Source organism: Hemitrygon akajei, chromosome 8 (genome assembly GCF_048418815.1).
Source record: "Hemitrygon akajei chromosome 8, sHemAka1.3, whole genome shotgun sequence".
NCBI lineage: Eukaryota > Metazoa > Chordata > Chondrichthyes > Myliobatiformes > Dasyatidae > Hemitrygon > Hemitrygon akajei.
Window position 1 is genome coordinate 62,462,726 of NC_133131.1, and position 288,358 is coordinate 62,751,083.

Here is a 288,358-nt window from a genome sequence, read left to right on the forward strand (position 1 = left end):
GTTTCCACATCCTTCTTGTAGTGAGGCGACCAGAACTGAGCGCAGTACTCCAAGGCCAAGAGTCTTACCATTAATACCATTCTGCCATCATATTTGACCGACCAAAATGAACCACTTCACATTTATCTGGATTGAACTCCATCTGCCACTTCTCAGCCCAGTTTTGTATCCTATCAATGTCCTGCTGTAACCTCTGACAGCCCTCCACACTATCCACAACACCTCCAACCTTTGTGTCAACAGCAAACTTACTAACTCATCCTTCCACTTCCTCATCCAGGTCATTTGTAAAAATCACAAAGTGTAGGGATGCCAGAACATATGCCCGAGGCACACCTCTGGTGACAGACCTCCATGCAGAATATGACCCTGACCTGTCTACAACCACTCTTTGCCTTCAGTGGCAAGCCAGTTTCTTAGCGTTTATATGCTCGAGCTTTTGAATCTGGTGTAAGTCATCCCTACAATCTCCAAGATCCTTTTCCAGAGTGAATACTGAAGGAAAGTACTCATTAAACCCTATCTCCTCCAGTTCCATACACACTTTTCCACTGAGGGGATCATCAGGGCCTCTTTTCATATTAGATATTAGCAGGAGCACTGCATACAAAGGGCTGTTAGCTTTGTCAGTGATCCCTCCAATCCATCCCATGATCTGCTTGACCTCCCCACTACATCACACAGGAAAATTAGGACAAGAACTGTAAGGATGGGAAAGTTTCTTCCCCCCCCCAATTGAACTCCCAGGCATCATCACAGCTGAAGCTCCAGTAGTGTTAAACTGTTTACTTTTTAACTTGTATCGTTATGATTTCTTAACTTAGTTGTGGTAATATTACTTTGTGCTGTGTGTGAGTTAAATGTACTGTGCTGTGTACCTTGGTCTGGAGCAATGTTGTCTCGTTTGACAATATATGGTATACAGCTGAATGACCATAAACTGAACTTGAATGTTGCCTGAGACTTGCTGTGCTCAGGCATGGGCTGCTTCACCTGCTGAGACAGGAATTGTACAACACTCGGTATGGAAGCAGGGACGCTGATGGAGTTGCCAAAGACAGATGGGCCCAGGACACTGCCCGAGGGAACTCCTGTACTGATGCCCTGGGAACAGGGTGAATGAGACATCTGCAAATACCATGTTTAAGACCACAAGGCACAGAAGCAACATGAGTTGGCCTCCACAGCCTACTGTGGCAATGAATTCTAGATTCACCACCCTCTGGCTAAAGAAATTCCTCAGCATCTCTCTTCTAAAGGGACGCGTTTATATTCTGAGGCTGTGCCCTTACTCCTAAACTCCCTTACTATTGGGAATGTCCTCTCTATGACCACAATCTGGGAAACTCACTTGTAGGGAAGGTTTTGCCTCCAAACAGTTGGGGTGGTTTCCCCTTGAATGCCCACAATGGAAGCGACAAACAGATCCAGCATAGAGAGGTGTGCGCACAGAATTTTACATCCACAAAGACAATTCAGACAAAACTCATAAGTTTATTAGCTTGTTACATTAATTATGATAATCAAAACCCAGTCATTATATACACAAATCCCACAGCGACAAGTTAATGTAAGTTATACAGAGTCCAATTTGATCTGCGAGTGGACACCCAATATCCCTTTACAACATGCACTCAGCCAAACAGGCAGCGGGATTTCATGACGGCAAATAAGATTCTGGACTTCTGTGAATGGGAAAGGGGATTAAAGTCAGCCTGCACTCTGGTCACGAGCTCTCACTCTAGTGATGTGAACTTTGCCCCAAATTTGCCAGGAGATCATGATGTCACTGAGATGATGGTATCCATTTCTCATGGAGGGCAAGGGAGGAGAGCAGAAGCTGATCTCTTTCGGGGAGGAAGGACAGCTGGATCAGAGGGACCCTGCTCAATCCCACTCCTCACCACCTCACCCCACAAACCAGAGTTCAATGGGCGAGCTCCACACGAGCCAACTTGCGACCCAGGATCGGCTGGGGTTCTGTCACATGACCAAGCATTGCTCACTCCCCATGGCCGCGCTCTCCGATAAGTTCGCGCTGTCCAGGTCGAAGTTCAGTCCTGGAAGCTGATTTGGAGGCAGACAGAGGAAGGTAAAGAAAGACATAAAAAACATCCTGGAAATTGGGTTCTCAAACAGAGTGAAACTCCCTCTACACTGTCCCATCACACACTCCCAGGGTTAGACACAGAGTGAAACTCCTTCTACACTGTCCATTCACACACTCCCAGAGATAGATACAGAGTGAAACTCCCTCTACACTGTCCATTCACACACTCCCAGGGTCAGACACAGAGTGAAACTCCCTCTACACTGTCCCATGTTACGTTCCCCAGTAACCGGGTAATTTTACCAGCAAAGATAGATGGGTCCGCTGAGCCTGGTGCTACTATTTTCAAACGTTTTATTTATAAAGGGGCACAAACGTATGGTTAATACAAAACATTCAGATCATATACATCATCAAAACTCAATCTAAAGCATAGGTGTAGTAATAATCAATCAAAAATGAGCTCTATCGTTGTCTAGGGGTTAAACGATTTGTCCAATTAAAATATAAAAGTCTCGCCAGTTCATGGAGGCTTTTTGCCGCTTGAGGGACCGCTGCGTGTTCACGGGTTGGAGAGAGAAAATAAACTTGCCAGCCTTCTGGACTCAAAGGGTGAGATCGAGAACGGGAGTTCCTCGTTGTCAGTCCGAACTCCTTTTCGGGGTTATTAGCCACTCGATTCCCTAGCTAGGGGATCCGAATCACACGTGGCTTCCGAGCAGCTTCCCGTTATTACGAGAGGAATGAGCGATGGTGTCCGTCTAGTGCGTCGCTGGAGTACCGCCTCCAGCAGTCTCCTTTTTATCATGGCTGGCAGATTTGTAAATGTCAATCAAGGTAGGGTGAGGCCATCCCCACACCACATTGCCCGAGGGTGTCCATGTCCCTGATAGCTGGCACGTACTATAGAGTTGCAATTCACACAGGTGCCTCTAAGAACAATGGTCAACTCTGTGGCATTGTCTCTCATTTCCTGGGTCCAAGACCCGAATTAATAGCGATCTTGCGATTCTCTTGAAGGAGGGGGCTGAGGTCATGACACCCATCACACACTCCCAGGGTCAGACACAGAGTTGAAACTCCCTCTACACTGTCCCATCACACAGTCCCAGAGATAGACACAGAGTGAAACTCCCTCTACACTGTCCCATCACACACTCCCAGGGTCAGACACAGAGTGAAGCTCCCTTTACAGTGTCCCACCACACACTCCCAGGGTCAGACACAGAGAGGAGCTGTTCTGATTGCGCTGGGAGAAATCGAGGAAAAACTGCTTTATGAAGGTCGTGATTTTCTTGGAAATTGGTTTGAAACGTCTCTTGAACATCTAAGTGAGTGGCTGGTTTAGTGTGGAAACTTCATTTGGTGTTTTACTGCCAGTTTGGACGGGATTCGTTGACGGCTGCGAACTGCGTAGCACCCAGCTGTGGCCGCTGGCAACTCGCCAGGAAGCCAGGTCGCTCCAAATACCGGAGACAAACGCCGTTGTTCCCTCACTGACATCGGGACAACCTCCTTCCATCTCTATCATCGGGATTCTCGTTCGGTGTAGGAGCCAAAACATCGTTTGAGCCGTCTCGACCTCTCACGGCCTGGAAGTTCTGCAGGACTAACGGAGCCTTTCCTGGCGTTGGAATTTCTGGCACTGAGCCAGCAAGGTACTGCCGAGTACAAACTTTTCCAGCCAGATACTCAACTCGCTCCAGGACTTTATAAGCAGCACCACCACCGTATCTTTCTCGATTCGGACACAGAAGTAACATGCCGGACCAGTCTACAGGGAGTCGCAGGCCTGCGGGGAGTTATGCCAAGGCGGCTGCCTCTCCAGCCTCGGACAACGCCCTGTTTTGGTCGGTGAAAGTTGAATGCGGGGTGCAATGTATTTTGCGAACTGGAACTACCCTGGAAAAGTGCGCGGAGGCTATGGAGGACTTGTTGGGGAAAGATGGTGTTTTGGCCACCGAGAAAGAGTTCGGGAAGGCAGTGTTTTACCTGAGGAATGATGAGTTGGTGCATCGGGCCCTCAGTAGAGGGATCACGGTGGAGAACATCTTTTTACAGATGGAGCTAGTGACAGCTCCCACACAACGCATCGTCCTCGGTCACGTAAAACCTTTCATCCCCAACGAGGACCTGCTTCCCACACTAGCACGCTTGGGGCAAGTACGGTCAGAAATAACTGCCATCAGGCACAAATTCAGGAGACGCACCCTCCGGACCGTAATCTCTTTCCGGCGACAGGTATTCATGAAGCTGGAAAGGGAGGACGAAGTTGAGGGCCGGTTTACTGTCCGGCACGAGGGGGTAGATTATCAGGTGTATTGGAGCTCTGAGCGCCCACGGTGCCATGCGTGCGGGGAGGTGGGCACTTTCGGAGGGACTGTCCGAACACCCGAAAACCCAAGGAGTCCACTTCGGGAACTAGTGCCCCAGCTACCTCTGCCCCTGATCCCATTCCTGCTCCTACACCTGTGCCAGCCCCTGCTCCTGCCCCTGACCCTGTCTCTAACCCTGTCCCTGTTCCTACGTCTGTTCCAGTCTCTGCTCCTGCCCCTGTGGTTCAGGTGGCTGTTCCTGAGGCTACGTGCAGGGAGGTTCAGGCGAGGGACGGGGTGGAGCCTGTGCGGGGAAGGAAAGTGAGGAAGAAATCGAAACACATGAAGAAGTTGGCCCCCGAGACCGCAGAGCTCACGCCCATTTGCCCTGAAGTAGAGCGGGAGGCTCGGGGAAGTGCACAGTCGGACGGGGTGATGGAAGCGGAGAGTAACGCTCCATCGGTGAATCACGCACCTGTGTGCTCCTCCGGCTTGAAGAGGAGAAGGGAATGTTCCCCTAAGAGGGCAGGGAATGTAGATGAGGGGGAATCCCAGAAAGGGGTGGGGATCCGGGTGGAAGTTGTGTCCAACCCGGAATCCCCAGATGTAGCTACCAGTCCCGTGGTGGGTGGTGTGGTTGTGCAGGAAGCTAGTGCTGGGCCTGTTTGCACAACTAAAACAGACCTGGAGCCCTCCACCCAGGACTTAGCAGTAAGCGCCTCCCTGGAGGCAAATGTATTAAACAGGACAAGCGGAGAGGAGACCAAGCTCTCTCACTGTCAGCATCAGGCAGCCGGTGAATCCATTGGACCAGAGCTGCTGGGGTCCCCTTCATGCCTGTCTCCTGGGGAGGGTGATATAACCTGCATGCCGACCCCATCAACTAATGGCCTGCAGGGAGTCCCTGGGGACTTTTCCTCCATCATCGCAACTGTGGATAAGACTGATGTGACGGTGGAGCCGGAAGGTATGGGGGAGGTACCCGCTGTGCAGTGTGGGTTACAGGGGCAGCCACCTTATGCACCACATGAGGAGGAAGATGGGGGATCTATCTGCAGTGAGGGGTTGGAGGGAGATTCTATTGATAGTGAGACAATGGACATCCTCACCCCTCCTGAAAAAACCCCATTGATATCTGTGGAGGAGATCAGAGAGTTTATTCACTCCTCCGTGGGTGCAAAGCATCGGCCAAAACTCGCCTCGCTTCGCTGGCCTAGCGTGCCGAGGCTGGTGAAGTCCCTGCGAGTCATCCTCGGACGGAAGGGGAAGGGGAAAGAGAAGGGGAGGAAGAATGCTGTGTCGGGGAATGACAGATGGCAGCTGAAATCCTTTCTGGATGACCTGGTGAGGGACATCAGGGTGGAAAGCAGCCTCGCTCCTTCGGGAGATGGTGGGTCACAGGGTAGCGATGGTAGCAGTCGGACCCGGAAAGCAAAGAATGCTCTTGGTTTTCTTCGGGATAGTGCGGCTGAGGGCGCCACCGCTCTCAGTGGGAAGGGGACTGGTGCTGAGGCCTAGTGTGCTCCCGACATGAAACTTACCATAGCTAGTCTTAATGTAAATGGTAGCAGGGGCTCTCTCCGCAGATATAACAATCTCTCAGTCCTCAGGGATGGGAGATACGCGGTGAGTTTCCTGCAGGAAACCCATACCACCCCGGGGGACGAGTCCGCTTGGCTCCTGGAGTGGCAGGGCGGGGTCTACATGAGTCACCTCAGCTCCAACTCTAGCGGGGTGGCGATCCTGTTGGCCCCAACCTACCGGCCAGAAATCGTAGGAGTCCAAGATGTTGTGCCCGGCCGTCTGCTCCACCTGGCTGTGCGCCTCGATGGAGTACCGCTGCATTTTGTCAACGTGTATGCTCCGAGGCACGGGGTGATGCAGACGCGCCTATTCTGTCAGCTGTCCACCTTGCTGAGTTCCATCGATCCTGGGGACTGCGTCATCCTCGGGGGAGACTTCAACTGTACCCTCGAGGTGGAGGACCGCTCGGGCCTCCAACGCGACCCAGCATCGGCGAAAAGGTTAAAGGAGCTAGTCGGCTCCTTTGACTTGGTGGACAGCTGGTGGAATCTTCACCCCGACTCTAGCGCCTTCTCCAGAAGATCTAGAGAGGGGGGTTCCCGGATAGACCGCCTGTATATCTCTCGGGCTTATGTCTCCCGCGTGTCGGCGTCCTCCATGCGGCCGGTGTCGTGCTCGGATCATCACCTTGTGTGGATGGAATTTACTCCTCTGCACCCTCGGATGGGATCCGGGTATTGGCACTTTAACAATCGGCTGCTGGAGGACAGCCGATTCCGGGATTCATTCCGAGCGTTCTGGGCCACCTGGAGAGAGAGACGGAGAGAGTTCAGCTCCCTACGGCTGTGGTGGGATGTGGGCCTTTACGTCGGGAGTACACTAGGGGGTCGACAAAGAGGCGGGGCTCTGAGATTGAGCAGCTTGAGAGAGCATTGCTTGACCTAGAGTCCCGTCTTGGTCCGACCGGTGGAGACCATCAAATGTGGCAGGAATACCAGGAGAAGAAAGAGGAATCTGCAGCTTCAGCAGTCCCGAGGTGCATATGTGAGGTCGCGGATCCAAATGATGCAGGATTTGGACCGCGGCTCACCCTTCTTCTACTCGTTGGAGAAGTGGCGGGGAGTTCAAAAGCAGCTGGTGGAGCTACTGGCTGCTAATGGCTCCTCCATCACGGATCCTGAGGAAATTATCAAAGAAGTCCGCACTTTCTATCGGTCCTTATTCTCACCAGATCCGTCAAATATGGGGGCGTGCAGTGAGGTCTGGGAGGATTTAGCAAAGGTCAGCCCAGAAGACGCAGCGTGTCTGGACGCTCCCCTGACTCGGGAGGAGCTGTCTCCTGCCCTTCGGCAACTCCGGAGGGGTAAATCCCCTGGCTTAGATGGTCTGAGTGTAGAGTTCTATCAGGCTTTTTGGGATGTCCTGGGGGTCGATTACAGCCTTGTTCTAGGGGAGAGCCTAGCCACCGGGGAAATGCCCCTCTCATGGCGGAGAGCTGTTGTGGTCCTGCTGCCCAAGAAGGGAGACCTCCGCCTGCTAAAGAAATGGCGCTCAGTCTCCCTCTTGTGCGCGGACTACAAGATCTTCGCCCGGGCAATGGCCAACCATCTTGGTTCAGTACTGAGACAGGTGATTCACCCTGACCAATCTTACACGGTCCCGGGCCGCTCCATCCAGGACAATGTCCACCTAGTATGGGACCTGATCCACCTGCAGCAGGAGACTGGGTCCCAGGCAGCGTTTCTTTCTCTTGACCAGGAGAAGGCGTTTCACCGGGTAGACCACAGTTTCCTAATGGGCACTCTGCAGGCCGTTGGGCTCGGACCACACTTTGTGGCCCGAGTTCGGCTCCTATACTCTGCCGCAGAGTGCCTTGTTAAGGTCAATGGATCACTGGCAGCGCCCATTCCCTTCAGGAGAGGAGTACGTCAGGGGTGCCCCATGTCCAGTCAATTGTACACGACTTGTGTCGAGCCATTCCTGAGCCTTCTTCGGCGAAGGCTGACAGGTCTGGTTCTGCGTGAACCGGACATGGAGGTCGTCCTGTCGGCCTACGCCGATGATGTACTCCTCATGATGACAGATCCCAATGACCTGCGGAGGATGCGCGAGTGCCAAGAAGTTTTCTCGGCAGCATCCTCCGCTAGGATCAACTGGGCGAAATGTTCCGGACTCTTAGTGGGTCAGTGGCAGGTGGACTCCCTGCCGGAGGAGATGAGAGCTTTTGAGTGGAGCACTAGACGTCTCCTCTATCTAGGAGTCTACCTGAGTCCTTCTGGGGAGACCTGGCTGGCGAACTGGCAGGACCTGGAAACGAAAGTCATGGCCCGGCTGGGGTGCTGGTCAGGCCTTCTCAGGGTGCTTTCCTATCGAGGCAGGGTGGTGGTCATAAACCAGCTGGTGGCCTCCATGTTGTGGTATCGGATGGTCACCTTGGCCCCTCCTGCCCCGTTTGTTGCGAGAATGCAGAGGAAGTTAGTGGACTTCTTCTGGGGCAACAGGAAACACTGGGTCTCTGCAGCGGTCTTGAGTCTCCCAGTGGGAGAGGGCGGACAGTCGCTGGTGTGCGTTCGAACGCGACTGGCGGCTCTCCGCCTCAGGACTCTGCAGAGATTCCTGGACGCCGAGCACCCTCCCAGGTGGCACGTGTGGGCGACTTTCTTCCTCCGGAGGGGCTGCTGTCTTCACGAAGACATGCGGCTACCACCGGCGGGCGTCAGCCGTACTGCTTTGCGGAGTCTGCCCGGCTTCTATCAGGACCTACTGAGAGTCTGGAACATGGTCGCCTCAGGCCGGGAATCCCCTCCTCAGGCAGAGGGCGGGGTCCTGTCTGACCCTTGCCCTACCTCAGTGGATGTCAGTGCGGCTCAGTTGTGTGGACCGACTCAGGCCGAGCTGCTTGTCGGGCCCAGACCCCGCAATCTTCTCCGGGAGCCGTGTCCACACAACTTGAGCCGTCTCTCATCGATACCCACAGTCCCATTCAGGGATGCAAGTAAGAGGTATTTGTATGGGCTGCTGCTCCACACCCTCCACTTCCTTGCCCTTGTCCACCGTCCCGACACACCATGGCGGTCGGTCTTTCCACCCGGAGGTGAGGCGGGTCCCCACTGGAAGTCCCTTTACGAGGGGGTTCTTCCCATGCACCTGGGGGATCTCGGCTGGAGGGTGCTGCATAGAGCGGTGCCCTGCAATAAGTTTTTTAGTTTGTACATGGATCTCCCACCCGCATGCCACTTCTGCGGGCTGGAGGAGACCGTGTACAACATGTACATGGAGTGTGCGAGGCTGCAGCCTCTTTTTGCGTATTTGCGTGGGCTGCTTCTCGCCTTCTGGCTGCATTTTAGCCCCACCCTATTTATATATGGTCATCCAGTAAGGAAGGGGGCATGGAGGGATGAGGATGTCCTAGTCAACTTGCTCCTGGGGCTGGCGAAATCTGCCATCCGAGGGTCTTGGAAACGGGTGGCGGGAGGATCTCCCCGGGCAGACTGCCTGGCAATGTTTAGGGGGTATGTTCGTGCCCGGGTAAATATTGAAAAAGAACACGTGCAGTCCACGGCGACCTTCGAGGAGTTTCGAGACCGTTAGGCTCCGCAGGGTGTAAATGCCATCGTGGATAGAGATGGCAACATTTTGGTGTAATGTCTATTGTCTATTTGTAGTGAAGTAACTGTGTTTGCCACTGATTTGTATATATTATATAGCACCGATATTTGTAATAAAGGATTTTGTAATTTTAAAAAAAGGGTCAGATACAGAGTGAAACTCTCTCTACACTGTCCATTCACACACTCCCAGGGGTAGACACAGAGTGAAACTCCCACTACACTGTCCCATCACACACCCCCAGAGATAGATACAGAGTGAAACTCCCTCTACACTGTCCCATCACACACTCCCAGGGTCAGACACAGAGTGAAACTCCCTCTACACTGTCCCATCACACACTCCCAGGGTCAAACAGAGTGAAACTCCCTCTACACTGTCCCATCACACACCCCCAGAGATAGATACAGAGTGAAACTCCCTCTACACTGTCCCATCACACACTCCCAGGGTCAGACACAGAGTGAAACTCCCTCTACACTGTCCATTCACACACTCCCAGAGATAGATACAGAGTGAAACTCCCTCTACACTGTCCATTCACACACTCCCAGGGTCAGACACAGAGTGAAACTCCCTCTACACTGTCCCATCACACACTCCCAGGATCAGACACAGAGTGAAACTCCCTCTACACTGTCCCATCACAAACTCCCAGGGTCAGACACAGAGTTGAAACTCCCTCTACACTGTCCCATCACACACTCCCAGAGATAAACAGAGTGAAACTCCCTCTACACTGTCCCATCACACACTCCCAGGGTCAGACACAGAGTGAAACTCCCTCTACACTGTCCCATCACACACTCCCAGGGCCAGACAGAGTGAAACTCCCTCTACACTGTCCATTCACACACTCCCAGGGTCAGACACAGAGTGAAACTCCCTCTACACTGTCCCATCACACACTCCCAGGGTCAGACACAAAGTGAAACTCCCTCTACACTGTCCCATCACACACTCCCAGGGTCAGACAGAGTGAAACTCCCTCTACACTGTCCCATCACACACTCCCAGGGTTAGACACAGAGTGAAACTCCCTCTACACTGTCCCATCACACACCCCCAGAGATAGATACAGAGTGAAACTCCCTCTACACTGTCCCATCACACACTCCCAGGGTCAGACACAGAGTTGAAACTCCCTCTACACTGTCCCATCACACACTCCCAGAGATAAACAGAGTGAAACTCCCTCTACACTGTCCCATCACACACTCCCAGGGTCAGACACAGAGTGAAACTCCCTCTACACTGTCCCATCACACACTCCCAGGGCCAGACAGAGTGAAACTCCCTCTACACTGTCCATTCACACACTCCCAGGGTCAGACACAGAGTGAAACTCCCTCTACACTGTCCCATCACACACTCCCAGGGTCAAACAGAGTGAAACTCCCTCTACACTGTCCCATCACACACCCCCAGGGTCAGACACAGAGTGAAACTCCCTCTACACTGTCCCATCACACAGTCCCAGGGTCAGACACAGAGTGAAACTCCCTCTACACTGTCCCATCACACAGTCCCAGAGATAGACACAGCGTGAAACTCCCCCTACACTGTCCATTCACACACTCCCAGGGTCAGACACAGAGTGAAACTCCCTCTACACTGTCCCACCACACACTCCCAGGGTCAGACACAGAGTGAAACTCCCTCTACACTGTCCCACCACACACTCCCAGGGTCAGACACAGAGTGAAACTCCCTCTACACTCTCCCATCACACACTCCCAGGGTCAGACACAGAGTGAAACTCCCTCTACACTGTCCCATCACACACTCCCAGGGTCAGACACAGAGTGAAACTCCCTCTACACTGTCCCATCACACAGTCCCAGGGCCAGACAGAGTGAAACTCCCTCTACACTGTCCATTCACACACTCCCAGGGTCAGACACAGAGTGAAACTCCCTCTACACTGTCCATTCACACACTCCCAGGGTCAGACACAGAGTGAAACTCCCTCTACACTGTCCCATCACACACTCCCAGGGTCAGACAGAGTGAAACTCCCTCTACACTGTCCCATCACACACTGCCAGGGTTAGACACAGAGTGAAACTCCCTCTACACTGTCCCATCACACACCCCCAGAGATAGATACAGAGTGAAACTCCCTCTACACTGTCCCATCACACACTCCCAGGGTCAGACACAGAGTGAAACTCCCTCTACACTGTCCCATCACACACTCCCAGGGTCAGACACAGAGTGAAACTCCCTCTACACTGTCCCATCACACACTCCCAGGGTCAGACAGAGTGAAACTCCCTCTACACTGTCCATTCACACACTCCCAGAGATAGATACAGAGTGAAACTCCCTCTACACTGTCCATTCACACACTCCCAGGGTCAGACACAGAGTTGAAACTCCCTCTACACTGTCCATTCACACACTCCCAGAGATAGATACAGAGTGAAACTCCCTCTACACTGTCCATTCACACACTCCCAGGGTCAGACACAGTGTGAAACTCCCTCTACACTGTCCCATCACACACTCCCATGATCAGACACAGAGTGAAACTCCCTCTACACTGTCCCATCACAAACTCCCAGGGTCAGACACAGAGTTGAAACTCCCTCTACACTGTCCCATCACACACTCCCAGAGATAAACAGAGTGAAACTCCCTCTACACTGTCCCATCACGCACTCCCAGGGCCAGACAGAGTGAAACTCCCTCTACACTGTCCATTCACACACTCCCAGGGTCAGACACAGAGTGAAACTCCCTCTACACTGTCCCATCACACACTCCCAGGGTCAGACACAAAGTGAAACTCCCTCTACACTGTCCCATCACACACTCCCAGGGTCAGACAGAGTGAAACTCCCTCTACACTGTCCCATCACACACTCCCAGGGTTAGACACAGAGTGAAACTCCCTCTACACTGTCCCATCACACACCCCCAGAGATAGATACAGAGTGAAACTCCCTCTACACTGTCCCATCACACACTCCCAGGGTCAGACACAGAGTTGAAACTCCCTCTACACTGTCCCATCACACACTCCCAGAGATAAACAGAGTGAAACTCCCTCTACACTGTCCCATCACACACTCCCAGGGTCAGACACAGAGTGAAACTCCCTCTACACTGTCCCATCACACACTCCCAGGGCCAGACAGAGTGAAACTCCCTCTACACTGTCCATTCACACACTCCCAGGGTCAGACACAGAGTGAAACTCCCTCTACACTGTCCCATCACACACTCCCAGGGTCAGACACAAAGTGAAACTCCCTCTACACTGTCCCATCACACACTCCCAGGGTCAGACAGAGTGAAACTCCCTCTACACTGTCCCATCACACACTCCCAGGGTTAGACACAGAGTGAAACTCCCTCTACACTGTCCCATCACACACCCCCAGAGATAGATACAGAGTGAAACTCCCTCTACACTGTCCCATCACACACTCCCAGGGTCAGACACAGAGTGAAACTCCCTCTACACTGTCCCATCACACACTCCCAGGGTCAGACACAGAGTGAAACTCCCTCTACACTGTCCCATCACACACTCCCAGGGTCAAACAGAGTGAAACTCCCTCTACACTGTCCCATCACACACCCCCAGAGATAGACACAGCGTGAAACTCCCTCTACACTGTCCATTCACACACTCCCAGGGTCAGACACAGAGTGAAACTCCCTCTACACTGTCCCACCACACACTCCCAGGGTCAAACAGAGTGAAACTCCCTCTACACTGTCCCATCACACACCCCCAGAGATAGATACAGAGTGAAACTCCCTCTACACTGTCCCATCACACAGTCCCAGAGATAGACACAGCGTGAAACTCCCCCTACACTGTCCATTCACACACTCCCAGGGTCAGACACAGAGTGAAACTCCCTCTACACTGTCCCACCACACACTCCCAGGGTCAGACACAGAGTGAAACTCCCTCTACACTGTCCCACCACACACTCCCAGGGTCAGACACAGAGTGAAACTCCCTCTACACTCTCCCATCACACACTCCCAGGGTCAGACACAGAGTGAAACTCCCTCTACACTGTCCCATCACACACTCCCAGGGTCAGACACAGAGTGAAACTCCCTCTACACTGTCCCATCACACAGTCCCAGGGCCAGACAGAGTGAAACTCCCTCTACACTGTCCATTCACACACTCCCAGGGTCAGACACAGAGTGAAACTCCCTCTACACTGTCCATTCACACACTCCCAGGGTCAGACACAGAGTGAAACTCCCTCTACACTGTCCCATCACACACTCCCAGGGTCAGACAGAGTGAAACTCCCTCTACACTGTCCCATCACACACTGCCAGGGTTAGACACAAAGTGAAACTCCCTCTACACTGTCCCATCACACACCCCCAGAGATAGATACAGAGTGAAACTCCCTCTACACTGTCCCATCACACACTCCCAGGGTCAGACACAGAGTGAAACTCCCTCTACACTGTCCCATCACACACTCCCAGGGTCAGACACAGAGTGAAACTCCCTCTACACTGTCCCATCACACACTCCCAGGGTCAGACACAGAGTGAAACTCCCTCTGCACTGTCCCATCACACACTCCCAGGGTCAGGCACAGAGTTGAAACTCCCTCTACACTGTCCCATCACACAGTCCCAGAGAAAGACACAGAGTGAAACTCCCCCTACACTGTCCATTCACACACTCCCAGGGTCAGACACAGAGTGAAACTCCCTCTACACTGTCCCACCACACACTCCCAGGGTCAGACAGAGTGGAACTCCCTCTACACTGTCCATTCACACACTCCCAGAGATAGACACAGAGTGAAACTCCCTCTACACTGTCCATTCACACACTCCCAGGGTCAGACACAGAGTGAAACTCCCTCTACACTGTCCCATCACACACTCCCAGGGTCAGACACAGTGTGAAACTCCCTCTACACTGTCCCAATACACACTCCCAGGGTCAGACACAGAGTGAAGCTCCCTTCACAGTGTCCCATCACACACTCCCAGTGTCAGACACAGAGTGAAACTCCCTCTACACTGTCCCATCACACACTCCCAGGGCCAGACAGAGTGAAACTCCCTCTACACTGTCCATTCACACACTCCCAGGGTCAGACACAGAGTGAAACTCCCTCTACACTGTCCATTCACACACTCCCAGGGTCAAACACAGAGTGAAACTCCCTCTACACTGTCCCATCACACACTCCCAGGGTCAGACAGAGTGAAACTCCCTCTACACTGTCCCATCACACACTGCCAGGGTTAGACACAGAGTGAAACTCCCTCTACACTGTCCCATCACACACCCCCAGAGATAGATACAGAGTGAAACTCCCTCTACACTGTCCCATCACACACTCCCAGGGTCAGACACAGAGTGAAACTCCCTCTACACTGTCCCATCACACACTCCCAGTGTCAGACACAGAGTGAAACTCCCTCTACACTGTCCCATCACACACTCCCAGGGTCAGACAGAGTGAAACTCCCTCTACACTGTCCATTCACACACTCCCAGAGATAGATACAGAGTGAAACTCCCTCTACACTGTCCATTCACACACTCCCAGGGTCAGACACAGAGTGAAACTCCCTCTACGCTGTCCCATCACACACTCCCAGGGTCAGACACAGAGTGAAACTCCCTCTACACAGTCCCATCACACACTCCCAGGGTCAGACACAGAGTGAAACTCCCTCTGCACTGTCCCATCACACACTCCCAGGGTCAGGCACAGAGTTGAAACTCCCTCTACACTGTCCCATCACACACTCCCAGAGATAAACACAGTGAAACTCCCTCTACACTGTCCCACCACACACTCCCAAGGTCAGACACAGAGTGAAACTCCCTCTACACTGTCCGATCACACACTCCCAGAGATAGATACAGAGTGAAACTCCCTCTACACTGTCCCATCACACACTCCCAGGGTCAGACACAGAGTGAAACTCCCTCTACACTGTCCCATCACACACTCCCAGGGTCAGACACAGAGTGAAACTCCCTCTACACTGTCCCATCACACACTCCCAGGGCCAGACAGAGTGAAACTCCCTCTACACTGTCCATTCACACACTCCCAGAGATAGATACAGAGTGAAACTCCCTCTACACTGTCCCACCACACACTCCCAGGATCAGACACAGAGTGAAACTCCCTCTACACTGTCCCATCACACACTCCCAGGGTCAGACACAGAGTGAAACTCCCTCTACACTGTCCCATCACACACTCCCAGGGTCAGACACAGAGTTGAAACTCCCTCTACACTGTCCCATCGCACAGTCCCAGAAATATACATAGCGTGAAATTCCCCATACACTGTCCATTCACACACTCCCAGGGTCAGACACAGAGTGAAACTCCCTCTACACTGTCCCATCACACACTCCCAGGGTCAAACAGAGTGAAACTCCCTCTACACTGTCCCATCACACACCCCCAGAGATAGACACAGCGTGAAACTCCCTCTACACTGTCCCACCACACACTCCCAGGATCAGACACAGAGTGAAACTCCCTCTACACTGTCCCATCACACACTCCCAGGGTCAGACACAGAGTGAAACTCCCTCTACACTGTCCCATCACACACTCCCAGGGTCAGACACAGAGTTGAAACTCCCTCTACACTGTCCCATCGCACAGTCCCAGAAATATACATAGCGTGAAATTCCCCATACACTGTCCATTCACACACTCCCAGGGTCAGACACAGAGTGAAACTCCCTCTACACTGTCCCATCACACACTCCCAGGGTCAAACAGAGTGAAACTCCCTCTACACTGTCCCATCACACACCCCCAGAGATAGACACAGCGTGAAACTCCCTCTACACTGTCCATTCACACACTCCCAGGGTCAGACACAGAGTGAAACTCCCTCTACACTGTCCCATCACACACTCCCAGGGTCAGACACAGAGTTGAAACTCCCTCTACACTGTCCCATCGCACAGTCCCAGAAATATACATAGCGTGAAATTCCCCATACACTGTCCATTCACACACTCCCAGGGTCAGACACAGAGTGAAACTCCCTCTACACTGTCCCATCACACACTCCCAGGGTCAAACAGAGTGAAACTCCCTCTACACTGTCCCATCACACACCCCCAGAGATAGACACAGCGTGAAACTCCCTCTACACTGTCCCATCACACACTCCCAGGGTCAAACAGAGTGAAACTCCCTCTACACTGTCCCATCACACACCCCCAGAGATAGACACAGCGTGAAACTCCCTCTACACTGTCCCACCACACACTCCCAGGATCAGACACAGAGTGAAACTCCCTCTACACTGTCCCATCACACACTCCCAGGGTCAGACACAGAGTGAAACTCCCTCTACACTGTCCCATCACACACTCCCAGGGTCAGACACAGAGTTGAAACTCCCTCTACACTGTCCCATCGCACAGTCCCAGAAATATACATAGCGTGAAATTCCCCATACACTGTCCATTCACACACTCCCAGGGTCAGACACAGAGTGAAACTCCCTCTACACTGTCCCATCACACACTCCCAGGGTCAAACAGAGTGAAACTCCCTCTACACTGTCCCATCACACACCCCCAGAGATAGACACAGCGTGAAACTCCCTCTACACTGTCCATTCACACACTCCCAGGGTCAGACACAGAGTGAAACTCCCTCTACACTGTCCCACCACACACTCCCAGGGTCAAACAGAGTGAAACTCCCTCTACACTGTCCCATCACACACCCCCAGAGATAGATACAGAGTGAAACTCCCTCTACACTGTCCCATCACACAGTCCCAGAGATAGACACAGCGTGAAACTCCCCCTACACTGTCCATTCACACACTCCCAGGGTCAGACACAGAGTGAAACTCCCTCTACACTGTCCCACCACACACTCCCAGGGTCAGACACAGAGTGAAACTCCCTCTACACTGTCCCACCACACACTCCCAGGGTCAGACACAGAGTGAAACTCCCTCTACACTCTCCCATCACACACTCCCAGGGTCAGACACAGAGTGAAACTCCCTCTACACTGTCCCATCACACACTCCCAGGGTCAGACACAGAGTGAAACTCCCTCTACACTGTCCCATCACACAGTCCCAGGGCCAGACAGAGTGAAACTCCCTCTACACTGTCCATTCACACACTCCCAGGGTCAGACACAGAGTGAAACTCCCTCTACACTGTCCATTCACACACTCCCAGGGTCAGACACAGAGTGAAACTCCCTCTACACTGTCCCATCACACACTCCCAGGGTCAGACAGAGTGAAACTCCCTCTACACTGTCCCATCACACACTGCCAGGGTTAGACACAAAGTGAAACTCCCTCTACACTGTCCCATCACACACCCCCAGAGATAGATACAGAGTGAAACTCCCTCTACACTGTCCCATCACACACTCCCAGGGTCAGACACAGAGTGAAACTCCCTCTACACTGTCCCATCACACACTCCCAGGGTCAGACACAGAGTGAAACTCCCTCTACACTGTCCCATCACACACTCCCAGGGTCAGACACAGAGTGAAACTCCCTCTGCACTGTCCCATCACACACTCCCAGGGTCAGGCACAGAGTTGAAACTCCCTCTACACTGTCCCATCACACAGTCCCAGAGAAAGACACAGAGTGAAACTCCCCCTACACTGTCCATTCACACACTCCCAGGGTCAGACACAGAGTGAAACTCCCTCTACACTGTCCCACCACACACTCCCAGGGTCAGACAGAGTGGAACTCCCTCTACACTGTCCATTCACACACTCCCAGAGATAGACACAGAGTGAAACTCCCTCTACACTGTCCATTCACACACTCCCAGGGTCAGACACAGAGTGAAACTCCCTCTACACTGTCCCATCACACACTCCCAGGGTCAGACACAGTGTGAAACTCCCTCTACACTGTCCCAATACACACTCCCAGGGTCAGACACAGAGTGAAGCTCCCTTCACAGTGTCCCATCACACACTCCCAGTGTCAGACACAGAGTGAAACTCCCTCTACACTGTCCCATCACACACTCCCAGGGCCAGACAGAGTGAAACTCCCTCTACACTGTCCATTCACACACTCCCAGGGTCAGACACAGAGTGAAACTCCCTCTACACTGTCCATTCACACACTCCCAGGGTCAAACACAGAGTGAAACTCCCTCTACACTGTCCCATCACACACTCCCAGGGTCAGACAGAGTGAAACTCCCTCTACACTGTCCCATCACACACTGCCAGGGTTAGACACAGAGTGAAACTCCCTCTACACTGTCCCATCACACACCCCCAGAGATAGATACAGAGTGAAACTCCCTCTACACTGTCCCATCACACACTCCCAGGGTCAGACACAGAGTGAAACTCCCTCTACACTGTCCCATCACACACTCCCAGTGTCAGACACAGAGTGAAACTCCCTCTACACTGTCCCATCACACACTCCCAGGGTCAGACAGAGTGAAACTCCCTCTACACTGTCCATTCACACACTCCCAGAGATAGATACAGAGTGAAACTCCCTCTACACTGTCCATTCACACACTCCCAGGGTCAGACACAGAGTGAAACTCCCTCTACGCTGTCCCATCACACACTCCCAGGGTCAGACACAGAGTGAAACTCCCTCTACACAGTCCCATCACACACTCCCAGGGTCAGACACAGAGTGAAACTCCCTCTGCACTGTCCCATCACACACTCCCAGGGTCAGGCACAGAGTTGAAACTCCCTCTACACTGTCCCATCACACACTCCCAGAGATAAACACAGTGAAACTCCCTCTACACTGTCCCACCACACACTCCCAAGGTCAGACACAGAGTGAAACTCCCTCTACACTGTCCGATCACACACTCCCAGAGATAGATACAGAGTGAAACTCCCTCTACACTGTCCCATCACACACTCCCAGGGTCAGACACAGAGTGAAACTCCCTCTACACTGTCCCATCACACACTCCCAGGGTCAGACACAGAGTGAAACTCCCTCTACACTGTCCCATCACACACTCCCAGGGCCAGACAGAGTGAAACTCCCTCTACACTGTCCATTCACACACTCCCAGAGATAGATACAGAGTGAAACTCCCTCTACACTGTCCCACCACACACTCCCAGGATCAGACACAGAGTGAAACTCCCTCTACACTGTCCCATCACACACTCCCAGGGTCAGACACAGAGTGAAACTCCCTCTACACTGTCCCATCACACACTCCCAGGGTCAGACACAGAGTTGAAACTCCCTCTACACTGTCCCATCGCACAGTCCCAGAAATATACATAGCGTGAAATTCCCCATACACTGTCCATTCACACACTCCCAGGGTCAGACACAGAGTGAAACTCCCTCTACACTGTCCCATCACACACTCCCAGGGTCAAACAGAGTGAAACTCCCTGTACACTGTCCATTCACACATTCCCAGGGTCAGACACAGAGTGAAACTCCCTCTACACTGTCCCATCACACACTCCCAGGGTCAGACAGAGTGGAACTCCCTCTACACTGTCCATTCACACACTCCCAGAGATAGACACAGAGTGAAACTCCCTCTACACTGTCCATTCACACACTCCCAGGGTCAGACACAGAGTGAAACTCCCTCTACACTGTCCCATCACACACTCCCAGGGCCAGACAGAGTGAAACTCCCTCTACACTGTCCATTCACAGACTCCCAGGGTCAGACACAGAGTGAAACTCCCTCTACACTGTCCATTCACACACTCCCAGGGTCAGACACAGAGTGAAACTCCCTCTACACTGTCCCATCACACACTCCCAGGGTCAGACAGAGTGAAACTCCCTCTACACTGTCCCATCACACACTGCCAGGGTTAGACACAGAGTGAAACTCCCTCTACACTGTCCCATCACACACCCCCAGAGATAGATACAGAGTGAAACTCCCTCTACACTGTCCCATCACACACTCCCAGGGTCAGACACAGAGTGAAACTCCCTCTACACTGTCCCATCACACACTCCCAGGGTCAGAGACAGAGTGAAACTCCCTCTACACTGTCCCATCACACACTCCCAGGGTCAGAAAGAGTGAAACTCCCTCTACACTGTCCATTCACACACTCCCAGAGATAGATACAGAGTGAAACTCCCTCTACACTGTCCATTCACACACTCCCAGGGTCAGACACAGAGTGAAACTCCCTCTACGCTGTCCCATCACACACTCCCAGGGTCAGACACAGAGTGAAACTCTCTCTACACTGTCCCATCACACACTCCCAGGGTCAGACACAGAGTGAAACTCCCTCTGCACTGTCCCATCACACACTCCCAGGGTCAGGCACAGAGTTGAAACTCCCTCTACACTGTCCCATCACACACTCCCAGAGATAAACACTGTGAAACTCCCTCTACACTGTCCCATCACACACTCCCAGGGTCAGACACAGAGTGAAACTCCCTCTACACTGTCCCATCACACAGTCCCAGAGATAGACACAGCGTGAAACTCCCCCTACACTGTCCATTCACACACTCCCAGGGTCAGACACAGAGTGAAACTCCCTCTACACTGTCCCACCACACACTCCCAAGGTCAGACACAGAGTGAAACTCCCTCTACACTGTCCGATCACACACTCCCAGAGATAGATACAGAGTGAAACTCCCTCTACACTGTCCCATCACACACTCCCAGGGTCAGACACAGAGTGAAACTCCCTCTACACTGTCCCATCACACACTCCCAGGGTCAGACACAGAGTGAAACTCCCTCTACACTGTCCCATCACACACTCCCAGGGCCAGACAGAGTGAAACTCCCTCTACACTGTCCATTCACACACTCCCAGAGATAGATACAGAGTGAAACTCCCTCTACACTGTCCATTCACACACTCCCAGAGATAGACACAGAGTGAAACTCCCTCTACACTGTCCATTCACACACTCCCAGGGTCAGACACAGAGTGAAACTCCCTCTACACTGTCCCATCACACACTCCCAGGGTCAGACACAGTGTGAAACTCCCTCTACACTGTCCCAATACACACTCCCAGGGTCAGACACAGAGTGAAGCTCCCTTCACAGTGTCCCATCACACACTCCCAGTGTCAGACACAGAGTGAAACTCCCTCTACACTGTCCCATCACACACTCCCAGGGCAAGACAGAGTGAAACTCCCTCTACACTGTCCATTCACACACTCCCAGGGTCAGACACAGAGTGAAACTCCCTCTACACTGTCCATTCACACACTCCCAGGGTCAGACACAGAGTGAAACTCCCTCTACACTGTCCCATCACACACTCCCAGGGTCAGACAGAGTGAAACTCCCTCTACACTGTCCCATCACACACTGCCAGGGTTAGACACAGAGTGAAACTCCCTCTACACTGTCCCATCACACACCCCCAGAGATAGATACAGAGTGAAACTCCCTCTACACTGTCCCATCACACACTCCCAGGGTCAGACACAGAGTGAAACTCCCTCTACACTGTCCCATCACACACTCCCAGTGTCAGACACAGAGTGAAACTCCCTCTACACTGTCCCATCACACACTCCCAGGGTCAGACAGAGTGAAACTCCCTCTTCACTGTCCATTCACACACTCCCAGAGATAGATACAGAGTGAAACTCCCTCTACACTGTCCATTCACACACTCCCAGGGTCAGACACAGAGTGAAACTCCCTCTACGCTGTCCCATCACACACTCCCAGGGTCAGACACAGAGTGAAACTCCCTCTACACAGTCCCATCACACACTCCCAGGGTCAGACACAGAGTGAAACTCCCTCTGCACTGTCCCATCACACACTCCCAGGGTCAGGCACAGAGTTGAAACTCCCTCTACACTGTCCCATCACACACTCCCAGAGATAAACACAGTGAAACTCCCTCTACACTGTCCCATCACACAGTCCCAGAGATAGACACAGCGTGAAACTCCCTCTACACTGTCCATTCACACACTCCCAGGGTCAGACACAGAGTGAAACTCCCTCTACACTGTCCCACCACACACTCCCAAGGTCAGACACAGAGTGAAACTCCCTCTACACTGTCCGATCACACACTCCCAGAGATAGATACAGAGTGAAACTCCCTCTACACTGTCCCATCACACACTCCCAGGGTCAGACACAGAGTGAAACTCCCTCTACACTGTCCCATCACACACTCCCAGGGTCAGACACAGAGTGAAACTCCCTCTACACTGTCCCATCACACACTCCCAGGGCCAGACAGAGTGAAACTCCCTCTACACTGTCCATTCACACACTCCCAGAGATAGATACAGAGTGAAACTCCCTCTACACTGTCCCATCACACACTCCCAGGATCAGACACAGAGTGAAACTCCCTCTACACTGTCCCATCACACACTCCCAGGGTCAGACACAGAGTGAAACTCCCTCTACACTGTCCCATCACACACTCCCAGGGTCAGACACAGAGTTGAAACTCCCTCTACAATGTCCCATCGCACAGTCCCAGAAATATACATAGCGTGAAATTCCCCATACACTGTCCATTCACACACTCCCAGGGTCAGACACAGAGTGAAACTCCCTCTACACTGTCCCATCACACACTCCCAGGGTCAAACAGAGTGAAACTCCCTGTACACTGTCCATTCACACATTCCCAGGGTCAGACACAGAGTGAAACTCCCTCTACACTGTCCCATCACACACTCCCAGGGTCAGACAGAGTGGAACTCCCTCTACACTGTCCATTCACACACTCCCAGAGATAGACACAGAGTGAAACTCCCTCTACACTGTCCATTCACACACTCCCAGGGTCAGACACAGAGTGAAACTCCCTCTACACTGTCCCATCACACACTCCCAGGGCCAGACAGAGTGAAACTCCCTCTACACTGTCCATTCACACACTCCCAGGGTCAGACACAGAGTGAAACTCCCTCTACACTGTCCATTCACACACTCCCAGGGTCAGACACAGAGTGAAACTCCCTCTACACTGTCCCATCACACACTCCCAGGGTCAGACAGAGTGAAACTCCCTCTACACTGTCCCATCACACACTGCCAGGGTTAGACACAGAGTGAAACTCCCTCTACACTGTCCCATCACACACTCCCAGAGATAGATACAGAGTGAAACTCCCTCTACACTGTCCCATCACACACTCCCAGGGTCAGACACAGAGTGAAACTCCCTCTACACTGTCCCATCACACACTCCCAGGGTCAGAGACAGAGTGAAACTCCCTCTACACTGTCCCATCACACACTCCCAGGGTCAGACAGAGTGAAACTCCCTCTACACTGTCCATTCACACACTCCCAGAGATAGATACAGAGTGAAACTCCCTCTACACTGTCCATTCACACACTCCCAGGGTCAGACACAGAGTGAAACTCCCTCTACGCTGTCCCATCACACACTCCCAGGGTCAGACACAGAGTGAAACTCTCTCTACACTGTCCCATCACACACTCCCAGGGTCAGACACAGAGTGAAACTCCCTCTGCACTGTCCCATCACACACTCCCAGGGTCAGGCACAGAGTTGAAACTCCCTCTACACTGTCCCATCACACACTCCCAGAGATAAACACTGTGAAACTCCCTCTACACTGTCCCATCACACACTCCCAGGGTCAGACACAGAGTGAAACTCCCTCTACACTGTCCCATCACACAGTCCCAGAGATAGACACAGCGTGAAACTCCCCCTACACTGTCCATTCACACACTCCCAGGGTCAGACACAGAGTGAAACTCCCTCTACACTGTCCCACCACACACTCCCAAGGTCAGACACAGAGTGAAACTCCCTCTACACTGTCCGATCACACACTCCCAGAGATAGATACAGAGTGAAACTCCCTCTACACTGTCCCATCACACACTCCCAGGGTCAGACACAGAGTGAAACTCCCTCTACACTGTCCCATCACACACTCCCAGGGTCAGACACAGAGTGAAACTCCCTCTACACTGTCCCATCACACACTCCCAGGGCCAGACAGAGTGAAACTCCCTCTACACTGTCCATTCACACACTCCCAGAGATAGATACAGAGTGAAACTCCCTCTACACTGTCCATTCACACATTCCCAGGGTCAGACACAGAGTGAAACTCCCTCTACACTGTCCCATCACACACTCCCAGGGTCAGACAGAGTGGAACTCCCTCTACACTGTCCATTCACACACTCCCAGAGATAGACACAGAGTGAAACTCCCTCTACACTGTCCATTCACACACTCCCAGGGTCAGACACAGAGTGAAACTCCCTCTACACTGTCCCATCACACACTCCCAGGGTCAGACACAGTGTGAAACTCCCTCTACACTGTCCCAATACACACTCCCAGGGTCAGACACAGAGTGAAGCTCCCTTCACAGTGTCCCACCACACCCTGGCGCTCCCAGGCCATGGTTTAGAAACAGAGTAGCTCCCTCTTCTGCACTGTTTCAGTCAGGGGTGACATTCTTTCAGACCACGGCAAGCCCAGTGCGACATTAGGATATGATTTTGACTTTTAAACTCACCACTTCTGCAAGCTCCTTGGGCGGTGTTCCGAGCTCTTGAAGCTGTAAACCAACAGAAGGAAGGGGTAGGAGGGTTTAGTAGGGTCGGAAAGGAAGGGAGAAACAAGAAGGGGAGAAACAGTTGCAGGGAGCAAAGGGGGACGAGGTAGGGAGAGAGAGGAATAAGGAGAGCACGGGGAGGGTAAGGATTCAGAGGGAAATGGATCGATAGGTGGGAATGGGAGTGTGATGGGTCAGGGGGTGGCAGAGAGATAGGAAACAGTTACATTCTGGTAGCTTGTCTGATGATCCTCTGTTAATCCCCTTTTCCCGGACCGAGGCTGTGTGAACCAAAGCTGTCTGACACTTCCACATCGGCCGGAGGCACGGGTGGACACTTTCATGAGGAATGTGCTCAAGGCCCAGGCAGTGGAGAGCAAGAGACATCGTGGAGATGTGAACACTGGTTGGATTAGGGAATGATGAGGCAGAAAGGGAGGTGCCAGGCTGGAGGGCTTGAAGAAATGGGGAGGGAGAATGAGGCCAGAGAGAGTTACTGAGGGACTTGAGGAGTGACAGAGATGGGGTGGTATAAGGCTGGGGGGGGGGGTGGACACAGAGATGGGTAGTGGTACAAGGCTGGAGGGGTGGACACAGAGATGGGTAGTGGTATAAGTCCGGGGGGCGGGGGGGGACACAGAAATTGGGAGTGGTATAAGTCCGGGGGGGACAAAGAGATGGGGAGTGGTGTAAGTCTGGGGGAGGGGACACAGAGATGGGGAGTGGTGTAAGTCCGGGGGAGGGGACACAGAGACGGGGAGTGGTATAAGGCTGGGGGGGGTGGGACACAGAGACGGGGAGTGGTATAGGCTGGTGGGGGTGGGACATAGAGATGGGGAGTTGTATAAGACTGGGGGTCTGGTTGAGAAAGAAGCTTCACATCACTGCTTTGGACTCATTGTTCCTTTCTGAAGTTGCCTAACCTCAGTAGTCAGTAGGACAGGCATCAGGCAAGTACTGTTCAATGCAGGGAAGAAGATAGGGGAGTGGAGTGGCATGAGGAGTGTACTTGCGATGCACAATGGTGTTGGAAGATGGAACAGGAGCTGGAGGAAAGGCACGTACATCAGTGGATGATACAAGGGGGCCAGGATTTAATGATTTCGACGAGAAAGAACATGCAGGATTGAGGGACATGTTTCGTACACGAAGTGGTTCAGATGTCCAGCCCCAACACTCCTAACCCTACCCGTTATCCACCATGCTGATCACATCCTGCCCAGAATCTTCTCAAAGCGTCCACTGTCACCCTCCCCTACCACTGAATCAAAATTTGATTTCTCTGCAGCTCAATTTCATGAATTGTAATTACGACAGACACAGCAGAGTGTGGGCTATTCTGGCATTCGAGCAGCGTCACCCACCAACTCCCAATTTAACCCGAGCCTCATCACAGGACAATTTACAATGACCAACTGACCTACGAACCAGTACGTGTCTGGACTGCGGAAGGACACCGGAGGAATGTCCAGGACGGTGGGTTTGTTGGGGGAGGGCGGGTTTGATGTGACACCTTCTTAATCCCTTTCCAGAATCAGACTGGGGTGCAATGGTAAGGTAGCAATTAGCGTGATGCTATAGGTAGCAAGAAGCTTTGAAGTTCGCACATCAATTCTGTAAGGAGTTTGTAAGTTCGCCCCTCGAACAAGTCCTGTGCCGGGGAAGGGGTGGCAGGAGAATGGGGCAGTACAGGGGTGGAAGTGTACTTGGGCGGGTTGCGGGGTGGTCAGGAGGTGGGTCACCCTCTACAGGATCCTCAGTCTCCAGTGTTGATGTGACTGGTCTGGTTGAGTTTCTGATCAGCGGTGAGGGGCAGGCGAGGGGATATGCTACTGAAGGTCTGAGCTGGGTGTCTGGTCAGATAGACGATTCCCCAGTGCCCGCTCACTTGCTGCATGAGGTCCAGGATGGTCTCAAAGCGAGCGTTCTTCCTATCCTCGGGCTCTCCATCCCGCTCTGCCTCGAACTCTGCGCAGATCCTTCCCATCAGCCTGTGCTGCTGCTGAAACCTCTGCAGCTCCTCCTCCGGCAGCAAGGGGCGGTGTGACTCCAGCCACTCCGGGTACTGGAGGGGGGGAGCAGAGAGGGGTAGGAACAATTCAGGGAAGGAGAGAGGGGTAGGGACAATTCGGGGGGAAGGAGAGGGGTGGGACAATTCGGGGGGAAGGAGGGGGGTAGGGACAATTTGTAGAAGGGGAGAGGGGTAGAGACAAATCAGAGGAGAGGGGCAGGGACAATTCATGGGTGAGGGACAGGGACAATTCAGGGGAGAGGGTAGGGACAATTCAGGGGGAAGGGGAGAGGGTCAGGTACAATTCACAGGAGAAGGGCAGTTCAATACAGGAGCATGAGAACAGCAGAAATCTGATTGGCTCCTTCCAACCTCTTCCAGTCCACTCCCTCCCCTCACCCACCCCATCTACTCCAGTCCAGTCCCTCTCCTCCTGCCTGCTCCCTCGCCCCCCAGTCCGCTCCTTGACCTCCCTTCCTCTGAATGCAGATGGGAGTGTGGACAGGCAGAAAATTGGTTTAACTCATTAGCCCATTCTAAGGCTCTACAGCTCGGCTGACAGAAGCCAGTGATGTTCTTCATGCCTCTCCACACATCCCATGTGCTACTCTGCCCAAGCTTGTTCTCCAGCTCTCTCCTGCATTTCCCTTGCGTCAGGGATCTGAATACAGAGGCAGTTCAGTCAAAGCTCAGCTGAAATATAAAGAGTTACACCAGCACCTTGTCACCCTCATTACCTGCTGGCAATAAGCCTGTGCCAGTGCTGCTCTCACCAGTTAAACCCCAGCCCACCTCCTGCCACCCACCCACCTTGTCAGCAATCTCCTTCACAGATGGGTAAAGCACCTCCTTGGACAACAGGCCCTGCACGATGCCCTGCATGATGGGGACCAGGCCGGCCTCCGAATCACCGTCACCCAGACCCAGGCCGTCCATGGCCTGAGCCAGCTCCTCTTCTGACAGCTCTGAACCCTGCAACCAGAGGGCAGACACGGACAGTAAGTCTGAAATGCAGCAGATATTTACAGAGGGCCATGGGGGGGGCGGATTTAGGGAGTGAGAGACGCGGGAGTGTCAGGGAGCGAGAGCCGCTGGGGGGTCAGGGAGCGAGAGATGCTGGGGGTGGGTCAGGGAGTGAAAGACGGGGGTCAGGGGGTGTGAGGGTGTCAGCAAGCTAGATTCATGGGGTGTCACAGGGAGAAGGAGTCACAGTGGTGTTAGAGAGAGGGACAGAATCACAGGGGCCGTGGGATCTGAGGGGGAGACTTTGGTTGAGGTCAGAGAGATCATTGAGGAGTGAGGTCCATGTGAAGATAAATTACCTGAAGGTCACTTGCATTCTTAGCCAATCCGCTGAGTGTTTGCTGTAAACAGGAAGTAAATTCTTGCTGCGAAGCCGGGTCAGTTCCTGCCATTTTAAGAAAGATCAGAAGAGGAGAACGTAAAGTAGCAGGCAGTTGTGGCCCTCTGCTCTGGGGTTGCTGGTGTGTCTCGGAGCCACAGAGCAACAGTTCAGGAGGAGGCGCTTGGTCCCTCTGTCCTGTCCTGCTGCTTGGGTGAGCCAGCTTGTGAAGTGCTGTAGAACAGGAGACTTGGTGTAGGCGTTTCTAACTCACGACAGCTGTGTGCCCGTGTGTGCCTGTTTGGTAGTACACTGTGCTTGGACAGAATAGGTATTAAATAGTGTCAATAGTGTGTGTTTGTGTTCAAATAGCAGAGAGTTTGGTCAGCTCTCGCTGGGGAGAATTATGCATTAAGACTATTTCAAACTGATCTGCTCTGTGGTTTCACGCATTGAGGCAAGGAGAAGCCAGGAGTAAAAATGAAAAGATCACACTACTTTAACACATTAGGGACTACAAAGAATTTGAAGGCATCGAAAATCATAATGAAAATGAGGATTCGGAAGATGCAATTGTCAAAAACATTGCATGAAGGCATTCTATTATTCGCATAAGGTTTTTGATCACTTAGTCAATGAATAGAAAACAGCAGTGTACGCTGGATGGAAATCTCCATCAGTAACTGTTGGGAACTAAGACAGTTTAATAGGACAGTTACTGTAATGGTAACATTAGAATATTTCCTGTATTTCATTTCAATACCTAATTTGTTACTCAGTTAAACTGTAGTTTGCTCTTTTTTTAAAATACCTTTTTAACTATTTCCAAGAAACTTTCATTCATTGGGGCAGTCACTTAATTAGGTGAAAATGTACTGTTTAATGTATCCCAATTAACCAGCGTCCACTGTACTCCAAGTGTAACCTGACCAAAGTTTTCTAGAGCTGTAACAGGACTTTACAGGTTTAGTACTCAAAATACCAACTGATAAAGCAAACACATATCTTTCACCTTGTTTGCCACTTTCAGGGATTAACGGACTTGTCCCCTACATCAGGGTCCTCGCGTTTCACCCAAGTGCAATGCCTCAGTTTATGCCTGGATTAAACCCCTTCTGCCTTTTCTCTTATTTCCAATTGTTCTTTACACTGTCCTGTCTTTTGAAAACTTTCTTCCCCACTAAACAAGTTTCAATCCTATTCCTGGCACGACATTCCCTATCTTCTCTGGCCAAGCCGATCTTGAATCCAATTTGTCAAGTCTCTGTTGGATCTGACTGTCTCATTCCAAGGTTAGACTGTTCCATTGATCGTTTCTTTGCAGCTTAACAATTAATTGTTTGCTTGTATTTTAAGTAGCTCATATATGAATTTAACAGTTTTATACTGGCGGTTACGGGAAATGTGGCGTATAGAAGACCTCCTTTCTCCGACGACGCTCGGGGGCCCAAGTCCTTCTGATCGAGGCCTAGCCTGTGGACGGTGTGAGGCCGGTAGAGGCCCCTGGCTCGTTGGAACAGAGTCTTCTCGGAGTCGGGTTGCTTGTGAATGCAGCCCAAAGCGGGTGGTAAACTCCATCTAAGGCTAAATACCGGCACGAGACCGATAGTCAACAAGTACCATAAGTTGGGGAATGGTTCATGGTTTACACATGGAGACATTGTGACATCATCCAGTGCCTTTCTCAATTTGCTTTCGGTTAGCTTCATTGCAGGGACGTGGCATGAAATTGATCGATGATTCTCCAATCGAGTTGTAGTTGTCTCAGCCAATTGCAGCCCCACAATACTGCCCCACCTGTTTTTGCCACGTTGATTGTTATATTTCACTGTAACAAATGCCAGTCGTACAGGAGTTATCTTTTCTCCAGTACAAGTTCCTAGTTGGATATCTGCAGGCTTCAGTAAGTGCCTTTGAAATGCCATTCAAACTCATTTCGCAGAACATACGAAACAGTTGAGAGTGTCCAATTCTATTTTAATTTGTCGTTCACTTCTGGCGTAAGCCATATTGCTTGTCTATTGCTAGTTTTCACGTTGCAAATCTGTCTCACTCTCAACATTATCAGATTTTTCATTAACCACATGCAGTTTAGTGCTCTTTGTAACTACAACTTGACCTTTTACCTTTTCCTCTTCCCTGAGCAGTCCATTTATATTTGTCTGTCCGACATACTCTTTGTACGTGTCCTATATTAGAAACATAGAAAACCAAAAGCACAATACAGGCCCTTCAGCCCACAATGCTGTGCCAAACATGTACTTACTTTAGAAATTACCTAGGGTTACCCATAGCCCTCTATTTTTCTAAGCTCCATGTACCTATCCAGCAGTTTCTTAAAAAACTATCGTTTCTGCCTCCACCACTGTTGCCAGCAGCCCATTCCACACAGTCACCACTCTCTGAGTAAAGAAACTTACCCCGACATCTCTTCTGTACCTACTTCCAAGCACCTTAAAACTACACCCTCTCACGCTAGACATTTCAGCCCTGGGAAAAAGCCTCTGACTATCCACACAATCAATGCCTCTCATCATCTTATACACCTCTAAGCCTCCATCACTCCAAGGAAAAAAGGCTGAGTTCACTCAACCTATTCTCATAAGGTATGCTCCCCAATCCAGGCAACATCCTTGTAAATCTTCTCGGCACCTTTCTATGGTTTCCACATCTTTCCTATAGTGTGGTGACCAGAACTGAGCACAGTACAAGTGGGGTCTAACCAGGGTCCTATATAGTTGCAACATTATCTCTCGGTTCTTAAACTCAATCCCATGGTTGATGAAGGCCAATGCACTATATGCATCCTTAACCACAGAGTCAACCTGCACAGCAGCTTTGAGTATCCTATGGACTTGGTCCCTCTGATCCTCCACACTGCCAAGAGTTTTACCATAATACTATATTCTGCCATCATATTTGACCTACCAAAATGAACCACCTCACATTTATCTGTGTTAACTCCCTCTGCCACTTCTCAGCCCAGTTTTGCAACCTATCAATGTCCCGCTGTAACCTCTGACAGCCCTCCACACTATCCACAGCACCTCCAACCATTGTATCATCAACAAATTTACTAACCTATCCCTCCATTTCTTCATCCAGGTCATTTATAAAAATCACAAAGAGTAGGGGTCCCAGAACAGATCCCTGAGGCACACCACTGGTAACCGACCTCCATGCAAAAGATGACCTGTCTACAACCACTTTTTGCCTTCTGTGGGCAAGCCAGTTCTGGATCCACAAAGCAATGTCTCCTTGGATCCCATGCCTCCTTACTTTCTCAATAAGCCTTGCATGGGGTACCTCGTCAAATGCCTTGCTGAAATTCATATACACTACATCTACTGCTCTACCTTCATCAATGTGTTTAGTCACATCCTCAAAAAATTCAATTAGGCTCACAAGGCATGACCTGCCTTTCACAAAGCCATGATGACTATTCCTAATCATATTATGCCTCTCCAAATGTTCATAAATCCTGCCCGTCAGGATCTTCTCCATCAACTTACCAACCACTGACGTAAGACCCACTGGTCTGTAATTTCCTGGGCTATCCCTACTCCCTTTCCTGAATAATGGAACAACAATCGCAATCCTCCAGAACCTCTGCCGTCCCCACTGATGATGCAAAGATCATTGCCAGAGGCTCAGCAATCTCCTCCCTCATCTCCCACAGTAGCCTGGGGTACATCTCATCCAGTCCTGGTGACTTATCCAACTTGATGCTTTCCAAAAGCTCCTGCACATCCTCTTTCTTAATATCCACATGCTCAAGCTTTTCAGTCCGCTGAAAATCATTCCCTTAATCGCTAAGATCCTTTTCCATAGTGAATACTGAAGCACTCATCAAGTACCTCTGCTAACTCCTCCGGTTCAATACACACTTACCCACTGTCATACTTGATAGGTCCTATTCTTTCACATCTTATCCTCCAATGCTATGGTAAAGTAGAATTGTGATCACTATCTCCAAAATGCTCTCCCACTGAGAGATTTGACACCTGACCAGGTTCATTTCCCAATACCAGATCAAGTACAGCCTCTTCTCTTGTAGGCTTATCTGCATATTGCATCAAAAAACCTTCTTGAACCCACCTAACAAACTCCACCTCATCTAGACCCATCGCTCTAGGGACATGCCAATCGATATTTGGGAAATTAAAATCTCCCACCGCAACAACCCTATAATTATTATATCTTTCCAGAATCTGTCCCCCTATCTGCTCCTCAATGTCTCTTTAGGTGGTCTATAAAAAACACCCAGTAGAGTTACTGACTCCTTCCTATTCCTAACTTCCACCCACAGAGACTCCGTAGACAATCCTTCCATGTCTTCCTACTTTTCTGCAGCCGTGACACCATCTCTGATCAACAGTGCCACGCCCCCACCTCTTTTGCTTCCTTCTCTGTCCTTTCTGAAACATCTAAACCCCGGCACTTGAAGTAACCATTCCTGCCCCTGAGCCATCCAAGTCTCTGTAATGGCCACCACATTATATCTCCAAGTACTGATCCATGCTCTAAGCTCATCCACTTTGTTCATAATACTCCTTGCATTGTTAAATTTTCTGAAAGTTTCGCTTTTAAATCTGCATTTGTTTGGTGTATGAGAGTCCCTGAAACAACGGTAACACACTTTGCACCACCAGGCAGGTTTCTGTATAGGCACTGCAATTTGGTTCTGTTATGTACCCCTGGGGGTTCATATTCTCTGTGGTCTCTCACTTTAAAACACCGTAAGTATTGAGACTGACTTTTGTTCTTTTTTGGATTTCTAACTGACTGCAGAATTGCTGGGTTGCTATGGTGAGCAGCTTGTGTTTATGGTTTCTCGAGACTTGTTTTGAATATACAAGGTCAGCTGGCTTTTCAGAATGATTCCTCTTACCTCTTGTGTGAGATTGGGGTAACCATGTAGAATCTACTGGTGTGTTGACCCTTGCCTGGGTGGTGGTTCCCTTTGTGACAAGCTACTGTTGGTGATAATCCATACATGGATTCTGTTTGAGTATCCTGTGACCACCACTTTGAGATGTCCCGTAGCTGAATTCGGGTGTGGTACCACTTGTGGTGAAAGGATATTCATTGAAGATCACTGTCAGTGATACTTCGTGTGTGAAGTGGAACAAATTCAGAGATAAAACCTACTGCTATTGTTATTTTGTATTGCTGTCGTGGAATTTGTGGAATATCGACATAATTGCCTTCTCACAACATATGCCTTTGCATTACAAATCTTTCTCTCTCCTCAAATCTACTCAACTCAGTATCACGAACTGAACTGACTTCGTTCCTGTACCATCGTAAGACTGTATCATTTACCACCTAAGCTTGAAGTTTGGGGTTTTATATTTACACACTTCTATATATTTGCATAAACTCTGATAACCTGTTTGATTTATCTGATTTTATATTACTATATTACATAGATACTAATAAATAGTGTTTTGTTTGTAGCAAAACCAGACTGCAGGTGTGTTCCATTTCTGCTGGTTCTTTCAACCCATTATGGAGTACGTAATAGTTCATTCACTTCAGTCCTGACTGCAACTCAATTTTATCTGCCTGTGGTTTCCATTGAAACAGATTTCAACTGCTTTTTAAAATATATGTTAGGAGCTATTTTTGAATGCTTTCTTGTAAATTCCACAAACTACATAATCTCAGTGTATTAAGAGCATTTCCAAACTAACAATGCTCAGTCACTTCAGGATTCACGCTACCAGGTTCAGGAACAGTTACTAACCCACAGGCGCTTCAAGAAAAGGGGATTACTACACTTATTCTACTTTTAGAGTTCCCACAACCGATGGTCTCACTTAAAGGACTTGTTATTTCATGCTCATTATTTATCGTTATTCATTTGCAGAATTTGTTGTCGGCATATCCTGCTTACAGTTACTCTTCGAGAGATTAACTAGGTATGCCAGCAGGAAAAATATGTTTGTATGTGGTGACATTAATGGACTCTGCCAATAAATTTCACTTTGAACTTTGAGTTTACATTAAGCAAGGTAGTCACGTATCACATTGTAGCATGATGATATACTCTGCATGGAGACCGGTGACCAGTGGTATGCCTCAGGGATCTGTTCTAGGACCCTTACTCTTTGTGATTTTCATAAATGACCTGGATGAGGAAGTGGAGGGATGGGTTAGTAAATTTGCTGATGACACAAAGGTTAGAGGTGTTGTGGATAGTGTGGAGGGCTTTCAGAGGTTACAGCAGGACACTGATAGGAAGCAAAACTGGGCTGAGAAGTGGCAGATGCAGTTCAACCCAGATAAGTGTGAGGTGGTTCATTTTGGTAGGTTAAATATGATGGCAAAATATAGTATTAATGGTAAGACTCTTGGCAATGTGGAGGATCAGAGGGATCTTGAAGTCCGAGTCCATAGGACACTCAAAGCTGCTACACAGGTTGACTCTGTGGTGCATTGGCCTTCATCAATCATGGGATTGAATTTAGGAGCCGAGAGGTAATGTTGCAGCTATATATGACCCTGATCAGACCCTACTTGGGAGTACTGTGCTCAATTCTGGTCGCCTCACTATAAGAAGGACGTGGAAACCATAGAAAGGTGCAGAGAAGATTTACAAGGATGTTGCCTGGATTGGGGAGCATGCCTCATGAGAAAAGGCTGAGTGAACTTGGCCTTTTTTCCTTGGAGTGATGGAGGATGAGAGGTGACCTGATAGAGGTGTACAAGATAATGAGAGACAGTGATTGTGTAGATAGTCAGAGGCTTTTTCCCAGGGCTGAAATGGCAGCACAAGAGGGCATAGTTTTAAGGTGTTTGGAAGTAGGTACAGAGGAGATGTCAGGGGTACTTTTTTTTTTTATTAACGCAGAGAGTAGTGAGTGCGTGGAATGGACTGCTGGCGGCAGTGGAGGTGGAAATGATAGGGTCTTTTAAGAGACTCCTGAATGGCTACATGGAGCTTAGAAAAATAGAAAGCTATGGGTAAGCCTAGGTAGTTCTTCAGCTTTGAGGACTGAAGGGCCTGTATTGTGCTGTATGTTTTCTATGTTTCTATGCTATCCATTTTATCCCTGATGAGATCGCTCTGCTAGAGAGGAAGACTGCCTTTTGATCACTGGTGAGATTGTTCTGCTACGGACAGGGGAGACTGCTTTTTATCCCTGGTGGGATCGCTCTGCTACAGAGAGGGGAGACTGCCTTTTTATCCCTGGTGGGATTGCTCTGCTACAGAGAGGGAGATCCCAGTGTCCATCAACTGTGCAAGGTTGCAAAACTGTTCGTTTTGAAGTACAAATGCCACCATTTGAGCCAAGTTTGAAATCAGTTTGGATTTAATTTTTTTCCTGTACGGAAAATTTGAAATCATTAAACTATCTAACTATTACAGTATTTTCAGCTAGAAAATCACGATATTTTAGACATAAGGCATTAACGTTCATTGCCAAAGATGAAGTCACAATCTGCAATTGTGGAGAAATCAAAAGCTGACCATTCTTGTACCTCATCTTCAGGAAACCTTTCTTCTAAATGAACACAAAGACTATTTATAAAAGTCAACAGCGAACTTGTATCTACTGTGACGTTTTCTTCACATTGTTAGCTTAGCAAAACTTAAAATAAATTTGAAGTTCTTTTGCGCTTCACGCCCTTTGCTTCTTTTGAATTTGACATAGTGAATCAATATTTTTTTCAATAAAAACTTAGTAAGCTATCTACAGGATTTGAAACAGATCTTTGTAAACTTTACAAAGATGGCTGCCGGCGTGATGCAGCTGTACAAACCGGAACAGGAAAGGTGAGGTTAGTGACATGCATTGTGGTATTTGAAAAACCAACTAACTAGTTAATAGAAACATTTAGCTAAAAGATTATTTTCAATAAATATAATTATTACATTATTTTAGGCAATTAACCTTTAGTGCGCACATCAATTTCCTTTGTGCACTGGTTGAAAAACGTGTGCGCATGCACACACACACAGCTTAGAGGGAACATAGTTGGGGACTATAATAACAGGTTAAAATTAAGTGCCAACTTATGTGTGCTCTGTTCTGGATAGTGTACAAATTTCTGTTTGTCTTTCATTGAGGAATCTGCCTGCAGCTTGTTTAGATTAATGACTCACAGATCTCTCCTGAAGACTGTCCTGGGGGTTGGGTTCTCATGGGTTGCACACCTCCTGACTTATGGTTTCGCATGAATTGAGCTAAGTTCCCTCTTTGCTTAGGGAAGGGGAGGACTCACTGGTAAGGACAGGAATGAACATCTGCCTGTAATTAAGTCAGAGCCTAGCAAAGGGAATAATTAATAAGGGCTGGACAATACATTCATCTGTAATTAAAATCTTGATTCAGTGGATGCTCTTATCTAAGTAATTAAGTTTTGCTCCAACAGACTTGTTGGGAATGCTAGTTGAACTAAGTGCTCTTTGTCTCGCTAGTTCTATAAATTGTAACGTTTCTGCATGTTAGACAGAGGTTTGACACGAGCCCCCAGAGGGAGACGAACTCTGTCTCTCTGTTGTGTGTGGCTCCAAACTTCTCGCCAGTTGAGTCCAAACAAATAAACTGGTGAAAAGGATAAAGAACTGTTTGTGGTGTGGTTATTGGTCTGGCGAATTTAAGTTTTCAGAGGGAGACTGCCTTTTTATCCCTGGTGAGTTCGCTTTGCTATGGAGAGGGAGACTGCCTTTTTATCACTGGTGAGATCGCTTTGCTACAGAGAGGGAGACTGCCTTTTTATCCCTGGTGGGATCGCTCTGCTATGGAGAACGGAAAATTATGTAGAAAAATACACACGTATATATATAAACATACATATATATACACATCTACACACATACACACCTGGATAGTCAAGAGACTTTTTCCCAGGGCTGAAATGGCTAACATGGGAGGGCACAGTTTTAAGGTGCTTGGAAGTAGGTACAGAGATGTCAGGGGTAAGTTGCTTCTTTTTTTTTAAAACGCAGAGAGTGGTGAGTGTGTGGAATGGGCTGCTGGCGGCAGTGGTGGAGGTGGAAACAATAGGGTCTTTTAAGAGGCTCCTGGATGGATACATGGAGCTTAGAAAAGCAGAGGGCTATGGGTAAGCCTAGGTAGTTCTAAGATAAGGACATGTTCGGCACACATTGTGCTGTAGCATAGAAATCTATGTTTCTATTTCTACACACATATACAGTGCCTTTAAAAAGTATTCACTCTCTTTTGGAAGTTTTCATGTTTTATTGTTTTCAAGATTGAAGCACAGTCCATTTAATTAGGCTTTTTGACACTGATCAACAAAAATAGACTTCTGTGTCAAAGTGAAAACATCTCCTCAAAGTGATCTAAAATAATTATAAATGTAATATAAATATAAAACACAGGAGCAGAATTAGGCCATTCAGCCCATTGAGTCTGCTCCACCATTCCATCATGGCCGATCCCAGATCCCACTCAACTCCACGCACGCCTTCTCGCAATATCCTTTGATGCCTTGACCGATCAGGAAACTATCATCTTCTGCCTTAAATATACCCATGGATGGCCTCCACCACAGTCTGCGGTAAAGCATTCCACAGACTCACTACTGACTAAAAAAATTCTTTCTTAGCTTAGTTCTAAAAGGTCACTCCTCAATTTTGAGGCTATACCCTCTAGTTCTGGATACCCCCACCATAGGAAACATCCTCTCCACATCCACCCTATCTAGTCCTTTCAACATTCCGAAGGTTTCAATGAGATCCTCCCACATTCTTCTAAATTCCAGTGAGTACAGGCCCAAAGCTGCCAAATGTTCCTATGTTAACCCCTTCTGTTGACACAAAATAACTGACTGCATAAGTATTCACCCTCTTTCATATGACACACCAAGTCATCACTGAGTCAACCAGTTGGTTTTAGATGCCATAAAATTAGTTAAATGGAGATCACTGAGCAGAGTCAAAGGGTTTCCAATGTTTGTCGTAGAAATACACCTGTATCTGGAAGGTCCAACTGCTGATAAGTCAGCATCCTGGCAAAAACTACACCAGGAAGACAAAGAACACTTCAAGCAACTCTGAGGAAAGGTTACTGAAAAGTCAGGAGATGGATACAAGAAAATTTCCATGTCATTGAATATCCCTTGGAGTACGGTTAAATCAATTATCAAGAAATGGACAGAATATGGTACAACTGTAAATCTTCCCAGAGCAAGCTGTCCTCAAAAACTGAGTGACCGTGCAAGAAGGAGGCTCTTGAGGGAGGCCAACAAGATACCAATGCAACTCTGGAGGAGTTACAAGCTTCAGTGGCTGAGATGGAAGAGACTGCTCATACAACTGTTGGTCAGATGCTTCACCAGTTGCAGCTTTATGGGAAAGTGGCAAAGAGAAAGCCACTCACAATGAAAAAAACTCAGATGAAATCTCAGCTAGAGTTTGCCTGAAGGCATGTGGGGTCTCTGAAATCAGCTGAAAGGCTCTTTTTGTCCACTCTATGGTCATGCCACACATCATCAAAAACACACCATACCTACCGTGAAGCACAGTGGTGACTGCATCGTGTTGTGGGGATGCTTTACTGAAGCAGGCCCTGGAAATCTTGTGAAGGTAGAGGGTAAAATGAATGAAGCAAAATATAGGGAAATCCTGGAGGAAAACCTGATGCAGTCTGCAAGAGAACTGCGACTTGGGAGATTTGTTTTCCATCAAGACAATGACCCCAAGCATAAACATAAAACTTCACAGGACTAGCTTAAAAACAAAGTTAATGTTCTGGAGTGGCCAAGACAGAGTCCAGAATATCTCTTGGAGTACAATTGAAAATTTGTGGCTGGACTTGAAAAGGGCTTTTCACTCACAATCCCCGTGAAATCTGACAGAGCTTTAGCAGTTTTGTAAAGAAGAATGGGGAAAAATTAGTGTCCAGATGTGCAAAGCTGATGGAGACCTATCCACACAGACTCCAGGCTGTAACTGCGGCCAAAGCTGCATCTACTTGACGGGGATGAGTAATTATGCAATAATTTATTTTGTGTTTAATAACTGTAATAAATGTAGACCAATTTATAGAGATGTTTTCACTTTAACATGAAAATCATTTCTGTTGATGTGTCAAAAAAAGCCAAATTTAATCCAATACCATAGATACTGCCTGCCAAGTTCCTGCACCATTTTTCATGTGTTGCACTGGATTTCCAGCAACTGTAGAATCCCTTGTGATTATTTTCTCCTTTGTTTCTAATGCTTTTCTTAAACAAAGGAAGAATACTGGATAATCTTGAGTACGTTGAGACATAACCTTTGGCAGAAGGTCCCAATAATCTCCTCTCTTGAAAACCTGGGATAGATCTCTTTACTTCAGCCCTCCCCCTCCTACTGCTTTCACCTGTCACCTTATTGTTCTCCCTCCCCTCCCCCCACCTTCCCAATCTGACTCATCTTTTGTCTCCAGTCCTGAAATGTCAACTGTACTGTTTTCCATGGACGCTACCTGGCCTGCTGAGTTCCTCCAGCATTTTGTGTGTATTGCTCGGATTTTCAGCATCTGCAGATTTTCTCTTGCTTGTGATAGATCCAAAATGCAAGTTTATAACTTACTCAATGGCAACTTCATGAGGTACACCTGCTCAATATTTCAAATATCTAATCAGCCAATCATGTGGCAGCAACTCAATGCACAAAAGCATGCAGACATGGTCACGAGGTTCACTTGTTGGTCAGACCAAACATCAGATTGGGAGAAGAAATGTGATCTAAGTGACTGACTTTGGAATGTTTGTTGGTGCCAGATAGGACAGTTTGAGTATCTTAGAAATTGCTGATGTCCTGGGCTTTTAATGCATACAGCCTATAATTTACAAAGAGTGGGGTGAGAAACAAAATTCATCAGGAAGCGGTAGTTCTGTGGGCGAAAAATGCCTTGTTAACGAGAAAGGTCAATGGAGATGAGCCAGACTGGTTCATGCTGAGAGAAAAGCAATAGTAACTCAAACAACCACAGTGGTGAGCAGTGGAGCATCTCTGAATGTACAACATGTTGAACGTTGAAGTGGATGGGCTACAGCAGCAGGAGACCACATTAGGTTTAACTACAATGGCCACTTTATTACATCTCATGAAATCCCTGACTGCACACTCTCCATGTCCCTGATGAAAAATGAATCTTTCTCAGTAATAAGCAACACCTACAGACATCCCTCCTGAGAATGCATAGCCTACCACCATTAGTGCAAGATACCACAGCCACTGTATTCAGTCTACTAGTCTACTGCTCTATTCTATACCTCTTTTCACTGACTGGCTAGTCTTGTGCCACTGCAGTGAGGGGGTTGTGTTCAGAGAGGAGGGGATGATCTGAGTCAATGCTCCCTTTTCCAAGGCCCACATACAAAAGATTCAGTGTAAAATGACCAAGACTCCCAGTGAGGTTTGAACTTGGGGTGAACAAAACTCACCAACCCTGCCCACGATCTCAGACAGCTTATGGAACTGTTCAACGAGCTGTGGCTCCTGTCCTGCCAACTCCTTCATAGCATTGTCAAACTCTGCTGAAGCCTGAGCCGCCAGTTCCGAGTCAAAGAGCTCCTGGAAAAAGCGGTCCTGTGCCGAGAACAGAGGCTCCTGGGGAGACAGGAAGACAAAAAGGCATCACACACTCCCAGGGTCAGACACAGAGTGAAACTCCCTCTACACTGTCCCATCACACACTCCCAGAGGTGAGACACAGAGTGAAACTCCCTCTACACTGTCCCATCACACACTCCCAGGGTTAGTCAGAGTGAAACTCCCTCTACACTGTCCCATCACACACTCCCAGGGTCAGACACAGAGTGAAACTCCCTCTACACTGTCCCATCACACACTCCCAGAGGTGAGACACAGAGTGAAACTCCCTCTACACTGTCCCATCACACACTCCCAGGGTCAGACACAGAGTGAAACTCCCTCTACACTGTCCCATCACACACTCCCAGAGGTGAGACACAGAGTGAAACTCCCTCTACACTGTCCCATCACACACTCCCAGGGTCAGACACAGAGTGAAACTCCCTCTACACTGTCCCATCACACACTCCCAGAGGTGAGACACAGAGTGGAGCTGTTCTGAATGAGCTGGGAGAAATCGAGGAAAAACTGCTGTATAAAGTTCGTGAGATACTTTGGAGGTGGCTCGTAATGTCTCTTGGACATGTGAGTGAGTGGCTGTTTTAGTGTGGAAGCTTCGTTTGGAGTTTTTCTGCCAGTTTGTACTGTGTTTGTTGACGGCTGCTAACCGTGTAGCTCCCAGCTGCGGCAGCTGGCAACTCGCCAGGAAGCCGTTCCACTCCAAAAACCGGAGGCAAACGCCATTGCTCCCCCACTAACATCGGGTCAACGTTCCTCCTCCTTCATCGTCGTGTTCCTCGTTCGGTTAAGAGCCGGAGCATCTGTTGAGACATTTCGACCTCTCACAGCCTGGGAATTCTTCAGGACCGACAGAGCCTTTCCTGGCGTTAGAATTTCTGGTGCCGAACCAGCAAGGTACTGTCGAGTACAAACTTTTCTGGTCAGTTACTCAACTCGCTCCAGGACTTATAATCGGCGCCGCCGTATATATCTCGATTCGGACATAGTGCTAGCATGACGGACCGGTCTCCAGGGAGTCACAGGCCTTCAGGGGGTTATGCAAAGGCGACTGCCTCTCCAGCCTCGGACAATGTCCTGCTTCGGTTGGTGGAAGAGGAACGCAGGGTGCAATGTATTTTGCATCCTGGAATTACTCTGGAAAAGTGTGCAGAGGCCATGGAGAACTTGGTTGGGAAAGGTGGTATTTTGGCCACCGAGAAAGAGTTTGGGAAGGCAGTGTTTTATCTGGAGAATGATGAGTTAGTGCACCGTCCTCTTAGCAGGGGGATCACGGTGGAAAACATCTTTTTACAGATGGAGCTGGTGACAGCTCCCATGCAACGAATTGTCCTCTGTCACGTTAAGCCTTTCATCCCCAACGAGGATCTGCTTCCCCCACTAGCCCGCCTGGGACAAGTAAGGTCAGAGATAACTGCCATCAGACACAAATTTAAGAGATGCACCCTCTGCAACATAATCTTTTTCTGGCTTCAGGTGTTCATGCAGCTGGAACGGGAGGATGATGTTGAGGGCTGGTTTACTGTCCGGCACAAGGGGGTAGGCCATCAGGTGTATTGGAGCTCTGAGCACCCACAGTGCCATGCGTGCAGGGAGGTGGGGCACTTTCAGAGGAACTGTCCTAACACCCGAAACCCTAGGGAGTCCACATCGGGCACCAGTGCCCCAGATACCTCTGTCCCTGATCCTAATCCTGCACCTGCCCCTGCCCCTACTCCTACATCATCCTACGTCTCCTGGATGACCTGGTAAGGAACATCAGGATGAGAAGCAGCCTCACTCCTTTGGGAGACAGTGGGTTACAGGGTGGCGTTGGCACCACTCAGGCCCGGAAAGCAGAAAGTATTATTGCTTTTTTTCTGGATAGTGTGGTTGAGGGCGTCTCCGCTCTCACTGGGAAGGGTACTGGTGCTGAAGCCTAGTGTGCTCCCGACATGAAACTTACCACCGCTAGTCTAAATGTAAACGGTAGCAGGGGTCCTCTCCGCAGATCTCTCAGTCCTCAGGGATGGGATATATGCAGTGAGTTTCCTGCAGGAAAACCATACTTCTACTTATTGGAGAAGTGGCGGGGAGTTCAAAAGCAGCTGGTGGAGTTACTGGCGGCTGATGAAATTATCAAAGTCCGCTCATTCTATCGGTCCTTATTCTCACCAGATCTGACAAATGCAGAGGCGTGCAATGAGGTCTGGAAAGATTTGCCTAAGGTCAGCCCAGAGGACGCAGTGCATCTGGACACTCCCCTGACTTGGCAGCTCTGGAGGGGCAAGTCCCCAGCTTAGATGGTCTGAGTGTAGAGAGTTTTACCAGGCTTTTTGGGATGTCCTGGGGAGAGCCTAGCCACCGGCGAAATGCCCCTCTCATGGTGGAGAGCTGATGTGATCCTACTGCCCAAGAAAGGAGACCTCCGCCTGCTAAAGAACTGGGGCCTGGTCTCTCTCTTGTGCGCAGACTACAAGATCTTCGCCCGGGCAATGGCCAACCGTCTTGGTTCGGTAATGAGACAGGTGATCCATCCTGACCAATCTTACACAGTCCCGGTCTGCTCCATCCAAGACAATGTCCACCTTGTATGGGACCTGATCCACCTGCTCCAGGAGACTGGGCCCCCGGCAGCATTTTTTACTCTTAAACAGGAGAAGGCGATTGACTGGGTAGACCAGCTTCCTGGTGGGCACTCTGAAGGCTTTTGGGCTCAGACCACACTTTGTGGCCCGAGTTCGGCTCCTATACTCTGCCGCAGAGTGCCTTATTAAGATCAACGGATTACTGACAGCGCTCATTCCCTTCAGAAGAGGAGTACGTCAGGGTGCTCCATGTCCAGTCAATTATTTGCAGTCTGCGTCGAGCCATTCCTGAGCCTTTTTTGGCAAAGGCTGACGGGTCTGGATTGGCGTGAACCAGACATGGAGGTCGTCCCCTTGGCCTGCGCCGACGATGTACTCCTCGTGGTGACAGATCCCAGTGACCTGCGGAGGATGCGTGAGTGCCAAGAAGTTTTCTCGGTGGCATCCTCCGTCAGAATCAACTGGTCAGTGGCAGGTGGACTCCCTGCCGGAGGAGATGAGAGCTTTTGAGTGGAGCACCAGACGTCTTCTCTATCTGGCAGGACCTGGAGACGAAAGTCACGGCCCAGCTGGGGCGCTGGTCAGACCTTCTCAGGGTGCTTTCCTATCGAGGCAGGGTGGTGGTCATAAAGCAGCTGGTGGCCTCCATGTTGTGGTACTGGATGGTCACCTTGGCACCTCCTGCCTCTTTTGTCACGAGATTGCAGAGGAAGTTAGTGGACTTCTTCTGGGGTAACAGGAAACACTGGGTCTCTGCAGCAGTCTTGAGTCTCCCAGTGGGAGAAGGCGGACAGTCGCTGGTGTGCGTACGTACGCGACTGGCGGCTCTCTGACTCAGGACTCTGCAGAGATTCCTGTACACTGAGTACCCTCCCAGGTGGCACGTGTTGGTGACATTCATCCTCCGGAGGGGCTGCTGTCTTCACGAAGACATGCGGCTACCACCGGCGGGTGTCAACCGTGCTGCTTTGAGGAGTCTGCCTGGCTTCTATCAGGACCTACTGAGAGTCTGGAACATGGTTGCCTCAGGCTGGGAATCCCCTCCTCTGGCAGAGGGCGGAGTCCTGGCCGACCCTTGCCCGACCTCAGTGGATGTTGATGAGGCTCAGGTGTGTGGACTGACTCAGGCTGAGCTACTTGTCGGGCCCAGACCTTGCAATCTTCTCCAGGAGCTGTGTCCACACAACTTGAGCCGTCTCTTCTCCACACCCACAATCCCATTCAGGGATGCAAATAGGAGGTATCTGCAAGGGCTGCTGTTCCACACCCTCCACTTCCTTGCCCTTGTCCACCAACCCGACAAGCCATGGCGGTCAGTTTTTCTTTCCACCTAGAGGTGAGGCAGGTTCCCAATGAAAGTCCCTTTATTCCCATGCACCTGGGGGATCTGGAGTGGAGGCTGCTGCATAGAGCAGTGCCTTGTAATAAATTATTTAGTTTGTAGGTGGATCTCCCAGCCACATGTCACTTTTGCGGGCTGGAGGAGACCATGTTCCAGATGTACATGGAGCGTGTGAGGCTGCAGCCCCTTTTTTGCATATTTGCATGGGCTGCTTCTCACCTTCTGGCTGCATTTTAGCCCCACCCTATTTATATATGGTCATCCAGTAAGGAGGGGGGGAATGGAGGGATGAGGATGTCCTTGTCAACTTGCTCCTGGGACAAGCAAAATCAGCCACCCGTGGGTCTTGGAAACGGGTGGTGGGAGGACCTGCCCGGGTAGACTGCCTCGCAATATTTAGGGGGTACAGTATGTTCATGCCTGGGTAAATATTGAAAAGGAACTTGTGCAGTCCATGGCAAGCTTAGAGGCATTCCAGAACCGTTGTGCTCCACGGGGTGTAATTGCCATCATTGATAGAGATGGAAGCAATTTGGTTACATGTGTATTTTTCTATTTGTAGTGAAGTAATTGTGTTAGTATATATTGTACAGCACCAATATTTGTAATAAAGGAATTTTGTACAAAAAAGGGTCAGAGAGAGAATGAAACTCCCACCACACAGTCCCAGGGCCAGACACAGAGTGAAACTCCCTTTACACTGTCCCACCACGCACTCCCAGGGTCAGACACAGAGTGAAACTATCTCCCATCCTCAGGATGGATTAGACACAGATTGACGCTCTCAATCTCTGCTGTTGTTTGATGGTAGTCTTCCAACCGAGTATGAATCTGAAACTTACAGTTGTGGCCGTTGCTGGGGGCTTCTGAGCTGCCGCTGGGTTGGGGTGAGCAGGCTGCGAGGCTGGACTGGTACTGTCAAAATCACTGAGAGCGCCTTGAAAAAGTGAGAGCACCTCAGTCAGGATGATGTCAAAGAGAATGTCCCCAATCCAGCCTTGCATTCGGCCTCCTGCCCCCACTAGCTCCACCGAACCCACTGCCCTCCCCCTTCTCTGTTCCTCCCCACCCACCGTACTCCCTCCCCACCCCTCTGTCCCTCCCCAACCTTCCCTCTTACTTTCCCTCCCTACTCCTTCCTCTCCTCCACCCAACTCCCTCCCTCCCCAACTCAGCCAACCTTACTCCATTCCTCTCCCCTTCATTCTCCCCACCCCCAGCATTCCCCCATACTCCTTACACCCACTGTCCATTGCTCTCCTCCCGTCACTCTCTTGGCTCTTTAATGGAGCCCCTACTCCCATGGTGATCTCTGTCCTATCACCGACAGGATATCCCATGGTACCTTCTGACCCTTTCTACCACAGCATTATTTCCTACTCGGACACTAATACTTCTTTGCTCGCCTGACCAGCAGGCCCTGACCTTCCGGCACTTACTCTCCAGAATCTCCTGCAGCTCCGGGTCCTCCTCTCCGCCCTCCGCCATCTTGCTCTCTCCACCTTACGACATGACGTCTTAGGGCAACCTGCCACCGCCACTTTAGTGACGTCAGTACGTTCATCGTACTGCCGGTATCCGCGCCGTTCGTGGAAGGACGATTTGCCACGCAGGTGACGTCACCAGCATGGGGGGGGGGCGGCGCCTGCGCATTATTTCTGAGTGCGTGAAGAGTTGCTCAGGGCTGCGGGTGAGGCCGTTCGGCCCGTCAAGCTCATACCCCATATGATATAGGAGCAGAATTAGACCCTTTGGCCCATCGAGTTCTGCTCCACTGCTCCAGTCATCATTGCTGATTTACATCACGGCTCCTCGGTAGAGATCGTTAAGATCACCAAATTTCTTGGTGTTCACCTGGCGGAGAATCTCACCTGGTACCTCAACACCAGCTCCATAGCAAAGAAAGCCCAGCAGCATCTCTACTTTCTGCGAAGGCTGAGGAAAGTGCATCTCCCCCCATCCTCATCACATTCTACAGGGGTTGTATTGAGAGCATCCTGAGCAGCTGCATCACTGCCTGTTTCGGAAATTGCACCATCTCGGATCGCAAGACCCTGCAGAGGATAGTGAGGTCAAATGAAAAGATAATCGGGGTCTCTCTTCCGTGATAGCAGGAAGAGAGACCCCGATTATCTTTTCATTTGACCTCACTATCCTCTGCAGGGTCTTGCGATCCGAGATGGTACAAACTCCGTCTGGGAGTTTCCCTCCTGCCGTCTGGGAAAATGCTCCGAAGCATTCGGGCTCTCACGACCAGACTATGTAACAATTTCTTCCCCCAAGACTCCTCGATACCCAGAGCCTGGACTGACACCAATTTACTGCCCTCTACTGTGCCTATTGTCTTGTTTATTATTTATCATAATGCCTGCACTGTTCTGTGCACTTTATGCAGTCCTGGGTAGGTCTGTAGTCGAGTGTAGTTGTTTTTCTGTGTTTTTTACGTAGTTCAGTCTAGTTTTTGTACTGTTTCATATAGCACAATGGTCCTGAAGAACGTTGTCTCGTTTTTACTGTGCACTGTACCAGCAGTTATGGTTGAAATGACAATAAAAAGTGAATTGACTTGATTTATTATCCCTCTCAACCCCATTCTCCTAACTTATCCCCATAACCATAAAACCATAAGACAGGAGCTGAATTAGGCCATTCAGCACATCGAGTCTGTTCCACCATTTCATCATGGCTGATTCATTTTCCTCTCAGGCCCAATCTCCTACCTTCATGTCATGTCCACACAAGAATCAATTAACCTCTGCCATAAACATACAGAAAGACTTGGCCTCCACAGCTGCCTATGGCAAAGAATTTCACAGATTCACCACTCTCTGGCCAAAGAAATTCTACCTCATCTCCGTTCTGAAAGCATGCCCCTCTATTCTCACACTGTGTTCTCTGGTCTTACACTCTCCCATCACAGGAAACATCCTCTCCACATCCACTCTATTGAGGCCTTTCACCACTCAATAGGTTTCAAATATGTTACCCCTCATTCTTCTGAATTCCAGGGATTAAAGGCCCAGAGCCATCAAACACTTTTCATATGACAAGCCATTCAACCCTGGAATGATTTTTGTGAATCTCCTTTGACCCCTCTCCAGTTTCAGCACATCCTTTCTCGGATAAGGGGCCTTAAACTGTTCACAGTGCTCCAAATGAGGCCTCACCAGTGCTTTATAAAGTCTCAACATTATATCCTTGCTTTTATATTCTAGTCCTCTTGAAATGAAAGCTACTGTTACATTTACCTTCCTCACTGTAGACTCAACCTGCAAATTAACCTTCAGGGAATTCTGCACAAGGTCTCTGAAGTCCTTTTGCACCTCAGTTTTTTTGTATTTTCTCTCCATTTAGAAAATAGTCAACACTCATTTCTTCTACCAAAGTGCATGACCATACACTTTCCAAAACAGTATTCCATCTCCCACTTCTTTGCCCATTCTCCTAACCTGTCCTAGTCCTTCCCTTGCCCATCGACTTCCTCAAAGTTACCTGCCCCGCCACCTATCTTCATATTGTATGCAAACTTTGCAACAGCCATCAATTCCAACATCCAAATCATTGACACATAACATAAAGAATTGGTCCCAACACAGACACTGTGGAACACTTCTTGTCACCAGCAGCCAACCAGAAAAGGCTTCCTTTATTCCCACTCTTAGCCTCCTGCCAATTAGCCACTGCTTTATCCATGCTAGAATCTTTCCTGTAATACCATGAGCTCATAGCCTGTTAAGCAGCCTCATATGTGACACCTTGTCAAAGGCCTTTTGAAAATCCAAGTAACAGCATTAACCAATCCTCCTTTGTGTATCCTGCTTGTTATTTCTTCAATGAATTCCAACAGAATTGTCAGGCAAGATTTTCCCTTGAGGAAACCATGCTGACTATGGCCTATTTTATCATGTACCTCCAAGTACTGCAAAACCACATCCTTAACAATTGACTCCATCATCTTTCCAACTACTGAAATCAGACTTACTGGCCGAGTTTCCTTTCCTTGAAAGATCAGTACTAATGCCTCCTCAATCTCTACAGCCATCTCTTTCAGAACCCTAGAGTGTACACCATCTGGTCCAGGTGACTTATCTACCTTCAGACCTTTCAGTTTCCCAAGAACCTTCTCTCTAGTTATGGTAACTTCACACACCTCACAACCCCTGACACCTGGAACTTCCACCATACTGCTAGTGTCTTCCACAGTTAAGTCTGATGCAAAATGCTTATTCAGTTCATCCGCCAATTCCTTCTCCCCATGACTCCCTCCCCAGCATCATTTTCCAGTGGTTTGATGTCAACTCTCACCACTTTATGTATCTGAAGAAACTTTTCGTATACTCCTTAATAGTACTGGTTAGCTTACATTTGTATTCCATTTTTACCTTAATTACTTTTTAGTTGCCTTCTGTTAATTTTTAAAAGCTTCCCAATCCTCTAACTTCCCACTAATTTTTGCTCTATTATATGTACTCTCTTTGGCTTTTATGTTGGCTTTCACTTCCCTTGTTAGCCATGGTTGTGTCATCTTGCCTTTAGAATACTTCCTCTTTGGTATGTATATATCCTGTGCCCTCTGAATTGCTTCCAGAATTTCCAGTCATCCCTGCCAGTGTTCTTTTCCAATAAATTCTGGCCATTTCCTCTCTCATGTCTCTGTAATGCCCTTTACTCCACTGTAATACTGATACATCTGACTTTAGCTTCTCTTCCTCAAATTTCAGGGTGAATTCCATCATATTATGATCACTTGCCCCAAGGGTTCTTTTACCTTAAGCTCTCTAATCAATTCTGGTTCATAGCATAACACTCAATCCAGAATAGCTGATCCTCTAGTGGGCTCAACCATGAGCTGCTCTAAAAAGCCATCTCATAGGCACTCTAGAAATTCCCCCTCCTGTAATCCAACACTATCCTGGTTTTCCCAATCTACCTGCAAATTGAAATCCCATAACCATTGTAACATTGCCCTCTGGCATGCATTTTCTATCTCCCAGTGTAATTTGTAGACCACATCCTTGCTACTGTTTGGAGTCTGTACACAATTCCCATTAGGGTCTTTTCACCCTTGCACTTCCTTAGCTCTATCCACAATGATTCAACACCTTCCAACCCTGTGTCACCTCTTTCTAATGATTTGATTCTATTTTTTAGCAACAGAGCAGTGCAGCCCCCTCTACTTTCCTGCCTGTCCTTTCAATACAAAGTGTATCCTTGGTAATTAGTTCCCAGCTATAATCTTCTTTCATTCCTGATTCAGTGATGCCTACATCATCGTACCTGCCAATCAGCAACTGTGCTACAAGTTCATCTAACTTATTCTGTATACTACGTGCATTCAGATTTAATACCTTTAGTCCTGTATTTACGATTTTGTCTGCTTTTTACATTGTTTGACAACAATTTTGCCCTATCAACAGCCTCTCCTCAATACACATTGCCTCTGTTTGTAAACCACCTACCTCATCTTCAGCACTGTCATCTGCCTTTCCTGCGATACTTCTTGCATTGAAATATAGGCAGCTCAGGACACTGGTCGCTCTATGCTAAACCTTTTGATTTCTAACTTTGTCTGAGGTCTTACCAACATCCATCTCCACATCTTCTACACTACCTGTTCTGGCACTCTGTTCCCATCCCCCTGCAGCTCTAGTTTAAACCCCACTGTACCCATAAAGGTCCACTGGAACCTCCTCGTACTTGTGGCTCTGATACTAACCAGGAAACTCATTTCTATTAGCGCATTCCGCAATCTTGAAACAAACACCCCACATCTCATTTTCACACTCCCTTGAGTGCTCTGTCCTCAGTTTGTCTGGCATTTCCCCAGGTTTGCGCACCTTGTGTAATCTGTCTCAGTATTAAACTTCGTCTGCCATCTGCCTGCATTCATCTCCACAAACCCCTCAGCTAGTCAGGCTGTCCTAGCTGCTCATTGAAGATGGCATGATGGAAGCCACCTTTCTGGGGCATATTTGACCACAAGCCCCTATGAGAGACTGCAAGCACTGCTAAGAAGATAGTTTGGTCTCTTCCACCCATTTGAGGTATTTATCGGAAGCATCAACCATCAGGAAGGAGGTACAGGAGCCTCAGGACTCACACCTCGCAGAGGGAATAGTTTCACTTAACTTCACTTGCCCCATCACTGACCTGGAATAATTCTCACGAACTCTTTACTTCATCTTCTCCACATTTATTGCTCATTTATTTATTATCATTAATTTTCTCTTCCTTTTGTATTTTGCACAGTTGGCTGTTTTTTGTTTGCACATTGACTACCCTGTTGGGTGCAGTCTTCTATTAATTCTATTGTGCTTGTATTTACTGTGATTGTCCGTAAGAAAAGCCATTTCAGGGTTGTATTTGGTGCCATATATGTAGTTCAACAATAAATTTACTATATACTTTTAAAGACATACCTTGCTACGTGTCGATAATAAGCCAACTCCAGTCAGAGGACCAACAAGCGAGAGGAAGCACAATGGCTACTTGAGCAGCACTCGTGTTGTTGACCAAGGAGAGAGACAGACAGACAGACAGACATAGCCCCTCCTGAGAATGCATCACCCCCAGAGTCTGATACCAAAACTCCAGCAGTCAAACCATAACCAAAGGAGGCTCGAGTAAGAAAAGAATAGGCATTGATTTAAAAACCATTGCTTGGAGATCAATTGTTATCTTTATTTCCACTATTAAGACATCAGAACACAGTCTCTCATGATATGCTGTGAACCTCAGGACTGGCAATCTGCCCAGCATACTCTGTGAAACTTTGAAGAGCAAAGTTTGATCGCTTCTCACTGAATATCTCCAATGATCCCTGTCATCCATTATCCCATGTGTGAGAGGGCAACCCACAGTGCCCTTCCATGGCTGGTGGGAGTAGTGACCCCGTTTTCATCTGCACCCTCTCTGGGGCAGCAGCCGTTAAGTGGGGTGGTCCCAATGTTGATGCCCTGTTTGATTTCTGCATTCCTCAGGGGGTGGGGGGGGGGCTACCATTCTGAGCAGGGCATTCCTCAGGTTGGGGCCCCTTTTGATTTCTGCATTCCTTAAGTGGGGTGGCTACCATTCTGAGCTCGCCAATCCTCAGGATGGATTCCTTTTGATTTGTGTGTGCTCGGAGGGGTGGGGGGGCAACATCTTGCAACAGTGAGCAATGCTCTCAACCTGGAGCTGCTAGATGCCAAATTTTGTCCCATCCCTGCCTCCACCAATCTCCAGGAAGACATAACATACCGAACACAGCTATAGTAATATTTTCTTAAGTCACCAATCTTCCCCCTATTGCCATCCCCATCTTCCCGCCAATAATAAAGTCAATTCTCACCCCTCACTCACTTTCTCACCATTACAATGACTCCCTCCCTCACTCTCTTCATCATTCTCTCCCTCTCTGCACGCACACACACCCACGCTCTCCCTCATACACCCACCCACCCCCCACCATTACAACAACTCCCTCCTCACTCTCTTCACCATTCTGCCTGTTCCCCTCCCTGCCCTCGATCAGTAGGTGACCGAGCTCTGCTCCCGGGGTCCAGAGAAGAGCACATTGGACTTGGCATTGAGGAAGTAGATGAGCACCATTGAGACGAGGAGCACAGCAATGCCGGTCACCAGCGTGATGATCTGCAGGAAAGGGAAAGAGGTTCAGCAACGATGCTTAACACTGTCTCCATCGCGCTCAGGACTGCGGGTCGGCCATTTGGCCCCTCTCGACTGTACGGGAGCCTCCTCTCACATTGAGTAAGGCAACAGCAGATCTTGTACTTCAATGAGACTGTCTCAGACATTATACTGTCACCCCACAGGCCCTCCACCTCAACCCAGAGATCATCAAAATTAATTTCCATAAATGCCTCGAAAGAAACAAATCTCATGGACTTTGATAAGAAATTCAGTTTCAATTTTGAACACCAGAGCTTCAAGCAACTGTGGTGCCCTGAAGCGCAGGTACCCCGGCCACCTTTGTATGGCATGGTGACTGAGCGGTTAGTACACTGATAAAGATTGGCATCAGGAGCCTGGCTCAAGGTGATAAAGATTGGCATCAGGAGCCTGGCTCAGGGTGATAAAGATTGGCATCAGGAGCCTGGCTCAGGGTGATAAAAGATTGGCATCAGGAGCTTGGCTCAGGGTGATAAAGATTGGCATCGGGAACCTGGTTCAGGGTGATAAAGATTGGCACCATGCGTCCAGCACCAACATCGCACGCCAACAACTCACTAACCGAACTTGTACATCTCCAGAATGTGCGAGGAAACTGCAGCATCCAGACGGAACCCACACAGTCACAGGGAGACTGTCGACTCCATACAGACTGCAGTGGCAATTGAACTGCAATCGTGTTATGCCAACCACTACATCACCGTGCAGCACAGCCCCGTCAGAATCACGCAGCAGGCCGCAGCCTGCTCCTCAATGCTTGTCCCGGGATAGAGCAAACCAGTGGAGCAGGGGGGTTGTTGGGAAAGGGAAAGGGGGGGACCCACCTCCAGCTCCCGGCTGGCCACCAGGAAGATGCGGGCACCAATCTTCTGCCAGCGGCTCTCTGTCCAGGTGGAGTACTCAGTGGAAGCCCAGTCACGCAGCTCAAAGGCCGGCGAGCGGGCTTGTGCCAGCCAGACGTGGTTGCGCACACAGCGCGGGGTGGGCTCACTCGCGTTCTCAGCTCGCCAACCCTGCACCCAGACGTAATTGAAGAACTGCGGGCAGGAAACAGAGAGGGTGAGGCCAGGTAGACGGACGCGGGGAGCAGCAGACAGCAGGACAGAGAGCACGGAGGGGACGCGATGCACAGAAGATGGACAGGTACTCACTTCGGTGCTGGGATCAGTCCTCTTGTCGGCGTGCCGGCACTGCTCCTCGGTGAGATTGGTGAGGTATCCAGTCAGGTTGGTGAGAACGATTTGCACCAGTCCCGTCGAGAAAGTGGGCTCATTCACCGAGACGTAGTAGGAGATGTGGTCCTGCTCTGTGGGGGGAGAAAGGGATGAGGGAGGGTGTGGGAGTTGGTGGGTGAGGGAGGGAGGGGGTGGGAGAGGTGAAGTAAAGAGGGTGGAATGGAAGAGTGGGTGGGAAAGTGGGTAGAGGAAAGGTATGGGGGTTGAGGGGGGGATGAGAGGTCGATGAAGAGAATGTGGTAGTGCGTGGGGATTAGGAGAGCATGAGGGGTTGTGGATGTAGTGGGTGAGGATAGGAGGAGAGTGAATGGGCAGAGGGAGGGGACAGTGAGGATTAACTTGGAGCTATAGTATTTTAGGTAGAGGTGAGAGCTGTGGGGTGAGGGGGTTACAGCGAGTGTCGGAGTTACTGTAGACGGGCAGAGCCCAGTCTCTGAGCTAGCTGCTGCTGAGTGCAGGCACAGATTTCACTGAACCACCGACACACACACGTGCACACAACCCACACTGAACATACATGTGCACACAACTCAATGAACACACGTGCACACAACCCACACCAACACACAGGCACACAATCCACACTGAACACATATATGCACACAACCCACACCGACACACAAATATACACACAACCCACACCGAACACACACAGGCACAACTCACACTGAACACAAACACCAGGCGCACAACTCACACTGAACACAAACACCAGGCACACAACCCACACTGAAAACATACGCGTGCACACAACCCACACTGAACACATACGCGTGCACATAACCCACACTGAACCCACGTGCACACAACCCTCACCAACGCACACATGTGCACACAACCCACACTGAACACACAACACACACGTGGGTGTGCTGGGAGTTATTCGCCAACGTGCCCCAGGGTGATGAAGCAACGTCTTTCCTCAGGAACATTCACGCCCACGGCACCCAGTCCCCAGGGAGACGGGTGCCACAATGCTTACTTTTAAAAACGTCTTTCTTGTCCTGGCTGACGATCGATTGGAACCAGGAATTATTCCAATTGATTATAAATCCATATAACATCCGGGTCACCTGGCAGAAAGAGAGAGGATGCACATGTGGGGTCAATGTCAATCCCTCCACCCATGCCCTTGAATATCCCACTCTCTTCACACCCTTTAATTACACTTTGCACAAGACATAGGAACATTATGCCATTCTGCCCATTGGGTCTGCTCTGCCATTCCATCATGGCTGATTTTTTATCCCTCTCAACCCCATTCTCCTGCCTTCTCCCGTAACATCTGATGCCCTGACTAATCAAGAACTTATCAACCTCTGCTTTAAATATACCCAATAACTTGGCCTTCACAGCATCTGTGGCACTGAATTCCACAGATTCACCACCCTCTGTCGAAAGAAATTCCTCCTCATCTCTGTTCTAAAGGAACATCTCTCAATTCAGAGGCTGTTCCCTCTGTTCCTAGACTCTCCCACTATAGGAAACATCCTCTCCACATCCACTCTATCTGTGTCCTCTGATCCTAGACTCCTCCAGTATAGAAAACATCCTCTCCACATCCACTCTGTCTGTGTCCTCTGATCCTAGACTCCTCCAGTATAGGAAACATCCTCTCCACATCCACTCTGTCTGTGTCCTCTGATCCTAGACTCCTCCAGTATAGGAAACATCTTCTCCACATCCACTCTGTCTGTGTCCTCTGATCCTAGACTCCTCCAGTATAGGAAACATCCTCTCCACGTCTACTTTATCTAAGCCTTTCAATATTTGATAGGTTTCCATGTGATCCCCCTCCCTCCCATTCTTCTAAACTCCAGCAAGTACAGGCCCAGAGCCATCAAACACTCCTCATATGTTAACCCTTTCATTCCAAGGATAATTCTTGTCAATCACTACTGAACCCTCTCCATCGCCAGCATATCCTTTCTTAGATAAGGCAAAACTGCTCTCAATATGGTCTGACCAAAGCCTTATAAAGCCTCAGCGTCACATGCTTGTAATAGCGACACAGTAGTGTGGCGCAGTGTGAAGTGCTTTAGTGATCAACGATTGAGGTTCAATTCTGGCTGTAAGGAGTTTGCATGTTCTCCCCATGACCTAGTCCCTCCCACATCTCAAAAACGTACAAGTTAGTGTTCATAAGTTGTGGGCACGTTATGTGAGTGTCAGGAGTGTGCCCAGCACAATTCTCGCTGACTTGATTTGATGCAAACACTGTCTGAGACAAGGTACACGTAACAAGTAAAGGTTTTCCTTATGCTTTTATATTGCGGTCCTTTCAAAATGAATGCTAACATTAGCCTTTCTCACCACTGACTCAACTGCAAATTAACCTTTTGGGAATCCTGCACCTCTGATTTCTGAAAGTTCCTTGCTGACTATCGAGAGTGGATGATATAATATTCCCTACTTCCCGTATGAGTGGGTTACAGAGTCAGGGGCTACAACAGAAACCCGAGAACTAACCTATAGGAAATTCTCATGAGGCTCCCAAGCCCCTTCGCACCTGCAGCTGCATTCAATGCGGTGCACCTCTCGCTCCCACCTGCCTCTCAACTCATCCGATCACTGTTTCAGCCTCTGTGCTCTCATCCTCCTACATCTACACGGAGTGCTGTCACAGGAAAGCAGCATCCGTCATCGAGGCCATGTGCTCTTTACTCTGCTGGGGTACAGGAGCCTCACAACCCACACCACCAGGTTCATGAACAGTTATTACCCCTCAACCATCAGGAAGGAGGTACAGGAACCTCAGGACCCACACGTTGGCTATTTGTCTGTCTTGGCATGTCAGCTTTTTCAGTGATCCCCTGCCCATCCATTTCTGTGTACCTGCCAAAATCTCCGGCTTCCACAATGTCCACAATGTCAATTACATTTCTTTCTTTCTCTATGTCTCTCCCTTCCAGGCCAGCCAGCAACCACCGATTTAACCTCAGCCTAATCACAGGACAATTCACAATGACCATTAACCTGACTGGCAAGGGAGGAGAGCAGGGCACCCGGAGGGGGGAGAGAGAGAGAGATAGAGAGAGAGAGAGACACACACACCGGAAGAATGTACAGACTTTCTAACAGAGGATGTGGGAATTGAAGTCCAATGCCCTGGGCTGGAAGAACACTATGCTAAATGCCAGACACCTCTTGCCATCCTCTGGGCCTACCTGTATGGAGGCTGCTGATTCCAATTACTGTCCAAAAAAATCAGTTCAGTAAATCCCCTCCCCAAGACCCCCAGAGCGATATGGACTAGCCACCTGGCCTGTCGAGTCTGCTCTGCCATTCCATCATGGCTGATTTATTATCCATCTCAACCCAATTCTCCTGCCCTAACTTTTGATGCCCTGACTAATCAGGTACCTATCATCCACATATCTGTGTCCTCTGATCCTAGACTCCCCCACTATAGGAAACATCCTCTCCACATCCACTCTATATAGGCATTTCAGCTTTCAATACCTTTCAATGAGATGCCCCCTCATTCTTCTAAACTTCAGCAAGTACAGGCCCAGAGCCACCAAACTCTCCTCATACGTTAACCTTTTCATTCCTGGAACCTCCTCTTCAATGACAGCACATCTTTTCTTAGATAAGGGGGCCAAAACTGCTCACAATACTCCATGTGGTCTGACCAACGTTTTATAAAGCCTCAACATTACATCCTTGCTCTTATATTCCAGACGTTTTGAAATTAATAGTAACATTGATTGCATTTGCCTTCCCCAGCACCTTCAAGTTAACCTTTAGGGAATCCTGCATAGGACTCCCAAGTCCCTTTGTACCTCTGAGTTTTGAATTTTCTCTCCATTTAGAAAATAATTTACATTTTTATTCCGTCTACCAAAGTGCATGACCATACATTTCCTGACACTGTATTCCATCTGCTGCTTCTTTGGCCATTCTCCCAATCAGTCCAAATCCTTCTGTAGACTCCCTGCTTCCTCAACACTACCTGCCCCTCTACCTATCTCTGTATTGTCCGCAAACTTGCAACAAAGCTATCAATTCTGTCATCCAAATCACTGACATATAACGTGAAAAGAATTACTTTTAAAAACAGCAACCCCTGTGAAACACCACTAGTCAGCAGCAGCCAAACCTGAGAAGGCCCCCTTTATCCCCACCCTTTGTTATTGTTGTTCCCTGTGGCACTCTGGGCAGCAACTTTGACAATTTTGTCTGTTTCGTATGAGGCCGAGTTGCTAGCTCGATGCTCAACCTGGCGCGAATGGGAAGTGTGCAAGAAGCTGGCCGGATTTGAACCCAGGACCACTCGCCACTACACCACCAGCCGGCATACCCACTCTTTGCCTCCTGCCAATCAGCCAATCTTCAATCCGTGCTAGTATCTTTCATGTAATACCATGGGCTCTTAGCTTTTTAAGTAACTTTAAGTGCGGGACCTTGCCAAAAGCCTTCTGAAAATTGAAGCTCTCCAGTATCTGAAGAATCCTGTGTTTACGAAAGAATCTTACTGTTTGTGGGTTGGCTGTGATGTTCTCCAGGCTGCCATTGCCTCCCGCCTGTAGATACAATGTTCTCACCACCAGGGTCGCCACGTCGGCCAGGGACTGCGAGAGAAAAGAACCACCACGAGTTTGATCACAGAAAGAACAGAGCACAGAGTCACCAGGAGTGGTTTCATATTTACATGGAGGTTCCTGAAAGAACAATAATATCCCAGGGGATCCCTGGGAGGGAGACAGTATTCCCAGGTGACCCCCGGGAGGGAGACAGTATTCCCAGGGGCCCCCCTAAAGGGGAATATTATTCCTGGGGGGGGGGGGGGGGAAGTGAGGGTTCTGCAGGTGGGGTATATTATTTCTGGGCAGTCTCCCGGAGGGGGATATTTTTTTCTCAGGGGGTCTCCGGGAGGGAGATAATATTGTTGGGGGGTCCTTGAAAGTGGGATAAGGTTTAATGTTCCCAGTGTTCCCGGGGAGGGGGTAACGTTCCAAGGGGTTCCCGGGGAAGGGGAATAATATTCCCAGGGGTCCCGGGAAGAGGGATAATAATTCCATATTTCCGTGGGGAGGGGTGGGAATCTGGGATTGGGTTAATGGTTCACAGGAATGTCCTGGGATGGTTTAATGTTTGCAGGCGTTGCTGGTCTCTCCTACCTTTGCCGTGTCTGTGATGTGGTTCAGTGCTTCCTCAGGAGTGAGACCATCTGGGTAATGCAATCCAATGTTTTCGGCCAAGTCATAAACACTCTGGTAGTACCTGGGAAAATCGGAACTTAAACGGTTATCGTTATCACGGAAGCAAGCTCAGTCCCTTCCGTCCAGTCTTCCTTTGCCTACATTCCCAAGTGCCCATTTTATACAACAAAGAACATGAGAGCACAGTTCAGCCCCTGTTGTGCCAACCTTAGAACTGAAGTTCAAGTTTAATTTTGTTCAAGTTCAATAATGGCCAAATAAAACAAAGTTCCTCTGGGGCCAAGGTGTAAGACACATTACCAACAGCACACAACACACAGCACATTTGATTACGATTTCAGAAATACATAATCAAAGACCCTGAGACTATAGAATGTCCTGGACCAACTTACCCTTCCACTGAGAAGACACCGGAGAGCAGCACTGAGCGAGCACCCGAGAGCAGCACTTACTCCAAGATTAATCTAACCCTTCCCTCTCTCATAGTCCTCCATTTTTTCTAACATCCATGTGCCTATCTAAGAATCTCTTAAATGCCCCCTAATTTATTTGCCTCTACTACCTCTTGGCAAAACGTTCCACAGACCCGCCACTTTTGTGTATAAAACTTACCTCTGACTTTACCCCTATATATTGTCTTCGATCACCTCAAAATTATGCCCCCTCTCATTAGCCATTTCCATCCTGGGAAAAAGTCTCTGGCTGTCCACTCTATTTAGGCCTCTTATCATCTTGTCCACATCTATCAAGTCATCTCTCATCACACGAAAGAAAAAGCCCTTGCTTGCTCAATCTTTCTTCATAAGACATGCTCTCCAATCCAGGCAGCATTCTGGTAAACGTCCTCTGCACTGACTCTGGAAGTTCCACATATTCTCAGTGTGGTCTAAGCACGGTTTTATAGAGGGGCAACATTACTTCATGGCTCTTGAATTCAATCTGACTAACGAAGGCCACATACCAGACATCTTTTTAACTACCCTATCATTTCGCGCAGCAAGTTGAGAGATTGATGGACATGGTCCTGAGTGGCAGACAATGAGATCCTGAAGCCACATAAAGACATGGTCTGAGGGGAGGTATTGGCGGATTGATGTTATTATGATCAGCGAACTTTTGCTTGACATCTGTCACCATCCACCCCCACTTTCCCTGCTAGCTACCACCTCCCTCTCTTGACCACCGCTTCAATGTTTCTACTGAACTAGTGCAATACTGTGGTTCCCAAAGGGGCTGAGGGGCTGGATACCCTGTGGTCAATGACAAGAATGGGAGCAGGAGTGGGCCTGCTCCGTCACCGGGCACCGCCCAGCGGTTCACAACCAACCAATTAACCCAGTAACCGGAGCGCCAGAGAAAACGCGCCCGCACATGGGAAGGAATGTACAAGCTTGCTTACTGAGCACGTTGGAATCAACTCCGATGCTCTGAGCTGTAATAACACAGTGCTATTTGCTACTCTGCTGTGGTGACCATACTGTGTTCTATGTGTGGACTCAGCTCCACATACCCATCTTTTCCCCAGAACCATAATTCCCGTTCTGCAAAAATCTGTCTGTGTCTTAAATATATTTCGCAAGGAAGCCTCTACTGGGTGGAGAGTTCCACAGATTCACTTCTCTCTGGGAGAAGCAGTTCCTCATCTCCATCCCAAATCTACTCCCCAGGATCCTGATAGTCCTAAAAGACCTGCTTTGTCGTGGTTTGCAGGCTTGTGTGCCTCATTGACCTGGAGGGCGACGTTGGCTGGAGTCAGGGTCACCCATGTCAAACAGGTGGCATGAGTGTGGACTGATGCGGGTGGATTGAGAGGTCCACCGGTCATCCAGGGTCAGAGGTAACAACCCTGACTGGTAAAACAGAAGTGTTACGGAAAGAGCAATGAAGAACCCTTCTACATCCGAGTGCAATGGAATTCCTGCGTCTCCATCCAGTACTTGCATGACTGACAGGAGCGAAAACTGAGTGGAAGCTTCTGACAGGATGAAGGAAGTCCAAGACTGGTTTCTGGAAGGATAGCCAAGGACAGACAGAGATGGAGGACATTCATTGCTGTCCTAAATTACAGTTTAGGAAGCCGGACTGTGACTCTCCTCGGTTGACCCTAAGGCCATTCCCCCCATCTGCAAGGCCCTCAGTTGCCTGGGTGATTGCAACTACAATAACTCCCGGGAAGCTTGACACTGTCTCTGGACAAAACTCTTACTCCTGTTTGGCTCCGTGACCTCTACCACCAAGGTCAAGGTTCACGAGAATGTTTCGAGGAATGTGTGAGGAACTTTTGATGGCTCTGGCCTGTACTCATTGAGGTTTGGAAGGGTGAAGGGGAGGGGTCTCACTGAAATCTATCGATTATTTGAAGGGAGACAGAGTGGATGTGGAGAGGATGTTTCCTATAGTGGGTGAGTCTAGGACTAGAGAAAACAGAGTGGATGTGGAGAGGATGCTTCCTATAGTGGGTGAGTCTAGGACTAGAGAAAACAGAGTGGATGTGGAGAGGATGTTTCCTATAGTGGGTGAGTCTAGGACTAGAGAAAACAGAGTGGATGTGGAGAGGATGTTTCCTACAGTGGGAGAGTTCAGGCCCAGAGGGCACAGATAAGAGTGGAAGTGGAGAGGATGTTTCCTATAGTGGGAGAGTTCAGGACCAGAGGGCACAGTCTAAGAAGAGGGATGCCCTTGAAAAACAGAGATGAGGAGGAATTTATTTTTTAGCTAAAGGGTGGATGGTGTATCTGGAAGGAAATGGCAAAGCGGAGTTGATGGGATGAATGGCCATATTCTGTTCCTATGTCTGATGGTCTTACGGTCTAAACTAGTGGTCGCCAACCTGTCGATCGTGATCGACTGGTCGATCTTTGAGGCTTTCCCAGTAGATCCCGAAAAAAAAAAGAAAAAGAAATACACAAATACCGTTGAGAGATTGTTTCTGGGTTGCGGGGTTTTAGTTCCGTTCTTTCTGCCCAGTGCGCCACGCACTACACAGTGAATTTCAGTGGTCCCCAACCACCGGGCCATGAGGAAATGATATGAGTCAGCTGCACCTTTCCTCATTCCCTGTCACACCCACTGCTGAACTTGAATACACACGGGGTTATTACCCACACACATCAGGGATCACTGATTGGCCTTGGGTAACTGGCTGACCCGTGCGGCCGGCAATAAATGCCACTGCTACTGGCCTGGAGCGCGGACAGATGGGTGCTGCCTCTAAACCTGTTCACCACACCGAATGTTAATGGAGAACCCAGTGCTAAAATATTCGCAGATGACCTAATTCGGGCTCAGGGATTTGTAAGTAGCAGAGCAGCTACCTTGCTGAAATCTATTGAAACAAACTTTTGTCGGCTGATAGATCCTACGGGGGGGGGGGGGGGGGGCGCCCTGTCACACTCCTCGGTTGGTCAGTTGCTCTCTGCGACCGCCACGGCCCTGGTATGGGAACAGCCGCAGTTGGCCAAGGCGTCTGGCGGGCGGGAGGGAGGCTGTCTAATGAGGCAATGAAGCCCTCAAAACTGCTTCGGTACCAAGTCCAAGCACCCTGCACTTAAAGACAAACTCGTTGAGTTTTTTCCCAGCAGAAAAAACATGAGCAAGCAAGACAGAAGCTAAGTGCCAAGAGCCACATAAACTAAATTGCAGAACAGACTGGACATAAGAAACCTGCTTCCAGTATCGCTGTATTCTGGTCGTGTTTAACACCCCCCCCCACCCCCGTCAGCCGGTTCGCAAGAATACTGTCAGTATTAAACCGGTCCGCAAAAAGGGTGACCCCTGGTGCTCATACATTATTTCTACTTCTGGGTTGCGGGGTTTTACTTCTGGTCTTTTCTGCCCCGGTGCGCATGCATGCGTGTAATTATTTGATTTGGAGTCGATCTTGCCTTTCACTAAGGCAAGGTAGGGGATCTTGGGCTTCAAAAGGTTGGTGACCACTAGTCTAAACCAACATCTCAGGTTCCCCTGAATGGAAGAGAGATCACTGGTGCCTCATTGTCAGTGAGTCTCAGTACTGAACTTGCCCAACAACTGCAGTGGGATGGCACGAATGCGAAGCTGGGTCAGATGTGCGGATCACACATTTACTCTCACCCAACTCTGAGCCATCGGCTGCACCTTCCTGTCACAGTCATCAGAAAACAGGTGCCGAGGACGGAGACCAGTAATGCTCATGGTCAACACCGAGGACAAGGCCTGCTGACCTCTCCATCAGGTCAGCAATCCCCAGATCCACAGGTCATGGATTATGGTTGTGGTCCAGGTCTGTTGAAGGGAACATGAGGGGGAACTTCACTCAGTGAGAGGGGGAACGAGCTGCAGTGGAAGTGGTGAATGCGAGTTTGATTTTGATAGCTACAGGGATGGGAGGCAGATGTAGGGCTATGGCCTGGGTGCAGGTCGATGGGATGAGGCAGATTAGTAGTTTGGCATGGAGTGGATGGGCTGAGGAGCCTGTTTCTACGCTGAAGTGGTCGAATGACACTGTGGGCTCAGCACGTTGGCACCGGAGGTGTAGCTACACTTGTGGGCTGTCTGCAGCACACCCACAGACTGTGTTGGTTGTTAAACAAGGCATTCACTGAATGTTTGGATGTAAATGTGACGAATACAGGTAATCATTGGTGGAGGGTCATTTTCTATATCCATCTGCTCCAGCACGTCAGACCCTGAAGGAGGAAAATGGGAATGTCAAGAAACTCCCAGCTGAACCCAACAATGGGCCTGCCGAAACCCAGCATGCACAGCAGCACAGAAAGTGGCCTATCCTTGAGGTTGCAGCGGGAGGATGACGTGTGGCTTCCTGCTGCATACCTGTTGGTGAAGCTGCCCTGGTGGTCAGTGAGCACGGCCCCAGGGATGCTCCTGGCGCGCAGAAACCTCTGGAAGGATGACGGAGGTAGCGGCTGGCTCTGGTTTGGCTGCTGGATGCTGATGTTCAGTCCCATCTTGCTTCCCGAGAGGGATCTCAGCAGCTCCTGAACCTGCAGCCAGGAGAAATTAAAAACAAGTCATTGTAGCACAGAAGACCACTCAGCCCATCCACGAGTTCTGTATGGTGACTTGGGCAAATCTGAATCCATCATGTGTCCATGCATCACCCAGTTGTGATGAAACAGCAGCAGGCAACGCGGCAGCTTTATAAACCTTACGCAGAGCATTGCAGACAGCTCTGGTCTCCCCCATTACATGAGTGATGTCAAGGCAAGTTTTTCAGCACAGAGAGTGAGAGTACTAGGTAATGGTGGTGGTAGCGACAGACACATCAGGGACATTTCAGACTTTTTTTAGACAGCCACTTGAATGGGAGGGAAATAGAAGGATATGGATATTGGGAAGGCCAAAGGAATTAGCTTAGTTGGCATTGGATTGCTAATTTACTTGGTTCAGCTCCACATTGAGAGCCAAAGGGCCTGGGCCTGTTCCTGTGCTGTACTCTTCCATGTTCTAATGTGACAATAATGATGAATGTCACAAAGTTCCCCACAAACCACATCTGACACACTCCCTGAACTGACCCTCCTCGGGACCTGTGTCAGGAGAACCAGAGGAGTTCACTCTCCCTGAACTGACCCCCTCTCCTCGTGACCTGTGTCAGGAGAACCAGAGGAGTTCACTCTCCCTGAACTGACCCCCTCTCCTCGTGACCTGTGTCAGGAGAACCAGAGGAGTTCACTCTCCCTGAACTGACCCCCTCTCCTCGTGACCTGTGTCAGGAGAACCAGAGGAGTTCACTCTCCCTGAACTGACCCCCTCTCCTCGTGACCTGTATCAGGAGAACCAGAGGGGTTCACTCTCACTGAACTGACCCTCCTCGTGACTAACACTAAGAGAACCAGAGGTATTCACTCTCCCTGAACTGACCCACCTCGTGACTAGTACTGAGAGAACCAGAGGGGTTCACTCTCCCTGAACTGACCCTGCTTCCTCGTGACCTGTGACAGAAGAACCAGAGGGGTTCACTCTCCCTGAACTGACCCTCCTCGTGACCTGTGACAGGAGAACTAGAGGGGTTCACTCTCCCTGAACTGACCCTCCTCGTGACCTGTGTCAGGAGAACCAGAGGGGGTTCACTCTCCCTGAATTGACCCTCCTCGTGACCTGTGTCAGGAGAACCAGAGGAGTTCACTCTCCCTGAACTGACCCTCTCTCCTTGTGATATGTGACAGGAGAACTAGAGGGGTTCACTCTCCCTGAACTGACCCTCCTCGAGACTAGTACTGAGAGAACCAGAGTGGTTCACTCTCCCTGAACTGAACCTGCTTCCTCGTGACCTGTGACAGGAGAACCAGAAGGGTTCACTCTCCGTGAACTGACCCTCTCTCCTCGTGACATGTGACAGGAGAACTAGAGGGGTTCACTCTCCCTGAACTGACCCTCCTCGTGACCTGTGTCAGGAGAACCAGAGGGGTTCACTCTCCCTGAACTGACCCTCCTCGTGACCTGTGTCAGGAGAACCAGAGGGGTTCACTCTCCGTGAACTGACCCTCTCTCCTCGTGACCTGTGAGAGGAGAACCAGAGGAGTTCACTCTCCCTGAACTGACCCTCTCTCCTTGTGATATGTGACAGGAGAACTAGAGGGGTTCACTCTCCCTGAACTGACCCTCCTCGAGACTAGTACTGAGAGAACCAGAGTGGTTCACTCTCCCTGAACTGAACCTGCTTCCTCGTGACCTGTGACAGGAGAACCAGAAGGGTTCACTCTCCGTGAACTGACCCTCTCTCCTCGTGACATGTGACAGGAGAACTAGAGGGGTTCACTCTCCCTGAACTGACCCTCCTCGTGACCTGTGTCAGGAGAACCAGAGGGGTTCACTCTCCCTGAACTGACCCTCCTCGTGACCTGTGTCAGGAGAACCAGAGGGGTTCACTCTCCGTGAACTGACCCTCTCTCCTCGTGACCTGTGAGAGGAGAACCAGAGGGGTTCACTCTCCCTGAACTGACCCTCCTCGTGACTAGTACTGAGAGAACCAGAGGGGTTCACTCTCCCTGAACTGACCCTCTCTCCTCGTGACCTGTGACAGGAGAACCAGAGTGGTTCACTCTCCCTGAACTGAACCTGCTTCCTCGTGACATGTGACAGGAGAACTAGAGGGGTTCACTCTCCCTGAACTGACCCTCCTCGTGACCTGTGTCAGGAGAACCAGAGGGGTTCACTCTCCCTGAACTGACCCTCCTCGTGACCTGTGTCAGGAGAACCAGAGGGGTTCACTCTCCGTGAACTGACCCTCTCTCCTCGTGACCTGTGAGAGGAGAACCAGAGGGGTTCACTCTCCCTGAACTGACCCTCCTCGTGACTAGTACTGAGAGAACCAGAAGGGTACAAGCAGTGGGAGGGGAGTTTGGGTCACGTGTAGGGGACTGCAGGCCCATCCTGCCGCAGAAGCTAGCAGGCCAAGGACCATCTTACCTGTCTGTGCACTGTGGTATTGCGCAGTGACACCGGATCGGTGTGTGCCCAGATCTCTGATGCTGTTCCGATGCCAACCTGAAATTTAAATACATCACACAGTTGGAATTCACCCAGCTGTCATCACTGTCCCCTGGTTACTACATTCTTTAGTACCCCAGTGCCTCTAATCTCTCCCTGGGCTCCTGGGTCTGTGAAGATCTCTCCTGGAGCCAAAATATTGGTGCAATTACTGAGGTGCAACAGTGGCTACAGTTCATTAGGGTTTTAAGGAGAATCGGTGCGTCACCAAAAGCACTCGTAAATTTCCATTGATGTACCGAGGAGAGCATTCTGACAGGGTGCATCACCATCTGGTGTGAGGGGTCACTGTACAGGATCGGAAAAAGCTGCAGAAAGCTGTAAACTCAGCTAACTCCATCATGGGCAGTGGCCTCCCCAGCATCGAGGTGACCTTCAACAAGCCATGCTTCAAAAAGATAGGACCGCATCACCCAGGACATGCCCTCTTCTTATTGACCATGAGACCATAAGACATAGGAGCAGAATTAGGCCATTTGGCCCATCAAGTCTGGTCCACCATTCAATCATGGCTCATCATCGTTTTACTCCCCCCTCAGTCCAAACTCCCCAGCCTTTTCCCAGTAACTTTTGATGCCATGTCCAATCAAGAACCTATCAATCTCTGTCTTAAATACACCCAATGACCTGGCCTCCACAGCTGCCTGTAGTAATAAATTCCACAAATTTACCACCCTCTGGCTGAAGAAATTTCTCAACGTCTCGTTTTAAATGGACACCCCTCTACCCTGAGGCTGTGCCCGCTTGTCCTCAACTCACCCACAACGGGAAACATTCTTTACACTTCTACTCTGTTTGGTTCTTTCAACATACGAAAGGTTTCAATGAGACTCCTCCCCTGCCTCCTTCATCCTTCTAAATTCCAGTGAGTACAGACCCAGAGCTATCAAATGTTCCTCATATGATAACCCTTTCAGTCCTAGAATCATCCTTGTGAACCTCCTCTGGACCCTCTCCGATGCCAGCACATCTTTTCTAAGATGAGGGGCCCAAAAATGTTCACAATACTCAAGGTATTGGATAGGGTGGTGAAGAATGCTTTTGGTATGCTGGCCTTTATAAATCAGGGCATTGAGTATAGGAGTTGGGATGTAATGTTAAAATTGTACAAGGCATTGGTAAGGCTGAATTTGGAGTATTGTGTACAGTTCTGGTCACCGAATTATAGGAAAGATATCAACAAAATAGAGAGAGTACAGAGAAGATTTACTAGAATGTTACCTGGGTTTCAGCACCTAAGTTACAGAGAAAGGTTGAACAAGTTAGGTCTTTATTCTTTGGAGCGTAGAAGGTTGAGGGGGGACTTGATAGAGGTATTTAAAATAATGAGGGGGATAGATTGAGTTGAAGTGATAGGTTTTTTCCATTGAGAGTAGGGGAGATTCAAACAAGAGGACATGAGTTGAGAGTTAGGGGGCAAAAGTTTAAGGGTAACCCAAGGGGAAATTTCTTTACTCAGAGAGTGGTAGCTGTGTGGAATGAGCTTCCAGTAGAAGTGGTAGAGGCAGGTTCGGTACTGTCATTTAAAGTAAAATTGGATAGGTATATGGATAGGAAAAGAATGGAGGGTTATGGTCTGAGTGCGGGGCAGTGGGACTAGCTGAGTGTAAGCATTGGCACGGACTAGAAGGGCCAAGATGGCCTGTTTCCGTGCTGTAATTGTTATATGGTTATAAGGTGAGGCCTCGCCAGTGACTTATAAAGCCACAGCATCACATCTTTGCTCTTGTATTCTAGACCTCTTGAAATGAATGCTAACATGGCATTTGCCCTCTTCAACAGTGACTCAACCTGCAAGTTAACCTTCAGGTTGTTCTGCACAAGATCTCCCAAGCACCTTTGCATATCAGATTTTTGGATTTTCTCCCCATTCAGAAAACAGTCTCCAAATTTACTTCTTCTACCAAAGTGCATGACCATGCATTTTCCAACATTGTATTTCATTTGCCACTTTCTCCTCATCTGTCTAAGTTACACAACATTGGAAAAAAGTTGAATTTCCCCATGGGGATGAATAAAGTATCTATCTATCTATCTAAGTCCTTCTGCAGCCTTCTTGTCCCTCTACCAATCTTCGTTTCTGCAAACTTGGCAACAAAGCCATCTAGCAAAGTCTATCATCTAGCAAACACCAGGAAATCTGCAGATGCTGGAAATTCAAGCAACACACACAAATGCTGGTGGAGCATAGCAAGTCAGGCAGCATCTATAGGAGAAGCACTGCCGAAGGGTCTTGGCCCGAAATGTTGACAGTGCTTCTCCTATAGATGCTGCCTGGCCTGCTGTGTTCCACCAGCATCTGTGTGTGTTGCTAGTCTATCGTCTAAATCATCAACATACAGCATAAAAAGAAGCAGTCTCAACACCAACCCCTGTGGAACACCACTAGTCACTGGCAACCAACCAGAAAAGGATCCTTTTATTCCCACTCACTGCCTCTTACCAAACAGCCAATGTTCGAACCATGTAGTAACTTTCCTGTAATACCATGGGCTGTTAACTTGGTAAGCAGCCTCACATGTGGTACCTTCCAAAGGCCTTCTGGAAGTCCAAATATACAACATCCACTGCATCCCCTTTATCTATCCTTCTTGGAATCTCCTCAAAAAATTCCAACAGGTTCATCAGGCAAGATTTTTCCTTAAGGAAGCTGTGCTGACTTTATCCCACCTTGTCCTGTGTCACAAGTAGTCCATCACCTCATCCTTAACAATACACTCCACCATTTTCCCTACCACTGAGGTCAGGCTAACTGGTCTATAATTTCCTTTCTGAAAGAATGGAGTGACATTTGCAATTTTACAGTCCTCTAGAACCATGCCAGAGTCTAATGATTTTTGAAAGATCATTACTAATGATCTCCACAATCTCTAATGCTACCTCTTTCAGAACCCTAGGGTGCAGTTCCTCTGGTCCAGGTGACTTATGTACTTTTAGGTCTTTCAGCTTTTTGAGCACCTTCTCTCTTGTAATGTAACTGCACTCACTTCCCTTCAACACCTGGCACACTGCTAGTGTCTTCCATTGTAAAGTCTGATGCAAAATACTCATTTAGTTCATCTGCCATCTCCTTGTCCCATGTTATTATTTCTCCGGCCTCATTTTCTAACAGTCCTATATCCACTCTCAGCTCTCTTTTATTTTTGATATACATGGAAAAGCTGTTTCTATCCACCCTGATATTGATTGCTTGCTAGCTTGCTTTCATATTTCATCTTTTACCTCCTAATGATGCTTTTAGTTGCTCTCTAAACCTTTGCAACCTGTTCATATTCTATACCTTCACCGTATGGTCCGGGCCAATTCTGACCGGGCCCAAGAATCCCTTCATAACAAGTGTCTATACCAAATTTTGAACCACAGATCTATTTAGAATGTATAAATAGCCTATCTGACATTAATAAATGGGTGATTAATCTTTAATTAATGTTTCAGAGATCTAAAATCCATTTCAATAAGGGTCAAATTTGACCCAGAACAGCCTCAATGTACAAAAATTTGTAGCACCTGTACAAAAGTATGAAATTTTAAAATATTTTCATTTTTGCGGATTTTGGGACACTTTAGGAAAAGTCATCAAATTTCAGCTAAAAATAACATTTAGGGTGTCAAATGTCAAAACAGGTCAAATTTGACCCGAATGGTATGTAAGGGTTAAAAGCTTCCCAATCCTCTGTCTTCCTACTAATATTTGCATTGTTGTATGCTCTCTCTTTTGCTTTTACATTAGCTTTAACTGCCCTTGCCAGCCAGGATTTTGCCATTTGAGTAGTTTTTTTTTGGAATACATCTTTCCTACACCTTCCCCATTCCCCCCCCCCCCAGAAATTCAAGCCATTGCTGCTCTGCTGACATCCCCACCAGCATCTCCTTCTAATTTACTTTGGCCAACTCCTCTCTCATTGATTTCCTCAGTAATTTCCCTTTCTCCACTGAAGTACTGCTACGTCAGACTTTACTTTCTCCCTATCAAATTTCAAGTAGAACTCAATCATATTGTGATCACTGCCTCCTTAGAGTCCCTTTATCTTGAGCTCTGAAATAACTACTGATTCATTACATGACACCAAAACCAGTATAGATGCTCCCCTAGTAGGCTCAATGACAAACTCATCTAAAAAGCCATCTCATAGGCATTCAACAAACTCATTGAGACGCATGACCAGCCTGATTTTCCCAATCTTTCTACATGTTAAAATCTCCCATGACTATCATAACATGGCCCTTTTGATACGCTTTTTCTATTTCCCATTGTAATCTGTGGTCCACATCCAGCCACAGCGGGGAGCTGTATATAACTGCCATCAGGGCCAACAGTTTCTTAACTCAACCCACAAGGATTCAAAATCTTCCGATCCTATGTCACACCTTTCTACTGATTTGATGCCACTCTTTACCAGTACAGCCACACCACCCCCTCTGCCCACCTTCCTACCCCTCTGGTATACTGGGGAGAGTTTAAACTAGTATTGTTGGGGGGGGGGGGGTGGGAATCGAACTGAAGAGACTGGGGAAGAGAAGGTTAACTCACAAATAGAGAAAGCTTGTAGACAGTGTGTGAGGGAGGATAGGCAGGTGATAGAGAAGGGACGCACTCAGACTGAAGGCTTGAGATGTGTCTATTTTAATGCAAGGAGTATTGTGAACAAAGTGGATGAGCTTAGAGCATGGATCAGTACTTGGAGATATGATGTTGTGGCCATTACAGAGACTTGGATGGCTCAGGGACAGGAATGGTTACTTCAAGTGCCGGGGTTTAGTTGTTTCAGAAAGGATAGGGAGGGAGGCAACAGAGGTGGGGGCGTGGCACTATTGATCAGAAACAGTGTCACGTCTGCAGAAAAGGTGGACGCCTTGGAGGGATTGTCTACAGAGTCTCTGTGGGTGGTGGGTAGGGACAGGAAAGGGTCAATAACTTTACTGGGTGTTTTTTAAAGGCCGCCCAATAGTAATAGGGATATCCAGGAGCAGACAGGGAAAAAGATCCTGCAAAGGTGTAATAGTAACAGAGTTGTCGTGATGGGAGATTTTAATTTCCCAAATATCGATTGGCATCTCCCTAGAGCAAGGGGTTTAGATGGGGTGGAGTTTGCTAGATGTGTTCAGAAAGGTTTCTTGACACAGTATGTAGAGAGGCCCACAAGAGAGGCTGTACTTGATTTGGCATTAGGAAATGAACCTGGTCAGGTGTCAGATCTCTCAGTGGGAGAGCATTTTGGAGATAGTGATCATAAGTCTATCACCTTTACAATCGCATTGGAGAGAGATCGGAACAGACAAGTTAGAAAAGCATTTAATTGGGGTAAGGGGACTTATGAGATTCTCAGGCAGGAAATTGGAGGCTTAAATTGGAAACAGATGTTCTCAGGGAAAAGTACGGAAGAAATGTGGCAAATATTCAGGGGATATCTGTGTGGAGTTCTGTATAGGTACGTTCCAATGAGACAGGGAAGTTATGGTAGGGTACAGGAACTGTGGTGTACAAAGGCTGTAAAAAATCTAGTCAAGAAGAAAAGCTTCCAAAAGGTTTAGAGAGCTAGGTAATGTTAGAAATCTAGAAGATTATAAGGTTACTAGGAAGGAGCTTAAGAAGGAAATTAGGAGAACCAGAAAGGGCCATGAGAAGGCCTTGTTGGGCAGAATTAAGGAAAACCCCAAGGCATTCTACAAATATGTGAAGAGCAAGTGGATAAGATGTGAAAGAATAGGACCTATCAAGTATGACAGTGGGTAAGTGTGTATGGAACCGGAAGAAATCGCAGAGGTACTCAATGAATACTTTGCTTCAGTATTCACTATGGAAAAGGATCTTAGTGATTGTTATGATGACTTGCAGCAGACTGAAAAGCTTGAGCATGTAGATATTAAGCAAGAGGATGTGCTGGAGCTTTTGGAAAGCATCAAGTTGGATGCATCAAGTTGGATAAGTCGCCAGGACTGGCCAAAATGTAACCCAGGCTACTCTGGGAGGCGAGGGAGGAGATTGCTGAGCCTCTGGCGATGATCTTTGCATCATCAGTGGGGATGGGAGAGGTTCCGGAGGATTAGAGGGTTGCAGATGTTGTTCCTTTATTCAAGAAAGGGAGTAGAGATAGCCCAGGAAATTATAGACCAGTGAGTCTTACCTCAGTGGTCAGTAAATTGATGGAGAAGATCCTGAGAGGCAGGATTTATGAACATTTAGAGAGGTATGATATGATTAGGAATAATCAGCATGGCTTTGTCAAGGGCAGGTCGTGCCTTACGAGCCTGATTGAATTTTTTGAGGATGTGACTAGACCCAGTAAGGAAGGAAGAACAGTAGATGTAGTGTATTTGGATTTCAGCAAGGCATTTGATAAGGTACCCCATGCAAGACTTATTGAGAAAGTAAGGAGGCATGGGATCCAAGGGGACATTGCTTTGTGGATCCAGAACTGGCTTGCCCACAGAAGACAGAGTGGTTGTAGATGGGTCATATTCTGCATGGAGGTTGGTGACCAGTGGAGTGCCTCAGGGATCTGTTCTGGGACCCTTACTCTTTGTGATTTTTATAAATGACCTGGATGAGGAAGTGGAAGAATGGGTTAGTAAATTTGCTGATGACACAAAGGTTGGAGGTGTTGTGGATAGTGTGGAAGGCTGTCAGAGGTTACAGCGGGACATTGATAGGATGCAAAACTGGGTTGAGAAGTGGCAGATGGAGTTCAACCCAGATAAGTTTGAAGTGGTTTATTTTGGTAGGTCAAATATGATGGCAGAATATAGTACTAATGGTAAGACTCTTGGCACTGTGGAGGATCAGAGGGATCTTGGGACCCGAGTCCATTGGACACTCAAAGCTGCTGCACAGGTTGACTCTGTGGTTAAGAAGGCATATGGTGTATTAGCTTTCACCATTCGTGGAATTGAATATAGGAGCCGAGAGGCAATGTTGCAGCTATGTAGGACCCTGGCCAGACCCCACTTGGAGTACTGTGCTCAGTTCTGGTCACCTCACTACAGGAAGGACGTAGAAGCCATAGAAAGGGTGCAGAGCAGATTTACAAGGATGTTGCCTGGATCGGGGAGAATGCCTTATTAGAAAAGGTTGAGTGAACTTTTCTCCTTGGAGCGAAGGAGGATGAGAGGTGACCTGATAGAGGTGTACAAGATGATGAGAGACATTGATCGTGTGGATAGTCAGAGGCTTTTTCCCAGGGCTGCATGGTTGCCACAATAGGACACAGGTTTAAGGTGCTGGGGAGTAGGTACAGAGGAGATGTCAGGGTTAAGTTTTTTTACTCACAGTGGTGAGTGTGTGGAATGGGCTGCCGGCAACAGTGGTGGAGGTGGATACGATAGAGTCTTTTAAGAGGCTTTTAGATAGGTACATGGAGCTTAGTAAAACAGAGGGCTACAGATAAGCCTAGTAATTTCTGAGGTAGGGACATGTTTGGCACAACTTTGTGAGCCGAAGGGCCTGTAGGTTTTCTATGTTTCTATTCAGCTCCCAACTACAACCATCCTTCAGCCATGATTCAGTGATGGCCACAACATCATACTTGACGATCTGTAAAAGTGCAACAAGATCTGCACGCAGGCGTGACACAGCGTGCCAAAGGTTTAAAAAAAAAGACCGCCATATACAGTGGCCACTGTCGGAGTGGACTGAGTCAGAGTGGGAAGGCTTTGGCTCAACTGGCTTCGGCGTGAACAGGTAGAGGCGAGGGGAGGTAAGTTTTGTTTTGTTTGTTTAGAGTAGAGAGAATGCCAGGCAGGATGTTGGAATGGTCCTCTTGCAGGATGTGGGAAGTCAGGGAGACCTTTGGTGTCCCTGATAATGACACCTGCAAGTAGATCCAGCTGCAGCTCCTAACAAACCGCATTAGGGAACTGGAGCCAGAGCTGGATGACCTCTGGATCATTTGAGAGAATGAGGAGTTTATAGATAGTAGCTACAGGGAAGCAGTTTTGCCAAAGGAGCAGCGCACAGGTAATTGGGTTACCGTCAGACGAGAAAAGGGGAAAGGGCAGGCAGAGCAGGGCTCCCCTGTTGCCATTCCCCTCAACAAGTATACTGATTTGGATACTGTTGGGGGGTGGGGATGACCTACCTGGGACAAGCTGCGGCAGCCAGGTCGCTGGCACTGAGTCTGGTTCTGCAGTGCAGAAGGGAGGGGTACAGACAGGAGGTTCTGTGTTCACAGGTTCAGGTTCTAAACTGGAAAAAGGCCAAATTTTGAAGAAATGAGAAAGGATCTAAAAAGCGTGAAACAGGTTGCTCTCTGGCAAGGATGTCAATGGTAAGTCAAAGGAGAAATTTTGAGTGTGCAGAGTTTATACGTTCCTGTCAGGATTAAAGACAAAGTGAATAAGAATAAGGAACCTTGGTTCTCTAGGGATACTGGAACTTTGATAGATGTATGACATGTATAGGAAACACAGAGCAAATAAGGTACTTGAGGAGTATAAAAAGTGCAAAAAGATACTTAAGAAATCAGGAGGGCTGAAAGAAGACATAAGGTAGATGTACACAACGCTGGAAGAACTCAGCAGGTCAGGCAGCATCTGTGAGAAAAGAGTAGCCAATGTTTCAGGCTGAGACCCTTCATCAGAAAACGTTGGCTACTCTTTTCTCACGGATGCTGCCTGACCTGCTGAGTTCTTCCAGCTTTGTGCACGTATTCTTTGATCCACAGCATCTGCAGTTGTATTTTTGTGTTTTGAGACATAAGGTAGCTTTGGCAGTCAAGGTGAAGGATAATCCAAAGAGCTTCAACAGGTATATTAAGAGCAAAAGGATAGTAAGGGATAAAATTAGTCCTCTTGAAGATCAGAGTGGTCAGCTATGTATGGAACCAAAAGAAATGGGGGAGATCTTAAATGGGATTTTTGCATCTGTATTTACTAAGGAAACTGGCAAGGAGTCAATGAAAATAAGGCAAACAAGTAGTGAGGTCATGGAACCTATACAGAATGAAGAGGAGGAGGTGCTTGCTATCTTGAGGCAAATCAGAGTAGATAAATTCCCAGGACCTGACAGGGTACTCCCTCGGACCTTGAAGGAGACTAGTGTTGAAATTGCAGGGGCCCTGACAGATATATTTAAAATGTCAGTATCTACGGGTGAGGTGCCGGAGGATTGGAAGATAGCTCATGATGTTCCGTTGTTTAGAAAAGGCTCTAAAAATAATCTGTGAAATTATAGGTATACATGGTGAGGTAGTAAATTGAATTAGACATTAACTTAATGGGAGAAGTCAGAGAGTGGTAGTGGAGGATTGCTACTCTGAGTGGAGGCCTGTGACTAGTGGTGTGCCACAGGGATCAGTGCTGGGTCCATTGTTATTTGTCATCTATATCAATGATCTATATGATAATGTGGTAAATTGGATCAGCAAATTTGCTTATGATACAAAGATTGGAGGTGTAGTGGACAGTGAGGAAGGTTTTCAAAGCTTGCAGAGGGATCTGGACCTGCTGGAAAAATGGGCTGAAAAATGGCAGATGGAGTTTAATACAGACAAGTGTGAGGTATTGCACTTTGGAAGGAAAAACCAAGGTAGAACATACAAGACATGGTAGGGCACTGAGGAGTGGAGTAGAACAGACCGATCTGGGAATACAGATACAAAAGTCCCTAAGTGGGATCACAAGTAGATAGGGTCATAAAAAGAGCTTTTGGTACATTGGCCTTTATAAATCAAAGTATTGAGTATAAGAGTTGAAATGTTATGGTGAGGTTGTATAAGGCATTGGTGAGACCAAATTTGGAGTACTGTGTGCAGTTTTGGTCACCAAATTACAGGAAGGATATTAATAAGGTTGAAAGAGTGTAAAGAAGGTTTACAAGGATGTTGCCAGGACTTGAGAAACTGAGTTACAGAGAAAGGTTGAATATGTTAGGACTTTATTCCCTGAAGTGTAGAAGAATGAGGGGAGATTTGATAAAGGTATATAAAATTATGATGGGTATAGATAGAGTGAATGCAAGCAGGCTTTTTCCACTGAGGTTAGGGCAGAAAAAAAACCAGAGGACATGGGTTAAGGGTGAGGGGGGAAAAAGTTTTACGGGAACATGGGGGGGGGGGGCTTCTTCACACAGAGAGTGGTGGGTGGAATGAGCTGCCAGATGAAGTGGTAAATGTGGGCTCACTTTTAACATTTAAGAAAAACGTGGACAGGTACATGGATGAGAGGTGTATAGAGGGATATGTTCCAGGTGCAGGTCGGTGGAACTAGGCAGAAAAATGGTTCAGCTCAGCCAAGAAGGGCCAAAAGGCCTGTTTCTGTGCTGTAATGTTCTATGGTAACATCATCCACTTTATTTCTTATACTCCGTGCATTGAGATAGAACACTTTGAGTGCTGTATTTACTACCATTTTTGATTCTCTATCCCTAATGCACTGATACTCACCCTGCTGGCTGCAATTTTGTCCTATTGTCTGCTTGCCCTTCCTGACAGTCTGACTGCATGCTATCTTTGCTTTTTAACCATCTGTCCTATCCTGTGTCTCTTTACTGCCTCGTTGGTACTATCAGGAAGAAGCTACAGGAGCCTTAAAGACACACACTCAATGTTTCAAGAACAGCTTCGGTAATTTTTTTGCACCACTAATTTTAGTTTTATATATATTTCTTACTAATTTAGCTTAACACTGTACTGCTGCTGTAAAATCATAACGTATGCCAATGATATTAGAGCTGACTGTGATTCCTCCACCTTGAACACAGTATTATCTGAGCCTCCCTTCACCTGACTTGTCTCATTCTAGTCTCCCCTCGTAACCAGTAGTGTTTACATAGAAACATAGAAAACCTACAGCACAATACCGGTCCTATATAGCTGCAACATCGCCTCTCAGCACCTAAATGCAATTCCACGGTTTATGAAGGCCAATGCACCGTACGCCTTCTTAACCACAGAGTCAACCTGTGTAGCAGCTCTGAGTGTCCTATGGATTTGGACCCCAAGATCCTTCTGATCCTCCACACTGACAAGAGTCTTACCATTAATACTATATTCTGCCATCATACTTGACCTACCAACATGATCCACTTCACACTTATCTGGGTTGAACTCCATCTGCCACTTCTCAGCCCAGTTTAACATCCTATCAATGTCCCGCTGTAACCTCTGACAGCCCTCCACACTATCCACAACACCTCCAACCTTTGTGTCATCAGCAAACTTACTAACCCATCCTTCCACTTCCTCATCCAGGTCATTTATAAAAATCACAAAGAGTAAGAGTCCCTGAGGCACTCCACTGGTCACCAACCTCCATGCAGAATATGACCCATCTACAACCACTCTTTGCCTTCTGTGGGCAAGCCAGTTCTGGATCCACAAAGCAAGGTCCCCTTTGGATCCCATGCCTCCTTACTTTCTCAATAAGCCTTGTAGCCTTGCATGGTGTGTCTTGCAAAATTATCTGCAACACGCCCTTCAGTAAGGTATATGAAAAATTATATTGCTTAAAATGAAAATCCAGATTTCTACTTAGACCAGTTAATTCGGTTTAAGAATGAGTAAGAGCGAGGGACAGGCAACTTCAACATAAAATCCCAATCGCATATGCAAAACCTTAATTTATGAAGACCAATATGCATAAGCTCTCTTTGTGACCCCCATCTACTCGTGTCACCATGTTCGAGGAATTATGGACCTGTATCCCCAGATCCCTTTTTCTACTGGACTCCTCAGTGCTCTACTATTTACTGTGTAAGTTCTATCCTGGCTTATCCTTTCAAAGTGCAACACTTCACATGTGTCTGCATTAAATCCCATCTGCCATTTTCTTCAGCGTTGTGTGTATCACTCTGTATATCCAGCATCTGCAGAATCTTGTGTGTATATTTATTGTCCTTTTTTAAAGATTGTGTTCTTTAACATATTCTGTATTTTTTGTGCTGATTAGATCTGGAACAACAGTTATTTTGTTTTCCTTTACACCTGTGTACTGGGAATGACATTAAACCATCTTGAACCCTCTCACTTTGCTCTGTGGCTCTGCACAGATCTCTCCCCCAGCCAGTCCTTACAGCTTCATCTGCTCCCTGAGGCACAACAGCAGTTTGGGCCAACACAAACAAACACACAGACACTCTTATAAGAGACAATCTCACTCACACACACACACCACAAGCAGCGTACCTGATTTAATTCTAGGAAGGAGTCGATATTCTCCAACCGAATAGGGAATTTACCCTTAATCATATCATACACCATCCGAGAGCTGCCGATATAGTCAAATGTCTCCTGGCAAGTGGGAAGGGGTAGGGAAGGCATGAAACAAAAGAAGCAACAGTAAACCCATTCTTGGGAAAACAAACAAATGCAAACCCTGTGCCCTGGGAGTGTGTGATGGGACAGTGTAGAGGGAGTTTCACTCTGTGTCTGACCCTGGGAGTGTGTGATGGGACAGTGTAGAGGGAGTTTCACTCTGTGTCTGACCCAGGGAGTGTGTGATGGGACAGTGTAGAGGGAGTTTCACTCTGTGTCTGACCCTGGGAGTGTGTGATGGGACAGTGTGCAGCAGGGATGGCCAACCTATGCCACATGCACCAAAAGTGGTGCATTGCACCCCAGTGATGATAATAAAAAAGTAAGCCTACTCATGCAAAAGGTATTAACCAAAACCTGATTTGTAGAAAAAAAATCTATAACAGGAATTCAAGTAGCTTAGAGCTAGAAATGGGTTTTACTGAGAATAAATTTAAAACTTAGCAATTATTTTTAGCAATTTTATTATTTTGTGTACCTTTTGGCGAATGTTATCTCCTTTCACATTAATCTGTTTTCAATTTTAAAAAAATCTTCAATGAGTCAAACTAGGAAAGAAGGACTTTTGTTCTGCAGTCGTTCCATAACTGTTCAATACACGTTTGATACTTGTTTGATCCTGAGGCGCCAGGCGTCTGCACCAGCGGTGCGTCGCAGGTTTTTGCCAGTCAGTTTACAATGTGCTACTGAGTTGTGCTTGGTTCGTCCTTTGTAAACATTTGCAGTCTTGTACTTTTTCAAAAATTAAGCACCGTTTTTACATCCAGTTACCCATCACAGTGCAAAAGAAAATGAACAAAAGAAAAGCAGAAAGTGATAGTAAGCGTGAATTCAATGAACAGAGGGAAAATTAGTTCTTATTTATAGCGGGTCCGTCAGGAAAACCGTTGTGCATTGTTTGTGAAAACACTCTCACATAATAGAAGACATGATCTTAATAGACACTATAAAACAGAACATCAGACTGAAATAGCAGGAAAACTGAAGCTAGTGCTTGGGTCTGAGTCATAGAAAGAACATGTGGTTAAGAAAAAGGAAGAAATCAAAAAAAGACGAAATATATTTCTTAAAAGTCTCATTATGTTTATCTTGTTTTATATTAAATCAATATATCTTGTAAAAATGCTAAATACGTCTACATAAACATATTTTTACAAGAATTTAATGGGGTACAAGAGCTATATGGCGCATCTGAACTCGTGTGTCAAAAAGTTGACGCATTGAAGTAAAAGGTTGGCCACCCCTGGTGTAGAGGGAGTTTCACTCTGTGTCTGACCCTGGGAGTGTGTGATGGGACAGTGTAGATGGAGTTTCACTCTGTGTCTGACCCTGGGAGTGTGTGATGGGACAGTGTAGAGGGAGTTTCACTCTGTATCTATCTCTGGGAGTGTGTGATGGGACAGTGTAGACGGAGTTTCACTCTGCGTCTGACCCTGGGAGTGTGTGATGGGACAGTGTAGATGGAGTTTCACTCTGTGTCTGACCCTGGGAGTGTGTGATGGGACAGTGTAGACGGAGTTTCACTCTGTGTCTGACCCTGGGAGTGTGTGATGGGACAGTATAGAGGGAGTTTCACTCTGTATCTATCTCTGGGAGTGTGTGATGGGACAGTGTACAGGAAGTTTCACTCTGTGTCTGACCCTGGGAGTGTGTGATGGGACAGTATAGAGGGAGTTTCACTCTGTATCTATCTCTGCGAGTGTGTGATGGGACAGTGTAGACAGAGTTTCACTCTGTGTCTGACCCTGGGAGTGTGTGATGGGACAGTGTAGAGGGAGTTTCACTCTGTGTCTGACCCTGGGAGTATGTGATGGGACAGTATGGAAGGTGTTTCACGCTGAGTCCAGTGGGAGCTTTGGGAGCGTGTGACGGTATGGTTTCATACTGGCCTGACTGAGAGAGCTCACCCCTTGGAAGAAGAGCAGCATGATGTTCTTTGTTAGGGACTTGACGTCGGGGATGCGTGCAAGGGCTTCGGCGGCTGCCAACAGCACGATGAATCCAGAGATGGCGCTGTCACTGCCCGGGGCAACTTCCCAGAAGAAGGAGCGACTGTCCAACTGCAGAGGGGATGGTGCAGGTGTAGAAATTCTGCAAGGAAGGTGCGCAGGGGCAATAGAGAAGCGGAGAGGAGCGGGGGAGTGAAGAGGGTTGGCGGGAAGGGAGGGAGGGCCGGGTGAAGGACGGGAGGGGTGGGACAAGGTAGGGATGTGGTAGGTGTGGGATGATGGTGGGGGCGAGCATCCAGCCCCACCCCAGAGCCCGGAGACCCCCCCACCCCCGCCCGCTGCCCAGAAGTGTTACGCACCCTTGCCGCAGCGACAACAAAGCGATCCTCTGGAGAAGCAGAGCCGGATCTGTTGATGGGCCGAATTGTCATCCAGATGTTGTAGTCCTCCAGCGGGTCACAGACCCCCTCTGCGGCAGAGCGGGGGGAGAAGGGGTGTGAGTGAGGGCAATGAGGGGGCGGCGAGGCGGGGCGGAGGGGGGAGGTGACAGTGAGAACTCACCGTTGCCGAAGGTGGCGGAGAGGGGCTGGGCACTGCGCCGCATGCACGTCACCGTGTCCCTCACCCCGTGCATGTGCGCTGACAGCTGCATGGCGCAGAGCGGGAACTGTGGTGCGGCGCCGTCCTGCGGCCGATTGTGCTCCTCGTAACACTGGGGGAGGGTGGCGAGAGTGAACGCGTTAAACCAAACCCAGACACGCTGCCCATCCCATCCACACCGAGAGGAGCCGAACAACCTTGTCTGCACTGGCCAGCCTAGGCTCCTGTCCACAGAACATAGAACAGTACATCAACAGGCCTTCCGGCCCACAAAGTTGTGCGGAAACTATTAAATTAGTAATCAAGAGGCCAACTTATCCTTCCTACCTAGTGTCCACATCCCCCCATGCTCCTCACATCCATGTGCATATCTAAACGTTTCTTCAAAGTCCTTAACGTCTCTGCCCCTCCCACCACCCCAGGCAGAGTGATCCAGCACCCACCTCTGTTTATGTAAAGACAATGTTCCTCACTTCTCCTCTGAACTTACCCCCCCCCCCCTTCAATGCAAACCCTCTGGGGCAAGACATTTCAACCCTGGAGGAAGTGCCTATCTGTCTACGCTATTTATGCCGTACCCTTGGGTGGGGTCAAATGTTCGGGGGGGGGGCAAGAAGAGTTGCAAAGTCGTCCTGCCCCTTGCTCCCTCCTCCCCCCGGTTATGCTTTGCAGTTTTGAGAAGGTATGAATGAACTGCTGCTGTCCCGGTCACGGAGCACCTCACCTCCCGGATGACCTGTGTCTCATTCTCGTCCTTTAGCATGAAGACTGGGAAGGGGAAGTCCTCGTACGAGAGCCCACTGCCATCGGGGTTCCACGCCATCCCGTTACAATGGGCATATTCAGGCCCATAGTCCTTGGAATACACCCCTGCAGAGGACACAGGCACAGTGTCATGTAACAATCTGCAGCAGCAGCAATCGAGGCTCTGCAAGTAGACTCTCTTTTCCCCATGATCATGTGAGCGTTCTGCGGGTACGCCAGTTCTCTCCCACATTCCAAAAACATACAGGTTTGGCAAGCTGTGGCCAACAGAATTATCACAACGCTTGTGGGCTGCCCCCGCACAAACAATGGAATGTTCTCCAGTCACAAACAGGACAAAATCTGCAGATGCTGCAAATCCGAGCAGCACACAAATGCTGGAGGAACTCAGCAGGCCAGACAGCCTCTGTGGAATAAAGTGCAGTCAACTTTTCTGGTCCAAAACCCCTCAGCAGGACTGGAGAAAAAAAGCTGAGGAAGAGAGTTAAAAGGTGGGGGGAGGGTAGAGAAAAACACTCTGTGATCGGTGAAACCTGGAGGGGAGGGATGAAGTAAAGAGCTGGGAAGTTGATTGCTGAAAGAGTCGGAAGGCCATGGAGGAAAGAAAATGCGGGGCAGAGCATCAGAGGGAGGCAATGGGCTCCCCCTGATCGATTTTCATGACATCAGGTTGGAGACTACCCAAATGGAATATAAGGTGTTCCTCCAACCTAAGTGTGGAGTCATCACGACAGTGGAGGAGGCCATGGATGGACATATCGGAATGGGAAGTGGAATTAAAATGTGTGGCCACTGGGAGATCCCGCTTGTTCTGGCGGATGGACAACAGATGCTCGGCGAAGCCGTCCCCCAATGTATGTGGGGTCTCACCTATATACACTGGGAGCTCTGAACAGAGTAAATGAGCACAACAGACCCACAGGTGAAGGATTGTTTACGGTCCTGAATGGTAGTGAGGGAGGAAGTGTCAGGGCATGTGTAGTACTTGTACCATTTCCAAGGTTAAGTGCCAGGAGCGAGATCGGTGAGGAGGGGGGTATGGATAAGGGAGTCGCGTAGGGAGAAATCCCTGCGGAAAGCAGAAAGTGAGGAGGGAGAGGAAGGGATGTGCTTGGTGGTGGGATCCTATTGGAGGTGTTGGGAGTTTCAGAGAGTTATGTACTAGATGCTGAGGCTGGTGGGGTGGTAGGTGCGGAGAAGAGGAACCCCATCCCCGGTGGGGTGGCAGGAGGATGGGGTAAGAGCAGACATGCTGAAATGGAAGAGATGCAGTTGCGGGTAGCATTGATGCTGGAGGAAGGGAAGCCCTCTTCTTTGAAAAAAGGAGGCCATCTCCTTTGTTCTGGAATGAAAAGCCTTATTCAGAGAGCAGATGTGGTGGAAGCAGAGGAAATGAGAGGAGGAGGATGGCATTTTTACGAGTAACAGGGTGGGAGAAGGTTTAGTCCATTGGAACATGTTGGTCCTTAATGCAAATGACGCATTTCACCACATGACAAATGAAGCCAGTCTCTAAGCTGGCCCCCAAAAACCTAGCCATTCAGTCCATCGAGCCAGTGAGATCAGGGCTGGCCTAAACCCTCAACTGCTGGCTTTGGCTTGGCCTTTGGATGTGGTCAGAGACCATATGGATCGAGAGCCTGACGGGGTGCTTCGGGAAAGCAGCAGGGTGGGGCTGTGGGTGAGTCACAGTTACAGCCTCCCCACCAGAGGGCGCTGCCCCATCGTGAGGGCGACACTCTCCTCATTGCTATCATCAAAGCCAGGGCAGGGACACTCAACATTTTAGGAATTGTATCTTGTCGATTGCCGACAGGCCTAATTAGAGACGATGTGGAAAGGATGTTTCACATCAGGGGAGAGTCTAGGATCAGAGGGTACAGCCTTAAAGTAGAAGTAAACAAGTAGATCTGCAGATGCTGGAAATTAAAGCAACACACACAAAATGCTGGTGGAACGCAGCAGGCCAGGCAGCGTCTATAGGAAGAAGCACTGTCCACCTGTCAGGCTGAGATGAAGGGACTTGGCCTGAAACGTCAACAGTGCTTCTTCTTGTGCTTCGCCTGCTGCGTTCCGCCAGCATTTTGTGTGTGTTGCTTAAAATAGGATGTCTCTTTACAGCAGAAACAAGGAGAAATTTCTTTAGCCAGAGGGTGGTGAACTTGTGGAATTCATTGCTACAGACAGCTATGGAGACCAAGGCATTGGGTATATTTAAAGTGGAGGTTGATAGGATTTTGATTGGTAAGGTCATCAAAGGTTACTGGGAGAAGACAGAAAAGTGGCTTTTGGAGGGAATGGTGGGGCAGTATCGATGTGCAGAATGGCCAAATTCTGCTCCTGTGTCTCATGGTGAGGGTCTTACATTGTTTCGTTACCACCATTGAGGAGAGGGCAGGAACCCAAAGACACACATTCTGCATTTTAGGAATATCATTTTCACCCTTGCAAGACAAATTTCACGTGTCAGAGACCCTAATTCTGAAATGGTTTCATCATCAGCAGACCACGAGGCAGGGGCAGGAGGGTGGTAGGGCCCTCTCCGCCTGACCATGCCACTCCAGCTGCAGTGAGAACATCGCTCTGAGAATTTTAACATCATCTGGGCCAAGGCGGCTGCAACATGATGGGGCGGGAGGAGACGGCCAGGGCACAGACTCACCAAAACCATCGTTGGGGCACTTCAGGTCCAAGGAGAAACGTCCTGGGACAGACGAGGGTGGCAGGACGGCAGCCACTCCCGATACTCGACTGGACTGCTTCAGTTTCAGCATCACGTCTCTGAGAGAGGAGAAAGTGAAGAATAGCAACAGGGTTCTGGGGAGGGGAGCTCTGAATTCAGGAGTAGGGAGAACGAGGAGGCAAGCCCAGGAGCCGAGAAATGAGTGTGGAAACATACTGGGGATAAATCCAAGTACAGGTAGATGCTGGAAATCCAAAGCAACATACACAAGATGGTGGAGGAACTCAGCAAGTCAGGCAACATCTATGAAGGGGGAAGACATCAGAACCAACAGGTGGGGGAAGTCAAGGATAGTTCGAAGGTGATCGGTAAAGTCCGGTGAGTGGGAAGGTAAAGGGCTGGAGAAGGAGGAATCTGACAGGAGAGGACAGCATGGGAGAAATAGAGATGATAGGCAGGTGAGTTGAAGAGAAGAGGTAAGAGGCCACTGTAGGGGAAATGAAGGGAGGAGGATAAAAATGATCAATTGAGAAATTGATGTTCATGCCGTCAGGTTGGAGGCGACCTAGACAGAAAATGAGGTACTGCCTCATCGACACAGAAGAGGCCATTTATGGACATGTCGGAACGAGAATGGGGAGAGTAGTTAAAATGACCAGTCACCGGTAAATCCAGCTTTTTAGAAGGGAGCAGCAGTACTTGAGAAAGATTGCGGGTTCTTGCTGTGCTCGCAGAGGTCAAGGCCAGGATGACTCACCGGGTAAACATGGCACTCTCCAAGACAACCATGTACGGAGGGTTGGGGCCGTCACTGAGGACCCAGCTCAGGTTTGAGCTGTGTTTGACCAGGTGGATCACTCCAGTACTACCACCAAGCGGGGCTGAGGGACAAAGGCAAGACGTGATGATGAGCTGGCGGATTTGCAACTAATCACCAAGTGTGGTTGTTGACATCCCAACTCTCCTCAGCAGCTACATTTCATTTGGGCTTTGAGGAGATTTGATATGTCACCAACAACTCTTACAAATTTCTACAGATGTACTGAAGAGAGCATTCTGACAGGGTGCATCACCGTCTGGTGTGAGGGGCCACTGCACAGGAATGGAAAGAGCAGCAGAGAGTTGCAGATTCAATCAGCTCCATCATGGGCACTAACCCGCCCAACATCGAGGACACCTTCAAAAAGCAATGCTTTGAAAAGGCTGCACCCATTGCCCAGGACATGTCGTCCCATAGCTACCATCAGGGAGGAGGTAGAGGAGCCTGAGGACCCACACTCAGTGTTTCAGGAACAGCTACTTCCCCTCGGCCATCAGATTTCTGAATGGACACTGAACCCATTAACTCTACCTGACTTCCTTCATCCTTTTCCCTCTTTTCTCACTAATCTTGTAAGTTTATTTCTCTATAAACATATGTATTTCCTATTATAAGAGTCATTTAATCATATGCTGCATTTCTACCATAAAAGAACCTATTTCAGTGATATTAGATCCAATTCTGAAATCGAGCCTCCTTTCACCCAAGTCCCTTCCTGCCCCGAAACCAACCCCATTGCCACCCGTCTAACACAGCCCTCCCACTGATCCACACTCACACTGACAGCCGATCTGGTGGGTGGCATTCATCAGACGAACGCAGGGCGCAGTCGCATTGAGGTTGATGTAAATCTTCCTCTCCACAGAGTTGGCGCAGCAGAGACCTGAGGGTTATGGACATCGCAGTCAGGGTCAGTCCACAGGGGGGAGGAGGCCATAGAGTGGGATGGGCCGATCTCAGTGTGCTGCTGAGGCAGACACAGATACTTCTCCACTATTCTGTTCCTCAGGACCCACAGCACCAGGTTCAGGAACAATTTCTACCCCTCAACCATCAGGCTCCTGAACCACAGGGGATAACTTCACTCACCTCAACACTGAACTGTTCCCACAAGCTACAGACTAACTCTTAAGGACTATTCATCTCATATTCTCCATATTTACTTATTTATAATAATTATTTTTCTTTTGTATTTGCAGATTGTTCTCTTTCGCACACTGGCTGCTGTCTGCCCTACAGGGAGTGGTCAGCTTCTTACATTTACAGCAAATGCCCACAAGAAAATGGATCTCAGGGTTGTTTCTGAAGACACACATTTACTTCGAAAATAAGTTTATTTTCAATATTAACTTCTTCCCCCCCCCCCCCCCCCGATCCATCTTTACACCCTTCACTACCCTGCTTCCACTTCCCCTTCAAAAAGGCCACATCCATCATTGAGGACCCCCATCATCCAGGACATTCCTCTTCTCATTGCTACCATCAGGGAGGCAGAGGAGCACGAGGACCCACACTCAGTGATTCAGGAAAAAGCTTCTTCCCCTCCACCATCAGATTTATAAGTCGACAATGAACTGAATACTTCCCCATCGCCCCCAACCTCCCCCTCCCTCTCCATCACCCCCAATCTCCCCATCGCTCCTCTTCCTTCCCCCCTCGACCTCACTTACGTCACCCTCACACTCTCCCACCCTTCCCTCACCTACGTCACCCACGCCCTCTCGCACCCCTCCCTCACCTGCATCACCTCTCCCTCTTCCTCACCTACATCACCCTCACCCTCTCGCACCCCTCCCTCCCTCACCTACATCACCCTCACCCTCTCGCACCCCTCCCTCCCTCCCTCAACTACATCACCCTCACCCTCTCGCACCCCTCCCTCACCTACATCACCCTCACCCTCTCGCACCCCTCCCTCTCCGTCAGCCTCACCAACAAGCAGCGCCGCCCAGATCGAGCCCACCGCCACCTCGATCCCCATCTCCGCTGCTCTTCACGGAAGTTTACCGGGCCACCTACCGGAAGTGACCGATAATTACAGGAAAAACGTAGCTTTAGTCCCGCCTCTGGAACGGCAGCTACCACGGCAACCAGCCGGAAATGAGGCTTCAGCTGCTGAAGTTGGGAAGGCGGAAGTATCGGCGGTGGCCAGGTTGTTGTTGGTTAGTTTATCAGCATTTCTGAGTATTTTTTTCTCATTGATGTATCTGCTGCTGCAGCTTTTGAACTGGAGCGTGTGAGTATTTGTCATGTTTCCATTGCTGCAGTTGGAGACGCTACATTCGGTTCACTGATTGTGCACGTTTTGCTTCTCTTTCGGATGCATCAGTGAATATAATCACCCGGACTCCGTTTCCCATCTGCCCTCATCGCAGCCCGCTTGTTTTCAGCTGTTGCTCACCCGCCTGACCCTCCGAGTCTGGTTCCGGTCACACATAACGTCACTTCCGCTGTGACGTGGCCAGCTGGCGATCGGTGGAACTGCTGAAGATTCGAAGGTGAGGGTGGGTGAGGGAGGGAGGAAGGATGGGTGGTGAATGAATGAATGAGGGAGGGAGGGTGGGTGGGTGGCTGGCTGGCTGGCTATGTCCAGATAGGGCAGGTCTGGCTGTGAGGGAGGAGGGCCGGGGTGTGAGGGTAGGTGAGGAGGAGGGTGTGGGTTGAATGAGGATGGAGGGATGTTGCTGTTGAAGTGAGCGAGTGGAGGTGTTGGGAGGTGACTGGAGGATGAGGTGAGGAGGGTCGCTGGGGGAAGATAACCAACGAGGGAGATGGTGGGCAGGAAGTGAGTGAGGGGGGAGGTGATGTGGTGAGGGAGGGGGGACTGGTATGTGAGGGGTGTGTAACAGTGGTGGGGGGGAGTGAGGGAATGAGATCTGAATGGGGTTGGCAGCGTTTTCTGGTTCTGGGGTGTCTCAGTATTGGCGCAGAGCTGAGCTGCAGAGGCATTTGGAGGCCCCAGTAATAAGTGAATTTGTTTCTGTTCTGTACACAGAAACTTGCTGCTTGGACCAAAATGCTGACCAAGTTTGAGACCAAATCTGCCCGGGTTAAAGGTGAGCCCAACTGATTTGGAGAGCATACGAGAGGATTTACTGTTCAGTTGGGGCTGCAATCGTTTCTCATCCAATCCTTGGAAGCCACATCCCAGTTGACTGCACTGCTTTCTCTTACCACCAAAAAGTCTTCTCTTTGTTGCTTCCAAATTTTGTTCATCCCATAGTTATCCACTCTACCCTCTTACCTCTCCTCCTCACCTGTCTATCTCCTCCCCGGTGCCCCTCCTCCTTCCCTTTCTCCCATGCTCCACTCTCTCCTGTCAGATTCCTCCTTCTCCTTTCCTGTTCACCTATCACCTTGGTATCCTTTGTACCCTAGCATCCTCCTTCCTTTCTGGTTCTGGTGAAGGGTCTCGGCCCGAAACGTCGGCTGTATATTCATTTTAATGGATGCTGCTTGACCTGCTGAGTTCCTTCAGCATTTTGTGTGTAAGTTAGTGGTAAGGAAGGTAAATGCAATTGTTAGCATTCATTTCGAGAGGATAGGATGTAATGCTGAGGCTTTTTAAGACTCTGATCTGACCAAACATAACATATTCTGAGCAGTATTGTGTTCCTTATCTAAGGAAGCATGTTGGCGCTGGAGAGGGTCCAGAAGAGGTTCATGAGAATGTTTCCAGGAATGAAAGGGTTAATGTATGAGGAGTGTTTGATGACTGTGGACTTGCACTTGCTGGAGTTTGGAAGAATGGGGGCAGGGCAATCTTAATGAAACATATTGAATATTGAAAGGCTGAGAAAGTGGACGTGGAGATGATGTTTCCTCTGGTGGGCAAGTCTCCGACCAGAAGGCACAGCCTCAGCATACAGGGACGTCAATTTAGAGCAGAGATGAGCTTCTTTAGTTGGAGAGTCATTGGCACAGACGCTGTAGAGGCAATGACCGGTGAAGAATAAGCTGGGAGTTCTCAGGTGACTCTGATCTATAGGCTGGGAGTTATCCAGTGGCTCTGGTGATCTCTAGTCTGGGAGTTATCCAGTGGCTCTGGTGATCTATAGGCTGGGAATTATCTGGTGACTCTGGTGATCGAAAGGCTGGGAGTTAATCAGTGACTCTGTGATGGTGATCTATAGGCTGGGAGTTATTTGGTGAGGACGCAGTTTGCATGTTACTGTTAGAGCTCTGGGCATTGGAGTCTGGAATTGAATTTCTTCATCCTGTGTGTGGAATGTGTGGGTTACAGGTGTCCCCTGCTTTTCAAACGTTTGCTTTACGACAGCTCGCTGTTACGAAAGATCTACATTAGTACTTGTTTTCGCTAACCAAAGAGGATTTTTGCTTTTACGATAAAAAGACGCCCGCTTTATGCATGTGTTAACCCCGAGAAAGACTACAATGACAGTGAAACCTTGTGCGGGCAGTTGTTTGCAGATGCGTGTGCGTGTGTATGCGTGTACGTGCGTAGGTGTGTATGTCCACATATGTGTACGTGCTGATTTTTTTTTTCTCTCCAAATCGATTTTGGCTCGCTGTCTTCCAGAGTTTTGATGAGTGAAACTACACTGTACTTACAATATTTCTACTCTATATAGGCTGTGTATTTATCATATCATTCCTGCTTATACTAGATGTTAGTGTTATTTTAGGTTTTATGTGTTGTTTGATTTGGTAGGTTATTTTTTGGGGTCTGGGAACGCTCAAAAATTTTTCCCATATAAATTAATGGTAATTGCTTCTTCGCTTTACAACATTTCGGTTTACAAACAGTTTCATAGGTACGCTGTACCTTCGGATAGCGGGGGAAACCTGTATCCCGTTTCCCCCACTGTACCAAGGCAAACAGGTTAGGAGGTAAATTGGCCATTGTAAATTGTTACGTGTTCAGGCTTGGGTTGAATTGGTGGGTTTCTGGGCAGAGGAGCTTGAAAAGCCAGATGGACCTGTTCTGTGGTGACTCTCAGTAAATAAGTGATACGATTTTTCATTTGTCTGTTAGCTGTGCCCTTTTTCTCTCCTGCCTACCTGCTGTCACCTCACTGTGTTGCTCCCTTCCCACAGGGCTGAGTTTCCATGCCAAGCGGCCCTGGATCCTTGCCAGCTTGCACAACGGTGTGATCCAGCTCTGGGATTACCGCATGTGTACCCTGATAGACAAGTTCGATGAGCACGATGGTAAGGACGCTTGAGCGCACGATCCTGCTGCAGTATGAGCAACAGCAGTGGGGAATTCTGTTCATCTCTGGGTTAGATATTGTGTTCAAGATGGAGAGCTGTCGACCTTTGGGCATCTTGAAGATTAGAACGTTGAGCTTTATTTGTTCCATTATATGTTAGACTTTCATATTTACCTATCAGGTGTACAGAGAAATGTGTTAACATCCAACACGTCATGCAATGAGCTGAGGGCTAGCCTGACAAGTGTCAGCAATATTACAGGACAAACCAGAACAGAACACAGTAGAGCTGAGCATAGGAAGCAACAAATCAGCTGCTTCCTCCTGTCCACCAGCTCAGGACAGGCCAATTCCCTCCATCCACTCACACGGAGAGTCCAACTCAGGAGAGGCTGATTCCCTCCGTCCACACACATGGAGAGTCCAACTCAGGAGAGGCCGATTCCCTCCGTCCACACACACGGAGAGTCCAAGTCAGGAGAGGCCGATTCCGTCCGTCCACACACACGGAGAGTCCAACTCAGGAGAGGCCGATTCCCTCCGTCCACACACACGGAGAGTCCAACTCAGGAGAGGCCGATTCCCTCCATCCACACACACGGAGAGTCCAACTCAGGAGAGGCCGATTCCCTCCATCCACACACACGGAGAGTCCAACTCGGGAGAGGCCGATTCCCTCCGTCCACACGGAGAGTCCAACTCGGGAGAGGCCGATTCCCTCCGTCCACACGGAGAGTCCAACTCGGGAGAGGCCGATTCCCTCCGTCCACACACACGGAGAGTCCAACTCGGGAGAGGCCGATTCCCTCCGTCCACACACGCGGAGAGTCCAACTCAGGAGAGGCCGATTCCCTCCGTCCACACGGATGTCCACCAGATCATGACAGGGCGATTCCTTCCGTCCACACACACGGAGAGGCCGATTCCCTCCGTCCACATGGATGTCCACCAGATCATGACAGGCCGATTCCCTCCATCGACACGGAGAGTCCAACTCAGGAGAGGCCCATCCCCTCCGTGCACACGGAGAGTCCACCAGCTCATGACAGGCCGATTCCCTCCGTCCACACACACGCAGAGTCCAACTCAGGACAGGCCGATTCTCTCCGTCCACACACACGGAGAGGCCAACTCAGGACAGGCTGTTTCCCTCCGTCCACACACAGGGAGAGTCCAACTCAGGAGAAGCCGATTCCCTCCGTCCACACGGATGTCCACCAGATCATGACAGGCCGATTCCTTCCGTCCACACACATGGAGAGGCCAACTCAGGAGAGGCCGATTCCCTCTGTCCACACACACGGAGAGTCCAACTCAGGAGAGGCCGATTCCCTCTGTCCACTCACACGGAGAGTCAAACTCGGGGGAGGCCGATTCCCTCCGTCCACACGGAGAGTCCACCAGCTCATGACAGACCGATTCCCTCCATCGACACGGAGAGTCCAACTCAGGAGAGGCCCATCCCCTCCGTGCACACAGAGAGTCCACCAGCTCATGACAGGCCGATTCCCTCCGTCCACACACACGCAGAGTCCAACTCAGGACAGGCCGATTCCCTTCGTCCACATACACGGAGAGTCCAACTCAGGACAGGCCGATTCCCTCCGTCCACACGGAGAGTCCAACTCGGGACAGTCCGATTCTCTCCGTCCACACGGAGAGACCAACTCGGGACAGGCCGATTCCCTCCGTCCACACAGAGTGTCCAACTCAGGACAGGCAGATTCCCTCCATCCACGCACATGGAGAGTCCAACTCAGGAGAGGCCGATTCCCTCCGTCCACACAGAGTGTCCAACTCAGGACAGGCAGATTCCCTCCGTGCACACACACGGAGAGTCCAACTCAGGACTGGCCGATTCCCTCCATCCACGCACATGGAGAGTCCAACTCAGGAGAGGCCGATTCCCTCCGTCCACACACACGGAGAGTCCAACTCAGGACAGGCCGATTCCCTCCATCCACACACATGGAGAGTCCAACTCAGGACAGGCCGATTCCCTCCGTCCACACACACGGAGAGTCCAACTCAGGAGAGGCCGATTCCCTCCATCCACACACACGGAGAGTCCAACTCAGGAGAGGCCGATTCCCTCCGTCCACAGACACGGAGAGTCCAACTCAGGAGAGGCTGATTCCTTCTGTCCACACACACGGAGAGTCCAACTCAGGAGAGGCTGATTCCTTCTGTCCACACACACGGAGAGTCCAACTCAGGAGAGGCTGATTCCTTCTGTCCACACACACGGAGAGTCCAACTCAGGAGAGGCCGATTCCCTCCGTCCACATGGAGAGTCCACCAGCTCAGGACAGGCCTCGGGTCTCTAAACTCTGGCCATCGGGCTCTGATCTTTGGCATCAATCCCTGGGTTAACGGAAGATGGGATCCCGAGCTCCAGGCTCAGATGGCACATTGAATCAACACAGTCGGAGTGACGGCATGCCTCCACCTCCAATGTAGCACCCCCACAACTTGGAGCCCTTTGGGAGGTGGAAGGAAACTCATGCTGTCACAGACTGAATTCTTAGAGACAGCGGTGAGAATTCAGGAAATTTTTAGTGAAGGCAGGGAGCTGCTGTGGGAAAAGTCCTTACGGAATGCCAGGGCAGCTGTGAGAGGACAATGAGCCTGCTTTTTACATTCCTTTCGTGAATTTGGGTTGCTTGCTCTGACTACTCATTGAGCTTGTCATCCATCCCTACACATCAACCCCCATTGCGGGAAAAGAGTGTCTTGCTCTGGAATGGTGTTATCTTGGCTTGAGGAACTCCTGGAGAAGGCAGGGTGTGGGAGAGAGTGAGTGATGAGTGGATGGGAATGTGGGGGAAGGTGAGGGTGTTTGATGTTCTGCCATTAATATTTGATAAGTCTATGTTCCCACCACCCACAGGCCCTGTACGAGGCATCGACTTTCACAAACAGCAGCCCCTCTTTGTTTCCGGCGGCGATGACTATAAGATCAAGGTGAGAGTTTGACGTTGGCAGGGTCGTGGTGGGATTGTGGTGCTGATCTCTGTCTAACGGGTCAGTCCTACTCGTGGGGAGTGGGGAGAGGTCATTGTGGGATTGTAGTGCTGATCTCTGTCTGACTGGGGGTCAGGGTGTCTGTCCTGCTCGTAGGGAGTGGAACAGGGTCATCGTGGGATTGTGGTGCTGATCTCTGACTGTCTGGGGTCAGGGTGTCTGTCCCAGTTGTAGGGAGTGGGGAGAGGTCATTGTGCGATTGTGGTGCTGATCTCTGACTGGGGGTCAGGGTGTCAGTACTGCTCGTGGGGAGTAATAGATCACATTGGCTTCTCCAATTCCCTTCACCTGTCGAGTTACTCAAAACAAGAGTTTAATTCACTGGCATATTTAGTTGAATTTGTTGTTTTGATACAAAGAAAATACTACAAATTGAAACAGGAATATACCGAACTACAGTAAATAGAGCATCTGCAGAAATTTGCACGAGTCTAGTGACATACCAAACCCAAATGAAATGCAGTCACTGTTGTACCTTCTTCGTAATAGCATCAATATGTTTGACGCAGAATAGATCTTCAGAGATGTTGACACCCAGGAACCTGAAACTGCTCACCCTTTGTGAAGGAGCACCTTCCCTCTCCCTGGTTCAGTGGAGCACCAACAACCTGTAAGCGCAGTGGCATCCAGGACAAAACAGCTACTCATTTCATTCTTATTCACTTCCCTAAATGAGTACAGTTTCTGTTCCCTACCCTCTGTGTGAAAAACTTCCCCAGCCCGCAGTTCTAAAGCCCCGTCCGGAGGAACCGGCCGGCCCTCAGTGACAGCTCCTGTGAGGTTGTTGAGTCTGATCTCCTTAGCCTGTTATTTCTTTTGTGGTTTACTATTTGTATTGTAAGTAATGTTTATGTGCATATGATACTTTACTGTGTCTCTGCAGAGTATCATTATGGAAAGCTCTGGGAACTTTGTTCTGCATTGCTTGAACAGGTGCTTTCTGATTGTTAGCTTGATACTGCAGAATTCAGCAGTAGCTTTCCAATTGGTTAGTTCTGATCTATGTATTTGAATGTAATTTCCTCATCTATGAGTGTAAGACAGCTAAACACAAAGCAGTGCCAACTTAATCTTTTTAGTTTCTTTAGTATTAGTTTTCCCTTCACAGGTAGGCCCCTAATACTGTCTCTTTCTGGTGCATCATCTCAATAACACAATTGCAAAGCACCAGGCTTTGTGCTTGTTCCCTGATTTCTGAACGAACTTTGTATCAAAAGGAGCAGAATCCAACAGGGTCTAATTGCCCAGCCCCTCTGTGTCAACCATGTCCTGTTTATTCTGATGTTTTTAATCCAAGGTTCCTTCAGAAGTCAGGAAGGAGGTAAAAAGCTTGTTGCTTTGCAATTGTTTTATTAAGCATTGGTAGAACAAAGAGAGTTGAGAACAGACAGTAACAGCAGTCTGGTAGGGGAAGGAAAGAGTCAAGGTGACAGGGCTGTGTTTTCAGCTCTTTATACTTGCATTCCATTCAAATTTGTAGATAAGAGGTAACCAATCTGATAGCTTCTGTGGAAATGATAGGATACCAATAGAAGCTTACAGGACTTTCCAGAATGATACAAAGAACTGTAATCACCAGGGCATACACTGAACACACTGAATGTGCATATGCACATTCTGATCACTGGTAAACGTACTAAACCACACATTGAACGATTGCAAATGTATGCTCTGATCACTAGTAAACATACTAAACAGTTAGGGGCGTATAGATAATTAATTGTTGAACTGCACAGTTCCAATTACACTGGATTCAAGTTCATTGGGACCAGTACATTCTGGCCCAATTAAGCGGCTGCCTCAGCCAATTTCATGGAAATTGTTAAAAAGGTATAAAAAGGACAAAGAGTAAAGAATGATGTATTTAATGAACTACACAACACTACAGCTAATCGACTGTACATTATCCTTGGATGAGAGCACCAGAAATGCACATCGTACACTATTCGGTTCAGACAAGCCGTGAGTCAGGAGTATAGTGAGTGGAGCTTCTGCGACATTCGAGAGTGGTCTAGCCTGGACTCTGCCCCAGGGACTCCAGTGTTTGAGAGACGCGCAGGTTGGAGGGTGAATCTGCGATGGTGCATTGTCCCCATTGCAGAATCTGGGAGCAGGGGACTGAAAGTTTAAACTAAATGTCTTATCAAAGTGTATATCTGTCATTTTCTTGTGGGCATACTCAATAAACCCAGCAACTGTCGTGGTTACTTGAAATGACCAGGAGACGCAGACAATTCTTCGAGAAGTTTAAACCTTTATTTGCAAACAAAGGCTGAGGCAATCAATGAACTTGTCACCGAAAGCCCACCGAGCTCCGGTGTACAGCATTCTTTATAGTAATTTCTTATCTCAGTTACATTTCGGTTTCATCAGCATACCCAATTAATTTTTAGTTGCATATCATCTATACATTAACTAATCAATCGCTCTTGCCTAGCTCTCGATGCACCACCATTATTTCTCTCCAGTTCGCATTGGGGCCCCATTCCTGGCCAAGGTTATTTTTTCAGACAACCTCCCTCACATTACATTTCCTGCTCGTACCATCCTGTCTGCCACCGTTATCTCTTACTGAACAAAGGCTGAGTGTAATACATGGAGTACATTTCAGCTAATTAGTGCTGCTAGCTAAACAGGTGTTCTGTAATTGCCACAGTATGCAGCTAAGAGAGTACAAAGTATCTAGTTAAAACAATACACAGCAAAATGTGTCTAGTAAAATAATACATAGGAATATATAAAATAATACATTCAGTACATAGGAATGATTACATAGTGTAGTAAATAGCTAGTACATAGTGATTATATTTCAGGTATATATAATGATTATGTCAGGTATATTTCTCAATACAATCATAACAGAATCAATGAAAGACCACAGCAAAAGGGCAACCAAAGTGGAAAGGACAACAAACTGGCGGGAGAGGAGAAAAAGAATTAAAAATAATAAATAAAGTAAATAAGCAATAAAAATGGAGAGCATGAATTGAGGAGCTGTATGTGGGAAGCCTGGTATAAATGGGTGGGTGAGTTATTGTGAAGCTGGTCCTTGGGAAGGGAGCCATTCGAGTGACGCCCCTTCCACCTTCCAGCCCAGCTTCGTTTGTCACGTCAGTGCAGTGAGCCTTTTGCATCAGCGACCAGCACTGCCTGCAGTCATTGTACATCTAGTGCCCACAGCTTACTAATCCACGTGACTTTGGAGTGTGGGAGGAGCGCACGTGGTCTTGGGGAGAGCGTGAAAACCTCTTACAGATAATGCTGTGGATTGAACCCTGGTTGCTGGCACCTTAGAGCATTACACTTGCCCCTGATGCTACCCTGCCCCCAGTTGTGGTCGTTCTCCCCCACTGGTGACTGCAGTGACTACGCTAGGGGAGCGGTTAGTGTGACGCTATTACGGCACGGGGCGTTGGAGTTTGCAGTTCAGTCCTGGCGTCCTCTGTGAGGAGTCTCGATATGTTCTCCACTTGCATGTGTGGGTTTCCTCCCACGGTCCAAAGATATACCGGTTAGTAGCTTACTTGGTCATTGCAGGTTGTCCCGTGATGAGGTTGGGGTTAAATCGGAGGTGTCTGGGGATGCTGGGTGGTGCAGACCTTAGGGCAGGGAGGGAGGGCTACTCCGTACTGTGTCTCTCAGTACAAAATAAAGAATGCCCTGCAGGCAGACACCAAGCTACTCTGCCAGACATCCAAAATCCCACCAGGAAGGGGCACGCCACCTTGTGATGCAAGTCCTATGCTACCCTGACTTGGAAATTGAACACCAATCCTTCATTGTCACTGGGTCTAAATCCTGTGGCTCCCTCCCCAACAGCAGGGCCAGGGTGTGTGCACTTTGACCAGGAAGGCACCAAATAGTCGTAAAGTCAGCCAGCTCCATCGTGGGCATAGAAACATAGAAAATAGGTGCAGGAGTAGGCCATTCGGCCCTTTGAGCCTGCACCGCCATTCAGTATGATCATGGCTGATCATCCAACTCAGAACCCTGTACCTGCTTTCTCTCCATACCCCCGATCCCTTTAACCACAAGGGCCATATCTAACTTCCTCTTAAATATAGCCAATGAACCGGCCTCAACTGTTTCCTGTGGCAGAGAATTCCACAGATTCACCACTCTCTGTGTGAAGAGGTTTTTCCTGATCTCGGTCCTAAAAGGCTTCCCCATTATCCTTAAACTGTGACCCCTCGTTCTGGACTTCCCCAACATCGGAAACAATCTTCCTGCATCTAGCCTGTCCAATCCCTTTAGAATTTTATACGTTTCAATAAGATCCCCCCTCAATCTTCTAAATTCCAGTGAGTATAAGCCTAGTCGATCCAGTCTTTCTTCATATGAAAGTCCTGCCATCCCAGGAATCAATCCGGTGAACCTTCTCTGTACTCCCTCTATGGCAAGAATGTCTTTCCTCAGATTAGGGGACCAAAACTGCATACAATATTCTAGGTGCGGTCTCACCAAGGCCTTGTACAACTGCAGTAGAACCTCCCTGCTCCTGTACTCAAATCCTTTTGCTATGAATGCCAACATACCATTTGCCTTTTTCACCGCCTGCTGTACCTGCATGCCCACTTTCAATGACTGGTGTACAATGACACCCAGGTCTCGTTGCACCTCCCCTTTTCCTAATTGGCCACCGTTCAGATAATAATCTGTTTTCCTGTTCTTGCAACCAAAGTGGATAACCTCACATTTATCCACATTAAATTGCATCTGCCATGAATTTGCCCACTCACCTAACCTATCCAAGTCACCCTGCATCCTCTTAGCATCCTCCTCACAGGTAACACTGCCGCCCAGCTGCGTGTCATCCACAAACTTGGAAATGCTGCATTTAATTCCCTCGTCTAAATCATTAATATATATTGTAAACAACTGGGGTCTCAGCACTGAGCCTTGCAGTACCCCACTAGTCACTGCCTGCCATTCTGAAAAGGTCTCATTTACTCCCACTCTTTGCTTCCTGTCTGCCAACCAATTCTCTATCCACATCATTACCATACCCCCAATACCTTGTGCTTTAAGTTTGCACACTAATTTCTTGTGTGGGACCTTGTCAAAAGCCTTTTGAAAATCTAAATATACCACATCCACTGGCTCTCCCCTATCCACTCTACTAGTTACATCTTCAAAAAATTCTGTAAGGTTCGTCAGACATGATTTTCCTTTCACAAATCCATGCTGACTTTGTCTGATGATTTCACCTGTTTCCAAATGTGCTGTTATCACACCTTTGATAACCGACTCTAGCATTTTCCCCACCACCGATGTCAGACTCACCGGTCTATAATTCCCCGGTTTCTCTCTCCCTTTTTTTAAAAAGTGGGGTTACATTAGCCACCCTCCAATCCTCAGGAACTAATCCAGAATTTAAGGAGTTTTGAAAAATTGTCACTAATGCATCCACTATTTCTTGGGCTACTTCCTTAAGCACTCTGGGATGCAGACCATCTGGCCCTGGGGATTTATCTGCCTTTAATCCCTTCAATTTACCTAACACCACTTCCCTGTGCCTCCCCAGCTTCAATTTACCTAACACCACTTCCCCATCTGCCTCCCCAGCTTCGTCGATACCTTCAAAAGGTGATGTCTACATGATTAAAGACATCCCTCTTCTCATTGCTACTGTTGGGAGCCTGAAGGCACACGCTCAGTGTTTCAGGAGCAGTTTCTTCCCCTCTGTCATCAGATTTCTTTTTTTTTTATTAGTTTTTTTTATTAGTTTTTCAAAACATTTTACAAATTAAAAACCCCAAATCCCAATGAGGAACATTAATACAGTGCAAAATTAAGCATACAATAATAATATGCTACAAAGGAAGAGAATTAACAAAAAAGCACCTAAATTAAAGACAAGTAAGCTTAGTATCCTCCCCAAGCCCCACAACACAAGAAAAAACAACTCCAGACCAACCACAACACAATATAGAGAGTATAAGTCAGAACAGTCAAACTCCCAGACTGTGAATACACTTAGCAACAGAAGATAATAATGCCTACTACCAGAAAAAAAAGGGAGCTGAAAGCAAGGGACTGAAAAGAAGAAGAAAAAAAAACAAAACCCCTAGTCAAGAGGAAGGTTATGAAAGTACTCGATAAAAGGTTCCCAGACCTTATGGAACTTTAGATCCGAATTCAGAACTGAATAATGAATTTTTTCGAGGTCCAAGCAGGCCATAATGTTGTTAAGCCATTGCGCATGAGTGGGCGGGGCAACATCTCTCCATCTAAGGAGGATCAAGCGTCTAGCCAGGAGACAGGCAAGGGATAATATTCGGCATTTGGTCGGACCCAGACATAAATCTGTCTCGCCCCAAAAACCGAACAGAGCAATTAAGGGGTTTGGTTCTAGGCGCCGATTCAGAATACACGATAACGTAGTGAAGACATCTTTCCAGAATTTCTCCAAACTAGGACAGAACCAGTACATATGGATGAGAGAGGCCACGCCCCTCTTGCATTTATCACAGAGCGGACTATTGCTAGGGTAGAATCGAGATAGTTTAGATTTAGACATATGGGCTCTCTGAACAATCTTAAACTGTAAAAGGCAATGGCGAGCACAAAAAGAGGTTGAGTTAACCGATTTGAGAACTGAGTCCCAGCTCTCCTCGGATAAGGAGATATTTAAATCCTGCTCCCAGGCCATTTTAATTTTATCCACAGGGGCCCGTCGTAAGGCTGCTAGTTTATTTTGGATAATTGATATTAAACCTTTACCTAGTGGATTGATGGAAAGAAATAGGTCCATAGCATTTTTCGCAGGCATTTCAGGAAAGTTAGGAATTAAAGGAGCAATAAAGTGTCGGATTTGGAGATATCTGAAAAAATGAGCGTTAGGCAGATTGAACTTAACAGAGAGCTGCTGAAAAGAGGCGAAGCGATTATCAATAAAAAGATCTTCAAAATGTCTAATGCTGTTCCTATACCAAACATGGAATGCTGAATCGTACGTAGTAGGTAAAAAAAAAGGTGATTATGTGCGACAGGGCTGGAAACGGAAAACCCCTGGAAGCCATAGCATTTCCTGAACTGAGCCCATATACGCAAAGTGTGTCTAACGAGAGGATTAGCTATTGATCTGGGCAGACTACTAGGGAGTGCAGAGCCAAGAAGTGCAGAGATAGATAATTCTTTAGTGGAGCTCAACTCCATTGCCACCCAGTTAGGGCACTCGGGTTGGCCGTGGAAGAAAGACCAAAAGGTGTCATCAGATTTCTGAATGGGCAATGAGCCCACGTACACTGTCAGCATTTTGCTTTCACTTTCTGCACTACTGATTTAATTTAAATTAAGTGTGTACAAATTATAGTTTTTATTACTGTGTATTGCAACACTGCTGCTGCAAAACAGCAAATTCCATGACATGTGCCAGTGATATTAACCCTGATTCTGAGGACTGAATTGAGAGAGGAAGGCAGCTTATCTCTGACCCCTATAGGAATAAATGATGCTTTTTACAAACAAGAATATCTGCCAATGCTGGGAATCTGAGCAACAGCTTCAGTGGAAGAGTACAGTCAACATTTCAGGCCATGCCCCTCCATCAGAACCATTCATGGGTCCTGGTGAAGCGTCTCGACTCCTTTTCTGTAGCCGCTGCCTGGCCTGCTGAGTTCCTCCAGCAAATGATGCTTTTGGAAGGTTACGAGATTAGCTTTATTTGTCGCAACATTTAGTGAAATGCATCAAGCAATCAGCACCACAGTAGTGTGACGCTGCTACAGCTCGGGGGTTGGAATTCCGACACCGTCTGCAAAGAGTTTGTACGCTCTCCCGTGTCCACGTGGGTTTCCTCTGGGTGCTCCAGTTCCCTCACGCAGTTCAAAGACGTGCCGGTTAGAGGTGAATTGGGGTAGGGTTAAGTCGGGTTGGTGGCTGGTGCGGCCGTCCCACACCGTGTCTCTACGTAAACAAACACAGTCTGCAGATGTGCTGGGTGCAGCGTGCCAGTGTCGGCACACTTCTGGCACCAACAAAGCATGCCCTCAACTTGCTGATCCTTACTTCCCCAATCGTGCTTGGAACGTGGCACACCCGGAGGAATCCCACACAGTGATGGGGAGAACATGCAAATTCCTTATCGGTTGCACTGTCCTGCCCTGCCGCCGTTGTCAGTGATTGCCTGGCCACCGTTTAAGTACAGGAAGAAAGCATGTGTGTTTGCCTGAGTTTGTGTGTGAGCTGAGGAAATCACTGTTCTCTCCCGCCCACCAAGGTCTGGAACTACAAGCTGAGACGCTGCCTCTTCACGTTGCTGGGTCACCTGGATTACATCCGCACAACGTTTTTCCACCACGTGAGTGCGGGGCTGTGGGGAGGGTCAGGGTGAAGGGCTGTGGTACTGGAACTGGCTTATTATTGTCACGTGTACTGAGATGCAGGGGAAAGCTTGCCTGGCACACTGCACAATGCACTGACTGAGGGGCACACAGTGCGCTGAGCTAAACCTGAGTTATAGGGCAAGGTCTTTATGAGCACGTCAGGACCGAGGGGAAAATGCAAGTGGGCTTTTTCCACTGAGGCTGGGTGAGACTACAAAGAGGTCATGGGTTAAGGGTGAAAGGTGAAATGTTTAAGGAGAACATGAGAGGGAGCTGCTTCACTCAAGGTGAGAGTGTGGAACGAACTGATGGTGGATGTGGGGACGATTTCAACATTTAAGAGAAATTTGGACAGGTATGTGATGTGAAGGGTTGGTTCAGGTGCAGGTGGATGGAACTGGGCATGTTAGTAGTTTGACTCGGACTCAATGGGCTGAAGGCCTGTTTCTGTTCTAACAACAATGCAGAATAGTGTGTAACAGCTACAGGGAAGGTGCAGTAACCTTCCGATTGAAATGAGGTCAAAAGTCCATCTTATCGTGCCAGAGTCTGATAACAGCAGGGTACAGGGTGTCCTTGAACTTCGTGCCCCATGCCTTCTGCCTGATGGGGGATGGAGAAGAGGATGTTTGGGGTGATGGTGTCTCTGGTGATTTTTGTTGTTACCATCACGTGTGGGGACTGTTAGCTTACAGATTTATAGTCACGTATACAGTGAAAACTTTGTCTTGCCCACCGATCAGACCCTAACACAGTGCGCTGAGGTAGAACAAGATAAAGCTGCAACAATGCAGAATAAAAGGTGAAAGCTGCCGAGAGAGCGTTGTGCAGGGTCACAATGAGGCAGATTGTGAGGCCAAGTTGGTTGTAGGGAAGGGGAGGGATTGGGATCGAAAGGGTGCGAGTGAGGAGAGGTGGCCAAGGAATTTGGTGAGGAGTGGGGACAAGGATGCAGGCTGAGGGAGAGAAGGTGGGCTTGCATGTCTGACCCAGGGTGCTCCCTCCCCGCAGGAATACCCCTGGATCCTGAGCGCCTCTGATGACCAGACCATCCGCATCTGGAACTGGCAGTCTCGGACCTGTGTGTGGTGAGTGAGTGAGTGGGGGTCAGTCTCGGACCTCTGTGGTGGGTGAGTGGTGGTCAGTCTCGAACCCGTGTGTGGTGGGTGGGGGTTCAGTCTTGGACCCGTATGTGGTGGGTGGGGGGGTCGGTCTCAGACCCATGTGTGGTGAGTGGGGGTCTGTCTCGGACCGGTGGGTGGGGGGTCAGTCTCGAACCTGTGTGTGGTGGGTGGGGGGGTCATTCTCGGACCTGTGTGTGGTGAGTGACTGAGTGGGGGTCAGTCTCGGACCTCTGTGGTGGGTGAGTGGTGGTCAGTCTCGAACCCGTGTGTGGTGGGTGGGGGGTCAGTCTCGGACCTGTGTGTGGTGAGTGAGTGAGTGGGGGTCAGTCTCGGACCTGTGTGTGGTGAGTGACTGAGTGGGGGTCAGTCTCGGACCTCTGTGGTGGGTGAGTGGTGGTCAGTCTCGAACCCGTGTGTGGTGGGTGGGGGGTCAGTCTCGGACCTGTGTGTGGTGAGTGAGTGAGTGGGGGTCAGTCTCGGACCTCTGTGGTGGGTGAGTGGTGGTCAGTCTCGAACCCGTGTGTGGTGGGTGGGGGTTCAGTCTTGGACCCGTATGTGGTGGGTGGGGGGGTCGGTCTCAGACCCATGTGTGGTGAGTGGGGGTCTGTCTCGGACCGGTGGGTGGGGGGTCAGTCTCGAACCTGTGTGTGGTGGGTGGGGGGGTCATTCTCGGACCTGTGTGTGGTGAGTGAGTGAGTGGGGGTCAGTCTTGGACCTCTGTGGTGGGTGAGTGGTGGTCAGTCTCGAACCTGTGTGTGGTGGGTGGGGGGTCAGTCTTGGACCCGTGTGTGGTGGGTGGGGGGTCAGTCTCGAACCCGTGTGTGGTAGGTGAAGGGGGTCAGTCTCAGACCTGTGTGTGGTGAGTGAGGGGGGTCGGTCTCGGACCTGTGAGTGGTGAGTGGGGGGTCGGTCTCGGACCCGTGCATGGTGAGGTTCTAGGTGGGGGTCAGTCTCGGACCTGTGTGTGGTGAGTGAGGGGGGTCAGTCTTGAACCCATGTGTGGTGGGTGGGGGGTCAGTCTCGGACCTGTGTGTGGTGAGTGGGGTCGGTCTCGAACCCGTGTGTGGGGGGTGAGTGGTGGTCAGTCTGGAGCCTGTGTGTGGTGAGTGGGGGGTCAGTCTTGGACCCGTGGGTGGGGGGGTCAGTCTCGGACCCGTGTGTGGTGAGTGAGTGGGGAATTAGTCACAGACCCGTGGGTGGAGTTTGCTGCAGTTCACCTCTCTGACAGCCTTGTGTGTCGTCGTTTTGTCCCACAACTTGGGGGGTGTGTGTTTAGGATTCTCTGCAGGGTGTGGAGCATGTAATGTGACAGGTTAAAATCTGCTTCTGTTCTTCCCCTTTCTCTGCCCCCTCCCATACTGTCCCTTACCTGCTTTGCCCCTACCTTCCTCACTCAATCACCCCTCCACCTGTACTTCATCCTCTATCCCTTCACCCCCTCTTCACCCTGCCACCCCTCTCTCTATTCCTTCACTCTCCTAACATCACTCTCTGTATCCCTTCACCCCTCAACACCACCCTCTCTATCCCTTACCCTCCCCCCCCGGCCAAACACCTCCCCTCCATCTCTTCGTCCCACAGTGTGCTTACTGGACATAACCACTATGTGATGTGCGCTCAGTTCCACCCATCTGAGGACCTAGTCGTCTCGGCAAGCCTGGATCAGACAGTCCGCGTCTGGGACATTTCTGGTAGGAGCTCATCTGTGGACGGAGCCGAAGCATGTTTGGGATGTTGACTTGATCGGAGTTGGGGGGGAGAGGGTAGAAACGGGTGACTGTTGCTGCGATGGGGCTTTCACCCCTTGGACCCATTGCCTGTGCCGCCCATGTTGCCTCTCCTGTGGTTGCCTTATGTTCGGATTACCGGGTACTAGGCACCTCATGGGGCAGTACTGCTAGCCAGTGCTGGGGTGGCCTTGGAAAGGGCTCAGGAACAAACCACGATAGCAGCTCGCAGGTTAGGGAGGGGAATATCCAGGTACAGTTATGCTCCTTGGTGGAAGGAATAAAGATGCTGGTTATGTTCTTAGAAATCTGAGGTGAAAAGGGACTCGTGCAGGATTCTCTGAAGGTTAACTTGTAGATTGAGTCAGCGGCGAGGAAGGCAAATGTACTGTTCACTTTGAGAGGACTAGAATACACAAGCAAGGAGGTAATGCTGAGGGTTCATAGGCATTGGTCAGACCGCACTTGGAGCATTGTGAGCAGTTTTGGGCCCCTTATCGGAGAAAGGATTGCTGGTATTGGAGAGGGTCCAGAGTAGGTTCATGAGAATGACCTTAGGAATGAAGGGGTTAAAGCATGAGGAATGTTTGACTCCAGGCTAGAGTTTAGAGGAATGCGGGATCTCATTGAAGCCTTTCAAATAGCAGGGTAAGTCTAGCACCCGAGGGGACCGTCCCAGAATAGAGGAGTTTTTTCAGTCAGAGGGTGGTAAGTCTGTGGAATTTACTGCCGCAGACAACCGTGGAGACAAGGTCATTGGATATATTTAAAGCAGAGGTTGATGAAGTTGTTGATTAGTCAGGACTTCAAAGGTTGCCCTTTACACTCCTAGTAATCAAGAACCTTATCAACCTCCTCTTTAACAGGCCCTGCCAAAGGTTACAGTGTGAAGGCAGGAGAGTTAGGTTGAGACGGGAAATAAATTGGCCATGATGGGATGGCGGAGAGGACCCAGCGACTGAATTGTGCTCCAATGTCTTATGGACTCTAAAAGTTGAGACCCATTAGGTCTCAGCTCTGTAGACGGAGCACAACCAGTATGTGGATGTGAGTGGGAAGGGTGAGGTGGGCTGGCAGTGGATAGGTGAACACAGCTGTGCTGGGGAACAACAGACAGATGGATCTGGGTGGAGGGGATGGGGGAGAGGGCTGAGACCCAGGGGAATGACAGACAGATCGATCTGGGTGGAGGAGATGGGGGAGGCTATTTGGGTGGAATTGTGGAATGGGAACTTGTGTAGTAACATTTATAGGGGCGTATTATAGACCACCTAATGGAGAGCGAGAATTGGAGGAGCAAATTTGTAAGGAGATAGCAGATATTTGTAGTAAGCACAGGGTTGTGATTGTGGGAGATTTTAATTTTCCCCACGTAGACTAGGAAGCCCATTCTGTAAAAGGGCTGAATGGTTTGGAGTTTGTAAGATGCATGCAGGATAGTTTTTTGCAGCAATACATAGAGGTACCAACGAGAGAAGGGGCAGTGTTGGATCTCCTGTTAGGGAATGAGATAGGTCAGGTGACGGAGGTTTGTGTTGCGGAGCATTTCTGGTCCAGTGATCGCAATACCATTAGTTTCATATAATTATGGAGAAGGATAGGAATGGACCCAGCATTGAGATATTTGATTGGAGAAAGGCTAACTTTGAGGAGATGCGAAATCATTTAGGAGGAGTGGATTGGGAGAATCTGTTTTATGGGGAGGATGTAATAAAGAAATAGAGGTCATTTAAAGGTGAAATTTTGGGGGTACAGAATCTTTATGTTCCTGTTAGGTTAAAAGTTTGAGAGAGCCATGGTTTTCAAGGGATATTGGAAACTTGGAAAAAGAGAGATATCTACAATAAATATAGGCAGCATGGAGTAAATGAGGTGCTCGTGGAATATAAAGAATGTAAAAAGAATCTTAAGAAAGAAATTTAGAAAAGCTCAAAGAAGATATGAGATTGCTTTAGCAAGTAAGGTGAAAATAAATCCAAAGGGATATTATATTAATAGCAAAAGGATAGTGAGGGATAAAATTGGTCCCTTAGAGAATCAGAGTGGACAGCTATGTGTGGAGCCAAAAGATATGGGGGAGATTTTGAACAATTTCTTTTCTTCACTAAGAGGAAGGATATTGAATTGTGAGAGGTAAGGGAAACAAATAGGATAGTTATAGAAACTATGATGATTAAAGAAGAGGAAGTACTGGTGCTTTTAAAGAATATAAAAGTGGATAAATCTCCGGGTCCTGACAGGATATTGCCTAGGACCTTGAGGGAAGTTAGTGTAGAAATAGCAGGGGCTCTGACAGAAATATTTCAAATGTCATTAGAAACGGGGATGGTGCTGGAGGATTGGCGTATTGCTCATGTGGTTCCATTGTTTAAAAAGGGTTCTAAGTGTAAACCTAGCAATTATTGGCCTGTAAGTTTAACATCAATGGTGGGTAAGTATTCTTGGAAAGTATTCTTAGAAATGGTATATATAATTATCTGGATAGACAGGTCTGATTAGGAACAGTCAACATGGATTTGTGCGTGGAAGGTCATGTTTGACAAATCTTATTGAATTTTTTGAAGAGGTTACTAGGAAATTTGACGAGGGTAAAGCAGTGGATGTTGTCTATATGGATTTCAGTAAGGCATTTACCAAGGTTCCACATGGAAGGTTAGTTAGGAAGGTTCAATTGTTAGGTATTAATATTGAAGTAGTAAAATGAATTCAACAGTGGCTGGATGGGAGATGCCAGAGAGTAGTGGTGGATAACTGTTTGTCAGGTTGGAGGCCGGTGACTAGTGGTGTGCCTCAGGGATCTGTACTGGGTCCAATGTTGTTTGTCATAGATATTAATGATCTGGATGATAGGGTGGTAAATTGGATTAGTAAGTATGCAGATGATACTAAGATAGGTGGCATTGTGAATAATGAAGTAGGTTTTCAAAGCTTGCAGAGAGATTTAGGCCAGTTAGAAGAGTGGCTGAACGATGGCAGATGGAGTTTATTGCTGGTAAGTGTGAGGTGCTACATTTTGGTAGGACTAATCCAAATAGAACAGAGTGACCTAGGAATAATGATGCATAGTTCCCTGAAGGTGGAATCTCATGTGGTTAGGGTGGTGAAGAAAGCTTTTCGTATGCTGGCCTTTATAAATCAGAGCATTGAGTATAGGAATTGGGATGTAATGTTAAAATTGGTGAGGCTAAATTTGGAATATTATCTACAGTTCTGGTCACTGAATTATAGGAAAGATGTCAACAAAATAGAGAGAGTACAGAGAAGATTTACTAGAATGTTACCTGGGTTTCAGCGCCTAAGTTACAGGGAAAGGTTGAACAAGTTAGGTCTTTATTCTTTGGAGTGTAGAAAGTTGAGGGGGGACTTGATATAGGTATTTAAAATTATGAGGGGGATAGATAGAGTTGACGTGGATAGGCTTTTTCCATTGAGAGTAGGGGAGATTCAAACAAGAGGACATGAGTTGAGAGCTGGGGGCAAAAGTTTAGGGGTAACACGAAGGGGAACTTCTTTACTCAGAGAGTGGTAGCTGTGTGGAACGAGCTTCCAGTAGAAGTGGTAGATGCAGGTTTGATATTGTCATTTAAAAAAAAATTGGATAGGTATATGGACAGGAAAGGAATGGAGGGTTATGGACTGAGTGCAGGTCGGTGGGACTAGGTGAGAGTAAGCGTTCGGCACAAACTAGAAGGGCCGAGATGGCCTGTTTCCGTGCTGTAATTGTTATATTGTGGCGACCCACTTTCTGCGTAGGCGAACTGGCTCACAAATAGCCAGCGCGTGGGGAGAGACTTTGGTAATGCACCTCTGAGGTCTTTTCCGCCCGGAGAGGGCAGGCGCTAGGAATTAAATGCCAGCGCCGTGAAGTTTGAATAAACTAGTCTCGAAACGACTTACCGACTGCGTGTCGTTATTTCAGCGCTGTGTGTAGCACATCGCTACATTGGTGACCCTGACAATCCAAATGGGATTTAGACCAAAGATGATCGACTCTTCATCTGTTCACGCAGTTTCGCTAAAACTGCCGTCTTTCTGGACGCTGCGACCCCGCGTGTGGTTTAGCCAAGCAGAAGCCTAGTTCCAGATTCGGCAGATGTCTTCTGATTCCACGCGTTACTATCACGTGGTGAGCGCCCTTGACCAGGAGACGGCCGCCCAGGTTGCGGATTCCATACAGTCACCCCTGGAAGAAGGCAAATATGAAGCATTCAAAGCACTGCTCATTGGGACCTTTGGCCTCTCACGGTGTGAGCGAGGTGCCCGCCTGCTTCACCTGGATGGTTTGGGAGACAGACTGCCGTCAGCATTGATGAACAAGATGCTGTCCCTGGCTGACGGACACAAGCCCTGCCTCATGTTCGAGCAAGCGTTCCTAGAGCAACTGCCCGAGGACATACATCTGCTGCTGGCCGACGCAGATTTCAGTGACCCCTGGAAGGTGGCGGCCCGGGCAGACGTGCTGTGGAAAGCCAAGAGGAAGAGGGTCCGTCGGTCAGATTACCAGTCCACGCGCCCAACAGCGGACCAGACCAGGCCCGGCAGGGGGGCGCACACAACACAGAGGCAGGAGTGAGGAGGCCAGCAAACAGTGGTGTTTCTACCACCAGCGGTGGGGCACAAAAGCCCGCCGTTGTCGTCCGCCCTGCAAGGGCCAGGGCCAGGGCCAGCTGCCGCTAATGACTATGGCGGCTGGCCACCAGGACAGCCTCTTGTATGTTTGGGACAAACCAAGCCGCTTCTTGGTCGACACCAGAGCGGAGATCAGCGTCTTGCCCCCGACGGGGTATGACACCTGCAACAGGAAGCCATGACCCACCCTGAGGGCCGCAAACGGCAGCACGATTTGGACCTATGGCACCCGCACAGTGCAGCTGCAGTTCGGCGCCAGCCACTTCACGTGGGACTTCACACTGGCCGCCGTGGCCCAACCACTCCTGGGGGCGGACTTCTTGTGAGCTCACAGCCTGCTGGTCGACTTGCAAGGGAAAAGACTGGTACATGCCGAGACTTTCCAGACATTCTCCCTGGGTGAAGCCAAGTTGCCGGCCCCACACCTGGACTCCATCACGCTGTTGGACAATGAATTCACCAGAATCCTGGCGGACTTTCCATCGATTCTGGCACCGCAGTTCACGGCAGCCATGCCCGGACACGGGGTACAGCACCACATGCCAACCCAGGGACCACCCCTCCATGCCCACGCACGAAGGCTTCCTCCGGAAAAGCTCCGCCTCGTGAAGGAGGAGTTCAAGAGGATGGAGGAATTGGGGATCGTACAGAGGTCCAACAGCCCATGGGCTTCCCCCCTGCACATGGTTCCCAAAGCAGCCGGGGGTTGGAGACCATGCGGCGACTACCGCAGACTGAACGAGGCTACAACTCCAGACCACTACTCCGTGCCGCACATACAGGACTTTGCAGCAAACCTGCACGGGGCAAGAATCTTTTCCAAAGTAGACCTCGTCCGGGGATACCATCAAATCCCGGTGCACCCTGAAGACATCCTCAAAACAGCACTCATCACCCTGTTCAGCCTGTTCGAGTTCCTTCGAATGCCGTTCGGCCTGAAGAATGCCGCACAGACGTTCCAGCGGCTAATGGATGTGGTGGGACGCGACCTGGACTTTGCGTTCATCTATTGGACGACATCCTTATAGCCAGCAGTTGTCATCAGGAGCATCTGTCCCATCTCCGCCAGCTCTACTCCCGCCTGAGTGATTTCGGCCTCACGATCAACCCGGCCAAATGCCAGTTCGGTCTCGATACCATCGACTTCCTGGGCCACAGGATTACCAAAGACGGGGCAACACCTCTGCCCGCCAAGGTAGATGCGATCCGCCACTTTGCCCGGCCCAACACGGTCAAAGGCCTGCAGGGGTTCGTTGGTATGGTGAACTTCTACCACCGTTTCCTCCCCTCAGCAGCCTGTATCATGCGCCCTTTGTACACCCTGATGTCGGGTAAAGGCAAGGACATTACTTGGGATAAGGAGGCCGCGGCCGCTTTCGTTAAAGCCAAGGAAGCCTTGGCAGATGCTGCAATGCTGGTGCACCCCAGAACGGACATTCCGACCGCACTCACGGTGGACGCATCCGACACAGCAGTCGGTGGGGTGTTGGCAACCCCTGGCGTTCTTCAGCAAGCACCTACTGCCACCCGAGCTCAAGTACAGTGCTTTCGACCGGGAGCTGTTGGCACTGTATCTGGCAATCCGGCATTTCAGGTACTTCTTAGAAGGCAGGCCGTTCACCGCGTTCACGGATCACAAACCGTTGACCTTCGCGTTCACGAAGGTGTCTGATCCCTGGTTGGCTCGCCAGCAGTGACATCTGTCATACATCTCCGAGTACACGACGGACATCCAGCATGTCTCGGGGAAGGACAACGTCGTGGCAGACACACTCTCCAGACTGGCTGTCCAGGCCCTGTCCCTGGGGGTGGACTATGCAGCACTGGCGGAGGCACAGCAGGCAGACGACGAGACGCCCAGCTACAGGACCGCAGTCTCGGGTTTGCAGCTGCAAAACTTTCTCGTAGGCCCAGATGATAGGACCCTCCTGTGCGACGTGGCTACTGGCCAACCTTGCCCCATCGTCCCGGCAGCCTGGAGGCGGCGAGTTTTCGACTCCATACACGGTTTGGCGCACCCATCTATCAGGACAACCGTCCGGCTGGTCTCCAGCAAGTTTGCGTGGCATGGACTTCGCAAGCAGGTCAGTGAATGAGCCAGAACGTGCGCGCAGTGCCAAACAGCCAAGGTGCAGCGGCACACTAAAGCCCCACCACAGCAGTTCGAACCCACCCATCGGAGGTTCGACCACATTCATGTGGATATCGTGGGCCCCCTACCAGTGTCCCGAGGAGCGCGGTACCTCCTAATTATGGTAGACCGGTTCACGAGGTGGCCAGAGGCAGTCCCACTCACCGACACATCTGCCGATTCCTGCGCCCGAGCACTGTTCGCAACCTGGGTAGCACGCTTTGGGGTACCGGCCCACATTACCTCCGACAGAGGTGCCCAGTTCACCTCCAGCCTGTGGTCGGCTGTGGCCAGCCTGCTGGGAACGCAGCTACACCACACTACTGCCTACCACCCACAGTCGAACGGACTAATGGAACGCTTCCACCGTCACTTGAAGTCGGCTCTCATGGCCCACCTCAAAGGGCCTAACTGGGTGGACGAGCTTCCCTGGGTCCTGCTTGGAATTCGCACAGTGCCCAAAGAGGATCTGCACGCCTCGTCGGCCGAGTTGGTGTACAGCGCACCCCTGGCCATCCCAGGAGAGTTCATTCCAGCCCCAAGGGGGCAAGAGGAAAAACCGGCAGCAGTCCTGGACAGACTACGTGAAAGGCTCGGCAACCTGGCCCCCGTACCGACTTCACAGCACGGACGGACCCCGACCCATGTACCCAAAGACCTGCAGAACTGTAAGTTTGTGTTTGTATGAAGGGGTGGACACCGGGCACCGCTACAGCGGCCATACGAGGGGCTGTTCAAGGTGATCAACAACAACGGGTCCACGTACGTTCTGGACATTGGGAGGAAAGAGGAGGTTATCACAGTGGACCGACTCAAACCAGCCCATGTGGACTTGGCACAGCCGGTCGAGGTTCAGGCACCGCGGCGCAGAGGCAGACCTCCCAAACAGAGGCTGATCCAGACTGTGGACATTGGGGGGTGTATCGCCGGTTCTGGGGGGGGGCTTATGTGGCAACTCACTTTCTGCGCAGGCGAACTGGCTCACAAATAGCCAGCACGCGGGGAGAGACTTTGGTAATGCACCTCTGACGTCTTTTCTGCCCGGAGAGGGTGGGCGCTAGGGATTAAATGCCAGCGCTGCGAAGTTTGAATAAACTAGTCTCGAAACGATTTACCGATTGTGTGTCGTTATTTCAGCGCTTTGTCATGCACATTGCTACAATATGGTTATATCTTAGAGTAGGTAAAAAGGTCAGCACAGCATTGTAGGCTGAAGGGCCTGAACTAATGTTCTTTGAGTTCCCATCTGTCTCAGTGTTGGGTTTGAATATGGTGAAGTCAGTGTAAACTTCTTCATGATTGGGAAGAGTCGTCATCTATTCTGAAACCCTCTCTTGCAATGTTTGTGTGTTCAATTCCACAAACCTTCCTCATTAATCAGTCCTCCATTTGATAGCCACCCCACCCGCAATTTGTCAGTGAGTGGGGGGTGGGGAAGAGTCTTCCTATTCCCTCCCTGCCCCTTAAACTCTGCCATAACACATGCTTGCTATTCCTTTTCCTCTCCCTGACACTTGCTCCCTCACCAGATTCTGTTCTGCCGCCAGGTCTGAGGAAGAAGAACCTCTCCCCAGGGGCAGTGGAGAGTGACGTGCGTGGGATCTCGGGGGTCGACTTGTTTGGGACCACTGATGCTGTGGTCAAGCACGTCCTGGAGGTAAGGCACAGGATGTGGGGCTGAGACCGGGGGAAGGTTCCACAATGTGACTCATCACACAGATGAGTGATGCTCCTTTACACTGCCTTGTCACCCTCTCATAGCATGGGTTACACATACAACAATTACAATCAGGCTTACTGTCACTACTTTGTGTGTTTGTGTTCATTATTTCCTGTATTGTGAAGGCTCTGAGGTGTTCTGAACCTCCTCCCTGGGCCACGCCAAGCCTCCTCCCTGGCCCCCCTCCTCAGGCTGCTCCGGGCCCCCTCCTCTGACTGCTTCTGCTCTGAGATCTCAGCTGTCCTCTGACTGTTTGACCGTGTATTTCCCTTCTAGCTTGTGCTCCTTCCCCTCCTCTGACATTTTTATTCTGGCATCTTCTTCCTTCCTTTCCAGTCCTGATGAAGGGCCTCAGCCCGAAAAGTCGACTGTTTATTCATTTCCATAGATGCTGCCAGACTTACTGAGTGCCACCAGCATTTTGTGTATGTTGCTCTGGATTTCCAGCACCTGCAGAATCTGTTATGTTAATGATATGAAATTTGTTGATTAGTATTGATGGTATAAAGACTTAAAATGACTTAAATAAATAGTGTTTTGATCTTTGGCATGAATCAGTTTATAGTTATCCCGTGTACTGAGATATTCATTCAGTGGCTACTTCATTAGGTTGCTTCTGTTGCTAATAAACTGGCCACTGAATGCTTGTCCACGGCCTTCTGCTTTTGTAACCCATGCACTTCAAGGTTCAACACATTGTGCATTCTGAGATGCTCTTCTGCACACCGCTGTTGTAATGTGTGGTTATTTGAACTCCCGTCAGCTTGAAGCAGTCTGGCCATTCTCCTCTGACCTCTCATTAATAATTTGTTTTTGCCCACACAGCTGCTGCCCACTGGATGTTCTTTGTATCTTGCACTATCCTCTGTAAACTCTAGAGACTGTTGTGTGTGAAAATCCCAGGAAATCAGCAATTTCTGAAATACTCAAACCACCCAGTATGACATGAGCAATCATTCCATGGTCAGAGTCACGTTTACTGCCCATTCTGATGTTTGTTCTGAACAACAACTGAACCTCTTGACCGTGTCTGCATGCATTTATGCAGTGAGTTGCTGCCACGTATTTGGCTGATTGGATATTTGCCTCAACGAGCAGGTGTACAGGGGTTTCTAAAAATGTGGCCACTGGGTGTATTTCAACACATGAAAACGTCAGGTCAGTCGAGAGGAGAAGCAGGATATAGTGTATATAGTGTCACAGAGAATGCACAGTACAGGTAGACACTAAGGTGCAGCACAGGGACACAGTGAAATGGACTGTGAGGTCACGAGTTCACTTCAGAATACAAGAGATCCAGTGAAGGATCCTGTAACGGTGGGATTGAAGCTGACCTTGAGCCTGGTTTCCAGGTGTTTCTATCTTAGACTGGATGTGGGAGGAGCAGGGAGAGAAGGAAGAATAAAATGTCGGGGCTGGGTGGGTCTTTGATACAACACAGGAGCAGAGTGGTACCATTCAGCCCGGTGAATCCACTGCGCCATTCCCACGTTGCTTGGGCTGGAGTTAATTGTCATCCTGAGCATTTGTGGAAGCACTTGATTACAGTGAATAAGGGCACGACTGGGCTGTGGTCAGTGAGGCAGCTCTCCCTGCTTTTCTCTGGCAAATGTGTTTGTGGCTGCAGTACGTTGCAATACAGAATAATAAAAGCTGTAAATTATAATAAGACATGGCCTGGGTGATGGAGGTCCTTAATAATGGGTGCCCCATTTTTGAAACATTGCCTTTTGGAGGTGTCTTTGATGCTGGGGAGGCTTGTACCCTTCATGGAGCTAGCTCCTCCACACTAGAGGGTGACGTAGCCAGTTAGAATTCAGGATGCCGATGTCCTCGAAACCTTCAGGCAGTGGGCACAGGTTTTCAGTACCTGGCCAGGTATGTGGTCAGGGACTGGGGCCTTGAAAGGGTTTCATCTAATACAGGAATTGGCTACCAAGCCCCTCGAGCCTTGCCCCCACCATTTGTTGTTATGGCTGATCTCTACTGCTCTCAAATCCTCCTTTGAGACAGCATCCCATAACCCAATTAAATATTAAGCTCAAGTTAGAGTTTATTGCAATACTATCACATACCTCTGGACCTAGGTGCATAAAACAGTACATATAAGACACACACATAAATTATAAAATGATATTACCACAAGTACAATAACACATACTAAATAAGGTTCATGTGCATTGCAAGTTAAAAGAGCTTGTGCAAAAGTTATAATGCTAATGGCGCTTCATACGTGATGAGACCTGATGGTGGCGGGGAATTCCATCTTACGGCCTGGGGGAAGAAGCTGTTTCCCGTCATAGTAGCTCTTGTCCTAATGCAGTGGTACTTCCTTCCTGGTAGGAGGTCAAAGAGATTGTTGGGCAGATGGGAGGGCACACGGAAAATGTAAAGGGCCCTGGCTCCTGATAAATAACTCGGGTGAAAGAGAAACCCCGATAATGTTTATATAATGTCACACTTTCACTATTCAAAGTTCCACATCTGGATTTTGTGTAAAGTCACCCATGGAACGTTACAGCACAGAAACAGGCCTTTTGGCCCTTCTTGGCTGTGCTGAACCATTTTTCTGCCTAGTCCCACTGACCTGCACCTGGACAATATCCCTCCAAACCCCTCTCATCCATGTACCTGTCTAAGTTTTTCTTAAATGTTAAAAGTGAGCCTGCATTCACCACTTCATCTGGTAACTCATTCCACACTCCCACCACTCTGTGTGAAGAAGCTCCCCCCATGTTCCCTTTAAACTCTTCCCCTCACCCTTAACCCATGTCCTATTACTATTATTATTATTTTTATTATTTCGTTTGTATAAAGTCACCCATTACTATTCAAACTACATCTGGATTTTGTGTAAAGTCACCCATTGCTATTCAAAACTCCACATCTGGATGCAGATCCAGCTGTCTATCCACTCAGGACTCCTTTCTCATGCCAGAAATTCAACAGGCTTTGGACTGCTTCCAAGACTCTTTTAGATCAGTTGAACCGATGTTCCTGGTGGGGTATAACTAATTCCTGACGAAGGGTCTCGGCCCGAAACGTGGACAGTGCTTCTCCTATAGATGCTGCCTGGCCTGCTGTGTTCCACCAGCATTTTGTGTGTGTCCCTGTACCACTGTTTGCTCTCCTAACCACTTGCTCAATCTGCATTTAGTGATCTTTCCCCTGGAACACCTCGATCCCTATGAGCTTCAGTCATTAGTAGATGTTGGGTTCTGATGTTTTAATCCAAGGATCTTTCAGAAGTCAGGAAGCTATTGTGTCAGGATTGCTTTATTAAGCATGATAGAATAAGGAAAAATGGAAATGGGCAATGTTCAGCAAAGAGACTAGGAACTAAGATGCACTGGACTTGTAGATCAGGAAAATTCCATTCACATTTGGAGATGAGTGAACAAAGATTAACCCCCTATTCAAGTGATGCAGTACCAAGAGAATCAAAGCAAATGAGATACTGAACAACTTCATATACTGTACAAACTGTGGTCCCGAGAAAGCACACTAAGCTATGAGGCAAATATAAGAACTACTTGAAATACGAGCAGGTAATTGTTAAATTGCAAAGAAAATATAAATTAAAAAGCCAGATCCAACACAGTCCTCCTCCAATTCAGAAAACAATCTACTTCTCGATTTATCTTATGGAAGTGTGTGAGCCTCACATTTCCAGAGAGTCACAGCCTCCAAGGGACACAAGGTTGTACACAGTGACTCCTCCTTTACATTGTCCTGCTTCCCTGAAGCCGACTCATCTTCGTTCCCACAGGGTCATGACCGAGGGGTGAACTGGGCCACCTTTCACCCCACCATGCCGCTGATTGTCTCGGGTGCAGATGACCGGCAGGTGAAGATTTGGCGAATGAATGGTGAGTGTGACCTCTGCCAGCTGTTTCGTGCCCAGTGTGCTCAGCATCTGCTCCCAAATCGAGGAATCCATTTCTTGGACTTTGTGCATCTCCACTGGTGGCTCGCTCCGAAACAGCGCCCCGTCACCATATCTACTGCCTGGGACGCCGTGGCGTCTCTGGGCATGGGGTGGCTCAGTCCATCCGAGAACCACTCTCACCAGAAGCTGCTTCTCTCCTTCTCCCAGCCTACTCTGACTCCATCCTGAATCCTCTGCCCAGGTAGAGTGGGCGTGGAGGAAGTGTTTCCATTAGTAAGAGAATGGAGAATGTGAGGGCACAGTCTCAGAATAGGGCACATCCCTTTGGAACTGAGCTGAGGAGGAATTTCTTCAGCCAGAGGTTGGTGAATCTTCAAATTTATTGCCACAGATGGCTGTGAGGAGCAATTGAGTTTTGTTTAGAGATACAGCCTCTGGCCCTTTGCGCTGCACCGCCAGCAACCCCGAGTTAACCCATATCTAATCGTGGCATAACTTACAATGACCAATTAACTTCATTAGGCAGACATTGATAGGTTTTTAATTAGTTAATAGGTAAAGATTAGTTTTATTTGTTATATGTACAGTGAAGTGAGTCATTTGCGCAGTCTGGGGATGTGCTGAGGGATGTCAGGTAGCTTCTGGTGCCAACATAACATGCTCACAAGGTACTGACCCGTGCAATGTGGGGGAAACGTATCAGGTGATGGGAATGTACAAACTTACAGACTGCGGTGGGAATTGCTGGTAGCCATAACGCATCATACTAGCTGCTATGCTATCGTCGCAGGGAGGTTGTGAGAAAATGGAGCTGGAAAACTGTCAGCCAGCTCCATGGCAGAGCAAGCTGAATGGCTTAATTCTGCAACTTGTTCTAAGGTGCTATAAAGCCTCTTGTCTCTCGTCTTCATTCTGAGCCCTTTTTTCTCTTCATTAAGATTCCAAGGCATGGGAGGTGGACACGTGTCGTGGTCACTACAACAATGTTTCCTGTGCTGCCTTCCATCCCCGCCAAGAACTGATCTTGAGCAACTCCGAGGACAAGAGTATCCGTGTCTGGGACATGTCCAAGAGGTAAGCATAGGCACGGTGAGGGGGGAGTTCTGAGTTATGTCGGGCTGATGGGCGAGTTGTGCCGGGCCAGGGCCGAGGGGCGAGTTGTGTCGGGCCAAGCTGAAGTTGCGTTCTGGCCCTTGAGTTTCCCAACAGTTGGCTGAGTTGTGAGAGAGCAATGTGATTGGATGTAGATGCTTGAGCTAAACTGAAGTTGGTCCTGTGCATCTCAGGTGCCTCTGTGACTGGGTGCATCTTTGTGATGGGGGACTTTGATTCATAGCTTTTTCAAGCACCTTGGCTTCATCCACTGCAAATGGCAGGATGTCCTGGTGGCCATCTATTTCAATTCAATAGCCCATTCCCATTCTCTCCTGACAGGTTGAGTCCACACTCAGGTTGGAGGAGCAGGACGTCATATTCCGCCTGGGTAGCCTCCAACCTGATGGCATGAGCATTGATTTCTCTAACTTGTCATTTATTCTCCCTCCCTCCCTTTTTCAATTCCCATTCTTGTTAGCCTCACTCCTCATCTGCCCATGACATCCCTCCTTCCCTTACTTCTGTGGTCCACTGTCCTCTCCTTTCAGATTCCTCTTTATCTGTTCCACCTATCACCTCCAGCTCCTTCCTTCAACTCCGCAGTCCCCTACCTACTCACCTGGTCTCAGCTATCACCTGTAGTTTGCACTTCTTCCCCTCCCCACCACCTTATTCTGGCTTCTGCCCAGTACCTTTCCAGTCCTGATGAATGCCTCCACCCGACAGTGGGGTCTAGTTGTTACCTGTCTGCTGAGTTCCTCCAGCACCTTGTGTGTGTGTGGTGATTGGATGTGTTGGAGTGCAGTGCAGGCAAGAGGTTTGATATTATTTTGTTTAAATAAATAGTGGGAGACAATCAGGTAACTGTTGGATTCTGTTGTTTTTGATCCAAGTCCTTTCAGAAATCAAGACAGAGGCAGAAAACTTGTTGCTTCACAGTTTTATTAAATATTGCAAGAACAGTGAGTGAACAGAGAGCCCCTCACGTACTCGGACTAGAGTGAAGCAGTTTTCCAGTGAAAACAATTAACCTATAAAATAGCCAGATCCAACTGATATAACACCACCTTTAGAAAACTAAAGCAACTGTACCACAATCACTAAAAAGTTCATTGGATTTTTGCATGTTTATACACTCTGGCCATTTTATTAGGTAGCAAATAATGTGGTCACTCAGTCTATGTTCATTGTCTTCTGCTGCTGTAGCCCAGCCACTTCAAGGTTTGATGTGTTGTGTGTTTAGAGATGTTCTTCTGCACATCATCGTTAGAACGTGTGGCTACTTGAGTTACTGTCACCCCTTCCTGTCAGCGTAAACCAGTCCGGCCATTCTCTGACCTCTGAACTGCCATTCACTGGATGGCCTTTGTTTTTGCACCCTTCTCTGTAAATTTGGAATACTTTGCCCAGGCAGGAGGTAAGAAGGTGGAGGTATTGGATCTACCCAAGGAGAGACTGACAGGTATGTAAACTCCGAGGGGGGCTGGTTAGCCTACTCTCTGAGTTGTTCAGATCACTGGCTGTGGTCGGTTGGGTTGCCAGAACTGATTTGCCAACTTGCCCCTACTGGGTGTCGTCTTTGATTGTTTGCAGACAGTCCAGAGGCTGGGCAAAGTATTCCAAAGATTCCCAACCTCCAAAGAAATATCTCTTCATCCCCATCTGAAGTGGATCAGCCCACACTCTGGGATTCTTCTCCATGGTTCTACATGCCCCTGCTAGGAGTACAGCTCCTCGCAGTATCAACCCTTTCAAACCACTTCATTGAGATTACATCCTGTTCTTCTGGATTCTGATGAGTAGTGGCACGAGTGGCTCACTATTAGATTGGGGATTAGACCTGTTAGTTCCATTATGACTTAACCTTCCTATGCTTGCTTGCATTTTTATATCATCACCAACACACCATGGCTACACCTGTACACCTGCTCGTCAATGAAAATATCTGATCAGCCAATCATGTGGCAGCAACTCAATGTACACGGGGTGGAGAGTAACAGTGTTGGGGCTGTTAGTGCTGTGGGAAGAGCATGGCAAGATGTTGTGGGAGCTCCGTATTATAGGTTAGGTTATAGGTGAAGAGAGAATTCACCACCTGGTTGTTACTGATGTGTTCTGTCTGTCTTCCCTTGTTCTGTTCCCACCCCACCCCACACACACACAACCCATCTCTCACTCCCTGTCTCGAGCAGAACTGGAGTGCAGACTTTCCGCCGAGACCACGATCGTTTCTGGGTGTTGGGCGCTCACCCGAACCTCAACTTGTTTGCTGCGGGTAAGTACATGTGGGGGGGGGGAGGGGTGGTGGGGGGGCTTGCCGTTGAGGTGAGAGAAAAATAGCTGCTGGTTCTCCTCTTCAACACTGTTCATACTGTGTTCAACTAAAGAGTACGGACTGTTATTACCCATCAACCTTCACTCAAACTGATCCCACAGGCTGACTTTCAAGGACTCTTCATCTCATGCTGTTGATGTTTATTGCTTATTTATTATTATTATTATTGTTTGTTTTATTTTTGTACTTGCACTTTGTTGTCTTTTGCATATTGGTTCTTTGCAGTTGAGATTTACTATCCCTGATAAAAATAAAGGAATACAGTGGAATTTGTGGGAAAAGCCTTGCACAGACTGACAAACAGCCAATCTGCAAATAAAAAACACTTGTTGAAAGTGAGTCTCGAAGTTGTTGAATCAGTTCAGAGTTGAGTTGTTAGCACCTGGGAGTATTTCACTATGCCTCCCCACCCCACAGAACACCAGTGCACCATCTGGGTGTGGTCCCTGTTGAAACTGTAAAGCCCATTTCCGTCATCTGCAGCTCCCTCGCCACCATCACGGCCACGGAGGAGAGTGACACCTACTTTGCACAGTCGTGGTGCACTTCATGGAATGCAGAAACGAACTGAAACAGACTGTTGTCACCGTCTCTGATGGACAGTGTCAGAGTTAATTCATTTCTAATATCACTGGTATTTTGTTATGTGTATATACCTGTATTTAAATAAAATGTGTAAAAGGATAGTATTCAAGGGTTCATTGTCCGTTCAGAGATTGGATGGTGGAGGGGAAGAAGCTGTTCCTGAATCATTGAGTGTGTCTTCAGACTCCTGTACCTCCTCCCTGATGGTAGCAATGAGAAGAGGGATGTCCTGGGTGATGGTGGGGGGGGTCGTCCCTAATGATGGCGGCATCACTGTTTTGAGGGTGTTCTGGATGCTGGGGAGGCCAGTACCCATGATGGAGCTGGCTGAGTTTACAGCTTTCTGCAGCTTTTTCCGATCCTGTGCAATGGTGCCTCCGTACCTCATGGAGATGCAACCAGTTAGAATGCTCTCCATGGTACGTCCGCTGGAGTCTTCAGTAACGTACTAAATCTCCTCAAGCTTCTAATGAAGTCGAGCCGCTGGTGTGCCTTCTTTGTAATGGCATCAGTCTCATCCTTTCCTGCAGTGTGTCTGAGCAGCTCGTTTGCTGTGAACTATCGATACCACCTCCTGACTGCCTGAGCCTGACCTCTGTTCCCCTCTGACCCCACACTGTTCTGGCCTTCCACTCTTAATCCTCCAGCGTCTGTTCTTTGACACCTCACCTCTGCCTCTTTAACCTCCTCCACCCCCTCCCACCGTCTCTATATAATTAGAAAAATAAAGCCTTCTGGCTCCAAATTACACCATAAGGCCTGAAGGCATAGTAGCAGAATTAAGCTATTCAGCCCATCAAGTCTGCTCTGCCATTCCATCATGGCTGATTTATTATCCCTCTCAAATACATTGTCCGCCTTCTCCCCTTAACCTTTGATGCCCTATCAGCCTTTGCTTTAAATTTACCCAATGACTTGGCCCCCGCAGTTCTCCGTGGCAATGAATTACACAGGTTCACCACCATCTGGCTAAAGAAATTCCTCCTCATCTCTGTTTGAAAGAAATGTCCCTCTATTCAGAGTATTAGAAAACTCCCACAATTGGAAACATCCTCTTCACTTCCACTCTATCTTGGCCTTTCACTATTCGATAGGTTTCAATGAGATTCTCTCCCCCCCCCCCCCCCCCCCAATGCTTGTAAACTCCAGGGAGCACAGGCCAAGAGCGATCAAAAACTTTTATTATGTTAATTTCTGGAATCATTCTCGTGATCTTCCTTTGGACTCTCTCTAATGCCAGGACATCTTTTAGTTAAGGGGCCCAAAACTGCTCTCAGTACTGCCATAGACAGTTAGATGGCCCTTCCCAACCCACCTCCTTCCCCCACTTTTGTCAATCCAATCTGACTGCACCTGTATCCTTCCAACTGCACAAGTCCCGTTTGCTTGACGTCTGTCTCCCTACTCTTCCTCCAAATCAACTACCTGGCCAAATACCTTTTAAACGTTGTATCTGACCCTTTGTGGAAAAGCCTGTCCCTTCCAAGCTTTGATTTCTCCTTTCTCACAGTAAAACTTTGCTTTACCCACCTTAGGAAAAAAATCTGTGATTATCTAAGCCTCGTAGTCTTATGAAACTCAAAGGTCACCTCCCCCTGGATTCCTACATTCTAATGAGAATAAATCTTTCCTCCTTCAGCCCTTTGCCTCTTCCACCTGTCACCTCCCAGTGACTCACTTCATCTCCTCCCACTACCCCACCCACCTTCCCCCTCCCCTGGTCTCACCTATCACCTCCCAGTGTCTCACTTCATCCCCTCCCACTACCCCACCCACCCACCTTCTCCCTCACCTGTCACCTCCCAGTGACTCACTTCATCTTCCCCACCCACCAACCTTCCCCCTCACCTGGTCTCACTTCCCAGTGTCTCATTTCAGCCTCTCATTTCCCCCCGTGTCCCATTTCAGCCTCTCATTTCCCCCCGTGTCCCAGTCACCCACCCACCTTCCCCCTCACCTAGTCTCACCTATCACCTCCCAGTTCGTACTCATTCCCGTCCCTGCCTTCTTATTCTGATCCCCTGCTCCTCTTTTCCAGTCCTGGTGAAGCATCTCAGCCAGAAACATTGACTTTATTTCTGCCTGACCTGCTGAGTTCCTCCAGCATTTTCACTATTACTTGAGAACAAACCCAGCCTGCCCAATCTTTCCTTTGTTCCAATCAGAATTGTGGTGAATGTCTTTTCCACACTTTCTGTTGTTTCCTCATCCCTCCCTGTAACTTGGCAATCAGGAACTGTCCACAATTCTCCCTGTGGCCTGATCAGTGCTTTCTACAGGTGCAACATGACATCCCAAGTCTTGTAGGTAGGCCTGCTAAATGCCATCTCTCTATCCCTACCCTATTTCTTCTGATCTTACCTATCCAACTGAATTGTTGTTTTCAGGGAGCTGAGAGCCTGCATTCCAAGATCCATCTGTGGGTCCTGACCTATCTTGGATTTGCCTTCTAATATTTGACATCCCAATGTGCATCGTCCACTAGATCCATTGCCCTCTAGTTCCTGCCTTGCATCCCTGGGTTTTCATATCACTTCTGTCCCTGAACACTTTAATGCCCCTCTACCTCTTTATCTTTTCCCTCACTCCTGTAAGGCTCCTGTAAAATCTCTCCGTGTCTGGGACCATCCTGACAGAAATGTAGCTTCAAGACACCGTTCCAGACTCGACCATCCAGCCAGAAGGCCTAATCACCACTCAGGTGATCAGAAATGCTGCGAGCTCTCTCTACACTATTCACTGGTGTGCGAATGGCCCACTGCTGACCACAGAGTGCAGACCCTTCTACTTACCGAGGGAGTTCCCTGCTATTGTGATAATTGCTGTCTACATTGCTCCCATGCTTGTGCTGGGAAAATGTTGCAGGAGCTCTGCAGTGCCATCTGTGACCTCAGAGGTGGTTGTGGACTTCAGGAAGGCCCAAGTCGACCACTCTCCATTGCACATCAATGGCTGTGTCATGGAGAGTGAAGAGCATGAATTTCCTTAGTGTGCACATAACGTACAATCTAACCTGGGCCCACAACACATCCTCATTCGTCAAGAAGTTACAGCAGCAGGAGATTGAGGCATGCAAGGCTCCCTGTCTCCATTCTAACAACTTTCTACAGGAGCACCACTGAGAGCGTCCCATGTGACTACATCATTGTGTGATAAAGAAGCTGGGGGAATTGGACCGCAGGACCCTACAGAGGAAAGTAAAAGCCACCGAGAGGATCATCAGGGTCTCTCTCCCCTCCTCCCCCCCTCCCCCCCCCGTTTGTTCCATTTGCTGGAAGCCTGCAGACAATCCCTACCAGCCATCCCACGGTCTCTGAATCACCACCATTAGGAAGGAGGTACAGAAGCATCAGGACTGGGACTAACAGGCAGGGAACAGCTTCTTCCCCCAAGCTGTGAGACTAATGACTCACCTGTCAGCACCGAGGTATCGTCACTCGGATAGGGAGCTGTTTACTCTTTACCTGCACTGCATGCATCTTGAGTTGTTTTATTAACTAAATTGTGCTAATAGTTTGGTTCATGTGCTGCGTGTCTGATATGTTTTGTGGTACACCATGGTGCGGAGGAACACTGTTTCGTTTGGGTTATACGTGTACAGTCAGATGACAATAAACTTGAACATGAACTTGCAGAGTCCATTGTGCAGGCTGTCAGATAGCCCCAGTGTCTGAGTTCAATGATGGTCAGCCAGGAACACACACAAAGTGCTGGGGGAACTCAGCAGGCCAGGCAGCATCTATGGGAAAAATACAGTTGACGTTTCGGGCCAACACCCTTCGGCAGGACTGTAGGAAAAGGATGAGGAGTCAGAATGAGAAGTGGGCGGATGGGAGGAAGAAGCACAAGATAAGAGGTGAAACCGAGGATGGGGTGAGGTGGTGTGAAGGAAAGAGCTGGGAAGATGACTGGTGAAAGAGATACAGGGCTGGAGAGAGGGGAGTCTAATCAGAGAGGACAGAAGGCCATGGAAGAAGGAAAATGGGGGGTGATGGGCGGGTAAGGTGATACGGTGAGAGAGGGAAATGGGAATGGAGGGGTGGGGGCAATTACTGGAAGTTCAAGAAATTGAAGTTCATGCCATCAGGTTGGAGGCTACCCAGATGGAATATAAGGTATTGCTTCTTCCATCCTGAGTGTGGCCTCATCACAACTCTAGAGGAGACCTTGGACTAGCACGTCGGAATGGAGATGATCGGGAGACCGCTTCGCTGACACAAGTAAAAAAGGGATCTCCCAGTGGCCACCCGTTTCAATTCCACTTCCCATTCCCAATCCAACATGTCAGCCCAAGGCCTCCTCTACTGTCTCAATGAAGCCACACTCGGGTTGGAGAAACAACACCTTACATTCCGTCTGGGTAGCCTCCAACCTGATGGCATAAGCACTGATTTCTCAAACTTCTGATAATGCCCCCCCCCCACTATTCCCCATCTCCTTTTCCCTCTCTCATCTTATCTCCTTACCTGCCCACCGCCTCCCTCAGGTGCCCCTCCCCACTTTTTCTTTCTTCTATGGCCTTCTGTCCTCTCCCATTCTATTCTCTCCTTTCCAGCCCTTTGTCTCTTTCACCAATCAACTTCCCAGCTCTTAACTCCCTTCCCAGTTTCACCCATCACCTTGTGCTTCTCCCTCCCCTCCCCCCTCCTTCTCACTCTGACCTTATCTTTTCTCTCCAGTTTTGCCAAAGGGTTTTGGCCCGAAACGTCAACTATGCTTTTTTCCCTAGATACTGCCTATCCTGCTGAGTCCTGCAGCGTTTTGTGTGTGTTGCTCGGATTTCCAGCATCTTGTTTGTGATGGAGAAAGCAGTAGATCAGATTATGATTTAAATGGTGAAGGATTGCAGCATGCTGTTATGTGATGAGTGTTTGCGCAGGGCTCGTAGAACGTTGGTTTGCAGGTGCAACAGGTTACCCAGAAGGTAAATGGAATGACGCCTTCATTCAGAGGAGTTGAGTCTGAGCAGGGAGATCAGGCCATGGCTGGCCAGGCCACAGCGGAGTACTTGGAGAAAGTTATACAGGCTTTGGAGGCAATGCAGAAGAGGTTTGCCAGGGTGATTCTGAGGTGAGCGGGTTTTCCTATGAGGAGAGATTGAGTCAGCTGGGAGTATACTCACTGGAATCCAGAAGAATGAAGGTGATTTTATAGAAACGTTAAAGTTATGGAGGAATAGATAAGATAGAAGCAAGAAAGTTGTGCCCACTGGTGAGACGAGAAGTAGGGAACATAGCCTTGGGATTCGGGGGAATAGATTTTGAGCAGAGATGAGAAGGAACTGTTTTTCTCAGAGTTGGGAATCTGTGGAATTGTCTGTCCAGAGAAGCAGTCCAAGATACCTCATTGAATATATTTAAAGATATAGACGGATTTTTGCATCGCAGGGGAATTAATGATGATAAGCAAAAGGCAAGTAGGTCGCACTGAGTCCACGGCCACATCAGCCATGATCTTATTGCATGGTGGAAGCAGGCTCGACAGTCCAGGGGCTTACTGCTGCTCCTTTTCCTTGCACATTCATACCAGCTCCACACAGCTACGGATTAGTTCCTGCTGCCACCCTGATCTTTCACCTTTAACTTTTGCACAGGCCATGACAGTGGCATGATTGTGTTCAAACTGGAGCGAGAGAGGCCAGCTTACGCCGTGCATGGCAACGCCCTCTTTTATGTCAAGGATCGCTTTCTGCGGCAGCTTGATTTCCACAGCTCCAAGGACGTGGCAGTAATGCAGCTACGCAGGTAATGCTCCCTCTGCACTCCCAGAAACTTACTTTGTATCTACCTGTCATGGCATACCAGGTTGAATTAATTTTCCTTTCCTTATTTCCACAGTGGCTCCAAATTCCCAGTCTTCAGTATGTCCTACAATCCAGCCGAGAATGCAGTCCTGTTGTGCACGGTGAGATCATGGGTTTCGTTAGAGGCCAAGGATTGTAATCAAAATCAAACTCTTACCACACCGGGAGCATCGTGTACAGTTCCAGTCTCCATATCCCTGGGTCAGACCCACACCGGGAGCATCGTGTACAGTTTTGTCTCCATATCCCTGGGTCAGACCCACACCAGGAGCACCATGCACATTTCCAGTCTCCTTATCCCTGGGTCAAACCCACACCGGGAGCACCGTGTACAGTTTTGTCTCCATATCCCTGGGTCAGACCCACACCGGGAGCACCGTGTACAGTTTTGGCTCCATATCCCTGGGTCAGACCCACACCAGGAGCACCATGCACATTTCCAGTCTCCTTATCCCTGGGTCAAACCCACACCGGGAGCACCATGCACAGTTTTGTCTCCATATCCCTGGGTCAGACCACACTGGGAGCACTGTACACAGTTCTGTCTCTATATCCCTGGGTCAGACCCACACCGGGAGCACTGTACACAGTTCTGTCTCTATATCCCTGGGTCAGACCCACACCGGGAGCACTGTACACAGTTCTGTCTCTATATCCCTGGGTCAGACCACACCAGGAGCACTGTACACAGTTCTGTCTCTATATCCCTGGGTCAGACCCACACCGGGAGCACTGTACACAGTTCTGTCTCTATATCCCTGGGTCAGACCCACACTGGGAGCACCGTGTACAGTTTTGTCTCCATATCCCTGGGTCAGACCCACACCGGGAGCACCGTGTACAGTTTTGTCTCCATATCCCTGGGTCAGACCCACACCAGGAGCACCATGCACATTTCCAGTCTCCTTATCCCTGGGTCAAACCCACACCGGGAGCACCATGCACAGTTTTGTCTCCATATCCCTGGGTCAGACCACACTGGGAGCACTGTACACAGTTCTGTCTCTATATCCCTGGGTCAGACCCACACCGGGAGCACTGTACACAGTTCTGTCTCTATATCCCTGGGTCAGACCCACACCGGGAGCACTGTACACAGTTCTGTCTCTATATCCCTGGGTCAGACCCACACCGGGAGCACTGTACACAGTTCTGTCTCTATATCCCTGGGTCAGACCACACCAGGAGCACTGTACACAGTTCTGTCTCTATATCCCTGGGTCAGACCACACCAGGAGCACCATGCACATTTCCAGTCTCCTTATCCCTGGGTCAAACCCACACCGGGAGCACCATGCACAGTTTTGTCTCCATATCCCTGGGTCAGACCACACTGGGAGCACTGTACACAGTTCTGTCTCTATATCCCTGGGTCAGACCCACACCGGGAGCACTGTACACAGTTCTGTCTCTATATCCCTGGGTCAGACCCACACCGGGAGCACTGTACACAGTTCTGTCTCTATATCCCTGGGTCAGACCACACCAGGAGCACTGTACACAGTTCTGTCTCTATATCCCTGGGTCAGACCCACACCGGGAGCACTGTACACAGTTCTGTCTCTATATCCCTGGGTCAGACCCACACTGGGAGCACCGTGTACAGTTTTGTCTCCATATCCCTGGGTCAGACCCACACCGGGAGCACCGTGTACAGTTTTGTCTCCATATCCCTGGGTCAGACCCACACCAGGAGCACCATGCACATTTCCAGTCTCCTTATCCCTGGGTCAAACCCACACCGGGAGCACCATGCACAGTTTTGTCTCCATATCCCTGGGTCAGACCACACTGGGAGCACTGTACACAGTTCTGTCTCTATATCCCTGGGTCAGACCCACACCGGGAGCACTGTACACAGTTCTGTCTCTATATCCCTGGGTCAGACCCACACCGGGAGCACTGTACACAGTTCTGTCTCTATATCCCTGGGTCAGACCCACACCGGGAGCACTGTACACAGTTCTGTCTCTATATCCCTGGGTCAGACCACACCAGGAGCACTGTACACAGTTCTGTCTCTATATCCCTGGGTCAGACCCACACCGGGAGCACTGTACACAGTTCTGTCTCTATATCCCTGGGCCAGACCCACACTGGGAGCACCGTGTACAGTTTTGTCTCCATATCCCTGGGTCAGACCCACACCAGGAGCACCATGCACATTTCCAGTCTCCTTATCCCTGGGTCAGACCACACTGGGAGCACTGTACACAGTTTTGTCTCCATATCCCTGGGTCAGACCACACTGGGAGCACTGTACACAGTTCTGTCTCTATATCCCTGGGTCAGACCCACACTGCGAGCACCATGCACAGTTCCAGTCTCCATATCCCTGGGTCAGACCCACACCGGGAGCACTGTACACAGTTTTGTCTCTATATCCCTGGGTCAGACCCACACCGGGAGCACTGTACACAGTTTTGTCTCTATATCCCTGGGTCAGACCCACACCGGGAGCACCGTGCACAGTTCCAGTCTCCATATCCCTGGGTCAGACCCACACCGGGAGCACCATGCACAGTTCCAGTCTCAATATCCCTGGGTCAGTCCACACTGGGAGCACCATGTTCAGTTTTGTCTCCATATCCCTGAAGGACCTGACCCACCTCTCTCCATCTTTTACAGCGAGCCAGCAACTTGGAGAACAGTACATACGATCTCTACAGCATTCCCAAGGACTCAGATTCCCAGAATCCCGATGGTAGGTTTTGTTAATTTAATTCATTTAGAGATACATCACAGACCAGGCCCTTCCAGTCCAGCAAGCTGTGCCACCCTGACTTAAACCTAATCCAATCAAGGGACAGTTACAATGACAAATTAACCTGCTGACTGGTTTGCCTTTGGCCTGCAGAAGGAAACCCCACAGGGAGGGGGAGGAGTGTAAAAGCTGTACACTGAAGATGCCGGGGTTGATCTCAGAACAGCGAGGCCCGGAGCTGTAATAGCATCGCACTAACCACTACGCTGCGTTTAATGCTCGTCCCTCCTGTGGATGGGTGGGGGTGCGGTACAAACCCAGTGATTTGAAGAGCTATTGGATGGATGGGGGTGGGGGTGTAGGGGACTGGAGGTGGTCAGAGACTCCTACCTGGTTGTGACAGGCAGAGATGCTCCCCACCTGGGCTTATCGTTGTTCTATTCTTTGTAAAGGGCTGGGGCGGAAGTGTGGAGCTCTTTCATACTCCCCCACCTGGTTCCTGGAACTCACCTTGTAATCTGTCTCCCTGTTCTCAGCTCCTGAAGGGAAACGCTCCTCGGGTCTCACTGCTGTCTGGGTGGCTCGGAATCGCTTTGCCGTCTTGGACCGCATGCACTCGGTGAGCTGGGGGGGTGGGGGTGGAGGAGGAGGGGTGGGGTGGGGGGGGGGGTGCTCGTTACTGAGCGATGCCCCAGCTGGGAAGTTGTACTACTCACTCACTACAGGATGAACGGGAAGCCAACCACCTTGATCTGCCAATTAATGAGATGGTGGGCTTTATTTCTCACATGGACAGTGAAAAGCGTTGTTTCTGTTCACCACAGAGCCCAGGGTTGTGCTGGGGAGGGCCCAGCAGTGTGGCCACACATTCTGGCGTCAGCACAGCATGCCCACAGTGCTCAGCAGAACACATCAAAACAACAAAACAATCACGTTCAATTGTCTCCCCCCACCCCATCCTCCTGACAGCAACGCCAACACAGCCTCTCTCGGACTCTCTGCACTCACAGACTGCTCTAACTCCAGACAGGCCATCTCATTCAGCCTCCATGGACTCGTTGGCCTTCAACTTACCCAGCAGATTTGCAGAGTCACTGCTCTGGCCTTTGGGCCTATACCTCTACTTCTCCAATCCCCTTTAATGCTCCTTCCTTCCACCTTAAAACTCTGCCCTCTTGTACTTGATGCTCCTACCATATTAGAAAGGCTTATTAGCAACTTTATCATTGCCTCTTGTAAAGACAGAGGAGATTTAGGCCATTCAGCCCATTGAGTCTGCTCTGCCATTCCAACATGGCTGAGCTACAATCCCTCTCAACACCATTCTCCAGCCATCTCACTGTAACCTTTGACACCCTGACTAATCAACCACCACTTTATATACACCCAATGTCTTGGACATCACATCAATCTGTGGCAGTGAATTCCACAGATTCACAACCCTCTGGCTAAAGAAATTCCTCCTCAGCTCTGTTCTAAATGGATGTCCATCTATTCTGAGGCTGTGTCCTCTGTTCCGAGACTTCCCCACTATAGGAAACATCCTCTCCACATCCACTCTATCTGTGTCCTATGGTCCTAGACTCCCCCACTACAGGAAACACTCTTTCCAAGTCCACTCTGTCTTGGCCTTTCAATATTCAGTAGGTTTCAATGAGATTCCCCCTCATTGTTCTAAACTCCAACAAGTTCAGGCCCAGAGCCATCAAAAGCTCCTTGTACATTAACAGTCATTCCCAGAATCATTCTAGTAAACATCCTCTCGACCATCTCCAATGCCAGCAGAGCCTTTCTTAGATAAAGGGCCGAAACCTGCTCACAGTACTGTGTGGTCTGAGCAGTGCCTTATAAAGCCTCAGCATTACACCCTTGCTCTTATATTCTTGTCCTCCTGAAATGAATGTTAACATTGCCTTTGCCTATCTCTAATCCAACCTGCAAATTAATGTTTGGGGAATCCTGTGCAAGTCCCTTTGCACCTCTGATTTTTAAATTTTCTATACGTTGAGGAAATAGTCTACACTGTCATTCTTTCTACCAAAGTGTGTGTGTCCACTTCCTTCCTGACTCTATATTCCATTTGCTACTACTTTGCCCATTCCCCCATTCTGTCCAAGGCCTTCTGCAGACTCCCTGCTTCCTCAACACTACCAACCCCTCCACCTATCTTCGTATCGTCCACAAACTTGGCCACAAAATCGCCAGCCTTATCATCCACACTGTTGACATAATGCAACAAGAAGTGGTACCAGCACTGACCCCTGTGGAACACCAGCTGCCAGCCAGAAAAGTCTCCCTTCATTCCCACCTTTTGCCTCCCACCAGCCAGACAATGTTCTACCCATGCTAATATCTTTCCTGTAATACCGTGTGCGCTTGTGTTAAGCAACCTCATGTGCAGCATCTTGTCAAAGGCCTTCTGAAAATCCACTAAAGATAACATCCACTGATTCTCTTTTGTTTATCCTACCTGTTATTTCCTCAGGATTGAAGGTGCTTGAAAAACCAGCTTCTACACCACCCACCCTCCCCCCCCCCCCCCCCCAACCTACATTGGATCTCACCGATGTATAGGAGACTGCCCCTGAGACACCAGATACAATGGACAACACCGACAGACTTGCAGTAGGAGTGTAACCTCTGGAAGGTTTATTAAATGGTGGTGAGGGAGGCGGTGGAGAGCAGGTGTAACACTTGTCCTGCTTGCAAGGATAAGTGCCAGGAGAGAGATCAGTGGGGAGGGACGAATGGACAAGAGAGTCGCGTAGAGAGCAATCCCATGGAAAGTGGAGATTGGAACAAGAGGGAAAGATGTGCCTACTGATAGGATTTAATATTTTGTATGTGATTTAATTCACCATTTTGCTCCCATTCCCCACCCCGTGCAGATTCTGATTAAAAATCTGAAGAACGAGATCACCAAGAAGGTGCAAGTGCCGAACTGTGATGAGATCTTCTATGCTGGCACTGGGAACCTGCTGCTGAGAGACACCGACTCCATCACTCTGTTCGACGTCCAGCAGAAGAGGTGAGGGCACAGGTGTATGGGGGGGGATGGTGGTGGATAAGCTCCTGGGATCTGGCTTTGTATCTGATCTCGGGTCCTGTCTGTGTGGAGTTTGCACACTTTCCCTCTGAATGCATGGGGGCTTTGGCTTCCTCCCACATGCCAGCATCAAAGCCTGTTGAATATTGAAAGGTGTAGACAGACTGAATGTTCAGAGGCTGTTTCCTAGACCCGGGGGGGGGGGGGGGTGTCTAGGACCAGAGGACACACCCCAGAATAGAAGGATGTCCCTTCAGAGATGAGGAGGAATTTTTGAGGTGGTGAATCTGGAATTCATTGCCACAGGTGACTGCGGAGGCTGAGTCTTTGGGTATATTTAAAGCAGAGGTTGATAGGTTCTTGCTAGTCAGGGCGTCAGAGGTTACGGCAGGAGAATAGGGTTGAGAGGAATAATAAATGAGCCGTGATGGGAATGACAGCAGACTCAATGGGCTGAATGGCCTAATTCTGCTCCTGTCTCCGATGGTGTTGCGGTCTTGCTGTCTGCTGTAAAATATCCAAAGGTACAGGTCAGTGGAGATTGGGATTGCATTGGCAGGGTTGTGATGGGCTGAATGGCTTGGAGCTTTGGCACGTTGCAAGTATCGTGTGTACTAAGTGGTAGACTCAGTGGCCACAAAAAAGCCAGGTCAAACAGACGGCTGTAAAGCACAACTTCCAGCGGGAAATTACAGGCTGTGCATTGTGCAGAACTCATTGAACCGTGAAGTGGATGGGCTACAGCAGCTGGAGACCATGAACATACACTCAGCAGCCACTTTAGTAGGGACAGGGGCTTTCTAAAAACGTGGCCACTGGGTGTATTTCAACACATGAGAATGTCGGGTCAATTGAGAAGAGAAGCAAAATATAGTGTTACTGTCACAGGGAATGCATGATACAGACAGGCAGTAAGGTGCAGCCCAGGGACACGGAATGCTGGAGTAACTTAGCATCCATGGAAATGATGAACAGGGAAAAAAAGATCAGAAGTCAGAGCGTGGTGGTGGTGGGAGGGGAGGAAGAAGTACAAGGTGGTAGGTGATAGTGGGGGGGGGTAAGTAAAGAGCTGTGAAGTTGATTGGTGAAAGAGATACAAGGCTGAAGAAGGGAAAATTTGAGACGAGAGGATAGAAGATCATGGAGGAAAGAAAAGGGGGATGGAGCACCAGAGGGAGGTGATTGGGAGGTAAAAAGATGAGATGAGAGAAGGAAATGGGAATGGTGAAATGGGGATTGGGGGGCAATTACCGTAAGTTTTCAAGCCGAAGGTGTATCCACGGGTACACGCATGGCTATGCCTGCCTTTTTGTCAGCTACGTGGAACAGTCTGTTCTGTGCCAACACAGGTATCACCCCCCAACTTTTCCTATGCTACATCAACGACTGCATTGATGCAGTGTCCTGCACCCGTGCAGAGCTCATCGATTTCATCAAGTTTGCCTCCAATTTTCACCCTGCCCTCTAATTTATCTGGTCCATTTCCGACAGCTCCTTTTTCTCAATCTCTCTATCTCTGGAGACAATTGATCGACTGATTTTTTAAATATATATGAGGGGTGATTGATAAGTCCGTGGCCTAAGGTAAAAGGAGTCCATTTTAGAAAACCTAGCAGATTTATTTTTCAACATAATCCCCTCCTATGTTTACACACTTAGTCCAGCGGTTGTGGAGCATACGGATCTTGGACCTCCAGCAAGTGTCCACAGATGGGTGATTGCTAAATTCGTGGCCCAGGGTAGAAGGAGATGAGTTATACAACTCTCGTTACGTGCACATGCAGTTCAACTCTTTGAGTGATTATGCAGAAAGTTTGAAGTTAATAACTCATCTCAAAAGACAATAGACAATAGGTGCAGGAATAGGCCATTCGGTCCCTCGAGTCAGCACCCGCCATTCAATGTGATCATGGCTGATCATCCACAATCAGTACCCCGTTCCTGCCTTCTCCCCATATCCCTTGACTCCGCTATCTTTAAGAGCTCTATCTAACTCTTTCTTGAAAGCATCCAGAGAATTGGCCTCCACTGCCTTCTGGGGCAGAGCATTCCATAGATCCACAGCTCTCTGGGTGAAAAAGTTTTTCCTCAACTCCATTCTAAATGGCCTACCCCTTATTGTTAAACTGTGGCCTCTGGTTCTGGGCTCCCCCAACATTGGGAACATGTTTCCTGCCTCTAGCGTGTCCCAATTCCTTAATAATCTTATATGTTTCAATTAGATCCCCTCTCATCCTTCTAAATTCCGGTGTATACAAGCCCAGTCACTCCAATCCTTCCACATATGATAGTCCCACCATCCCGGGAATTAACCTCGTGAACCTACGCTGCACTCCCTCAATAGCAAGAATGTCCTTCCTCAAATTTGGAGACCAAAACTGAACACAATACTCCAGGTGTGGTCTCACCAGGGCCCTGTACAACTGCAGAAGCACCTGTTTGCTCCTACACTCAACTCCCCTTGTTATGAAGACCAACATGCCATTAGCTTTCTTCACTGCCTGCTGTACCTGCATGCTTTCTTTCAGTGACTGATGTACAAGAACACCTAGATCTCGTTGTACTTCCCCTTTTCCTAACTTGACACCATTTAGATAGTAATCTGCCTTCCTGTTCTTGCCACCAAAGTGGATAACCTCACTTTTATCCACATTAAACTTCTTAGGCCATGAACTTATCAATCACCCCTGATGAGTTACTAACCAGGTTGGGTGGGGTCTGCCATAAGACACTGGAGCAGAATTTATTTCTTTGTCCCAGTGAATCTGCTCTGCCATTTCATCTTGGCTGATTTATTACCCTCTCAACTTGATTCTCCTGTGCCTTCTTCCTGTGACATCTGATGCCCTTACTTATCAAGAACCTATCAGCCTCTGCTTTAAATATACCCAATGACTTGGCATCCTCAGCCATCCATGGCAATGAATAATACAGATTCACCACCCTCTGGTAAAGAATTTTCTCTTCAATTCTGAGACTGTTCCCTCTGATCCTAGACTCCCCCACCATAGGAAACATCCTCTCCACATCCACTCTATCTGTGTCCTCTGTTCCTAGACTCCCCACTATAGGAAACATCCTCTCCACATCCACTCTATCTGTGTCCTCTGGTCGTAGACTCCCCCACTATAGGAAACATCCTCTCCACACCCACTCTATCTGTGTCCTCTGATCCTAGACTCCTCCACTATAGAAAACATCCTCTCCACATCCACTCTATCTAGGCCTTTAATATTCAATAGGTTTTAATGAGATTCCTTCCCTTTTTCTTCTGAACATTGAGTACAGGCCCAGAGCCAACAAACTCTGCTCATATATTAACCCTTTCATTCTTGGGATAATTCTTGTGAACATCCTCTGGACCCTCTCCAATGTCACCACATCCTTTCTCAGATAAAGGGAGTAAAACCACTTTCAATACTTCTGTGTGGTCTGACCAAAGGCTTATAAAGCCTCAGCATTGCATCCTTGCTCTTATATTCCAGTCCTCTCAAAATGAATGCTGATATTTTATGTGCCTTACAACCGACTCAGCCTGCAAATGGACTTCTAGGGAGTGCTGTAGTAAGACTCCCAAGTTCCATTGTGTCACTGATTTCTAAATTTGCTCCCTGTTCTGAAAATAGTCTACATCTTTATTCTTCCTCCTGAAGCTCATGACGGTACATGCCCTGACACTATTCCATCTGCCACTTCTTTGCCTTTTCACCTAATCTGTCTAAGTCCTTCTGCAGTCTCCCTGCTTCCTTGACACTATATCCTGCCCCTCCACCTATCTTTGTATCGTCTGCCAACTTGACCACAAAGCCATCAATTCCGTCATCAATTGTCATTAATATACAGCATGAAAAGTAGGCGACCCACTCCCGTATGCTGGGGAACACCACTAGTCACTGGCAGCGAACCAGAAAAAGCTCCCTTTATTCCCACGTTTTGCCTCCTGGCAGTCAGCCAATCTTCTGTCCATGCTAGTATCGTTCCTGTAGTACCATGGGCTCTTCTCTTGTTCAGCAGCCTCTTTGTGTGGCTTTTGATTGTTTGATTCTGCTGGCTGCTGTACCGAGGCAGTGGGAAGAGTTCGTGGAGGGGAGACTGTGCTGAGCTGAGCTGTGTGCAAGGTCGTGTGACTCTGAGCAGAACAGTTGCTGTGATGCAAAGTAATTTGTGAAAAAGAGATACAGAGCATGTGGGGGGTGAAGGAGAGTGAGGCTGGCAGCGTTGGCACAGAGCAGTGTGGTAAAGATCTGCTTCATTTGTCACAAACATTGAAGCATACAGTGAAATGTGGTATTTGCATTAATGAACAATGCAGTCCAAATATGTGGCGGGCGCATTCTGCAAGTGTCACCCTGTTTCAGCACCAATGTCGCTGGCTTGCTCACAACGTGCTCGATGTTTCAGTCAGCTTCTTTCCCAGCTCCACCAGATTTCGGAATGGGCACTGAACCCATGTACACTACCTCACCTTTTGTTTCTTTGATTTGCTCTTTGCACATCTTCTCATTTTTTAGTATTTATTTCTTTTTGTAATTTATAGTTTTATGTAATGTACTGCTGTCACAAAATAACAAATTTCATGACATATGCTGTAAACCTGATTGGATGATGCTGCTTCTAAACCTTTGGAATGTGGAAAGGAAGCAGAGCAAAGCCACACAGACACGGGGAGAGTGTCCAAATCGCTGACAGACAGCGGAGGAGTTGAATTCCCATCACTGGCTGAGCATTGGTTCATCCCCTGCCCTCAGCCATGGCACTACCTTATTAAGAAGGGAGGGAGTATCGTGGGAAATCAGTTTCTAACTCCTGACCCTGTCTGCTTTGCACCCCTGAAGGTCCCTCAGCTCAGTCAAGATCTGCAAAGTGAAGTACGTGGTGTGGTCTGGGGATATGACCCACGTGGCCCTGCTCTCCAAGCACGGTGAGTCTGTCTGGGACAGTAGGTAGGGGAGCGGGTTAGCAGTGGAGAGTGGGTGGAGGGCTGGTCTGGGTATTCTTGTGGAATATAAAGTTCAAAGTACATCTATTACACAGTACGTCCACCAGAAACAACCTAGAGTTACATCTTCTGGCAGGCAGCCTCTAAACAAAGAAACCCAATAAAATTTAAAAAAAAAACCTGCAATTGAGAAACATCCAATGTGTGAGGAAAAGAACAGATTGTGCAAACAATAAAAATGTGGAAAAAGAACAGAACATGAACGGCAGAGTCCCCGAGAGGCCACGGTCACAGACCGGGTCGACACTACACCCAGTCTAGGGGCCCGACGGCCACAGTTGCAGACCGGGTCAACACTACACTCAGTCCAGGGGCCCGATGGTCACAGTCACAGATCGGTCAACACTACACCCAGTCCAGGGGCCCGATGGTCACAGTCACAGATCGGTCAACACTGCACCCAGTCCAGGGGCCCGATGGTCACAGTCACAGATCGGTCAACACTGCACCCAGTCCAGGGGCCCGATAGTCACAGATCGGTCAACACTGCACCCAGTCCAGGGGCCCGATGGTCACAGTCACAGATCGGTCAACACTACACCCAGTCCAGGGGCCCGATGGTCACAGTCACAGATCGGTCAACACTACACCCAGTCCAGGGGCCCGATGGTCACAGTCACAGATCGGTCAACACTGCACCCAGTCCAGGGGCCCGATAGTCACAGATCGGTCAACACTGCACCCAGTCCAGGGTCCCGATGGTCACAGTCACAGATCCGTCAACACTACACCCAGTCCAGGGGCCCGATGGTCACAGTCACAGATCCGTCAACACTACACCCAGTCCAGGGGCCTGATGGTCACAGTCACAGATCCGTCAACACTACACCCAGTCCAGGGGCCTGATGGTCACAGTCACAGATCGGTCAACACTACGCCCAGTCCAGGGGCCCGATGGTCACAGTCACGGACCAGGTCAACACTACACCCAGTCCAGGGGCCTGATGGTCACAGATCGGTCAACACTACGCCCAGTCCAGGGGCCCAATAGTCACAGATCGGTCAACACTACGCCCAGTCCAGGGGCCCAATAGTCACAGATCGGTCAACACTACACCCAGTCCAGGGGCCCGATGGTCACAGTCACAGACTGGGTCAACACTACACCCAGTCCAGGGGCCCGATGGTCACAGATCGGTCAACACTACACCCAGTCCAGGGGCCCGATGGTCACAGTCACAGATCGGTCAACACTACACCCAGTCCAGGGGCCCGATGGTCACAGTCACGGATCGGTCAACTCTAAAGCGAGTGCTGATAATTGCAGGCCACAGCTGGAGCGTGTATTGAGCATGCAGACAAAGAAAGCCTCAAGGAATAGTGAGCTGAACACCGGTTTGTCCTTTGCCATCTGCCAAAACGTCTTAATCTCTTAAATCTGGCTCGACGCTTCAGTTATAGCTCAAACAGGCCCTTCGGTCCATTCAGCCCATTCTGAACCATTTCCTGGTCCCCTCAGCCTGCACCAGACCATAGCCTTCCATTCCCCACCCTGCCATGTACCTATCCAAATTCTTCTTCAATGTTGAAGTTGAACCTGCATCCACCACTTGCTTTGGCAACTCGTTCTCCACTCTCAGCACCTTCTGAATGAAGTTCCCCCTTGTGTTCCCTTAAACATTTTAACTTTCACCCTTAACCCATGACTTCTAGTTCTAGTCTCACCTAACCTCTGGAAAAAGCCTGCTTACATTTACCCTATCTATATTTCTCATAATCTTATTTACCTCTATCAAATCTTCTCTCAGTCTTCTGTGTTTCAGGAAATGAAGTCCAAACCCATTCAACCTTTCCCTGTAACTCAGGTCCTCAAGTCTCGGCAACATTCTCATCAATTTTCTCTGCACTCTTCCAACCTTATTTACATCTTTCCTGTAGGTAGGTGACTAGAACTGCACATAATACTCCAAATTAGACCTCACCAATGTTTTATAAAACTTCAGCATAACATCCCATCTCCTGTACTCAGTACTTAAGATCTGTGAAGACCAATGTGCCAAAAGCTTTCTTTATGACCCTATTTACCTGTGACACTACTTTTAAGGAATTCTGGATGTGTATTCCCAGATCCCTTGGTTCTACCGCATTCCTCATCGCCCTGCCACTCACCGTGTAAATCCAACCCTGGTTGGTCCTCCCAAAGTGCGACAACTCACACTTGTCTGCATTAAACTCCATCTGCCATTTTTCAGCCCTTTTTTTTTGCAGCTGGTCCAGATCCCACTGCAAACCACGATGATCTTTCTCGCTGTCCACGACACCTACCACACACAAAGCCACGCTGACTATCCTTAATCAGTCCCTGTCTATCCAAATACTTGTATATCTGATCCCTTAGAATACCTTCCAGTAACTTTCCCACTACTGACGTCAGGCTTACCAGTCTATAATTTCCTGGCTTATTTTTAGTCTTTCATAAACAGCAGAACAACATCGGCTATCCTCCAATCCTCCAGACCTCATCTATCACTAAGGCTGATTTAACTATCTCTGATAGGGCCCCTGAGGATCCAAGGCAACATCTTGGCAGGCCCTGGAGGTTTATCCACCCTGATTTGCCTCAAGACTGCAAACACCTCCTCCACTGTAATCTGTACGGGGTCCATGAAGTTGATGCCACTTTGCCTCACTTCTATAGACTCTGTGTCCGTCTCCCAAGTAAATACAGATGCACAAAATGCACTTAAGATCTCCCCCACCTGTTTGGCTCTACGCATGGATTACCACTCTGATCATCTAGAGAACCAATTTTGTCCCTTGCAATCTTTTGCTCTTAATATATCTTTAGAAGCCCTTAGGATTTTCCTTCACCTTGACAGCTGGAGCAACCTCATGCCTTCTCTTAGCCCTCCTGATTTCCTTCTTAAGTATTCTCCTGCATTTCTTTTACTCTTCAAGTACCTCATTTGTTGCTACCTGCCATGTACTTCCTTTTGTTTTTCTTTCTCAGGGCCTCAATATCTCTCAAACCAGGGTTCCCTAGACCTGTTATTCTTGCCTTAATTCTGACAGGAACATGCAGACTCTGTGCTCACACCTTTGAAGGCCACCCATTTACCAAGCAAAATAACATGTCCCAATCCCCACTTGCCAGGTCCTTTCTGATACTATCGGAGATCAGATCTCTCCTCCTCCATAATTACTTTGAAACTAATGGCATTATGATCACAAAACAAACTTCTGTCTCCTGCCCTGTTTTATTCCCTAATGGGAGATCTAGTATCACACTCTCTCTAGTTGGGACTTTAATGTACTGATTGAGGATGTGTTCCCTGATCACATTTGACAAGCTCAAATCAATTTAATATCTGTTTGCTTTTTGCGCTCGTGCCGGGGCCTGCCACTTCAACCTGGTCTGAAGTCTGCTCCAGCAATGGGTGGCAATCACTGAGGGCTGAGGTGAGACGCAGAGAGAGTGACCTGTGCTCCATGCTGCTGGTAGAAGGCCCACAGAGGGGTTGTACGGAGCTAACTTGCTGCATCTAACCCTCTGTCTCTCCCTCTCCGCCCCGCAGCCATCATGATTTGCAACCGTAAGCTGGAGTCACTCTGCAGCATCCATGAGAATATCAGAGTGAAGAGTGGTGCCTGGGATGAGAGTGGAGTCTTTATCTACACCACAAGCAACCACATCAAATACGCACTTATCTCTGGGTGAGTTTCCCTGCCGTGTCCCCCGAGAGGCTGCCACTTAGCCGAGAGACTGAGTACAATCAGGGAGGGAATGCTTGTCACTGTGGGTCTAATGACTGTAATTCTGTTCTGTTTAAAACAGGAATGGAAAAGATTTAGCCTGGTCCAACATCAAGTTCAGGTTTATTGTCATGCATGTAAAATGGAACACATTTCTCTAGACCACAGTGTACAACAGATAATGTACACAGCAAGCCGGTTAACTGGGACTCATGGGGACCAGTACATTTCAGACCAAGTTTCATGGGAATAGTTAAAAATGTTTAAAAAAAGACAAACTAACTTTTAACCAAGTAACAAATTAAGTATTTAAATGAAACACAGAACAGCTTAGAACACAAACAGTCCAACTACACTGGAATTAAACTGTACTTCCTATTCGTTATTGATGCAGGAATTCGTGCAATGTCTGCTGTCACGTTCTTTTGGCTGTAAAAGAACAAACTCAGTGCAGCGCTGATTGCAGATAATGGACGAGCTTCAATCAATACTCTTGACTGTTGCATCTTTCAAATCTTTATCTTCATTGTAACATTCAAGATGATTGTCAATACCTTCAAATTCTTTGTAGGTCCTAACTTGTTGAATTAGTGAAATAGTTTCATTTTCACTCCTGGCCATTTCTAGCATCTCCAACCCTCACTGAGCAAAACAGTTCTCAGTTGTCTTACTGCTTGTATCTCACCAACTATCAGTGACAGCAAATCACTGCTTTTGAACACAACTGACGCTATTTAAAAACTACTTGCTCTTAGCACAGTGTGGTGACTTAATGGCCATGCCAATGGATGCGACTGACGCTAGTTAGAAACTGTTTTGCAACAATCTCCTGATCTAGTTAAGCTGCATGGTGTCCCAAATAATCTATTTTCTCCACTGTTTTATTGATTTTGTTCTTTAAATGTTGTCTAAGTAAACGATTGTCCCAATTAACTGACAGCTCAATTTACTGGAATCAACTGGATTCCAGAAGTTTGACATTTAGCATTTATATCACAATTTTAAAACGTAAACAGTATGATTCATATATCATATATGATGTGTTTCATATATGATGAGACTTGGGTGGTGGCAAGGAGTCAAGTTGTCACAACCTGGGGAGGAAGAAGCTGTTTGCAGTCCAAACAGTCCTTGTCCTAATGCTACGGTACCTTCTGCCTGATGGTAGGGGGGTCACCAGTTAAATCACAACCTGACATGGGGACAGTTTTGGCCACTCCATCCCAAGAGAGACAGAGTCATACTGGAGAGGGTGAGGTGGGAGGAGGGTTGGGTGGCCAAGCATTTTAACTTCCGTTCCCATTCTGACATGTCAGTCTCTGGCCTCCCTTTCTGCCATGATGAGGCCACAATCAGGGTGAAGGAGCAACACCTCATCTTCAGTCTAGGTGGCCTCCAAGCTGATGGCACGAACATTGATTTCTCCTTCCAGCATTTTTCTCTTTATTTTTCTTTTCACCTCCCCTTTCCTCCTCTTCCATTTCATACTCTGGCCACTGACCTCTTCTCCTCAGCTGCCCATCACCTCCCCCAGGTTCCTGTCCTCCTTCCCCTTCTCACATGCTCCACTCTCCCCTTCAGCCCTCGATCTTTCCCAGCCACCTGGCTTCACCTATCACCTTCTATGTATCCTTGCTGGTGTCTCCCTCCTTCCTTTCCAGACCTGACGAAGGGTCTCGGCTGAAACGCCGCCCATCAATAGCTGCTGAGTTCCTCCAGCACTTTGTCTCTGTTAATATGGGTGGATGTAAAATCGTAAGAGGTCTGAACCGAGGGGCAGAGATTTACACAAAGGTTAGAGAGGAGAGGAGGGAGGGGTGGCAGGGGTGCCTGCTGAGACGAGAGAGGCACAATCCCTTCCACGTAGGATTTGGCTTTTCAGTGTACAGGGCTGTTGACCCAGTGTGAGATGGAGAGGTTGCACTCGACGTGTTCTTTCTGGACCACCAGAATTAGATACACTGACATGTATCATGAAATTTGTTGTTGGTTGCAATAGCAGTATGGTGCAACACATGAAAAATTACTAGATTCAAGATTCAAGATTGTTTCCAGCACACCCGTGTTAAGGAGAACTAAATCATTGTTACCCCAGCACAAAAAAACACAATAAGACAAAGGACAAAATAATAAAACAATACAATAAATAACAATACATACAATATACATCTGTGAAATAATACAAGTTACTGTGACTTACTGATGTATTTCGAGATATCGCGTGGAACAGGTCCTACCCGCCCAGCAAGCTGCACCTTCCCAGCAACCCACCGATGTAACCCGAGCCCAATCGCAGGACTAACCGGCACGTGGTCCGTGGGAGGAAACTGAGGCACCCAGAGGAAACCCACGCAGTCACAGGGAGAATGTACAGTACAGGCTGCTTACAGATGAGCTGGAATTGAACTCCCAACTTCCAATCCTCAAGCTGTGATCAATAGTATCACACTAACCGTGACATGTTGGTATAAGAAATAGACAAAATATTAGTGCAAATGAAGAACAATTAGTGAGGTCGTGTTCACGGTTTTAAGGGCTGTTCAGAACTCTGATTGTGGAGGGGAAGGATCTGTTCCTGAATCATGAAGTGTGTTTCTGCAAGCTCCTGTACCACCACCTCGATGGTAATAATGAGAAGAGGGCATGGCCTGGGGAATTGGGGACATGATGGGCCAAAAGGTCTCTGGTGCTATAAACACAGAGGCTAATGCAAGTCTGCCCATGCCTCCCCTGATTTGTGGAGTAACCGCGGAATCTTTGCCGCCCCACAGGGACCACGGGATCATTCGGACTCTGGACCTCCCGATCTACGTCACCAGGGTGAAGGGCAACAGCGTCTACTGCCTGGACAGGGACTGCCGTCCCCGGGTCCTCACAATCGACCCCACCGAGTTCAAGTTCAAGCTGGCCCTAGTCAACCGCAAGTATGACGAGGTGAGTCCACTGGAGGGGAGAGGTGGGTGAGGGTTAACTAGGATAGTTAATCAGATTAACTGCCTGTGTGAAGAAACGTTAAGATGGCTTGATGTTTCTGTTTCCAGAGAGGTACCCCTGACCCTCTGGCTGTGCCTGTGACCTGGGTTATTAATGTCCACTCTTGGGAACAGCTGAGTTGCACACTCAGCAGGGTCCTGGGCTCTCTGTGTATGCGTGCCCCTATCCTGCTCACTACTCACTGCGTGCCCGCAGGTGCTGCACATGGTTCGCAACGCCAAGCTAGTGGGCCAGTCCATCATTGCCTACCTGCAGAAGAAGGGCTACCCGGAGGTGGCACTGCATTTCGTCAAGGATGAGAAGACCAGATTCAGCTTGGCACTGGAGTGTGGCAATATCGAGGTAAGACCAACCTCCCTGGACAGGAGCTTGCCCTCAGCCACGTGCCCACTGAGCCCTGGACCTCCCCTTCTCTCTGGACAGCTCTCTCAATTTCATCCGCTCCCTCAATCCCCTTCTTTCCTCTGCACTCCCTCAATCTCCCTTCTCCCACAGATCCCTTGATTTCCCCCTCCTCCCCACTCCCTCGATTTCCTATTCACCCACTCCTTAGCTTTCCCCCTCCCCCTTTTTCTCCTCCCTGCGCCCTCTCCCGGCCTGTGTCCTCTCAGTCTGACCTGGTCTCCTTTCCCCTGGAACCAGATTGCCCTGGACGCGGCAAAGGCACTGGATGAGAAGGGGTGCTGGGAAAAGCTGGGTGAGCTGGCACTGCTGCAGGGTAACCACCAGATTGTGGAGATGTGCTACCAACGCACCAAGAACTTCGATAAGCTCTCCTTCCTCTACCTCATCACTGGCAACCTGGAGAAGCTGCGCAAGATGATGAAGATTGGTAAGGCCGTGCATCTGGGAGCAAAGTGGTGGGGGCGGGAAGGCGTGTCTCAAACATAGATGCACAATTAAACTACCTGTTCCATCCAGTCTGCTCTGCCATGCCATCGTGGCTAATTTATTCTCCCACTCAAACCTGATATCCTGCCTTCTCCCTGAAACCTTTGATGCTCTGACAAACCAAGCACATATCAACCTCTTAAATATAATGATTCGGCATCCACAGCTTTCCGAAGCAACAGATTCACCACCCTCTTTCCCAAAAAATTCCTTCTCATCTCTATTCTAGATGGACATACTTCAATTCTGAGGCTGTGCCCTCTGTCTAGACTCCCCCACTAGAGGAAACATCCTCTCCACATCCACTCTATCTGAGCCTTTTGAATATTCAATAGGTTTCAGTGAGATCCCCCCACCCCATTCTTCTAAACTCCCCCGAGTACAGGCCCAGAGCCACCAGTTGTACCTCATACATTAACCCTTTCATTGTGCGTGTGTATATATGTGTCTAGGGCATGTGTGTGTGTGTGTGTATGTATGTATATATATATGTGTGTGTGTGTGTGTGTATAGGGGTGTGTGTGTGTGTACATATATATATGTGTGTATAGGGGTGTATGTGTGTATGTATATAGGTGTGTGCACATGTGTGTAATTTTGTGTATGGGGGTGTGTGTATGCATATGTGTGTATAGGGATATGTGTATAGTGGTGTGTGTATGTATGTATCTGTATAGGGGTGGTGTGTTTATGTATATATGTGTATAATGGTGTGTGTGTATGTATATATGTGTATAGGGGTGTGAACGTGTGTGTGTGTGTATTTGTGTACAGGGGTGTGCGTGTGTATGTATATATGTGTATAGAGGTGTGTATGTGTATATGTATAGGGGTGTGCGTGTGTTTGTATATATGTGTATAGAGGTGTTTATGTGTGTATATGTGTATAGGGGTGTGTGTATGTATGTGTATAGGGGTGGTGTGTGTGTATATATGTTTATAGGGGTGTATGTGTGTATATGTATATTTGTGTATAGGGGTGTTTGTGTGTATATGTGTCTAGGGGTGTGTGTATGTATATATGTTTATGGGGTGTGTGTATGTATGTGTGTATATATTTGTGTATAGGGGTGTGTATGTATGTGTATAGGGGTGTGCATGTGTACGTATATATGTGTATAGAGGTGTGCATGTGTGTATGTATATATGTGTATAGGGGTGTGGGTATGTATATATGTGTATAGGTGTGAGTGTGTGTATAGGGGTATCACCACACACACTGTATATACTGTGTGTGTGTACTCTGAGGGATTCCGGTCAGTGTCAGAGAGACATGGAAACATACAGCACAGAAACAGGCCCTTCGGCCTATCTAGTCCATGCTGAATCATTTAAGCTGCTTTCTCCCATGGGCCTGAACAGACCATAACCCTCCACACCCCTCCATCCATATGCCTATCCAAACTTCTCTTAAACATTGAAATTGCATGCACCACTTGTGCTAGCAGCTCGTTAAACACACTCATGACCCTCTGAGAGTGCACATAGAGCAAAAAGGGAGCAAAAACAGAAAAAAATACTGAGGTAATATTTATGGGTTATTGTCCATTCAGAGATCAGATGGTGGACGGGAAGAAGCTCTTCCTGAATCACTGAGTGTGTGTCTTCTGGCTGCTGTAGCAATGAGAAGAGGGAGGTCCTGGGCAATGGGCTGTGGGGGTCCTGAATGATGTTTCTGAAACATCATGTTTTCAAGGTGCCTTGATGTTGGACAGGCTAGTGCCCATGATGGAACCCACTGAGTTGACAACTAACTGCAGCTTTTTCCAGTCCTGTGCAGTGGTCCCTTCGTACCAGATGGTAATGCAATGAGTTAGAATACTCTTCACGGTACATCTGTAGAAATTTGCAACAGGTGGATGCCCAGAGAAAGTCTTGTGCCTGCTCACTGGTGAGGGGGCTCCTTGGTGACCAGGAACCACTGGTCAAGTGCAGAATGTTCTCCTGGGGCACAGAAGGGAATGTGATGCGTGCAGGGCGCTAGGAATTCAGTCAAGGCAACGATGTGCTCCATGATGCCGCCCCCATGACAGTGGTATTTTGGTAATGCAGTGCTCCAACAGCAACAGCTCGGCACGTGCGTGTGTGAGAGAGGGGCAGATATATAACAGCCGCAGCCCTGAGCTGTCACTGAATGACTCTGTGTCTCCTGCAGCTGAGATCCGGAAGGACATGAGCGGCCATTACCAGAACGCGTTGTATTTGGGCGACGTGGGAGAGCGCGTTCGCATCCTCAAGAACTGCGGGCAGAGTAAGCAGAAACAATTCTCATCTATATCACTACCCTCTACAATCGCTCTGCCTCCCCCTGCCCCTCACTACTCGTTCTCCTGTCCCACCCTCAGATTGCAGTGTATACATAGTGTGGGTGTTCTACATCAGTCGCTAATGGTCCCATTTCCGTCCCCCAGAGTCGCTGGCCTACCTGACTGCGGCCACGCATGGACTGGATGAGGAGGCGGAGGCCCTGCGAGTGACCTTTGACCTGGAGAAAGAAATAGTGAGTTGGACTGGCCACCACTACCCATGCCCCGTTCTCTCTGGGTGACACCTGCCCTCATAACGTCTGTCTCTCTTTCTCTCTCTCTGCCTCCTCCTCCCCACCTTCTCTAACACAGGTGCCAGAGATCGACCCCCAGGCCCAGCTCCTTCAGCCACCGCCGCCTGTCATGCCTCTGGACACCAACTGGCCGCTGCTCACTGTCTCCAAAGGCTACTTTGAGGGGAGTATGGCTGGGCGAGGTGAGTAGGGAGGGGCATCAGAGAGCAAGGGTATCGGAGGAAACCAGCTGTGGGGCAGTGGCGGGTTGGTTTGGTCACCTGGTAATGCGGGGGAGCCTGCCCGATGCACTCCAAGGCTTGCTGCTGGTGTGGCTGATTAACTGGACTGTACCAACTGGTCAGAGTTTGCACTTCGTTCCTGGCGCCTTCTGTAAGGAGTCTCTGTACAACCTCTCTGGAATGTGCGGGTTTTCTCCAGGTCTTCCCACAGTCCAAAGATGTACCGGTTAGTAGGATAATCGCATCTGATTTACTCATTAGTAGGTTAATAAAACCATAAGATATACGAGCAGAATTAGGCCATTTGGCCCATCATCTGCTCCACCGTTGCATCAGGGCGAAATCAATTTTCTTCTCAGTCCCAGTCTCCTGCCTTCTCCCTGTATCACTTCATGTCCTGACTAATCAACAATCTATCTACCTCTGCTTTAAATATACATAAAGACGGCCTCCACTGCTGCCCATGGCAAAGAATTCCACAGATTCACCACTCTCTGGCTAAAGAAATTCTACCACATCGCCGTTCTAAAAGCATGCCCCTTCTATTCTGACACTGTGTCCTCTGGTCCTAGACTATAGGAAACATCCTCTCCACATCCACTCTGTCTGTGTCTTCTGGTCCAAGAATCTCCCACCATGGGAACCATCCTCTCCACATCCACTCTATTGAGACCCTTCACCATTGAAACCATTCGATAGGTTTCAACGAGGTCACCCCTCATTCTTCTGAATTCTAGTGAATACAGGCCCAGAGCCAGTTCCAGCACATCCTTTCTAAGATAAGGGGCCCAAAACTGCTTGCAATACTCCAACTGAGGCCTCAACAGTGCTTTATAAAGTTTCAACATTACATGTTTGCTTTTATATTCTATTCCTCTTGAAATTAATGCTAACATTGCATTTGCCTTCCTCACTGTAGACTCAACCTGCATATTAACCTTCAGGGAATGGAGTGCAGGGATTAACCTTTAGAGTGCAAGGATTAAGGTAGAAGGACAAGGGCATGATGCTAAGAGTTCTGAGTTGATGAGGAAGGACAGGCAGGGGACAGAACATAATTGTAGCCAGTTAAAGCAGTTGAAATGTTTCTATTTCAGTGCTAGGAGTATTAGGAACAAGGAGGATGAACTTAGAGCATGGATTAGTACGTGGAACTACAATGTTGTGGCCGTTACTGAAACTTGGTTGGAGGAAGGGCAGGATTGGATGATGCAGGTCCCGGGGTTCAGGTGTTTTAAAAGGAATAGGATGGGAGGTAGAAAAGGGGGGGAGTGGCATTGCTGATCAGGGATAGTATCATGACTATTGAAAGGGAGGACGCTGCAGAAGGAGTGTCCATGGAGTCAGTCTGGGTGGAAGTCAGAAGTAGGAAGGGATCAATCACTGTGCTGAGAGTAGTCTATAGGCCCCCAAATAGCACTTGGGATGCCAAGGAGCAGATAAGCAGGCAGATTTTAGAATGGTGCAGGAAATACAGGGTAGTAGTTATGGGTGATTTCAACTTCCCTCATATTGACTGGCACCTCCTGAGTGCAAGGGGGATAGATGCGACTGAATTTGTCAGGTGTGTTCAAGAAGGATTCCTGACACAGTATGTGGACTAGCCGACGAGAGGAGAGGCTATACTGGATCTAGTTCTGGGTAATGAACCTGGTCAGGTGACAGACCTCTTGGTGGGGGAGCATTTTGGTGAGAGTGACCACAACTCCCTTAGCTTCAGCATAGTGATGGAAAGGGATAAAATCAGACGAAATGGTAAAGTGCTTAACTGGGGAAGGGCTAACTTTGAAAGGATGAGGCAGGAACTAGCGAGAGTAAATTGGAAACAGATGTTCAAAGGGGAAAGCACAGAAGTAATGTGGGAGAAGTTTAGGGACCACTGGAGCTGGGTTCAGGATAGGTTTGTCCCAGTGAGGCAAGGAAAAAATGGTAGGAAAAGGGAACCGTGGCTGACAAAACACGTGAGGCAACTCATCAAGAGGAAAAGGGAAGCATATGTTAGATATAAGAAGCAGGAAGTAGGAGGGGCTTATGAGAAATATAGGGTAGCTAGGAAGGAGCTAAAGAAAGGACTTAGGAGAGCTTGAAGGGGGCATGAGAAGGCCTTGGCATGTAGGATTAAGGAGAACCCCAAGGCATTCTATGCATATGTGAAGAATAGGAGGATGACGAGAACGAAAGGATAAAGAGGGCAACTTGTGCCTGGAAGTGGAGGAGGTTGGGGAGGTTCTCAATGAGTACTTTGCTTCAGTATTCACAAGTGAAAAGGATCTTGATCAGGATGAGGTCGAAGTAGAGCGGGCCTGTGTGCTGGACAATGTGGAGATTAAGGAAGAAGTAGTGCTGGATCTTCTTAAAAACATTAAGACTGATAAATCCCCAGGGCCGGATATGATACACCCCAGGTTGTTGTGGGAATTGAGAGGAGATCACAGGAGCATTAGCTATGATCTTTGAATCCTCTTTGGCTGCAGGGGAAGTGCTGGAGAACTGGAAAATGGCAAATGTAGTTCCCTTGTTTTAAAAAGGTAATAGGGAGAAACCTGGGAACTATAGACCAGTGAGTCTTACGTTGGTGGTATGCAAACTACTGGAAAGGATTCTTAAGCTTAGGATCTACTAGTATTTGGAGAAGTACAGTCTACTCATGGATAGTCAACATGGCTTTGTGAAGGAAAGATCGTGCTTCAATAGCCTGATTGAGTTTTTTTGAAGAGGTAACAAAAGAAATTGATGAGGGTAGGGCAATGGATGTGGTCTACATGGACTTTAGCAAAGCATTTGACAAGGTCCCTCATGAGAGACTCATCCAGAAAGTCATGAGGCATGGGATAAGTGGAACCTTGGCAGTTTGGATAAAAAATTGGCTTAAAGGAAGAAAGCAGAGGGTAGTTGTAGAAGGAAAGTATTCTGCCTGGAGGTCAGTGACCAGTGGAGTGCTGCAGGGTTCTGTCTTGTTAGCCATGCCTTTAGAATACTACTTCCTCATTGGGATATAAAAATCCTGTGCCTTCCACATTGCTTCCAGGAATTCCAGCCATTGCTGCTCTGCCATCATCCCTACCAGTGTTCTTTTCCAATCATTTCTGTCTCTCATGCCTCTGTGATTCCCTTTACTCCACCGATATATCTGATCTAATCACACCTGTTAGTAGGTTGATTGCACCCGATTTACCTGTGCACAACAACAGCCAGGTCCTTGTCTCCACACTGTTTTTATTTTTTGAGGAATATGAGCAGAACAGACCCTTCCAGCCCTTCGAGCTGGACCGCCCCTCCCCCTCTCCATTTTAACCCTAGCCTAATCACGGGACAATTTATAATAACCGAATGTATACCGTGGGATGAAACTGAGGACCTGGAGAAAACTTGTGCGTTCTACAGGGATGATGTACAGTCTTCTTACAAATAAAATCGGAACTGAACTCTGACACCCCGAACTGTTAGTAGTGTTGAGCGAACTGCTACACCGTGGTGCACTTGGCCTTTCTTGTACGGAGGCCGTTGGGAAGTTTCAACAAAAAGCTGTCATTTTTAAACAGGAATTGACTACTTGGGTACGGATACTGACCAATTGGTAACTTTGTGCAAGTTCAAATACCCTACCTGTGCAATCAGTGGTCAATCACATGCTGATGATGCAGGTATTAGTTAGCCAGAAGAATCTCTGATCATTAAACCATCAGCTTTGTTGTCACATGTATATCCAAATGCATCGTGAACTATCTAAGTTTGTGTCAATGACCAACGCAGTCTGAGAATGCGCTGGGGGCAGCCATGTTTCCAGCATTAGTGTCGCACGCCCACAACTCACTAACCCTAACCCGTATGTCTTTGGAAAGTGGGAGGGAACCTATTCTGTCACGGGGAGAACGTACCAACTCCTTTCAGACAGTGGTGGGAATGGAACACCGAGTACAATCGCTGTATCCCACCGCCCTAGTACTTCATGATAATTATGATAAATGTTGCACTGGAATCCTTCATTTGCATGCTTGTCTTGTTCAGCAAAGTGCCTCCGGTCCCCTGCTGTGTACAGGCAAGCTATGCTCTTCAAAGACCTCCCCTACACACCATCTGTAAACTATCCCTGCCAGCAGTCCTTGCCACAGCCTCCGCAGAGCAATCAAAGACCTATTATTATCAAGCTACACTTGTCACGTGTACTACCCAGGAACAATGCTACTACAATTGGAGTTTGCGGTTCAATCCCAGCATCCTCTGTAAGGTGTCTCTGTATGTCCTTCCCATGGAATGCAGTGGTTTCCTCCGGGTGCTCTGGTTTCCTCCCACAGTCCATTGACGTTTCAATTAGTAGGTTAATTGGTCATGGTAAATTGTAAGTTAGGGTTTAATTGGGTTGTCGGGTTGTGGGGCAGCGTGGCTGGAAGGACCAGAAGGGCCTGTTCTGTGTTGTATAAAAGACTTGCAGACATCCACAGTAAATGCAAAGAAACACAATAGAATCAATGAAAACTGCACACGACACACACACGCAGACGCAGACACACACACACACACACACACACACACAACTTAAGAGCAAAAAACAACCTGCAAATGCGAAAAAAAGCAATAAATATCAAGAACATGAGATGAGTCCATAGGTTGTGGGGACAGTTCAGTGTTGGTGTGAGTGAAGTCAAGCTCTGCTTCTCGCCCTGAAAACGTCAGTCACATGTTACGTGCCGAAGCTCCGTGTGATACGGCACAACGGAGGCCGGTGGTTGTGTAGATTATAAGTTGTACAGGAGAGTGAAGGAAAAGACTGCAGAGCAAAACGTCAGGGCAAAACTCAACACAGTTGATGTTAGTACAGGAGGATCCCAGTTGCTGAGGCTGGTTTCCAGATCTTAGTTCAAGACCTGATGCCAATAGGTGGGGCACATACCAGCGTTATGGTTTGTGTAACGCTTTACAACGACAGTGAACGGGATTTGTTTCCTGTCGCTGTCTGTAAGGAGATTGTATGTTCCCCCTGTGACTGTATGTTTCCCTCTGGGTGCTCCCATTCCCTCCTATGTCCCAAAGATGATGGGTTAGGGTTAGTGAGTTGTGAGCATGCTACGTTGGTGCTGGAAGCACAACGACACGGGGGCTGCCCCCAGCATGAGTTCAGACCCTCCAGCTTGTCCTCCTTCACCTCACCCCACCCTCTGCCATTTTCCCCCATCCTCCTTCACCTCCCCCCACCCTCTACCATCTTCCCCCGTGCTCCTTCACCTCCCCCCACCCTCTGTCATCTTCCCCCGTGCTCCTTCACCTCCCCCCCACCTTCTGCCATCTTCCCCTGTTCACCTCCCCCCGCCCCACCCTCTGCCATCTTCCCCCGTCCTCCTTCACCTCCCCCTCATCATCTTCTGCCTTCTTGTCCCGTCCTTTCCAGTCCTGATGAAAGGCCTCGGCCCAACATATTGACTCTTCATTCATTCCCATAGATTCTCCCTGACCTGCTGAGCTCCTCCAGCAGCTGGCAAATGGCTTGTGTCTATGACTTGCTCGTACTTTGGTCACGCACATTTCACTGTATGTTTAAATGTACGTCTGACAAATAAAGCTGAACTTTCCTGTTCCTGATCCTGGCAATGTGGGACTTCGTGCTTGACAGTAGGAGCAAGAAGAGTGTGTGACCTAGATGATGAGGAATGATGGATGCTGCCTTCTGTGGTGTGGAGGCTGTGGCCCCTTGCCTTCTCTTTGTGGAATAGCTCTACCAGACACTCTGGATGCTTCAAAGATAACGATCAGCTTTCTTTGTCACATGTACATTGAAACGAACAGTGAGACGAGTCATTTGTGTCAATGACCACAGAGTCTGAGAGTGTGCTGGGGTCAGCCCCCAAGGGTCGCCGTGCTCAACTCACTAACCTGCGTACCTTTGGAATGTGGAAGGAAACTAGAGCACCTGGAAGAAACCCACGCAGTCACGGGAGGACATTTGGACAGCGACGGGAATTGAACCCAGCTCTGTGGTTACACTATCCACTGTTATCAGCAGTGCGTGTAGAAGTTTGTTAGTGTTAAGTGCAAAGCCAACTCTCCTTGAGTGTGTCAGAAAGGAGCTGTTGGTGTTGTCATTGTGGTTGGGAGGGTAGGTGGGGGTTGGTCTCTCTTTTCCTGTACTAAATTCACCCTCACATCTTTCTCCACACACAGGCAAGGGAGGCCAGCTTGCCATGGACCAGCTGGCCATGGAGAATTGTGCAACAGGCGGATGGGAAGAGGACACTGAGCTGCTACTGGATGAGGGTGAGGCAGGGATGTTGGAGGGAGTGCTGTGGGAAGGATACGATGGTCCTGAAGAGGGTGTAGGGGCCATTCGTTGGGATGTTGTCTGACATGGGTATCTGGAAGAGTCACTGGGAAAAGTGTATTACTCTCTGTGGAGCAGGGAAGGTCATAGGGTCGTGGATGAGGTGCATAGGATAGGTGGTGGGATAGGATACAGAAAGATGCCCGAAAAAGGTCAGAAATATCATGAAGGATCCCACCCACCCTGCCCATTAGTGAGGAGGCTGCATAGCATCCACGCCAGGACCACCAGACTTAAAAACAGTTACTTTCCCCAAACAGTAAGGCTGATCAACACCTCCACCCACTAACCCTCCCCTCCACACTCCCAACCACCACTACTGTATCATTTCCTGTCAGAGTCCCCTTATGTACAGACACTCCTGTGTCTAGCATCACTGGACATACAGTCACTCCCTCTGTATCAGCTGTCTTATGTATTTACAGTCGGCCCTCTGCATCCGCAGGCTACCGCGGATCGAAAGTATTCGGAAAAAAAATTCCAGAAAGTTTCAAAAGGCAAAACTTGAATTTGCTGCACGCCGAGCACAACGCTGAATCCACACAAATGAAGTGATGTGTAGGTGTACCACGCCATTTCAAAGATCCTCAGTCTCTCTCCAGCACTTGTTGTTTGAGCATTGTTCGCTTCACGTCTCGTTCGTTCGCTACTTATGAGCGAGAGGAAGGAGTTTAAGGCTAGTAAGGGATGGCTGGCTAGCTATGTAAAAGCACTACAGCCTCAAGAACTTATAAGATCATGGGAGAATCGGCATCGGCTGATGCCAAGGCAGCATCAGCATTCCCAGAAGAGCTACGATGGTTGCGTCTGTACTGAACATGTACAGACTTTTTCTTGTCATTATTCCCTTAAACAATACAGATATAACCATATAACAATTACAGCACAGAAACAGGCCATCTCGCCCTTCTAGTCCGTGCCGAACGCTTACTCTCACCTAGTCCCACTGACCTGCACTCAGCCCATAACCCTCCATTCCTTTCCTGTCCATTTTTTTCCTCCATAGTATAATAACTATTTACATTGTATTAGGTATTATAAGTAATCTAGAGATGATTTAAAGTATATGGGAGGATGTGCGTAGGTTATATGCAAATACTACGCCTTTATATATAAGGGACTTGAGCATCTGCGGATTTTGGTATCCGCGGGGGATCCTGGAACCAATTCCCCGTGGTTACTGAGGGACGACTGTATATTTATTGTATTTTTTAATTATTGTGTTGTTTATCTTGTTGTGATGCGCTTGTGCTGTATTAGATCTGGAGTAACAATTATTTTGTTGTTCTTTACACTTGTGTACTGGATATGACAGTAAATAATCTTAATTTTTTTGAAATGTTGAGGGCGTAGGTTCAGGGTAATGGGGAAGAGATTCAGACAGAGTATGACCAGGAACCACCTTCACCCAGAGAACTGAGGATCAGCGTTATTCACTACATACGTTTACATATGTGAGGAATTCACTGTGATGTGTTGGTCTGAGAATGTTGAATCTTTGTGGGTGGAGTTAAGAAACTGCAAGGGTAGAAAAACCATTATAGGAATCGTACATAGGCCTCCAAATAGTAGCCAAGATGTGGGACTAAGATTGCAAAGGGAGCTGGACCAGTCATGTAATAAGGGTAGTGACATAATTGTAATGGGGGACTTCAATATGCAAGAGGGTTGGGAAAATCAGGTTGGTGGCAAATCGCAAGAGAGAGAATTGGTTGAATTCCTACAAGGTAGCTTTTTAGAGCAGCTTCTGCTTGAGCCTACTCAGGGAAAGCCGATCTTAGATTGTGTGTTATGTAATAATCCAGGTCTTATTAGAGAGCTTCAGGTAAAGGAACCCTTAGGAGGCAGTGATCATAATGCGATTTGTTACATATGTGTTGCTGTTAACAAATCACTATTTTATTAGTAACTACGTAATATAGTAACTTAAAACCAAGAGTTAGCAGTGTTATGCATATATAGAGGTGCAAAAATAAAGTTCCCAAACTCATTCAAGCTGAGGTGGCAAGAGTTTCAGTCTTACGATGGTATGTAAGAAAGTTCAGTTCAATCCACAGAATTGAGGCAAGAGAGAGGTATTTGTATTCCGAATAAACAGGTGTTGTCGATCTTCCAGTTATCCTCCGAATCCTTCAAGTTAGCCAATATGTGACTCCACTAAGGGTACTGTCTTCAAGTGATAAAGCTACCTACCCAGGTGGGAGTTGGACACACCGGTAGTTCCCACAGGTTTCCTTACCCATACTGTGTTAGCCACTGATCCAGTTCCACAACATAGGAAGTAACTCCAACAGTGATTTGCTACAGGGGTGCCTTTCTTCAGTGAATACCACACCCAGACAAGGGTAAACACACAAGTGGTATTCACAAAGTTTTCCCCCTCACCAGAGAACCCACTCCTGTGGATTAACTATGTGACAATCATACTTTTGTATTGGAATGGAATCAAACTCACCCTTACGGGCTACTTAGAGACAGAGTCCAAACAGTGATCTCTTTGTCACTAGGTTTCTTCTGTTTCAAACCTTCCGCTCCCATCCTCTCTGCAAACTTCTTCGCTGGATCGATCTCAACTCACCCCTTTGGGCTACTGAAAGTTTAAACCAGCGACCGACTCACTGGTGTCTTCCATTGACCAAAACCATCTCGACTCTGACTGTGTGTGTCTCTGTCCTTGTATATTCAAAACAAGCTGCAGAAAAAAATGTAAACATTCATTGTCCATCAAATTCATTGTCTCTCACCATAGTAACCAAGCAATTTTGTAGTCAGTAAAAATCCAACAGTGTCCAAAAGTCAGTCTCATTCTCTCAGCGTTTTAAAGTGACAATCCACAGAAAAAATGAACCCTAGGGGTATATAACAGATTAAATTCATACTGTAATTTGAGAGGGAGAAGCATAAGTCACATGTATCAGTATCGCAATGGAATAACGGGAATTCCAGAGGCGTGAGAGAGGACCTTGCCCAGGTTGATTGGAGGAGGATACTGGCAGGGATGACAGCAGAGCAGAGATGGGATTAATTCACAAGGCGCAAGGTAGACATGTCCAACAGAAGAAGTTGTTCTCAAATGGCAGGGGTAGGCAACCGTGGCCGACAAAGGAAGTTAAGGACTGAATAAAAGCTAAGGAAAGGTAGCAAAAGTGAGTGGGAATTTGGATGTTCTGGAAGCTTTTAAAATCCGACAAAAAGCTTAAAAAGCTAAAGAAGGGAGAAGATTAAATATGATGGCAGACTAGCCAATAATATAAAGCAGGATACCAAAAAGTTTTCTCAGTTATATAAAGAATAATTTTTTTGGACCACTGGAAAATGATGCTGGTGAGGTAGTACTGGGGGACAAAGAAATGGGAGAAGAACTTAATGGGTACTTTGCATCTGTCTTCATTGTGCACTAACAGTGTGACAAAGGTCCATAAGTGTCAGGGAGCAGGAGTGAGTGCCATTGCTATTACAAAGGAAATAGTGTGAGGCAAACTCAAAGGTCTTAATGGATAAGTCACTGGACCAGATGGAGTATACCCCAGTCCTGAGAGAGATTGCTGAAGAGATAATGGATGCATTGGTCGTGATCTTTCGAGAATCACTTGATTCTGGCATGGTCTTGGAGGACTGGAAGATTACAAATGTCACTCCACTCTTTAAGAAAGGAGGAAGGCAAAAGAAAGAAAATTATAGGCCAGTTAGCCTAACCTCAGTGGTTGGGAAAGTATTATTAAGAATGAAGTTTCTGGGTACTTGGAGACTAATCATAAAATAAGTCAACGTTGGCTTGGTTTCTGTCAAAGGAAATGGTGCCTGACAAATCTGTCAGAGCTCTTCGAGGAAGTAACAAGCAGAGTGGACGAAGGAGAGGCATTTACTTGGAATTTCAGAAGGCATTTGATAAAGTGCTACACATGAGGCTGCACATAAGATAAAATCTTATGGCATTACAGAACAGATGCTGTAATGGATAGAGGAATGGCTGACAGGCGAATAGGAATAAAAGGAGCCTTCTCTACTTGGCTGCCAGTGACTGATGATGTTCCTCGGGGTTAGTATTGGGACTGCTACTTTTCACATTGTTTGTCAATAGTTTGGATAATGGAATTGATGGCTTTGTGGCAAAGTTTGCAGATGATAGGAAGATAAGTGGAGGATAGGTAGTGCTGAGGAAGCAATGCGTGCGTCACTACCTCAGAAGCGAGGGAGAAGGGTCGGCATCCTGGTGAGGTTGAGACAGTGTATTAATCGGCTGCCGCTCCCAAGTGTACTCATGGCTAACGTTCAGTCCTTGGACAGCGAACTGACAGCCAGAATCTCCTACCAGTGGGAAGCAAAGGAATGTAATGTTTTGTGCTTCATGGAGAGCTGGTTGACTAAGAGGAGATACCAGATCATGCCATCGAGACCTCTGGGTTCCCCCTGTTCTAGGGGGACAAATCTAAGAACTTTTCTGGGAAGAGTAAAGGAGGTGGGATATGCTTCATGGTCGATAGTGCTTGGTGCGACCCCCGGAACATGCATGCCCTCATATCAAGAGTACCTGGTGCTACTGCGAGGACCTTTCTGGCTGCCTAGGGAGTTCACGGCTGTTATTGTCATACCTGTGTATATTCTGCCGCAGCCTGATACCGACCTGGTTCTCAAGGAACTGTACGAGACCATCAGCACCCTGGAGACCGCACACCCAGAGGCTGCCTTCATCGTCACCAGTGACTTTAACAGAGCGTCGCTGACTAAAGACTCTCTAAAGTTTTGCCAACACATCAGGTGAGCACTCGGGGAGATAGCACACTCGACCACCGCTACTCTCCATTCTGCAATGCTTACAAAGTGCTTCTCCATCCACCCTTTGGGGTGGATGCTACAGGACTGCTTTGATGACATCAACTGGAATGTCTTTCGTGATGAGGATGTCTCCGAGTTCACGGTGGGGTCACGAGCTTCATTCAGAAGTGCATCGAGGATGTCCCACAAAAATCAGTCAAGGTCCATCTAAACTAGAAACCCTGGATTAAGAGTTCCGTGAGCGCTGCACTCACCGCACGAGACAGAGCTTTCACCATTGGTAACCACCAGGAACTTAAGAAATGCAGCTACGTTCTAGGCAAAGTCATCAAGGCAGTGAAACAACAACACAGGGACAAGATCCAGACACAACTCTCCACCAACACACACAGCTTATGGCAAGGTCTGCACACCATCGCAGACTTCAAAGCTAAACGTAGTGGAGTTTCCAACATCACTGCCTCTCTCCCAGATGGGCTAAATCTTTTTTTATGCTCTGTTTGATGTCGCCAACACTGGGCCCCTGAGGAGAGCCACTGATCCAGCCTGCACCTTGGTCATCTCTGAGGCTGAAGTACTCTGGCGTTTCCCATGAGTGGATAGTCACAAGGCTTCAGGACCGGATGGCATCCCAGGGCGGGTACTCGGGATGTGCACAGCACAACTGGCAGGTGTGTTTACAGACATTTTTAATCTTCCCTCTCCCAGTATAGAGTGCCTTCCTGCTTCAAAACACCCATCATTGTCCCTGTACCTAAAAGATCAAGGTAACATGTCTGAACGACTGGCACTCACCTCAATAATAAGCAAATGCTTTGAGAGGCTGGTCAAGGATTACATCTGCAGCTTGCTACCACCCACACTGAACCCCCTATAATTCACCTACCGACACAATCAATCGACAGATGACACAATAGCCACAGTTCTACACACCGTCCTTACAGATCTGGAAAAGAAGGATGCTTATGTGAGAATGCTGTTCTTGAACTACAGTTCAACATTCAACACCGTAGTTCCATCCAGGCTCAACAGAAGCTCAGAGACCTTGGCCTTCTCCCTGCCTTGTGCAGCTAGATCCTGGACTTCCTGTCAGATCGCCAGCAGGTTGTAAGAGTGGGCTCCTTCACCTCTGACCCTCAACACAGGAGCCACCCACAGCTCCAATCTGCTCATTAAATTTGCAGATGATACTACACTGATTGGCCTTAACTCAAAAATAACAAGGCAGCCTACAGAGAAGAAGTCATCACCCTGACACAGTGGTGTCAGGAAAACAACCTCTCCCTTATTGTCACAAAAACAAAGGAGCTGGTTGTGGACTGCAAGAGGAATGGAGACAGGCTAACGCCTATAGACATCAATGGATCTGAGGGTGAGAGGGTGAACAGCTTCAAGTTCCTCGGCATAAACATCACTGAGGATTTCACATGGTCTGTACATACCAGCTGTGTAGTGTAAAAAGTACAACAGCACCTCTTTCACCTCAGATGGTTGAAGAAGTTCGACATGAGTCCCCAAATCTGAAGGACTTTTTACAGGGGCATAATTGAGAGCATCCTGATCGGCTGTATCACTACCTGGTATGGGAACTGTACTTCCCTCAATCGCAGGACTCTGCAGAGAGTGGTGCGGACAGCCCAGCGCATCTGTGGATGTGAACTTCCCACTATTCAGGACATTTACAGTGACAGGTGCATAAAAGGGCCCGAAGGATCATTGGGGACCTGAGTCACCCCAACCACAAACTGTTCCAGCTGCTACCATCTGGGAAACAATACTGCAGTGTAAAAGTCAGGACCAACAGGCTCCGGGACAGCTTCTTCCACCAGGCCATCAGACTGATTAATTCACGCTGACACAACTGTATTTCTAAGCTATAATGACTGCTCTGTTGTATATCTAACTGTACATACTATTTATTACAAATTACTGTAATTTGCACATTGCACATTCAGACAGAAACGTAAAAAGATTTCTCATGTATGTGAAGGGTGTAAGAAATAAAATCAATTCAATTCATTGCGATTGCTGCAGAACTTAGACAAATTGGAAGAATGGGCAAAAAAGTGGCAGATAGAATACAGTGTTGGAAAATGTGCGATATACATTTTGGTACAATGTGCAGTCTATTATCTAAATGGGGAGAAAATTCAAACATCCAGAGATGAAAAGGGACTTCGAAGTCCTCGTGCAAGACTCCCAAAAGGTTAATTTACAGGTTGAGTTTGTGGTAAAGAAGGCAAATGCAATGTTGTCATTTATTTCAAGGGGAATAGAATGTAAAAGCAGGGAGATAATGCTGAACCTTAATGAGACACCAGTCAGGCTGCATTTTGAGTATTGTCAACTGTTTTGGGCCCCATATCTCAAAGGATGTATTGTCATTGGAGAGAGTCCAGAGGAGGTTCACGAGGGTGATTTCGGGAATAAAGGGATTAACATATGAGGAGCGTTTGGCAGCTTTGGGCCTGTACTCACTGTAATTTAGAAGAATGTAGGAGATCTCATTGAAACCTACTGAATGTTGAAAGGACTAGATAGGGTGGATGTGGAGAGGATGTCTCCTATGGTGGGAGGTATCCAGAACTAGAGGGCACAGCCTCAGAATTGAGGGGTGACCTTTTAGAACAGAGGTAAGAAGGAACTTTTTTAGCCAGAGTGTGGTGAATCTGGGGAATGCTCTGCCATAGATGGTGGTGGAGGCCAAGTCTGTGAGTATATTTAAGGTGGAAGTTGTTTCCTGATTGTACAGGATATCGGAGGATATGGAGAGAAGGCAGGTGTATGGGGTTGAATGGGATCCAGGAATAGCCATGATGGAATGGCGGAGCAGAATTGATGGGCTGAATGGCCTAATTCTGCTCCTACATCTTGTGGTCTAACAGTTTCGTGAATTAATTGGAATTTGTTGAAATCTCCCCTCTCTCCCTCTCCCCCTCTCCCTCCTCTCCTTCCTCTCCTTCTACCCCTCTCATTGCCCCTTCTCATTGCTCCCCCTCCCCCTCTCATTGCCTCCCCTCTCCCCATGTCCCTGATTGGCAGATGGCTTTGTGGATGCTGCTGATGCATTTGGAGAGGATGCTGCCAGGGCTACGGAAGAAGGAGGTGGTTGGGATGTGGAGGAGGATCTCGACTTGCCTCCTGAACTGGTAAGCATTCTTTTCCAATCAGCGTAAATCAGTGCTGCTGTGCATGCTCTCTGTCAGCGTCTCCATGGCGAGGGAGAATCTGTAGTCTGTTTCTGAGCTTTGACTAGCCTCTGTTTCTCTCACCCTGTGCAACTGCGTGTCTCATCCCCAGGAACTCGGTGGGAGTGCAGGAGGAGGACCCGCTGATGGATTCTTCGTCTCGCCCTCCCGAGGGAGCAGCCCTGCGCAGGTAGGTGAGGTGGGTGGTGGGATGCCCACCTTCCTCACGATACTGTTTCCTGGGCACAAAATGTCAGTCAGTCTTGCTGGCATCAAGGCATATGGTGGCCAACAGCGTGACTGACATGAATCCCAGTGTAAAAGTGGGCACTCTTCTGGGGGTCGTGACTGTTCAGCTCACACAGCGGGTGGGACAGCACATCATAGTCAGTGGAATGCTTTAGGCTTCAATTCTGCCACTTCTGAAAGAGGCTTCCTGCCTCACTCCAACATGGATGGGTCATTGATCACAGTAGGGGGAGGGCTCGTTGGCCCGGAAGGGCCTGTTACTATGCTATATCTCTAATTAAAAATAAAATTATAAAAATGGCTTTAGCTGTCCTGTCCACTCCAGAAAATGGCTACTGCCATGATTGGCTTTTTAATGTCTGCAAAATAAGCACTTGCCACAACTTCATGTCCAGAATGACCATCAGTGTGGTTGCTATCACAAGGGTGTGTGTTGAAAGTAAAATAATTATCGAAGTGTGTATATGTCATCATATAAAAACCTGAGATGCATTTTTGCGGGCATTCAGAGTAAATACCAGAAACAATAGAATTGATGAAAGACCAACCCCAACAGGACAAACAACCAGTGTGCAAAACACAACAAACTGCACAAAGAGAAGAAAAATCCCAACATAATAACAAACAAATAAGCAATAAATATCGAGAACTTGGGGTGAAGAGTCCTTGAAAGTGAGTCTAGAGCTTGTGGGAACATTTCAGTGCTGGGTTGAGTGAAGTTATCCACTCTGGTTCAAGAGCCTGGTGGTTGAGGGGTAGGAACTGTTCCTGAACCTGGTGGTGTGGGCCTGAGGCTCCTGTTCCTGACACTTTCTTGTTCAAGACCCCCCACCGCTCCTCATACTCACGTAGGTGTCGCCTCCCTCATCACTCCTTGTCGTGCTCACAGAGGTATTGTTCCTCCCCCCCCCCCCCCCACCGCTGCTCCTCATACTCACGTAGATGTCTCCCCCTCCCCCCCACTCCTCATCGTGCTCATGTAGCCATTGTCGCGCTCTTCCACTCATGCTGCCCCCTTCCTGCTCCTCGTAGGTTTGGTGTAATAACTCCCAACTGGCTGCTGATCACCTTGTTGCGGGATCCTTCGAGACTGCGGCTCGGGTAAGTCACTGTCTGTCATCTTGTGCGAGATGTTTGTTTGGGTCTTGAGGACGGCTGATGTGTGTGTTGTCAGAGGACAATCATGACTTCTCCCCTTTTACCTATTATTCTATCTCAGGAACAGCTGATGTGAGTGTTGTCAGGGCAGTAATGACTTCTCCCCTTTTACCTGTTATTCCGTCTCGGGGACAGCTGATGTGTGTGTTGTCAGGGCAGTAATGACTTCTCCCCTTTTACCTGTTATTCCGTCTCGGGGACAGCTGATGTGTGTGTTGTCAGGGCAGTAATGACTTCTCCCCTTTTACCTGTTATTCCGTCTCGGGGACAGCTGATGTGTGTGTTGTCAGGGCAGTAATGACTTCTCCCCTTTTACCTGTTATTCCGTCTCGGGGACAGCTGATGTGTGTGTTGTCAGGGCAGTAATGACTTCTCCCCTTTTACCTGTTATTCCGTCTCGGGGACAGCTGATGTGTGTGTTGTCAGGGCAGTAATGACTTCTCCCCTTTTACCTGTTATTCCGTCTCGGGGACAGCTGATGTGAGTGTTGTCAGGGCAGTAATGACTTCTCCCCTTTTACCTGTTATTCCGTCTCGGGGACAGCTGATGTGTGTGTTGTCAGGGCAGTAATGACTTCTCCCCTTTTACCTGTTATTCCGTCTCGGGGACAGCTGATGTGTGTGTTGTCAGGGCAGTGATGACTTTTCCCCTTTTACCTGTTATTCCGTCTCGGGGACAGCTGATGTGTGTGTTGTCAGGGCAGTAATGACTTCTCCCCTGTTACCTGTTATTCCGTCTCGGGGACAGCTGATAGGTGTGTTGTCAGAGGACAGTCATCACTTCTCCCTTTTTAAATCTGCTATTCCACCCTGCAGTTGCTTCATGACCAGGTTGGCGTCACAAACTTCGGCCCCCTCAAAAACCTCTTTCTGCAGTCATTTGCCCGTGGCCGCTCTGTATACCTGGCTCTGCCGTGCCTGCCTGCCATGTATGGATACCCCCAGCGTAACTGGTGAGTGATTGGCCCACATTGGGGGGTGTGGAATGTGAGGGAGTCCTGTTTTCCTTCCATTTCTTCCACACTTGTTCCTCTTCCATCTACCCTTGTTCTCTTTGCCCAACCCCTTCAACCATCACCCCCCGCCTCTCCCAACCTTCCTGCGATCCCATGTGACAGCATGTGCGCGCGGTTTGGCCTTCGATGCCATGCTACTGTAGCGGTGGTTGTGATGCTGTTGCAGCTCGGTGCATCAGAGTTTGGAGTTCAATTTCGCTGCTGTCTGTAAGGAGTTCATGCATTCTCCACACCCATGTAATCATTTTGGTTCCCTCCCACGCTAGTTAGTAGGTTAATTGGTCATTGTAAATTGGCGGGCCGGAAAGACCAGTTCTGCGGTTATATCTCTCAACAAAATAAATGATTCTAAATAAAGACCCCTGGTGGTGGATGCTAATTGAATGTTATGAGAGTCTTTGTCTCCAGCACATCCTTGGGCAGTGTTTCCTAACATCCAGCCTAACTTCTGGATGAAAACTTTCCCTCCTTTCCCCAGATCTTTTCTTCCCCCTTATCCTAGACATAACCATAAGACATAGGAGCAGAATTAGGCCATCTGGCCCATCGAGTCTGCTTCACTATTCAGTCATGGCTGATCCTTTTTTTCCCTTCTCAACCCCAGATCCGGCTTTCTCCCTGTAACTTTTGATGCCATGTCCAATCAAGAACCTATCGATCTCTGCCTTAAATACACCCAATGACCTGGCCTCCACAACTGCATGTGGCAACAAATTCTACAAATTCACCACCCACTGGCTAAAGAAATTTCTCTGCATCTGTTTTGAAAGGGTGCCTCCCTATCCTGAGGCTGTGTCCTCTTGTCCTAGACTCTCCCACCATGGGAAACATCTTCTCCACATCTACTCTGTCTAGGCCTTTCAACATTCCAAAGGTTTCAATGAGAACCCGCCTCATCCTTCTGAATTCCAGCGAGTACAGACCCAGAGCCATCAAATGGTTCCTCATATGATAATCCTTTCATTCTTGGAGTCATCCTTGTGAACCTCCTCTGGAACCTCTCCAATGCCAGCACATCTTTTCTATGATGAGAGGCCCAAAACTGTTCACAGTGCTCAAGGTGAGGCCTCACCAGTCCCTTATAAAGCCTCAGCATCACATCCCTGCTCTTGTATTCTAGACCTCTTGGAGTGAATGCAAACATTGCATTTGCCTTCTTCACCACTGACTCAACCTGCAAATTAAAATTTAGGGAGTTCTGCACAATGACTCCCAAGACCCCTGCATCTCAGATTCCTGGATTTTCTCCCCATATAGAACCCTGGGGTTTAACCTAGGGTCTAGCCTACACATAGCACTTGTGTTTTAGATACTGTTGCTGTGGGGAGAAAGTTTCTTACCTGTACTTTCGACACTCCATGGCCACTTTATTAGGCTCTATCTAATCAGCTAATTGTGTGGCAGCAAATCAGTGCATAAAAGCATGCAGACATGGTCAAGAGGTTCAGCTGCTGTTCAGACCAAACATCAGGTTGAGGAAGAAATGTGATCTAAGTGATTTTGACTGAGGAATGATTGTGGGTTGTTTGAATATCTCAGAAACTACTGATCTTTCTGATTTTCACTGCCCCCCGCTCTCTGTAAATAAGTTAACCCTCACCTTCGCGCCCCCCCCACCACCACCACTCTCTGCCCCGACCACGATTGGACATAGGAGTAGAATTATTCAGTTCGGCCCATCAAATCTGCTCCACCATTCCATCATGGCTGATTTATTTTCCTTCTCAACCCCATTCTCCTGCCTTCTCCCCATAACCTTTGATCCCCCTATTAGTTAGGAACCTATCAGCCTCTGCTCTAAATATTCTGAATTATTTAGCCTCCACAGCTGTCTGTGGCAATGAATTCCCCAGATTCACCACCGTCTGACTAAAGAAATTCCTCCTCAGTTCTCATCTAAAAGGACATCCTTGTATTCTGAGGCTGTTCCCTCTCGTGCTAGACTCCCCCACTATAGGAAACATCCTCTCCACCTCCACTCTACCTGTGTCCTCTGGTCCTAGACTCCCCCACTATAGGAAACATCCTCTCCACATCCACTCTATCTGTGCCCTCTGGTCCTAGACTCCCCCACTATAGGAAACATCCTCTCCACATCCACTCTATCTGTGTCCTCTGGTCCTAGACTCCCCCACTATAGGAAACATCCTCTCCACATCTATTCTATCTAGGCCTTTCATTATTTGATTGGTTTCAGTCAGATACCCCCTTCATTCTTCAAACTTCAGCAAGTACGGCCATGAGCCATCAAACACTCCTCATGCTGTAACCCTTTCATTCCTGGGATTATTCTCATGAACCTCCTCTGGACCCTCTCCAATGCCAGCTCATCCTTCGTAAATTTGGGCTGCAGTTTTCTCCCACGTTCCAAAGACGTACAGGTTTGGAAGGTTCATGTCGGGCCGGGAGAGCCTGTTAACGTGCCGTACTGTGTCAGGAGACTGTGATGCTGGGAAGGGGCTGATGACGGTAAGACTTAACTGCTGTTTGTCTTGGCCTGTTGCAGGAAGGATGCTGGCCTGAAGGGCGGGTTGCCAGCCGTGGGGCTTAAGCTAGCCGACCTAATTCAGCGCCTGCAGCTGTGTTACCAGCTGACTACCGCTGGCAAGTTCGAGGAGGCTGTCGACCGCTTCCGGGCCATCCTGCTCAGTGTGCCCCTGCTAGTGGTGGAGAGCAAGCAGGAGATTGCTGAGGTGAGAGGCGAGACATACGGAGAAGGGAGCAAGTGGGGAAAGGTGGGTGACGATCGACAACAATATTGCTGGACTCCTGAGCTGAAGTTATGGAGGGAGGTTGGCTCTCTCCCTCTTAAAGGCCGTAAGATACAGGAGCACAATTCAGCCGTTTGACACATCGAATCTGATTTCTTTCCCATTCTCCTACCTTCTTCCTGCAACCTTTAATCCTGGAAATGTGATTGATTGGAGTGCAGAAGAATGGGAAATGATGGTGCAGCACAGACTCAGGGTTGTTTCGTGCCATTTGCAGTACACAGGTGTAAAGGAGAGGGAAAGAATCATGCACTGCAACACAAAAAACCCGCTCAGATGAAGAACACAATAATTACGTAAGATGACTTCTGTATATCAATTGCATGTCCATAAAGTGAGAGTAGGCACAGAAACAATTCAAGAAATGATGAAGTCGTGGTGGTCGGGGGTGTGGAGAGCTGGGTCAGTGAGTGGAGAAGTTGATCAGCCTCACTGTTTGTGGAAAGTCACTGTTTTTGAGTCTGGATGCTACGTAGCCTCCTCCCTGATAGGAGCGGGACAAAGCAGCGTGAGTGGGATCGTTCATGATGTTACTGGCACTTTTCTGTATATGTGTGGGTAGGCCGTTGTATATAGAATAGTACAGCACATTACAGGCCCTTCGGCCCACAATGTTGTGCCGACCTTCAAACCCTGCCTCCCATATAACCCTCCACCTTAAATTCCTCCATATACCTGACTAGTAGTCTCTTAAATTTCACTAGTGTATCTGCCTCCACCACTGACTCAGGCAGTGCATTCCACGCACCAACCACCCTCTGAGTGAAAAACCTTACTCCAATATCCCCCTTGATCTTCCCTCCCCTTACCTTAAAGCCATGTCCTCTTGTACTGAGCAGTGGTGCCCTGGGGAAGAGGTGCTGGCTGTCCACTCTGTCTATTCCTCTTAATATCTTGTACACCTCAATCATGTCTCCTCTCATCCTCCTTCTCTCCAAAGAGTAAAGCCCTAGCTCCCTTAATCTCTGATCATAATCCATACTCTCTAAACCAGGCAGCATCCTGGTAAATCTCCTCTGTACCCTTTCCAATGCTTCCACATCCTTCCTATAGTGAGGCAACCAGAACTGGACACAGTACTCTAAGTGTGGCCTAACTAGAGTTTTATAGAGCTGCATCATTACCTCACAACTCTTAAACTCTATCCCTCGACTTACGAAAGCTAACACCCCATAAGCCTTCTTAACTACCCTATCTACCTGTGAGGCAACCTTCAGGGATCTGTGGACATATACCCCCAGATCCCTCTGCTCCTCCACACTACCAAGTATCCTGCCATTTACTTTGTACTCTGCCTTGGAGTTTGTCCTTCCAAAGTGTACCACCTCACACTTCTCTGGGTTGAACTCCATCTGCCACTTCTCAGCCCACTTCTGCATCCTATCAATGTCTCTCTGCAATCTTCGACAATCCTCTCCACTATTTACAACACCACCAACCTTTGTGTCGTCTGCAAACTTGCCAACCCATCCTTCTACCCCCACATCCAGGTCGTTAATAAAAATCACAAAAAGTAGAGGTCCCAGAACAGATCCTTGTGGGACACCACTAGTCACAACCCTCCAATCTGAATGTACTCCCTCCACCACGACCCTCTGCCTTCTGCAGGCAAGCCAATTCTGAATCCACCTGGCCAAACTTCCCTGGATCCCATGCCTTCTGACTTTCTGAATAAGCCTACCATGTGGAACCTTGTCAAATGCCTTACTAAAATCCATGTATATCACATCCACTGCACTACCCTCATCTATATGCCTGGTCACCACCTCAAAGAACTCTTATCAGGCCTGATAGGCACGATCTGCCCTTCACAAAGCCATGCTGACTGTCCCTGATCAGACCATGATTCTCTAAATGCCCATAGATCCTATCTCTAAGAATCTTTTCCAACAGCTTTCCCACCACAGACGTAAGGCTCACTGGTCTATAATTACCTGGACTATCCATACTACCTTTTTTGAACAAGGGGACAACATTTGCCTCCCTCCAATCCTCCGGTACCATTCCCGTGGACAGCGAGGACATAAAGATCCTAGCCAGAGGTTCAGCAATCTCTTCCCTTGCCTCGTGGAGCAGCCTGGGCAATATTCCGTCAGGCCCCAGGGACTTATCCGTCCTAATGTATTTTAACAACTCCAACACCTCCTCTCCCTTAATATTAACATGCTTCAGAACAACAACCTCACTCATATTGTCCTCACCGTCATCAAGTTCCCTCTCAGTGGTGAATACCGAAGAGAAGTATTCATTGAGGACCTCGCTCACTTCCACAGCCTCCAGGCACATCTTCCCACTTTTATCTCTAATCGATCCTACCTTCACTCCTGTCATCCTTTTGTTCTTCACATAATTGAAGAATGCCTTGGGGTTTTCCTTTACCCTACTCGCCAAGGCCTTCTCATGCCCCCTTGCTCTTCTCAGCCCCTTCTTGAGCTCCTTTCTTGCTATCCTATATTCCTCAATAGACCCATCTGATCCTTGCTTCCTAAATCTCGTGTATGCTGCCTTCTTCCACCTGACTAGATTTTCTACTTCACTTGTCACCCATGGTTCCTTCACTCTACCGTTCTTTATCTTCCTCACCGGGACAAATTTACCCCTAACATCCTGCAAGATATCCCTAAACATCGACCACATGTCCATAGTACATTTCCCTGCAAAAACATCATCCCAATTCACACTTGCAAGTTCTGGCCTTATAGCCTCATAATTTGCCCTTCCCCAATTAAAAATTTTCCTGTCCTCTCTGATTCTGTCCTTTTCCATGATAATGCTAAAGGTCAGATACATCCTGTAGAGACGTCATGTCCACTGTGGCACAGTGATGCAGCTTCTCAGGAGGCTTTGAGTCAATTATCAATGCGTCAAGTCTTTTCTGCAGGCTTGGGGAACCAAGAATGTGCGGACATGGGTTCAGAATGAGAGGAGAGAGAATTAGCAGGGAGGGGAAGGGCAACCTTCCCCGATTGGTGGTCTGTGCACAGAGTGTGTTGCCAGAGAAAGTGGTTGAGACAGGTACATTTAAAAACATTGGAAAGAAAAGTTAATAGGTGAAGGGCAAGAAGGGAAGGAAGGGGAGTTCCCGGGAGCAAGGAGCGATCGAGGGGGAGAGGAATAGGTTGAGGGGTATTGCGAGGGAAGATATCTTAAGCCAGAGGATGGTGAAGCTTCAGAATTAATTGCCTCAGACCTGGCCATGGGGTGTATTGAAGGCACAGACTGAGAGGTTCTATATTGGTTAAGGGCCTGAAAGGTTACATGGAGAAGGCATGGGAGCGGGGTTTAGTTCAAGGGGAAGAACAGTCTCAGTGGGCCGAATGTCATCATTGTGCTCTTCTGTCTTATGGAATTGAGAGAGGGTGAGATTACATGAGGAAGTGAAGAAAGAATGGGGAAATGAGGTGAGGGAGGTGGGTTTGAGGGGGAGAGAGATGGGGAAGGAGGATTGTGAGATGGAAGGAAAATTTAAAAACTGGCAGTTTGGGGGTTTGACGAAGGGTGGGGGCTCTGTGCAGTACGGCGGTTGGTCCGTGTGTGGGATCATTGCGATACAAGGGATACCCGAGTACCTGTCCTGGAACTGAACCCCTTCCCTCCCTGTGTGCTGGCAGGCCCAGCAGCTGATCACCATTTGCCGGGAGTACATTGTGGGGCTCAGCATGGAGACCGAGCGCAAGCGATTGTCCAAGGACACGCTGGAGCAGCAGAAACGGATATGTGAGGTGGGCCCAGGATCAGTTGTTCACACCCCACCGATCGGTCCCTCGCCCACCCCAACCGATCGGATCCCTCGCCCACCCCAACCGATCGGCCCCCTCGCCCACCCCGCCTGTCTCCACCCCCACCCTTCCCAACCTGTCGTTTACCTCCCTCCTCACCCTATCCTGGCGCGGTCTCCTCCAGCCCCGAGCTGACCATTTTTCACTCTCTCCTCCCCCAAGATGGCTGCCTACTTCACACATTGCAACCTGCAGCCTGTGCACATGATCCTGGTGCTTCGCACCGCCGTCAACCTCTTCTTCAAGCTGAAGAACTTCAAGACTGCAGCAGCGTTTGCCGGCAGGCTCCTGGAGCTCGGACCCAAACCTGAAGTGGGCCAACAGGTAATGTTTCAGGGGCTGGTTGAGGGAGCAGTAAGGGCAGTGGAATCTGACATTTCAAATGACATAAAGTCATCAGGTACAGCACATACAGGTCCTTCGGCCTATCTACCTGGTTCCATATGCTTTCACCCGGTCCCTCTCCCTCCGGACCCCCCCCTCACCCGGTCCCTCTCCCTCTGGACCCCCCCCCCCCTCACCCGGTCCCTCTCCCTCTGGACCCCCCCTCACCCGGTCCCTCTCCCTCTGGACCCCCCCTCACCCGGTCCCTCTCCCTCTGGACCCCCCCCTCACCCGGTCCCTCTCCCTCTGGACCCCCCCTCAATCAGTCCCTCTCCCTCCGGACCCCCCCCCTCACCCGGTCCCTCTCCCTCTGGACCCCCCCCTCACCCGGTCCCTCTCCCTCTGGACCCCCCCTCACCCGGTCCCTCTCCCTCTGGACCCCCCCTCAATTGGTCCCTCTCCCTCCGGACCCCCCCCCCTCACCCGGTCCCTCTCCCTCTGGACCCCCCCCTCACCCGGTCCCTCTCCCTCCGGACCCCCCCTCACCCGGTCCCTCTCCCTCTGGACCCCCCCCCTCACCCGGTCCCTCTCCCTCTGGACCCCCCCTCATCCGGTCCCTCTCCCTCTGGACCCCCCCTCACCCGGTCCCTCTCCCTCTGGACCCCCCCTCACTCGGTCCCTCTCCCTCTGGACCCCCCCCTCACCCGGTCCCTCTCCCTCTGGACCCCCCCTCACCCGGTCCCTCTCCCTCTGGACCCCCCCTCACCCGGTCCCTCTCCCTCTGGACCCCCCCTCACCCGGTCCCTCTCCCTCTGGACCCCCCCTCACCCGGTCCCTCTCCCTCTGGACCCCCCCTCACCCGGTCCCTCTCCCTCTGGACCCCCCCTCACCCGGTCCCTCTCCCTCTGGACCCCCCCCTCACCCGGTCCCTCTCCCTCTGGACCCCCCCCTCACCCGGTCCCTCTCCCTCTGGACCCCCCCCTCACCCGGTCCCTCTCCCTCTGGACCCCCCCTCACCCGGTCCCTCTCCCTCTGGACCCCCCCTCACCCGGTCCCTCTCCCTCTGGACCCCCCCTCACCCGGTCCCTCTCCCTCTGGACCCCCCCTCACCCGGTCCCTCTCCCTCTGGACCCCCCCTCACCCGGTCCCTCTCCCTCTGGACCCCCCCTCACCCGGTCCCTCTCCCTCCGGAACCCCCCTCACCCGGTCCCTCTCCCTCTGGACCCCCCCTCACCCAGTCCCTCTGAACCCTCTCACTGGTCCCTCTCCCTCCAGACCCCTTTCACCCAGACACCTATGTTTTGACGTTCATTGTGTAGTTATACCATGAAATGAGACATTTCCTAACCTAATGCTACGCTATGTCCTGCCCGATGGTGAGATCAACGACCAAACAGCCAGCCTGAACATGTACTAGGCAGTGCACCAGTGTTGCTACGCTTGTGGTACCAGCTTAGTGTGCCCACCACTTAGTAACCCTAAACCTTGTCTGTTTGGAGTGTGGGTCACAGGGAGAATACTGAAGCTGCAGATAGGCAGTCAGTTGCAGGAATTGAGCCCCCCATCTCTGATCAGTCATCCTTTAGATAGTTGTGCTTGCCACTCAGCTAGCCTGCCACCTCCTGTTAAATCCTACACCTCTCCAGTCAGTCATTGAACTGGTCACTTTGTTTAGAGACACTTCTTGGCAAAGTTACTGACCCGCCATTTGGTACACATGGCTTTGTGGCCAAGTTTGCAGATGAAACAAAGATGGGTGGAGGGGCAGGGTGTCTGCAGAAGGGCTTGGACAGATTGGGAGAGCGGGCAAGGAAATGGTAAGTGGAGTACAGGGTCAGGAAGTGTGTGCTCATGCGCTTTGGTAGATGGAGTAAAGATGTAGGCTACTTTCTAAAAGGGGAGGAAGTTCAAAAATCAGAGGGGTAAAGAGACTTGGGAGTCCTTCCGCAGGAGGTGAACTAGCAGGTTGAGCCAGTGCTGTGGAAGGTAAATGCAATATTAGCATTCATTTGGAGATGACTAGAATATAAGAGCAAGGATGAGCAAAGAGCTGAGGTTTCATAAGACACTGCTCAGACCGCACTTGGAGTATTGTGTGCAAGTTTGGGCGACTTGTCTAAGAAAAAGTGCTGACATTGGAGAGGGTCTTGAGGAGGTTTACAAGAATGATCCCAGGAATGAAAAGGTTAACACATGAGGAGTGTCTGATGTCTCTGGGCCTGTAGTCGCTGGAATTTAGAAGAATGAACGGGGGTCTCATTGAAACTTACTGAATATTGAAAGGGCAAGAGATAGTGGATATGGGGAGGATGTTTCCTATGGTGGGGAGAAGAAGTATCCTGTAGGACCAGCGGTCACGGCCTCAGAATAGAGGGACATCCATTCAGAACAGAGATGAGAAATAGCCAGAGGGTGGTGAATCTGGAATTCATTGCCACAGGTAGCTGTGAAGGCCTGGTCATTGGGTATGTTTAAAGCAAAGGTTGATAGGTTCTTGATCAATGGGTTAATCAAGGTTATGGGGAGGTCAAAGGTTACAGGTAGGAGAACAGGTTTGAGATGGATAATAAATCAGCCGTGATGGAATGGCACAATGGGCTGGATAGCCTAATTCTGCTCCTATGTCATCTGGTCCTGTGGCATTTTGTGGATGCTCAGGATTTCCAGCATCTCTTGTATTTCTGAGGGTGATGTGGGGTTTGGAGGGGAGACACGGTGCTCTTCTTCATTCTCCAAGGCTCAGAAGAGAAGAGCCTGGAGATGATGCTGCAGATAACCATCCCACCAGCACTGGTTGTAGGGAGTTCACCCCTCCTACACTACCACCTGCCCCTCCCTGGATCATGTGCCACTCTATCCTTGGAAAGCATCAAGTTGCATAAGTTACTGGGACCAAACGAGATGTACCCCAGGCTAGTGTGGGAGGCAAGGGAGGAGATTTCTGAGCCTCTGGCGATGATCTTTGCATCATCAATGGGGCGGGAGAGGTTCTGGAGGATTGCGGATGTTTTTCTATTATTCAAGAAAGGGAGTAGAAATAACCCAGGAAATTATAGACCAGTGAGTCTTACTTCAGTGGTTGATGTTGATGGAGAAGATCCTGAGAGGCAGGATTTATGAACATATGCAGAGGCATAATATTATTAAGAATAGTCAACATGGCTTTGTCAAAGGCAGGTCGTGCCTTACGAGCCTGATTAAATTTTTTGAGGATTTGACTAAACACATTGATGAAGGTAGAGCAGTAGATGTGGTAGCAGTCAGAGTAGGACGGCTTTGGCTCGACAGGCAGAGGCGAGGTTTGAACAGGGCAAGACTGCGCAAGCGCGTGAAAGTGAGGCAATGGGAGAATTTAAAAAGCGAGCAGAGGCTGGGGACGAGCTTCACTCCAAGTGAGGTAAGGCAGGTAAGTTCCTTTAATTAACTTAATTACCTTAGCAGTAGGTAATGGAGGCACCAGTTAGGGCAGTTGAGTGCTCTGTTTGCAGTATGTGGGAAATCAGGACGAGTACATTTATCCCTGATGGCTACAGCTGCAAAAGGTGCATCCAGTTGCAGCTCCTGACAAACCGAGTTAGGGAACTGGAGCTGGAGCTGGATGAACTTCGGATCATTCGGGAGGGAGAGGCAGAAATAAACAGGAGTTTCAGGGAGATAGTCACCCCTAACAGTCAGGAGACAGGTAGCTGGGTGACTGTCAGGAAAGGGAAGGGGATTAGACAGGAAGAACAGAGAACCCCTGTGGCCGTTCCCATCAACAATAAGAATACCGTTTTGGATACTGTTGGTGGGGACGACCTACCAGGGACAAGTTGCAGTGGTTGCATCTCTGGCACCGAGACTGGACGCTCAGCTCAGAAGGGAAGGAGGGAAAAGAGAAGAGCAATAGTGATAGGGGATTCAAAAGTTAGGGGGACAGATAGGAGGTTCTGTGGAAGAGATTGAGAATCCTGGATGGTCTGTTGCCTCCCTGGTGCCAGGGTCTGCGATTTCTCAGATCGAGTTCTCAGTATTCTCAAGAGGGAGGGTGAGCATGGTCATGATCCATATAGGGACCAATGATGTTGGTAGGAAGACTGAGGAGGTCCTGAAAGATGAGTTTAGGGAGTTAGGCACCAAGTTAAAGGACAGGACCTCCAGGATAGCAATCTCAGGATTGCTACCAGTGCCACGTGCAGGTGGATTTAGAAATAGTAAGATAGTGCAGATCAACACGTGGCTAAAGACATGGTGCAGGAGGGAGGGCTTCAGATTTATAGATAATTGGGCAGTTTTCCAGGGAAGGTGGGACCTGTTCCGGTGGACGGTTTACATCTGAACTGGAGGGGGACAAATATTCTTGCAGGTAGGTTTGCTAGAGAGGCTCCAGTGGATTTAAACTTGATACAAGGGGGGGAGGGGAACCAGAGTGTAGGAACAGATGTATGGGAGAAGGAAGAAAAAGAAGATAGTAAAGTTGTGTTGCACCGTTAGAGATAAACAGAGAGGAAGACGTGGAGAATTTCTTAAATGAATTTATTTTAATGCTAGGGGCATTGTAAGGTGGATGAGCTTAGAGCATGGTTTGATACCTGGAAATATGATGTTGTAGCTATTAGTGAAACATGGTTGCAGAGGGGTGTGATTGGCAACTAAATATTCCTGGATTTCATTGCTTCAGGTGTGATAGAATCGGAGGGACAAGAGGGGGAAGTGTTGCATTGCTTGTCAGAGAAAATATTACACCGGTTCTATGGCAGGATAGATTAGAGGGCTCGTCTAGGGAGACTATTTGGGTGGAATTGAGGAATGGAAAAGGGTTAGTAACACTTATAGGGGTGTATTATAGACCACCTAATGGGGAGCGAGAATTGGAGGAGATAGCAGATATTTGTAGTAAGCACAGGGTTGTAATTGTGGGAGATTTTAATTTTCCACACATAGACTTGGAAGCCCAGACTGTAAAAGGGCTGGATGGTTTGGAGTTTGTAAAATGTGTGCGGATAGTTTTTTGCAGCAATACATAGAGGTACCAACTAGAGAATGAGGGGTCACAGTTTAAGGATAATGGGGAAGGCTTTTAGGACCGAGATGAGGAGAAACTTCTTCACACACAGAGTGGTGAATCTGTGGAATTCTCTGCCACAGGAAACAGTTGAGGCCGGTTCATTGGCTATATTTAAGAGGAAGTTAGATATGGCCCTTGTGGCTAAAGGGATCAGGGGGTATGGAGAGAAAGCAGGTACAGAGTTCTGAGTTGGATGATCAGCCATGATCATATTGCATGGTGGTGCAGGCTCGAAGGGCCAAATGGCCTACTCCTGCACCTATTTTCTATGTTTCTAGAAGGGGCATTGTTGGATCTCCTGTTAGGGAGTGAGATAGGTTAGGTGACGGAGGTATGTGTTGGGGAGCACTTCGGGTCCAGTGATCACAATGCCATTAGTTTCAATATAATTATGGAGAAAGATAGCACTGGACCCAGGGTTGAGATTTTTGATTGGACAAAATCAATTTTGAGGAGATGCGAAAGGATTTAGAAGGAGTGGATTGGGACAATTTGGTTTATGGGAAGGATGTAATAGAGAAATGGAGGTCATTTAAAGGTGAAATTTTGAGGGTACAGAATCTTTATGTTACTGTTAGGTTAAAAGTTTGAGAGAGCCATGGTTTTCAAGGGATATTGGAAACTTGGTTTGGAAAAAGAGAGATATCTACAATAAATATAGGCAGCATGGAGTAAATGAGGTGCTCGAGGAATATAAAGAATGTTAAAAGAATCTTAAGAAAGAAATTAGAAAAGCTAAAAGGAGATATGAGGTTGCTTTGGCAAGTAAGGTGAAAATAAATCCAAAGGGTTTCTTCAGTTATATTAATAGCAAAAGGATAGTGAGGGATAAAATTGGTTCCTTAGAGAATCAGAGTGGACAGCTATGTGTGGAGCCAAAAGAGATGGGGGAGATTTTGAACAATTTCTTTTCTTCGTTATTCACCAAGGAGAAGGATATTGAATTGTGTAAGGTAAGGGAAACAAGTAGGGAAGTTATGGAAACTATGACAATTAAAGAGGAGGAAGTACTGGCACTTTTAAGGAATATAAAAGTGGATGAATCTCCGGGTCCTGACAGGATATTCCCTAGGACCTTGAGGGAAGTTGGTGTAGAAATAGCAGGGGCTCTGACAGAAATATTTCAAATGTCATTAGAAACGGGGATGGTGCCAAAGGATTGGCGTATTGCTCATGTGGTTCCATTGTTTAAAAAGGGTTCTAAGAGTAAACCTAGCAATTATAAGCCTGTAAGTTTGTCGTCAGTGGTGGGTAAATTAATGGAAAGTATTCTTAGAGATGGTATATATAATTATCTGGATAGACAGGGTCTGATTAGGAACAGCAACATGGATTAGTGCATGGAAGGTCATGTTTGACAAATCTTATTGAATTTTTTGAAGAGGTTACGAGGAAAGTTGATGAGGGTAAAGCAGTGGATGTTGTCTATATTGACTTTAGTAAGACCTTTGACAAGGTTTTGCACGGAAGGTTAGTTAGGAAGGTTCATTCATTATGTATTAATATTGAAGTAGTAAAATGGATTCAACAGTGGCTGGATGGGAGATGCCAGAGAGTAGTGGTGGATAACTGTTTGTCAGGTTGGAGGCCGGTGACTAGTGGTGTGCCTCAGGGATCTGTACTGGGTCCAATGTTGTCATATACATTAATGATCTGGATGATGGGGTGGTAAATTGGATTAGTAAGTATGCAGATGATACTAAGATAGGTGGTGTTGTGGATAATGAAGTAGGTTTTCAAAGCTTGCAGAGAGATTAATGCCAGTTAGAAGAGTGGGCTGAAAGATGGCAGATGGAGTTTAATGCTGATAAGTGTGAGGTGCTACATTTTGGTAGGAATAATCAGAATGGGACATACATGGTAAATGGTAGGGCATTGAACAATGCAGTAGAACAGAGTGATCTAGGAATAATGGTGCATAGTTCCCTGAAGGTGGAATCTCATGTGGATAGGGTGGTGAAGAATGCTTTTGGTATGCTGGCCTTTATAAATCGGAGCATTGAGTACAGAAGTTGAGATGTAATGTTAAAGTTGTACAAGGCATTGGTAAGGCCAAATTTGGAGTATTGTGTACAGTTCTGGTCACCGAATTATAGGAAATATGTCAACAAAATAGAGGGAGTACAGAAGATTTACTAGAATGTTAACAGGCAACACACACAAAATGCTGGTGGAACGCAGTAGATCAAGCAGCATCTATAGGGAGAAGCGCTGTCGACGTATCGGGCCTTTGTCAGGACTAACTGAAAGATAGTAAGAGATTTGAAAGTAGGAGGGGGAGGGGAAAATGCAAAATGATAGGAGAAGACCGGAGAGGGTGGGGTGAAGCTGAGAGCTGGAAAGGTGATTGGCAAAAGGGAAAGGAAAAAAGAAGGGAAAGGAGCATAGGACGGGAGGTCTAGGGAGAAAGAAAGGGGGAGGGGAGCACCAGAGGGAGATGGAGAACAGGCAGATTGATGGGCAGAAAGAGGAAAAAAAGGAGAGGGGGGAATAAAAGCTAAATATATCAGGGATGGGGTAAGAAGGGGAGGTGGGGCATTAACGGAAGTCAGAGAAGTCAGTGTTCATACCATCAGGTTGGAGGCTACCCAGCCAGTATATAAGGTGTTGTTCCTCAAACCTGAGTGTGTCTTCATCTTGACAGTAGAGGAGGCCATGGATAGACATATCAGAATGGGAATGGGACGTGGAATTAAAATGTGTGGCCACTGGGAGATCCTGCTTTCTCTGGCGAACAGGGCGTAGGTGTTCAGCGAAACAGTCTCCCAGACTGCGTCGGGTCTCACCAATATATAAAAGGCCACACTGGGAGCACCGGATGCAGTATACCACACCAGCCAACTCACAGGTGAAGTGTTACCTCATCTGGAAGGACTGTCTGGGGCCCTGAATGGTGGTGAGGGAGGAAGTGTAAGGATAGGTGTAGCACTTGTTCTGCTTGCAAGGGTAAGTGCCAGGAGGGAGATTGGTGGGAAGAAATGGGGGGGATGAATGGACAAGGGAGTCCATAGGGAGCGATCCCTGTGGAAAGCAGAAAGGTGGGGGAGGGAAAGATGTGCTTGGTAGTGGGATTCCCTCACCCCTCTTCTGAGCAGTAGATGTAGTGTATATGGATTTCGGCAAGGCATTTGATAATGTACCCCATGCAAGACTTATTGAGAAAGTAAGGAGGCATGGGATCCAAGGGGACATTGCTTTGTGGATCCAGAACTGGCTTGCCCACAGAAGGCAAAGAGTGTTTGTAGATGGGTCATATTCTGCATGGAGGTCGGTGAGCAGTGGTGTGCCTCAGGGATCTGTTCTGGGACCCCTGCTTCGTGATTTTTATAAATGACCTGGATGAGGAAGTGGAGGGATGGGTTAATAAATTTGCTGATGACACAAAGGTTGGGGGTGTTGTGGATAGTGTGGAGGGCTGTCAGAACGTTACAGCAGGACATTGATAGGATGCAAAACGTGGCAGATGGAGGTCAACCTAGATAAGTGTGAGGTGGTTCATTTTGTTTGGTCAAATATGATGGCAGAATATAGTATTAATGGTAAAACTCTTGGCAATGTGGAGGATCAGAGGGATCTTGGGGTCCGAGTTCACAGGACACTCTAAGCTGCTACGCAGGTTGACTCTGTGTTTAAGAAAGCATAATTGGCCTTCATCAATCGTGGGATTGAGTTTAAGAGCCGAGAGGTAACGTTGCAGCTATATAGGACTTTGTTCAGACCCCACTTGGAGTACTGTGCTCAGTTCTGGTTGCCTCACTGCAGGAAGGATATGGAAACCATAGAAAGGGTGCAGAGGAGCTTTACAAGGATGTTGCCTGGATTGGGGAGCATGCCTTATGAGAATAAGTTGAGTGAACTCAGCCTTTTCTCCTTGGAGCGACGTAGGATGAGATGACCTGATAGAGATGTATAAGATGATGAGAGGCATTGATCATGTGGATAGTCAGAGGCTTTTTCCCAGGGTTAAAATGACTAACATGAGAGGACACAGTTTTAAGATGCTTGGAAGTAGATACAGAGGAGATGTCAGGGGTAAGTTTTTTTTACGCAGAGAGTGGTGAGTGTGTGGAATGGGCTGTCGGGTGATGGTAATTTCTAAAGTAAGGACGTGTTCAGCACAGCATTGTGGGCAGAAGGGCTTGTATTGTGCTGTAGGTTGTCTGTGTCTCTCTCTTTGTGGGCTGAAGGGCCTGTATTATTCTGTAGGTTTTCTATGTTTATATTCTGCCTTTCCTAATTCCATCACCATCTCACCTGCCACTCTCTGTTCAGCCTCCTCCTGTCCAATTCTGCCGCCAAGTCCCTGAGAAGTAGAAACAGGCCACAATCTGCTCCGCTATTCCATCATGGCTGATTTACTATCCTTCTCAATTATATTCTCTGCCTTCTCCCTGTAACCTTTGACTCTGTAAGAATCTATCAATCTCCATTTTAAATATACTGAATGACTTGGCCTCTGCAGCTGTTTCTGGCAGTTAATTCCACAGATTCACCATCCTTTGGCTAAAGAAATTCCTCCTCATCTCTGTTCTAAATGGATGTCCCTCTATTCTGACACTTGTAATCTCCAGCAGGTATGGGCCAGAGGCAGCAAAACTGCTCATAAGGTGCAAAAGTCTGGCATCCTGGAGTTTTTATATACATTTGTTTTAGATGCTTAATTTTTTGTCTTCTGCATTAGTTTGTCAGTGGAAAGGAACACGTTTTAGATTTCCAAACATTCATTTTCCAAAAAAATGCCAGAGAAGTTTTTGTATTTCATTAAAGAGAGTAACATATTAAGTAATAGACCACTTTTCAGATAAAAACTTAATGACTTTATAGGCATGATTAAACAGATAACAAACAGGATGCTAGTGATCAAAGTTATGAGTTGAATGAACTAAACTGATTCACTAACAAAGACATGCACAGAAGGAATCAAATTGGGCATAGGACAACTAAACTGGAAGGTGAGGGTGTGGAATATGTGGCCGTTTATCTTTCAAATCCTCAATTCTTACACCATGGCAGGAGAGAGCATAGCAACAAGACACAAGGTGGCCATCCTGCATCAGCAAGGTTTCTCCCAAGCAGAAATTTTGCAGCAGACAGGAGTTTCAAAATGTGCTGTCCAAACTCTTCTGAAGAAGCACAAATAAACAGGCAACATTGAGGACCAGAAACACAGTGGTTGGCCACGGAAACTGAGTGCAGCAGATGAAAGATGCATCACACTGACATCCCTTCTAAATTGGGAGGTTCCACACTGCAATCAGCTCTGAATTCACAGAAACCACTGGAAACCAAGTACACCACTCTACAGTCCGGAGAAGTCTCGTCAGAAACGGTCTTTATGGAAGAGTTGCTGCCAAAAAGCCATGCCTCTGAAGTGAAAACAATGCCCAGAGACTCACCAACACACAGAAACACAGGACTTGGGTATTGAACAATGGCAGCAAGTGCTCTGGCTCAAAATGTGCATTTTTTGGTTCAGACTGGAAGCAGTTTTTCTGCAGAAGAGCTGGAGAATGCTACGTGGATGAGTGTCTGCAGGCAACAGTGAAACACAGAGGTTGGGGGCTGCATTTCTGCAAATGTGATCTGGTCAGAATTAATGGAATCCTCGATGCTGAAATATACAAGCACATTCTCATCCATCAGGGAGGTATCTGATCGGTCCCAACTTCTTTCTACAGCAGGGCAGGGCATTCTACCTCAAACACATGACCAAGGTCATAAAGAACTATCTTCAGCAAAAGGAAGAACAAGGTGCTGCAGCAGATGGTGTGGCTTCCACAGAGACCTGATCTCAATATCATTGAGGTTGTATGGGATTACCAGGAGAGACAGCCAAAGCCTGCAGAAGGATTTTGATCCAAGATGCTTGGAACAACTTATCAGCCGATTTTCTTCTAAAACTAAACAACAGTGTTCCCAAGAGAATTGATGTGGCTTTAAAGGCAAAGGATGATCATGCCAAATATTGATTTGATTTAGTTTTTTTTACTGTTTACTGCTCTTTATGTTAATTTTTTTGATATTTAAAAACTTTTCATTATTTTTGAAAGCATCTTCACTCTACATACTTCTTTTCCACGTGTGCCGAAGATTTTTTCACAATACTGTACGTTGAACCTTTCATACCCAGGATCATCAGGGCCCTCTCCCCTCTCCAGTGCAACTGAATGTTTTTTCAGATAAGGGTCTCCAAAACTGCTCACAATACTCATGCTCTGGTACACCAGGGGGTCCCCCTCCCACTGGCAGAGTGGAGAGTGGAATCAGACATCCGTTCCATCCAGGCGATCGTGTTCATGTTGTAGTTTGGCTCCACAGCTCACTAGGGCAGAGAGTTCCAAAGATCAACGAGAAAGAACTCCCTCACAAACTCTATCTCAATTGGGTGACTCCTCTTTCCGAGGTGACTTCCCCGCCACCTTTGATCTACATCCTTCCTTGCAAATGATGTTTCCTATAGTGGGCAAGTCTAGGACCAGAGGGCACAGCCTCAGAATTGAGGCTTGTTCCTTTAGAACAGAGGTGAGGAATTTCTTCAGACAGTGGGTGCTGAATCTGTGGAATTCAGTGCCACAGATGCTGTGGAGGCCAAGTCATTGGGTATATTTAAATCAGAGGTTGATAGGTTCTTGATTAGTCAGGGCATCAGATGTTACGGGAGAAGGCAGGAGAATGGGGTTGAGAGGGATAATAAATCAGCCATGATGGAATGGCAGAGCAGACTCAATGGGCAGAATGGCATAATGTTCCAATGTCTTGTGGCCAGTGTGGTGGTGACATGTGGAAGGAGTGCTGCAGAGCTCAGCTGTGCTGGAGTTTTGTACCTTGGTGGGGGAGATCCTGGGGAACCAAGCCAACCTCCCTAGCCACTGAGCACGTAGCACAAAGTTGCTACACTAAACATGGTCTCTGTCTCCACAGACACGCAAGATCCTGGCTGCTTGTGAGAAGACACCAACCGATGCTCATCAGCTCAACTATGACATGCACAATCCCTTTGACATTTGTGCTGCAACGTACAAGCCCATCTACAGGTAGCTGGGTGGGGAGGGGGGCAGTGTGCATCCAGAGCAGGGTGGGGTTTGGCTCCTCACTTCCTGTCAGCACACACAAAGTGCTGGAAGAACTCAGAGGGTCTAGCAGAGTCAATGAAGCCAACATTTTGCGCCGAGGCCTTTCATCAGGACTGGAACGGAGTGGGGAGGACCCTAGAATGAAAAGGAGAGGGAGGAGAAGGATGATAGCTAGAAGGTGATAGTGAAGCCAGTTATGTGGGAAAGGTGAAGGCTGGAGAAGGAGGAAGCTGATAGGATAAGGAAAGGGGATCATGGAAGAGAGGGGAAGGAGTTGGGGCACCAGGGGAGGCGATACAGATGAGGAGAAGAGGTAAGAGGCCAGAGTGGGAACATATGAGGGAAAGGGTGGGGGGGGGGGGGTGGGGAGGAGATGAAATCGGTGCTCATGTCATCAGACAGCATATAAAGCGTTGCTGCTCCACACTGACGGTAGCAGAGGACTGAAATGGGGGCAGGAATTACAAAGTTTGCCCCCTGGGAAATCCAGCTTTGGTGGATGGAGCAGAGGTGCTTGACAAAGCAGTCTCCTGATTAACGTCGGGTCTCACCAGTGTAGAGGAAGCTGATCGAGAGCATCATATGCAACTTTGCAGGTGAAGTGTTGCCTCACTTTGAAGGACTGGTTGGGACCCTGGGTGGAGGTGAATGGGAGAGGCAGCACCTAATTGTTTTCCCTGAGCCTCTCTCATTTCACTATCCCTTGTGTGCTCTGCCATGGCATTGTTTCGGGGGCAGATCATTGGCCAGGAGTCTGTGTGTGAGTGTGCGTCTTCTGAGATTCACATATGTACAGAGCATCAAGTTTCAGAATTAACCTGCAATTACTCCCATTGTCAGGGGGAAGCCCGTGGAAAAGTGCCCGCTGAGTGGAGCCTGCTACAGTCCAGAGTTCAAGGGTCAGATCTGCAGAGTGACCACGGTATGTAACAGCCATTGGACCTAAAGCAAATGGAAACTTCAGAGAGCCACGACACACCAGTCAGTGTACAGATATCCCCCGGAAGAGGGTCTGAGACACACCGGTCAGTGTACAGATATCCCCCCGGAAGAGGGTCTGAGACACACCTGTCAGTGTACAGATATCCCCCTGAGAGAGTGGGACTGAGACACACCGGTCAGTGTACAGATATCCCCTTGAGAGAGAGGGACTGAGAGACACCAGTCAGTGTACAGATATCCCCTTGAGAGAGCGGGACTGAGAGACACCAGTCAGTGTACAGATATCCCCCTGAGAGGGTGGGACTGAGAGACACCAGTCAGTGTACAGATATCCCCTTGAGAGAGCGGGACTGAGAGACACCAGTCAGTGTACAGATATCTCTTGATCTCCTTTGTTGCCTTTTCATTAACCCTCGCTGTTTTATTTTCTAGGTGACTGAGATTGGCAAGGATGTGATTGGTCTGCGTATCAGCTCACTGCAGTTCCGCTGAGCTCCCCAAATTTGGATGGTTGCTCCAGCATGCTGGTGCGTGCAGTGAGTGTCTGCCCCCGACATGTTGGGAATTCTCATGTCGCTCTCTGCCTCTGTAAAATTAGTGTTTTAGAAATTGACGTTTGCATCCCCTGTGGACTCTGATCCAGCTCGGGCTTTACTTGTATCCCTTTGCAGTGTACTGGCTGGATCCTGCTTCTATTTCCTGGCAACCCAATTTCCAATCGCTCCCTTGAAATACTGCTCCCAGATTTCCAATCTCCCACCCCCATCCAGTTACTACTTTTCCAGGTATCTATATACAAGTCCTGGATTCGATATTTAGCCCATTATGCTGGTTCCAGGTTTTCTGAATTGCAAGCTGCACATTCTCTGAACGCCACTCCCTTTCACATTGTCATCCTGTTCCAAGTTTTCTTACCCCTCGACTACCTTCTTGTTCTGGTTTCTGGCTTTCCAGTTAACTCGCTCTCTTGCTGGCTCAGCTCCAGCTGCATGTTCCATCATCTGGACCCTCCCTCAGTAATTCTCCAAGGTTTACTGTCCCATGATTTTTTTTCCAGGCGGAATCCAGATCCCAGTGCCTGATGTCTCTTCTGCCCCACCTGCAATCTGGGTCATTGGGTTCTGAGATACAGGCCAGATTTTCCAGTGGATCCTCCCATCTCCTCCACTCCACTTACAGGGTTTATTTTCCCAGCTTTTTAATCCATTTATAGCCCCTCTCCCAGCTTGTAATGTACAACGTACCCGCTTTCTCCCCACCCCCATGTCACGGGCTTCTCCTTCAATGTCGATATAAAATAAAGTGTTATTGCTGCTTCTCAGTCTCTTTCTCATTCCGGGGAGCGCGGTGGTGGGGGTGGCAAGGCAGGGTGAGTGTCTTTGTCTGTTTCTTCCATCAGACATGGGAGCAGAATTAGGCCACTTGGCCCATTTTGAGTCAGCTCCTCCATTCATTCCATTTCCCTCTTCACTGTAACCTTTGACAGCTCGGCTTTAAATATTCTCAATGATTTGGCTCTGCAGCTGTCTGAAGTAATGAATTCCACAGATTCACCACCCTCTGGCTGAAGAAATGCTTCCTTATCTGTTCTAAAGGGACATACCTCTATAACTGAGGCTCTGCTTTCTCGTCCTAGACTCCCCACTTTCAGAAATATCCTCTTCCTCGGCTTCTCAGTATTCGATAAGTCATCCTTTATTCTTCTGCCCTCTGGTGAGTACAGGGCCAAAGCCATCAAAAACTCCTCATACATTAACTCTTTCATTCCTGGAATCATTTTTGTCAGCCTCCTCTGGTCTGTCTCCAATCCCAGCACATCCTTTCTTAGAGGGCCCAAACTGCTCTGAGTGCCCTAAGTGAGGATTCATTATAAAGTCTCAACATTACATCCTTGCTTTTATATTCTAGTCCTCTTGAAATGTATTTACCTTCCTCACCATAGACTCAACCTGCAAATTAACTTTCAGGGAATCCTGCATAAGGACTCCCAAGTCCCTTTGCACCTCTGATTTTTGAATTTTTTCCATTTGGAACCTTTATTCCTTCTGCAAAAATGCATGAACATATTCTTCCTGACACTGTATTCCATCTGCCACTTATTTGCACATGCCCCCAATCTGTCTTAAGTCCTTCTGCAGACTGCCTGCTTCCTCAATACTACCTGCCCCTCCACCTATCTTTGTAATGTTGCTAACTTGGCCAGAAAGCCATCAATTCCAGCACCCAGACCGCAGGCACATAATGTGAAAAGTAACAGTCCCAAAACTGACCCTGTGGAACACCACTGGTCACCAGCAAACAACCAGAAAAGATTCCCTTTATTCCCACTCATTGTCTCCTGCCAGTCAACCAATCATCTATCCATTCTAGCATCTTTCCTGTAATACCATGGGTTCTTATCTTGTTAAGCAGAGTTGCCGTGGGTACAGGGGGTTGAGGGTTGGTTAGTGCTTTTGTGTTGGTTGCTCGGGATGGGACGGGAGAGATTTGCGCTGATACAGTTGAACCAGGCTGCCTGACACCTCCCACCAACACACCCCACATCAACCATGACCCCTCAGGCAACATTTTGTCTTTACGCACCCACCTCCTAATCCCCACTCAGAAGACAAAACCATCTTTTGGGTGCACAACGCATTTAATGATACACTCCAGTAATGCTTCAGCGGTTCGCACACAGACTGGCTGTTAATCGGCAGGTTAGCAGGAATGTGGTGCCGGGACCCTGCCAGCCCCTCCACAGCTGGAGCTGGGGCACTTTTCCACCCCACCCAAAGGGAAGTTGTGCAGGTCGAGGCCTGAGGCCTAGTGGTTAAGACTTTTCAGAGGTTGAGGCCTGTTGGCTGTAGGCCAGCCCCGTCCCTGTGGGGCTCTCACTCCTGGCCCTGTGCCCCTCCCCTCTTTTCCCAACTCAGACAGAGGCTTTGCTGTTTTCTCACTCCTCCTGCCAATTGGTGGCCACTTTTATTCTTCCCCACCCTCCCCCCAACTGGATGGCCTCTGCTTGCTTTCCCAACTGTTTCTGCCCCCCCCCCCCCCATCCTGTCCTGAGGGACACCGCCAAAAGAATCAAGGCCTGACTGGACCAAAGCCTCAATCCCCACTTGGCATCAGGCTTTGTGGGCATCACACCCTGACTCAAGTCGGCCTGACTGGGTGGTGGGGCGGGGTAGAGAGAGAGGGGATGGTGTTGCATCCCACCCAATATCTCTTAGAATTTGCATAGAGTTGAAGGCTAGATGGATAGGGTTGGGTGGGGGCTAAGGCTGTTGTAGCCCCTTCTTTGCCTCCACCGATGGGGCAGGCTTCAGGTGCACAGGAAGATCCCGGTAACACAACACAACAGATCACGATGTATGGTGGTGGGTGGGGTAGGGAGGTTTTTTTTTGCAGTTACAGGTTAATGTTACTGGTGGGTTAGTTTTTTTCTTGTTACAAACACTATCTCTGAATGCAGGTTCTCTTTCTCCCCCCGCCCCCCCCCCCACGCGCACATTCTCTCTTGCTCTCGCTCTCTCCCCCATTTGCTTGCTCCAGGGCCTTTGCTGGCCACGGCTCAGGCCTTCTTGGGGGGCAGTTTCAGTTTGATGATCTCGTCCTCAGATGGCTGCCGAAGGATGTCTGGGGGAAACAAGAAGGAAGGGATTATTAGCCTGTCTGTTCACCCCTGACTCATGGATTCCTGGGGCCCTTTTTCCTCTTGAAGACACTGGACATCTCTCACACCTAGCCCACCATCTCCCTTCCTACCCCAAACCCTGATTCCCATCACCCCCTACTCCAAAAATCCCACAATCCTCTGGAATCAGAAATCCGTGCCCTACACCATAGTCCCAAACCCTGTTGACCTCTCATCCCTCCGCCTTGAAACCCTTGCTTCATGTACGATGCCATTCCCTGCCCTTACCCCTGGGTTTAGCCTTAAGGCCCAGTCATGCAGGTAGAACATTCCAGGATTGGACAGGGTGGCTTGCAGAGATAAAGGACCTACTGACCTCCTGCCTGGGTTTGGGTGGCCTATAGGAGCCCCCTACCCCCCCCCCCCCCGACTTTCTCACCTTTGTACTTGATGGCACTGGGGATGCGGGTAAACTTGGAGTCCACCTCCTCGTCCTCGGAGATGTTCAAAACCTTGGTCCTGTAGTCAATCACCATGGTCAGCAGGTCGGGCCGCCTGGACATCTCAAAAATGTGTTCGATGTACGAGAGGTTGTCTGTAGTGACCACAATGTTCAAATAGATTTACTGTCATTCTTGCAGACATTCACGGCAAATACAAAGAACCACATCAATAAAACACTGCACATGACAAAGGCACTCGTCTAAATACAAACATGAGAGAGAAAGAAACAAAATAATCTATAAATATTAAGAACATGGGCTGATTGGTTGCGGGAACAGGTCAGTGACGGGGTGAGTGAAGTTATCCCCACCAGTTCAAGAGCCTGATGGTTGAGGGGTAATAACTCCCTGAACCTGGTGGTGTGGCTCCTGAAGCTCCTCTACCTTCTGCCTGATGGCAACTTAGATGGTGGGGGTCCCTGATGGTGGGTGCTGCCTTCCTACAACATCATTCCTTATAGATGTGTTCCATGGAGGGGAGGGCTTCACCCACGATGGATTGGTCTGTATCCATTACTGTAGTGGTCACCAACCTTTTTAAGCCCAATATCCGGCCTTAGTGAAAGGCAAGATTGACCCCAGATCGATTAATCACATGCATGCGCACCGGGGCAGAAAAGACCGGAAGTAAAACCCCGCAACCCGGTAGTAGAAATAATGTATAAACACCAGGGGTACCCACCCTATTTTGCACCGCGGACCGGTGACAATATTGACAATATTCTTGCTGGGGGGGGGGGGGGGGGGGGGTGTTAAACACAATGGGAATACAGTGATACTCGAAGCAGGTTCCTTATGTCCAGTCTATTCTGCCATTTAGTTTTCGCAGCTCTCGGCACTTAGCTTCTGTCCCGCTTGCTCACGTTTTTTTCCACTGAAAAAACTCAATGGGTTTGTCTTTCAGTGAGGGGTGCTTGGACTCAAGGTACCAAAGCAGTTTTGAGGGCTTCATTGCCTCATTAGACAGCCTCCGGGCCCAAACTCCAGCCTACTGCTCACCCGCCACCAGACACCTTGGCCAGGTGCGGCTGGTCATGGGTGCGGTGAGAGGACAATGTAAGGGCCGGAGGTCCCCGTGCCGGGGCCGCGGCGGTCACAGTCGAAAGAGAGCGATCGACTGAGTGATGAGTGCGACAGGACGTGTGCCCGCCCCCCCCATAGGATCTATCGGCCAACAAAAGTTTGTTTCAGTAGATCGCAGCGAGGTAGCTGCTCTCATACTTACAAAACGCTGAGCCCGAATTAGGTCGTCTGCGAATATTTTAGCACCGGGTTCCTCACGAACATTCGGTGTGTTAAACAGGTTCAGAGGCAGCGCACCAGGCCAGTAGCAATGACACTTCCCGCCAGCCGTGCAGGGCGGCCAGTGATCCCTGGTGCAAGGGTGTCACTGCGATTAAGCGACTGATGATCTCGCGAGCGTTCAAGTTCAACAGTGGCCGTGACAGAGGATGAGGAAAGGTGCAGCTGACTCATTATCGTTTCCTCATGGCCCAGTGGTTGGGGACCACTGAAGTGCGGGGGAGCTACACGCATGCGCATTGGGCAGAAGGAAAAGAACTAAAACCCCACAACCCAGAAACAATCTCTCAACAGTATTTGTGTAATTATTTTTCATTTTTTTCGGGATCTACTGGGAAAGACTCAAAGATTGACTAGTCGATCGCCATCGACGAGTTGGCGACCACTACATTACTGTATACATTAATCCCTGGGCCTGACGGAATATTCCCCTGGCTGCTCCATGAGGCGACGGAAGAGATTGCTGAGCCTCTGGCTAGGATCTTTATGTCCTCATTGTCCACGGGAATGGTGCCGGAGGATTGGAGGGAGGCAAATGTTGTCCCCTTGTTCAAAAAAGGTAGTATGGATAGTCCAGGTAATTACAGACCAGTGAGCCTTACGTCTGCGGTGGGAAAGCTGTTGGAAAAGATTCTCAGAGATAGAATCTATGGGCATTTAGAGAATCATGGTCTGATCAGGGACAGTCAGCATGGCTTTGTGAAGGGCAGATCATGTCTAACAAGCCTGATAGAGTTCTTTGAGGAGGTGACCAGGCATATAGATGAGGGTAGTGCAGTGGATGTGATCTACATGGATTTTAGAGGCATTTGACAAGGTACCACATGATAGGCTTATTCAGAAAGTCAGAAGGCATGGGATCCAGGGAAGTTTGGCCAGGTGGATTCAGAATTGGCTTGCCTGCAGAAAGCAGAGGGTCATGGTGGAGGGAGTACATTCAGATTGGAGGGTTGTGACTAGTGATGTCCCACAAAGATCGGTTCTGGGACCTCTACTTTTTGTGATTTTTATTAACGACCTGGATGTGGGGGGTAGAAGGGTGGGTTGGCAAGTTTGCAAACAACACAAAGGTTGGTGGTGTCGTGGATAGTGTTGAGGATTGTCGAAGATTGAAGAGAGACATTGATAGGATGCAGAAGTGGGCTGAGGAGTGGCAGATGGAGTTCAACCCAGAGAAGTGTGAGGTGGTACACTTTGGAAGGACAAACTCCAAGGCAGGGTACAAAGTAAATGGCAGGATACTTGGGAGTGTGGAGGAGCAGAGAGATCTGGGGGTACATGTCCACAGATCCCTGAAGGTTGCCTCACAGGTAGATAGGGTAGTTAAGAAAGCTTATGGGGTGTTAGCTTTCATAAGTCAAGGGATAGAGTTTAAGAGTCGCGAGGCTCTATAAAACTCCGGTTATAGTGGAGTATTGTGTCCAGTTCTGGTCCTTTTGCATCTCAGTATTTTATATTTTCTCTCCGTTTAGAAAATAGTCAACCCTTTCATTTTTTGTATCAAAGTGCATGACCGTACACTTCCTGACCTTTATTCCATCTGCCATTTCTTTCCCCAGTCTCCTTCTGTCCAAGTCCTTCTGCAGCCTCTCTACTTCCTCAAAACTATCTTCATATCGTCTGCAAACTTTGCAACAAAGCCATCAATTCCATCATCCAAATCATTGACATGACTCCTGTGGAACACTACTAGTCACTGACAGCCAACAAAAAAGGCTCCCTTTATTCCCATTCTTTACCTCCTGCCAATCAGCCACTGCTTTATCCAAGCTTGAAACTTTAATACCAGCCTCAAGCGTGGTACTTTGTCAAAGGCTTTCTGAAAATCCAAGTACACAACATCTGCTGATTCTCCTGTCTATCCAGCTTATTTCTTAAAAGAATTCGAACAGATTTGTCAGGCAGGATTTTCCCTTGAGGAAACCATGCTGACTACAGTGTATTTTATCATATTCCTCCAAGTACCCTGAGACTTCATCCTTAATAATCGAACTCCAACGTTTTCCCAACCACTGAGATCAGACTAACTTACCTAGAGTTTCCTTTCTTCTGCCTCTCCCTTCTTGAAGATTGAAGTGACATTTGCAATCTTCCGGTCTTTCGGACTATTCCAGAATCTAGTGATTCCTTAAAGACCATTACTAACGCCTCCACAATCTCTTCAGCCACCTCTTTCAGAACCCTAGGGTGTACACCATCTGGTCCAGGTGACTTGTCGACCTTCAGACCTTTCAGTTTCCCAAGAACCTTCTCTCTAGTTACGGTAACTTCACACACTTCATGACCCCTGACACCTGGAACTTCCACACACTGCTAGTGTCTTCCACAGTGAAGACTAATGCAAAATACTTAGTCAGTTCATCCACCATTTCCTTCTCCCTATTACTCCCTCTCCAACATCGATTTCCAGTGGTCCAGTATCCATTCTTGCCTCTCTTACACTTTATGTAGCTGAAGAAACTTGGCATCCTCTTTAATATTATTTGGTAGCTTACTTTCATAATGACTGTTTTTTTAAAAATTGCCTTCTGATGGTATTTGAAAACTTCCCAATCCCCTAACTTCACACTAATTTTTGCTCTATTATATGCCCTCTCTTTGGCTTTGACTTCTCTTGTTAGCCACGGTTGTGTCATCTTTCCTTTAGAATACTTCTTTCTCTTTGGGATGTACATATCCTGTGCCTTCCGAATTGCTTCCAGAAACTCCAGCCATTGTTGCTCTGCCATCATCCCTGCCAATGTTCTTTTCCAATCAATTTTGGTCAACTCCTCTCTCATATAACAATTACAGCACGGAAACAGGCTGTCTTGGCCCTTCTAGTCTGTGCCAAACGCTTACTCTCACCTAATCCCACTGGCCCGCACTCAGCCCATAACCCTCCATTCCTTTCCTGTCCGTACACCTATCCAATTTTACTTTAAATGACAATACCGAACCTGCCTCTACCACTTCTACTGGAAGCTTGTTCCACACAGCTTTTCTTTTCTCTGAGTAAAGAAATTCCTCCTTGTGTTACCCCTAAACTTTTGCCCCCTAACTCAACTCATGTCCTCTTGTTTGAATCTCCCCTAGTCTCAATGAAAAAAGCCTATCCATGTCAACTCTATCTATCCTCCTCATAATTTTAAATACCTCTATTAAGCGTCCCCTCAACCTTCTACGCTCCAAAGAATAAAGACCCAACTTGTTCAACCTCTCCCTGTAACTTAGGTGCTGAAACCCAGGTAACATCTTTCCTATAATTCGGTGACCAGAAGTGTACACAATACTCCAGATTTGGCCTTACCAATGTCTTGTACAATTGTAACATTACACCCCAACTCCTATACTCAATGCTCTGATTTATAAAGGCCAGCATACCAAAAGCTTTCTTCAGCACCCTATCCACATGAGATTCCACTTTCAGGGAACTATGCACCATTAATCCTAGATCACTCTGCTCTACCTGCCTCTACCACTTCTACTGGAAGCTTGTTCCACACAGCTACCACTCTGAGTAAAGAAATTTCCCCTCGTGTTACCCCTAAACTTTTGCCCCCTAACTCTCAACTCATGTCCTCTTGTCTGAATCTCCCCTACTCTCAATGAAAAAAGCCTATCCATGTCAACTCTATCTATCGTCATAATTTTAAATACCTCTATTAAGTGTCCCCTCAACTTTCTACGCTCCAAAGAATAAAGACCTAACTTGTTCAACCTCTCCCTGTAACTTAGGTGCTGAAACCCAGGTAACATTCTAGTAAATCTTCTCTGTACTCTATTTTGTTGACATCTTTCCTATAATTCAGTGACCAGAACTATGCACAATACTCCAGATTCGGCCTTACCAATGCCTTGTACAATTTTAACATTACATCCCAACTCCTATACTCATTGCTCTGATCATGCCTCTGTAACTCCCCTTACTCCACTGTAATACTGATACATCTGACTTTAGTTTGTCCTTCTCAAATTTAAGGTGAATTCGATCATACCTGATCACTTTCCCCTTAAGCTCTCTAATCAATTCTGGTTCATTGCACAACACCCAATCTAGAATAGCTAATTCCCTCGTCTGCTCAACCACGGGTTGCTCTAAAGAAAACCATCTCACAGACATTCTCAAAATTCCGCTCACAAACCCACCCCCCCGCCCCGCCACCCAGAATCCAGCATCACCCTCAGATTCTCAGTTCCTCAATCTACCTGCATATTGAAATCCCCCATGACCATTGTAACATTGCCCTTTTGAAATGCATTTTCTATCTCCCATTGTAATTTGTAGACCAGATCCTTACTACTGCTTGAGAGTCTGTATACAACTCCCATCAGGGTCTTTTTACCCTTGCAGTTCCTTAACTCTAATCTCAATGATTCAACATCTTCCAACCCTATGTCACCTCTTTCTAATAATTTGATTTCATTTTTTTTAAACCAACAGAGCAACGCAGCCCCCTCTGCCTTCCTGCTTATCTTTGATACAATGTATATCCTTAGACATTAAGTTCCCAGCCGTAATCTTTTATCCATGATTCAATGAAGCCTACAACATCGTACCTGCCAATCTGCAACTGTGCTGCAAGTTCAGCTACCTTATTCTGTATACTACATGCATTCAGATTCAATACCTTCAGTCCTGTATTCACGATTCCGTCTGCTTTTTACATTGACTGCAATTTTGCCCTATCAACAGCTTCTCCTGACTACACATTGTCTCTGTTTGTAAACCACCTACCTGATCTTCAGCACTATCATCCACCTCTCCTATGATAATTCTTGCATTGAAATATCAGCAGCTCAGGACACTAGTAACACCATGCTCAACTTTCTGATTCCTAACTTTGAGGTCTCATGAACATCTGCCTGCACAACCTGCCCACTAACTGTTCTGGCACTCTGGTTCCCAACTCCCTGTAACTCTAATTTAAACCCCACCGTGCAGCATTAATAAACCTTCCTGATAGGATATTAGTCCCCTTCCAGTTCAGGTGCAAACCGTTCCTTTTGAACAGGTCTCACCTTCCTTGGAAGGGGGAGACCAATGAACCAAAAATCTGATGCCCTCCCTCCTACACCAACTCCTCAGCCACGTATTAAATTGCATAATCTTTGTAGTTCTGGCCTCACCAGCAAATGGCATGGGTAGCAATCCTGAGATCACAACCCTGGAGGTATTGTTCTTTAACTTAGCACCCAACTCCCTATACAGAACCTCTTCACTTGTCCTACCCATGTCACTGGTACCTACGTGGACTCTGGCTGTTCACTCTCCCACTCAAGAATGCTGATGACTCGGTCCTGGCACCCAGGATGCAACATATCATCTGGGAATCTCATTCTTGCACACAGAACTTCCTGTCTGTTCCCTAACTAGCAAATCCCCTATCACCACAGCGTGCCTCTTCTGCCCCCTTCCTGCCTGAGTCACAGAGGGCAGACTCAGCATCAGAAACTCGACTACTGTGACTTTCCTCTGTAAGGTCAATCCTCTCCCCCCCCCCCCCCACCTCCCAACGGTATCCAAAGTGCCCTGTCCTTGAGAGGGATGGCCACAGGGGTTCTCTGCACTGGCTCCATAAACCCCTTTCTGCCTCCTATCACTCAGGCTCCTGTGTTCTGCTCTTTGGGTGTAACTACCTCTCTATATGTCCCATCTATCATTCCCCCACCCTCAGCCTCCTGAATGATCCGGAGTTCATCCAATTCCAGCTTCAACTCCCTAACACAGATTGTTAGAGGCTGCAGCTGAACACGTTTCTCACAGTTGTAGCCGTCAGGGACACTGGAGGTTTTCCTGCCATTCTGCATCCCACTATCCCGCCTGGCATCTCTACTGTCCTGAGTTGAGCAGATGTAAAGAAGAGAAGGGAAAAAAAATCTTCACGTAGAGCTTTTCTTTTCTTCTGCTTTCTCTGACTGAACCATGTGCTTGTGGCGGCCTCAAGGTCACCACTCTGACTCTATCAAAGGTTTATACGATTACGAGAGGCAGAGTGTAGTCAGCCAGCATTTTTATCCCAAGGTTGAAATGTCCAATGCTAGAAGCATGCATTTACGATGAGAGGGGAGCAAGTTCAAAAGGAGATACAAGGGGCAAGGTTTTTTCAAAAAAACACAGATGGAGGTGGGTATCTGGAATACACCGACAGAGGTAGTGGAATCATTTGAGAATTTTAGTTCATTTTTTAAAACTTTAGAGGTACAGAAGAGGCCATTCCAGCCCATTCATTCCATTTGGAGGATGCACAGTGGAAATGGAAAGTGAACTATGAGCTCCGATGCCCTGAGCTGGTACAATATCATGCGAACCGCTACACATCACAGGAATGGAGGATTGGGCAGGCAGAAGGGATCGGTTTAGTTGGTTCGGCAGTGCAGGTTTCTCCCTCAGAGTAGGCCCTCCCAGCTGGCTGTCCCAGGAACCCCAGAACATCGATTCACCCTAACCTAACCATGGATAATTTGCAATCATCACTTAACCTATCCAGTATGTCTTTGGACACCTGGAGAAAACGCACGTACGCCACGGGAAGGACATACAGATAGCCTCACTACTGAACCCAGTGTAGTAAATGGCTGTTGTGTGTTCTTCATGCCAGATGTTGGAGTCCTGGGAGAGCCAGAGTCTCCCAATGAACTACATCTGTGTGAAGAGCATCCGGCTGCAGCTCCTTGAACACTGTATTAGGGATCTGGAGCAGCAGCTGGATGACCTTAAGCTTGTCCGGGAGAGTGAGGAGATAATTGATCAGTTACAGGGAAGTAGTTACCCGAAGTTGTAGGAGACGAGTAACTGGGTGACTGTCAGCAGAAATGGAAATGTGAATAGGCAGTTAGTGCAGAGCACCCCTGTGGCCATTCCCCTCAATAATAAGTATACAGTTTTGGATACTGTTGTGGGATATGACTTCCCAGGGGGATGCCACGGTGACCAGGTGTTATGACCCCAGCCCCCTCCTTTGAGAGATTCGCAAGAGCCCTAGACAAGGGGGGGTCAAATGACCCAAGAGAGAGAGGGAGACGTGCTGAAGACCACATTCCCCCGGGAAGCAGAATAAAGCGACTCTTTGACTATTGTCTCATGAAGACCACGTGTAAAGCCCTCGGGCAAAGTGGGCTGGTCGCTCAACAAGACAAAAACCTCGGACATAGCCATTGTCTTGGGAGACACCTTTGTGAGATAAGGAACTGGCCTACGTGCAAAATCTCAGGGCAATGTGAGATGGGTGATGGGGGAAGGATTGCCTCGCCCCCCACCCTGATGGACATCTACAACCCTGCCAGTCCAGATAAAAGGTGGGCTGCCGAGGCGGGGCGCCAGACGCACCAGAAGATAAGCGAGAATTCCTGCGACTGCGTTTAGAGAGCGACAGCCGGTGGTGGGGTTCGTGTGCGTCCTTCCCTTGCCTGGGATTGGCGACATCACCACGGAAGAATGGCCTAGCTACAGGGGAAGCCACAGATGAGAGTCCATTCCCCAACGAGACTTCCGACTACCTCCTACAGGTTGGAAAACCTGTCGGGTAAATGCTTCATTCTCTCTCTCTCTTTCTAACAAAAGTGCACCAACGCGACACCACAACCAACGGCGGCTGGTGGAACTGCAGTGATCACAAAAAGACTTTTAAATATCCAGTAAACAATATATATCTACATTACCCCTAGACAACTGTAGAGCTTATTTCTGATTGATTATTACTATACCTGTGCTTTCGATTGAGTTGTGACGACGTATATGATCTGAATGTTTTGTATTAACCATACGTTTGTGCCCCTTTATAAATAAAAACGTTTGAAAATAGTAGCATCAGGCTTCGGTGGCTCCATCTATCTTTGCTGGAAAACTACCCGGTTACTGGGGAACGTAACAAGTGGGTTGCTCGTCCCGGATTTGAAACCAAAGGGGAGGGTCAGTGAATCGGGCTGTAAGTCCAAACTTAAATCTGGTTACACAGGTAGCCAGACAGGAAACCAGCAAAGATGGATGTGGGTGAATTTATGAGAAATCCGACTGTAGAGATGCTAGGGACGGCTACCAAATCAGACTTGGTAAATCTGGCAAAGGGGTTAGGCCTCGCAGAGGTGAGGTCATCAATGAAAAAGCAGGAAGTGCGAGGGGTCATAAATCAGTATTACATTGAAAAGGAGGTGTTTGCAGCTGAGGATTTGGAAAATATCCCCGAAAAGAGATTAGCGAGTGGGACAGATCAGGTAGAGTTGGAGAAAATAAGCAGCTGCAAAGGAAAAGGCTGAGGAATGAGCTGCAAAGGAAAAGGCGGAGGAAAGGGAGCAGGTGTTCAAACTAAAGGAATTAGAGATGAAACGGGGTCATGAGCTCCAGCTAAAGCAGCTAGAAGCAGAAGCAGAAGAGAAAGAGAAACAAAGGAGCCATGAATTGGAGCTGGACAGGCAAAAGCAAGAGCGAAGAGCTCAAGGGCAAGAGAGAGAGGAGGGGTTTGATGTTAGTCGGGCGTTGAGGTTGGTCCCCCCGTTCGAGGAGACGGATGTTGATACCGTAGATGTCGGATTATAAGCCGCTACTTTTTTCCCACATTTTGAACAGCTTTGAACACTGCGGCCTTTACTACGGTGCGGCTAATGCATGATTTTTTTTCATGCTGCCAAAAACATTTTGCCTCAGAGGTCCAATGAAATTATACGATAAATCAAGCGCACTTTCACAATTAAATTATTGTAAATCAGTCATTTGTACTCACCCTCATCAACATGGAAAACACTCGAAGAAAAGCATTGTGCTGCCTTTATGGCAGTTATTTAGTTTATAATATTTTCGCTTAGTAATTCATTTGTTAGTTAAAGTTAGAAGTGTTTTAACTATATTTGTTTTCTGTACTACATCCTGGGATGCTATGACGTCACACCCGGTTTCGCCGCGTCTTGTGGGAAATATACCGGTTTGCGATAAACGGGAAGGCGGGGGGCGAGCGGCGGAGCCAAAACGCTGCTTTTAAGTTAAAGGCAATCAATAACTTTTCCTGGTAGGCTGCAGTATATATATTTTTTACCAGTCGTTAAGAGATATTGGAATGTTGTTCAGTAAAAAAGTATACGCAACGTATATTTAAAAGTAGCCGCGTTACAGGCACGGTTCGAAAAAAAGCATTTGCAATATGTATTTGTTTATGTTACCATATGGATTTAATTAAAAGTTAAAAAATCCTCACGTGTAATATCTTTCTGTGTAAATATCTCATATTACAACGTGGGACACCTGCGGCCGAAAATCCGGTGCGGCCTAAAATCCGGTGCGGCTTGTACAAGTACAAAATTGATTTTATTTCTAAAATTAGAGCCAGCGGCTTTTAATCAGGTGCGCTCTGTAGTGCGAAATCTACGGTAGTTATTTCTTGCTTTTTGAAAAGGTGGCAGTGAATCAGAAGTGGCCCAGAGAGCAGTGGGTGGCGTTGTTACAAAGTGTGTTACGAGGGAAAGCACAGCGGGCATATGCCGCGTTGCCCCCAGAAGAGGAAGGGAATTATGATCAAGTAAAGGAGGCCATTCTCCGAGGTTACGAGTTAGTACCTGAGGCGTATAGAAAAAGGTTCCAAAATTTAAGAAAAGGATGGAATCAAACGTATACCGAGCTAGCCCATGAGAAGGGTGTGCTCTTGGACCGTTGGTGCACCGCGGAAAAGGTGGCCGAGAATTATGGGCGTCTCAGGGAGTTATTTTTGATTGAGGAATTTAAAGGTTGTGTTCCGGAAGAGATCCGGATGTATTTGAATGAGAGGACGAATCAGTCCATCTCAGAAATTGCTAGGTTCGCAGATGAATATGCCCTAACCCACAAGACAAAGTTTTCCATGCCAAAAAGTTACCAGAGAGACCGTGGGAACGGTAGAGAAAGTCCGCCGGCTGAGGCGGAGATCCCGCTGGGAGCTAGTGGTAAAATTGAGGAGAGGCCAGACGGCAGGAGAGGTCCTGGTTTGACCTGTTTTAATTGTGGAAAGGTGGGTCATATTGCATCTAAATGCTTTGCTCTGAGAAAGGAGCCAGAGAGAGGGAAAGCAGCGATCCCTATCGGGTGTGCAGTGGTAATCAGAAAATCGGCAAGAGGGTCCCAGGGGAGCAGAGAGCATGAGGGGTCGGAGATTTATATGTCACACAGAACCGTGTCTGTGAGGAAGGGGGACCCGCCAATTCCCGTACGGATTTGGAGAGACACGGGGGCGGAGCTATCATTAATTAGCCGTAACGTATTACAATTCGGACCTCCGACGGGCGAGGTAACCCTGAGAGGAATAGGAAAAGGGACAGAAAGGGTGTCTTTGCGTAGGGTCATTTTGGATTGTGAGCTGGTATATGGATCAGTTGAAATGGGGGTGCCATCAGAATTCCCGAGAACAGACATGGATGTCCTCCTTGGGAACGATTTAGCAGGAGGAAAAGTTTGGTCGGCCATGACTATGACCCGCCGACCGGTGCGTGACCCATAGAGTCCCCGAGCTATCCCGCATGCGCGGACACTCGCAGCCTGTCGAGAGCGGCAGCTGAGAACGGGAGCAGTTTAAAATTGGCCAGTTTTGATTTGGCCCAGACGTCTTTACCGACCCTGTGCCACGAGGGTTTTGAGGGGGGTAAAACGAGGAATAGTAACGTAAAAGGGGGTAAGGGAGAGAAGGTAGATCTTCCCTTAGCGAAGAAAAAGATCCTAGAGGTAGGAAATAAAGATGAGAAACAGATAACGCTGTTAAAAGGTCCAGGGTTGGACATGGATGATCTGTCTGGTTTGGCAGGACTGTTTGAAGAAGTTGAAAATTCTAAAGGTGTTCCCGATGATGAAATGAGGGCAGTCCTAGATGAAAAGGATGCCATTACCTTGAAGAAGTCTGCTGGGTTGGCAGATGGGGTTGTTTCAGCCCGCGGGGTTGAGTTTACTCCGGAAGTGAGTTGCCCAGAGAGTAACTGGGAGGATCAGGGGAATTTAGAATTTGAAAAGGGTACGGGTATTGAAAGCCTGGAAGAGGCCAATGCCCCGTTTGAGTGTGTCCAAGATGGGGATGCACGTAGTCCTGAACCTAGTCACGGAGCTCAGAAAAAGTCTGAGGTATTTGACTCAGCTGGACGAGACGGTCGTCCTTTTGGAGCAGATAGACTTGGTTCGGGAAGGAAAGGGTTGACCTTGGGGAGTGCGAGTTCCCGGAGGGTTGTGCTGAGGGGAGTGATCAGAGTTAATGTGGAGTTTACGAATGGGGAGATAACTGTTGTTGTGGGGGAGAACGGTAAATCTGTAGTTCCCAACTCAAATGAAAAAAGGTTAAAGTCTAGATTGATGCCTGCGCATCGAGTACAGGCTGATTTGGAATGTAAAGGTGCCTCACACGCTATTGTTATTCAAGAAAGCGCTGCGAGGAAGCCGAAATTTAAATGTGGCCAGGGGGAAAGGTTCGCACTGAAACACATCAGCCTGTATGGTCTTGGGAAAAGGGTTAACTACCTGGGTGGCCTTAAAGACGTGGGTGGAAATTCCCCTGATGGACTAAGTTGGGGATGGGGAGTTAAGAGAATAACCCTTGTGGGAAGGAAAGGCGGGAGAGTACCTCGCCAAATTACTCACGTTCCCCACGGGGGGACTCACCGGGAAAAGGCGATGGGTAATAGAAATGCCATTTTTAAACAGCAACGCCGGTTGTATGGATTCGCGCCAAAGCCTGAGAAAAATAAAGACAACCCCTTTGGAGACCTGCCGGTGAAATACCATGACCAAAACGATTAGTATTTGTATAAACTTTTGTAGATGCACCTAAACTAAGATCACACCTCCTTAGTTATGTTGCTGAAGAAAATAAATAAATAAGGTGGTTATTGAGCTGAAGTTTGATGCTACCAGACTTTAGTACGGCACGTGAGGTTAAGATATTAAAGAAAGGGGCACTGTACTTGTTACCTGTTTAGATACTGACTTGAATGTATAACGGTAGTACTCTGTGAAGAGAGGAGCTTGTGTATTGTGTTAGAAAAAAAAATCCTATAAGACTCTGTACCAACTTGTTTTTAACCGCTGGTAAAAAAACTTTTAAGAGGGGAGGTGTTATGACCCCAGCCCCCTCCTTTGTGAGATTCGCAAGAGCCCTAGACAAGGGGTGGTCAAATGACCCAAGAGAGAGAGGGAGACGTGCTGAAGACCACGTTCCCCCGGGAAGCAAAATAAAGCCACTCTTTGACTATTGTCTCATGAAGACCACGCATTACCCGAAGTTGTAGGAGGCGAGTAACTGGGTGACTGTCAGCAGAAATGGAAATGTGAATAGGCAGTTAGCGCAGAGCACCCCTGTGGCCATTCCCCTCAATAATAAGTATACAGTTTTGGATACTATTGTGGGATATGACTTCCCAGGGGGATGCCACGGTGACCAGGTTACTGGCGCTGAGCACAGGTCCGTGGTGAGGAAGGGAAAGAGAGAGAAGAAGGGAGCGGTAGTGATAGGGGACTCAATAGTGAGGGGACCAGACAGGAGATTCTGTGGATGTGAACGGGACACCCGGATGGTATGTTGCCTCCCAGGTGCCAGGGTCAGGGATGTCTCAGATCACGCCCACAACATTTTGGATAGGGAGGGAGAGCAGCCAGATGTCTTGGTTCATAGTGGTACCAATGACATAGGAAGGAAAAACAATGAGGTCCTGAAATAAGAATTTAGAGAGCTCGGTGGAAAGCTAAGAAGCAGGACCTCCTGGGTAGTAATTTCTAGATTGCTGCCTGTCCACACGCCAGTGAGGGTAGAAACAGGATGATTTGGCAGATGAATGCATGGCTGAGATGCTGGTGCAGGGCTTAAGGTTTTTGGATCATTGGGAATCGCTTCTGGGGGAGGTATGACCTGTACAAAAGGGACATGTTGCACCTGAACCCAAGGGGGAGGGGCGAATATTCCTGCGGGCAGGTTTGTTAGAGCTATTGGGGAGGGATTAAACTAATTTGGCAGGAGGAATGGGAACTGGAGTCAGGATAGGACTGACTGAAAAAAGCAAAGATTGTGTTCAGTCAAACTGTCAGGAAGATAAGACAAAATTGCAGCCAGCATGGTGAGTATTAGGAATGCAGAATCAAAAAGGATAGCAAATACAGTACTCAGTGTTATATCTCAATGCACGGAGTATAAGAAACAAGGTGGATGATCTTGTTGCACTAATACAAATTGTCAAGTATGATGTTGTGGCCATCACTGAATTGTAGCTGAAGGATAGTTGTAGTTGGGAGCTGAATATTCAAGGGTACACATTGTATCGGAGGGATGGGAAGGTAGACAGAGGGGTGACGTGGCTCTGCTGGTAAAGAATGACATCAAATCAGTAGAAAGATGTGACATAGGATCAGATGATGATGAATCCTTATGGGTTGAGTTAAGAAACTGCAAGGGTAAAAGGATGCTGATGGCAGTTACATACAGGCCTCCCAACAGTAATGGGGATTTGGACCACAGATTACAACAGGAAATAGAAAAGGCGAGCCAAAAGTGCAATATTATGGTAGTCAAGGGAGATTTCAATATGTAGATTGATTGAGGAAAATCAAGTTGGTAATGGATCTCAAGAGAGTGAGTTTGTTGAATGCCGACAAGATGGCTTTTTAGAGCAGTTTGTCATTGACCCCACGAGGAGATCAGCTGTACTGGATTGGGTTTTATGTAATGAACTAGAGGTGGTTAGGGAGCTTTAAGATAAAAGAACCCTTAGGAGACAGTGATCACAATATGATTGAGTTCCACTTGAAATTTGATAGGGAGAAAGTAAAGTCTGATGTAGCAGTATTTCAGTGGAGTAAAGGAAACTACAGTGGTATGAGAGAGGAGTTGGCCAAAGTAAATTGGAAGGAGCTGCTGGTAGGGACGACAGCAGAGCAGCAATGGCATGCGTTTCCAGGAAAAATGAGGAAAGTGCAGGACATGTGTATTCCAAAGATGAAGAAACACTCAAATGGTAAAATAGTACAAACATAGCTGACAAGAGAAGTCAAAGGAAAAGGCATACAACAAAGCAAAAAATTAGTGGGAAGGTAGAAGATTAGGAAGTTTTAAAAAATCTACAGTGAGCAACCAAAAATATCATTAGGAGGGAAAAGATGAAATATGAAAGCAAGCTAACAAACAATATCAAAGTGGATAGTAAAAGCTTTCTCAAGTTTGAAGAAATAAAAGAAAGATGAGAGTGGATATAGGACCACTAGAAAATGAGGCCAGAGAAATAATACGAGGGGCCAAGGAGATGGCTGATGAACTAAATGAGTATTTTGCATCAGTCTTCACAATGGAAGACACTATCAGTATGCCAGGTGTTGAAGGGTGTGAGGGAAGATAAGTGAGTGCAGTTACTATTACAAGGGAAAAGGTGCACAAAAAGCTGAAAGACCTAAGGGTACATAAGTCATCCGGGTCAGATGAACTGTACCCCAAGGTTCTGGAAGAGGTAGCAGTAGATACTGTGGAGGCATTAGTAATGATCTTTCAAAAAAAAATCATTGGACTCTGGCATGGTGCCAAAGGACTGGAAAATTGCAAATGTCACTCCACTCTTTAAGAAAGGAGGAAGTCAGCCTAAAGGAAATTATAGACCAGTTAGCCTGACCTCAGTGGTTGGGAAGATGTTGGAGTCAATTGTTAAGGATGAGGTTATGGAGTACTTGGTGACACAGGACAAGATAGGACATAGTCAGCATGGTTTCCTTAAGGGAAAATCTTGACTGACGAACTTGTTGGAATTCTTTGAGGAGATTACAAGTAGGATGGATAAAGGGGATGTAGTGGATGTTGTATATTTGGATTTTGACAAGGTACCACATGTGAGGCTGCTTACCAAGTTAAAAGCTCATGGTATTACAGGAAAGTTACTAACATGGTTAGAGCATTGGCTGATTGGTAGGAGGCACTGAGTGCAATAAAAGGATCCTTTTCTGGTTGGCTGCCAGTGACCAGTGGTGTTCAGCAGGGGTCAGTATTGGGACTGCTTCTTTTTATGCTGTATATCAATGATTTAGATGATGGAATAGATGGCTTTGTTGCCACGTTTGCAGATGATATGAAAATTGGTGAAGGGACAGGTAGTGTTGAGGAAACAGGAAGGCTGCAGAAGGACAGACAGATTAGGAGAATGGGGAAGAAAGTGGCAAATGAAATATGATGTTGGAAAATGCATGGTCATGCACTTTGGTAGTAGAAATAAATGTGCAGAGTATTTTCTAAATGGGGAGAAAATCCAAAAATCTGAGATGCAAAGTGACTTGAGATAATACATAAAAACATAAGTAGGAGCAGGAGTAGGCCATCTGGCCCATCAAGCCTGCCCCACCATTCAATAAGATCATGGCTGATCTGTTTCCTTGTGCAGAACACCCTGAAGGTTAACTTGCAGGTTGTCAGTGGTGAGGACGGTAAATGCCATGTTAGCATTTATTTCAAGAGGTCTAGAATACAAGAGCAAGAATGCTGAGGCTTTATAAGGCACTGGTGAGGCCTCACCTTGAGTATTGTGAACAGTTTTGGGCTCCTTATCTAAGCAAAGATGTGCTGACATCGGAGACAGTCCAGAAGAGGTTCACAAGGATGATTCTGGGAATGAAAGGCTTATCATATGAGGAACATTTGATGGCTCTGGGTCTGTACTCGCTGGAATTCAGAAAGATTGGGGGGAGATCTCATTGAAACCTTTTACATGTTGAAAGGCCTAGACAGAGTAGATGTGGAAAGGATGTTTTCCATGGTGGGAGAGTCCAGGACAAGAGGGCACAGCCTCAGGATAGAGGGGTGTCCATTTAAAACAGATGTGGAGAAATTCCTTTATTGTGAAATTTATTACCACAGGCAGCTGTGGAGGCCAGGTTGTTGGGTGTATTTAAGGCAGAGATTAATAGGTTCTTGATTGGTCATGGCCTCAAAGGATATGTGGAGAAGGCTGGGGAATGGGGCTGAGGAGGGGAAAAGGATCAGCCATGATCGAATGGTGGAGCAGACTCAATGGGCCAAATGGCCTAATTCTCCTCCTATGTCTTATGGTGCCAGAGTTTGACTTCAAACTTTAAGAATGTCCTGAGCAACAACAGCCTCACACTAAGTGGTCCATTACTGTAACACCCATCCTTAAAGTGCTCTTTAATTCCACGAGATCTTTTATAAATTCTTCTTCCTTACGCAGTCTAGATATGAAATAACCTGTGCCCTGGTAGCTTCTGCAATCTGCTACTCTAAATATCAATCATTGATGCACACCACAAATTCATCCTCAGTCAGTTTGGTGCGTCTAATCAGTATGTCGGTTATAAATCTCCCATGAATACAGCAGCTCTCTTCAACGTAGGCACGATATTTCCACATTTAGGCTTTGACCTATTGACAGGTCCGTTAACTATACCCAGACTTCTTCCTTGCCCTTCCAAAACTTCAACCCAAAGAGATTCCAAATCAGTCTCCCTGTACACTCAGAGGCCACTTTATTACTACAGGAGGTACCTAATAAACAGGCCACCAAGTGTATTCTGTATGCTCGTGGTCTTCTGTTGGAGCCCGTCCACTTCAAAGTTCAACGTGTTCACAGATGTTCTTCTGCACACCACTGCAGTAATGTGTGGTTATTTGAGTTCCTGTCAGCTTGAATCAGTCTGGAATCATTTCTCCTCTGACCTCCCTCACTTACAAAGTGTTTTCACCCTCAGAACAGCTGCTCACTGGATGCCCTTTTGCACCATTCTCTGTAAATTCTACGGTCTTCTGCGCATAAAAATCACAGGAGGTCAGCAGTTTCTGGGATACTCAAAACACAGCTGGCACCAGCAGTCAAAGTCAGATGGCATTTCTTCCCCATTCTGGTGTTTGCTCTGAACACCAGCTGAACCTCCTGACAATGTCTGGATATTTCTCTGCACTGAGTTCCTGTCACATGATTGGCTGATTAGATATTTGCACTAACAACCTAATAAAGTGGCCGAGCAGATTGCTCCAATACCTCCACCCCCCCCCCCCCCGAGTAACACAACCTCCTGCCTCCTATCCCCTTTATCAACACAAGATTCTGCAGTGAAAATCCAGGGAAACATATCCAAAATGCTGGAGGATCTCAGCAGGTTGGGCAACAGATATGGAGGGGGGAAAAAAACAGTTGATGTTTCGGGCTGAAGCCCCTCTTCATGTGTGGAAAAGAAGGGGGCAGAAGGCAGATTAAGGTGGTGGGGGAGCGTAAGGAGTACATGCTGGCAAGCGATTGGTGAGACCAGGTGAGGGGGACGTTGTGTGTGGGGGACAGTTTAAATTGTGACATACGGTAGATTAGTTGTAATGGTGTCAGAGTTCTGAGTTCAATCCTGGCATTCTCTGTGAGGAGTGTGAATGCCCCATGGAATGTGTGGGGTTTCTCCCGGTGCTCTGGTTTCCTCCCACAGTCCAAACACGAACCAGTTGGTAGATTGATTGGTCATTGCAAATTGTCCCGTGGTTAGGTTCGGATTAATCGGGGCTGCTGGCCAGTGTACTCGAAGGGTCTGCTAGGTGCTGTACCACAAACTACATCAATGGTCAGCAACCAGTCCTGTCCACTCCTTAGTCACATTTCTGTAATCACTGTTGCATCGTGTGCCCCAGTTCCCAGCCAAAATCAGTACCACCTCATCAATCTCACCCTCTCTGTCTGTTACTCCCACTTCTGTGTGGCCATCTCGAGCTCAGGCTGCGTACAGATATTAAAGAAAGAGACTTGTTTTATTTATCTAAATCCACAGTGAACCGGGACATTTTTGCCAATGACCATCGTCCAAGGATATTCTGGGGGCTGTTGCCCATGTAGCAAGCTCCCCCTCTCCATGTAACTGACGAGCCCAAAGGAATGGCAGAGACCACCTCAGTTTGGCACCCGCTGTGTCGCAGGAGTCACCGGTTAGTTGTTGAACTAAAGGTCTCCAGCTCTGGATTTTTCCCTGAGGTTTATTCCTGAAGCCTTCCCCGTAAGTGAAGATACCCACAAGGCAGCAGAGGCTTGAGATCAGTTTTCCTTCTAGACGAGCTGCCAACTATGGCTGACGAGCCCCATCTGCCTGAAGCGACTGGTTTTTAAGGCACCAGTAGCACCCTTTTCCTCCAACTCCTATCAGTAGAAACGGTTCCACTGGGCTCAGTAGCTAAGCCACATGTGAAGGCCAGGAACTGGACTTGGTAGTCAGAGGCTACTTGAGTCGTATGCCATTGGGAGCATTTAATAAGTAGTGGGAGCTCATCCCCATAACCTAAGGAACCATACTGCAGCGGTGATCAAAAATATCACTGGAATGCTTCACCCACATCACGCCTAAAGCTTCTGCACTCGGGAACCATAAACACAAGAGCCTGCAGATGCTGGAAATCCAGGGCAACACACACACAAAATGCTGGAGGAACTCAGCAGGTCAAAAACATGAGGCGCAAAGGGACTTGGGAGTCCTCGTGCAGGATTCCCCAAAGGTTAATTTGCAAAATGAGCCTGCAGTGAGGAAGGCAAATGTGACGTCAGCACTCATCTTCAGAGCACTAGAATATAAAAGCAAGGATGTAATGCTGAGGTTGTATAAAGTACTGGTGAGGCCTCACGGAGTATTGTAAACAGTTTTGGGCCCCTTAATTTCAAGAAAGGGTACGCTGACATTGGAGAGGGTTCACAGAAGGTTCACAAGAATGCTTCCAGGATGGAAAGGCTTGTCAAATGATGAGTGTCTGATGGTTCTGGGTCTGTTCTTGCTGGAATTCCAACAAATGGTGGGATGGGGGGTGTGGGGAATCTCATTGAACCCTATCGAATATTAGATAGAGTGGATGTGGAGAGGATGTGGAGGGACCAGAGGGGATGAACTCAGAATAGAGGGACATCAATTTAGAACAGAGATGAGGAGGAATTTCTTTAGCCAGGTGGTGGTGAATCTGTGGAATTTTTTGTCACAGGCAGCTCTGGAGGCCAAATCATTGGGCATAGTTAAAGCAGAGTGTGACGGGTTCTTGATTATTCAGGGCATGAAAGATTACGGGGAGAACCGGGTTGAGAGAGAAATGGATCAGCCATGATGGAATGGTGGAGACTCGATAGGCCAAATGGCCTGATTCTGCTCCAATGTCTATGGTCTTATGGCTAGACAACATCTGTGGTGAGGAATAAACAGTTGTGGATTTGAGCTGAGACCCGTCACGAGGGCTGGAAGGGATTGTTAAATTGGGAAACGGAATACAATGTGACAAGGGCTGGTAGCAGATAATAAGGCCGCAGAGTTGGGAGAATCCAGCAGCAGAACACAGCAGAGAATCAAACAGTTGTACATGGTGAAAGGACAAGCAATACAAGTTTCTACAGATCTATCAATAGGAAGAGGCCGCCAAGGTAGACGTGCAGCTTCAATGGAACAAGACTGGTGAGCGAATAACAGCAAAGAAATTGCATGTCGAATGCCTTCAGCTCAGAGTCAGTATCTCGAATATACCCAACAGGCTACATTGAAATAGGGTGCAGAAACTTTTAAAAATTCCCAGTAGAGTATTGGAGAAACCTGGGGCCTGAAAGGTGGGCATGTGACCAAGGGGCAGCACTGACGGTTGACCCAACGGGTGACATTTTTCAGCTCTCACTAGACAGCACAGAAACTGCACTGCTCCTCCATTTCACCGTGGCCGATCACCGTGGCCGATCCTTTGTGGTAATGAGTTCCACACATTCACCACCCTCTGACAAAAGAAAATCCTCATCTCTGTTCTAAATGGACGGACCTCTATTTTGAGGCTGTGCCCTCTGGTCTTAAGACTTCACCACCAAAGGAAAGGAACATCCTCTTCACATTTCTTCACTCTTCATTCGACAGGTTTCAATAACATCCCTGCATCATTCTTTTAAATTGTACGTGTACAGGCCCCAAGCCACATGACAACCACTTCAATCCCAGAATCATTCTCACAAACCTCCTCTGAAGCCTCTCCAGTTTCAGCACATCCTTTCTTAAGCAAGGGCCCAAAACTGCTCTAGTGAGGCCTCACTAGAGCCTAATAAAGCCTCAACATTACAAATAGTCTAGTCCTCTTGAAATGAATGCTGACATTGTATTTGCCTTCCTCACCACAGATTCAACCTGCAAATTAACCTTCAGGGAATCCTGCACAAGGACTCCCAGGTCCCCCTGCGTCTCAAATTTTTGAACTTTCTATTTAGAAAACTGTCTATGCTTTTATCCGTCTACCGAAGTACATGACCATACATTTCCAGACACACTATTCCATCTGCTACCTCTTTTCCCATTCTCCTATTCTGTCAAAGTCCCTTCAGAATCTTTGTATCATTGCAAACTTGGCCACAAAGCCATCAATTCCATCATCCGAATCATTGACGGAACATAAAAAGAATCGGTCCCAACATAGACCCCCGTGGAACACCACTAGTCACCGGCAGCTGGCCAGAAAAGGCTCCCTTTACTCCCGCACTTTATCTCCTGCCAGTCAGCCACTGCTTCATCCATGCTAGAATCTTTCCTGAAATACACTGGGCTGTTATCTTGTTCAGCAGCCTCATGTGTGGCACTTTGTCATAGGCCTTCTGAAAATCCAAATATACAACATCCACCAATTCCCCTTTGTCTATCCTACTTGTTATTTCTTCAAAGCTTTCCAGCAGATTTGTCAGGCAAGATTTTCCCTTAAGGAAATAATGCTGACTACAGCAGGCCTATATTATCAAGTACTTCGAAAATTAACTCCAACATCTTCCTCCCAACCACTGAGGTCAGACTAACTGGCCTATAGTTTCCCTTCTTCTGCCTCTCTCCCTTCTTGAAGAGTGGAGTGATAGCTGCAATTTTCAGTCTTCAGGAACCATGGCAGAATCCATTGATTCTAAAGATCATTACCAATGCCTCCACAATCTCTTCTGCCACCCCTTTTAGAATCCTGGGGTGTGTACCATCTGGTCCAGGTGACTTATCTAACTTCAGACCTTTCAGTTTCCCAAGAACCTTCTCCCTAGTAATGGCAACTTCACTCACTTCTGCCCCCTGACACTCTCGAGCTTCTGGCAAACTGCTAGGGTTTTCCTCAGTGACGACTGATAGAAAATACTTAATCAGTTCATCCGTCATTCCCTTGTCCCCCATTACTACCTCCCCAGCATAATTTTCCAATGGTCTGATACCCAGTCTCACCTCTCTTTTACACTTTATATATCTGAAGAAACATTTGGTATCCTCTTTAATATTACTGGTTAGTTTACTTTCATATTCCACCTTTTTCTTCTTAATGTCTCTTTTAGTTGTTATCTGGTTGGTTTTTAAACCTTCCTAATCCTCCAACTTCCCACTAATTTTTGTTCTATTATATGCCCCCTCTTTGGGTTTTATGTTGGCTTTGACTTCTCTTGTCAGTCACGATTGTGTTACCTTGCCTTTAGAATACTTCCTCCTCTTCGGGAATGTATCTATACTGTGCCTTCCGAACTGCTCCCAGAAATTTTAGCCAATTCTGCTCTGCCATCATCCCTGCCAGTGTTCTTTTCCAATCAATTTTGGCCAAATCCTCTCTCATGCCTCTGTAATACTGATACATCTGACTTCTCCTTCTCAAATTTCAGGAAGAATTGTATCATATTATGATCACTTTCCCCTAAGGGTTCATCTTGAGTTCTCTAATCAATTCTGGTTCATTGCACAATACTCAATCCAGAATAGCTGATCCTTTAGTGGGCTCAACCACAAGATGCTCTCAAAATCATCTTGTAGGCACTCTGGAAATCCCCCTCTCCTGTAATCAGCACCAAATTGATTTTCTCAATCTATCTTTTCCCGATATTAAAGTCACCCATGACCATTGTAACACTGCCCTTTGGACATGCGTTTTCTATCTCCCATTGTAATTTGTAGACCCCATCCTTACTATTGTTTGGGAGTCTGTAAACAACTCCCACCAGGGTCCTTTTACCTTTGCAGTCCCTTAGCTCTATCCACAATGATTCAACAACTTCCAACCCTGTCATCTCTTTTCAATTATTTAATTTCATTTTTTTAACCAAAAGCCATATCACTCCCTCTGCCTTCCTACCTATCCCTTCAATACAATGTGTATTAAGTTCCCAGCTATAACCTTTCAGCCATGATTCAGTGATGCCTGCACATCATAAATGCCAATCTGTAGCTATGCTACAAGTTCATATATACAGTATATATTCTGTATACTGCATGCATTCAAATTCAACACCTTCAGTCCTGTGTTTGCCCTTTTCGATTTTGTCTGCCTTTTACATTGCAACTCATCCTTTGACTGCAATTTTGCCCCATCAACAGCCTCTCCTTTCTAGCAGTCTCACTACAAACTGCCTGTTTGTAAACCAACTACCTCATCTTCAGCACTATCACTCTGCCAATTTAGTTTAACCTCTCCCATTGGTTAAAAAAAAATCAAATCTTTACAAAGTGGTGACACAGGATCAGAAGACACAGAAACCTTGTAGGCAGAGTTGCAGATCTCCAAACAGTAGCCAGGATGTGGTCTACAAATTGCAATGGCAGATAGAAAAAACATGTCAAAAAGGCAAAGTTCTGTGAGTCACGGGGGGTTTGAATATGCAGGTAGATTGGGAAAATCAATTGTGGATCCCAAGAGAGAGGATATGTGGAATGTCTCCAAGATGGTTCTTTGTAGCAGGTTGTGGTTGAGTCCACAAGGGAGTCAGCATTTCTAGATTGGGTATTGTGTAACTGACCAGATTTGATTGAGGAGCTCAAGATAAAGGATGAGGCACCTTTAGATAATGGTGCTCATGATATGATAAAATTCACCCTGTAATTTAGGAGCGAGAATCTAAAGTCAGATGTATCAGTACTGCAGTGGAGTAAAGCAAGTTTCAGAGACAAGAGCAAGGAGCTAGCCAAAGGGATGACGGCAGAGCAGCAATGGCTACAGATCATGGAAGCAAACAGAAAAGTGCAGGATAGATACATTCCAATGAATAATTACTCCAAAGACAGGGTGATGCAACTGTGGCTGACAAGGGATCCAAAGGCAGCACGAGAGGGGGCATATCAGAGCAAAAAATCAGTGCAAAGTTTTTGGTTTTGGACATTTTTAAAAACCAACAGAAGGCAACTAAGAAAAATGTGGGGGTGAATGGAATGTGTAATAATAATAAAATATTAAATAGTATTAAAATTGTAACTAAAAATTTCGGATGTACAAAAAGTAAAAGAGAAATTACAGTAGATATCGGACTGCTGGAAAATGATGCTGGAGAGATAGTGGCAGGGGACAAGGAAATGGCAAACGAACTGAATGAGTATCTTGCGACAGTCTTCACTGTGGAAGACACTAGCAATCTTCTGGAAGGTGAAGAGTGTCGGGGGCTGAAGTGAACGCAGCTCCTATTACGAGGGAGATGGTGCTTGCAAAGCTGGAAGCTCTGAAGGTAGGTAAATCACTCGGACCTGATGGATCAGCCATGATGAAATGGTGGAGCAGACTTGATAGCCTAATTCTGCTCCTATATTTTATGCTCTTATTGTGCAAGCATGGAGACCTCCTCGTCACAGCAGACATAGACACAGCAGACCAACTCATGTCCAGGTCACGTTCAACTTTGTACATCATTGCAAACGGATCATAATCCATTTCCTGGCAAATGATCCTGGCTAAATCCCCTTCACTCCTGGTTGTACCACAATGTTGACACATTTGCCTTTATAAAATTTAATCAGCCTCCTTCACATTTCACCTCGTAACACTGGTAGTCTAGTGGATAGGATTCGACACTTTCACTGCTGCAGCCTGGGTTCGATTCCCAGTCAGGGAAGATGGTAGCGTAGCAGTTAGCACAACAGTGTTACAGCTCGGGAGTCGGAGTTCAGAGTTGAATTCTGAGTAATCTGTAAAGGGTCCGTATGTCCTCCCTGTGAAACACGTAGATTATCTCCAGCTCCTCCGGTTTCCTCCCACAGTCCAAAGACACGTTGGTTAGAAGGGAAATTGGTCATTGTAAATTGTCCCGTGGTTATGTTCCGTTAAATCGGCGGCTCGTTGGGCTGGGAGGTCCATTCCACACTGTATCGCTAAATAAAATAAATCAGCTCAGTTGAATGACTCAAATGTTTGAGTCAAGTCCAGAGGTACGAAAGCGAGGCAATAATTTAGACTTAAAAGGCATCTGAAGAGCTTGCAGCAGCTCTCTTCCTGCACAATTAAAAGATGCAAATAATTTATCAACAGGTCCAGAAAGTATTTTAAAATGCCCTTGACCTTTAAACATGACGAATACGAAAACTGCTCAGTAGAACCAGCTTCCTCACAATAACCTGGCAGCACAGACTCCTTAAAAAAAAAACACGAACCCACAGGCCAATCCCAAATCATACTTCATTTCAAATATTCGACTTTCACGATCTAGGTTCATATCTCACACTAATTACTCTTTCTAACACTTGCCACGCAGCCCAAACCAGCTAAGCATCTGGAATTAACAGAACACATCATACACAATTGGAGACTCACCAACACCTCAACTTTCTGTGGAAGATGAAGAGTGTTGTTAATCTACCGAGATTGAAGTGAGAATGAAGTGAGTTTACACATTCATACTCACGTCATTCTACAGATGCGCAGTAGACAGCATCCTGACAAACTGCATCACTGCACGAGTGGAAACTGTACCATGGCGGACAGGAAGTCTCTACAATGGGGAGTCCATGCTGCCTGTTTGTAAACCAACTACCTCATCTTCAGCATCTCACATCACCAGCACCAGCCTATCCGCCATCAAAGGCACATATACAGAAAGGTGCAGGGAAAGGGCCAGTAACATCATGAAGGATCCCACCCACCCTGACCATGGACTGTCTGTCCCACTCCCTTCAGTGAGGAGGCTACGTAGCACCCACACCAGGACCACCAGCGTCAGAAACAGTGACTTCCCCCATGTAGTCAGGCTGATCAGCACCCCCACCCCTCCACACCCAGATCCAGAGTAACAACTATTTCATTCTCCATTACACTCGCGTGCTGGAAATGACATTTAAACAATCTTGAATCCAGGAAGGTACCAGAAAATTGAAAAACAGACTTGCTTATTCACAAACAAGAGAAAATCTGCAGATGCTGGAAATGCAAGCAACACACAAAATGCTGGAGGAATTCAGCAGGCCAGGCAGCATCGATGGGAAAGAGTACAGTCGACGTTTCAGGCTGAAACCCTTCATCAGGGCTGGAGAAAAAAAGCTGAGGAGGAGATTTAAAAGGTTGAGGGAGGGTAGAGAGAAACACCAGGTGATAGGTGAAACCTGGAGGGAGGCGATGGGAGGGCAAGGAGATCAGTTCAGAGAGGGAAAAGGGGATGGGAAATGGTGAGGTGGGGGGGGGAGGGGAAGAAGAGAGCCATTACTGGAAGTTTGAGAAAAAGTGTGAAATGCTGAAGGCAGGCAGCCAGCCACAGGCCAGCGGGCTGAGTGTCTCTGTCAGGAAAATGCTGGAGCTGGCTATAAAAGAGGAAATACTAATCATTCAGAAACACTGAACACAATCAAACAGAGGGACTTTGTAGTTCACGTCCTCAGCTGCCTGACTGTGGCTGCACATGTTGATACGGTGCTAAAGGCACAAGGCAAGCTTGCCTCTATTAGTCAGGCCACTGGGATCAAAAGTCGGGAAGTTACGCTGCAGCTTTTTATAAAACACTGGTTAGGCCCCATCTGGGTTACAGTGTTCATTTCTGGTCACCCCATTACAGGAAGGATGTGGAGACTATCAGAGGGTGCAGAAGGAGCTGCCTGGATTACAGCATACAAACTATAAGTTGGGTTGTTTCTCTGGCATGGCAGAGGCTGAGGTGAGATCTGGTATCAAATTCATTGTCATACAACTGTACACATGTATATCACCAAATAAAACAACGTTCCTCCGGACAAGGTGCACAACACAGTACATACAACTCACACACATCGTAACACATGGACATCACCAAATAAAACAACGTTCCTCCGGACAAGGTGCACAACACAGTACATACAACTCACACACATCGTAACACATGTATATCACCAAATAAAACAACGTTCCTCCGGACAAGGTGCACAACACAGTACATACAACTCACACACATCGTAACACATGGACATCACCAAATAAAACAACGTTCCTCCGGACAAGGTGCACAACACAGTACATACAACTCACACACATCGTAACACATGGACATCACCAAATAAAACAACGTTCCTCCGGACAAGGTGCACAACACAGTACATACAACTCACACACATCGTAACACATGGACATCACCAAATAAAACAACGTTCCTCCGGACAAGGTGCACAACACAGTACATACAACTCACACACATCGTAACACATGGACATCACCAAATAAAACAACGTTCCTCCGGACAAGGTGCACAACACAGTACATACAACTCACACACATCGTAACACATGGACATCACCAAATAAAACAACGTTCCTCCGGACAAGGTGCACAACACAGTACATACAACTCACACACATCGTAACACATGGACATCACCAAATAAAACAACGTTCCTCCGGACAAGGTGCACAACACAGTACATACAACTCACACACATCGTAACACATGGACATCACCAAATAAAACAACGTTCCTCCGGACAAGGTGCACAACACAGTACATACAACTCACACACATCGTAACACATGGACATCACCAAATAAAACAACGTTCCTCCGGACAAGGTGCACAACACAGTACATACAACTCACACACATCGTAACACATGGACATCACCAAATAAAACAACGTTCCTCCGGACAAGGTGCACAACACAGTACATACAACTCACACACATCGTAACACATGGACATCACCAAATAAAACAACGTTCCTCCGGACAAGGTGCACAACACAGTACATACAACTCACACACATCGTAACACATGGACATCACCAAATAAAACAACGTTCCTCCGGACAAGGTGCACAACACAGTACATACAACTCACACACATCGTAACACATGGACATCACCAAATAAAACAACGTTCCTCCGGACAAGGTGCACAACACAGTACATACAACTCACACACATCGTAACACATGGACATCACCAAATAAAACAACGTTCCTCCGGAACAAGGTGCACAACACAGTACATACAACTCACACACATCGTAACACATGGACATCACCAAATAAAACAACGTTCCTCCGGACAAGGTGCACAACACAGTACATACAACTCACACACATCGTAACACATGGACATCACCAAATAAAACAACGTTCCTCCGGAACAAGGTGAACAACACAGTACATATAACTTACACACTACACAGTACATATAATTCTCAGACAACACAACACATGTAGCACAACAGTTCGACAGCAGGGGTGATTGATAAGTTTGTGGCCTAAGGTAGAAGGAGATGAGTTATACAGCTCTCGTTACATGCACATGCAGTTCAACTCTGAGTGATTATGGAGAAAGTTTGAAGTTAATAACCCATCTCCTTCTACATTAGGCCACGAAATTATCAATCATCCTTCGTAAACGTCACTTAGGTGGTGGCACGGAGTTGAGTAATCTTACCCTAATGATACGGTCAGAGAGATTGTGGGATTGATGGGAGGGTCCTTCCTTTGTTTACTAAATAATGAAAGGCATAGGACAGACTAGACAGCGGGTATCTTTTTCCAAAGGTTGAAACGTCCAAGACTAGAGAGCATGCATTAAAGCTGAGAGGCAGAACAGTCAGAAGATATGTGAGGAGTACGTTTTTCTTACAGAGTGGTGGGTGTCCGGAATGTACTGCCAGGGTGGTGATGGTAACAGATACAATAGAGGCTTTTAAAATTATTCCCCCCCCCCCCCCGAAGTTTTCATCTTTTATTGTTTTACAACAAAGAATCAGTGGATTTAATTTGGCTTCATTTGACACTGATCAACAGGAAAATACTTGTGTCAAAAGTGAAAACAGATCTCTAAAAAATTATCTGAATTAATTACAAATATAAAATACAAAATAATTAATTGCATAAGAATTCACCCCCTTTAATATGACACAGCAAATCATCACTGGTGCAGCCAGTTGGTTTTAGAAATCACATAATTAGTTCAATGGAAATCACCATGTGCAGTCAAGGTGTTTCAGTTGATTGTAGTAAAAATACTCCTGTATCTGGAAGGACCAACTGCTGGTGAGTCAGTATCCTGGCAATAACTACACCAGGAAGACAAAGGAACACTCCAAGCAACTCCATGAAAAGGTTATTGAAAAGTACAAGTCAGGAGATGGATACAAGAAAATTTCCAGGTCACTGAATATCCCTTGGAGTACAGTTAAGTCAATCATCAAGAAATGGAAAGAATATGGTACAGCCATAAATCTTCCCAGAACAGGCTGTCCTGAAAAACTGAGTGACTGTGCAAGAAGAGGACTAGTGAGGGAGGCCACCAAGAGACCTACGACAGCTCTGGAGGAGTTACAAGCTTCAGTGGCTGAGATGGGAGAGACTGGGCATACACCAACTGTTGCCCGGGTGTTTCACCAGTTGCAGCTTTGTGGGAGAGTGGCAAAGAGAAAGTCACTGTTGGAAATAATTCACATGAAATCTTGGCTAGAGTTTGCTAGAAAGCATGCGGGAGACTCTGAAGTCAGCTGGAAGAAAGTTCTATAGTCTGATGTAACCGAAATTGAGCATAAGCCAAACACATCAAAAACACACCATCCATACCGTGAAGCACAGTGGTGGCTGCATCATGCTGTGGGGATGCTGCATTGTAACTGGCCCTGGAAGGCTTGTGAAGGTAGAGGGTAAAATGAATACAGCAAAATGCAGGGAAATCTGGAGGAAAACCTGATGCAGTCTGAAAGAGGACAGCAACTTGGGAGAGGATTAATTTTCTAGCAAGACAATGACCTCAAGCTTAAAGTCAAAGCTACAAAGTTAATGTTTTGGTGTGGCCAAGTCAGAGTCCAGACTTCAATCCAATTGAGAATTTGTGGCTGGACTTGGAAAGGGCTGCTCACTCACGATCCTCATGCAATCTGACAGAGCTTGAGCAGTTTAGTAAAGAAGATTGGGGAAAAATTGCAGTGTCCAGATGTGCAAAGCTGATAGAGACCTGTCCACACAGACTCAAGGCTGTAATTGCTGTTGAAGGTGCATCTAACTAAATACTGAATTGAAGTGGGTGAGTAATTATGCAATCAATAATTTTGTGTTGTATAACTGTAACAAAATTCAGAACAATTTCTGGACATTTGCTTTCACTTTGACACAAAAGAGTCTTTTTCTGTTGATCAGTGTTGAAAGAACCAAATTAAATCCACCGTGATTCAATGTTGTAAAACAATTAAAACATGAAATGGGGGGGGGGGGGGATACTTTTATAGGCACGGTAGGCACAGTATGCAGAGATTGGAGGGATGTGGGCCATAAACAGATGAAAGGCATTAGGTGTCAGCAGCTTAAATAGTTCATTACAACATTTCAGGGCAAGGGTGTTCCTATACTGAAACAATCTATACAAGACCATAATATACAGGAGCAGAACTAGGCCATTTCTCCCATCGTGTCTGCTCTGCCACTTCATCATGGCTGATCCAATTTTCCTCTCAGCCCCAATCTCCTTCCTTCTCCCTGTATCCCTTCATACCCTGACCATCGTGAATCTATCAATCTCTGCTTCGAATATACATAAAGACTTGGCCTCCACAGCTGCCTGTGGCAAAGAATTTCACAGATTCACCACCTTATGACTAAAAATATTTCTCATCACCATTCTAAAAGGATGCCCCTTTATTCTGAGGCTGTGTCCTCTGGTCTTAGACTCTCCCACCATGGGAGACATCCTCTCCACGTACATACTATCAAGGTCTTCCACCATTCCATAGGTGTTAATGAGGTCACCCCTCGTTCTTCTGAATCCCAGTGAATTCAGGCTCAGAACCATCAAGCACTCTTCATATGACAAGCCATTCAATTCTGGATTCATTTTCATGAACCTCCTTTGAAACCTCTCCAGTGTCAGCACATCCTTTCTAAGATAAGGGGACCAAAACTGCTCACAATACTCCAAGTGAGGCCTCAACATTGCTTTGTACAGTTTCAACATTACATCCTTGCTTTTACATTCTAGGTCTCTTGAAATGAATGCTAACATTACATTTGCCTTCCTCACCACAGACTCAACCCACAAATTAACCTTCAGGGAATCCTGCACAAGGACTCCCAAGTCCCTTTGCACATCAGTATTCTGTATTTCTTTCCATTTAGTAAATAGTCAACCCTTTCATTTCTTCTACTAAAGTGCATGACCATACACTTCCCAAGACTGTATTCCATTTGCCATTTCTTTGCCCATTCTCCTAAACGAAGTCCTTTTGTAGCCTCTCCAAAGGGTGCTATGAGAGGTTATTCTTACCCTCGGCATTTGGTCTACAACGAGTCGAACAATAGTTGGGGAAGTGATGACTCCCTCCTGTTAGATTGTTTGTGGTAACTTATTTTTAATTCCCCTTCTCTTTTAACATTTTCCCTTCAGGAAACCATGCTGACTACAGCCTATTTTATCATGAACCTCCAAGTACCCCCAAACCACATCTTTAACAAGCAACTCCAACATTTTCCTGACCACTGAGGTCAGACTAACTGGCCTATAATTTCCTTTCTTCTGCCTCTCTCCCTTCTTGAAGAATGGAGTGATATTTGCAATTTTCCAGTCTTCCGGAACCATTCCAGAATCTAGTGATTCCTTAAAGATTATTACTGATGTCTCCATGATCTCTTCAGCCACCTCTTTCAGAATCCTGGGGTGTACACCACCTGGTCCAGGTGACTTAACTACCTTCAGACCTTCAAGTTTCCCAAAAACCTTCTCCCTAATAATGGTAACTTCACATACTTCTGACCCGACATCATTCTGCTAGTATCTTCCAGTGAAGACTGATGCAAAATACTTACTCAGTTTGTCCACCACTTCGTTGTCCCCCATCGCCACCTCCCCAGCATTGTTTTCAACGGTCCAATATCCATTCTGGCTTCTCATTTACACTTTATGTATCTGAAGATACTTTTGGTACCCTCTTTAATATCCAATCCAGGATAGCTGATCCCCTGGTGGGCTCACCATGAGCTGCTCTAAAAACCCATCTCATAGGCACTGCAGAAATTCCCCCTCCTGTAATCCAGCACCAACCCGATTTCCCAATCTACCTGCATATTGAAGTTTCCCCATGACTATTGTAACATTGCCCTGTTGGCATGCATTTTCTTTCTTCCATTGTAATTTGTAGACCACATCCTTACTACTGTTTGGGGGTCTGTAAGCAACTCTTATAACCATATAACCATATAACAATCACAGCACGGAAACAGGCCATTCCGGCCCTCCTAGTCCGTGCCGAACTCTTAATCTCACCTAGTCCCACCTACCCGCACTCAGCCCATAACCCTCCACTCCTTTCCTGTCCATATACCTATCCAATTTTACCTTAAATGACACAACTGAACTGGCCTCTACTACTTCTACAGGAAGCTCATTCCACACAGCTATGACTCTGAGTAAAGAAATACCCCCTCGTGTTTCCCTTAAAATTTTGCCCCCTAACTCTCAAATCATGTCCTCTCGTTTGAATCTCCCCTACTCTCAATGGAAACAGCCTATTCACGTCAACTCTATCTATCCCTCTCAACATTTTAAATACCTCGATCAAATCCCCCCTCAACCTTCTACGCTCCAATGAATAGAGACCTAACTTGTTCAACCTTTCTCTGTAACTTAAGTGCTGAAACCCAGGTAACATCCTAGTAAATCGTCTCTGCACTGTCTCTAATTTATTGATATCTTTCCTATAATTCGGTGACCAGAACTGTACACAATATTCCAAATTTGGCCTTACCAATGCCGTGTACAATTTTAACATTACATCCCAACTTCTGTACTCAATGCTCTGATTTATAAAGGCCAGCGTTCCAAAAGCCTTCTTCACCACCCTATCTACATGAGACTCCACCTTCAGGGAACTATGCACTATTATTCCTAGATCTCTCTGTTCCACTGCATTCCTCAATGCCCTACCATTTACCCTGTATGTTCTATTTGGATTATTCCTGCCAAAATGTAGAACCTCACATTTCTCAGCATTAAACTCCATCTGCCAACGTTCAGCCCATTCTTCTAACCAGCATAAATCTCCCTGCAAGCTTTGAAAACCCACCTCATTATCCACAACACCTCCTACCTTAGTATCATCGGCATACTTACTAATCCAATTTACCACCCTATCATCCAGATCATTTATGTATATTACAAACAACATTGGGCCCAAAACAGATCCCTGAGGCACCCCGCTAGTCACCGGCCTCCATCCCGATAAACAATTATCCACCACTACTCTCTGGCATCTCCCATCTAGCCACTGTTGAATCCATTTTATTACTCCAGCATTAATACCTAACGACTGAACCTTCTTAACTAACCTTCCATGTGGAACTTTGTCAAAGGCCTTGCTGAAGTCCATATAGACTACATCCACTGCCTTACCCTCGTCAACATTCCTCGTAACTACTTCAAAAAATTCAATAAGGTTTGTCAAACATGACCTTCCACGCACAAATCCATGCTGGCTACTCCTAATCAGATCCTGTCTATCCAGATAATTATAAATACTATCTCTAAGAATACTTCCCATTAATTTACCCACCACTGATGTCAAACTGACAGGTCTATAATTGCCAGGCTTACTTCTAGAACCCTTTTTAAACAATGGAACCACATGAGCAATACGCCAATCCTCCGGCACAATCCCCGTTTCTAATGACATCTGAAAGATCTCCGTCAGAGCTCCTGCTATCTCTACACAAACTTCCCTCAAGGTCCTGGGGAATATCCGGTCAGGACCCAGAGATTTATCCACTTTTAAATTTCTTAAAAGCGCCAGTACTTCCTCCTCTTTAATTGTCATAGGTTCCATAACTTCCTTACTTGTTTCCCACACCTTACACCATTCAATATCCTTCTCCTTAGTGAATACCGAAGAGAAGAAATCATTCAAAATCTCTCCCATCTCCCTCGGCTCCACACATAGCTGATCACCCTGATTCTCTAAGGGACCAATTTTATCCCTCACTATCCTCTTGCTTTTAATATAACTGTAGAAGCCTTTCGGATTTACTTCCACCTTATTTGCCAAACCAAACTCGTAACTTCTTTTAGCTTTTCTAATCTCTTTCTTAAGTTTCCTTTTACATTCTTTATATTCCTCAAGCAATTCCTTTACTCCATGCTGCCTATATTTATTGTAGACATTCCTCTTTTTTCAAACCAAGTTTCTAATATCCCTTGAAAACCATGGCGCTTTCAAACCTTTAACCTTTCCTTTCAACCAAACAGGAACATAAAAATTCTGTACCCTCATAATTTCACCCTTAAATGACCTGCATTTCTCTATTACATCCTTCCCATAAAACAACTTGACCCAGTCCACTCTCTCTAAATCCCTGCGCATCTCCTCAAAGTTAGCCTTTCTCCAATCAAAAATCTCAACTCTAGGTCCAGTCCTGTCCTTCTCCATAATTATATTGAAGCTAATGCTATTGTGATCACTGGACCCGAAGTGCTCCCCAACACATACATCTGTCAGCTGACCTATCGCATTCCCTAACAGGAGATCCAACACTGCCCCATCTCTAGTCGGTACTTCTATGTATTGTTGCAAAAAACTATCCTGCACACATTTCACAAATTCTAAACCATCCAGCCCTTTTACAGAATGAGCTTCCCAATCTATGTGTGGAAAATTAAAATCTCCCACAATCACCACCTTGTGTTTACTACAAATATCTGCTATCTCCTTACACATTTGCTCTTCCAACTCACGCTCCCCATTAGGTGGCCTATAATACACTCCTATCAGTGTTACTACACCTTTCCCATTCCTCAATTCCACCCAAATAACCTCCCTAGAGGAGCTCTGTAATCTATCCTTCCAAAACACCGCCATAAGATTTTCTCGGACAAGCAATGCAACACCTCCTCCTCTGGCCCCTCCTACTCTATCACACCTGAAGCAACTAAATCCAGGAATATTTAGTTGCCAATCACACCCTTCCTGTAACCATGTTTCACTAATAGCTACAACATCATAATTCCAGGTATCAATCCACACTTTAAGCTCATCCACCTTTCTTACAATGCTCCTAGCATTAAAATAGATACATTTAAGATACTCTCCACCTCCTCTTCTCTTTTCATCCCTAGCAATGCATTCAAATTTATTATCCTTTTCTTTCTTCTCCCCTACAACTTCGGGCTGAGCGCATCCCTTCTCCATCACCTGCCTTTCCTCCCTCACACACTGTCTACTTACTTGCTCTACTGGTGAACTAACCTCCTCTCCCATAGTTTCCTCAAATTGATTTCCGCCCCCCCCCCCCATCTTACTAGTTTAAAGTCTGCCCTGTAGCCCTAGCAAACCTCCCCGCTAGGATATTGGTCCCCTCAGGATTCAAGTGTAACCCGTCCTTCTTGAACAGGTCACGCCTGCCCCAGAAGAGGTCCCAATGATCCAGAAACTTGAATCCCTGCCCCCTGCTCCAATCCCTCAACCACGCATTCATCCTCCACCTAATTCCATTCCTACTCTCACTGTCGCGTGGCACAGGCAGTAATCCCGAGATTACTAACTTTGCGGTCCTTCTTCTTAACTGCCTTCCTAACTCCCTATACTCTCGTTTCAGGACCTCTTCCCCTTTCCTACCTATGTCATTGGTACCTACATGTACCACGACCTCTGGCTCCTCACCCTCCCACTTCAGGATATCTTGGACGCGATCAGAAGCGTCCCGGACCCTGGCACCAGGGAGGCAAACTACCATCCGGGACTCCTGATCACCTCCACAGAACCGCCTGTCTGAACCCCTGACTATCGAGTCCCCTATAACTATGGTCTTTCTTCTATCCCTACCCTTCTGAGCTACAGGGCCATCCTCTGTGCCGGAGGCCCGGCCACTGTCACTTCCTCCAGGTAGGCTGTCCCCCCCAACAGTACTCAAACATGAGTACTTATTGTCAAGGGGTACAGCCACTGGGGTACTCTCTAGTACCTGCCCCTTCCCCTTCCTGACCGTGACCCACCTATCTGCCTCCCGTGGCCCCGGAGTGACCACCTGCCTGTAACTCCTCTCTATCACCTCCTCACTCTCCCTGACCAGGCGAAGGTCATCGAACTGCAGCTCCAGTTCCCTAACTCGGTCCCTCAAGAGCTGCATTTCGACACACCTGGCGCAGATGTGGACGTCCGGGTGGCTCGGAGACTCCAGGATCTTCCACATCCGACACCGAGAACAACAAGCTGCCCTCACACTCATACTTCCCGAATAACTGAAAATAACAAGGAGAACTAAAAGATAAGCCTACTGTGCTCTCTTCCGCCTAAGCCCTCTGAGCCCAAGCCCTACACTCTGCTCCCGGCTCACTCCGCTGCCCGCAAACGAAGCTGCCCGCTGCCTAAGGCTGCGTTCTTTTTATATCTTCCCTCCCTTCCAGACCTCCTTCACGCGCCTGCGCAGTCCCGCCTCTCAGAACTCCGATCTGAGAAGCAATTTGAAAATGGCCACCGCCGCACTTCTTCTCAAAGTCTCGCTGTCCTCTTCTTATCAGGGTCTTTTTACCCTTGTAGTTCCTTAACTCTATCCACAATGATTCAATACCTTCTGACCCTATGTCACCTCTTTCTAATTATTTGATTTCATTCTTTAAACCAACAGAGCAACACTGCCTTCCTGCCTGTCCTTTCAATACAGTGTGTATCCTTAGTAATCAGTTCCTGGCTATAATCTTCTTTGAGCCATGATTCCAACAACATCATACCTGCCAATCTGCAAATGTACCACAAGTTCATCTACCTTATTCCGTATACTGCACACATTCAGATACAACATCTTCGGTTTTTGTCCACCTTTTATGTTGCAACTCATCCAGTGGATTGCAATTTTGCCCAATCAACAGCCTCTCCTCACTACACATTGCCTCTGTTTGTAAACCAGCTACATCATCTTCAGCAGTAATGTTATGAGACAACTTCGATAGTGTCACCTGGGAGGTATTTCAAGCTGAAAACATCTCCAAGTACAGAGGTGGTTCCAAGCTTCATTTGGAAGAAGTGTATTGAAGACATTGTTCCACAAAAATCGGTCCAGGTCTACCCAAAACAGATAAATAGTTCAGTGTGTGTGGCTCTCAGCGCAAGGGATAAAGCCTTCACCTCCGAAGACCAACAGGAGCTCAAGAGATGCCACAATACTTTACGTAGAGCCATCAAGGTGGCAAAACAGCAACATGGGGAACAAACCCAGTCACAACTCTGCAACAATGACACATACAGCGTATGGCAAGGACTACACACCATCGTGGACTTCAAGAAAAATCACAGCAGTACAGCCAATACTGCTGCCTTGCTCCTGGACAAGCTGAATGTTTTTTTTGCCCCCGATTCGAGGTTGACAGGACTGAACCCTTGAGGAGAGCCACCGACGAGACCTGCACCTCGGTTATCTCCGAGGTCAAGGTAAATAGAGCATTCCAACATGTCAACAGCCACAAGGAAGCAGGGCTGGACCCCCTGCAGTTCACCTACCGATGGAACCGGTCTACCAACAATGCCATAGCCACAGCACTGCACACCGTCCTCACTCACCTGGGGTAGAGGGATGCATATGTTAGAATGCTGTTCCTGGTCTACAGTTCAGCACTGAATACCATAATTCCCTTCAGACTTGACCAGAAGCTCAGAGACCTCAGCTTGCACCCAGCCTTGTGCAGCTGGATTCTAGACAACAGATCGCCAACAGATCGTAAGGATGGGTTCCCTCACCTCTGCCCCTCAGCACAGGGTTGTGTTCCAAGTCCCCTTCTCTACTCCCTTAACACCCAGTACTGTGCTGCCACACACAGCAATCTGCTGAGCAAATCTGCAGATGACACAACAGTGACTGGCCTTTTTTCTAGTGATGATAAGACAAACTAGAGGAAAGGTTGACACCTTGACACATTGGTGCCAAGATAACAATTTCCCCTTAATGTCCAAAAAACAAAAGAGCTGATTGTGGATTACAGGGGGAATGGAGACAGGCTCAGCCCAATCAACATCAATGTAGCAGCTGAGAGTGTGAGCAGTTTCAAGTTCCTCAGTATACACATCACCGATGATCTCACCTGGACTGTATACATCAGCTGTGTGGCAAAAAAAGCACAACAGTGTCTCCGTCACCTCAGGCGACTGAAGAAGTTCGGCATGAGCCCCCAAATCCTCAAGACATTTTACAGGGGCACCACTGAGAGCATCCTGACTGGCTGTCTCACTACCTGGTACAGGAACTGCACCAACCTCGATCGCTGGGCACTGCAGAGAGTGGTACAGACAGCCCAGCGCATCTGTGGTCGTGAACTTCCCTCCACTGAGGCCATTCACTGCAGCAGGTGTGTAAGGAAGGCCTGGAAGATCATCAGGGACACCAGTCACCCCAACACAAACTGTTTCAGCTGCTTCTGTCCGGCAAACGGTACCGCAGCATTAAAGCCAGGACCAACAGGCTACGGGACAGCTTCTTTCTACAAGCCAATAGACTTTTAAATTCACATGTCAGAACATTACGATGAAGTCACAACGCAAAGATTTTTACTCCCTTCTATTGTGGGAGATTTAAATAAATTTTATCATCTGCCTTTCATACTTCTTGCATTGAAATATACACAAGCTCAGAACACTAGTCGCACCATGCTTAACCTTTCGATTCCTGACTTTGTCTGAGGTCTCCATAACCTCTCCACTAACTGTTCTGGCATTGTGGTTCCCATCCCCCTGCAACTCTAGTTTAAAACCCACTGTGCAGCGTTTTCACGACGATACTAGTCCCCCTCCATTTCAGATGCAAACCACCCCTTTTGTACAGGTCCACCTTCCCTGGAAGAGAGCCCAATGATCCAAAAACCTTTTGCTCTCCCTCCTACACCAATTCCTTAGCCATGTGTTAAACTGCATAGTCTTCTCAGTCTGGTCTCACTACCGTGTGGCACAGGTAGCAAACCTGAGATCAAACCCTGGAGGCCCTGCCCTGAGCTCCCTATGCAGAACCTCGTCACTTGTCCTACCCATGTCATGGACTCTGGCTGTTCACCCTCCCACTTAAGAATGCTGAGGACTCGATCTGAGATATCCTGACCCTGGCACCCAGGAGGCAATGTACCATCGGAGAATCTCATTCTCACTCACAGAACCTCCTTTCTGTTCCCCTAACTAGTAAACCTCATGCTCCACATCACAAACCTGGGAAAAATTCTCTGGTTTATGTCTTCAATCATCCTGTCCAGACCTATCAAGTCTCTCCAATGAGAAAAGCCCCAGCTCAGTCACCCTCCCCTTGTAAGACACACAAGCTCAGGAATTCAGGCCGAGTCTGAGTGCATATTCCTGCCAGGGCTTTCTGCATGTACCTGGTGGGGGTGATGTAAAGGTTTTACTGAGGGCTGGGGAAGAGGGTGTGCTTCTACCTTTGGAGAGTTTGTCGTGTTTCTCGAGGAAGCTGAACCATTCCTTACAGCAGGTCAGCTCCTCGTTCTTATCGCTCGGGATGTCCTCCTTGCAGGCCAACTTCAGCTGGGCCAGGTCTTCTGAAGTGATATTGGACGACAGGTCCTCCAGCAAGGCAGCAAACTGTCCTGGGACGGTGTCCGTCATGGTCTGTATGGGGGAGAGAGAGAAATGGTCAGAGAAACGGCAAGAGGATAGACTGGAGTCTGGATGAGAGAAAAGGAGTGACAAAGTGGGGCAGCTTTAACAGGGTAAATGGAATAGGGGACAAGGGGATAGGGGGTGGTGAAGTTAAAGACATGCAGAAAAAGTGGAGAAGAATTGGAGGATAGATAGATAGATAGATAAGATAGATACTTTATTCATCCCCATGGGGAAATTCAACTTTTTTCCAATGTCCCATACACTTGTTGTAGCAAAACTAATTACATACAATACTTAACTCAGTAAAAAATATGATATGCATCTAAATCACTATCTCAAAAAGCATTAATAATAGCTTTTAAAAAGTTCTTAAGTCCTGGCGGTAGAATTGTAAAGCCTAATGGCATTGGGGAGTATTGACCTCTTCATCCTGTCTGAGGAGCATTGCATCGATAGTAACCTGTCGCTGAAACTGCTTCTCTGTCTCTGGATGGTGCTATGTAGAGGATGTTCAGAGTTATCCATAATTGACCGTAGCCTACTCAGCGCCCTTCGCTCAGCTACCGATGTTAAACCCTCCAGTACTTTGCCCACGACAGAGCCCGCCTTCCTTACCAGCTTATTAAGACGTGAGGCGTCCCTCTTCTTAATGCTTCCTCCCCAACACGCCACCACAAAGAAGAGGGCGCTCTCCACAACTGACCTATAGAACATCTTCAGCATCTCACTACAGACATTGAATGACGCCAACCTTCTAAGGAAGTACAGTCGACTCTGTGCCTTCCTGCACAAGGCATCTGTGTTGGCAGTCCAGTCTAGCTTCTCGTCTAACTGTACTCCCAGATACTTGTAGGTCTTAACCTGCTCCACACATTCTCCATTAATGATCACTGGCTCCATATGAGGCCTAGATCTCCTAAAGTCCACCACCATCTCCTTGGTCTTGGTGATATTGAGACACAGGTAGTTTGAGTTGCACCATATCACAAAGTCCTGTATCAGTTTCCTATACTCCTCCTCCTGTCCATTCCTGACACACCCCACTATGGCCGTGTCATCAGCGAACTTCTGCACATGGCATAGGGGAGAGGAAGGGCTGATGAGGTTGGTGCCAGAGGAAGATTTCAGAAAGAAGGGTTGTACGTAGGGTGGGGAGAGACGGGGAGGGGGGTGGCGAAGAAGAAGAGTTAGGGGAGGTGTGGTAGTTGTTGGAGTTGCAGAGGGAGTAAGACATGGGGAGGACTGGGAAGAATCTGACAGACAGAGAGAGAGAAAAATGGGAGGCAGGTAGAGCAGGTCGAAGGTGAATTCGCCCACCTCTCCTCTCCCAACTCTATTTTCTGGCACACGATATGTAGTGGTTTGCTCAACGTTACTGTAGTTAGAGATCAGAATTCAATTCTATTGCCATCATGACCGAATGGGGTCATTCCAGTTTCTTCCCACAGTCCAAAGGCATACTGGGCAGGTTGCTAATTGTTCCATGATTAGGTTAGGGTTAAATCAGGGGGTTACTAAACGGTGCAGCTCAAAGTGCCTTTTCCATGCTGTCGCCCGAAAAAAATAAATCTCCTTTGTCAGACTCTCATCTTCCCTTCTTCTGGAACCATTTCCCATCCCTCCTACCTCCTCCTCCACTGTTTCATTCCTCCCTCTTCCTCCTCACCACCTTCCCCTCTTGAATTGGTCAACTCCCTCCAGTCCACAGCTCCCTCCACCCAGCGAGATGATCCCATCACCGCCCCCCCAACACCGATGTTGTCAACAATTCCACATCCAACCTGCTGTTGCCCTGACAACCAGGTTTTCTTGTGGTGCTTGGGAAGAGGTTGCCAGGGTAACCGTTTGGAGACAGCTGATCCGGCCCACTGCATCCCGAGGCCGAATTTCAGGGAAGGGCTGATCCAAGCCAGGCCCAGTCCAGTCAGGGGCAAGAATTGAACAAATAGGGAGCAGGCAGGGGGCTGTCCCACACAGCACCAGAAAACACTGGTTATAAAACATAGAATTAGGCCATTCAGCCCATTGAGTCTGCTCCACCAATCCATCACAGCTCATTTATTATCCCCCTCAAGCCCACTGCCTTCTACCTGTAACCTCTGATGCTCCACTTCCACTTTAAACGTCTTGGCCTCCACAGCCACTTGTGGCAATGAATTCCACAGATTCACAGCCTCTGACTAAAGAAACCCCTCCTCATTCCTCTGTGCCCTCCGGTCCTAGACTCCCCCATCTTCTCCACATTTACTCCATCTCAGCCTTTCAATATTTGGTAAGTAGTGTCCCAAAGGGAGGTGGTGAGCTCTGTCTGAGAGAGCAGGGATGTCCGTCCCAGAGAGAGGTGAGAGGGGGAGAGTGCGAGGCCCAGGCTGAGAATAACTCCGAAAGTAATCCGTGCTTTGCCAAGGACAATGACTGCACCCCCCCCCCCCCACACACAATCGGCATTCCTGCTGGGAAGGGTTAACCAGATGGTGAAAGGTGCAGCCATCTCCCAGAGCTAGTTATCATTCCGGGAGCATCACGGAACCTCAGCACGTGATTCCTGTGCCACAGAACAACACCATATCCATTCAAGCTCACTTCAATGGAGCCTCTGACAAACAGACCAGTTTAACAGGCAGACAGCAGTGAGCAGCCCAAGTCCGTAACTCAGTGCCAGACACCCAACCGCCTCAATTAGGTCCCACCCTGTAATTCATTCCCAGCGATCTTTGATTTTTTACGCATTGATTTTATTTAGAGAAACAGTGTGGAACAGGCCCTGCCCAACGAGCCACATCGCCCAGCAGCCCACCTATTTAACACTAGCCCAAAACACAGCACAATTTACCAGCCAGTATGTCTTTGGGATATGGGAGGAAACCCACTTGCACACAGGAAGGATGTACTAACTTCTTACAGACATTGTCAGAATTGAACTCTGAACTCCATAGCCCAGCTGTTACAACTTCCCACTAACCCACAGGCTCCCTCAACTAGATCCCAGGCTGTAACCCAGACCCTACACGTGTTATTGATTATATAAATGCCCCGATCCCTCAGTGAGATCCCCACCCCCCCTGCAACTCACTTCCAGGGATTTGCCATTCTGAATATCGGGCGTGACTCTATTAGTGCTCAGGGCATCAGTGTTCAGAGTTCAATGGTCAGAGTTCACAGTTCAACTCTGGTGTCCTCTGTAACCAAGTCTCTATGTTGTTCCTGTGTCTGCATTTCTTCCGGTAGCCCTGGTTTTGTCCTGCGCCCAAAGACGGGATGGTTAGCAGGTTAACTGGTCATTGTAAATTGTCCTGTGATTAGGCTTGGTGAGTAGCTGGGCAGTGTGGGCTCAAAGGGCTGGGAAACCTGTTCTGTACTTCGCAATAAAATCAAATGGATATAGACCATAGAGCACTCGATTAGATCCCAGACTGTATCACATTCCTGGGGATGTCTTTAATCTACAAACCCCCGTCCATACTTCCCTCCACCCTAAAACACTCCATATTAGATTGCATTGGAATGCACCAAACTTCGCAATTCTGCCTCGCCGTTTCCGACAGGATCCAGTTCTGTCACGCAGTGGATCGCTGGGAAGCTGGCTGCAAATTAGATGATCCTGCAGCCATTGTTTGGAAGATGCCCTGATGCAGGGTGGGGGTGGGGTAGGCAGTGGGAAGGAAGAGGCGTTCCCAGGTCCCGTGGTTGATGGGGAGATGAAGAGTTCCTGCTGGGACCACAGACAATGAGGTCATTCAGGCAAGTACAGTCTGTGAGTCACTGGCAGGCAGATCACACCAGCCCAATCACTGGCTGCTCACCACCCCAGCCCTCTCCATCACCCCCACCTCCGGCCACTCTCCCTCTCACACCCACCATCTCACTCACTTGTTCCTGCCTCCTGTTCACCCCAGCAAGCCCTGAGTCCCGTATCATCGTCCCCCCACCCCCACACAGTCCATCTGCATGTTTTGTTACAATGCTTAATGGCTTTGTGGTTCCAGAACTTTCCGTCCTGTCTCATTACCCGGCCGTCCGGACGACATCCTGGCACGGACCCAACAGAGAGCAGCCAGTGGTTCTAAACAATCAAATCAGCGAGGGAAAAGGCGGAAGAATGGGATGGGGGAGGGAAATGGTAGGATGGGGGGGCGGGGGAATGGATGGGAGGCATGGATGGGGAGCAGAGTGGCAGAGGGACGGGGAGGGGGGTCAGTGTGGGGGAGGGGCAGGGCTGGGGGAAGGAAGGGGTGAGGGAGGGAGGGTAGGGATGTGGCTCACACGTGGCTCTCTGGCACACCCTCACACCCACACTTCCTCTCCGTCGTCCCCACCCCCTCTCCTGCACCCACTCTCCTTCGCTACCTCTCCCTCGACCCTCCCCCACACTCCCTCTCCCACGACCCCTCTTCCCCCTCCCATGCCCCCTCTAATGCCCCCCTCCTGCACCCGCTCTCCTTCGCACTGTCTCTTGTCCCCGCCCCCTCTCCTGCATTCCCTCTCCCACGCCCCCTCTCCCTCGACACTCTCCCGTACTCCTCCTCCCTCTCCCCTCCCTTTCCTCCCTCTCACAACCCCTCTACTTCAACACTCTCCCGCACTCACTCACCCCTCCCCCGCACGTCTTCTCCTTCTCCCCCTCCCCTCTCCCTCGACCCTGTCCCCCTCCCCTCTCCCTCCACACTCTCCCCCTCCCTTTCCTCCCTCTCCCGCACTCTCTCACCCCCTCTCCCGCACTCTCTCACCCCCTCTTCCTCGACCCTCTCCCGCACTCTCTCACCCCCTCTCCCTCGACCCTCTCCCGCACTCACTCACCCCCTCTCCCTCACCCCTCTCCCGCACTCTCACCCCCTCTTCCTCGACCCTCTCCCGCACTCTCTCACCCACTCTCCCTCGACCCTCTCCCGCACTCTCTCACCACCGCCCTCGACCCTCTCCCGCACTCTCTCACCACCGCCCTCGACCCTCTCCCGCACTCTCTCACCCCCTCTCCCTCGACGCTCTCCCGCACTCTCACCCCCTCTCCCTTGACCTTCTCCCGCACTCTCTCACCCCCTCTTCCTCGACCCTCTCCCGCACTCACTCACCCCCTCTCCCGCACTCACTCACCCCCTCTCCCGCACTCTCTCACCCCCTCTTCCTCGACCCTCTCCCGCACTCTCTCACCACCTCCCTTGACCCTCTCCCGCTCTCTCACCCCCTCTCCCGCACTCTCTCACCCCCTCTCCCTCGACCCTCTCCCACCCCGTCCCGCAATCACTCACCCCCTCGACACTCTTTCGCACTCCTTCTCACTCTCCCCCTCCCTTTCCTCCCTCTCACGCCCCCTCTCCCTCACTCACTCACCCCTCTCCCTCGACCCTCTCCCGCACTCACTCACCCCCTCTCCCTCGACCCTCTCCCGCACTCTCTCACCACCGCCCTCGACCCTCTCCCGCTCTCTCACCCCCTCTCCCGCACTCTCTCACCCCCCCCGCACTCTCTCACCCCCTCTCCCGCACTCTCACCCCCTCTCCCGCACTCTCACCCCCTCTCCCTCGACCCTCTCCCGCACTCTCTCACCCTCTTCCTCGACCCTCTCCTGCACTCTCTCACCCCCTCTCCCTCGACCCTCTCCCGCACTCACTCACCCCCTCTCCCTCGATCACTCACCCCCCTCTCCCTCACTCTCTCACCCCCTCTTCCTCGACCCTCTCCCACACTCTCTCACCCCCCTCTCCCTCGACCCTTTCCCGCACTCTCTCACCACCGCCCTCGACCCTCTCCCGCTCTCTCACCCCCTCTCCCGCACTCTCTCACCCCCCTCCCGCACTCTCTCACCCGACCCTCTCCCGCACTCACTCACCCCCTCTCCCTCGACCCTCTCCCGCACTCTCTCACCCCCTCTCCCTCGACCCTCTCCTGCTCTCTCACCCCCTCTCCCGCACTCTCTCACCCGACCCTCTCCCGCACTCTCTCACCCCCTCTCCCTCGACCCTCTCCCGCACTCACTCACCCCCTCTCCCTCGACACTCTCCCGCACTCTCTCACCACCTCCCTCGACCCTCTCCCACTCTCTCACCCCCTCTCCCGCACTCTCTCACCCCCTCTCCCACCCCGTCCCGCAATCACTCACCCCCTCTACACTCTTTCGCACTCCTTCTCACTCTCCCCCTCGCTTTCCTCCCTCTCACGCCCCCTCTCCCTCACTTACTCTCCCCCTCTCCCGCACTCCTCACTCTCCCCGCTCTCCCTCAACCCTCTCCCACACTCACTCTCCCCCTCTCCCTCGACCCTCTCCCGCACTCACTCACCCCTCTCCCTCGACCCTCTCCTGCACTCACTCACCCCTCTCCCTCGACCCTCTCCCAAACTCTCTCACCCCCTCTCCCTCGACCCTCTCCCGCACTCTCTCACCCCCTCTCCCTCGACCCTCTCCCGCACTCTCTCACCCCCCTCTCCCTCGACCCTCTCCCGCACTCTCTCACCCCCTCTCCCTCGACCCTCTCCCTCACCCCCTCTCCTTCTCACTCTCCCCCTCCCTTTCCTCCCTCTCACGCCCCCTCTCCCTCGACCCTCTCCCGCACTCACTCACTCCTCTCCCTCGACCCTTCTTCCGCACTCACTCACCCCTCTCCCTCGACCCTCTCCCGCACTCTCTCACCCCCTCTCCCTCGACCCTCTCCCGCACTCTCTCACCCCCTCTCCCGCACTCTCTCACCCCCTCTTCCTCGACCCTCTCCCGCACTCTCTCACCCCCTCTCCTCGACCCTCTCCCGCACTCTCTCACCCCCTCTCCCTCGATGCTCTCCCGCACTCACTCAACCCCTCTCCCGCACTCTCTCACCCCCTCTCCCTCGACCCTCTCCCGCACTCTCTCACCCCCTCTCCCGCACTCTCTCACCCCCTCTCCTTCGACCCTCTCCCGCACTCTCTCACCTCTCTCCCTCGACCCTCTCCCGCACTCACTCACCCCCTCTCCCTCGACCCTCTCCCGCACTCACTCACCCCCTCTCCCTCGACCCTCTCCCGCACTCTCAACCCCTCTCCTGCACTCTCACCCCCTCTCCCTCGACCCTCTCCGCACTCTCTCACCCCCTCTCCCGCACTCTCTCACCCCCTCTCCCTCGACCCTCTCCCGCACTCTCTCACCCCTCTCCCTCGACCCTCTCCCGCACTCACTCACCCCCTCTCCCTCGACCCTCTCCCGCACTCTCTCACCCCCTCTCCCTCGACCCTCTCCCGCACTCACTCACCCCCTCTCCCGCACTCTCTCACCCCCTCTCCCGCACTCTCTCCCGTGCCCCCTCTCCCTCACACGGTCTCACCCATACACTATCCCTCCCACACACTCTCTCTCCCTCACTTACGTTCTCACTCACTCACCATCCCTCAGACACACTCTCTCCCTCACTACCCCTCTCACACGCTCACTCATTTCCCCTCAAACACACTCTCCCTCGCTCACTCATTCTCCCTCACACTCTCCCTCCCACACAGTAACTGACCTAATAACGCACGCATCCTTGTTCTAACACTGGGTGCCTGTGCCTCGCACACGGTCACACAGACACACTGACACACATTCTGCAACGGGGCTTCTCGAATAGCGGGGCACAAAATCAGCGCCACGATGCTGCTGTTCCCCACCCCGTCTGTCCGTGTGCGCAGACAGAGGCCGTGATTTGTCAATCCCTGACCTTCCGAACATTTCCCGTCTCGGCCCATCCCACAACGTCTAGTAGCCGAGCGGCCGGCCAGCTCATCCCCGCAGCGGAGCGGAAAGGCATTTCATTGAGGGAGAGGCCGGCTCCCTGTCGCACGGCCCGGGCATGGAGGGGGCAAATAGGATGGAGAGGGGCAGGGGCAGAGGCAGGGCGGAGACGGGGAGGGAGATAGAGGAACAATGTGATGGAGGGAGGGAGAAATGGGCGGCAGCCACAAAGATAAGCAGACCAGAATGGAGATGGGAAGGAGGGGAGATGTTTTCTCCTACCGGTTACTGGCTCGTTCCTGTGGGCAGACGGTCGCTGGGCACCGGAGACAGCCACCTCCCCGAAGCCGCACGTTCCCCTCTTCCCCGGGGGCAACGATGCGAGCGAGAAGGACAGCGGGAGGGAGGGAGAGGGCGGGAGGGCGGCAGGAGCGGCCCGCTCATTGGCGCAGGCTCGGTGCGGACAGCGGGGAGCGGCGATCCGATAGGCTGCCGGGCTGGCAGGGTGACGTCAGGGGAGAGGCAGAGGGAGGGAAGAGGCAGAGGGAGTGGGAATGGAGGAGGGAGGAAGAGGAAGAGTAGGAGGGGAGGGAATGGGACAGAGGAAGGGGAGAGAGAGAGAGGGAGGGGAGGGGAGGGGTGAGAGAAGGGAAGGACAGAGGGGAAAGAAGGGGAGGGGTAGGAGGGATACGGGTGTGGGGTGTAGGGACAGAAAGGGAGGTTGAGAGGAGAGAGAGGGGTAGGGAGGGAATGGGGATAGTGCAATGCGTAGAGGAGTGGGAGAGGTGACGGGGAGGAGGGAAGTGAGAGATATGTGAAGGGAGGGGGAGAGTGGTGGAGGGGTGGGGGTTTGAGGATGGGGAGGGGTTAGAGGAAGGGAGGGAAAGGTAGAGGGCTGGAAGGAGGTGAGTGAGGAGAGATGGTAGGGAATGGGGAGAGGAGAGGGACAGGGAGAGAGAGTGGCAGAGGAGAGGGAGGGAGGCAAGTGGAGGAGGAGAGGAAGAAGGACGGGGAGTGCAGGAGGGGACAGGGAGCAGACAGATTGCAAGAGGGAGACAGCAGAGAGAGTGTGTGTGTCAGGGACAGATGCAAAAATGAGGGAGGGGAATGAAGAGAGGCAGGATAGAGAGAGAGAGTTAGTGAGGGGAGGGATGGGGAGAGGGGAAAATGAGTGGGGCTGAAAAGGAGAGAGAATGGGTGGAGGGGCAAGGCAAAAGAGAAGGAGATAGAATGGAGACAGACAGCAGGGTCAGGATTCTGAGGGAGGGAAGAGAGAGTGTGTGGATATGTGAGGGATGGATCAGGGAGGTGAAGAAGAGGACGCAGGAGGAAGGGACATAATGGCTGGAGAGGATGGTAGTGGATATTGGAGGGAGGCAACAGCAGAGGGTGTGGAGCAAAGAGATGGTATGTCAGGCAGCAGGAGCACAACAAAATGAGAGGGGTGGGGGGAAAGGGGAAGCACCTTCACTCAGACGCTGGTGAGAGTGTGGAACGAGGAGGTGAATGCATTCTCGATCTCAATATTTCAAAGAGGTACATGGATGGGAGGAGTGTGGAGAGCTGTGGTCTGGCTGTAGGTCGATGGGACTCGGCAGAATGTTGTTCAGCATGGACCAGAATGACATGTTTCTCTGCTGTGGTGTTCTATGGCCATGACACTATGAGAGGAGGTGGGGTATAGACTGAGGGGAAGGAAGGAAGGAAGGAAGAGGGTGAGAGAGGGATTTAGAAGTGGGGAGAAGAACAGAGAGATAAAAAAAGGGAGATGGAAAGAAATGGGCAAAAGGAATTGTGGGAGAGATGGATGATACTTTGAGAAAGAGAATATGAAAGAAGGAAGAAAGGGGGTTAGAGAGAGTTGGAGAGCAAACTAGATTGAAACAGCTTACTCAAAATGCTGGAGGAACTCAGCAGGTCAGGTAGTGTCTATTGAAAACAGTAAACAGTCAATGATTGGGGCTGAGACCCTTTGGCAGAGTCCTGAAGGGTTTTGGACCTGAAATGTTAACTGTACTCTTTCCCATAGAAGCTGCCTGGCCTGCTGGGTTCCTCCAGCATTTTGCTTAGACTTCCAGCATCTGCAGATTTTCTCTTGTTTGAAGCTGGATTGAAAATCGGCTTGGTGTCGGGTTTATGGTTGGAAGCCTGTGACCACTGGTTTTCAAGGTAAATTTATTAAAGTACATATACACCACCATATACAACCCTGAGATTCATTTCTTGTGGGCTTTCACAGTAAACACAATAGACTCAATGAAACTCTGCACACAAAGAACAAATTGTGGAAATACAGAAAGAAAATCAAAATAATAAATCATAAATAATATGGAGACACCAGTTGTGGAGGGCTTGAAAGTGAGTTCACATGTTGTGGGATCAGTTCAGAGTTGAGATGAGTGAAGTTAACTCCCTGGTTCAGGAGCCTGATGGTTGAGGGGTAAACCTGCTGGTGTGGGACCTAAGGTTCCTATACCTTGTAGGCTCTGTGTAGGGCAGTGCACAGTGCTGGGAGACTCTCTCTTTACACCTTCATCAATACAGGTTTGAATGTAAGTTTGCAGATGACATGAAGATGATGATGTCATCAATACTGAAGAGGATAGTCTTGATTATTGATACATGGGGAGAGCAAAGCAGATGCAATGCAATGTTGACAACTATTGTAGCAATGTATTTTCTGAGTATGACATTCACTGTAAATGGTAATGCCTGAGCGAGTACTAAGCACCAGAGACCTTGCTGAATCAACTTCCCTGGCAGTCTCGTGCTTTGGACTCAGCACATTTACCATTGTGGCCCAGGGTCAATTCCTGCTCAGAGAAGATTCTTTCAGATGGTGTGATAATGTAGCGGTTAACATAATGCTGTTAAAGCCCCAGTGACTCCCACCCAGGAGCAGGCTAGGTAACATTCACGTCAGGACCATCAAACTGAACAAACACTTCCTTTCCCCAAGCAGTAAGGCTGATCACCTCCGCCACTACCGATTATTTCCCATCGGTCACTTTATGTGATGCCTAGCGCCACCTTATGGACAGACACTTAGTCTGTGTACAGAAGCTCTTCTGTGTATCTGCAGAATATTTATTGTGTGTGTTTTAGCGTTGTTATTGTGTTCTTATTGGATCCAGAGCAACAATTACTTCATTCTCTTTACACCTGTTTAGAGGAAATGACATTAAACAACTTGAAGTGACCGGGGTTCAATTTCCACCACTGTCTCAAAGGGGTAATATATCCTTCCTGTCACCGGGTGTTCTGGTTCCAAAGACATCCGGGTTAGTGGGTTAATTGGTCACACAGGTGTAATTGGGCAGCGTGGGACTCGTTTTGATGCAATGCCTGTTACCATTCTGCATCTCTAAATTAAAGTTAAAAATTAAATTAAACCCCAAGATCTCTGAACATGGCAGCAAAGGTAGACAATATAGTGAAGAAGGCATGTTAGAAACTCCTCCTCACCTGCCTATCACCTCCCCCGGGTCCCTTCCTCCTCCTTCCCTTTACCCCATGCTCTACTCTCCTCTCCTGTCAGATTCCTTCTTCCCTAGCACTTCACCTACCTACTCACCTGACCCCACCTATCGGCTTCTAGCTAGTCCTCCTTCCCCTCCCCTCTTCATTCTGGTGTCGTCCTCCTTCCCCCTTCCTTTCCAGTCCTGATGAAGGGACTTGAATCAAAATGTTGACTTTTTATCCACAGATGCTGCCCGAACTGTTAAGTAACTCCAGCACTCAACACCCCAGAGCTCTGGATCCTTGCCTTCGGTAGCCAGGACTGAGTTGGGAAGTCTTGGTATACTTTCCAACCACATTGGCTAGGCTGCCGCTGGACAGCTGCCTCCAGTTCCAATCACCACACTGCAGGGAGGATGCAACTGCACTGTGCAATGTGCAGGGATTTGTCAGGGTGTTGCCTGGGTTGGGGTCGATCAGTGAGAAGATGTTGGGGTAGATGGTGTTGTCTGTTTATTTATTTATAGAGAAACCACGCGGAACAGGCCCTTGCGACCTATTGAGCCATCTGACTTAACCCTAGTTTAATCACAGGACAACTTACAATGACCAATTGACCTACTAACCGGTAGGTGTTTGGACTGTGGGAGAAAACCCACACATTCCATGGAGAGGACATACAGACTCTTTACAGGATGATGTCGGAATTGAACTCTGAATTCTGACAGCCCAAGATGTGCTAACCACTATGTCATCATGCCTTTTGATTCGAGTGAAGGAGGCTGAGGTTGAGGAGGACGGCCGATATTGTTTACAACAGAGTGAGAGGAGTAGATAGGGGAGATAGTAAGAAACATTTCCCCACTACAGAGCTATCGAAGTCCTCAGGGCCTGAGTTTAAGGTCAGGAGGAAGTGGTTTTCAGGATATCTGAGGACTAGAAGTTTCTGCCTCAGAGGGCTGTGGAGGCAGACTCTCCCACTTGAATCAAATGCGATGGGCCGAGAGATGGAACATGGAATTGGTAATACACTCAGTGGCCACTTTATTGTCTACACCTGTACACCTGCTCGTTAATGCAAATATACAATCAGCCAATTTTGTGGCAGCAACTCAATGCAGACATAGTCAAGAGGTTCAGTTGTTGTTCAGATCAAACATCAGAATGGGAGAAAATGTGATCTGAGTGACTTTGACTGTGGTATGATTGTTGGTGCCAAACGGGGTGGTTTGAGTATCTCAGGCACTGCTGATCTCCTGGGATTTTCATGCACAACAGTCTGTAGTGTTTACAAAGAAAGGTGTGAAAAGCAAAATCATGTACTGAGCGAAGTTCTGAGGGTGAGAATGTCTCGTTAATGAGAGAGATCAGAGGCGAATGGCCAGACTGGTTCAGGCTGACTGGAAGGTGACAGTAACTCAAATAACCATGTCTTAAAACAGTGGTGTGCAGAAGAGCATATCTGAGTAAACAACACGTTGCACCTTGCTCTGGGGATTAGGGCAGAGTAGCAGAAGACCACAAACATATTCTCAGTAGCAACTTTATGAAGTGCAGGGGGTACCTAATACAATGGCCTCTGAGTGCAGACTCAGCAGAGTCTGACTCTTCTTTGTTAGTCAGCAGAGAGAAGGTGGCTGGAAGGGCCTGTTTCTCTGTTCTATGACAATGTGACTAGGAAGGGCACAGAGAGTCACAGAAAGATAAAAAGAGAGAGGGATAGGGAGAGATGGGGATGAGGACAGAGCAAATGTAACTGATGGACAGATGGTGGGGGTTTTTGTTGCTGTGAGGTTATAGAGACAGGGAGATATGTAGCGGCTGGAGGGGTTTTCAGAAATGGGAAGGGGTGTAGGGGCTGGAGGGGGCTACAGAGATAGGGTTGCAGGAGATGGTGGAGTTACAGAGACGGGGGTGTAGGGACTGGAAGAGGTTACAGAGACAGGGAAGGGTGTGGACACTGGAGGGGGTTACAGAGATGGGGAGGGATTACAGAGACAGGGAGGGGTGTAGGGGGTTACAAAGATAATGCCATACAACATAGGATCAGAATTAGTCCATTCCATCCTGGCTGATCCATTTCCCTCTCAGCCCCAATCTCCTGCCTTCTCCCTGTATCCCTTCATGCCCTAACCAGTCAAGAATCTCTCAACCTCTGCTTTAAATATACATAAAGACTTGGCCTTCACAGCTGCCTGTGGCAAAGAAGTCCACAGATCCACCACTCTCAGGCTAAATAAATTAATCCTCATCTCCTTTTAAAAGGATGCCCCTCTATTCTGATGCTGTGTCCTCTGGTCTTAGACCATAGGAAACATCCTCTCCATATCCACTCTATTGAGACCTTTCACCATTCCATAGATTTCAACAAGGTCACCCGTCATTCTTCTGAACTCTAGTGAATACAGGCCCAGAGCCAACAAATACTCATCATACGGCAAATCATTCAATCTTGGAATCATTTTCATGAACCTTCTTTGTACCCTCTCCAGTTTCAGCACATCCTTTCTAAGATAAGGGGTCTAAACCTGCTCACAATATTCAATGCTCACAATGAAGTGAGGCCTCACCAGTGCTTTATAAAGTCTCAACATTATGTCCTTTTATATCTTGAAATGAAATCTAACATTGCATTTGCTTTCCTCACCATAGACTCAACCTGCAAATTAACCTTTTGGGAACCCTGTACAAGAACTCCCAAGTCCATCTCTACCTCAGTACTCTGAATTTTCTCTCCATTTAGCAAATAGTCAACCCTCTCATTTCTTCTGCCAAAGTGCATGACCATACATTTCCCAAAACTGTGTTCCACCTGTCATTTCTTTGCCCATTCTCCTAATCTGTCCAAGTCCTTCTGCAGCCTTTCTTCTTCCTCAACACTATCTCCCCCTCCATCTATCTTCATATCGTCTGCAAACTTTGCAACAAAGCCATCAATTCCATCATCCAAGTCATTGACATATAACGTAAAAAGAAATGGTCCCAACAGAGAAACCTGGAGAACACCACTAGTCACCAGGAGCCAACCAGAAAAGACTCCCTTTATTCCCACTCTTTGCCTCCTGCCAATCAGCCACTGCTTTATCCATGCTAGAATCTTTCCTGTAATACCATGGGTTCGTAACTTGTTAAGGAACCTCACGTGTGGCACCTTGTCAAAGGCCTTCTGAAAATCTAAGCACACAACATCAACCAATACTCCCTTTGTCTATCCTGCTTGTTATTTCTTCAAAGAATTCCATCATAAACTTTGCCACCCTAACTAATCAAAAACATATCAACGTCTGTTTTAATTATACCCAATGACTTGGCCTCCACAGCCGCCTGAGGCAACAAATTCCACAGATTCACCACCCTCTGAATAAAGAAATTCCTCATCTGCTCGAAATGGACGGTCTCTCTATTCTGTGTTTGTGCTTTCTGATCTAAGACTCCCTCACTATAAGTATGATCCTCTCCACAGCCACTCTATCTAGGGTTTTCAATATTTGATAGGCTTCAATAAGATCCCTCTTTATTCTTCTGAACTCCACAGAGTACCGGCCCAGAGTCATCAAATGCTCCACATTAACCTTTTCATTCCAGGAATCATTCTTGTGGACCCTTTAAGCACATTATTCCTTTGATAAAGGGCCCAAAATTGCTCATAAGGACAAAGTGTGGTCTGATCAATGCCTCATTATGATATAATTGCTTTTATATTCCAGTTCTCTCAAAATGAATGCAAACATTACATTTGCCTTTTTGCCACCAAAGGGTGTGGGAGCTGGAGGGTGTTACAGATATAGGGAGCTGTGTAGGGTTTCCAGAGACAGGGAGGGGTGCAAGGGTTATACAGACAGGGCGGGGTGTAGGGGTTTACAGATACAGGGAGGGGTGTAGGGGTTTACAGATACAGGGAGGGGTGCAAGGGTTATACAGACAGGGAGGGGTGCAAGGGTTTACAGAGACAGGGAACTGTGTAGAGATTACAGAGAGAGGGAGGGGTGTAGGGGTTATACAGACGGAGGGGTGCAGGGGTTTACAGATACAGGGAGGGGTGTAGGGGTTTACAGAGACGGAGGGGTGCAAGGGTTATACAGACAGGGAGGGGTGTAGGGAATACAGAGACAGGGAGGGGTGCAAGGGTTTACAGATACAGGGAGGGTTGTAGGGAATACAGAGACAGGGAGGGGTGTAGGGGTTTACAGAGACAGGGAAGTGTGTAGAGATTACAGAGAGGGAGGGGTGTAGGGGTTTACAGAGACATGGAGGGGTGTAGGGGTTTACAGAGACTGGGAGAGGTGTAGGGGCTTACAGAGACATGGAGGGGTGTGGGTGTGTTTACAAGGGAGTGAGGGTTGTAGGATTTATAGAGAGTGAGAGGTGATGGGTTTACAGAGACTGGGAAGTGTGTAGGGGTTACAGAGACTGGGAGAGGTGTAGGGGTTTACAGAGACATGGAGGGGTGTAGGGGTTTACAGAGAATGTGAGGGGTGTAGGGGTTTACAGAGACATGGAGGGCTGTGGGTGTGTTTACAAGGGAGTGAGGGTTGTAGGATTTAAAGAGACCGTGAGGGGTGTTGGGTTTACAGAGACAGGGAGTGCTGTCGGGTTTACAGAGACAGGGAGTGGTGTAGGGGTTTACAGAGACAGGGAGGGGTGTAGGGATTTACAGAGACAGTGAGGGGTGTCGGGTTTACAGAGACAGGGAGTGGTTTAGGGGCTAGAGAGTCAGGGAGGGGTGTAGGGATTTACTGAGACTGGCAGGGGTGTAGGGGTTACAGAGATGGAGGGGTTTAGGGGTTAACAGACACGGAGGGCTGTAGGGGTTACAGAGACTGGGAGATGTGTAGGGGTTTACAGAGACATGGAGGGGTGTAGGGGTTTAGAGAGACATGGAGGGCTGTGGGTGTGTTTACAAGGGAGTGAGGGTTGTAGGATTTATAGAGACAGTGAGAGGTGATGGGTTTACAGAGACAGGGAGTGGTGTCGGGTTTACAGAGACAGGGAGTGGTGTAGGGGTTTACAGAGACAGTGAGGGGTGTAAGGATTTACAGAGACAGTGAGGGGTGTCGGGTTTACAGAGACAGGGAGGGGTGTAGGGATTTACAGAGACAGGGAGTGGTGTAGGGATTTACAGAGACAGTGAGGGGTGTAAGGATTTACAGAGACAGTGAGGGGTGTCGGGTTTACAGAGACAGGGAGGGGTGTAGGGATTTACAGAGACAGGGAGTGGTGTAGGGATTTACAGAGACAGGGAGTGGTGTAGGGATTTACAGAGACAGTGAGGGGTGTAAGGATTTACAGAGACAGTGAGGGGTGTCGGGTTTACAGAGACAGGGAGGGGTGTAGGGATTTACAGAGACAGGGAGTGGTGTAGGGATTTACAGAGACAGTGAGGGGTGTAAGGATTTACAGAGACAGTGAGGGGTGTCGGGTTTACAGAGACAGGGAGGGGTGTAGGGATTTACAGAGACAGGGAGTGGTGTAGGGATTTACAGAGACAGTGAGGGGTGTCGGGTTTACAGAGACAGTGAGGGGTGTAGGGATTTACAGAGACAGTGAGGGGTGTCGGGTTTACAGAGACAGGGAGTGGTTTAGGGGCTAGAGAGTCAGGGAGGGGTGTAGGGATTTACTGAGACTGGCAGGGGTGTAGGGGTTACAGAGATGGAGGGGTGTAGGGGTTTACAGAGACATGGAGGGGTGTAGGGGTTTACAGAGAATGTGAGGGGTGTAGGGGTTTACAGAGACATGGAGGGGTGTGGGGGTTTACAGAGAATGTGAGGGGTGTAGGGGTTACAGAGACAGGGAGAGGTGTAGGGTTTACAGAGACATGGAGGGGTGTAGGGGTTTACAGAGAATGTGAGGGGTGTAGGGGTTACAGAGACAGGGAGAGGTGTAGGGTTTACAGAGACATGGAGGGGTGTAGGGGTTTACAGAGAATGTGAGGGGTGTAGGGGTTACAGAGACAGTGAGAGGTGATGGGTTTACAGAGACTGGGAAGTGTGTAGGGGTTACAGAGACTGGGAGGGGTGTAGGGGTTACAGAGACATGGAGGGGTGTAGGGGTTTACAGAGAATGTGAGGGGTGTAGGGGTTTACAGAGACATGGAGGGCTGTGGGTGTGTTTACAAGGGAGTGAGGGTTGTAGGATTTGTATAGAGTGAGAGGTGATGGGTTTACAGAGACAGTGAGAGGTGATGGGTTTACAGAGACAGGGAGTGGTGTCGGGTTTACAGAGACAGGGAGTGGTGTAGGGGTTTAAAGAGACAGTGAGGGGTGTCGGGTTTACAGAGACAGGGAGGGGTGTAAGGATTTACAGAGACAGTGAGGGGTGTCGGGTTTACAGAGACAGTGAGGGGTGTCGGGTTTACAGAGACAGGGAGGGGTGTAGGGGTTTACAGAGACAGCGAGGGGTGTAGGGGTTTACAGAGATAGTGAGGGGTGTCGGGTTTACAGAGACAGCGAGGGGTGTAGGGGTTTACAGAGACAGGGAGGGGTGTAGGGATTTACAGAGACAGTGAGGGGTGTCGGGTTTACAGAGACAGCGAGGGGTGTAGGGATTTACAGAGACAGGGAGGGGTGTAGGGATTTACAGAGACAGGGAGGGGTGTAGGGATTTACAGAGACAGTGAGGGGTGTCGGGTTTACAGAGACAGCGAGGGGTGTCGGGTTTACAGAGACAGCGAGGGGTGTAGGGATTTACAGAGACAGTGAGGGGTGTCGGGTTTACAGAGACAGTGAGGGGTGTCGGGTTTACAGAGACAGGGAGGGGTGTAGGGGTTTACAGAGACAGCGAGGGGTGTCGGGTTTACAGAGACAGGGAGGGGTGTAGGGATTTACTGAGACAGGCAGGGGTGTAGGGGTTACAGAGACGGAGGGGTTTAGGGGTTAACAGACAGGGAGGGTTGTAGGGGTTTACAGAGACAGGGAGGGGTGTAGGGGTTTACAGATACAGGGAGGGGTGTAGGGGTTTACAGAGACTGTGAGGGGTGTAGGGGTTATACAGACAGGAAGGGGTGCAGGGGTTTACAGAGACAGGGAGGGATGTAGGGGTTTACAGAGACAGGGAAGTGTGTAGAGATTACAGAGAGAGGGAGGGGTGTACGGGTTATACAGACAGGGAGGGGTGCAGGGGTTATACAGACAGGGAGGGGTGCAGGGGTTTACAGATACAGGGAGGGCTGTGGGTGTGTTTACAAGGGAGTGAGGGTTGTAGGATTTATAGAGAGTGAGAGGTGATGGGTTTACAGAGACTGGGAGGTGTGTAGGGGTTACAGAGACTGGGAGAAGTGTAGGGGTTTACAGAGAATGTGAGGGGTGTAGGGGTTTACAGAGACATGGAGGGCTGTGGGTGTATTTACAAGGGAGTGAGGGTTGTAGGATTTATAGAGACAGTGAGAGGTGACGGGTTTACAGAGACAGGGAGTGGTGTAGGGGTTTACAGAGACAGTGAAGGGTGTCGGGTTTACAGAGACAGTGAGGGGTGTAGGGGTTTACAGAGACAGTGAAGGGTGTAGGGGTTTACAGAGACAGTTGGGGGTGTCGGGTTTACAGAGACAGGGAGTGGTGTAGGGGTTTACAGAGACAGTTGGGGGTGTCGGGTTTACAGAGACAGGGAGGGGTGTAGGGATTTACAGAGACAGGGAGGGGTGTAGGGTTTACAGAGACAGGCAGGGGTGTAGGGTTTACATAGACAGGGAGGGGTGTAGGGGTTTCACAGAGACGGAGCGGTGTAGGGTTTACAGAGACAGGGAGGGGTGTAGGGTTTACAGAGACAGGGAGGGATGCAGGGTTTACAGAGATGGAGGGGTGTCGGGTTTACAGAGACAGGGAGGGGTGTAAGGATTTACAGAGACAGTGAGGGGTGTCGGGTTTACAGAGACAGCGAGGGGTGTAGGGGTTTACAGAGACAGGGAGTGGTGTAGGGGTTACAGAGACGGAGGGGTTTAGGGGTTAACAGACAGGGAGGGTTGTAGGGGTTTACAGAGACAGGGAGGGGTGTAGGGGTTTACAGATACAGGGAGGGGTGTAGGGGTTTACAGAGACTGTGAGGGGTGTAGGGGTTATACAGACAGGAAGGGGTGCAGGGGTTTACAGAGACAGGGAGGGATGTAGGGGTTTACAGAGACAGGGAAGTGTGTAGAGATTACAGAGAGAGGGAGGGGTGTAGGGGTTATACAGACAGGGAGGGGTGCAGGGGTTATACAGACAGGGAGGGGTGCAGGGGTTTACAGATACAGGGAGGGCTGTGGGTGTGTTTACAAGGGAGTGAGGGTTGTAGGATTTATAGAGAGTGAGAGGTGATGGGTTTAGAGAGACTGGGAGGTGTGTGGTGTTTACAGACTCTGGGAGGTGTGTGGGGTTTACAGAGACTGGGAGAGGTGTAGGGGTTTACAGAGAATGTGAGGGGTGTAGGGGTTTACAGAGACATGGAGGGCTGTGGGTGTATTTACAAGGGAGTGAGGGTTGTAGGATTTATAGAGACAGTGAGAGGTGACGGGTTTACAGAGACAGGGAGTGGTGTAGGGGTTTACAGAGACAGTGAAGGGTGTCGGGTTTACAGAGACAGTGAGGGGTGTCGGGTTTACAGAGACAGGGAGTGGTGTAGGGGTTTACAGAGACAGTTGGGGGTGTCGGGTTTACAGAGACAGGGAGGGGTGTAGGGATTTACAGAGACAGGGAGGGGTGTAGGGTTTACAGAGACAGGCAGGGGTGTAGGGTTTACATAGACAGGGAGGGGTGTAGGGGTTTCACAGAGACGGAGCGGTGTAGGGTTTACAGAGACAGGGAGGGGTGTAGGGTTTACAGAGACAGGGAGGGATGCAGGGTTTACAGAGATGGAGGGGTGTAGGGTTTACAGAGACAGGGAGGGGTGTAGGGGTTACAGAGACGGAGGGGTTTAGGGGTTAACAGACAGGGAGGGGTGTAGGGGTTTACAGAGACAGGGAGGGGTGTAGGGGTTACAGAGACAGAGGGGTTTAGGGGTTAACAGACAGGGAGGGGTGCAGGGTTTACAGAGATGGAGGGGTGTAGGGTTTACAGAGACAGGAAGTGGTGTAGGAGTTACAGAGACGGAGGGGTTTAGGGGTTAACAGACAGGGAGGTGTGCAGGGGTTTACAGAGACAGGGAGGGATGTAGGGGTTTACAGAGACAGGGAAGTGTGTAGAGATTACAGAGAGAGGGAGGGGTGTAGGGGTTATACAGACAGGGAGGGGTGCAGGGGTTTACAGATACAGGGAGGGGTGTAGGGGTTTAAAGAGACAGGGAGGGGTGTAAGGGTTTACAGAGACGGAGGGGTGCAAGGGTTATACAGACAGGGAGGGGTGTAGGGGTTTACACATACAGGGAGGGGTGTAGGGGTTATACAGACAGGGAGTGGTGTCGGGTTTACAGAGACAGGGAGTGGTGTAGGGGTTTACAGAGACAGTGAGGGGTGTCGGGTTTACAGAGACAGGGAGTGGTGTAGGGGTTTACAGAGACAGTGAGGGGTGTCGGGTTTACAGAGACAGGGAGTGGTGTAGGGGTTTACAGAGACAGTGAGGGGTGTCGGGTTTGCAGAGACAGTGAGGGGTGTAGGGGTTTACAGATACAGGGAGGGGTGTAGGGGTTTACAGAGACTGTGAGGGGTGTAGGGGTTATACAGACAGGAAGGGGTGCAGGGGTTTACAGAGACAGGGAGGGATGTAGGGGTTTACAGAGACAGGGAAGTGTGTAGAGATTACAGAGATAGGGAGGGGTGTAGGGGTTATACAGACAGGGAGGGGTGCAGGGGTTATACAGACAGGGAGGGGTGCAGGGGTTTACAGATACAGGGAGGGCTGTGGGTGTGTTTACAAGGGAGTGAGGGTTGTAGGATTTATAGAGAGTGAGAGGTGATGGGTTTACAGAGACTGGGAGGTGTGTAGGGGTTACAGAGACTGGGAGAAGTGTAGGGGTTTACAGAGAATGTGAGGGGTGTAGGGGTTTACAGAGACATGGAGGGCTGTGGGTGTATTTACAAGGGAGTGAGGGTTGTAGGATTTATAGAGACAGTGAGAGGTGACGGGTTTACAGAGACAGGGAGTGGTGTAGGGGTTTACAGAGACAGTGAAGGGTGTCGGGTTTACAGAGACAGTGAGGGGTGTAGGGGTTTACAGAGACAGTGAAGGGTGTAGGGGTTTACAGAGACAGTTGGGGGTGTCGGGTTTACAGAGACAGGGAGGGGTGCAGGGGTTTACAGAGACAGTTGGGGGTGTCGGGTTTACAGAGACAGGGAGGGGTGTAGGGATTTACAGAGACAGGGAGGGGTGTAGGGTTTACAGAGACAGGCAGGGGTGTAGGGTTTACATAGACAGGGAGGGGTGTAGGGGTTTCACAGAGACGGAGCGGTGTAGGGTTTACAGAGACAGGGAGGGGTGTAGGGTTTACAGAGACAGTGAGGGGTGTCGGGTTTACAGAGACAGGGAGTGGTGTAGGGGTTTACAGAGACAATTGGGGGTGTCGGGTTTACAGAGACAGGGAGGGGTGTAGGGATTTACAGAGACAGGGAGGGGTGTAGGGTTTACAGAGACAGGCAGGGGTGTAGGGTTTACAGAGACAGGGAGGGGTGTAGGGGTTTACAGAGACAGCGAGGGGTGTCGGGTTTACAGAGACAGGGAGGGGTGTAGGGATTTACTGAGACAGGCAGGGGTGTAGGGGTTACAGAGACGGAGGGGTTTAGGGGTTAACAGACAGGGAGGGTTGTAGGGGTTTACAGAGACAGGGAGGGGTGTAGGGGTTTACAGATACAGGGAGGGGTGTAGGGGTTTACAGAGACTGTGAGGGGTGTAGGGGTTATACAGACAGGAAGGGGTGCAGGGGTTTACAGAGACAGGGAGGGATGTAGGGGTTTACAGAGACAGGGAAGTGTGTAGAGATTACAGAGAGAGGGAGGGGTGTAGGGGTTATACAGACAGGGAGGGGTGCAGGGGTTATACAGACAGGGAGGGGTGCAGGGGTTTACAGATACAGGGAGGGCTGTGGGTGTGTTTACAAGGGAGTGAGGGTTGTAGGATTTATAGAGAGTGAGAGGTGATGGGTTTACAGAGACTGGGAGGTGTGTAGGGGTTACAGAGACTGGGAGAAGTGTAGGGGTTTACAGAGAATGTGAGGGGTGTAGGGGTTTACAGAGACATGGAGGGCTGTGGGTGTATTTACAAGGGAGTGAGGGTTGTAGGATTTATAGAGACAGTGAGAGGTGACGGGTTTACAGAGACAGGGAGTGGTGTAGGGGTTTACAGAGACAGTGAAGGGTGTCGGGTTTACAGAGACAGTGAGGGGTGTAGGGGTTTACAGAGACAGTGAAGGGTGTAGGGGTTTACAGAGACAGTTGGGGGTGTCGGGTTTACAGAGACAGGGAGTGGTGTAGGGGTTTACAGAGACAGTTGGGGGTGTCGGGTTTACAGAGACAGGGAGGGGTGTAGGGATTTACAGAGACAGGGAGGGGTGTAGGGTTTACAGAGACAGGCAGGGGTGTAGGGTTTACATAGACAGGGAGGGGTGTAGGGGTTTCACAGAGACGGAGCGGTGTAGGGTTTACAGAGACAGGGAGGGGTGTAGGGTTTACAGAGACAGGGAGGGATGCAGGGTTTACAGAGATGGAGGGGTGTCGGGTTTACAGAGACAGGGAGGGGTGTAAGGATTTACAGAGACAGTGAGGGGTGTCGGGTTTACAGAGACAGCGAGGGGTGTAGGGGTTTACAGAGACAGGGAGTGGTGTAGGGGTTACAGAGACGGAGGGGTTTAGGGGTTAACAGACAGGGAGGGTTGTAGGGGTTTACAGAGACAGGGAGGGGTGTAGGGGTTTACAGATACAGGGAGGGGTGTAGGGGTTTACAGAGACTGTGAGGGGTGTAGGGGTTATACAGACAGGAAGGGGTGCAGGGGTTTACAGAGACAGGGAGGGATGTAGGGGTTTACAGAGACAGGGAAGTGTGTAGAGATTACAGAGAGAGGGAGGGGTGTAGGGGTTATACAGACAGGGAGGGGTGCAGGGGTTATACAGACAGGGAGGGGTGCAGGGGTTTACAGATACAGGGAGGGCTGTGGGTGTGTTTACAAGGGAGTGAGGGTTGTAGGATTTATAGAGAGTGAGAGGTGATGGGTTTAGAGAGACTGGGAGGTGTGTGGTGTTTACAGACTCTGGGAGGTGTGTGGGGTTTACAGAGACTGGGAGAGGTGTAGGGGTTTACAGAGAATGTGAGGGGTGTAGGGGTTTACAGAGACATGGAGGGCTGTGGGTGTATTTACAAGGGAGTGAGGGTTGTAGGATTTATAGAGACAGTGAGAGGTGACGGGTTTACAGAGACAGGGAGTGGTGTAGGGGTTTACAGAGACAGTGAAGGGTGTCGGGTTTACAGAGACAGTGAGGGGTGTCGGGTTTACAGAGACAGGGAGTGGTGTAGGGGTTTACAGAGACAGTTGGGGGTGTCGGGTTTACAGAGACAGGGAGGGGTGTAGGGATTTACAGAGACAGGGAGGGGTGTAGGGTTTACAGAGACAGGCAGGGGTGTAGGGTTTACATAGACAGGGAGGGGTGTAGGGGTTTCACAGAGACGGAGCGGTGTAGGGTTTACAGAGACAGGGAGGGGTGTAGGGTTTACAGAGACAGGGAGGGATGCAGGGTTTACAGAGATGGAGGGGTGTAGGGTTTACAGAGACAGGGAGGGGTGTAGGGGTTACAGAGACGGAGGGGTTTAGGGGTTAACAGACAGGGAGGGGTGTAGGGGTTTACAGAGACAGGGAGGGGTGTAGGGGTTACAGAGACAGAGGGGTTTAGGGGTTAACAGACAGGGAGGGGTGCAGGGTTTACAGAGATGGAGGGGTGTAGGGTTTACAGAGACAGGAAGTGGTGTAGGAGTTACAGAGACGGAGGGGTTTAGGGGTTAACAGACAGGGAGGTGTGCAGGGGTTTACAGAGACAGGGAGGGATGTAGGGGTTTACAGAGACAGGGAAGTGTGTAGAGATTACAGAGAGAGGGAGGGGTGTAGGGGTTATACAGACAGGGAGGGGTGCAGGGGTTTACAGATACAGGGAGGGGTGTAGGGGTTTACAGAGACAGGGAGGGGTGTAAGGGTTTACAGAGACGGAGGGGTGCAAGGGTTATACAGACAGGGAGGGGTGTAGGGGTTTACACATACAGGGAGGGGTGTAGGGGTTATACAGACAGGGAGTGGTGTCGGGTTTACAGAGACAGGGAGTGGTGTAGGGGTTTACAGAGACAGTGAGGGGTGTCGGGTTTACAGAGACAGGGAGTGGTGTAGGGGTTTACAGAGACAGTGAGGGGTGTCGGGTTTACAGAGACAGGGAGTGGTGTAGGGGTTTACAGAGACAGTGAGGGGTGTCGGGTTTGCAGAGACAGTGAGGGGTGTAGGGGTTTACAGATACAGGGAGGGGTGTAGGGGTTTACAGAGACTGTGAGGGGTGTAGGGGTTATACAGACAGGAAGGGGTGCTGGGGTTTACAGAGACAGGGAGGGATGTAGGGGTTTACAGAGACAGGGAAGTGTGTAGAGATTACAGAGATAGGGAGGGGTGTAGGGGTTATACAGACAGGGAGGGGTGCAGGGGTTATACAGACAGGGAGGGGTGCAGGGGTTTACAGATACAGGGAGGGCTGTGGGTGTGTTTACAAGTGAGTGAGGGTTGTAGGATTTATAGAGAGTGAGAGGTGATGGGTTTACAGAGACTGGGAGGTGTGTAGGGGTTACAGAGACTGGGAGAAGTGTAGGGGTTTACAGAGAATGTGAGGGGTGTAGGGGTTTACAGAGACATGGAGGGCTGTGGGTGTATTTACAAGGGAGTGAGGGTTGTAGGATTTATAGAGACAGTGAGAGGTGACGGGTTTACAGAGACAGGGAGTGGTGTAGGGGTTTACAGAGACAGTGAAGGGTGTCGGGTTTACAGAGACAGTGAGGGGTGTAGGGGTTTACAGAGACAGTGAAGGGTGTAGGGGTTTACAGAGACAGTTGGGGGTGTCGGGTTTACAGAGACAGGGAGGGGTGCAGGGGTTTACAGAGACAGTTGGGGGTGTCGGGTTTACAGAGACAGGGAGGGGTGTAGGGATTTACAGAGACAGGGAGGGGTGTAGGGTTTACAGAGACAGGCAGGGGTGTAGGGTTTACATAGACAGGGAGGGGTGTAGGGGTTTCACAGAGACGGAGCGGTGTAGGGTTTACAGAGACAGGGAGGGGTGTAGGGTTTACAGAGACAGTGAGGGGTGTCGGGTTTACAGAGACAGGGAGTGGTGTAGGGGTTTACAGAGACAATTGGGGGTGTTGGGTTTACAGAGACAGGGAGGGGTGTAGGGATTTACAGAGACAGGGAGGGGTGTAGGGTTTACAGAGACAGGCAGGGGTGTAGGGTTTACATAGACAGGGAGGGGTGTAGGGGTTTCACAGAGACGGAGCGGTGTAGGGTTTACAGAGACAGGGAGGGGTGTAGGGTTTACAGAGACAGGGAGGGATGCAGGGTTTACAGAGATGGAGGGGTGTCGGGTTTACAGAGACAGGGAGGGGTGTAAGGATTTACAGAGACAGTGAGGGGTGTCGGGTTTACAGAGACAGCGAGGGGTGTAGGGGTTTACAGAGACAGGGAGTGGTGTAGGGGTTACAGAGACGGAGGGGTTTAGGGGTTAACAGACAGGGAGGGTTGTAGGGGTTTACAGAGACAGGGAGGGGTGTAGGGGTTTACAGATACAGGGAGGGGTGTAGGGGTTTACAGAGACTGTGAGGGGTGTAGGGGTTATACAGACAGGAAGGGGTGCAGGGGTTTACAGAGACAGGGAGGGATGTAGGGGTTTACAGAGACAGGGAAGTGTGTAGAGATTACAGAGAGAGGGAGGGGTGTAGGGGTTATACAGACAGGGAGGGGTGCAGGGGTTATACAGACAGGGAGGGGTGCAGGGGTTTACAGATACAGGGAGGGCTGTGGGTGTGTTTACAAGGGAGTGAGGGTTGTAGGATTTATAGAGAGTGAGAGGTGATGGGTTTAGAGAGACTGGGAGGTGTGTGGTGTTTACAGACTCTGGGAGGTGTGTGGGGTTTACAGAGACTGGGAGAGGTGTAGGGGTTTACAGAGAATGTGAGGGGTGTAGGGGTTTACAGAGACATGGAGGGCTGTGGGTGTATTTACAAGGGAGTGAGGGTTGTAGGATTTATAGAGACAGTGAGAGGTGACGGGTTTACAGAGACAGGGAGTGGTGTAGGGGTTTACAGAGACAGTGAAGGGTGTCGGGTTTACAGAGACAGTGAGGGGTGTCGGGTTTACAGAGACAGGGAGTGGTGTAGGGGTTTACAGAGACAGTTGGGGGTGTCGGGTTTACAGAGACAGGGAGGGGTGTAGGGATTTACAGAGACAGTGAGGGGTGTCGGGTTTACAGAGATAGTGAGGGGTGTAGGGATTTACAGAGACAGGCAGGGGTGTAGGGTTTACATAGACAGGGAGGGGTGTAGGGGTTTCACAGAGACGGAGCGGTGTAGGGTTTACAGAGACAGGGAGGGGTGTAGGGTTTACAGAGACAGGGAGGGATGCAGGGTTTACAGAGATGGAGGGGTGTAGGGTTTACAGAGACAGGGAGGGGTGTAGGGGTTACAGAGACGGAGGGGTTTAGGGGTTAACAGACAGGGAGGGGTGTAGGGGTTTACAGAGACAGGGAGGGGTGTAGGGGTTACAGAGACAGAGGGGTTTAGGGGTTAACAGACAGGGAGGGGTGCAGGGTTTACAGAGATGGAGGGGTGTAGGGTTTACAGAGACAGGAAGTGGTGTAGGAGTTACAGAGACGGAGGGGTTTAGGGGTTAACAGACAGGGAGGGGTGCAGGGGTTTACAGAGACAGGGAGGGATGTAGGGGTTTACAGAGACAGGGAAGTGTGTAGAGATTACAGAGAGAGGGAGGGGTGTAGGGGTTATACAGACAGGGAGGGGTGCAGGGGTTTACAGATACAGGGAGGGGTGTAGGGGTTTACAGAGACAGGGAGGGGTGTAAGGGTTTACAGAGACGGAGGGGTGCAAGGGTTATACAGACAGGGAGGGGTGTAGGGGTTTACACATACAGGGAGGGGTGTAGGGGTTATACAGACAGGGAGTGGTGTCGGGTTTACAGAGACAGGGAGTGGTGTAGGGGTTTACAGAGACAGTGAGGGGTGTCGGGTTTACAGAGACAGGGAGTGGTGTAGGGGTTTACAGAGACAGGGAGTGGTGTAGGGGTTTACAGAGACAGTGAGGGGTGTCGGGTTTGCAGAGACAGTGAGGGGTGTAGGGATTTACAGAGACAGTGAGGGGTGTCGGGTTTACAGAGACAGGGAGTGGTTTAGGGGCTAGAGAGTCAGGGAGGGGTGTAGGGATTTACTGAGACTGGCAGGGGTGTAGGGGTTACAGAGATGGAGGGGTTTAGGGGTTAACAGACACGGAGGGGTGTAGGGGTTACAGAGACTGGGAGAGGTGTAGGGGTTTACAGAGACATGGAGGGGTGTAGGGGTTTACAGAGAATGTGAGGGGTGTAGGGGTTTACAGAGACATGGAGGGGTGTAGGGGTTTACAGAGAATGTGAGGGGTGTAGGGGTTTACAGAGACATGGAGGGCTGTGGGTGTGTTTACAAGTGAGTGAGGGTTGTAGGATTTGTAGAGAGTGAGAGGTGATGGGTTTACAGAGACTGGGAGAGGTGTAGGGGTTTACAGAGACATGGAGGGGTGTAGGGGTTTACAGAGAATGTGAGGGGTGTAGGGGTTTACAGAGACATGGAGGGCTGTGGGTGTATTTACAAGGGAGTGAGGGTTGTAGGATTTATAGAGACAGTGAGAGGTGATGGGTTTACAGAGACAGGGAGTGGTGTCGGGTTTACAGAGACAGGGAGTGGTGTAGGCGTTTAAAGAGACAGTGAGGGGTGTCGGGTTTACAGAGACAGGGAGGGGTGTAAGGATTTACAGAGACAGTGAGGGGTGTCGGGTTTACAGAGACAGTGAGGGGTGTCGGGTTTACAGAGACAGGGAGGGGTGTCGGGTTTACAGAGACAGTGAGGGGTGTCGGGTTTACAGAGACAGGGAGGGGTGTAGGGATTTACAGAGACAGTGGGGGGTGTCGGGTTTACAGAGACAGCGAGGGGTGTAGGGGTTTACAGAGACAGTGAGGGGTGTCGGGTTTACAGAGACAGGGAGTGGTGTAGGGGTTTCAGAGACAGGGAGTGGTGTAGGGAGTACAGAGATAGGGAGTGGTGTAGGTCTTTATAGAGACAGGGTGGTGTGTTGATGGTTACAGAGACAGGGAGTGGTGCAGGGGTTACATAGACCGGGAGGGGTGTAGGGGTTTACAGAATCAGAGAATGCTGTAGGGGTCTACAGAGAGAGGGAGGGATGTAGGGGGCTACCGAGAGAGGGAGGTGTGTAGGGGTTTAATGAGACAGGGAGGGGTGTAGCTGTTTTACAGAGACGGGGGTTGTAGCTTTTATAGAGTCGGAATGGTGTAGGGGTTACACAGACAGTGAGGGTTGTACGGGTTACAGAGTTATGGAGTTGTGTTTTACAGAGACAGGGAGTGGTGTTGAGTTTTACAGAGACAGGGAGTGGTATAGGGGTTTACAGAGACAGGGAGGGGTGTAGGGGTTTACAGAGACGGAGCGGTGTAGGGTTCACAGAGACAGGGAGGGGTGTAGGGTTTACAGAGACAGGCAGGGGTGTAGGGTTTACAGAGACAGGGAGGGGTGTAGGGTTTACAGAGACAGGAAGTGGTGTAGGGGTTACAGAGACGGAGGGGTTTAGGGGTTAACAGACAGGGAGGGGTGTAGGGGTTTACAGAGACAGGGAGGGGTGTAGGGGTTTACAGATACAGGGAGGGGTGTAGGGGTTTACAGAGACAGGGAGTGGTGTAGGGGTTTACAGAGACTGTGAGGGGTGTAGGGGTTATACAGACAGGGAGGGGTGCAGGGGTTTACAGATACAGGGAGGGGTGTAGGGAATACAGAGACAGGGAGGGATGTAGGCGTTTACAGAGACAGGGAAGTGTGTAGAGATTACAGAGAGAGGGAGGGGTGTCGGGTTTACAGAGACAGTGAGGGGTGTAGAGGTTTAGAGAGACAGCGAGGCGTGTAGGAATTTACAGAAACAGGGATAGGTGTAGGTCTTTATAGAGACAGGGTGGTGTGTTGATGGTTACAGAGACAGGGAGTGGTGTAGGGGTTACATAGACCTGGAGGAGTGTAGGGTGTTACAGAGACAGGGAGTGGTTTAGGGGCTGGAGAGACAGGGAGGGGTGTAGGGGTTTACGGAATCAGAGAATGCTGTAGGTGTCTACAGAGAGAATGAGGGGTGTAGGTGTTTACAGAGACAGGTGGGGGTGTAGGGGTTTCACAGAGACGGAGTGGTTTAGGGGCTAGAGAGTCAGGGAGTGGTGTAGTGATATACTGAGACAGGGAGGGGTGTAGGGGTTTCAGAGACGGAGGGGTTTAGGGGTTAACAGACAGGGAGGGATGTAGGGGTTTACTGAGACAGGGAGGGGTGTAGGGGTTTACTGAGACAGGGAGGGGTGTAGGGGTTACAGAGACGGAGGGGTTTAGGGGTTAACAGACAGGGAGGGGTGTAGGGGTTTACAGAGACAGGGAGGGGTTTAGGGGTTTACAGATACAGGTAGGTGTGTAGGGGTTTACAGAGACTGTGAGGGGTGTAGTGGTTATACAGACAGGGAGGGGTGCAGGGGTTTACAGAGACAGGGAGGGGTGTAAGGGTTTACAGAGACAGGGAGGGGTGTAGGGTTTACAGAGACAGGCAGGGGTGTAGGGTTTACATAGACAGGGAGGGGTGTAGGGGTTTCACAGAGACGGAGCGGTGTAGCGTTTACAGAGATGGAGGGGTGTAGGGTTTATAGAGACAGGGAGGGGTGTAGGGTTTACAGAGATGGAGGGGTGTAGGGTTTACAGAGACAGGGAGGTGTGTTGGGTTTACAGAGATGGAGGGGTGTAGGGTTTACAGAGACAGGGAATGGGTGTAGGGTTTACAGAGATGGAGTGGTGTAGGGTTTACAGAGACAGGGAGGGTTGTAGGGTTTACAGAGAGAGGGAGGGGTGTAGGGGTTACATAGACCTGGAGGAGTGCAGGGTTTTACAGAGACAGGGAGTGGTTTAGGGGCTAGAGAGTCAGGTAAGGGTGTAGGGATTTACTGAGACTGGCAGGGGTGTAGGGGTTACAGAGATGGAGGGGTTTAGGGGTTAACAGACAGGGAGGGGTGTAGTGGTTACAGAGACAGGGAGTGGTGTAGGGATTTTCTCGAGACAGCAAGGGGTGTAGAGGTTTAGAGAGTCAGCGAGGTGTGTAGGAGTTTACAGATACAGGGAGGGCCAAAGTGGTTTCAGGGACAGGAGTGTGTAGGGGTTTACAGAGACAGGGAGTCATGCAGGGTTTGTAGAGACAGGGAGGGGTGTAGGAGTTTACAGAAACAGGGAGAGGTGTAGGGAGTACAGAGACAGGGAGGGGTGTAGGAGTTTACAGAGACAGGGAGTGGTGTAGGTCTTTATAGAGACAGGGTGGTGTGTTGGTGGTTACAGAGACAGGGAGTGGTGTAGGGGTTACATAGACCTGGAGGAGTGTAGGGTTTTACAGAGACAGGGAGTGGTTTAGGGGCTAGAGAGTCAGGGAGGGGTTTAGGGATTTACTGAGACAGCAAGGGGTGTAGAGGTTTAGAGAGACAGCGAGGCGTGTAGGAGTTTACAGAAACAGGGATAGGTGTAGGTCTTTATAGAGACAGGGTGGTGTGTTGATGGTTACAGAGACAGGGAGTGGTGTAGGGGTTACATAGACCTGGAGGAGTGTAGGGTGTTACAGAGACAGGGAGTGGTTTAGGGGCTGGAGAGACAGGGAGGGGTGTAGGGGTTTACGGAATCAGAGAATGCTGTAGGTGTCTACAGAGAGAATGAGGGGTGTAGGTGTTTACAGAGACAGGTGGGGGTGTAGGGGTTTCACAGAGACGGAGTGGTTTAGGGGCTAGAGAGTCAGGGAGGGGTGTAGTGATATACTGAGACAGGGAGGGGTGTAGGGGTTTCAGAGACGGAGGGGTTTAGGGGTTAACAGACAGGGAGGGGTGTAGGGGTATACTGAGAAAGGGAGGGGTGTAATGGTTACAGAGACGGAGGGGTTTAGGGGTTAACAGACAAGGAGGGGTGTAGGGGTTTACAGAGACAGGGAGTGGTGTAGGGGTTTACAGATACAGGTAGGTGTGTAGGGGTTTACAGAGACTGTGAGGGGTGTAGTGGTTATACAGACAGGGAGGGGTGCAGGGGTTTACAGAGACAGGGAGGGGTGTAAGGGTTTACAGAGACAAGGAGGGGTGTAGGGTTTACAGAGACAGGCAGGGGTGTAGGGTTTACAGAGACAGGCAGGGGTGTAGGGTTTACATAGACAGGGAGGGGTGTAGGGGTTTCACAGAGACGGAGCGGTGTAGCGTTTACAGAGACGGAGCGGTGGAGCGTTTACAGAGACGGAGGGGTGTAGGGTTTATAGAGACAGGGAGGGGTGTAGGGTTTACAGAGATGGAGGGGTGTAGGGTTTACAGAGACAGGGAGGGGTGTTGGGTTTACAGAGATGGAGTGGTGTATGGTTTACAGAGACAGGGAGGGGTGTAGGGTTTACAGAGATGGAGGGGTGTAGGGTTTACAGAGACAGGGAGGGGTGTCGGGTTTACAGAGATGGAGGGGTGTCGGGTTTACAGAGACAGTGAGGGGTGTCGGGTTTACAGAGACAGGGAGGGGTGTAGGGATTTACAGAGACAGTGAGGGGTGTCGGGTTTACAGAGACAGCGAGGGGTGTAGGGGTTTACAGAGACAGGGAGTGGTGTAGGGGTTACAGAGACGGAGGGGTTTAGGGGTTAACAGACAGGGAGGGTTGTAGGGGTTTACAGAGACAGGGAGGGGTGTAGGGGTTTACAGATACAGGGAGGGGTGTAGGGGTTTACAGAGACTGTGAGGGGTGTAGGGGTTATACAGACAGGAAGGGGTGCAGGGGTTTACAGAGACAGGGAGGGATGTAGGGGTTTACAGAGACAGGGAAGTGTGTAGAGATTACAGAGAGAGGGAGGGGTGTAGGGGTTATACAGACAGGGAGGGGTGCAGGGGTTATACAGACAGGGAGGGGTGCAGGGGTTTACAGATACAGGGAGGGCTGTGGGTGTGTTTACAAGGGAGTGAGGGTTGTAGGATTTATAGAGAGTGAGAGGTGATGGGTTTACAGAGACTGGGAGGTGTGTAGGGGTTACAGAGACTGTGAGGGGTGTAGGGGTTTACAGAGACATGGAGGGCTGTGGGTGTATTTACAAGGGAGTGAGGGTTGTAGGATTTATAGAGACAGTGAGGGGTGACGGGTTTACAGAGACAGGGAGTGGTGTAGGGGTTTACAGAGACAGGGAGTGGTGTAGGGGTTTACAGAGACAGTGAAGGGTGTCGGGTTTACAGAGACAGTGAGGGGTGTCGGGTTTACAGAGACAGGGAGTGGTGTAGGGGTTTACAGAGACAGTTGGGGGTGTCGGGTTTACAGAGACAGGGAGGGGTGTAGGGATTTACAGAGACAGTGAGGGGTGTCGGGTTTACAGAGATAGTGAGGGGTGTAGGGATTTACAGAGACAGGGAGGGGTGTAGGGTTTACAGAGACAGGCAGGGGTGTAGGGTTTACATAGACAGGGAGGGGTGTAGGGGTTTCACAGAGACGGAGCGGTGTAGGGTTTACAGAGACAGGGAGGGGTGTAGGGTTTACAGAGACAGGGAGGGATGCAGGGTTTACAGAGATGGAGGGGTGTAGGGTTTACAGAGACAGGGAGGGGTGTAGGGGTTACAGAGACGGAGGGGTTTAGGGGTTAACAGACAGGGAGGGGTGTAGGGGTTTACAGAGACAGGGAGTGGTGTAGGGGTTTACAGAGACAGGGAGTGGTGTCGGGTTTACAGAGACAGGGAGTGGTGTAGGGGTTTAAAGAGACAGTGAGGGGTGTCGGGTTTACAGAGACAGGGAGGGGTGTAAGGATTTACAGAGACAGTGAGGGGTGTCGGGTTTACAGAGACAGTGAGGGGTGTCGGGTTTACAGAGACAGGGAGGGGTGTAGGGATTTACAGAGACAGTGAGGGGTGTCGGGTTTACAGAGACAGCGAGGGGTGTAGGGGTTTACAGAGACAGGGAGTGGTGTAGGGGTTACAGAGACGGAGGGGTTTAGGGGTTAACAGACAGGGAGGGTTGTAGGGGTTTACAGAGACAGGGAGGGGTGTAGGGGTTTACAGATACAGGGAGGGGTGTAGGGGTTTACAGAGACTGTGAGGGGTGTAGGGGTTATACAGACAGGAAGGGGTGCAGGGGTTTACAGAGACAGGGAGGGATGTAGGGGTTTACAGAGACAGGGAAGTGTGTAGAGATTACAGAGAGAGGGAGGGGTGTAGGGGTTATACAGACAGGGAGGGGTGCAGGGGTTATACAGACAGGGAGGGGTGCAGGGGTTTACAGATACAGGGAGGGCTGTGGGTGTGTTTACAAGGGAGTGAGGGTTGTAGGATTTATAGAGAGTGAGAGGTGATGGGTTTACAGAGACTGGGAGGTGTGTAGGGGTTACAGAGACTGGGAGAAGTGTAGGGGTTTACAGAGAATGTGAGGGGTGTAGGGGTTTACAGAGACATGGAGGGCTGTGGGTGTATTTACAAGGGAGTGAGGGTTGTAGGATTTATAGAGACAGTGAGAGGTGACGGGTTTACAGAGACAGGGAGTGGTGTAGGGGTTTACAGAGACAGTGAAGGGTGTCGGGTTTACAGAGACAGTGAGGGGTGTCGGGTTTACAGAGACAGGGAGTGGTGTAGGGGTTTACAGAGACAGTTGGGGGTGTCGGGTTTACAGAGACAGGGAGGGGTGTAGGGATTTACAGAGACAGTGAGGGGTGTCGGGTTTACAGAGATAGTGAGGGGTGTAGGGATTTACAGAGACAGGGAGGGGTGTAGGGTTTACAGAGACAGGCAGGGGTGTAGGGTTTACATAGACAGGGAGGGGTGTAGGGGTTTCACAGAGACGGAGCGGTGTAGGGTTTACAGAGACAGGGAGGGGTGTAGGGTTTACAGAGACAGGGAGGGATGCAGGGTTTACAGAGATGGAGGGGTGTAGGGTTTACAGAGACAGGGAGGGGTGTTGGGGTTACAGAGACGGAGGGGTTTAGGGGTTAACAGACAGGGAGGGGTGTAGGGGTTTACAGAGACAGGGAGGGGTGTAGGGGTTACAGAGACGGAGGGGTTTAGGGGTTAACAGACAGGGAGGGGTGCAGGGGTTTACAGAGACAGGGAGGGATGTAGGGGTTTACAGAGACAGGGAAGTGTGTAGAGATTACAGAGAGAGGGAGGGGTGTAGGGGTTATACAGACAGGGAGGGGTGCAGGGGTTTACAGATACAGGGAGGGGTGTAGGGGTTTACAGAGACAGGGAGGGGTGTAAGGGTTTACAGAGACGGAGGGGTGCAAGGGTTATACAGACAGGGAGGGGTGTAGGGGTTTACACATACAGGGAGGGGTGTAGGGGTTATACAGACAGGGAGTGGTGTCGGGTTTACAGAGACAGGGAGTGGTTTAGGGGCTAGAGAGTCAGGGAGGGGTGTAGGTATTTACTGAGACTGGCAGGGGTGTAGGGGTTACAGAGATGGAGGGGTTTAGGGGTTAACAGACACGGAGGGGTGTAGGGGTTACAGAGACTGGGAGAGGTGTAGGGGTTTACAGAGACATGGAGGGGTGTAGGGGTTTACAGAGAATGTGAGGGGTGTAGGGGTTTACAGAGACATGGAGGGCTGTGGGTGTGTTTACAAGTGAGTGAGGGTTGTAGGATTTGTAGAGAGTGAGAGGTGATGGGTTTACAGAGACTGGGAGAGGTGTAGGGGTTTACAGAGAATGTGAGGGGTGTAGGGGTTTACAGAGACATGGAGGGCTGTGGGTGTGTTTACAAGGGAGTGAGGGTTGTAGGATTTATAGAGACAGTGAGAGGTGATGGGTTTACAGAGACAGGGAGGGGTGTAGGGATTTACAGAGACAGGGAGTGGTGTAGGGGTTTACAGAGACAGTGAGGGGTGTCGGGTTTACAGAGACAGGGAGGGGTGTAAGGATTTACAGAGACAGTGAGGGGTGTCGGGTTTACAGAGACAGTGAGGGGTGTCGGGTTTACAGAGACAGGGAGGGGTGTCGGGTTTACAGAGACAGGGAGTGGTGTAGGGATTTACAGAGACAGTGGGGGGTGTCGGGTTTACAGAGACAGCGAGGGGTGTAGGGGTTTACAGAGACAGTGAGGGGTGTCGGGTTTACAGAGACAGGGAGTGGTGTAGGGGTTTCAGAGACAGGGAGGGGTGTAGGGGTTTCAGAGGCAGGGAGAGGTGTAGGGAGTACAGAGATAGGGAGTGGTGTAGGTCTTTATAGAGACAGGGTGGTGTGTTGATGGTTACAGAGACAGGGAGTGGTGCAGGGGTTACATAGACCGGGAGGGGTGTAGGGGTTTACAGAATCAGAGAATGCTGTAGGGGTCTACAGAGAGAGGGAGGGATGTAGGGGGCTACCGAGAGAGGGAGGTGTGTAGGGGTTTAATGAGACAGGGAGGGGTGTAGCTGTTTTACAGAGACGGGGGTTGTAGCTTTTATAGAGTCGGAATGGTGTAGGGGTTACACAGACAGTGAGGGTTGTACGGGTTACAGAGTTATGGAGTTGTGTTTTACAGAGACAGGGAGTGGTGTTGAGTTTTACAGAGACAGGGAGTGGTATAGGGGTTTACAGAGACAGGGAGGGGTGTAGGGGTTTACAGAGACGGAGCGGTGTAGGGTTCACAGAGACAGGGAGGGGTGTAGGGTTTACAGAGACAGGCAGGGGTGTAGGGGTTTACAGAGACGGAGCGGTGTAGGGTTTACAGAGACAGGCAGGGGTGTAGGGTTTACAGAGACAGGGAGGGGTGTAGGGTTTACAGAGACAGGAAGTGGTGTAGGGGTTACAGAGACGGAGGGGTTTAGGGGTTAACAGACAGGGAGGGGTGTAGGGGTTTACAGAGACAGGGAGGGGTGTAGGGGTTTACAGATACAGGGAGGGGTGTAGGGGTTTACAGAGACAGGGAGTGGTGTAGGGGTTTACAGAGACTGTGAGGGGTGTAGGGGTTATACAGACAGGGAGGGGTGCAGGGGTTTACAGATACAGGGAGGGGTGTAGGGAATACAGAGACAGGGAGGGATGTAGGCGTTTACAGAGACAGGGAGGGATGTAGGGGTTTACAGAGACAGGGAGTGGTGTAGGGGTTTACAGAGACTGTGAGGGGTGTAGGGGTTATACAGACAGGGAGGGGTGCAGGGGTTTACAGAGACAGGGAGGGATGTAGGGGTTTACAGAGACAGGGAAGTGTGTAGAGATTACAGAGAGAGGGAGGGGTGTAGGGGTTATACAGACAGGGAGGGGTGCAGGGGTTATACAGACAGGGAGGGGTGCAGGGGTTTACAGATACAGGGATGGCTGTTGGTGTATTTACAAGGGAGTGAGGGTTGTAGGATTTATAGAGACAGTGAGAGGTGATGGGTTTACAGAGACAGGGAGTGGTGTAGGGGTTTACAGAGACAGTGAAGGGTGTCGGGTTTACAGAGACAGTGAGGGGTGTAGGGATTTACAGAGACAGTGAGGGGTGTCGGGTTTACAGAGACAGGGAGTGGTTTAGGGGCTAGAGAGTCAGGGAGGGGTGTAGGGATTTACTGAGACTGGCAGGGGTGTAGGGGTTACAGAGATGGAGGGGTTTAGGGGTTAACAGACACGGAGGGGTGTAGGGGTTACAGAGACTGGGAGAGGTGTAGGGAGTACAGAGATAGGGAGTGGTGTAGGTCTTTATAGAGACAGGGTGGTGTGTTGATGGTTACAGAGACAGGGAGTGGTGTAGGGGTTACATAGACCTGGAGGAGTGTAGGGTGTTACAGAGACAGGGAGTGGTTTAGGGGCTGGAGAGACAGGGAGGGGTGTAGGGGTTTACGGAATCAGAGAATGCTGTAGGTGTCTACAGAGAGAATGAGGGGTGTAGGTGTTTACAGAGACAGGTGGGGGTGTAGGGGTTTCACAGAGACGGAGTGGTTTAGGGGCTAGAGAGTCAGGGAGTGGTGTAGTGATATACTGAGACAGGGAGGGGTGTAGGGGTTTCAGAGACGGAGGGGTTTAGGGGTTAACAGACAGGGAGGGATGTAGGGGTTTACTGAGACAGGGAGGGGTGTAGGGGTTTACTGAGACAGGGAGGGGTGTAGGGGTTACAGAGACGGAGGGGTTTAGGGGTTAACAGACAGGGAGGGGTGTAGGGGTTTACAGAGACAGGGAGGGGTTTAGGGGTTTACAGATACAGGTAGGTGTGTAGGGGTTTACAGAGACTGTGAGGGGTGTAGTGGTTATACAGACAGGGAGGGGTGCAGGGGTTTACAGAGACAGGGAGGGGTGTAAGGGTTTACAGAGACAGGGAGGGGTGTAGGGTTTACAGAGACAGGCAGGGGTGTAGGGTTTACATAGACAGGGAGCGGTGTAGGGGTTTCACAGAGACGGAGCGGTGTAGCGTTTACAGAGATGGAGGGGTGTAGGGTTTATAGAGACAGGGAGGGGTGTAGGGTTTACAGAGACAGGGAGGGGTGTAGGGTTTACAGAGACAGGGAGGTGTGTTGGGTTTACAGAGATGGAGGGGTGTAGGGTTTACAGAGACAGGGAGGGGTGTTGGGTTTACAGAGACAGGGAGGGGTGTAGGGTTTACAGAGACAGGGAGGTGTGTTGGGTTTACAGAGATGGAGGGGTGTAGGGTTTACAGAGACAGGGAATGGGTGTAGGGTTTACAGAGATGGAGTGGTGTAGGGTTTACAGAGACAGGGAGGGTTGTAGGGTTTACAGAGAGAGGGAGGGGTGTAGGGGTTACATAGACCTGGAGGAGTGCAGGGTTTTACAGAGACAGGGAGTGGTTTAGGGGCTAGAGAGTCAGGTAAGGGTGTAGGGATTTACTGAGACTGGCAGGGGTGTAGGGGTTACAGAGATGGAGGGGTTTAGGGGTTAACAGACAGGGAGGGGTGTAGTGGTTACAGAGACAGGGAGTGGTGTAGGGATTTTCTCGAGACAGCAAGGGGTGTAGAGGTTTAGAGAGTCAGCGAGGTGTGTAGGAGTTTACAGATACAGGGAGGGCCAAAGTGGTTTCAGGGACAGGAGTGTGTAGGGGTTTACAGAGACAGGGAGTCATGCAGGGTTTGTAGAGACAGGGAGGGGTGTAGGAGTTTACAGAAACAGGGAGAGGTGTAGGGAGTACAGAGACAGGGAGGGGTGTAGGAGTTTACAGAGACAGGGAGTGGTGTAGGTCTTTATAGAGACAGGGTGGTGTGTTGGTGGTTACAGAGACAGGGAGTGGTGTAGGGGTTACATAGACCTGGAGGAGTGTAGGGTTTTACAGAGACAGGGAGTGGTTTAGGGGCTAGAGAGTCAGGGAGGGGTTTAGGGATTTACTGAGACAGCAAGGGGTGTAGAGGTTTAGAGAGACAGCGAGGCGTGTAGGAGTTTACAGAAACAGGGATAGGTGTAGGTCTTTATAGAGACAGGGTGGTGTGTTGATGGTTACAGAGACAGGGAGTGGTGTAGGGGTTACATAGACCTGGAGGAGTGTAGGGTGTTACAGAGACAGGGAGTGGTTTAGGGGCTGGAGAGACAGGGAGGGGTGTAGGGGTTTACGGAATCAGAGAATGCTGTAGGTGTCTACAGAGAGAATGAGGGGTGTAGGTGTTTACAGAGACAGGTGGGGGTGTAGGGGTTTCACAGAGACGGAGTGGTTTAGGGGCTAGAGAGTCAGGGAGGGGTGTAGTGATATACTGAGACAGGGAGGGGTGTAGGGGTTTCAGAGACGGAGGGGTTTAGGGGTTAACAGACAGGGAGGGGTGTAGGGGTTTACTGAGAAAGGGAGGGGTGTAATGGTTACAGAGACGGAGGGGTTTAGGGGTTAACAGACAGGGAGGGGTGTAGGGGTTTACAGAGACAGGGAGTGGTGTAGGGGTTAACAGATACAGGTAGGTGTGTAGGGGTTTACAGAGACTGTGAGGGGTGTAGTGGTTATACAGACAGGGAGGGGTGCAGGGGTTTACAGAGACAGGGAGGGGTGTAAGGGTTTACAGAGACAAGGAGGGGTGTAGGGTTTACAGAGACAGGCAGGGGTGTAGGGTTTACATAGACAGGGAGGGGTGTAGGGGTTTCACAGAGACGGAGCGGTGTAGCGTTTACAGAGACGGAGCGGTGTAGCGTTTACAGAGACGGAGGGTGTAGGGTTTATAGAGGCAGGGAGGGGTGTAGGGTTTACAGAGATGGAGGGGTGTAGGGTTTACAGAGACAGGGAGGGGTGTTGGGTTTACAGAGATGGAGTGGTGTATGGTTTACAGAGACAGGGAGGGGTGTAGGGTTTACAGAGATGGAGGGGTGTAGGGTTTACAGTGACAGGGAATGGGTGTAGGGTTTACAGAGAGAGGGAGGGGTGTAGGGGTTACATAGACCTGGAGGAGTGCAGGGTTTTACAGAGACAGGGAGTGGTTTAGGGGCTAGAGAGTCAGGTAAGGATGTAGGGATTTACTGAGACTGGCAGGGGTGTAGGGGTTACAGAGATGGAGGGGTTAGGGGTTAACAGGCAGGGAGGGGTGTAGGGGTTACAGAGACAGGGAGTGGTGTAGGGATTTACAGAGACAGCAAGGGGTGTAGAGGTTTAGAGAGTCAGCGAGGTGTGTAGGAGTTTACAGATACAGGGAGGGCCAAAGTGGTTTCAGGGACAGGAGTGTGTAGGGGTTTATAGAGACAGGGAGTCATGCAGGGTTTGTAGAGACAGGGAGGGGTGTAGGAGTTTACAGAAACAGGGAGAGGTGTAGGGAGTACAGAGACAGGGAGGGGTGTAGGAGTTTACAGAAACAGGGAGGGGTGTAGGGAGTTTACAGCAACAGGGAGAGGTGTAGGGAGTACAGAGACAGGGAGTGGTGTAGGTCTGTATAGAGACAGGGTGGTGTGTTGATGGTTACAGAGACAGGGAGTGGTGTAGGGGTTACATAGACCTGGAGGAGTGTAGGGTGTTACAGAGACAGGGAGTGGTTTAGGGGCTAGAGAGTCAGGGAGGGGTGTAGGGATTTACTGAGACAGGCAGGGGTGTAGGGGTTACAGAGACGGAGGGGTTAACAGACAGGGAGGGGTGTAGGGGTTACAGAGACAGGGAGGTGTGTAGGGATTTACAGAGACAGCAAGGGGTGTAGAGGTTTAGAGAGACAGCGAGGCGTGTAGGAGTTTACAGAAACAGGGAGAGGTGTAGGGAGTACAGAGACAGCGAGGCGTGTAGGAGTTTACAGAGACAGGGAGGGGTGTATGTCTTTATAGAGACAGGGTGGTGTGTTGATGGTTACAGAGACAGGGAGTGGTGTAGGGGTTACATAGACCTGGAGGAGTGTAGGGTGTTACAGAGACAGGGAGTGGTTTAGGGGCTGGAGAGACAGGGAGGGGTGTAGGGGTTTACGGAATCAGAGAATGCTGTAGGTGTCTACAGAGAGAATGAGGGGTGTAGGTGTTTACAGAGACAGGTGGGGGTGTAGGGGTTTCACAGAGACGGAGTGGTTTAGGGGCCAGAGAGTCAGGGAGGGGTGTAGTGATACACTGAGACAGGGAGGGGTTTAGGGGTTTCAGAGACGGAGGGGTTTAGGAGTTAACAGACAGGGAGGGGTGTAGGGGTTTACTGAGACAGGGAGGGGTGTAGGGGTTTACTGAGACAGGGAGGGGTGTAGGGGTTACAGAGATGGAGGGGTTTAGGGGTTAACAGACAGGGAGGGGTGTAGGGGTTTACAGAGACAGGGAGGGGTGTAGGGGTTTACAGATACAGGTAGGTGTGTAGGGGTTTACAGAGACTGTGAGGGGTGTAGTGGTTATACAGACAGGGAGGGGTGCAGGGGTTTACAGAGACAGGGAGGGGTGTAAGTGTTTACAGAGACAGGGAGGGGTGTAGGGTTTACAGAGACAGGCAGGGGTGTAGGGTTTACATAGACAGGGAGGGGTGTAGGGGTTTCACAGAGACGGAGCGGTGTAGCGTTTACAGAGACGGAGGGGTGTAGGGTTTATAGAGACAGGGAGGGGTGTAGGGTTTACAGAGACAGCGAGGGGTGTAGGGGTTTACAGAGACAGTGAGGGGTGTCGGGTTTACAGAGACAGGGAGTGGTGTAGGGGTTTCAGAGACAGGGAGGGGTGTAGGGGTTTCAGAGGCAGGGAGAGGTGTAGGGAGTACAGAGATAGGGAGTGGTGTAGGTCTTTATAGAGACAGGGTGGTGTGTTGATGGTTACAGAGACAGGGAGTGGTGCAGGGGTTACATAGACCGGGAGGGGTGTAGGGGTTTACAGAATCAGAGAATGCTGTAGGGGTCTACAGAGAGAGGGAGGGATGTAGGGGGCTACCGAGAGAGGGAGGTGTGTAGGGGTTTAATGAGACAGGGAGGGGTGTAGCTGTTTTACAGAGACGGGGGTTGTAGCTTTTATAGAGTCGGAATGGTGTAGGGGTTACACAGACAGTGAGGGTTGTACGGGTTACAGAGTTATGGAGTTGTGTTTTACAGAGACAGGGAGTGGTGTTGAGTTTTACAGAGACAGGGAGTGGTATAGGGGTTTACAGAGACAGGGAGGGGTGTAGGGGTTTACAGAGACGGAGCGGTGTAGGGTTCACAGAGACAGGGAGGGGTGTAGGGTTTACAGAGACAGGCAGGGGTGTAGGGGTTTACAGAGACGGAGCGGTGTAGGGTTTACAGAGACAGGCAGGGGTGTAGGGTTTACAGAGACAGGGAGGGGTGTAGGGTTTACAGAGACAGGAAGTGGTGTAGGGGTTACAGAGACGGAGGGGTTTAGGGGTTAACAGACAGGGAGGGGTGTAGGGGTTTACAGAGACAGGGAGGGGTGTAGGGGTTTACAGATACAGGGAGGGGTGTAGGGGTTTACAGAGACAGGGAGTGGTGTAGGGGTTTACAGAGACTGTGAGGGGTGTAGGGGTTATACAGACAGGGAGGGGTGCAGGGGTTTACAGATACAGGGAGGGATGTAGGGGTTTACAGAGACTGTGAGGGGTGTAGGGGTTATACAGACAGGGAGGGGTGCAGGGGTTTACAGATACAGGGAGGGGTGTAGGGGTTTACAGAGACAGGGAGTGGTGTAGGGGTTTACAGAGACTGTGAGGGGTGTAGGGGTTATACAGACAGGGAGGGGTGCAGGGGTTTACAGATACAGGGAGGGGTGTAGGGGTTTACAGAGACAGGGAGTGGTGTAGGGGTTTACAGAGACTGTGAGGGGTGTAGGGGTTATACAGACAGGGAGGGGTGCAGGGGTTTACAGATACAGGGAGGGGTGTAGGGAATACAGAGACAGGGAGGGATGTAGGCGTTTACAGAGACAGGGAGGGATGTAGGGGTTTACAGAGACAGGGAGTGGTGTAGGGGTTATACAGACAGGGAGGGGTGCAGGGGTTTACAGAGACAGGGAGGGATGTAGGGGTTTACAGAGACAGGGAAGTGTGTAGAGATTACAGAGAGAGGGAGGGGTGTAGGGGTTATACAGACAGGGAGGGGTGCAGGGGTTATACAGACAGGGAGGGGTGCAGGGGTTTACAGATACAGGGATGGCTGTTGGTGTATTTACAAGGGAGTGAGGGTTGTAGGATTTATAGAGACAGTGAGAGGTGATGGGTTTACAGAGACAGGGAGTGGTGTAGGGGTTTACAGAGACAGTGAAGGGTGTCGGGTTTACAGAGACAGGGAGGGGTGTCGGGTTTACAGAGACAGGGAGGGGTGTAGGGATTTACAGAGACAGTGAGGGGTGTAGGGATTTGCAGAGACAGTGAGGGGTGTAGAGGTTTAGAGAGACAGCGAGGCGTGTAGGAGTTTACAGAAACAGGGAGAGGTGTAGGGAGTACAGAAACAGGGAGAGGTGTAGGGAGTACAGAGATAGGGAGTGGTGTAGGTCTTTATAGAGACAGGGTGGTGTGTTGATGGTTACAGAGACAGGGAGTGGTGTAGGGGTTACATAGACCTGGAGGAGTGTAGGGTGTTACAGAGACAGGGAGTGGTTTAGGGGCTGGAGAGACAGGGAGGGGTGTAGGGGTTTACGGAATCAGAGAATGCTGTAGGTGTCTACAGAGAGAATGAGGGGTGTAGGTGTTTACAGAGACAGGTGGGGGTGTAGGGGTTTCACAGAGACGGAGTGGTTTAGGGGCTAGAGAGTCAGGGAGTGGTGTAGTGATATACTGAGACAGGGAGGGGTGTAGGGGTTTCAGAGACGGAGGGGTTTAGGGGTTAACAGACAGGGAGGGATGTACAGGGTTTACTGAGACAGGGAGGGGTGTAGGGGTTTACTGAGACAGGGAGGGGTGTAGGGGTTACAGAGACGGAGGGGTTTAGGGGTTAACAGACAGGGAGGGGTGTAGGGGTTTACAGAGACAGGGAGGGGTTTAGGGGTTTACAGATACAGGTAGGTGTGTAGGGGTTTACAGAGACTGTGAGGGGTGTAGTGGTTATACAGACAGGGAGGGGTGCAGGGGTTTACAGAGACAGGGAGGGGTGTAAGGGTTTACAGAGACAGGGAGGGGTGTAGGGTTTACAGAGACAGGCAGGGGTGTAGGGTTTACATAGACAGGGAGGGGTGTAGGGGTTTCACAGAGACGGAGCGGTGTAGCGTTTACAGAGATGGAGGGGTGTAGGGTTTATAGAGACAGGGAGGGGTGTAGGGTTTACAGAGACAGGGAGGGGTGTAGGGTTTACAGAGACAGGGAGGTGTGTTGGGTTTACAGAGATGGAGGGGTGTAGGGTTTACAGAGACAGGGAGGGGTGTTGGGTTTACAGAGACAGGGAGGGGTGTAGGGTTTACAGAGACAGGGAGGTGTGTTGGGTTTACAGAGATGGAGGGGTGTAGGGTTTACAGAGACAGGGAATGGGTGTAGGGTTTACAGAGATGGAGTGGTGTAGGGTTTACAGAGACAGGGAGGGTTGTAGGGTTTACAGAGAGAGGGAGGGGTGTAGGGGTTACATAGACCTGGAGGAGTGCAGGGTTTTACAGAGACAGGGAGTGGTTTAGGGGCTAGAGAGTCAGGTAAGGGTGTAGGGATTTACTGAGACTGGCAGGGGTGTAGGGGTTACAGAGATGGAGGGGTTTAGGGGTTAACAGACAGGGAGGGGTGTAGTGGTTACAGAGACAGGGAGTGGTGTAGGGATTTTCTCGAGACAGCAAGGGGTGTAGAGGTTTAGAGAGTCAGCGAGGTGTGTAGGAGTTTACAGATACAGGGAGGGCCAAAGTGGTTTCAGGGACAGGAGTGTGTAGGGGTTTACAGAGACAGGGAGTCATGCAGGGTTTGTAGAGACAGGGAGGGGTGTAGGAGTTTACAGAAACAGGGAGAGGTGTAGGGAGTACAGAGACAGGGAGGGGTGTAGGAGTTTACAGAGACAGGGAGTGGTGTAGGTCTTTATAGAGACAGGGTGGTGTGTTGGTGGTTACAGAGACAGGGAGTGGTGTAGGGGTTACATAGACCTGGAGGAGTGTAGGGTTTTACAGAGACAGGGAGTGGTTTAGGGGCTAGAGAGTCAGGGAGGGGTTTAGGGATTTACTGAGACAGCAAGGGGTGTAGAGGTTTAGAGAGACAGCGAGGCGTGTAGGAGTTTACAGAAACAGGGATAGGTGTAGGTCTTTATAGAGACAGGGTGGTGTGTTGATGGTTACAGAGACAGGGAGTGGTGTAGGGGTTACATAGACCTGGAGGAGTGTAGGGTGTTACAGAGACAGGGAGTGGTTTAGGGGCTGGAGAGACAGGGAGGGGTGTAGGGGTTTACGGAATCAGAGAATGCTGTAGGTGTCTACAGAGAGAATGAGGGGTGTAGGTGTTTACAGAGACAGGTGGGGGTGTAGGGGTTTCACAGAGACGGAGTGGTTTAGGGGCTAGAGAGTCAGGGAGGGGTGTAGTGATATACTGAGACAGGGAGGGGTGTAGGGGTTTCAGAGACGTAGGGGTTTAGGGGTTAACAGACAGGGAGGGGTGTAGGGGTTTACTGAGAAAGGGAGGGGTGTAATGGTTACAGAGACGGAGGGGTTTAGGGGTTAACAGACAGGGAGGGGTGTAGGGGTTTACAGAGACAGGGAGTGGTGTAGGGGTTTACAGATACAGGTAGGTGTGTAGGGGTTTACAGAGACTGTGAGGGGTGTAGTGGTTATACAGACAGGGAGGGGTGCAGGGGTTTACAGAGACAGGGAGGGGTGTAAGGGTTTACAGAGACAAGGAGGGGTGTAGGGTTTACAGAGACAGGCAGGGGTGTAGGGTTTACATAGACAGGGAGGGGTGTAGGGGTTTCACAGAGACGGAGCGGTGTAGCGTTTACAGAGACGGAGCGGTGTAGCGTTTACAGAGACGGAGGGTGTAGGGTTTATAGAGGCAGGGAGGGGTGTAGGGTTTACAGAGATGGAGGGGTGTAGGGTTTACAGAGACAGGGAGGGGTGTTGGGTTTACAGAGATGGAGTGGTGTATGGTTTACAGAGACAGGGAGGGGTGTAGGGTTTACAGAGATGGAGGGGTGTAGGGTTTACAGTGACAGGGAATGGGTGTAGGGTTTACAGAGAGAGGGAGGGGTGTAGGGGTTACATAGACCTGGAGGAGTGCAGGGTTTTACAGAGACAGGGAGTGGTTTAGGGGCTAGAGAGTCAGGTAAGGATGTAGGGATTTACTGAGACTGGCAGGGGTGTAGGGGTTACAGAGATGGAGGGGTTAGGGGTTAACAGGCAGGGAGGGGTGTAGGGGTTACAGAGACAGGGAGTGGTGTAGGGATTTACAGAGACAGCAAGGGGTGTAGAGGTTTAGAGAGTCAGCGAGGTGTGTAGGAGTTTACAGATACAGGGAGGGCCAAAGTGGTTTCAGGGACAGGAGTGTGTAGGGGTTTATAGAGACAGGGAGTCATGCAGGGTTTGTAGAGACAGGGAGGGGTGTAGGAGTTTACAGAAACAGGGAGAGGTGTAGGGAGTACAGAGACAGGGAGGGGTGTAGGAGTTTACAGAAACAGGGAGGGGTGTAGGGAGTTTACAGCAACAGGGAGAGGTGTAGGGAGTACAGAGACAGGGAGTGGTGTAGGTCTGTATAGAGACAGGGTGGTGTGTTGATGGTTACAGAGACAGGGAGTGGTGTAGGGGTTACATAGACCTGGAGGAGTGTAGGGTGTTACAGAGACAGGGAGTGGTTTAGGGGCTGGAGAGACAGGGAGGGGTGTAGGGGTTTACGGAATCAGAGAATGCTGTAGGTGTCTACAGAGAGAATGAGGGGTGTAGGTGTTTACAGAGACAGGTGGGGGTGTAGGGGTTTCACAGAGACGGAGTGGTTTAGGGGCCAGAGAGTCAGGGAGGGGTGTAGTGATACACTGAGACAGGGAGGGGTTTAGGGGTTTCAGAGACGGAGGGGTTTAGGAGTTAACAGACAGGGAGGGGTGTAGGGGTTTACTGAGACAGGGAGGGGTGTAGGGGTTTACTGAGACAGGGAGGGGTGTAGGGGTTACAGAGATGGAGGGGTTTAGGGGTTAACAGACAGGGAGGGGTGTAGGGGTTTACAGAGACAGGGAGGGGTGTAGGGGTTTACAGATACAGGTAGGTGTGTAGGGGTTTACAGAGACTGTGAGGGGTGTAGTGGTTATACAGACAGGGAGGGGTGCAGGGGTTTACAGAGACAGGGAGGGGTGTAAGTGTTTACAGAGACAGGGAGGGGTGTAGGGTTTACAGAGACAGGCAGGGGTGTAGGGTTTACATAGACAGGGAGGGGTGTAGGGGTTTCACAGAGACGGAGCGGTGTAGCGTTTACAGAGACGGAGGGGTGTAGGGTTTATAGAGACAGGGAGGGGTGTAGGGTTTATAGAGACAGGGAGGGGTGTAGGGTTTACAGAGACAGGCAGGGGTGTAGGGTTTACATAGACAGGGAGGGGTGTAGGGGTTTCACAGAGACGGAGCGGTGTAGCGTTTACAGAGACGGAGGGGTGTAGGGTTTATAGAGACAGGGAGGGGTGTAGGGGTTTCACAGAGACGGAGCGGTGTAGCGTTTACAGAGATGGAGGGGTGTAGGGTTTACAGAGACAGGGAGGTGTGTTGGGTTTACAGAGATGGAGGGGTGTAGGGTTTACAGAGACAGGGAGGGGTGTAGGGTTTACAGAGATGGAGGGGTGTAGCGTTTACAGAGACAGGGAATGGGTGTAGGGTTTACAGAGATGGAGTGGTGTAGGGTTTACAGAGACAGGGAGGGTTGTAGGGTTTACAGAGAGAGGGAGGGGTGTAGGGGTTACATAGACCTGGAGGAGTGCAGGGTTTTACAGAGACAGGGAGTGGTTTAGGGGCTAGAGAGTCAGGTAAGGGTGTAGGGATTTACTGAGACTGGCAGGGGTGTAGGGGTTACAGAGATGGAGGGGTTTAGTGGTTAACAGACAGGGAGGGGTGTAGTGGTTACAGAGACAGGGAGTGGTGTAGGGATTTTCTCGAGACAGCAAGGGGTGTAGAGGTTTAGAGAGTCAGCGAGGTGTGTAGGAGTTTACAGATACAGGGAGGGCCAAAGTGGTTTCAGGGACAGGAGTGTGTAGGGGTTTACAGAGACAGGGAGTCATGCAGGGTTTGTAGAGACAGGGAGGGGTGTAGGAGTTTACAGAAACAGGGAGAGGTGTAGGGAGTACAGAGACAGCGAGGGGTGTAGGAGTTTACAGAGACAGGGAGTGGTGTAGGTCTTTATAGAGACAGGGTTGTGTGTTGATGGTTACAGAGACAGGGCGTGGTGTAGGGGTTACATAGACCTGGAGGAGTGTAGGGTTTTACAGAGACAGGGAGTGGTTTAGGGGCTAGAGAGTCAGGGAGGGGTGTAGGGATTTACTGAGACAGGCAGGGGTGTAGGTGTTACAGAGACGGAGGGGTTTTGGGGTGTTATGCCGTTGGCCCCCTCCTTTGTGAAAATCGCAAGAACTCTAGTTAAGGGGGGGTCACTGACCCAAGAGAGAGAGACGTGCGGAAGACCACGTTCTCCCAAGAAGCAGAATAAAGGTGACTTTGACTATTGTCTCATGGAGACCACGTGAAAAGCCCTCGGGCAAAGTGGGCTGGTTGAGAGAAAGACCGCATTAACTGCAACTTGATTGATACCTGCGATCCCGTGAAGAAGTATAAAGGCGGGCCTGAGGGCAGGACCCTCAGACGCACCCAGTAGACGCACCCAGGAGACACGAGAACGATTCCCGTGGGAGCGGGACGCCATTTTGAAGGAAGCCACGTGCGCTAGATTCCGAATTTGAATCTGTGGCTAAAACCAGCGAAAGACTGCTTTTAAATAACAACGGGGAAGTCTGCTCCCCTAATTCCAAGGATTTGCTCTGCCAAGACGACGGGCAAGTGTGCATCTTTTCTAAACTATAAAGGAAAAAGCCTGCAAACTTCTGAGTGACTCTTTAGACTTCCGTTGGACTCAGTATTACCCCCTAGACAACTGTAGAGCTTATTTCTGATTGATTATGGTTACACCGGTGTTTTAGATTGAGTTTTGACGATCTGAATGTTTTGTATTAACCATACGTTTGTGCCCTTGTTGAATAAAACGTTTGAAAATAGTAGCATCCGACTCAGCTGATCCATCTATCTTTGCTGGTAAGTTACCTGGTTACGGGGTTTTCGTAACAAGTGGGGTTCTCGTCCCGGATTTGAAACCAAACGGGAGGGTCAGTGAATCGGGCTGTAAGTCCAAACTTAAATCTGGTTACGCAGGTAGCCAGACGGGAAACCAGCAAAGATGGATGTGGAGGAATTTAGGAGAAACCCGATGGTAGAGGCGCTAGGGAAGGCTACAAAATCAGACTTGGTAAATTTGGCGCAGGCATTAGACCTCACAGCGGTGAAGCCAGCAATGAAAAAGCAGGAAGTACGAAGGGTCATACAACAGCATTACGTTGGGAAGAAGGTGTTTGCAGCTGAGGATTTGGAAAATATTCCCGAAAGGAGATTAGTGAGTGGGGCAGATCAGGCAGAGTTGGAGAAAGCAAGGCTGGAACATGAGTTTAAAGTAAAGCAGCTAGAAGTAGAAGCAGCTGAGAAGGCTGCAGAGAGAGAGAGAGAGCTGAGAAGGAAAAAGAAGCCGAGAGAGCTGAGAGGGAAAAAGAGGCAGAGAGAGCCGCAAAGGAAAGGGCTGTGGAAAGAGAGCATGTGTTCAAACTAAAGGAATTAGAGATTGCCGAGAGAGCTGAGAGGGAAAAAGAGGCAGAGAGAGCCGCAAAGGATAGGGCTGTGGAAAAAGAGCATGTGTTCAAACTAAAGGAATTAGAGATAGGACGGGATCGTGAGCTCCAGCTAAAGCAGCTAGAAATAGAAGCAGAAGAGAAAGAGAAACAAAGGAGCCATGAATTGGAGCTGGACAGGAGAAAGCAAGAGCGAAGAACTCAAGGGGAAGAGAGAGAGGAGGGGTTTGATATTAGTCGGGCATTGAGGTTGGTCCCCCCATTTGAGGAGACGGATGTTGATAGTTATTTCTTGCTTTTTGAAAAGGTGGCAGGGAATCAGCAGTGGCCCAGAGAGCAGTGGGTGGCGTTGTTACAAAGTGTGTTACGAGGAAAAGCACAGTGGGTATATACCGTGCTGCCCCCGGAAAGGGACGGAAATTATGCTCAAGTAAAGGAGGCCATTCTCCGAGGTTACGAGTTAGTACCTGAGGCGTATAGACAAAGGTTCCGAAATTTAAAAAGAGGGTGGAATCAAACGTATACCGAGCTAGCCCATGAGAAGGGTGTGCTCTTGGACCATTGGTGCACAGCTGAAAAGGTGGCCGAAGATTATGGGCGTCTCAGGGAGTTAGTTTTGATTGAGGAATTTAAAGGTTGCGTTCCGGAAGAGATCCGAATGTATTTAAATGAGAGGACGAATCAGTCCATCTCAGAGATGGCTAGGGTCGCAGATGAATATGCCCTAACCCACAAGACAAAGTTTTCCTCGCCAAAAAGTTACCCGAGAGACCGTCGGAACGGTAGGGACAGTCCGCCGGCTAAGGGAGAAACTCCACCGGGAGCTAGCACAAAAAGTGAGGATAACAGACAGGAAACCTGGAGATCTCCTGGTTTAAACTGTTTTAATTGTGGAAAGGTGGGACATATTGCATCAAAATGCACTGCTCCGAGGAAGGAGTCGGAACGAGGGAAAGCAGCTATTTCCATAGGCTGTGTTGCGTCGATCCGAAAATCGACAAGCAGGCCCCAGACAGATGGAATACAGGAGGGGCGGGAGACATTTAGGTCCGAAGGAACCGTGGCTTTGAAGGAAGGGGACCCCCCAATTCCCGTACGAATTTGGAGAGACACGGGGGCGGAACTATCGTTAATTAGCCGTAATGTGTTAAAATTCGGCCCTCGCACGGGGGAGGTAGCCCTTAGAGGTATCGGGAACCGAACCGAGGTCGTGCCTTTGCATAGGGTCTTTCTAGATTGTGAGTTGGTGTCGGGACCAGTAGATCTGGGGGTCCTGCCGGAGTTGCCGGGAGAAGGAGTGGACGTCCTTCTGGGTAACGACCTAGCGGGTGGGAAGATGGGTGCCGCCGTGAAGCTGACCACCCAGCCCGTGAGAGTTGAAGACCCTCCCTCAGAAAAAAAATTCTATCCCGCATGTGCGGTCACTCGCAGCATGTCGAAAAGGGCTGCTGAGACCGAGAGCGGGGGGAATCTGGCCAGTTTTGATTTGGCCGAAACTTTTTTACCGACTCTGTACCAACGAGAGTCCGAGGAAAGGAAAACGGAGAGTAGGGAGGAACGAGTGGGAAATCGGGAAGAGGTAGACCGGTCCTTAGCCAGAAGAGAGTTTGTACGGGAACAGAATGGTGACGAGGAGCTGGTAGCCTTGAGAGAGTCGGTTCTCTCCGAGACTGAACTGGAGGCAGAGCCAGAGGGTTATTATCTCCAGGAGGGGGTGTTGATGAGGAAGTGGAGACCCCCTGCGGTGCAGGCCGATGAGGACTGGGCGGTGCTACATCAGATAGTAGTCCCGAAAGTATATCGGGACGACATTCTTGACTTAGCCCATAAGGGACCTTTAGGCGGGCATTTAGGAATAAAGAAGACCGTGGAGCGGGTTCAGAGAGAATTCTATTGGCCCAATCTGAGAAAAGATGTTACTGAGTATTGTAAAAGATGTCATACCTGCCAGGTGGTGGGTAAGCCGAATCAAGTTATCCCTAAGGCCCCCCTCCGACCTATTCCCGCATGTGAGGAGCCTTTCTCCCGAGTCATTGTGGATTTTGTGGGACCCTTACCTAAAACTGCGAGTGGGCGGCAGTATATCATGACCCTGATGTGTGCCGCTACACGATTTCCCGAGGCCGTGCCTCTGGGTAGTATTAGGACCTCTAAGGTGGTGAAGGCCCTTATCAAATTCTTTACCACCGTGGGGCTGCCTAAGGAGATACAATCAGACCAGGGAAGTACATTCACGTCGAACGCATTTCGGCAGATGATGACCCAGCTCGGGGTGAGGCAGATTATGGCCTCTGCGTACCACCCGGAGTCACAGGGAGCATTGGAAAGGTTCCACGCTACCCTAAAGACCATGCTTAAAGCTTATTGCCAGGAGAACGTTCGAGACTGGGATGAGGCTTTACCCCTTTTGTTATTTGCCGTACGAGATACAGTGCAGTGCTCCCTGGGGTTCAGTCCGTTCGAGCTGGTTTTCGGTCACAGGCCCAGGGGACCCCTAACCCTACTGAAAGAAAAATGGTCTAACCCGACCGCCCAAGTCAGTGTGGTCGACTATGTGCTGAAATTCCGGGAAAGGCTGCGTCAAGTATGCGCCTTGGCAAACGAAAACCTTAAAGCCTCTCAGGAAAAAATGGGTCAGTGGTATAACAAGAGAGCGAGAGAACGAGAGTTTCACGTGGGCGACCGGGTCCTGGTCCTATTCCCGGTAGCTACTCACCCCCTGGGGGCGAGGTTTCAAGGACCATATACAGTGCGTAAGAAAATAGACTCGCTGAATTACGTGATCGAAACCCCCGACCGACGAAAGCCAACCCAGTTAGTTCACGTGAACATGATAAAAGGGTATCACGAACCCACCCCCACGGTTGTTGGCGCGGCCATGAAAGCCGATGAGGTAGAGGGGGATGGTAAGGAGGAACCAGAACGGTTCGACAAGATAGGTATAGTCCCTACCAGATTAGAGAACTCTGTCGTATTGGCGAATCTTGCGGGTAAAGTTGGCCACTTAAAGCCTGAACAGCGGGAGCAGGTAATACAGCTCGTTAACCGGCATGCAGACTTATGCCCAGATGTTCCCCGAAGGTGTAATGGGACGCAACATGATGTGATAGCTACCTCAACCCAACCTATTAAACAAGCCCCTTATCGGATGAATCCTGAAAAGAGCCAGCTGGTAGAGAAGGAGATTGAACATATGCTAGCTGCTGGGATAATCCGCGAATCCTCTTCCGCGTGGGCTTCTCCTTGCGTGGTTGTCCCAAAGCCGGACAGGACCATAAGATTCTGTACCGATTATCGGAAGGTCAACGCGGTTACCCAGACCGATGCTTACCCTCTTCCCCGGGTGGATGATTGCATTGATCAACTGGGGAAGGCAAGGTACATCACAAAAATTGACTTGCTAAAGGGGTACTGGTGCGTTCCTTTAACGGACAGGGCTCGAGAGATTTCAGCCTTTGTCACCCCGTCCGAGTTGTATGAGTACAACGTTATGCCGTTTGGGATGAAAAATGCCCCAGGGACATTTCAGCGGATGATAGACGCTGTGATAAAGGGGTTAACCCACACCAAGGCTTATCTTGACGATGTGGTAGTTTGGAATGACACCTGGGAGGAGCATCTGGGGGCTGTAGAAAGTTTGTTTACCCGAATGTCGGCAGCCCACCTTACAGTAAACCTCGCCAAGAGTGAGTTTGGTCATGCCACGATCACCTATCTGGGGTATGTGGTGGGAGACGGGCAGTTGGCCCCTGTGCAGGCGAAGGTCCGGGCTATTTCCGAGGTCCCGGTACCCTCCAATAAAAGGGCCCTGAGGAGGTTTCTGGGCATGGTGGGATACTATCGGAAATTCTGTAAAAATTTTGCGGACATTGCGCTCCCCCTTACAAAATTACTGCAGAAGGAGGAAAAATTTGAGTGGGGTCATTCTTGTCAGAATGCCTTTGAAAAGTTAAAAGCCGTATTGTGCCATGACCCGGTGTTAAAAGCGCCCGATCTGTTAACCCCCTTCTCCTTGGCCACGGACGCCAGCGATGAGGCGGCAGGAGCAGTCCTATTGCAGCAAGCGGGGGATGGAGTGGAGCACCCGGTAGCATATTTCTCTCGGAAGTTCAATAGACACCAGAGGAATTACTCTACTGTGGAAAAGGAATTGTTAGCGCTTGTGTTAGCGATACAACATTTCGAAGTGTACATTTGTCCGGCGCAAAGACCCCTACTGGTCTATACCGATCACAACCCGCTGGTATTCTTGGACAATATGAAAAATAAAAACAGAAGGTTATTAAGCTGGAGTCTGATGCTACAAGAATTTGATATTAAGATCCAGCACATAAAGGGGAGTGATAATGTGCTAGCGGATTGTTTATCCAGGTGCTGAATTAAGTATACGATGTATGGCACGGTAGGGTAAGGTATTAAAGAAAAGGGGCACTGTACTTGTTACCTGTTTAGATACTGACTTGAATGTATAACAGTAGTACTCTGTGAAGAGAAAAGCTTGTGTAGTATGTAGATTCAAAAAAAAAGAGAGAAAAAAAAAATCCTGTGTCAACCTGTTTTTAACCGCTGGTTAAAAACCCATTACGGGGGGAGGTGTTATGCCGTTGGCCCCCTCCTTTGTGAAAATCGCAAGAACTCTAGTTAAGGGGGGGGTCAACTGACCCAAGAGAGAGAGAGGTGCGGAAGACCACGTTCTCCCAAGAAGCAGAATAAAGGTGACTTTGACTATTGTCTCATGGAGACCACGTGAAAAGCCCTCGGGCAAAGTGGGCTGGTTGAGAGAAAGACCGCATTACCTGCAACTTGATTGATACCTGCGATCCCGTGAAGAAGTATAAAGGCGGGTCTGAGGGGAGGACCCTCAGACGCACCCAGTAGACGCACTCAGTAGACGCACCCAGGAGACACGAGAACGATTCCCGTGGGAACGGGACGCCATTTTGAAGGAAGCCACGTGCGCTAGATTCCGAATTTGAATCTGTGGCTAAAACCAACGAAAGACTGCTTTTAAATAACAACGGGAAGTCTGCTCCCCTGATTCCAAGGATTTGCTCTGCCAAGACGACGGGCAAGTGTGCATCTTTTCTAAATTATAAAGGAAAAAGCCTGCAAACTTCTGAGTGACTCTTTAGACTTCCGTTGGACTCAGTATTACCCCCTAGACAACTGTAGAGCTTATTTCTGATTGATTATGGTTACACAGGTGTTTTAGATTGAGTTTTGACGATCTGAATGTTTTGTATTAACCATACGTTTGTGCCCTTGTTGAATAAAACGTTTGAAAATAGTAGCATCCGACTCAGCTGATCCATCTATCTTTGCTGGTAAGTTACCTGGTTACGGGGTTTTCGTAACAGAGGTTAACAGACAGGGAGGGGTGTAGGGGTTACAGAGACAGGGAGGTGTGTAGGGATTTACAGAGACAGCAAGGGGTGTAGAGGTTTAGAGAGACAGCGAGGCGTGTAGGAGTTTACAGAAACAGGGATAGGTGTAGGTCTTTATAGAGACAGGGTGGTGTGTTGATGGTTACAGAGACAGGGAGTGGTGTAGGGGTTACATAGACCTGGAGGCGTGTAGGGTGTTACAGAGACAGGGAGTGGTTTAGGGGCTGGAGAGACAGGGAGGGGTGTAGGGGTTTACGGAATCAGAGAATGCTGTAGGTGTCTACAGAGAGAATGAGGGGTGTAGGTGTTTACAGAGACAGGTGGGGGTGTAGGGGTTTCACAGAGACGGAATGGTTTAGGGGCTAGAGAGTCAGGGAGGGGTGTAGTGATATACTGAGACAGGGAGGGGTGTAGGGGTTTCAGAGACGGAGGGGTTTAGGGGTTAACAGACAGGGAGGGGTGTAGGGGTTTAGTGAGACAGGGAGGGGTGTAATGGTTACAGAGACGGAGGGGTTTAGGGGTTAACAGACAGGGAGGGGTGTAGGGGTTTACAGAGACAGGGAGGGGTGTAGGGGTTTACAGATACAGGTAGGTGTGTAGGGGTTTACAGAGACAGGGAGGGGTGTAGGGGTTATACAGACAGGGAGGGGTGCAGGGGTTATACAGACAGGGAGGGGTGCAGGGGTTTACAGATACAGGGAGGGCTGTGGGTGTGTTTACAAGGGAGTGAGGGTTGTAGGATTTATAGAGAGTGAGAGGTGATGGGTTTACAGAGACTGGGAGGTGTGTAGGGGTTACAGAGACTGGGAGAAGTGTAGGGGTTTACAGAGAATGTGAGGGGTGTAGGGGTTTACAGAGACATGGAGTGGTGTAGGGGTTTACAGAGACAGTGAGGGGTGTCGGGTTTACAGAGACAGTGAGGGGTGTCGGGTTTACAGAGATAGTGAGGGGTGTAGGGGTTACAGAGACAGGGAGGGTTGTAGGGATTTACAGAGACAGGGAGGGGTGTAGGGTTTACATAGACAGGGAGGGGTGTAGGGGTTTCACAGAGACGGAGCGGTGTAGGGTTTACAGAGACAGGGAGGGGTGTAGGTTTTACAGAGACAGGGAGGGGTGTCGGGTTTACAGAGACAGGGAGGGGTGTCGGGTTTTACAGAGACAGTGAGGGGTGTAGGGTTTACAGAGACAGTGAGGGGTGTCGGGTTTACAGAGACAGGGAGTGGTGTAGGGGTTTACAGAGACAGTTGGGGGTGTCGGGTTTACAGATACAGGGAGGGGTGTAAGGATTTACAGAGACAGTGAGGGGTGTCGGGTTTACAGAGATAGTGAGGGGTGTAGGGATTTACAGAGACAGGGAGGGGTGTAGGGTTTACAGAGACAGGCAGGGGTGTAGGGTTTACATAGACAGGGAGGGGTGTAGGGGTTTCACAGAGACGGAGCGGTGTAGGGTTTACAGAGACAGGGAGGGGTGTAGGGTTTACAGAGACAGGGAGGGGTGTAGGGTTTACAGAGACAGGGAGGGATGCAGGGTTTACAGAGATGGAGGGGTGTAGGGTTTACAGAGACAGGGAGGGGTGTAGGGTTTACAGAGACAGGGAGGGATGCAGGGTTTACAGAGATGGAGGGGTGTAGGGTTTACAGAGACAGGGAGGGGTGTAGGGGTTACAGAGACGGAGGGGTTTAGGGGTTAACAGACAGGGAGGGGTGTAGGGGTTTACAGAGACAGGGAGGGGGGTAGGGGTTACAGAGACGGAGGGGTTTAGGGGTTAACAGACAGGGAGGGGTGCAGGGGTTTACAGAGACAGGGAGGGATGTAGGGGTTTACAGAGACAGGGAAGTGTGTAGAGATTACAGAGAGAGGGAGGGGTGTAGGGGTTATACAGACAGGGAGGGGTGCAGGGGTTTACAGATACAGGGAGGGGTGTAGGGGTTTACAGAGACAGGGAGGGGTGTAGGGGTTTACAGATACAGGGAGGGGTGTAGGGGTTTACAGAGACAGGGAGGGGTGTAAGGGTTTACAGAGACGGAGGGGTGCAAGGGTTATACAGACAGGGAGGGGTGTAGGGGTTTACACATACAGGGAGGGGTGTAGGGGTTATACAGAGACAGGGAGTGGTGTAGGGGTTTACAGAGACAGTGAGGGGTGTCGGGTTTACAGAGACAGGGAGTGGTTTAGGGGCTAGAGAGTCAGGGAGGGGTGTAGGGATTTACTGAGACTGGCAGGGGTGTAGGGGTTACAGAGATGGAGGGGTTTAGGGGTTAACAGACACGGAGGGGTGTAGGGGTTACAGAGACTGGGAGAGGTGTAGGGGTTTACAGAGACATGGAGGGGTGTAGGGGTTTACAGAGAATGTGAGGGGTGTAGGGGTTTACAGAGACATGGAGGGCTGTGGGTGTGTTTACAAGTGAGTGAGGGTTGTAGGATTTGTAGAGAGTGAGAGGTGATGGGTTTACAGAGACTGGGAGAGGTGTAGGGGTTTACAGAGACATGGAGGGGTGTAGGGGTTTACAGAGAATGTGAGGGGTGTAGGGGTTTACAGAGACATGGAGGGCTGTGGGTGTGTTTACAAGGGAGTGAGGGTTGTAGGATTTATAGAGACAGTGAGAGGTGATGGGTTTACAGAGACAGGGAGTGGTGTCGGGTTTACAGAGACAGGGAGTGGTGTAGGCGTTTAAAGAGACAGTGAGGGGTGTCGGGTTTACAGAGACAGGGAGGGGTGTAAGGATTTACAGAGACAGTGAGGGGTGTCGGGTTTACAGAGACAGTGAGGGGTGTCGGGTTTACAGAGACAGGGAGGGGTGTAGGGATTTACAGAGACAGTGGGGGGTGTCGGGTTTACAGAGACAGCGAGGGGTGTAGGGGTTTACAGAGACAGTGAGGGGTGTCGGGTTTACAGAGACAGGGAGTGGTGTAGGGGTTTCAGAGACAGGGAGGGGTGTAGGGGTTTCAGAGGCAGGGAGAGGTGTAGGGAGTACAGAGATAGGGAGTGGTGTAGGTCTTTATAGAGACAGGGTGGTGTGTTGATGGTTACAGAGACAGGGAGTGGTGCAGGGGTTACATAGACCGGGAGGGGTGTAGGGGTTTACAGAATCAGAGAATGCTGTAGGGGTCTACAGAGAGAGGGAGGGATGTAGGGGGCTACCGAGAGAGGGAGGTGTGTAGGGGTTTAATGAGACAGGGAGGGGTGTAGCTGTTTTACAGAGACGGGGGTTGTAGCTTTTATAGAGTCGGAATGGTGTAGGGGTTACACAGACAGTGAGGGTTGTACGGGTTACAGAGTTATGGAGTTGTGTTTTACAGAGACAGGGAGTGGTGTTGAGTTTTACAGAGACAGGGAGTGGTATAGGGGTTTACAGAGACAGGGAGGGGTGTAGGGGTTTACAGAGACGGAGCGGTGTAGGGTTCACAGAGACAGGGAGGGGTGTAGGGTTTACAGAGACAGGCAGGGGTGTAGGGGTTTACAGAGACGGAGCGGTGTAGGGTTTACAGAGACAGGCAGGGGTGTAGGGTTTACAGAGACAGGGAGGGGTGTAGGGTTTACAGAGACAGGAAGTGGTGTAGGGGTTACAGAGACGGAGGGGTTTAGGGGTTAACAGACAGGGAGGGGTGTAGGGGTTTACAGAGACAGGGAGGGGTGTAGGGGTTTACAGATACAGGGAGGGGTGTAGGGGTTTACAGAGACAGGGAGTGGTGTAGGGGTTTACAGAGACTGTGAGGGGTGTAGGGGTTATACAGACAGGGAGGGGTGCAGGGGTTTACAGATACAGGGAGGGGTGTAGGGAATACAGAGACAGGGAGGGATGTAGGCGTTTACAGAGACAGGGAAGTGTGTAGAGATTACAGAGAGAGGGAGGGGTGTAGGGGTTATACAGACAGGGAGGGGTGCAGGGGTTATACAGACAGGGAGGGGTGCAGGGGTTTACAGATACAGGGATGGCTGTTGGTGTATTTACAAGGGAGTGAGGGTTGTAGGATTTATAGAGACAGTGAGAGGTGATGGGTTTACAGAGACAGGGAGTGGTGTAGGGGTTTACAGAGACAGTGAAGGGTGTCGGGTTTACAGAGACAGGGAGTGGTGTAGGGGTTTACAGAGACAGTGAAGGGTGTCGGGTTTACAGAGACAGGGAGTGGTGTAGGGTTTACAGAGACAGTGAGGGGTGTCGGGTTTACAGAGACAGCGAGGGGTGTAGGGGTTTACAGAGACAGTGAAGGGTGTCGGGTTTACAGAGACAGGGAGTGGTGTAGGGGTTTACAGAGACAGTGAGGGGTGTCGGGATTTACAGAGACAGCGAGGGGTGTAGGGGTTTACAGAGACAGTGAAGGGTGTCGGGTTTACAGAGACAGGGAGTGGTGTAGGGGTTTACAGAGACAGTGAGGGGTGTAGGGGTTTACAGAGACAGTGAAGGGTGTCGGGTTTACAGAGACAGTGAGGGGTGTCGGGTTTACAGAGACAGTGAGGGGTGTAGGGATTTACAGAGACAGTGAGGGGTGTAGAGGTTTAGAGAGACAGCGAGGCGTGTAGGAGTTTACAGAAACAGGGATAGGTGTAGGTCTTTATAGAGACAGGGTGGTGTGTTGATGGTTACAGAGACAGGGAGTGGTGTAGGGGTTACATAGACCTGGAGGAGTGTAGGGTGTTACAGAGACAGGGAGTGGTTTAGGGGCTGGAGAGACAGGGAGGGGTGTAGGGGTTTACGGAATCA

General features: G+C 49.0%; 4 protein-coding genes across 11 annotated transcripts; 1 reads left to right on the forward strand and 3 right to left on the reverse strand.

Annotated features, from left to right (window-relative positions):
• Positions 1 to 1,474: 1,474 nt before the first annotated feature.
• pex19 (peroxisomal biogenesis factor 19) lies at positions 1,475 to 46,448 on the reverse strand. Its single transcript, XM_073053923.1, has 8 exons — positions 46,320 to 46,448; positions 45,723 to 45,817; positions 40,803 to 40,968; positions 28,375 to 28,460; positions 27,863 to 28,024; positions 26,930 to 27,106; positions 25,003 to 25,044; positions 1,475 to 2,067 (listed from the first exon to the last, which is right to left on the reverse strand). The coding sequence occupies exons 1-8, from the start codon at positions 46,366 to 46,368 to the stop codon at positions 1,984 to 1,986; spliced, it is 861 nt and encodes a 286-aa protein (XP_072910024.1). The 5' UTR covers positions 46,369 to 46,448; the 3' UTR covers positions 1,475 to 1,983.
• A 5,092-nt stretch (positions 46,449 to 51,540) lies between these two features.
• ncstn (nicastrin) lies at positions 51,541 to 87,663 on the reverse strand. Of its 4 annotated transcripts, none has more exons than XM_073053930.1 (17): positions 87,527 to 87,663; positions 86,286 to 86,390; positions 85,445 to 85,568; positions 84,667 to 84,785; positions 81,964 to 82,109; positions 81,201 to 81,351; positions 80,999 to 81,108; positions 80,598 to 80,750; positions 78,562 to 78,666; positions 66,362 to 66,439; positions 63,764 to 63,933; positions 58,910 to 59,012; positions 58,265 to 58,360; positions 54,769 to 54,859; positions 53,703 to 53,857; positions 53,376 to 53,588; positions 51,541 to 52,512 (listed from the first exon to the last, which is right to left on the reverse strand). In XM_073053930.1, exons 2-17 carry the CDS (start codon positions 86,314 to 86,316, stop codon positions 52,390 to 52,392), a joined length of 1,968 nt encoding a protein of 655 aa, XP_072910031.1. In that variant the 5' UTR covers positions 86,317 to 86,390; positions 87,527 to 87,663; the 3' UTR covers positions 51,541 to 52,389. The 4 variants fall into 4 exon arrangements, with proteins under 4 accessions (XP_072910031.1, XP_072910029.1, XP_072910030.1 ...); XM_073053928.1 differs by having other exon boundaries at positions 87,440 to 87,588; XM_073053929.1 differs by lacking the exon at positions 86,286 to 86,390 and having other exon boundaries at positions 87,440 to 87,573.
• copa (COPI coat complex subunit alpha) lies at positions 87,577 to 186,130 on the forward strand. 4 transcript variants are annotated; one of them, XM_073053925.1, is made up of 36 exons: positions 87,577 to 87,669; positions 87,837 to 88,005; positions 88,503 to 88,563; positions 90,566 to 90,679; positions 93,572 to 93,645; positions 101,927 to 102,007; positions 103,044 to 103,120; positions 104,738 to 104,847; positions 113,191 to 113,300; positions 117,133 to 117,232; positions 118,191 to 118,326; positions 120,540 to 120,622; positions 126,861 to 127,011; positions 127,105 to 127,171; positions 129,699 to 129,774; positions 130,311 to 130,393; positions 132,663 to 132,802; positions 137,656 to 137,741; positions 141,335 to 141,473; positions 144,284 to 144,446; positions 144,702 to 144,848; positions 145,149 to 145,338; positions 147,553 to 147,648; positions 147,809 to 147,897; positions 148,016 to 148,139; positions 154,335 to 154,427; positions 162,310 to 162,416; positions 162,568 to 162,645; positions 163,737 to 163,805; positions 164,678 to 164,814; positions 167,384 to 167,570; positions 171,260 to 171,370; positions 171,590 to 171,751; positions 183,720 to 183,832; positions 184,712 to 184,793; positions 185,246 to 186,130. In XM_073053925.1, exons 3-36 carry the CDS (start codon positions 88,524 to 88,526, stop codon positions 185,303 to 185,305), a joined length of 3,675 nt encoding a protein of 1,224 aa, XP_072910026.1. In that variant the 5' UTR covers positions 87,577 to 87,669; positions 87,837 to 88,005; positions 88,503 to 88,523; the 3' UTR covers positions 185,306 to 186,130. The 4 variants fall into 4 exon arrangements, with proteins under 4 accessions (XP_072910026.1, XP_072910025.1, XP_072910027.1 ...); XM_073053924.1 differs by having other exon boundaries at positions 87,615 to 87,743; XM_073053926.1 differs by lacking the exons at positions 87,577 to 87,669; positions 87,837 to 88,005 and adding an exon at positions 88,182 to 88,239.
• Positions 186,131 to 187,432: 1,302 nt separating this feature from the next.
• On the reverse strand, positions 187,433 to 237,024 carry pea15 (proliferation and apoptosis adaptor protein 15). 2 transcript variants are annotated; one of them, XM_073053933.1, is made up of 4 exons: positions 236,866 to 237,024; positions 228,725 to 228,914; positions 188,872 to 189,027; positions 187,433 to 188,434 (listed from the first exon to the last, which is right to left on the reverse strand). In XM_073053933.1, the coding sequence occupies exons 2-4, from the start codon at positions 228,909 to 228,911 to the stop codon at positions 188,370 to 188,372; spliced, it is 408 nt and encodes a 135-aa protein (XP_072910034.1). In that variant the 5' UTR covers positions 228,912 to 228,914; positions 236,866 to 237,024; the 3' UTR covers positions 187,433 to 188,369. The 2 variants fall into 2 exon arrangements, with proteins under 2 accessions (XP_072910034.1, XP_072910033.1); XM_073053932.1 differs by lacking the exon at positions 236,866 to 237,024 and adding an exon at positions 236,570 to 236,650.
• Positions 237,025 to 288,358: the final 51,334 nt, after the last annotated feature.

Coding starts and splice junctions, on each gene's coding strand:
- copa (XM_073053925.1), top strand. CDS start 88,524: ATGCTGACCAAGTTTGAGACCAAATCTGCCCGGGTTAAAG. Junction 141,474..144,283: donor AAATACGCACTTATCTCTGG/GTGAGTTTCCCT, acceptor GCCGCCCCACAG/GGACCACGGGATCATTCGGA. Junction 164,815..167,383: donor GGATACCCCCAGCGTAACTG/GTGAGTGATTGG, acceptor GGCCTGTTGCAG/GAAGGATGCTGGCCTGAAGG.
- pex19 (XM_073053923.1), bottom strand. CDS start 46,368: ATGGCGGAGGGCGGAGAGGAGGACCCGGAGCTGCAGGAGATTCTGGAG. Junction 45,818..46,319: donor GCTGCAGGAGATTCTGGAGA/GTAAGTGCCGGA, acceptor CACTTTTTCAAG/GCGCTCTCAGTGATTTTGAC. Junction 40,969..45,722: donor CCCCAGCAACGGCCACAACT/GTAAGTTTCAGA, acceptor CTGTCTCCCCAG/GAGCCTCTGTTCTCGGCACA.
- ncstn (XM_073053928.1), bottom strand. CDS start 87,488: ATGGGGATCGAGGTGGCGGTGGGCTCGATCTGGGCGGCGCTGCTTGTT. Junction 59,013..63,763: donor CAGGGCAGCTTCACCAACAG/GTATGCAGCAGG, acceptor CGATTTTCCCAG/GTACTACCAGAGTGTTTATG. Junction 54,860..58,264: donor TCACAGCCAACCCACAAACA/GTAAGATTCTTT, acceptor TCTTTCTGCCAG/GTGACCCGGATGTTATATGG.
- pea15 (XM_073053932.1), bottom strand. CDS start 236,635: ATGAGCTGGCCGGCCGCTCGGCTACTAGACGTTGTGGGATGGGCCGAG. Junction 228,915..236,569: donor AGACGGGAAATGTTCGGAAG/GTCAGGGATTGA, acceptor TCCCCCATACAG/ACCATGACGGACACCGTCCC. Junction 188,435..188,871: donor CAGTGCCATCAAGTACAAAG/GTGAGAAAGTCG, acceptor TGTTTCCCCCAG/ACATCCTTCGGCAGCCATCT.